Here is a 288,358-nt window from a genome sequence, read left to right as displayed (position 1 = left end):
TATGTGTTTGTTTATTGTTGTTATTATCTACTACTTAATGAAGGAAATCATACGGTATTTGACCTTCTCCCTCTGACTTATTTCACTTTGCATCATGCCCTCAATGTCCATCCATGTTGTCACAAATGGCTGGATTTCATCGTTTCTTATGGCTGAGTAGTATTCCATTGTGTATATATACCACAGCTTTTTTATCCATTCGTCCCTTGATGGGCACTTAGGTTGCTTCCAAGTCTTGGCTATTGTGAATAAGGCTGCAATGAACACAGGGGTGCATGTACCTTTGCAAATTGGTGTTTTCAAGTTCTTTGGATAAATACCCAACAGTGGAATAGCTGGATCATATGGTAGTTCTATCGTTGATTTTTGAGGAATCTCCATACTGTTTTCCATAGTGGCTGCACCAGTTTGCACTCCCACCAGCAGTGTATGAGAGTTCCCTTCTCTCCACAACCTCTCCAACACATGTTGTTTCCTGTCTTGTTAATTATAGCCATTCTGACGGGCGTGAGGTGATATCTCATTGTAGTTTTGATTTGCATTTCCCTGATAGTTAGTGATTTTGAACATCTTTTCATGTGTCTGTTGGCCATCTGTATATCTTCTTTGGAGAAATGTCTGTTCAGGTCTTTTGCCCATTTTTTAATTGGGTTGGTAGTTTTTTTGTTGTTGAGATGCATGAGTTCTTTATATATTTTGGAGATTAAGCCCTTATCAGATGTATGGTTTGCAAATATCTTCTCCCAATTGTTAGGTTGTCTTTTCGTTTTGTTGATGGTTTCCTTTGCCGTGCAGAAGATTTTTAGTTTGATGTAGTCCCATTTGTTTATTTTTTCTATTGTTTCTCTTGCCCGGTCAGATGTGGTGTTTGAAAAGATGTTGCTAAGACCGATGTCGAAGAGCGTACTGCCTATGTTTTCTTCTAGAACTTTCACAGTTTCAGGTCTTACATTCAAGTCTTTAATCCATTTGGAGTTAATTTTTGTGTATGGTGTAAGGTAAGAGTCGACTTTCATTTTTTTGCATATGGCTATCCAGTTTTCCCAACACCATTTGTTGAAGAGACTTTCTTTTCCCCATTGTATGTTCTTGGCTCCTTTGTCAAAGATTAGCTGTCCATAGATGTGTGGGTTTATTTCTGGGCTTTCGATTCTATTCCATTGATCTGTGTGCCTGTTTTTGTGCCAGTACCATGCTGTTTTGGTTACTATAGCTTTGTAGTATATTTTGAAATCAGGGAGTGTGATACCTCCAGCTTTGTTCTTTTTTCTCAGGATTCCTTTAGCTATTCGGGGTCTTTTGTTGTTCCATATAAATTTTAGGATTCTTTGTTCTATTTCTGTGAAAAATGTTGTTGGAACTTTGATAGGGATTGCATTGAATCTATAGATGGCTTTAGGAAGTATGGACATCTTAACTATGTTAATTCTTCCAATCCAAGAGCACGGAATATCTTTCCATTTCTTTGTGTCTTCTTCAATTTCTTTCAGAAATGTTTTATAGTTTTCGTGTACAGATCTTTCACCTCTTTGGTTAAGTTTATTCCTAGGTATTTTATTCTTTTTGTTGCAATTATAAATGGGATGGTATTCTTAATTTCTCTTTCTGCTACTTCGTTGTTAGTGTACAGAAATGCAACTGATTTTTGTATGTTGATTTTGTATCCTGCAACTTTACCATATTCGTTTATTACTTCTAAAAGTTTTCTGGTGGATTCTTTAGGGTTTTCTATATATAAAATCATGTCATCTGCAAATAGTGACAGTTTCACTTCTTCCTTTCCAATTTGGATCCCTTTTATTTCTTTGTCTTGCCTGATTGCTCTGGCTAGGACTTCCAATACTATGTTAAATAGGAGTGGTGACAGTGGGCATCCTTGTCTGGTTCCTGTTCTTAGAGGGATAGCTTTCAGTTTTTCACCATTGAGGATGATATTAGCTGTGGGTTTCTCATATATGGTCTTTATTATGTTGAGGTACTTTCCTTCTATACCCATTTTATTCAGAGTTTTTATCATAAATGGATGCTGGATCTTGTCAAATGCTTTCTCTGCATCTATTGAGATGATCATGTGATTTTTGTTCTTCATTTTATTAATGTGGTGTATTACGTTGATTGATTTGCGAATGTTAAACCATCCCTGCATACCTGGAATAAATCCCACTTGATCATGGTGTATAATCTTTTTAACGTATTGTTGTATGCGATTTGCTAGTATTTTGTTGAGGATTTTTGCATCGATGTTCATCAGTGATATTGGCCTGTAATTTTCTTTTTTTGTGTTGTCCTTGTCTGGTTTTGGTATCAGGGTAATGTCAGCTTCGTAGAATGAGTTAGGGAGCTTCCCCCCCTCCTCAATTTTTTGGAAGAGTTTGAGAAGGATAGGTATTAAGTCTTCTTTGAATGTTTGGTAGAATTCACCAGGGAAGCCGTCTGGTCCTGGACTTTTATTTTTGGGGAGGTTTTTGATTACTGTTTCGATCTCCTTGCTGGTGATTGGTCTATTCAAATTCTCTACTTCTTCTTGATCCAGTTTTGGAAGGTTGTATGATTCTAAGAATTTATCCATTTCTTCCAGATTGTTGAATTGGTTGGCATATAGTTTTTCATAGTATTCTCTTATAATCTTTTGTATTTCTGAGGTGTCTGTTGTAACCTCTCCTCTTTCATTTCTGATTTTACTTATTTGTGCCTTCTCTCTTTTTTCTTGGTGAGTCTAGCTAAAGGTTTGTCTATTTTGTTGATCTTTTCAAAGAACCAGCTCTTGGTTTTATTAATTTTTCTATTGTTTTTTGGTCTCTATTTCATTTATTTCTGCTCTGATTTTTATTATTTCCCTTCTTCTACTGATTTTGGGCTTTGTTTGTTCTTCTTTTTCCAGTTCCTTTAGGTGCATTGTTAGATTGTTTATTTGAGATTTTTCTTGTTTGTTGAGATAGGCCTGTATTGCTATAAACTTCCCTCTTAGAACCGCTTTTGCTGTATCCCATAAATTCTGGCATGTCGTATTTTCATTTTCATTTGTCTCCAGGTATTTTTGATTTCTTCTTTGATTTCTTCATTAACCCAGTCGTTGTTCAGTAGCATTTTGTTTAATCTCCATGTATTTGTGGCTTTTCTGATTTTCTTCCTATAGTTGATTTCTAGTTTCATACCGTTGTGGTCAGAAAAGATGCTTGGTATTATTTCAATCTTCTTAAATTTATGGAGACTTGTTTTGTGGCCTAATATGTGATCAATCCTGGAGAACGTTCCATGTGCATTTGAAAAGAACGTGTATTCTTCGGTTTTTGGATGGAATGCTCTGTATATATCTACTAGGTCCATCTGTTCTAGTGTGTCGTTTAAGGCCAATGTTTCCTTATTGATCTTCTGTTTGGATGATCTATCCGTTGGTGTAAGTGGAGTGTTAAAGTCCCCTACTATTATTGTGTTACTGTCTATTTCTGTTTTTATGTCTGTTAATAATTGCTTTATATATTTAGGTGCACCTACATTGGAGTGCGTAGATATTTACAAGTGTTATATCCTCTTGTTGGATTGTTCCCTTGATCATTATGTAATGCCCTTCTTTGTCTCTTTGTATGGTTTTGTTTTAAAGTCTATTTTGTCTGATATGAGTACTGCTACCCCAGCTTTCTTTTCATTGCCATTTGCGTGGAGTATCTTTTTCCATCCCTTCACTTTCAGTTTGTGAGTGTCTTTAGGTCTGAAGTGTGTCTCTTGTATGCAGCATATATATGGGGCTTGTTTTTTTATCCAGTCAGCCACCCTATGCCTTTTAATTGGAGCATTTAGTCCATTGACGTTTAAAGTAGCTATTGATAAGTATGTACTTACTTCCATTTTTTAACTTTTTTTTTTTTCCTCAGTGTTTTAGTACTCCTCCTCTGTTCCTTACTTCTTCTATACAGAATTGATGGTCACTTTAGTTTGACCTCTGTCTGAAAGCTGTACTCTTTAACTACCCTCCTCCCTCCTTTTATGTTTTTGATATCATATCCAACCTCTTTTTTTGTGCATTTGTATCCATTACGTTCTAATCGTGGAAATAGATAATTTTTCCTATTTGTGGTCTTCTCTTTTCCCCTTAAATCAGTCCCTTTAACATTTCTTGTAACACTGGTTTCTTGGTGACAAACTCCTTTAATTTTTGCTTATCTGGGAAAATTTTGATCTCTCCTTCCATTTTGAACGATAACCTTGCTGGGTAGAGTATTCTTGGCTGTAAGTTTTTTCCTTTTAGCACTTTAAATATATCATGCCATTCTCTTCTAGCCTGTAAGGTTTCTGCTGAGAAGTCAGCTGATAGCCTTATGGGGTTTCCTTTGTATGTAACTTGACATTCTCTTGCGGCTTTTAGGATTCTCTCTTTATCTTTAATTCTGGACATTTTGATTATGATGTGTCTTGGTGTGGGCCTCTTTGGGTTTATCTTGTTTGGGGCTCTCTGTGCTTCCTGTACCTGGATGTCTGTTTCCTTCCTTAGGTTAGGGAAGTTTTCATCTATTATTTCTTGAAATAGATTCTCTGTCCCCTTGTCTTGCTCTTCTCCTTCCGGGACACCTATAACACGGATGTTAGTGCGCTTGATGTTGTCCCAGAGGTCCCTTAGACTGTCCTCACTGTTTTTAATTCTTTTCTCTTTTACCTGTTCACCTTGGGTAATTTCTTCTAGTCTTTCTTCCAGCTCACAGATCCGTTCTTCTGTATCCTCTACTCTGCTTTTGAGTCCCTCTAATGAGTTTTTCATTTCCAGTATTGTATTCTTCATTTCTGATTGGTTCTTTTTTATATCTTCCATTTCTTTGTTGACATTCTCACTGAGTCCATCTATTCTTCTCCCCAGATCAGTGAGCATCCTTAACACTCTTAGTTTGAACTCTCTGTCGGGTAGGTTGCTCATTTCTGTTTCACTAAGTTCCTTTTCTGGGGTTTTGTCCTGTTCCCTTACTTGGAATGTATTCTTTTGCCTCTTCATTTTGCCTCTTTCCCTGTGCTTGTGTCTACGTATTAGGTAGGTCAGCTACGTCTCCTGCTCTTGGATAGGTGACCTTATGTAAGTGATGGCTTAGGAGGCTTCCAGTGTGCTTCCCTCAGTTCTCAATGTTCCAGGGTGACCCCTATGTGGGCTACGTGTATCCTTCTGCTGTGGCCTGTTTGCTCTCCCTGTAGGCGCCCAGGGAGGCTGAGTTATGCTCCTGGCCAGCTGTTGTAATGCTCAGCTGCTTGTAGTTGTTGTGGGCCCTTCAGTCTCTTTATCAGCTGTGGGGAGCCCCAGCACAGTTGGCTGCAAGTTCTAATACCACATTTGTGTTGCAGTATTTCTTTTAAGTGAGTAGGCCCCCACCATGGCAGGTTGTTAGGCTCAGGGCCTTACAATTGCTGTAAGCCTCTAGCCTATTAGGTCTCTTGTCAGCTCTCTGAGGATTGCAGCTGGGTGGGGCTGGCCTCAGGCACAGGTGCACCCAATTGTTTCAGGTTTTGGAAGGTGGAGCAAACCTCCTATGTGGGTCTTTGAGAAGTACAAGTCTTCTGTGGCTGAGAAGCCCTGCCGCCCACAGGTCCACACACACAGTCAACACAGTCCTGCCCCGTGTGAGTGCCCCGACCTCCCCAAGCGGACCCAGTCTCTCCACGGCGGGAGCCCCACACACTCTGCCACCACCCCACACTCTCCACCCACTCCTTGTGCACGCCCTGCCCCGCTCAAGTCAGCTCAGTTGCCAGGCTGCAGAGAATCCAGTCACCAATCTATGCAGGCCCACACGTTGCCTGAGGGCTTGTTGTTGGGTGGGGCTAGTCTCTAGGGTGGGCTGCCTGCCCTGGCTGAGCTGGATTAAATCGGTGCTCTAGCGGGTGGGGCAGACCCTGGGCTAGCAGGTCTCAGGGAGAACTCCAATGGCGTCTGTGTCAGCACGCTCACACCAGGCCACAACAATGGCCGCCGCCAATGTCCCAGTCCCTGGAGAGTTCTCACCCCTCACTGAGATGCACTCAGGGCCTATTAGGTGAGTCTCTTGTCACCGAAGCACTGTGCACCTTTCTTTCTGGTGATTTTAGGATGCTTTCTGGAACGGGTGAGTTTGTGCGCGGGCCCTTTAAGAGCCAGTTTTAGTTTTTTTGTGAACCGGGTTTTCTGGGGGTGCTCCCCAATGCTTTAGTAGCAGGCAAAGTCAGATATTATGCCGCTGGTCTCGATTGTGCTGGGTCCACACAATGCCCACAGCAGGGGCGCTCCCCGGCTCAGGGCCCCGCGCCTCCAGGGAGGCTGCGTACCTGTGAGCTGCTCCCGGCGGCCGTGAAGCTGGCGGCTTGTGAAGGCGGCGTTTTTCTCTCCAGAAGGGAGTCTCTGCCTCTTCTACCCCAGTTAGGATTGTCCGTTGTTGCAGGAGTTCCTCTCATCCAGTTTTCAGTTCTGTCTCAGGGGTAATTTTTCCACGAGTAGTTGTAAATTGGCTGTGTCCACGGGAGGAGGTGAGTTCAGAGTCTGCCTACGCCGCCATCTTGACTCCTCCCCTCAATATTTGACCTATTTGGATCTGTTTGCAGACTGTCGCCTTTACTATCCTCTATATAATAAAATATACCTTCAGTCCATTTGTTTGGAGTGGAAAGTGTCTTTTACGTCTCCGATCAAATCCCCAAACCTCTCATAACACCATCATTGCTAAAAATCCACACAGTCAAAAATAAAACAAAACAACCAAAAAGAGAAAAATAACTACTACGAATACAAGAAAAATAGCAACAGATGAATAGATGGAAACTGCCTTATCATGATGACTGTGTCTGTGTGTATAAATAAAAAGCCATCAGCATGCTTAATGGTGAAATTTTAGAAGGAGTTCCATTAAGTCAGTATACCGCTATTACATTATTATTTAATATTTTTCTGACTGTTGCAGTTATGAAAGCAGAAGATGAATCATTAAAGCTCATCAAGAGGAGAGTAAATTAATCAATTGTGAAGCCTCCATACAAGGGACTGTAACTCAGCTTTGGAGTTAGTAATGAGAGAGGAGGAGTGAGATAGTCTGTACAAGCTGATACGTAAGGATCCATACTATAAGTGAGAATAGAAAGATATTGAAGAATATATATAATAAGCTTCCCCTTCTGTAAAGAAGATATGTGTATGTGTATACATGTTTATACATGCATGGGCAATTTCTGGGTCATACGAACATACACGTATGCACCCATGCACAGACTACTACTCATCCTGTTTGCCTTTGGTGATGAGACTGGAATTATGGAATATGAGCAGAGTTTACTTTTCATTATATAACATGTATCCTTTTTCATTTTTATTAGCCATAGTGTGTATAATTTATCCTTTTTAAGAGGTTCCTTAAAAATCCTATAGAAAATAAAGTCCTTAAATAATTTAGCCTGTAATATGCATTTTTCATTAAAAATTTCACATTTTTACACCACTCGTACCACAAACTCCTTGTTCCATTTTCATTCTCTTTCACAACCATGCTTTTGATCATACTTTTTCAAGTTGTTATTTTAGAGTTTCATTTTTTTATTGATTATTCTTATTTTAGTTATTGTAGTTGAAAATTTGTGCTACATCTCTTATCTCCCATTTCCTTGGAAAGACATTGAATCATAAGACTCAATGACTAATATTTTATCCTAAAAAAGTTACTCATGAGTAGTTCAAAGTGAAAGCAATTAAATTTTAAATTTAAAGTAGACATGGTCTAGAGTAGTGGTATTGAGGTCTATTGTTTGCAAATGAAGAGTAGATCATCGCTTCTAAACATTAGTACAAGTATGGCCTTTAATGGTATCTAATAAAATGTCTTACTCTTGTTTCTACATTTAGCCTAGGGCAAAACTCTGGTCTCATTATATAGGATGCAAAATCTGAAAAAGAAGTAGATCCATAGGCATTTCATTTAATTTAAGACTTCTGAACTGAGGACTATTTTTGAATGGCTCAAGGAATAATTATGTTTCTGATGAGATCAAGAAGCAGAGATGATAATAAAACAAATGAGTTATTTAGAGCTAAAATAAAGTTAATAATTGAACATTAGCCATTGAAGTTAACATGGGATCTTCTCTAGATTGTGAGACAAAAAGGAATAGTCTCCATTCAGAAACCAACTAGGTGGCTCAAGACAAAAATGGGATTTTAAGCATAAATGATCCAGATTGATTTAGCTGCATAGAGAAATTGTCAACCTTTTACTTTGACTATTTTAAAAAAATAGTTTCATATAATAACTTTGATTTCCTTCATACTGAATTAGTAACAGTGGTAACAATATCTCGAACAATTTATTTTAAAATCATCAACTTGAAACCAATGAGGTTTTTATCTGGAACACAAACAGAGGTTAAACAGGGGATAGTTTTAGTACTGTTCTGATTGTCTGGGATTAGGAGCTATCACAGGCAGTGATGGAAAGCTTTGTATTTAAGCTGCTGTTTCTTTCTTCAATTGACTCTGATTTTCAGGTTTACTAATATGCATGTCAATGGCATTAAATAGAGAACCCTAGGTTCAAACAATTTTCAGGAAATAGGAAATGTTCTTAACATAATGATAATTGGTATCTTGGGCTCTAAAACAACAAATTATGACTTCATTGACTTTGGCTTCTCTAAGCTCTTATTGATTCTTACCACTATTTTCATTTCTCTAGGATGCACACTCAGTCATTTAAACAAGTTGTACGTCAGGAAGGTTTTATCATGGTGGTTGTTTTACTTGTTTTTTTGTTTTTAATGGTGACATAGTTGAATATGCCCAGCCGATAACCTAAGAATATTATTAATTTTTATTTGCCTCTGCTACTAGAAGCTTCTCAAAAACTATAATTTTCATAAAATAATTATAAAACATTAGCTACACAAAAACTCATTGCAAAGGTGCATATTAATATATTTGACTATTTTTTCAACTGATTTTTAATACTAAAGGAATATTAAATAATATCACTAATAGATATCTACTTATATAATCATTTTTGACCACTGATCCAATGTCATTGTCCTCATTTGTGTGACTGACATAAAAGGAGTCTGTTTTTCTCTGAAATCTAAAGTCTTGGCAATTTGCTTATTCTGTGATATTCTAGTAGCACATGGCACACTAACTGCTCTATTTAGAAGCCTGCTTATTAAAGAAGTTAAATAGTTGATAATAAAAATGGAATAGAAACCAGCCATCTACGTGAGTCTATGCAGATAAGAATGAAGTGGAATAAAGAATTATTATCCTTGTAATTTGATAAATATAAAATATTGAGATAATTTATTTAGGTCTAATACATTGTCCATTCATTGTTTCTACACATACATGTAAGTGTTAAGTCTAGCTTTCAGCTCTTCCAAGTTATTAGTAAAACAATGGGAAATATAAGGTTAATAGAAGCCTCCAATGTTTCAGATATTCTTGGACCAAGAAGTCACGAGCATTATTTCTTTAGTGTTCTTCAGCAATTTTCATACAGGTGTTTACAATTAGAAGCTGAAAAATAGGTTAAACACGTTAAAAAAAAAAACTTAAGTGCTTACTTCTTGATTTCACCAAGGAAATAGTCCAATGCTTCACAATCTTTAGAATGTGGAGCTTGTTAAAAACATAGATGCTAGAAATTCAGTGGCAAATTCAGATTCATTACATATCACACATGGCTTAGGAATTTGCATTTGAACTAGTACCACATTTGAGCGTGATGCAGATGTTAGTGAAATACTAGCCTAGAGATTTTTCTCGAATTTACCATAGTCGGTAATTGAATTTTTGCACTGCCCAAGAAAGACAACAAATTGATAGTATATAATGATTATTACTTAATAACAAGAAACAACTTCCAAACAGTCTAGACTGTTTGTGTTGTCTTTCCAGGATCTTCTTCATAGAAAGCCAAATCATTTCATGTAAAGATATTTCTAGGGGCTTGGAATTAAAAAGGGGCAAGAGGTTGATCTCCCTAGATAGATTTAAGAAATTGTGAGTGGATGGTTCACTCATTTCCGCTATGGCAGGGTTTTTCAAACTGTGCAAAACGTGCATATAAATCCCAGGATACCTGGATAAAATATAGATCCTAATTCTGTAGGATAGGGCCTGAAATTCTGAATTCCTAACAAGCTCCCAAGTGGTGCAGATACTGAAGCTCCTGGTCTAAGGACCACACTTGAAGAAGCAAAGCACTAATAGGATTCTAGAAAATCAAATATTCTAGTCACTGGTCAATATACTTCTTCTAAGTTATCATTTTTTCACCCAGTGAATTTTTTCCAGGCAAAAATACACTGTAATTAATTATGTAAAAGTTTTTTCCTCTTGTAAATTTAAATATACATGTACAACTTGCCTGGTGCACACATACACTAAACTCTCTTATCTAGAAAGTATGGTGTTGCCAAGTGGACTATAAATATTTTCAACTTAACCAGATAAAATTAATTAACTTTGTAAAGTTGTACCAATATTCTCTCCTGTGAATAAAGTGTATGTGTCCAATCATATTTTTTTTTCAAATTATTAAGATATCTTTATTTTTTTTTAACAAAAAACACTGATGTTAGTTTAAAATACATTTTTTTGACCTTTTAGATTTTGAAAATAACTTTCTTGTGGTGTAATTAACATATAACACACTGCACATATTTAAGGTGTACAATTTGATAAATTTTGACATGTGCATTCAACTATGAAAACATCATCACAATGAAGACAGTGAACACATCCATCAGCCCCCAAAAGTTCTCTTGTGTTCTTTGATAATCCCCCTTTCCCATCCCTCCATACATCCTCCCTCCCCAGACGACTGCTAATCTACTTTCTATTACTATACATTAGTTTGCATTTTTTAGAGTTTTATGTAAGCTGAATCATGTAGTATCTGCTCTTTTTTTGTCTGACTTCTTTCACTCAACATACTTACTTTGATAATTATTATGTTGTTGTATCAATAGTGCATTCCTTCTTACTGCTGAATCATATTCCATTTATGTATATGCCACAATTTACTAATCAATTCATCTGCTGAGGGATATTTTAGTTGTTTCCAGTCTTTGGCTATCATAAAAAAGTGGCTATGAACATTTGTGTAGAAATCTCTGTATGACGTGAATCCTTCAAAATTTATTGTGACTTATTTTATGGCCCAGAATATGGCCTAACTTGGTAAATGTTCTGTGTGCATTTCATTTATTTATTGCAGTAACATTGGTTTATAACATTGTATAAATTTCAGGTGTACATCATTTTACTTCTATTTCTGCATAGATTACATCATGTTCACCACCCAAATACTAATTACAAACCATCACCACACACATGTGCCGAATTATCCCTTTCGCCCTCCTCCCTCCCCCCTTCCCCTCTGGTAACCACCAATCCAATCTCTGTCTCTATTCAACCATATTTTATTGTATTTTTCATGAGCATTCCCATTTTATTAATAGGGCTGATTACAAAATATTTGTATCAAATATTTGAAAGAGAAAAAGATAGGATTTGTTTTTTGTTAGTAATTTTTTTGAAGATTTGAATATTATCATGACCTATTTCTTCATAAGATGAAAGTAAAGATTAGCACAAAAATTATAGTATACTTCTAAGAAGAATCTCAGTGTTCAATTTTACCACATTTAGTTAACCTCAAGAAGCACCAGGTGTTATGTATTTATACACATACATACACTTTATGTATATCTTAATGATTCCTGACATAACTAAATTGAACATAGCCTAAAGGGCTTTAATAAATGGCTTCCCTCTTTCATACTCTTCTGTACAAGTGCAGGAAATAGACAGATGTCATAAGGATTAAGTACAAAATATTCCAGATGGCTAGCATAATTTTTATAATTCACAGTTTCCAATTTATATAAACAGAACAACATTAAGCTCAAATTAAAGTAGCAAACAATTGAATTGATTGATGGGCATACGAAACATATGTTCTACCTTTTTCTATTTTTTTAAAAGCACCTGAAGAATCAGAAATGCCAGACAAAAATATCAATATCCTTAATGCTCTCAAACTTAAAATATTTAATCTTACTCTTTCCTTCAAACATATTTTGCTATGGAAAGGTATCATGTATGCGTTTAGTGGAACTACTAGGCTATAACATAGCTCTCTTCCAGGTTACCATCTGTTATGCACTGGAGCTCAGGAATAATTCCACAATGTTTCACAACTTAAGTTAGGAAGAGATTTTGATGTGGAAAAGATGAAATTACAAGTCATAGATCACCAAGAGAAGAGAGAAGATGAGATATGAAAAGATATGAATGAGTCCCTCATTCTCACGTTATTCTATGGGCATGGCAGGGCCTGGGCCATTTACTGGATAAATTTACTGAATGGGTTTGTGTTCAAGTGGAAGAATCTTTTTCCACTCTGCTGTTGGTCTCCTGTCTCATAAGGAAAGCACAGAAGCAAACTTTCAGTGGAAGAAAACTCACATTGGCATCAAGAAGTCTGAATATGAATGGTAGATATTGATAGAAGTTGTCTAAAAGTGTCAACTTCCAAAGACTTAGAGCCATTGGGCCAAGGGGAAGATTCATTCTCCCCTACTGGCATGATGGAAGCCTTCACTTTCCTGGAAATTTGAGTTTGGTACAACCCCTTCAGTGGGTAGAAGGTACCCAGGGTTTCTTTTTGAACAATTCTACTCACTATTTTACTATAATTTTCATAGGAGACATTTTCCCCCTCATTTATAAAGGCTTCTAACCAAAGACAAAGGAATTGGTTCACTCAGAAGATGAACAAGGGGCTGGCCAGTGGCATAGCAGTTAAGTTCGCACTCCACTTTGGCCCAGGGTTCAGGGTTCGTGGGTTTGGATCCTGGGCATGGACCGTCACACTGCTTGTCAAGCCATGCCGTGGCGGCATTCCATATGAAGTAGAGGAAGATGGACACGGATGTTGGCTCAGGGCCAATTTTCCCGAGCAAAAGGAAGAGGATTGGCAATGGATGTTAGCTCAGGGCTATTCTTCCTCACACACACAAAAAAGATAAATGGATCACGTGATTAATCACATTCTTATATAAGTGACCACCTAAAGGACACGAAAATGTATTGGAACACAAGTCCTGACATCTGGATGGACATGAATATATATGTATTTCAAGCAATTTGTTGTTGGCTCTGAAGCGTGTGCTACAGGGACTTTGCTGAATCAGGAGCAAAAATTAAAGCCTCAGATGTCAAGGAGAAGAGTCCAAATGTCAAGCACAAAAAATTATTTGAAAAGCCCGTTGTTCTGCTTGAACAGAAAGAACCAAGAGAAATGTTTTATTTACATCTCCTCTCCTCCCTTAGCCCTTATAATAAATATAGCAAAAAACAAAAGCTCAACAGCTCAAATCTCAATGCTCATTCAAGTTTGCTCAGTTGAAGAAGTTTCCAGCGTATATTAGCTTTTAAACATATGAATCTCAGTTGGAGCATAAACTCACAATTTGATTAAAGAACACTCAGAGTTTGGGCCGGCCCCGTGGCTTAGTGGTTGGGTGCGAGCGCTCTGCTGCTGGCGGCCTGGGTTCGGATCCCGGGCGCACACGAACGCACCACTTGTCCGGCCATGCTGAGGCTGCGTCCCACATACAGCAACTAGAAGGATGTGCAACTATGACATACAACTATCTACTGGGGCTTTGGGGGGAAAATAAATAAATAAATAAAATTATTAAAAAAAAAAAGAACACTCAGTTCTGTTTGGCAAAAGAGTTTTATTTACCTCTGGCTGATATCATATCCTGTCATTCCAGAAACTCCTGTTAATACTGAGTTAGAGTATTTAATTTTAATTTTGTGTGAGGACCTTCTACAAATGGAGTTGTGTTTCATGAACAAATAGTGTTAATAAATGATCTCAACATGTTAATAAATGATCCTTACACTGAAAAATACAGTTTACAGTACTTTTAGGTTGGGAAAGCAGGATTCAGGAGCGAAAGATGACTAGTGATATGATGATTAAAAGGAGACAGTTGCAGCGCAATCATCCCTTTTGAAAGAGCAAATTAGGATTCTACCCAAATCTTTCCTCCTGGTTAACCTATACGAAAGAGAAAATAATTATATTATTCTCTTTCTCTTCCTCTCTCTTAGCCATGCATGCACGTGTGCACGCATGCACACACACACACACACACACCATCTGTGTATGCATAAATTTCATATATTGATAGAAAAGAAAGGAAAGAGAGATGAAAAGCCAATCTTTAAAATTCCTTAATAACAGCCTTCAATTTCTTTGGGAATTAACTACAGTATTCTATCAATTTGAGACATAGAATTTTTTCACAGTTTAGAGATCTGTAATAAAAGATATCTTAAAATAGCTGTTAGCCAGATGGTTGGTGTAGCATAATTTTTATTCCTGATGGCATGACTAGACAATTGCAGTCCTCAAGAATTCAGTCATCAAAGCATTTAAGAATGATTTGAGTAATAAATAGAAGTCATGATTGTTTTTGAAAAATCTCCCATTGGACACTTTTGAGAAAAATAAAAGGTTCAAAATTTGTATCAGAAGCTTGGAAGAATATCCTTTAGACTTATGCAGTAGAGGAGTGTAACCACTATTTGCATGTGGATATCGAGCTTGAAATGTAGCTCACGTAAATTAAGATAAGATGTAAAAGTAAAATATTCACCAAATTTCAAAAATTACTATATAAAAATAATATAAATCTATTATTAATAACTTTTATATTTATTACATGATAAAATGATAACGTTTTGGATATATTTGGTTAAATAAAATACCATACTGTTAAAATTTAATCTGTTTTACATTTTTAAATGGGATTATAAGAAAACTTAAAATTACATATGGCTCACATTATATTTCTGTTGCACAGTATTGCTTTAGACCATATGGAACTTTCTTTTGGAACAATGCTGCATCAAAAGTATTTCAATGGACCAGAGGATGATACTATACAGAAAATATAGAAATTAATGACCTTGAGTCAAAAATGATCTGAAGATTTGGAATATGAATGTACAGAAGGTTTTTCAGTTCTTTTTTTTAACCCAGGAGTTGGCTAAGTATGGTCCACAATCCAATTCCAGCTGTCATTTGTTTCTGTAAATAAAATTTTAGTAGAATATAGTCATGGCTATTAGTTTGCATTTTGTCTATAGCTTCTTTTTGCTACAATGGCAGCTTTGAGCAATTGAAATGAGACTCTATGGCTGCACATCTAAAATATTTACTTTCTGGCTCTTTACAGAAAATGTTTGCAAGCCCCTGCCTTGAACGATTTAGTTTGCTTATATTTTCCTTTTTATGTTTGCACAGAAATGATAAAATCTATGTATAAAAATTTAAGTACCTAATGATGTCTAAATAATAAAATATCATTAGGTAATTGTTTAATTAGTATTTTTCTTTTCTGAGAGTTTATAATGCTATGTTGCTATGTTTTACTATCATCTCTTAGGATTACAAGGATTAGTAAGAATGAATCATATTTAGATCAAGAATAGATTGCTTTCCTGTTTATATAAATAAAGTTTTCATTTGTTTAGTAAACAATTATTGAGAGATTTTTATATACTATGAATTGTTAGGGATAAACATATGGAATGAATTATATAGAATAAATTACTATTTAACCAAGATCTTACACTCTGGCAGGAGAAAGGCAGAACACACAACTGCTGGTATTAAATGGCATGAAAATGTAAGGAAAAGAAGATTTCTCACATTTAGGGAGGAACAAGCTATTTAATAAATGGTGTTTGAGCAGGCAATTAGTAATTGGGGAAATTAAATTGTATTCCTGTCTCACAAAGAACCTTAGGAAAAATATCAAAAGAATCAAAGACATAAATATAAAAAATTAAATAAATCAAAATATATTAGAATGAATGTGACAAGTTTTAGTTATTTTGGAAAGGAGAAAAAAATTCTAAAATTCAGAAATTAGAGCTCATAAAAAAGGTTAATAAATTCAACCAGAAATTAAAAATAAAGTATGTTTATAAGGAAAAAATATTATATGATCTCAAAAGGCAAATAACTTAAATTGGGGAAAAAATAGTTACAATTATTAGCATAGAAAGTAGCCAATGTGAAGGGAGAGAATTGGAATTTGGGGAAGAAGTAGTCAACTGAATTTGTGGGATCGAATGTTGTTACAGTAGAGGGAACACAGAGAAATCATAGAACAAATTGGCACACATTTCCTCTTGATTCTTTCACTGAGTAAAAATTAGTGCCTCCAAACTGCGAAATTCAACTAGGCTGGGCCAAGGACAACCACGGAACCGTAACATCAGCAATTAACAGGGCACACTCAAGGCTGGGAGATGTTCAGGTTCTAGCCTATCAAATTAGAGAACCCACTTTGAACACTTAGGACATGCAGTGGATACCCAGAGATCTTAGCAGTTTACACTTTCTCGAGTAAAGTGTACTCCATAACTGAGCCAATAAAATGACCAAGCTGATCCTCAATAACATTAAACACTCTCCAAAACTAATTTTAGTACTCTTAGGGGAAGATAACATTATTCAGATACTTAACAACATAATATTAACATGAATGAGATAATGGAATTAGAAGACAAAGAATTTCAAATAACTCCTACAAATACGCTCAAAAATTTAAAAGAAATTGTGAATATAGGAGTGAGAGAATTAGAAGATTTAAATGAAGAAACAAATGTAACTTTTAGACAAAAAATAAAATATATAAAATGAAAATTTACTGGATTGGTTTGATAGATTATGTACTGCAGAAGAGAAAAACAGTGAATTTAAAAATATAGGAAGAGAAACTATCCAAAACAAAGGGCAGAGAGAAAAAACTCAAAAAAAGGATCAGGGGCTGGCCTGGTGAGATAATGGTTAAGTTTGTGTGCTCCACTTCAGTGGCCTGGGATTTGCCAGTTCAGATCATGGGCACAGACCTATGCACCGCTCATCAAACCATGGTGACGCAGCGTCCCACATAGAACAACTAGAAGGATGTACAACTATGACATACAACTATCTACTGGGGCTTTGGGGAGAAAAAAGGAGGAAGATGGGCAACAGATGTTAGCTCAGGGCCAATCTTTCTTAAAAAAAAAAAAAAGGTCAGCAGGGATGATGCTTAAAAAACACAAACTTTAAAAAAAAAAGATCAGAACATCAGTACAATATGGAACCATATGTATAATAGGAATCAAGAAGGAAAGGAAAACAAAAATTTTTCAAGAAATAAAGGCATAAAATGTTCCAAATTTGAAGAAAAACCCATAGATATAAGAACGTCAATGAACCCAATGAAGAATAAACACGTAGGCAAATTATAATTAAGTTATTGAAACCAGAGCTATAATGAAAATATTAAGATCACTCAGAAAAAAATAAGGACATTATGTACAGGAAAACAAACATAAGAGCTACTGCTAGTTTCTCATCAGAAAAGATGCCGCTCAGAATACAATAGAATAATGTCTTGACCATACTAAAAGAAAAGCAAATAAACAAAAACTGGCCAATTTAGAATTCTATATTGAGTGAAAATATCCTTCAAAAATGAAAGCCGAATAAAGATACTTTTCAGACCAATATAAAGATATTTCAAATGAACACAAACTGAAAGATTTTGTTACCTACAGTATTGTGCTATAAGAAATGTTCTTCAGAGTTTGCACCAGATTAAAACTTCCATCTACACACACAAAAAATGAGAAGCCCCCAAAGTTATCAATATAAAGATTAATGTAAAAGACCTTTTTCTCACTTTTTAATTTCTTCAAAATATAATTCAGTGTTTGGATCAACATGTATGTGAACACACACACAATGTATTTTACATAAAGGTTACAGCATGCAATTGATAGAAATTCTAGAAAGATACAACAGAGAAAATGGAAAATGAAGGGAAGTATTTTTTTCAATGATATAATTGAACAAAATATCCAGAACTAAGGAATCCAAATTTCCATACTGAACAGGCCCTTTGATTCTCATATTAGATAATAAAGAAATGACATGAGGACACCATTTTTAAATTACAAAATAATAGCAAGAAAAAAACAAAAACAAAATCCTCATTGTTTCCAGAAAAAGAATGAAAATATACCAAGTCACTTATAAAGTAACTGACATTAGAATGGTATCTATTAATTCTTGCAACGGACCAACCCAGAAACATAGATGACAACAGAGTAAATCTTCAAAATTCTAAGGAAAAATTATTTCCAACCTAAAAGTATACAATCAATTAACCAAACATTTAATCAAGCATAAGGGTAGAAAGAAGATAATTTTAGACATTCATGCTATATCATTCAGGATTTAGATTCACAGAAGAGAATCTATTCTATCTAGTTTATGTATAAAGGGATTAATGATTGATTACTAAACTGCCTAAAAAGCATTGAAAGTGCTGATGAAAAAAATTTAAGATCTACCTTTAAGTAATAATATCTAAATGCAAGCGAATTATTCAAGGTTCTACAGAGAAACAGAACCAATAGGATGTATATAAACATAGAAAGAGGTTTATTGCAAAGAATTGGCTCAGACAGTGTGGAGGCTAACAAGTCCCAAGATCTTCAGGGTAGGTCAGCAAGCTGGAGACTCAGGAGACCCAATGGTATAGTTCCAGTTTGAAGGCAAGAAAAAGCCAATATCACAGTTCAAAAGTAGTCAAGCAGGAGGAATTCTATCTCCCTCAGGGGAAGGTCAACATTTGTTCTCTTCAGCCCTTCAGCTGATTGCATGAGGCCCACTGATATTAGGAAGGGCAATCTGCTTTACTCAGTCTACCAATTCAAATATTAATCTCATCCACAAACACTCTTACAGACACATCCAGAATAATGTTTAGCCTAATATCTGGGCACCCCGTGGCACAGTTAGAAATATAAAATAAACTATTGCACCAAGTCATAAAACCAGGTAATCAAGGGAGCTACTTTTGCAATCTGAGAGTTCTGCTTCCTCAATTGGAAAGCTATCAGTACAGATATTGGCTCTAGAACCATGTCCCTATAGCCACAGACAGAAGCCTCTAGGCTCTTGATACTATAAAACTAGAGACTAGTTACTAAAACATTTGTAAACACTGTCACAGAAAGAACAGTAAAGAAAGAAAGAAAAACCAAACTCTTTTGTGATTTTATTTACCACTAGAAATACAAAAACTGTGTGTCACCTGCCTTATTTCTGACTTCCAAATCTTGTGTGTCAGTTCACCATATCCACCACAGTCCACCTCTATGATATTCCTCCTCCATATTCATACATACATATTTTTCCATACTTAACCATCTAAAACTAGCAACATCACAAGTGTGCTCCCATATTGCATAATGAAATGATCCCTGGCACAAACACAAATGTGCTTATAATCATCCCAAAGGCAAAGACCAAAAATCCTTTCAGACATGGAATCCATGTTAAGCACGTTCATTCCTCTGGTTCAGTCAAAATCCCAATTTGATAAACTGTACCCTATGGAATAAACTCTCAAGCTAACCACAGACAACACATAATATACAATAAAATAGAGGGAATGGAGAGAGGAAAGAGAAAAAGGTGGAAAATATGGGACTTTATTATAGTCTTCATTTTTGCAACTGGTCATAAAGCTGCATTTCTGTTTATAACTTTCTTCTTTCATTACCCATTTCATATTATCTTTGCTCTCAACCTTAGCTTATCAGAGTTATTTACATGATTGAGTGACCAAAACATTATTCTTGGGAAAGCCTGAGCCTTTTAGAGTCATTCCTGTATTTGATTGCTGTAAACTTCAAATACTTTTATCAGGAGGCATTACAGTACTAGAATATAGGCTTTAGATAAAATGTATTCCTTATTATCTAGCATCAAATACAATTTCCTATAGATGAATCTAGATAAATCATCCAAGACAACAGAATAGCCTTCTTTTTTCTCTTCTATTTCAGTGGTATGAAGAATGCATATTGAAAAGGTGGCAGTATGAACATTCTATTCATAAAAACAATTTTTACATTGTCCAGTGGAAGAATATCTTCTGAGGTTTTAAGACCTCTGAAGCTGGAAGCAAAGCTTTTGCCAGTGTGTCATAGGAAGAAATGCCTCTTCCCTTCTTAATCTTTGTTCCTCGATGCATGTACTATGATAGTGGGAGAAGCAGCACCATATTTAAGTCACAACTTCAAAGCATATACGAAATTATCCGGGATGATACTGTAACCTTGTGCTATGTCCCAGCTGACTATAGTATGTTATTCTTCAATGGGCCTTTCCACATTTTTTAGGTCAACTCTTTCTTAATGATGGGATACAAGGAATAACCAGTAAATATCAAGAATGTCAGCATACTGACTGGCTATTTTTTATTTTAAAGTGAATTCTTTGGTAAACAGCAATGCTTTGTAGGATTCAGAAACAACAAATAGGGTTTCAATAAGTCCTTGAACAGTGTTGTAAGCAGAAGCCTGGCAAGCATATAATATCAAGAATAAATGTCCATTCCAGTGAAAACAAATTGTTCTCCTCTACATTTTGGAAGGTGTCCAATATAGTTGGATTGACACAAGTAGCTAGCGCCTTATTGGACACTGAACATTGGGTTCCGCTCCTGGCAGATTGGATACTGAACAGTGACTGTGATCACTATTATTTTACCTGGACCTACTGCTACACTGGGCCCACTGTTATGTGGACCAACAAAATAAATTACCTTGGCCATGCCTCTTGATAACTATAAAACTTGTGATAAGACAACGGACATCTTCTCACAGGGCTATAGAAAGTCCAAAATTTTCTACAACCATACTTACCAGTAGAAACAGAAAAAGCTGTTGAAGTGAAGCCTTCTATTGTCTAAATCTCACAAAAGGACATCAGATTGGTGAAGTATAATTATATTCAGAACCCTTTTTGCAAGGGGATCTATGAAATGTTTTTAGCTTCCTTATCTCTGAAGTCAAGGAAGGTACATTACAAAGTGGTAGGAATAGATGCTGAATAGTGCCAATTGAGCCAGCCCTGGTGGTCTAGTGGTTAAAATTCTATGCTCTCACCACTGTGGCCCAGGTTCATTTCCTGGTCAGGGAACCACACCACCTGTCCATCTGTTGGTTGTCATACTGTGGTGGCTATGTGTTACTCTGATGCTGAAAGCTATGCCACCGGTATTTCAAATACCAGTAGGGTCACCCAGGTGGACAGGTTTTAGTGGAGCTTCCAGACTAGGAAGAAGGACCTGGCTACCCACTTCCAAAACCGTGAAAACCCCATGAATAGCACTGGAGCATTGTCTGATATAGCGCTGGAAGGTAAGAGGATGGCACAAAAAGACCGGACAGGGTTCTGCTCTGCTGTATACATGGTCGCTAGAAGTTGGAATCAATTTGAGGGCACTAACAACAAAAAATGCCAACTTATGATATCCACTACTCAAGATCTCAAAAATATTTATCTTCTATTTCTCCTTCTCAGGAAAGTACTGAAGGATATACAGTACCAAATGAGAAGTAAACAAAGAAATAAATATAGAATCATGAAATAAGTGAATTAATATAGGAAAAACGACAAAAGAATCCCCATGATGATGTTGAAAGGAGATTCCATAGAGCACAAAGATGAAAGAGCCAGGTTGAAGTGGGAAGACCAAGACTCAAGAAGGGATATCTCAAAGAAAGTGCTTTAACATGACTCAGATATTTAACTAAAGGAAAAATGCAAAGTAGCATAAGAAAGCAAATATATCCAAAATGCAGAATATGGCTTATCTATGAATAGTGTTTATCTTGTTATAAAAATATACACTTTGGATTGATTAGACTAAAACCTCTGAAATAATTATTATAGGCACATAGAGGAAGGGAAGTGATTTTTTTGGAGTTGATATTATCGGGCTAACTCTTAGGTAATCTAAAGCAGAAAAGTCAAGTAATGACAATATAAAAATATGGGAAAACATAGGAAGAAACATTTAAAATGTAGCTAAAAGAGTGGAAAACTACTGCCTTTGGAGAGCAAGAAACATGTAGGAAAGAGATGGACTGATGACTGCTGGTTAGAAGGAGGAAGTGGTCTGGGTGGAAAGATGAATTCAGACTTAGCAGGAAGGCTGAATAATTGGTGGGACCCAGTGCAAAACAAATATGCTCTTGTGAGTGTGGGTCCCTGTGCGACTGCAAAGGTCATTTGCCCTGAACCAGCCTTGACCTACAATTTGAATTCTCTCTGGTGTTTCCACTTGTATTTGCCACCAAGCCAGTTGTATTTTTATGTCCGGAATTCAGGAAAAGAGAAGCAAAGAGGGTTACATATTTTAATGAAATCAACAAACAGGCAGAGATTAAAGCTGTGTTAGTGAATAAAATCTCCTTGGAAAGTATTTGATTGAGTAAGAAGAGAAAAGAATCTAAAGAAGAATCCTGAGAACAATATTATTTGTTCCACAGTGACTGCCTCTAGAAAAATTAGTGTTATGTAAAATATTCCTCCTCTAGCCTTATAGTCCTTTTATTGGCTCTGCCATTCAGAACTTTCAACTCAAACTTCCCTTTCGCTTTGAACTTTAGTCATATTTTAAGATAGCCTCTTAACTACCTGATATTTTCATAACCATCTTAGAAAATGACTATTTTATTATAGAAAACTTGTGAATATTTATGACTCAAAGTACATTGCACTGCTTTAGAGACATACGTAATAAAATGAAATTTATAATTGCTGTTTATTTTACAATACAATTTCTTTAAATTGAGAAAAATTCACGAGAAAATTCTAAAAATCCTAACCAAGGGGAAAAAAATACCTACGTATTACCTTTCACGCTTACTTTTTTCTAAGATATAAAGATTTTCATTTTATATCAGAGTAATTTTAAAGTAGCCTTCAATTGTGCCTCACTATGATGTCTTAATTTACTGTATCCCACTTAGGCAAGTGGAAAAACACATAATGAAAAAGACAACATTTCTAAAAGAGAATATTACTGATGAAATTTGTGCTATTTTATTTTCTTATTCTAGATTAGGATGTTTGAACCTTGGCCTGTCGGCATTTAGGGCCAGGTAATTCTTTGTGTGTGAGATGCATTGTAGGAAATTTAGCAGCATTCCTGACCCCTACCAATTTGATGCCAGTAACACCTCTACCCCCAAGTTGTGACAACTAAAAATGTCTCCCTGGAGACATTTGTCCCCTGGAGGAGCAAAATCATCCCTGGCTGAGAACCACTGCTCTACATTTAAAAGGAATTTCAGGTCACTCAGTATTGAAATTTAATTGTTAGACTAAAAATCACTATAACATGATTTAGATTACATTTTGGATATTTAATTATGTTAATGCTTATTTCTATTCTGTGGATTATCATATTACAATGTCTTTTCTATGAAGGACTATTGCTCTTCTACATTAGAAATAATTTTCGTAATAGTTCTTGCCAGGCTGCAAGGATAATCCAAATGAATAATAGAAATTAAGTAGTACATTGAACAAAAGGTATGATTTAGATAGATTTTTTCCCAGAAGCTTGCTGGTGAAACATTAATTTAACTTGATTCTCCCTTCTGCAAGCCTTCATGAATCTTTTGAATTAGTTAAGTGATTTAGGGTGGTAGAGAGGAGACAGGAATGAAAAGAGCATCTTCTTAGCAATTTTGGAAATTAGAGTCCTAGTATTTCCCAGACTGAGACATGCAGGAAGCTATTTAGTGAGCGTTATCTGGAGTACTATTTGAATTTAGGTAAACTGTTTTCTTTCTCTGTTTACTCAATATTACACTTCCAAGTCAAACGATTCCACTTGGTCATTTGGTTGTCAAACAATAGGAAATGTCCTTTTGGAAACAGTTTTAGACCAAAATGTTTCCCTCTGTATGTAGAAGTCATATGTTTCTACTTCACTCTCAGTAAGTTCAAACTAACCAGAATCAACATGGTGGGAAAAAAGACTCGCATAACAAATTTCAAATCAGTTTATTTCTTACATTTTAATTTTTTCGACCCTGAAATTTCCCTCTAAAATGCAAAGTAGAGTAGAAAAATTTAAAATGCACAGTGAAACAACTGGCACGGGTGAGGCTTCTGTCTCTACCCATTTGGTATGCTGTAGTTTCTCATCTGACTTAGACCAGTCACTTCTGCAAAAAAGCAAGGAAAAAAATAAATTTATAGACAAGGCAGAAAAATAGGTGCTAAATAGGACAAGTCTTCTCTGGGATCTGATAAGCAGATTTACAACTGAATCTGTGTGTGTGTGTGTATGTGTGTGTGTGTGTGTGTGTGTGTGTGGTGTGTTGGGGGTATCCTGAAATGTCTATTGTAAACTCAAAATCACTGCCACTACCTATTAATGTCTCTTCTGCAACACAGAGAAACTACATTTCCCAGAATCCCCTGCTTAGTAAAGTTCGGAAACTTGAGTTGGCCAGGGAGAAGCACAGAATGATATTTGGAAGGCTAAAGCAAAGAAGTCATTATTCGCTGGAGTAAGATGCAGCCAGACGTATGAGCAGGTGTGAGGGTTACAGCAGTTCCAGGGTAGCTTTTGAGAACCACTCACCTTGGTACTATAGTCTGAGATAGATGCTTCAGTGGCTTCCCCTACCTTTGCTGCCTCAATTTTTTCAATAGTTAGGTAAGCCTCAAATTCTTAGTACTTGGAATACTTAGAGTACCTTATATTTTCCTGATATAGGGCATGTCTAAGCAGTTTTATAAATATGGAAAATTATAGCAAAAGAGTAGCTAAATTCATAAATTATTATGCTTACCTTATTATTATTTTTTTAATTTACAACAACGGTAAACCTTTTTAAAGACTTTTTTTAGAGCAGTTTTAGGTTTATAACAAAACCGAAAGGAAGATACTGAGATTTCCCATATATTCCCGCTCCTACACATGCATAGCCTCTGCCGCTATCAATATCACTCAGCAGAATGGTACATTTTTTTACCAAGAATGAACCTACATTGACAGATCATACTCATCCAAAGTACAGAGTTTATGTTAGGGTTCAAGCTTGATGTCGTACATTATATGGGTTTGGACAAATGTATAATGACATATCTATCATTATAATATCATAGACTATTTTCACTGTCTAGAAATAAATAGTTGACTTTTACTTGTTTGTTGATTACTAGTCCAATTGGTTGTGGTCAGTACACTGAAATTGTTTAATTAAACACTCCTAGTGCATGCTAATACTACTTTTTGTGTAAAGAACCATTTGGAACCTCAGATGACATCAAGGACAAGGCAGGCACTTATAGAGCTTCATGAACTTACAAGTATGAGGGGATGCATTTGCTTCCTCCTGTGATATGAATAAACCAGCTTCCAACAAGAAATGAATTTGAAGAAAGATGTAAAAAAGTATCCCTAATATGCAAAGCACATAAGAAACTGAAGGAAAAAAAAATAAGAAGAAAAGCTTAATTTCCTTTGTGACTAAAATAGAGGTAAAAATTGGAAGGTGGTTTAAGTAGGAATTTTAAGTCTAAGCGAGAATTTCCAGATAAATTGTTTTAAATCTGACAGATTACCTTAATAAAACATAATATGAGTTCACTGTCACATACTATTTGTATCCGTTTTATTATGGCTTATGCATTTTGATAAGGATTTACGTTGGATATACAAGGTTCTAGGGATTTCATGAAAACAAAAATTATTACAAAATAAAAATAAAAGGGAGAGTCAAAGAATATTTATTGAATACCTTTTATAAGCCTGGCACTGTCCTGGGTGCTGTTGATATGATAGTGAACAAATAATATTTCCATTGTGGAGTTATATTGCAAGAAGAAAGAAAATAAACAAATAAATGAAGTTACCAAAATAGATTACACTTACTATATATATATATATATATATGATTATACATGATATATAATTTAACATGTATGATAAATTCAATGATAAATAAGTGATTGACTAAATGAACACAAAAATCATTGAGTGCTGCCACCCCAAAAGAATACTGAAACAACTTATTGATAAAGTTGACGTTATTGCTTGCCATGGGTAAGACTATAAATACATTGGCACAATTATGGTAAGTTCTCAGAGGAAAGATAATAAAGAGCAGATATTTTTATGTATTTATTTTTGTGAGGAAGGCTGGCTCTGAGTTACCATCCATTGCCAAATCCTCCTCTTTTTGCTAAGGAAGATTAGCTCTGAACTAACATCCATGCCCATCTTCCTCTATCTTGCATACGGGATGCCTCCACAGCATGACTTGATGAGTGGTGTGTCAGTCCACGCCCAGGGTTCTGAATCTGTGAACCCCAGGCCACTGAAGCGAAGCACGCGAACTTAACCACTAGGCCGCTGGGCCGGCCCCTATTTATTTATTTTTTGAGATCTACTTTAAAGTTAGTCTTTCAATGTGAGAGCTTGCTAAGAACTGGATATGGTTTTTGGTATAATGTTTTAGAATTCGTGAACAGAGAAAGGAGAGGGTTTAAGCTTGAATTTTAAGTGGGATTTGGGAGGAAATGGTCTTTTGATACTATCTATTTAAGAGTTGAGTATCTGATTTTCCAATACATTATATTTTCAGGAAGTTGGTGAAACAAACTATAAAGTTATTTTCAACTTTTGTCTTCCTGAGCAAGAGTCTCCTGGAATAGGGAGGTCAGGTTGATGATGACATTGAAATAGTAAAGTCACCTAATATAGACAGTAAGTTGTGTGGGTATAGATGGTTTGGTGTTCATATGAATAACACTGTCAAGAAAAATAAAGTTGAGAAAAAGGATAGATAATGTGCTCTTTTACATAAAATTTTCAGGGGAAGGCTTCTCTGTGGGGTAATATTTGGGCAGAGACTTTAATGAAATGAAGTCCTGAGTCACATCAATATTAATCAAAATGTGTGACAGACCAGAATGGTCAAATACATGAACTTTTACCAATCAACAATAAGAGAAGGAGGTTGCATCATAATGTAAATCAAAGATGACACTAGGCAAGATATCTCCATTAAGGAAGTAATGCTTTGAGTTTCATTCCAGCTCAAACTCCTTATTTCGCTGAGATTGGCACTGAGTAGCCTTGATTTAGTAGACAAGTATTTGAGGCACAATGGTTAGCAAATAATCTGAGGCGAGGATATATTCATGTGTTTAAGAAATGACAAGGAGACCATTATAGTCAGAATAGAACAAGAGAGGGCCGGCCCCGTGGCTTAGTGGTTAAGTGCGCGTGCTCCGCTGCTGGTGGCCTGGGTTCGGATCCCGGGCGCGCACCAAAGCACCGCTTCTCCGGCCATGCTGAGGCCGCGTCCCACATACAGCAACTAGAAGGATATGCAGCTATGGCATACAACTATCTACTGGGGCTTTGGGGGCAAAAATAAATAAATAAAATTATAAAAAAAAAAAAAAGAATAGAATAAGAGAGGGAAAAGTAGAAGGCAACTGTCCCTTTCAAGGATTACTATGGCTACAGAGGGTGAACAAAAGTGGAAGCAGGAAGACTAATTTAGGATACTGCAAAAGATAGTATTGAATGGTGATGAATTTGCTGAGTAAATGGTATTATTATTTATTGAGATGAAGAGCACTGGTTGTAAAAAGAAGTAAAATCAAATGTCTTTGCCTGAGCAATTGCATGAATGGTGTTGCAATTTAATGTGAGAGGGTCCCTTAGTGTAGGAGGTATAATTGAAGAAACAGGGAATCAATAGTGTACTTATGAACATGTTAAGTTGGACATTCCTAGAAGAAATCCAAGTGGAGAGGTCAAGTAGTCAGTTGAATATAAGGGTCTGAAATTCAGGTAGGAGGGAAGAGGTGGAGGTTAAAATTTATGAGTCATCATTATATGGATAGTATTTAGAGTAAGAGGACGAGGTAAATCAGCTTACCTAGAGAGTGGATTTGGTTATAAAAAAGAATATGACACAATCCTAAGACTTTCCACTATTTAAAGTTGAAAAAATAGAGGAAACTTCAGCAAAGAAGATTGAGAAGTTCCTGCTAGTGAAATAAAAAGGAAATTCAAGAGAGTGTGTTATATCTGAGGCCAAGTGAATAAAAGTGAAGCTTATAAAAAGGAATGAGGAGTTAGATCAGAGAGGAAATAAGATGCAGATTGGTCACTGTAAAAAATAATACATATGTTGGATTTTAAAGCAATAAAATTGCTTTCTATTATTCTCTTTACAAGGTTATAGCTTCATAAGAAACAATTATCATATAATGACTTTGCTGCTATAAAACTAATTTCCAGTTTCACCATTGATGTGAATATCACATCAATTGATTGAAAGAGATGGAGGAAGTACAGGCATAATTTCTTGTAATGGGTCGAGTCTAGGGAGTCTACCTTTAATAAGAAATAATAAAGGCTGAAATGAAAGTTCACAGAAGACTTCAAGTATCCATAACTCTCACACACAGGGATTAGAATTGATGTTCCATATGGGTGACATAAACCATTATAAACATATATTTTGGGGTATATGGAGCAATTTGTGCTGGAGACTGTCAGTGAAAGAACATATTAAATTTGATATCCATGGATTTTGTATTTTCCCTCTTAGGAAAGTGCATTTGTACATGAACAACCAATTTAACAATTTATCTGTAATTAAACCTCTAAATATAATAAATTTTGCAATATAGAAATAAAATGTGATTTGTGAGTTATCGTAGTTTAGTGCAGAGGCTTCTGAAAGTATTCAGGGACTTCATTACCGCCTCCTCAGCACTAAGTTGCTGCTCCACGGTCTGAAGAAATTGTCTTCAATATCATCTATCAGGTAGATGCTAAAAGACCTTTCAAACCACGTTGACAAGAATGGGGCTACATTCTGCATAAGGTGAGAACACAGGCAATTTTCTACCTTTCCTTCTGAGAGAGAAGGGTAGAAGCTACTTAGTTTACTTCTTCTTTGTTAAAAAAGAAATTGAGTCAACAGTGGAATTCATTCACTACTTTAATAAATATTGACTTCTATGTTTCAGATTTTTTGCTATGTTTGTGCTCAGATTTAGGCTTGAAAGAGTGTGTGAAATAGGAATGCTTCCTGCTAACTGGCATCTCATAAAGCATAGATAAGACCTAGAGACATCAATGGAATACTTGAGAAATTAATTATTATTACATCTGCTTCTCTTGATGGAGTCCATCCTAAAAGCCAGCCACTGGTAGATGTCTTATATGTATTACCTCATTGAATCATCATAACAACTCTGTAAGATAATTATCCTCATTTATAAATGAGAAACTAAGGTTCTGTGAGTTTAATTAGGTCATTTAGCCCAAGACATTAAAGTGTTTCAATAAGGTGGAAGTAATGATTTTGTCAAAGCTGCTGCGAGTCCAAGTAAGATTAAAGCATATAAATGATTGAATTTGAAAATTATTTGGTAAACTTGAAAAGGTGGTATTTATAGATTCAAGTCATTGGAGACTTTGATAAGAACGGTGCTTTTAGAGTCAAGATAGTAGCCATTCATGGACTTAAATAGAATGATGTCACAAGAGAATGAAAACTTGATTAAAAAAGATTAAAGACAGAATGGGGCATGGAGAATTAGAAACAGTAAATACAAATAACTTTTGTGGAAACTGCCTATAAAATGTAACAGATAATTTGTCCGTTGTTAGAGCTGTCTATAGTACAAGGTCAAAGGAACGTTCTATAAAATTTCATAAAATTGGAGAATTATTTTTTGTTTATGCTAAATTTAATACATGCAGTAGAGAGTAAAAACAATGATGCAAAAGGAAAGGAGATAAGTGCAAGAGTGAGAGCTTTGAGTAACAAAATGCAATGAGATATAGTGAAAAATTTAAAAATTTGGACTTAAGCAGAAAGAGGAAGAGTTCCAAGTTTGAAAAAGGAGGAAAAGCCAAATAAATGGGGATATAGCATACCAAAATGAAGATAGTCTTATAAATAAGTTGATTTTATTTTCTTAGAGAAGTCATTGACTAAGAGCAAGGTAATGGGGGATGTTAAAGTAATACTCCTTTACCGGAATGAGAAAGTCAACCTATGGGGCCAACACAGTATTATCCATTCAGAGAGCAATTTGAGAGACTTTTTTGATCTAAATCCATATATTTTATTCTATATCTCCATTAAATTTGACAATTTCCCCCCAATTTGTCTTACCAAAGAAGCCTTACTTGTAACCATTGTATCACATACAATGGATTTATTCCTTTGTTTATAAAATATTTATACAAGCATATATCTAAAATACCTATATATTCTTGTACTAAACTTAATATTGATAAACACATAGTAGGGGCTTAATATATCGGTGCTTGTTAAAAAATAATAACATTATTATTTTGCAGACATTGGGTTAAGTGATCATGTATGCTGTTTTATTTTTATAACAGTTTTTACATAGATTCTGTTGTTTTTCTTAATTTACTGATGAAAAAATTAAAGCTTAAATTAAGTTGCAGGAGGCAGAGTCAGATCCATGCAGTAGTCTAATCTTACTTCAGATTTGCCTAACTTCAAAGTTCATGCTTTATCCATTAGGAAATATTTTTAAACATGAAACTGATGTGCTTTGTGGTATATCCATTAGCCTAGCTTACAATTTTGTGCTTAAACTTACAGTGAACTTCATCAATTAGTTTATCCATATTATTACTACTTATTGCTTGGTAGTTTCACACTAAGAAAACTAAAAGAAAATACGTTTTAATTAGCTTAACATCTAGGTTTGTTTTCTCAGTTATATTGTTAATGAGAGAAGATAGTAACTGTTAAACCACACCTATGAATACAGGGTGCCTAAGAAAGGAAAAGTGGAATCCCAGTTCTTATAGAAAAGAAGGATAATCCACGTTATCTTCTGAATGTTGTTTACTTCAACCGTCTGGAGCTATTTAGTCTGAAGAGCAAAACACTGCAGACATTTTTTCAATTGTTGTAATTAAAACACAAAGGAACAAGGTATACAGAGTAATCATGGGATCAATAAAATGTTATTATTTTAATTAAAGTCTCAGAAGCCCTGACCATAAGTGCCAAGTTTTCAAAATGCAGTGATCTTTTTTTTTTATCAAATATATTGCACTCTGGTCTCCAGTGGACCACTTCATTAAGTTAAGAAAGAAGAAGATGCGTTTAAGAGAGCTGAATGCAGGGTTGTTTGAAAATAGACCAATGAATTGTTGAAAAATTTCCAGCAACCAAGGAAGAGGACTAAAGTTAATTAATTAACCAATTAATTAAATTATTAAAATAAGTAAATAAACATATTTTAATTAGATATATTGTATATTGAAGGATATATCAAAAGTTTCATAGTAGGTAATTTATACAATATAATCAAAACATTGAAGCTACAAAATTAAAAGTATATTATAGAAATTATTTTAAGGAAACTAATAAAGAATATAATGAAAATGTAATTCCATAGTTTTTAATTAAAAACGTTTCTGTGAGCTAGTTTTTGACCTATTGTGTTCACTATTTATTTATTTGATTCCATTAAAATTACTGGACTAATTTGTTCCTAGGGAACAGGTTTAATGTGAAAATATAAAATATGTAAACAGAAATAGCATATATCTTTAATATCTATGTAGAGGACATTATCCCTGATTTTTGAAAAATGATTATGACACAATGAAATCTCATAGGTCAAAATTGCTTTGATATTCAGGAAAACTTCAGAACTATTTCATGATGTTAGTGCCACTGTAGGTGATCTGATAACTAGATAAACTTCTGTACTTCTTTATCTATGTAAAGTATTCCTGTTCCCTAGTCCACTCCATTAAACTGCTTTTTCTTCATGACCAATGTCTTCTCTGAACCTTTTCCTATTCTAAGTCAGTTCTTTATGACACAACTGGTTTTCCTACCGTCCTTTGCCTGCACCCATGAGTTGGTAGTCATATCATTCTATTTCAATAACATGTTTTCAGGTCTTTTCCTACCATTTGGTCATAAATAATTTTAGGGCAAGAAACACATCCTATGTATTTTTACAGCCAGAATGTACAGCATAGAGCTTGTCATACAGTAGGCACCCTCTGAAGAATGAATGGATTCAAGCAAGCTTTGGAAGGTATTTAATGGCCAACACTTACATTGCATTTCAATGTACTAGACAATCTTCTAAGCACTAGACACATGTGCGCACACACACACACACTGATTTAATCTGTAAAGCATTGTTATATTTCTCTCCTGTGATTATGTCCATATTCTAGATAAAGAAACTAAGACAAACAAAGAGTTTGTCTAATCTAATTTTCCTATAGTCACACTGCTAATAAATGGTGGGTTGAGGAGACACACTTGAGCAGTTTACTTCTGAAGTACGTGGTCTTTACCCTACATTATATGACTGCCCTTTTGAACATTATTTCAAAATGTTTACAGAGAAATTCATGATTGGAATTTCATTACCCCCTCTATCCATTGTCATTCTTTTTGTTGGAAGTGGCAAAATCTCAACTTAGACTAGTTTAATAAACATAAGGAGATCAATTGGCTTATACTAAACTAAAAAACTAAAAGTAAACAAAAACTAAAAGCTAAAAAATTGAAGGAAAGTTTTGTTTTCAATCACCTACGGATCTAGGTACTTAGGTCATAAAAACATTAAATAAATCATTCTCTCATCTGCTCACTACCTCACTCTGCTTTCTATTCTGATATGTACATTAGTAGCTGGCACTCTCTCCCTCTCTATCTATTGTCTTAAAATAATTCTCCAGCAGCTATAAGCTCCAAAGTCACTCTTCACCAGCAATGTCAGAAGGAAAGAATGCTTCTTGCCTAGAGTTCCAACAAAATTCCTAGGAAAAGCATTGCATCAATTTCTTGTCAATAAACCATGAAAAGTGCGTTTTGTGAAACTTTGGTCAAGTAAAACACCTGATCCCACCTATGGAACCCAAAGATGTGATCATCCTTGCCTGAAACTAATGATGTGAAAGGGGAGGGATGTCTTCCAAAGATGCTGACAAGAAAAAGAAAAAAAAAATCTTATGTTAGTAAACAAAGTCAAAAGTTTAGTTTAAAAAAGATTCTTGAAATAAAATAAAATTTCCTTCTTGAATCTCCTTTTTCTTCCCAATATCAATGTCAGCAGAAGATCTTCTGAATTCCACAGGGCCATTTACAATGTTTTCTGCCTTCTTTTGTATGGGCATTGAGGAGTCAGGGTCAAACCATTGGGAAATAATATTCCTCCAATGCTAAAGATGTTGATATTCTAGTGTAAACAGAGCCATCCAGAGCCACACAAGTGCATTAGTTTCTGACTTTTCTACTTTTTAACTACATACCTGAACAATATGTCAGGCATCAAATTTGAATCAATTTAATTCATCAAATATTTTCTGAGTGCCTAAAACGTGGTAGATATTGGATACCTAGATACTATCATAGGAGCTAAAAATAAAAAATAAATTATTTTTAAGTTCTATCTTCAAAAATCTAACAAGTGAAACAACTACAACAACTAAAAACAAAACCTAGTTATAATGTAATACAGTAAGTACTGTACTAGTACTGTGATAAAAATGCTTTCAGTTAACAAAGAAGGGAGTAGTAAATTCTGCTCGAGGTGAAGTCCTGGTCAGGAAATGCTTCCCAGTGGTGTGGACTTTTGCACTAAGCCTGAAAAATCAAGTAAGATGGTAGATTTTTTTTGTATTTGTTTTTAATTATATGAAGATGAAGAGAAAGGACTTTAAGCAGAGCGTACAGCATACACAATGCCTTGAGATATAAAAGTTCATGACTTCTTAGACAATATTCTACCATAAATAAAGAGGAGGGTACAGCAGCAAAGTTGAAATTGTAAGTGGAATCTAGTCTGTACCATGCTTAGGTCTTTGTGATTTTTTTTTGTTGCTGTGAATGTATTTTGATTAGAGAGAGTATTCCTAGAAATTACCTGTCAAAATAAAGGATGCATGTGAAATTTGTCTTTTTACTTAAGAGAGAGGGAGAGAAAGGAAGGAAGAAGCAAGAAATCAAGGGGTAAGAGAGAGAAAGGATAAAAGGAAGGAGGGAGGGAGAGAAGCAGAGAGGGAGAGAGGGAGGAAGGAAGGAAAGAAAGAGAGGGAGGGAGGGAGAGAGAGAGAGAAAGAAAGGAAGAAGGAAAGAAAGAAAAAAAGGATTTCGATTTAAAAAAATACTGGCATTATTATTTTATTTATTCAAATTCTTCGGAATTTGGAGAGGAACTTCTGCCTTGATATGCAGGGAAAAAGCTTTCTACTCACTGGAATTCCTATGAAAAGTGTCAGAATGAGCATCAAGTTTGTATTTCTTTGGAAATTCCTGCCCCTTCCTTGGCTGTACAGCCTTGATGTGTTGGTGGAGTGATTGACTACAACATGGAGAAATTAGATATTTTATTAGCATTTTAAAAAATTAAGAATAATGAAGAAATTGTTTATAAGTGAAATAATTTCTAACAGTTAAAAAAACAGAAAAGAACCTGAGTTAATAACGTTATGTTAACATAGAGCAGATTGCAAGAACTCGGACCTAAATATTGCCTTTGCAGTAGGTAACCTCTGAAAGGTCCTCAATAATCCCCATCTCCTGGTATGTACACACTTATCTAAGACCTTCCCTTTGAGTGAGGGCTGGCACTAGTGACTTGATTATAATGAATGGAATATAATAAAAGTGATGGGATACTGCTTCTGAGACTGAGTTACACAAAAACTGTGACTTCTGTTTTGCTCACTGTCTCAATTTTCTCTTCACTTGCTCTGTGTTTTTTAATTTAAATATAATTAATATACAACATTGTATAAGTTTAAAGTGTACAATGTGTTGATTTGATACATTTATATATTGCAATATGATTACTATCATAGAGTTAGCTAACACTTCTCTCACAGTCACATAATTACAATTTCTTTTTTGTGGTGAGAACAAATGAGATATAGTCTCTTAGCAACTTTGAAGTTTATAATACAGTATTGTTGACTATCATCTGGCTGTCATGTTTTGAGTAGCCTCATAGAGGCACTTACATGGCAAGGACTAATGTCTCCTGCCAATAGCCAGTAAGGACTGGAGTCCTGCCTACAGCTACTTCAAGCTTGAACGTGGATCCTCCCTCAGTTGAATGTTGAGATGGCTGCAGCCCTGGGCAATACCTAAACCATGGCTTTGTGAGAGGCCTTGAGCTAGATGAACCCACCTAAGCAGCACTTGAATTCCTGATCCACAGAGACTATGAAGTAATGAATATTTGTTAATTATTTTTTTGCCTGTGTGAGGAAGATTAGTCCTGAGCTAACATCTGTTGCCAATCCTCCTCTTTTTGCTGAGGAAGATTGGCTCTGGGCTAATATCCATTCCCATCTTCCTCTACTTTATACGTGAGATGCCTAAGAGAGCATGGCTTGATAAGCGGTATGTAGGTGCACGCCCAGGATCCAAACCTGTGAACCCCAGGCAGCTGAAGCAGAGCATGTGAACTTAACCACTATGAAATGTTTGTTATTTTAAGCCACTATATTTTATGGCAATATATTCTGTAGCAATAAATCATTAAAATACCCTTTTTTGAGATGCCAAAATGGCTCTCATTCCTCTCCTTTTTTCCCTTAGCCGCAATGTCTTGGTTTATCCATTTGCTCCTGGCACAGGCCTAAGAATGGTCTGCACTAACCAAACCAAATATCAAACTTACAATCAGAGCGTGGAAAGAAACATTTGGATCCATATAGCAGTAATGACTTTGGACAAAGGCAACTTCAAAAGGCCATAGAGAAAGAAAGGGCTGAAAATCCCGCCATTTTGAGTGTTGAATGTTTTTTCCTACTAAGAACCTTATGATGTGATCCTCTATAAGTTCTATAATGTAGATCTTTTATAGATTTCTGTAGAAGCTAATGTGTACAATTATCAGTTTCAAAGGAAAAAGAGTTTAACTGCTTCAATGGCAGGGGGTATGTGTTAGTTTGCTAGGACCACCATAACAAAGGACCACAGACACAGTAGCTTAAACAACAATATTTTTCCTCTAAATTTTGGAGGCCAGAAGTCCAAGATCAAGGTTTCAACATATTTGGTTTCTTGTGAGGCCTCTTTCCTGAAGATGGCTGATGACTGCCGTCTCGCTGTGTCCTGACACACTTGTTACTTGTCTATGCATGTACATGTCTATCTTTCTCTCTCTGTGTCCTAATCTCCTCTTCTTATAACGATACCAGTCATATTGGCTTAGTTCCCATTCTAATGACCTCATTTTACTTTGATTACCTCTTTAAAGACCCCATCGTCAAATACAGGCACAATCTGAGGTACTGGGGGTTAGGGCATGAACATAGGAATTTAGGGGTGTCACAGTTCAGCCTATAACAGAATAACAGGCAAAAGTTCAGGTTTCTTTTTGTTTTTAATCATTGGGTCGCAGTTATTCAGTGCACGTGCTTGCGTATATGTGTTCTATGAAAGGGGGAGATTCGTAGTCCTAGTTCAGATCCACAGACTTAATTTATCTTACTTGTCAATTATCTTTACAGTGTGATGAATTAGTGACAGATCAATTAATCAACAAGCATTTGTAGAGAAGCAAATTTGTTCAAAGCACATACTTACCCAAACATTGTAGCTAGAGCAAATACATTACCCTCTCTTTCTAAACAATCACTACTGGTTTTTTAACAAAATTGAGATTCTGATGCAGTTTCTTTTTTTTTAATACTCTAATTTGTTTGTGATTTCATATGTCTGTACATAACACACAGCTGCTTAAAACAAATACATGCATTTCTGTTTTTATTTGGTATGAAACATGTAGTAAGAACATAAACCAAGAAGAGAAAATATATTGCTTTACATTTATAGGTAAATTGTATGCATTTCATCCTGTTTATTTAGATTTAGAATTTTAAATGGTTTGGGAAGCTGAAGAGACCTGAACAGATCCTGGCTTGACTGTTTACTTGCTGTGTAGTCTTTAGTAAGTAATTTCTCTAAACATCAGTGTCTTCATTTTTAAAAGAGGGGAAAATCATGCCAAACTTATAGCAGTTATATGTGAAAAAAACTGTGTGAATATACTGAAAAATGAATGTGTAGGAAAAAAATTAAGGTGAAGGGATGGAAAATTGCTGAAAATCAAAAACTGATTTTTTCATAAGGCTTCTTTTTTTTAAATTGTTTTATAAAATAATTTGACATGTATTATGGAAAAATGTAACGTTATGTGACAAAATGAGTGAAAGAATAAAAAGCCTATTACCCCTATTTTCCTAATAGAATTCCTGAAGCATTTTTCTGTTCTCCAAGAAACATTGCCTTGATATGCTAAGTAGAGAAGCAATGTGTTTGAGTCATTAATCTCAATTAGCTTTATTTTCCACCAGAAAGTTGTTCAAATGACCTTACCTATGCAAATTAGGCCTAATTACTCCCAGTAAAGGAGCTAAGTTCAATTATCTGATATCTTGGAGTTCAGCCAGTATACTTTGTCCCAAACATTTCAAACTTTCAGAAACTCATTTAACATCTCTTTTAACAAAATGCCCCTTATGGTACCCAGAATCTGTAGAACTGGTGATATAACTTAATTTGCAATTTTCTCTGTTTTGCTGTATCAACATATCTTAATCATGGTTTCACTTGAAGCTAAATTGGTATAATCAGAGGTTCTGCCAAAAGTAGCAGCATAACTTCACTTCAAAACTAGAACATAATAAAATGAAAATCATGAATGTGAGTGTCTCATAAAAGAAAATAAAGTTTTAGAATTTCTAAAACCAATCATATTTAACGTTTTTAACATCTTGCTAATCTTTAGCATACGAGCACCATGGTCTGAGCTAGGGACAAACATTGAAGTCTTAAAATGTGTGCTGGCAGTGTGTACTCTTTTAGATGTTAGACATATATCTTGTGCATCTGTGTGTGTGAGTGTGTGTCTATCAGGCATGGAAAATAAAAATTAAGGTCCTAAGTGCCAAAAATAGACATTCATAGTTTGACACTTGACGCCTGGCTCTATTAGAGACTAACAGTATGAATTTTAACATTAGCCTCAGTTTTCTCGTATTTGAACTTGGGACAATAATGGTGCCTACTCTTCAATCAGAATTAAGTGTGATAGTTCATGAAAGTGCTTAGCCTAGTGTTTTATAGAAGATGCATTCAAACAACATAAGCCATTATTATTGCTGTGTTAGTTGACATCCTTCTCAGGGTCAGTGAGTGCTTCACTTTGTTCTATGAAGCACGTCCTGAAGTGACATCCAGTTGCCGAGCATACTTATGTTCACCGAATACACACATACAAAATGTATCCACTCTTTCAGGACCATTTGGTGCCTTTAAGGACTTAGATGAAACAAAACTACCAAAAATAAACAAACACCTCTCAATTCCTTTAAGCAAAAATTTGGGCACTGTGAAATATTGATTATTGCAGCGTTGCCAAGCCAATAGATAATTTTGCATCAAAAGATTTTGGTCTCCTCAACATTTTTCTCCTAAATTTAAGAACCATTCAAAGATTATATAGGAGATGCGAAAATGCTTTATAATCAGCTTAGATTTCACTATCCTAAAAATAATGCTGTTGTTGAAATTAGTAACAATGAAACATGCTTCCGGAGAAGTTGTGCTTTCTTAGATAAAACTGAGATTACAGCTAAAAGCTCTTAAAAGCTTTTAAATCTCTGTCACGTATTTGGATTATCAGTTTATACTGTCCTTCAGGAGAGCAAAATAACAAAACATTCTCTTTTTTACTTATAATGAAAGAAATCTCATCATGATTTTAATGTAATTTTGTATTTTATTGTAAGAGGCAAAAAAATGCCCCCACCGAAGATGCCCACGCTTTAATCCCCACAACTTTTGAATAGGTTAGACTGCAGAAGGAACTTTGCGGATGTAATTATGGTTGTGACTTGAAAATAGAGAGATTATCCTGGTGGCCCAACCTAATAACATGAGCCCTTAGAATCCAACAGCTTTATCAGACTCAGCAGAGAAGTAGTGAGGCAGAGAGAGCTGAAGCATATGAAGGATTTGACCTGTTGTTACTGGCTTTGAAGATGGAGGAAGGTGGACATAAACCAAGGAATGTGGGTGGCCTCTAGAAGCTGAGAGTCACCGTTACTCAACAGCCAGGAATTGGAAATCTCACTCTTACAACCATAGGAGACTGAATTAGGCCAACAACCTTGCAAAGGAACTCATCCTCAGAGCCTCCAAAAGGAACACCATCCTGCTGACACCTTTATTTCCACCTTGTGGAACCTGGAGCAGAGAACCAGCTGAGCTACGCTGGGCCCAGGCTTCTGGCCTACAGAATGTGAGACAATAAATGAATATCATTTTGAACTGCTGAATTTGTGGTAATTAGGTATGGCAATAATAGACAATTAGCGCACTTACTTAATATCTTTCTTTTCTGCATCCTTGATGCTGATATTTATGAAGCCAGTTAGATTTGGATAGGAGAAGAGGGGCTTCCCCAGGTCTTTCCCCAATCAAACCTCAAATGAGAACAGAGTGTCAGCCAATGCCTGATTATAGTTTTATAAAAACCTAAGCAAAGGACATAGCCAAGCTGTACTCAAACTCCTGGCCCACAGAAAACTCTGAGATAAGAAATGTGTGTTGTTTTATGCTGCTAGGTTTATAGTAATGTTATAACACCTTTATTTAGATGTTAAACGGTACCTATTGCTGCTACTCCAAAGAGACCAGAAGGTGAGGACTAATAAAGGTGCCCATGAGGCAAGTAGGTGCTTCATTATGAATTTCCAAAATAACAGAGGTTCTGGTTAATTTTTCCAAATATAATTATATATGGGGTATTTTTATAGTATTTAGCAGCTGGTATGTATATTATTTTTCATCATTACAGAGGTTTGTTTAGAATATGTTTAAGTCCTAGCAAGTTTTAAAGGAGTCTCCAGGGCCCATTGAGTAGGGTGGACCTGAGATTTCACCAGACAGATGGAAGCTAGCATGCTAATAATAAAGAGAACAGAATGAGTAAGGCTGAAGACTGGAAGAAGAAAAAGAAAGACCCAGGATCAGAGAGCAGAGGGCCTTGGGAAAAAATGTACCTAAAGATAGATTTTGAATGAAATTATATGCACTTTCTATGACTCACAAATCTTCAGTAAAGCTTTCAAAAATAATGATATTCTGAGTGTGATTTGAAATTATTTTGGAAGTCAAGTCATTGAAGATGCTGATTTTATATTAAGGATGTCTTTGGGATTGTATGCAATTAATCCACAAAGGCATTACATTTCATTTTTTGGTTAATATGATGATTAATAACTAATGACATTTAAAATGAGGCATCCTAGTGGAGTAGAACTATACTTAGAATAAGAAGACCAGATATTGAGAGTTAACTCTGCCATTTAATAGGTCTCATTCAAGTCAAGTGATATCTCTGAGCCTTAGTTTACTAATGTATAGAAATACAGACACAATATTTGCTTTATTATGTATTGTAAGGAGATGAAATAATAGTAAAAGGAGTACGTAAAAGCAATACGTATGATTAGTGCTATTAACTTGAATTCATCTCAATTATTCATATTATCAACAAAAGTGATTTTATTTTGAATTAAAATTTTAACTAAAAATATTTCATCTGCAGTGTTATCAGTAGAAATGATAAAAAAGTATATTGTTAAAATGAGAAAATGCTTTCACATTTAATATTAGTTAATGTGTAAACTCATCTTGCAAAGAGGTTGCTAAATAGAATATCATTTGCCATCATATATCTTAAAAGTGAAAAAGATTTAATCAAATCAAATTTATATCCAAAAGAAAAGGCAAACTTTACAGATAAAGAAAGGAGTGGGAAAGGAATTTTAGTCATTTTTTTATAACTTCAGCCTTAAAGTTCTATTTTGTATATAGGAAAACATCGTGACTTGGAGCATAAAAAAATATATATTCCCACCCTTTTGCTCCCCTATGTATGGGACTTAATATGCTTCTATTTTATACACTTTTTGAAGAATATTACCAAGGGGACTTTTGCAGTGATAAAAATATTTCATGTATTAATTATGGCAGTTACACAGCCGTATGCATTTGTGACAGCTGAGCAAATTGTACTCATAAAGTTGGTAAATTTTATTGTATGTAAACTGTACTTCACTATAGCTGATTAAAAAAATGAAAGTATTCTCAGCATCTTCCCCAAAAGGAGAAACACAAAGTTGAATCACTGTATCTATTTCTGGTTAATAGTCTTAATTATTTTTTCTTGTTTAGTTCTGACCCCACCCGTACTGGTTAACCAATACAAATATTACTTAAATAGAATAGTGTGGTGCAAAGGAGGAGAAAATAGGTTAATATTTAACACATATATAACAATGAAGAAAAATATGCATATACCGTATTTATATTTGTTACTTCCTTCTTCCATTAATCATTACATGTTCCCTTTGCCCTTAGCCAGCACCTAAGTTGGTTAGGATTTTTTACCTGGTAGCTTGAATTAAAATTTCATACTAAAAGGATTTGAAATCCTAGTGGTCTTGCCCGTATTGGAATGCTATGTTATTCCTTTTAATTTACCTTTGAATGCAGAAGCATTAAGAGGAGCCTCGGAGAATTCCTTGGGTTTCAGACATATTCCTTCTTCATAATATTTTAAAGTAATTGCCTTCTAGTTCCAATATATGTGTATTTCTGGGTCTGTTCTATTAATTTTCTTTTCTTAACATTTTATTGAGGGATATTGACATACAAAAAATTACACACATTTTATGTATACAATTTGATGAGTATGGACACACATATGCCTGTGAAACCACAAAGTAATAGACATACCATCACGTCCAAAAGTTTCCAGTGTCTCTTTGGGTTTTGTGTGTGTGTGTGGTAAGAACATTTAACAGAGACCTATCCTCTTAGCCAATTTTTAGGTGCATAATACAGTGTTGTTGATTATAGGCACTATGCTGTACAACAGATCTCTAAAACTAATTCATTTTGCATAACTGAAACTTTATACCAAGTCAACAACTTCCCATTTCTCCCCTCCCTAACCTCTTTTTTATTTTCTTGCTGCTAATTAATTTTTGCTGCTACTTCATGTGTCAAGTAATATCTGATCATATGTAAGATATTATGGATGTTCCATTGTTCAAAGTGTAATTTGTGTCACCTTCCTCTAAAAAATATTGAGTTTGTTTTGATAGGCATTTACAGGTGCTTCATCTTGATCCTGTTGAGGCTTGATTTCCATATTTGTTAGGATATGTCTAGACAGCCCTTTCTGAAAGGGTAGGATAGCTTTACTCCTGAGCGATAGCTTTTTAGGGACCTTAACTGAACGTCTGGAGAGTTTAACAAGATTTTTTTGGTTGGTAGAACTCCATCATCTCTAGGACCCTTCCACCACTAGCGTCTGTCTTCAGCTCACAGTCCCCAGTGTGTGTTCTCTGTCAGACGGTGTGGAATGTTGTCCTGGTGATTTATCTATTATTTGCCCAACGAGTCAAAGTGATCTCTTGCAGATTTCTGGAACTCCTGCTTCATGCTGCTCTCTTCAACACCCTGCCCTGCAAATTCTAGCCATCTCAGTTGTCATCAAGTCTGATCTGTTCCCTTTGCTTAGTGTATCCACTGCTCTCTCTTTGAGCTCTACCTCTCTGTGCAGTGGTTCATAAAGTGCTCTAAATATAAAGATGAAGTGAATATATTGTTCATATCACATATTTTCCTTTTCTCAAAAATCACAGCTCTCTGTATGTTTTCTATTGTCTCAAAATAGTTTTTCCTTACATTTTGTCTAAAATTGTTTCATATATTTTGTTCTAAAATTGAATATAGTAGGAGATCCATTCTCATACCCATTACTTTGTCTATGTTCAGCCATTGTCTATGAATCAGAGTACATTCATACTACTGGCCATTTTCTCATCCAGGAAACTGGGCAATAAGATATATTGTCTCAACTCTGTCCCACTGGGATAATTTTCCTTCTGCACTGCCATTCAAGAGAAATCTTATGTGAGTCTACAATATGCCAGCATACTACACAGAACCATAGGAAAACCAAGACCAAGATTTTTATTTTTTTTCAAGTTGGTGATTCTTTTTTTTTTTTAATTTTTTTAATTTTTCTTTTTTTTTAATTTTTGTTTATTGCAGTAACATTGGTTTATAACATTGTATAAATTTCAGGGGTACATCATTATACTACTATTTCTGCATGGATTACATTATGTTCTCATGTTCACCACCTTAATACTAATTACAATCCAACACCACACACATGTGCCTAATTATCCCTTTCACCTTCCTCCCTGCCCCCTTCCCCTCTGGTAACCACCAATCCCATCTTTGTCTCTATGTGTGTGTTTGTTGGCATTATTATCTACTACTAAATGAGTGAGATCATACGGTATTTGACATTCTCCCTCTGACTTATTTCACTTCGCATAATACCCTCAGTGTCCATCCATGTTGTCACAAATGGCTGGATTTCATCATTTCTTATGGATTAGTAGTATTCCATTGTGTATATATACCACATCTTCTTTATCCATTAGTCCCTTGATGGGAACTTAGGTTGCTTCCAAGTCTTGGCTATTGTGAATAACGCTGCAATGAACATTGGGGTGCCTGTATCTTTACGCATTGGAGTTTTCAAGTTCTTTGGATAAATATCCAGCAGTGGAATAGCTGGATCATATGGTAGTTCTATCCTTAATTTTTTGAGGAATCTCCATACTGTTTTCCATAGTGGCTGCGCCAGTTTGCATGCCCACTAGTAGTGTATGAGAGTTCCCTTCTCTCCACATCCTCTCCAACATGTTGTTTCCTGTCTTGTTAATTATAGCCATTCTGACGGGTGTGAGGTGATATCTCGTTGTAGTTTTGATTTGCATTTCCCTGATAGTTAATGATTTTGAACATCTTTTCATGTGTCTGTTGGCCATCTGTATATCTTCTTTGGAGAAATGTCTGTTCAGGTCTTTTGCCCAGTTTTTAATTGGGTTGTTAGTTTTTTTGTTGTTGAGATGCATCAGTTCTTTATATATTTTGGAGATTAACCTCTTATCAGATGTATGGTTTGCTAATATCTTCTCCCACTTGTTAGGTTGTCTTTTTGTTTTGTTGATGGTTTCCTTTGCTGTGCAGAAGCTTTTTAGTTTGATGTAGTCCCATTTGTTTATTTTTTTCTATTGTTTCTCTTGCCCGGTAGACATGGTGCTTGAAAATATGTTGCTGAGACCGATGTCGAAGAGCATACTGCCTATGTTTTCTTCTAGAAGTTTCATAGTTTCAGGTCTTACATTCAAGTCTTGAATCCATTTGGAGTTAATTTTTGTGTATGGTGTAAGGTAATGGTCTATTTTCATTATTTTGCATGTGGCTGTCCAGTTTTCCCAATACAATTTGTTGAAGAGACTTTCTTTTCTCCATTGTATGTTCTTGGCTCCTTTGTCGAGGATTAGCTGTCCATAGATGTGTGGGTTTATTTCTGGGCTTTCGATTCTATTCCATTGATCTGTGTATCTGTTTTAGTGCCAGTACCATGCTGTTTTGGTTACTATAGCTTTGTAGTATTTTTTGAAATCAGGGAGTGTGATACCTCCAGCTTTGTTCTTTTTTCTCAGGATTCCTTTAGCTACTCGGGATCTTTTGTTGTTCCATATAAATTTTAGGATTCTTTGTTCTATTTCTGTGAAAAATGTTGTTGGAACTTTGATAGGGATTGCATTGAATCTATAGATTGCTTTAGGAAGTATGGACATCAAGACCAAGATTTTTAATGCTTTAGAAAAATGTAGGGGATTCTCCACAAATCCGTATATGTTACTAGACAAATAGGGTACAATTCAGGATTAGATGTTTGAGATTATATTATATAATATACAACATATACAAAATACTGACTATGATGGACACAACCAATTTAATAGTTTGGTGGTCATATAATCCCCAGTTTAAGATAATCAGTCCTGTTTACATGGTTATTTGATGTACCTTATTTTAGTAAAGAGTGATTAAGCAAAATAATAAATGTTTCTTGTAGAAGATAGCTTGATTTCACTCAAAAATATCTTAGTTCCGGCTGGCCCAGTGGTTTAGTAGTTAAGTTTGCATGCTCTGCTTTGGTGGCCCAGGGTTCACGGATTTGGATTCCCAGAGTGGACCTGTGCACCACTCATCAGGCCATGCTCTGGTGGTTTCCCACATACGAAAAAATAGAGGAAGATTGGCACAGATGTTGGCTTAGGGACAATCTTCCTCAAGCAAAAAGAGGAAAATCGGCAGCAGATGTTAGCTCAGGGTCAGTCATCCTCAGCAAAAAGAAATGTCTTGGTTCTTATACTCTGACTTCTATTATTGAGAAGAGTCCAAGGCTCCATTCAGCATCCCTATGTGCAGAGACACTTCATGCACCATTCAATCTATTGAGTATTAAAGTCAAAAAGACACTCTGAGCCAAAAAAGGCATCAAATCCTTTTTTTACTCCAAAAAGCTTTAAAGATTACACAGTAAAGGAGTTTAAAACCATTACCCATGTGTTGGCCATCTGTTCTTGTTAATAAAGTTTTATTGGAATACAGCCGTGTCCATTTGTTTATGCATTGTTTATGGCTGCCCACACACTACAATGACAAAGTTGAGTAGTACTGAAAGAGACTATATGCCAACAAGTTTAAAATACTTTATATCTGGCTAAGAAAAAAATTGTTGACCCCTGAGGTAAACCATCAAAGTAAAATGTGGTATATATTCCCTTAAAGGGGCCAACCAAGTGATGAATCTCTTTCAAACTATTTGGTGTGGCAATAGTCACCAATTTGTTTTTTTCGCTTTGTAGAGGCTATTCTAACATGTCCCACACGGTAGATGCCATGAAATTTCACCTATTAGTCGTGCTCATAAATTTAATGTGGCTAACAATAAATATAATGGATTAAATAATTCAATCAAGAAGCAGAGATTATCAGACTGAATAAAGAAGCCTGACCCAACTGTATGCCATCTACAGAAGACACATTTTAGATTCAAAGATACAAATAGATTAAAAGTAAGAGGATGGAAACAAAGATATATCATGCAAAGGGCAACCACAAAAAAGATGGAGTAGCTATATTAATGTCAGACAAAAGAGAATTTAATACAAAAAATGATTCTAGAGATAAAGAAGGACATTTATGAAGATAAAAAAGGAACATCATCAGATAGGTAACAATTAACAAGATATATGCAGCTAATAAGTGACTACCAAAATACATAAAGTAAAAACTGGAAAAAATGAAGGGAAAACAGATGATAATTCAACAATAACAGTCAGAGATTAAATACCTCATTTCCAACAATGGATAGATAACTAGGAAAATGACCAACAGGAAATCAAAGACTTGAATAGCTTTATAAACCAAGTAGATCTAACAAATACAATAGAACACTACACCCACCACCGGCAGAATATACATTCTTATCAAATGCATATGGAACATTCTCCAGTACAGACCATGCCCTAGACCATAAAATAAACCTCAATGAATTTAAAAGTATAGAAACAATACAAAATATGTTGTCTGACCACAAACTAATTAATTGAGAAATCAAAATGTATGGAATGCAGCTGCTGCAGTGCTTAGAGGGACATTTATACTGGTAAATGCCTACATTAAAAAAGAAGAAAAATCTGAAATCAGTAACCTAACTTTCCAAATTACAAAAATGTAAAAGGAAGAGTAAACTAACCTAGAGCAAGCAAAAGGAAAGAAATAATAAAAGTAGTGGTAGCTAAAGGGATGGGGTTTCTTTTTGAGCTGACAAAATATTCTAAAATTGTGGTGATGGTTGCAATTGTACACTGTAAATGGCTGAATTTTGTGGTGTGTAAATTATATTTCAATAAAGCTGTTTTAAAAATTGTCATACATTTTTAAGTACATTCTTATACTAAGGAGATATATTTTATGCATTTGCAAATATATATGTTATATATATATATATATTTATATTTATATATATAAATGAGCAAAGGATAACACACTAATTCTGCCCTACACTTTTTCACACTACATAATTTTTTCAGAGATTAGAATTGCTGGTTTTTGTAAATTTTATTTAAACCTGTAATACATTTAGAAAAGTGAACATATAATTTTAAGTTGAATAACTACACGTGACCAGCATACACACGTCAAGAAACAGAAAATCATCAGTACCCCAGAAGCCCTTTTCTGCCTCCGTATAGTCACAATGTTCCCACCTCCAAGGATAGCTACTATCCTAACTTCTATAATGATAGATTTGCTTTGTTGTGTTTCAATTTAATTTAAAGGAAATCAAACTATATATATATAAATATATATATATAATTTTTTTTTTTTTTTTTTGCCGATGACATGATCTATTTTTTTTTTTTTAATTTTTTTGTTTATTGCAGTAACATTGGTTTATAACATTGCAAAAATTTCAGGTGTACATCATTGTACTTCTATTTCTGCATGGACTACATCATGTTCACCACCAAAATACTAATTACAACCCATCACCACACACATGTACCAAATTATTCCTTTCACCCTCCTCCCTCCCCCCTTCCCCTCTGGTAACCACCAATCCAATCTCTGTCCCTATGTGTTTGTTTATTGTTGTTATTATCTACTACTTAATGAAGGAAATCATATGGTATTTGGCCTTCTCCCTCTGACTTATTTCACTTTGCATTATACCCTCAATGTCCATCCATGTTGTCACAAATGGCTGGATTTCGTGGTTTCTTATGGCTGAGTAGTATTCCATTGTGTATATATACCACAGCTTCTTTATCCATTCGTCCCTTGATGGGCACTTAGGTTGCTTCCAAGTCTTGGCTATTGTGAATAAGGCTGCAATGAACACAGGGGTGCATGTACCTTTGCAAATTGGTGTTTTCAAGTTCTTTGGATAAATACCCAACAGTGGAATAGCTGGATCATATGGTAGTTCTATCGTTGATTTTTTGAGGAATCTCCATACTGTTTTCCATAGTGGCTGCACCAGTTTGCACTCCCACCAGCAGTGTATGAGAGTTCCCTTTTCTGTACATCCTCTCCAACACATGTTGTTTCCTGTCTTGTTAATTATAGCCATTCTGACGGGCGTGAGGTGATATCTCATTGTAGTTTTGATTTGCATTTCCCTGATAGTGATTTTGAACAGCTTTTCATGTGTCTGTTGGGCATCTGTATATCTTCTTTGGAGAAATGTCTGTTCAGGTCTTTTGCCCATTTTTTAATCGGGTTGGTAGTTTTTTTGTTGTTGAGATGCATGAGTTCTTTATATATTTTGGCGATTAAGCCCTTATCAGATGTATGGTTTGCAAATATCTTCTCCCAATTGTTAGGTTGTCTTTTCGTTTTGTTGATGGTTTCCTTTGCTGTGCAGAAGCTTTTTAGTTTGATGTAGTCCCATTTGTTTATTTTTTCTATTGTTTCTCTTGCCCGGTCAGATGTGGTGTTTGAAAAGATGTTGCTAAGACCGATGTCGAAGAGCGTACTGCCTATGTTTTCTTCTAGAACTTTCACAGTTTCAGGTCTTACATTCAAGTCTTTAATCCATTTGGAGTTAATTTTTGTGTACGGTGTAAGGTAAGGATCTACTTTCATTTTTTTGCATATGGCTGTCCAGTTTTCCCAACACCATTTGTTGAAGAGAATTTCTTTTCCCCATTGTATGTTCTTGGCTCCTTTGTCAAAGATTAGCTGTCCATAGATGTGTGGGTTTATTTCTGGGCTTTCGATTCTATTCCATTGATCTGTGTGCCTGTTTTTGTGCCAGTACCATGCTGTTTTGGTTACTATAGCTTTGTAGTATATTTTGAAATCAGGGAGTGTGATACCTCCAGCTTTGTTCTTTTTTCTCAGGATTCCTTTAGCTATTTGGGGTCTTTTGTTGTTCCATATGAATTTTAGGATTCTTTGTTCTATTTCTGTGAAAAATGTTGTTGGAACTTTGATAGGGATTGCATTGAATCTATAGATGGCTTTAGGAAGTATGGACATCTTAACTATGTTAATTCTTCCAATCCAAGAGCACGGAATATCTTTCCATTTCTTTGTGTCTTCTTCAATTTCTTTCAGAAATGTTTTATAGTTTTCGGTGTACAGATCTTTCACCTCTTTGGTTAAGTTTATTCCTAGGTATTTTATTCTTTTTGTTGCAATTGTAAATGGGATGGTATTCTTAATTTCTCTTTCTGCTACTTCGTTGTTAGTGTACAGAAATGCAACTGATATTTGTATGTTGATTTTGTATCCTGCAACTTTCCCATATTCGTTTATTACTTCTAAAAGTTTTCTGGTGGATTCTTTAGGGTTTTCTATATATAAAATCATGTCATCTGCAAATAGTGACAGTTTCACTTCTTCCTTTCCAATTTGGATCCCTTTTATTTCTTTGTCTTGCCTGATTGCTCTGGCTAGGACTTCCAATACTATGTTAAATAGGAGTGGTGACAGTGGGCATCCTTGTCTGGTTCCTGTTCTTAGAGGGATAGCTTTCAGCTTTTCACCATTGAGGATGATATTAGCTGTGGGTTTCTCATATATGGTCTTTATTATGTTGAGGTACTTTCCTTCTATACCCATTTTATTCAGAGTTTTTATCATAAATGGATGCTGGATCTTGTCAAATGCTTTCTCTGCATCTATTGAGATGATCATGTGATTTTTGTTCTTCATTTTATTAATGTGGTGTATTACGTTGATTGATTTTCGAATGTTAAACCATCCCTGCATACCTGGAATAAATCCCACTTGATCATGGTGTACAATCTTTTTAACGTATTGTTGTATGCGATTTGCTAGTATTTTGTTGAGGATTTTCGCATCGATGTTCATCAGTGATATTGGCCTGTAATATTCTTTTTTTGTGTTGTCCTTGTCTGGTTTTGGTATCAGGGTAATGTCAGCTTCATAGAATGAGTTAGGGAGCTTCCCCCCCTCCTCAATTTTTTGGAAGAGTTTGAGAAGGATAGGTATTAAGTCTTCTTTGAATGTTTGGTAGAATTCACCAGGGAAGCCGTCTGGTCCTGGACTTTTATTTTTGGGGAGGTTTTTGATTACTGTTTCGATCTCCTTACTGGTGATTGGTCTATTCAAATTCTCTACTTCTTCTTGATCCAGTTTTGGAAGGTTGTATGATTCTAAGAATTTATCCATTTCTTCCAGATTGTCGAATTGGTTGGCATATAGTTTTTCATAGTATTCTCTTATAATCTTTTGTATTTCTGAGGTTTCTGTTGTAACCTCTCCTCTTTCATTTCTGATTTTACTTATTTGTGCCTTCTCTCTTTTTTCTTGGTGAGTCTAGCTAAAGGTTTGTCTATTTTGTTGATCTTTTCAAAGAACCAGCTCTTGGTTTTATTAATTTTTCTATTGTTTTTGGTCTCTATTTCATTTATTTCTGCTCTGATTTTTATTATTTCCCTTCTTCTACTGATTTTGGGCTTTGTTTGTTCTTCTTTTTCCAGTTCCTTTAGGTGAATTTTTAGATTGTTTATTTGAGATTTTTCTTGTTTGTTGAGATAGGCCTGTATTGCTATAAACTTCCCTCTTAGAACCGCTTTTGCTGTATCCCATAAATTCTGGCATGTCGTATTTTCATTTTCAGTTGTCTCCAGGTATTTTTTGATTTCTTCTTTGATTTCTTCGTTAACCCAGTCGTTGTTCAGTAGCATTTTGTTTAATCTCCATGTATTTGTGGCTTTTCTGATTTTCTTCCTATAGTTGATTTCTAGTTTCATACCGTTGTGGTCAGAAAAGATGCTTGGTATTATTTCAATCTTCTTAAATTTATGGAGACTTGTTTTGTGGCCTAATATGTGATCAATCCTGGAGAATGTTCCATGTGCATTTGAAACGAACGTGTATTCTTCGGTTTTTGGATGGAATGCTCTGTATATATCTACTAGGTCCATCTGTTCTAAGGTGTCGTTTAAGGCCAATGTTTCCTTATTGATCTTCTGTTTGGATGATCTATCCGTTGGTGTAAGTGGAGTGTTAAAGTCCCCTACTATTATTGTGTTACTGTCTATTTCTGTTTTTATGTCTGTTAATAATTGCTTTATATATTTAGGTGCACCTACCTTGGGTGCGTAGATATTTACAAGTGTTATATCCTCTTATTGGATTGTTCCCTTGATCATTATGTAATGCCCTTCTTTGTCTCTTTTTACAGTTTTTGTTTTAAAGTCTATTTTGTCTGATATGAGTACTGCTACCCCAGCTTTCTTTTCATTGCCATTTGCGTGGAGTATCTTTTTCCATCCCTTCACTTTCAGTTTGTGAGTGTCTTTAGGTCTGAAGTGTCTCTCTTGTATGCAGCATATATATGGGTCTTGTTTTTTTATCCAGTCAGCCACCCTATGCCTTTTAATTGGGGCATTTAGTCCATTGACGTTTAAAGTAGCTATTGATAAGTATGTACTTACTGCCATTTTTTAACTTTTTTTTTTTTTTCCTCAGTGTTTTAGTATTCCTTCTCTGTTCCTTTCTTCTTCTATACAGAATTGATGGTCACTTTACTTTGACCTCTGTCTGAAAGCTGTACTCTTTAACTACCCTCCTCCCTCCTTTTATGTTTTTGATATCATATCTAACCTCTTTTTTGTGCATTTGTAGCCATTACGTTCTAATCGTGGAAATAGATAATTTTTCCTATTTGTGTTCTTCTCTTTTCCCCTTAAATCAGGCCCTTTAACATTTCTTGTAACACTGGTTTCTTGGTGACAAACTCCTTTAATTTTTGCTTATCTGGGAAAATTTTGATCTCTCCTTCCATTTTGAACGATAACCTTGCTGGGTAGAGTATTCTTGGCTGTAAGTTTTTTCCTTTTAGCACTTTAAATATATCATGCCATTCTCTTCTAGCCTGTAAGGTTTCTGCTGAGAAGTCAGCTGATAGTATTATGGGGTTTCCTTTGTATGTAACTTGACATTCTCTTGCGGCTTTTAGGATTCTCTCTTTATCTTTAATTCTGGACATTTTCATTATGATGTGTCTTGGTGTGGGCCTCTTTGGGTTTATCTTGTTTGGGGCTCTCTGTGCCTCCTGTACCTGGATGTCTGTTTGCTTCCTTAGGTTAGGGAAGTTTTCATCTATTATTTCTTGAAATAGATTCTCTGCCCCCTTGTCTCGCTCTTCTCCTTCCGGGACACCTATAACACGGATGTCAGTGTGCTTGATGTTGTCCCAGAGGTCCCTTAGACTGTCCTCACTCTTTTTAATTCTTTTCTCTTTTACCTGTTCACCTTGGGTAATTTCTTCTAGTCTTTCTTCCAGCTCACTGATCCGTTCTTCTGTATCCTCTACTCTGCTTTTGAGTCCCTCTAATGAGTTTTTCATTTCCAGTATTGTATTCTTCATTTCTGATTGGTTCTTTTTTATATCTTCCATTTCTTTGTTGACATTCTCACTGAGTTCATCTATTCTTCTCCCCAGATCAGTGAGCATCCTTAACACTCTTAGTTTGAACTCTCTGTCAGGTAGGTTGCTCATTTCTGTTTCACTTAGTTCCTTTTCTGGGGTTTTGTCCTGTTCCCTTACTTGGAATGTATTCTTTTGCCTCCTCATTTTGCCTCTTTCCCTGTGCTTGTGTCTACTTATTAGGTAGGTCAGCTACGTCTCCTGCTCTTGGATAGGTGACCTTATGTAAGTGATGGCTTAGGAGGCTTCCAGTGTGCTTCCCTCAGTTCTCAATGTTCCAGGGGTGGCCCCTATGTGGGCTACGTGTGTCCTTCTATTGTGACCTGTTAGCTCTCCCTATAGGCGCCCAGGGAGGCTGACTTATGCTCCTGGCCAGTTGTTGTAATGCTCAGCTGCTTGTAGTTGTTGTGGGCCCTTCAGTCTCTTTATCTGGTGTGGGGAGCCCCAGCACAGTTGGCTGTAAGTTCTAATACCACATTTGTGTTGCAGTATTTCTTTTAAGTCAGTAGGCCCCCAGTGTGGCAGGTTGTTAGGCTCAGGGCCTTAGAATTGCTGTAAACCTCTAGCCTATTAGGTCTCTTGTCAGCTCTCTGAGGATTGCAGCTGGGTGGGGCTGGCCTCAGGCACAGGAGCACCCAATTATTTCAGGCTTTGGAAGGTGGGGCAAACCTCCTATGTGGGTCTTTGAGAAGCACAAGTCTTCCGCAGCTGACAAGCCCTGTTGCCCACAGGTCCACACACACAGTCAACACAGTCCTGCCCCGTGTGAGTGCCCTGACCTCCCCAAGCGGACCCAGTCTCTCCACGGCGGGAGCCCCACACACTCCGCCACCACCCCACACTCTCCACCCGCTCCTTGTGCACACCCTGCCCCGCTCAAGTCAGCTCAGTTGCCAGGCTGCAGAGAATCCAGTCACCAATCTATGCAGGCCCACAAGTTGCCTGAGGGCTTGTTGTTGGGTGGGGCCAGTCTCTAGGATGGGCTGCCTGCCCTGGCTGAGCTGGATTAAATCGGTGCTCTAGCGGGTGCAGCAGACCCTGGGCTAGCAGGTTTCAGGGAAAACTCCAAGGACGTCTGTGTCAGCACGCTCACACCAGGCCACAACAATGGCCGCCGCCAATGTCCCAGTCCCTGGAGAGGTCTCACCCCTCACCGAGATGCACTCAGGGCCTATTAGGTGAATCTCTTGTCACCGAAGCACTGTGCACCTTTCTTTCTGGTGATTTTAGGATGCTTTCTGGAATGGGTGAGTTTGTGCGTGGGCCCTTTAAGAGCCAGTTTTAGTTTCTTTGTGAACCGGGTTTTCTGGGGGTGCTACCCAATGCTTTAGTAGCAGGCAAAGTCAGATATTATGCCGCTGGTGTCGATTGTGCTGGCTCCACAAAATGCCCACAGCGGGGATGCTCCCGGCTCAGGGCCCCACGCCTCCAGGGAGGGTGCGTACCTGTGAGCTGCTCCCGGCGGTCGTGAAGCTGGCGGCTTGTGAAGGCGGCGTTTTTCCTCTCCGGAAGGGAGTCTCTGCCTCTTCTACCCCAGTTAGGATTGTCCGTTGTTGCAGGAGTTCCTCTCATCCAGTTTTCAGTTCTGTCTCAGGGGTAATTTTTCCACGAGTAGTTGTAAATTGGCTGTGTCCACGGGAGGAGGTGAGTTCCGAGTCTGCCTACGCCGCCATCTTGACTCACCGATCTATATATATAATTTTGTATGTAGATTCTTTGTTCAACTTTATATTCTTTGTGCTTTGATTTTCCATTAAAATTATCGAATCATGTTCCAATTAAAAATTCTGATATAATAATGTGGATTCTTTTGAATCTGTAGGTCAGTTTGAGGACAATTGTTATATTCGCAGTATTGAGTCATTTAATGTATGAATATAATATATTCTGTGTTTATTTAATATTTATTTAATTTTTATCAATAATATCTTGTAGATTTTGAAGATTTTTATTAGATTTATTACTATCTGTTTGTGTTTTATGATGCTATTATAAATTGTATTGTTTTTTAATTTTCATTTTCTATCATATCTGTTGCTGGTGTACATGAATGGGTTTAATTTCTTCATATTGATGGTATGTCTTGTAACTTTGTTTGCTTTAATTCAGTTAGTTCAACTATAGATCCTTTGATTTTCTACACACACACTGGAATGCCATTTGTTTTCTTTATGATAAATATTGTCATAAAAAAAATTTTTAAAAGATAAGCTAGAATTTGCTAATATTTTAAAAATATTCTGGAAATAGGGATTAATGTTATATTTAGTAAGGCATTCTATACATTGAAATTATTAAAACAATATTATTCCATAATTCTGTTAGGGGCAGCCATCATGCCCTTGGCCTCATGTTTACACTGGGAGGGACTTCTGCTAGTCTGTAGTTCCTAGTACTGACTGAATATTAGAGTCACCTGTGAAGCTCCGGGAAACACACACACACACACGCACAAACACGCACACAATGTCCAGGGCTCTCGCCCAAGGTGTTGTAATTGTAGTGGTCTGGGATTGTATTGGTCTGCTTCAATATGCAGGCAGAGTTGAAAATCCATAAGCTAAACAGTTGTCCTAAACTTTAGGGTGAATCAGAATCAACTGGAGAGCTGACTCAGTAAGTGTGAGGTGAGGCCTGAGAAGTGGCATTTCTAACAACTTCCTAAGGTTATTCTGATGCTGCTAGTCCAGGGACCACATTTTGAGAACAACTCTTAGTCTGACTTTATACCTTGCTCCTTCCCATCCAGAATAAGAGGATAATATGTATGCTTGAGGAGTTTCTGTGTCTTTTGTGACCAGCTGTTTTCAGAGACAGTGCATTCTGGTTTGTTTTCCTTGCAATTAGAAGTTTTAATCATGTAGGATCTGCTCCTGTAAGTGAATGTTTGTTCAGACCTATTAATCTGGATGGGTCAGTCCAAGGAATGTTAGGATATCCTTCAGGCCATACCCTTCAAGATTCGAATTCTTCATCAGCTTTATCAGCAATAAAGTTGCTTTATTTCTTCTGTCATATTTCTCAACAAATTACAAAGGGGCTTGCAGAGTTGTTGGATAATGGCAAACAGTTTAACATGTGTAGTAATTGGAGTCCCAGAAGCTAGACAATGAAGTAGAATATATATTTAAAGAGATAATTGATAAAAAGATAAAAGGCTTTTCTGTAATATCTGAATGGACTAAGCTACAAATCTAAGAATTCATATACATACATGTGCATATCCTATGGTGCATTAATCATCTCCTAGGAATAGTCATAAAACAAATGTGTAAAAGAGATAACACAAAAGTCACAAACAAGAATGCTCGTAGGAGTACTCTTCATGGTAAGATAACACTGGCAAAACCCAAATGACTAACAAAAAGAAATAGATAAGTTGACATCCATTCTTGCAGTGGAACAATATACAGCAATAAAGAAACTACTGTTATGTGAAAAAAAAGAATAAATATCAAAATATAATATTGATCATAGAATTTAGATATAATAGATGAAATATTACGCTACTGTGTTGAACGTCAACATAGTATTCCTCTCTCTGCAGAAGAGGAGAAAGCTATGATTAGACATTGTCATGAAGGAGACTAGAGAGACATGTTTTTGTACTTTTTTGTGTATATGTTATACTTTAATAACAGATGGTAGAGCAAAATAATATTTTGTATATATATTTTCTTATTCTATTTTTCATATTTATGTTAGCTGGAAATTTATAAAATGTATTTTGATTTTTGTAAAGAACACTTTTGGCACTTAAGGATAGATTTGATTATTGTTTGGTTTTCTAATTCATTTGGTTTCTACTTTGTCTTTGTTTGTTTATGCCTCCTGCACTCTTAGTTTTGTTTCTCATTGCCTTTTAATATGTAGAATGGAATTAATTATGTTTATTTTTTATTTTATAAATGAAAAGGACTTTTCCTACCTCCTAGAGAGGATGCTCTTTACGGTTTGGTTTAGTATCCTGTTCCATAAGAAAGCCAATGTTTCAATAGGAGGTTGGAGTAAAATGGCTTTTAAGTTTCAAGGGCTTATTGTTTTTCTAAATTTGTCTCAAATTCTTCTTCCCATTAACCTGCTATCTGTACCTGTCCTATAGGTTTGATTCCACCTTCATGAGAGAAAAATGTGTCATTACTTGGCCAAAGGAAAACAGACTCCAAGTAATGTTTTCTTATACTTTTTCACATTTCTAGTCTCTGCCAGTTTTCACTGAGCTGGAGGAAACTCTGAAAAATTTTGAAAAAAAATGTTGCATTTAGAGATATCAGATGAAACAAATCAAGATAGAAAGTACAGTTAGGTACACTTATAGAAATGTGCTCCAGAGTCTTAAATAATTAGAAATGTGTAATCTTTCATGGATATGCTTTAAAGAAAAAAACCTAGACATTTTAATCTTTGATGCTTATGAATGATTAACATTTTCTAAAAGCTTTAAACATACTTTTAATATATAGGATTCTTAATGAAAATAATATCATGAAAAATTACAACAGATAAAACATACACGCAATGTTCACCTAATGGAAGATTAACTATGAAATTTACTCTTCTAAGAAGTTAGTACACAAAACAGCTGCAAAGAGAAAAATAATTATAGTATGGTGAACAATAACAACCATTTTAGTTAGACATGCTTAATTAAAATATAACCCAGTCTTATGCTTCTCACCCATAGTAATCATATTAGAACATATTAATTGATAGTAAATATTCTTTTAGTTCTTAGTTTTATTTTAACTATGTTTTATACTTTCCGAAATTGTTTGACCTTTAAAAGAAAGAGCCAAGTTAGACTTTAAGATGTAAAGTATTAATTAGATTTCAATACAAAGAAAGGTGTGTTCATTATTCTGGCATCATCATTCTAGAGATTTCATTTTGTCTATAATACCCCTATATTGTTAAAATTTAAAGTGCATGGAATTTTAGTGATTATGTCACTCAATCAACATATTTTGTAAATGAAGAGACTGAAATCCAGATAAGATTAATAGATTTACTAAAGTTAGATATTTACTCAAGTATAAAAGAGGATTAGAATCTTAATCTCATATATTCCAGTGAAATCATACTTCTACCACAAAAAATACCTCTTTAGGTTTTTTAAGCATCTCATATTTTTTAATTTGTATGTCCTAGTGTATATAGAGTGCATTTATACAATAATAAAACTTTAAATATTAAAATGTGATTTTTTGACATTTTTTCTAGTTTATGCTACAGTAAAACTATAACCCATTACCCATGATGCATAATACTAAAGCTTAGTTTTGCTATATTATATTTCCTCTATGGATTTTCTGTGGCTCTACTCTATGCTCTTTTTAATTTAGAGCTTATAATTCAGGATTGGGCCCTATCTGGACAGAACTCATGGTAGATCAGGACAAAAGGAGTGGCAGAACCAGGTAATGGCTCTTAAAGCTCATGCTCGGAAGAGACACATATTCCTTTTGCCCATTTTTCTCTGGCCAAAGAATATGGCCAAAGCATGACTAAAACTGATGACAATGGGATAGGAAGATATATTCTTCTTAACGGGAATGACAGGGAATATTTTGAACGATGCAATTTTTCACAAAAATGAATTATATTTTCTCAAATTTATCGAAGTATAAATGACATATACAAGGACTGCAAAAAACAAAATGTAAAAGTTGATGTTTTGACGTATACATACATCCAAGAATCCATCTCCACAATCAAAATTCAGAACAATTCCATCACCTGCAAAGAATTCTTTATGCTCTTTTGCAATCCCTCTCATCCTTCAACTCTGTCACTAGGCAACAAACTTCAGTCATCAAATTTAATTCACAGCATCTAAATTTATATATAAATGGAATCGTATAGGATGTACTCTTTCTTATCTCACTTCTTTGACCTAGCATAGAATTTGAGATCCATCTTTGTTGGTCTCATCTTTCAATATTTTGTTCCTTTTTATTGCTAAGTAGATTCTATTGGATGGATATACAAAACTTTATTTATCTATTAATTAGTTAATGGACATTTGGATTGTCTCTAGTTATTGGCTAATAAGATTAGTGCTGCTAAGAACACTCAAACAATCCTCTGTATGGATATACATTTTGATTTCTTTTGGGTAAATACCTAGGAGTAGCATGAATGGATTTCATGGTAACTATATATTAACTTTACAAGAAGCTAGCAAACTGATTGCCAAATTGGTTGTACACTTTTTCATTCAATCAGCAATATTTGTGAGTGCAAACTGTTCCACATCCTTGACAACCCTGAGTATCATCAGCCTTTTTAATTTTAGTCACTCTAGAGAGTGTGGTTTTAATTTGAATTTCTCTGATGTTGGTTATTTCTTTCATGTACTAATTGGTCAATCAAGTAACGCATCAATTTCCTTAATAAAATTTAAAAAATTTTAAATTCCTTAAAATTTTCACATCAATTTCCTTAATAAAATTTAAAAAATTTAAAATTCCTTAAAATTTTTCATGTATCAATTTGAATAAGATATATTTCAAGAAAGATGTTTATTCTATTGGAAGTGACAAATTAGTTGGCATGAAGTTGTTCATAATTTAATTATCGTTTAATAATTTAGTTTCTCTCAAATTACTGGTGATAAATTTTTCCACTTTGGAATTGGTTATTTGTGTTCTCTCTCTCTTTTACTTGATCAGTCAAGTTAGGGGTTGTTCAGTTTTGTGGATCTCTCAAAACATAAGCTTTAGCTTTGCTAACTTTTTCTATTCTCTATTTAATTTATGTTTCATTGAATTTCTGCTCTTAATTTCACTATTTTATAGCTTTCCTTATTTGGCTTTACTTCGCTCTTACTTTTCTGGCTTAATATGGGGGACCTTTAGGTCCTTAGTTACAGACTTTTTTCTTTTCTAATACATTTAAAGCTGTAATTTACCCTCCTAGCACCACATTAGTATTATCCTACAAATTTCACATTTATTTTTTATCATTGATTTAACTTAAAAAAAAAATTTCCCTTGTGATTTCATCTTTAACCCAAGAGTTATTTAGAAATATTTTCTGTAATTTAGAGTTTTCCAAGATTTTTTTTTGTTATTGATTTCTAATTTAATTACATTTTGACTCATTTTAGATAGTTTTATATGTATTGAGAAATTTTTTATAGCCCAGCATATGCTCTTCCTCAGTGACTATTCCATGTTCACCTGAAAAGAGTGGCTATTCCATCATTGCTGGATATAGTGTTCTCGAAATATCAATTAGATCAGGGTGGTTGATAGTATTACTCACATATTCTGCATCTTTACTAACTTCTTGTGTAGTTGCTTTATCAATTACTCAGAGAAGCCATTGAGATCTTCTACCATGATTGTAGAATTGTCTGTCTCTTTAATTCTGTCAAATTTTTGCTTCATGTATTTTGAATCTTAGGTATTAGTATATGCACTTTTGCAATTACCATGTCTTCCTCATGAATGGGTTCTTTTTTTTTCACTGTTAAATATTCTTCTACTTTTGGCAATATTCGTTGTCTAAAAGTCTATTTCTTAATCTGATATTAAAATGCCACTCCATGCCCTTTGATTTCAGTTCTAATATGTGAAATGCAGAGAAGTCAAAAATCCTATCATTATAACCAGAAAAACAACTAAACAAAATGAAAATAAACTACTTTTCTTGTACCAATCATAGAACTGTGGTCCAGGACAAACTCCCACTTTGAAATCTGAAGAGATGGACAAATCCAGAATCACAATAAAGATCAGCTTACCTGGAGCAGAAATGACTGGAGCCATAAACTGGTAAGAAGAGTTAAAATATAATTTTGATGAATGGCTGGACTAATATGAGTGAGAAACTCTTGTGTGCTGCAGTCTAAAGGTACCCCTACAATTTTATGGGTTTACCTCCAGGAATCCCATTAGAGTCTCACATTATAGAGTCAAGAATGATTTCCCTCATGGCTCTGGCAGAGAAAGAGGAAAAGTAACCAATGGGAAACATGGTTAGAGTATTCTCCAGAACAAAGGTCTACTCTTCAGGTGCCTTATCTCACCTGGGTGTAGGGCATATTTCCCACTCCAAGCTCCCTCTTCTTACTGTCTCAACTAAAGGGGAAACAAAAACCTTAGAAACATTTATTAGGATCACATCTCAGGGACACAGTCCCACTAAAAGACTGAGATTAATCCTAAGATTACAGAACGGTTTTTCTCCCCAACACCTTTCTAGTACACAAACAGATCTCCAGTGTAATAACAATAGATTACAGCTGGAAGAGCTACAAGACACAGACTCTATTGGGGGAGGAGTATTTATGGAGGCCCAAAGTCAACAGAAGAAACAAAAAATTGACAATATAGGAATTTAAACCTATGGCATATAAAGCTACAGGAAATAGTAGACACAACCCAACTCCTAGTCAGATTAACATAAAACCACACACCAAAGACTTATTACTCAGTTTCTATTACCTAATACATTATTTTGTCTTTCAACAAAAAATTATAAGGCATGCTAAAACTTAACAAAAAAACATACTCTGTACATATAAAGCAAGCATAAAACCAGATTTAGATGACACAGATGTTGGAATTACCAGAGAGAGAATTTAATATAACTATAAATAATATATTGAAGCCTCTAATGAAAGAGTAGAAATGCAAGTACAGATGGGTGATGAAAGCAGCAAGATGGAAACCATAATAATCAAAATGAAACAGTAGAAATAAAAAAACTCTGTAACAATAATGAAAAACAACTTTGATAGGATCATCAGTAGATTCAATACAGCCAAGGAGAGAATCAGTGACTTTGAAGATAGGTCAATAGAAACTTTTCAAACTGAAATACAAAGAATAAAAAAATGAAAAGAACAGAACAATACATTCAAGAACTGTGGAACATTTCAAAAGATGTATTATATTTGTAATGGGAATTTCAGAAAGGAAAGAAAGTGAGAGGAAGCAGAAGTAAAATCTGAACTAATAATGGTTATTTTGAAAATTAATGACAGACGCCAAACCACAGATCAAGAAAGCTCAGAGAACAAGCTTGGTAAACACTAAAATGTCTACACCTAAGCATATCATATTCAAACTTCAGAAAATCAAAGATAAAGAGAAAATCTTGCAAGAAGGTAGAAGAAAGAAACACCTTAACCATAGAGTTACAGGGATAAAAATTACAATGACTTCTCATCATAAAATATCTAAGCTAGAAAAAAAGTGAATAAAATATTTTTGATATTGGAAGAAAAATCCACCAACCTAGTATTCCATATCTAGTGAATTTATCCTTCAAAAGTGAAGAAGAAATAAAGACATTCTCAGACAATGAAAAATTTATGTCACTCATTCATCATCAACAGACCTACCTTCAAGAAATGTTTTAAAAAGTTTCTGAGGGAGAAGGAAAAGGATATAAGATAAAAACTCTGGTCTACATAAAGAAAGGAGGAACATGGGAGAAAGAATAAATGAGGGTAAAATTTAAAAAATACTTATTAATTGATGTAAAAGATAATGAATTTAAAGTAACAATAGTAACGATGTCTTGGGTGATGCTAGAAAATGGGTAAGTAAAATAAATGGCAGTAATATGATAATCAATGAGAGGGATAAATTGAGTATACAGTGTTATAAGCTATGTACACTGCATATCAAGCAGTATTTGAAGGTGGAGTTAGATTAGTTAAACATTCATATTGAAAACATTATGATAACCAATAAAATATTTTTAAAAGGAAGTATAATTGATTTGCTAAGAGAGACAATAAAATGTAATCATACAAAATGCACAATTAAAACCATAGAAAGCCAGAATATACAAATAACATAAGCACTAGACTGATTCCTATGTTAACGGATGAGAGTTGGAGACATCATTATAAACTCATGTTTAGGGGCTGGCCTGGTGGTGTAGCTGTTAAGTTTGCAAGTTCTGCTTCGGCAGCCTGGGGTTCACTGGTTAGAATCATGGGCACAGACCTACTCGTTGCTCATCAAGCCATGCTGAGGTGGCATCCCACATAGACAAACCAGAAGGACCTACAACTAGGATATACAACTATGTACTGGGGCTTTGGGGAGAAAAAAGAGGAAGATTGGCAACAGATGTTAGCTCAGAGCCAATCTTCCTCAAAAAAAAAAATAAAAATAAGAAACAAACTCATGTTTAACATAATATAGATATATATGATTACATATAGAAATACTTATAGAAATGTGAGTGTGTATATATACATATCTATTTAAATATACATATATTAATATAAACATATGTATTTCCTTGCTCTGTCACCTGAAAGTCTAATTCTCGGCTGGAAGCAAGGACACCCAGTAACAATAAGCACATCTAATGCCTGATCTCAAGTTCTACTGCTATTCTCCAATAAAAGAAACCAGAGATCCGTGGAGTAACGGCTGCTTCTAGGACTGGAGCAGGAAATATACAAGATCAGCTTGGAGCATCTTGTGGTAATAGAAAGTAGAGCTATACAATAATAATAACAATAAAATCACAATGATGGGTGTTTTGTTAAAGAGACACAGGAGCCAATTAAAAGAGTCCCAAAGACCCAACGTGTAACAGTTTGAGCACAAAATAAATAAAACAGTATTGGATTTTTGCTCAAAGTATAGAGTAAATATCCATTAGTCCATACTGATACAAATCAATGATATAAATAAATGAATGGTTAAGAAGAAACAAATCTTGGGGCCTACCAGGTGGCACAGCAGTTAAGAGTGTGTGCTCCGTTTCAGCGGCCCAGGGTTCGAAGGTTCGGATCCCGGGCACGCACTGATGCACGGCTTGTTAAGCCACGCTGTGGCAGAGTCCCATATAAAGTAGAGGAAGATGGGCATAGATGTTAGCCCAGGGCCAATCTTCTTCAAGCAAAAAGGGGATGTTAGCTCAGGGCTAGTCCTCCTCACAAAAAAAAAAAAAGAAGAAACAAATCTCCCAAGCAGGAGAATTTAAATGAATTACGTAGATATTCCTCCCTCAATAGGATGGAACATTATCCCTCACTCCTTAAGTGTGGGCTGCATATAGTGATTGCCTCTGAACATGTACAGCATGGAAAGGAAGGGGGAAAATGACTTTAGGCGGGATAAATTAAACAAACACTACCTCAGCTTGGTAATCAAAGTCAACTTCAACAGAGATAAGTCATTGTGATAATATATGCCACTTCATCTCTGTGGTCTTCCTCTCAAAGCACAGTTTTTCAAATTAATCATGAGAAAAACATCAGACAAATCCAGTCGAGGACATTCTACAAAATATCTGACCAAAACTCCTCAAAACTGTCAAGGTCATCAAAAACAAGGAAAGTCTGAGAAGCTGTCAAGAGGAGCCTAAGGAGCTATGATAACTAAGTGTAATGTGATGTCGTGGATGGGACCCTGGAACAGTAGAAGTACATTGGGTTAAAAAACTAAGGAAATGTGAATAAATTCTTGAGTTTTTTCAATAAAAATGTATTAATATTGGTTCTTTAATTATAACAAATATATCATACCAATGTAAGATGCTAGTAAGAGAGGAAACTGGGTATGGGGTATATGGGAACTCTTTGTAATAGTTTTGCAAATTTTCTGTAAATCTAAAACTATTCCGATATTAATTTAAAGAAAATAATCACTCCAGACCTTTGCATGTGCTTCTTTCATGGTTGATTTACTTCTTGCATTTTTCATTCATTTACTTTTTGTCTTTATATTTAAAGTGTATATTTTACAGGTAGCATATAGTAAGATTTTGCTTTTTAACTGCTCCATTAATCTCTGCCTTCTTAATTGGAGTATTTAGATCTATACTGTCCAAAATTTGAACTTATTAGGTATACATGGCTATTTAAATTTGTTAATAAAATTAAAATTAAAAATTAGTTTCTCAGTCTCACTGAGTTTATTTCAAATACTCATTAGGTATATATATTGAAATTTCACCAGATACAAAATTTTTCAGTAGTCATATATGTATTTTAAAGAACTTAAAAGTAAAATATAGTAGTCTTTTATATTTACTCAGTTACCATTTATTTTACTCTTCTTTAATTCATGAAGATATTTTTTTCTTTTAATTTTTCTTCAGCCTGAAAATCTTTTTAGAGTTTTAGTTATAAAATTATTTAATGGACTTTTTTCTTTCTTTCTTCTCACTCTCTCTCTTTCTGTTTTTTTCCACTGCCTTCTGACCTTGATGATTTCTGACAAGAAATCAAGGTCCTTCGAATAGTTGTTCCCCTAAATGTAATGCTACTTATTTCACAGAATGCTTTCAGAATTTCTTTTTTATATTTGGTTTTCAGCAATTTGGATTATGATAATGATATTTGGCCTGGTGATTCAGAGTGTAGTGTCAAACACAGCCACTCCATGAGCAGACTGTAGGGTTCATTGTGGTTTTGGATAATAGGCATTTTTCAATTACATCAAGGAAGTGAAATGAATGAAATGTCCAGAGACATAGTTGAATGTATAGGGTGTTTTTCCAAGGATAGATAGCAAGTTCAAAAAGGCAGTGAAAAAGAGTTCTGACTTATAAACAGTAAGAACATTCAGTTGAAGATATATTTTGAATTTAATTCCTTCCATCATATGCCAAAAGAGAGAGAGAGAGAGAAATGCTATGTATAACCATATCTACGTTTTTAGTTTCTAGTTTGACAGTAAGTTAATATGTGTGGATATTATGGGTTTATATTTTGTTTAGCATATGTTTTTGGCTTGTGTACACATACATACGCATACACACACACAAATAAATGGCTGATTAAAAAATTTTAATGAATGCTTTTAAAAGAAATGACCAAGACCTTTAAATTTTGAAATAGTAAAGTAAAATTGAATTTCAAAGGCTAATTGGAACAAATAAATGGCATTGATGTATATTATTTGTTTTCAGGGTAATAGGATTTCTTTGTTTTATCTCTATGTTCAGCTCTATTTTTCAAAGAATTAAAAAATTGAACATATCTTCTTCCCCCCTTGATATGGTATGTGCCTTTATACCTTTTCACGTCATTTGAATTACTCTGCTTTATGTAAGTTATAAGCTCCTACAGGTCAAGAGTTGTATTTACTGATTTTTTTCCTTATAGCATCTATCAGAGGGTCTGAAATATGTTAGGTGTACAATATTTACTTATTGAATTGAATTGACTTAAGGAAATGTAATCAAGTAGAATAAAGTTTAAAATTATTATAAAATTTATAGGTTATTTAAAAGTAAATGTCTGATATGTTTAATCTCTGAATTTTCACAGGTCTCATTAACCTGTCAGTAACAACTGGATTTCATTCTTTCTTTTTTTTTGAGGTAACATTGGTTTATAGCATTATATAAATTTCAGATGTACATCATTATATTTCAACTTCTTTATACACTACATCCTGTTCACTACCAAAAGTCTAGTTGCCATCCATTTCTGTACAAATGTTTCCCTTTACTCCTTTCACCTTCCTCCCGTCCCACTTTCTCTCTGGTAATGACCAATGTGTTTTCTGTATCTATGTGTTTGCTTGTTTTTCTTATCTTCCACATATGAGTGAAATCATATGGTATTTGTCTTTCTCTGTCTTACCTATTTCGTTTAGTATAATACCCTCAAGTTTAATCCATGTTGTAGCAAATGGCAACATTTCGGGGTTTTTTAATGATTGAGTAGCATTCCATTGTATATGTATACCACATCTCTTTCATTCATCCATTGATGGACACTTAGGTTATTTCCATGTCTTGACTACTGTAAATAAACCTACATTGAACATAGGGGTGAATGTGTCTTTTTGAATTAGTGTTTTCATATGCTTTGGATAACTACCCACAAGTAGAATAGCAGGATCATATGGCAGTTCTATTTTTAATTTTTTGAGGAATCTCCATACTGTTTTCCATAGTGACTGCACAAATTTACATTCCCACCAGCAGTGTATGAGGATTCTCTTTTCTCCACATCTTCTCCAATACTTCTTATTTCTTGTCTTTTTAATAATAGCCATTTTGAGGGGCATGAGGTGATATCTCATTGTGGTTTTGATTTGCATTTCCCTAATAAATAGTGATGTTGAACATCTTTTCATGTGCCTGTTGGCCATCTGTATATCTTGTTTCGAAAAATATCTGTTCAGATCTTTTGCCAATTTTTTAACCAGGTTGTTTGTTTTTTTGTTGTCGAGTTGTATGAGTTCTTTATATATTTTGGAGATTAACCCCTTATCAGATGTATGATTTGCAAATATCTTCTCCCTATAGTAAGTTTTTGTTTTGTTTTCTTGATGGTTTCCTTTGCTGTGCTGAAGCATTTTAGTTTGATGTAGTTCCATTTGTTTATTTTTGCTTTTGTTTCTCTTGCCTGAGGAAACATATCTGAAGAGATATTGCTAAGACCAATGCCAAAGACCACACTACCTATGTTTTCTTCTAGGAATTTTATGGTTTCAGGTCTTACATTCAAGTCTTTAATCCATTTTGAGTTAACTTTTGTGTATGATGCAAGATAGTGGTCCACTTTTGTTCTTTTGTGTGTAGCTGTCCAGTTTTCCCAGCACCATTTATTGAAGAGATGTTCCTTTCTCCGTTGTATGCTCTTGGCTCCTTTGTCAAAAACTAGCTATCCATAGATGTGTAGGTTTATTTCTGGGCTCTCAGTTATGTTCCATTGATCTGTGTGTTTGTTTTTCTGCTAATACCATGCTGTTTTGATTACTACAGCTTTGTCATGTACTTTGGAATCAGTGTGATACCTCCAGCTTTGTTCTTTTTTCTCAGAATTGCTTTTGCTATTTAGAGACTTTTGTTGATCCCTATAAATTTTAGGATTCTTTGTTCTATTTCCATGAAAAGTGTTGTTGGGATTTTGAAAGAGATTGCATTGAATCTGTAGATTGCTTTAGGTAACATGGACATTTTAACTATGTTAATTTTTCCCATCCATGAACATGGAATAGCTTTCCGTTTTTTTTGTGTCGTCTTCAATTTCTTTCAACAATGTCTTATAGTTTTCTGTGTACAGGTATTTCATCTCCTTGGTTAACCTTATCTTTAGGTATTCAAATCCTTTTATTGTGATTGTAAATGGGATTATTTCCTTGATTTCTCCTTCTGCTAATTTGTTGTTAGTGTATAGAAACACAACTGATTTTTGTATGTTCATTTTGCACCATGCAAATTTACTGTATTTGTTTATTACATCTAATAGTTTTTTGGTGGATTCTTTAGGGTTTTCTATATATAAAATTATACAGTCCTCAAATAGTGATGGTTTTACTTCCTCCTTTCCAATTTGGATACCTTTTGTTTCTTTTTCTTGACTAATTGCTTTGGCTAAGACTTCCAATACTATGTTGAAAAAGAGTGGTTAGAGTAGGCATCCTTGTCTTGTTCCTGTTCTTAGAGGCATAGCTTTCGGATTTTCTCCATTGAGTATAATGTTAGCTGTGGGTTTGTTGTATATGGCCTTTATTATGTTGAGGTACTTCTCTTCTATACCTGTTTTATTGAGAGTTTTTACCATAAATGGATGCAGAATCTTGTCAAATACTTTCTCCGCATCTACTGAGATGATCATGTGATGTTTATTCTTTATTTTGTTAATATAGTATGTCACGTTGATTGATTTGTGGATGTTGAACCATCCTTGCATCCCTGGGATAAATCCCACTTGATTGTGTTGTATGATCCTTTTAATACATTGTTGTATTCAATTTGCTAACATTTTGTTGATGATTTTCATTTATGCTCATCTGTGATATCGGCCTGTAATTTTCTTTTTTTGTGTTGTCTTTGTCTGTTGTTGGTATCAGGGTAAAGTTGCCCTACTAGAATGAGTTAGGAAGTGTCTCCTCCTCTTCAAGTTTTTGGAAGAGTTTGAACAGGATAGGTACTAAATCTTTGAATGTTTGGTAGAATTCACTGGGAAAACCATCTGGTCCTGGACTTGTGTTTTTTGGGAGATTTTTTATTACTCTTTCAAACTCCTTACTATTGATCAATCTATTCAGATTGTCTCTTTCCTCTCAATTCAGTTTTGGAAGGTTGTATGATTCTAAGAATTCATCCATTTCCTCTAGGTTATCCAATTTACAACTAGACTTCTTGAGTGTGTTCCAGAAAGTTCGTAAATAGTTCTTTTTTTGTTTGCTTGTTTTTTCAAACGTTTTGGTTTAGATTCCTCACAGTAGGAGAATGTTCTTGAAGTCTTATAATGGCACCATTTCATCCCAGCCAATTCTATGGGTGACAATGCCTCAGTGAAACTACTACTTTCCATGTCATTTGGCTCTTTCTGGATTTTATCAAAACTGTGAAGTGCATGGTGCCATAACAGCTTTATATTTTCTTCAGTTTCACTACAAAAAGCATTTCCATTGTCCAGAGCTGTGGTCCAGATGATCTTTTTCCAGGTGTGTTTGAGAATCTGTCAATTATATCTTAACCCTATGGTATTGTTCTCACCTAAGTCCCTATGAAAATAATTCCTTGAAACATCCTGAGGTGTCTCTCTCCATGAATCTCAGTCGTGTGTACAGAGAAGTGGGCCTGGGATCTGATATTTAGAATAGAGAAGCTAGCTCCCTCTCTGAGCAAAGGCACTAACTTCTGGCCAAGGGAAATTATTTCCTACCATAAAAATCAATGTATTAAAATAGATGCCCACAGGCCAAATTCTCTACAAGCTTACAATGGGGTTAATTTGAATTTTTGGCTTGAACTAAAAGAATCATATCTATCATCTGTCTATCATCTATCTATCTATCTATCTATCTATCTATCTATCTATCTATCTTTGTATTTCTCTATCTTGCTCTCTATCTCTATATATATCTCAGTATCTGATATGCTTAATCAAAGGTCTCCTAACCTTTGTATTCTACTGTATTTCCCAAAGAAGTGTCACTAATTGTTTTCATGTGAATAAGTACTTTTAGGAGCAGCAATTTCTATTCCTATAATCACAAAACATACTACAGTTTACAAAGAATTTTAATATATATCTGCTCTAGAAACTAAGAATGACCAGCTTTATTATCTTCCTTTTATAGATGAAAAAGCTAAAATTGGAGATTTAACTGATTAAAAGTTAACCAATCAATAAGGGATGAAAATGACACTTGAAACAATGCCTCCTATATCAAAGACTTTTCTTCTTTTAATTTCACAGGGAGCAGAGTGCAGAGATCAGATTGTGGTGGCCTCCTGTGTCATAATCTATATATAGCTCCTGGTATTCTGAGAAAATTCCAGTATCTCCTAGCTTCCATATCACTAGCTGTCTCATGAACATCCACTAGGTCTATGTAATGGTTCGAAATTTGGATTTTAGAATCACTAATAATAAGATTTTGTGGCTAAAAAAGTTAAAAAGGCCATGATATCTCTTTTTTGATAAAGGAGTCAAAAGTTAACAAAAAGGGGCAGAAACAAGTGTGTATAAGCAATCAAAATCCTAGGATTTTCCTCCTTCGGAAGCACTATCATAGTGATAGCTGGTGGATGAAATTTGGTGTATGCTGCCAAAGGATATATTTTCTTTAGATCCTATTTAATTCTCTCAGGAAATATTTTGTCTGGTTTTAAATTGCAAATGAAGCACCAATTTTAAGAACATTTTTCTGTGTGTGCTAGGAAAGTACCCACTTTTTATAATTCCAGTCTTAAGAATACATTGATCCTGAAGGGCAAGAAGGAATTGGTGAAAGAGCCCCAGACTACTTTGGAATAACATTTTCATGAAGCTTAATGTTTCTATTAAGGCATTCAAACAAAAATTTAGTGATATTGACATCACTATGGCTTTAACTACACTCATTCTTTCTACTCGTGCTGCTTAGGAAGCTGGCAGCAAAGAGCTTTGTATCTCTTCAAGTTCAGATAAGAATGAAGAAAAGAACACGTATCTGACATCTCCTCGTTGAAAGTAGCTTGACAGTACTTCTGCCTGCTTCTCAAGCTTATCTCCCTCCACTCCCTCTTATATATACCACGCCCTACCTGCGGCAAAATAATGTTTCCCCACATTTGTTTCGTCTCTATGACCCTGCACAAACTTTTCTCTCTGTATTGAAATGTTTTCTCTCCTGTACCTTTCTTCTTTGGTAGCTCCTTAGTATTTACATCCAGCTCATTTTTTTCTTCTTAGTTGTCTTTTCTGTCATCCTTAAAAAGCAGAGTTAATCATGTGTTCCTTTTCACCAGAACTTGTACAAGATATCTATTATGGTACTTATAATTTTGCATTCTGTTTTTAACATACCTGCCTTTCTCACTGGGTGAGTTCTTTAAGAGAACTAAAATATCTCATTTTTCACAGTATTATTTAACATACTGTCTAGTAGTAAATTATTCAATGAATTTTGTTAAATGAATAAATGTGTGTGTATTAAAGCTGACATCACTACCACATGTAGTCAAGTGGGATAACTTGTACTCACACAGCTCAGAATCTCAGTAGCTTAACAAAATGAATGTTTACTTCTCACTCATGTCATAACCCAGTACCTGAAGATGGCAAAGGACAAATAAAGTTAGGGGCAAATGGTTTTACTTTCTGCATCAATCAGAGAACCAGGTTCTTTCTATTTAGTGGCTTTATCATTTGTCTTCAGATCCTCCACTATATCTTCTGCATCTCATTAGACAACAAGAGTAAATAGAAAGAGAGTGCAGAGCATAACCCAAAATATTTTAGAAGCCAGAGCTGGGAGTGGAACACATCACTATATCCCCAATACCTTTATCCAGAAATCTGCCATGTGTTCCTTCTCGACTGCAAGAAGTATGGAGGTATAGCTGTGTGCATAGGAAGAAGTGAAAAAGAGATTATTGGTAAAATCTAGCATTCTTTGACATAATATGTTTTATTCAGTTGGAGAAAAGCCCCCATACCATGTTTATTGAAATGAAACAATTTTCTGATTCGGGTTTTTAACTTCGATTTGACAAGAGTAGCCAGACAGTTTGATTCCTCTCAGGAATCATACCCATTTGATTAGCAAGAATGGACTGAGTTTATTGAGTGTTTTCAGCTACCATTATAGTTCAATGTCATCTAGGATAGGGTTAATCTGACCAACTAAACCAAAACCAAGTAATGGGAAAGACTAAATACAGAATACTAGTCAATTGATGATATCATAAAGGGATATCCTGTTCATTAATGAATGACTCAGTCACCTTGCTTAGTTTCATAGAAATGTCTTTGTTCATGTCTATCATATTGTTTCTTTTCAAAATGAATTTGAGGGGACTTCTGCCTTCCCATCATAAACAACTAGAAAACCAAACAAATTATATGAATCCATGGTTTTTAGATATTGCACATGCCAATAAACAAGGTAGGACTGTGATCCTTGAGGGGAAGTTAACAAATGAAGTGAAAATTATGATTGTTTAAGTTCAATGCTTAGAAGCAGTTTGCAGGCCACAGAATAGGAAAGGAAAGCCAAACAGAATCTAGCCATCTCACTGAGTTTAGGAAACCACTGTTTCCTAAGGAGGCCAACCACCTAAATTTTTCATAACAGAGGACTAGAGAAGAGGGAGCTGTACAGAGAGAGCTCCAGAGACCTTTGTGGGGGCAAGGGTACTCCCTTCAAGACTTTGTCTGAGTACTGATCTGCATATGTGTAAGGTGAAATTATGTGAGACTGGCAAAGAACTACTAGACAGTAATAGACAGAATAATTCTAGGAGCTCATTCAGGGCTGGGAATATTTCATGTTCCCACCCAGCCAGAGTGGAAAGACCTCATCATACATAGGCATTGGGTAGAGCCCTCAAAAATCTCATACCATAGCATGAGGCTAAATTAAATCTGGAATAAATGCTGCTCTGGACCCACTCTAAGCAAACCTCAATTTGAGCGAACTGATTGCACTTACGTATGTGCTAGAACAAGTTCAACAAGTCTAACATTCTTTAAGCAACTACATTAAGATCCAGGCCCCAGTGATGTAAGCATCAAGATGTCCAAAATCCAATCTGAGTATAATATATGACAACAATATAACTAAATGTAGGTGAGAGGTTCAGTAAATAGAGAAAACTGTAGTTTCCTACATTATTTAGGAAATGGTAAAACAATGATTTAATGTAGAATTTAATAAATCACAATGCCTATTATACTTTGTGGGTTAATGCTAAGGAATAATATAAGAATGAGACTTTACAGAATAAATATAGGAGATAAAATAAAATAATTAAAAATTTGATTAAACTAAAAGAAGGAAACAAAGAGGAATAGAAATTACCAAGAAATGACCAAAAAAATGGAACGCAAATAATAGGATCATAGATTTAAGCCTAATTATATTAGTCATTACATTAAATTAGGCAGAATACAATTTCCAAGTAAAATACAAAGATGATCAGACTAGTTAAAACAACAAATCTATGCTATATACAGGGGGCAAATTTTAAATATAAAAATACTAAATGTTTAAAAGAAAAAGATGGAAAAATACATGCCATACAAAAAAGCAAACCACAAAGAGTTGGTATAGCTATATTAATATCAACCAAAGTAGACATTTAGGCAAGAAGTATAGACAGAGAAAAATTTTCTAATGGTAAATGGTACAATAAACACAAAATTATAACTATCATAATCTTGTGACACAATTCTGTGCGACTCCAATGTAACTCTAATAACATAATTCTAGTTTTACGTAGCAAACTTTAACTGGTTTAAATTTTGACAGTTGAAAGAGAAGTAGACAATACATTATTATGATTGGATATTTTTAACATACTTCTACAAATAAGCGATAGAAGAAGCAGATAGTAATTCACTAAATAGAGATGTTTGAATGGCAAAATTAACCAATTTTGACCTTATTGACATATATAGAACATTTCACTAAACAGGCCTAGAGTTCATATATTTTCAAGCCGACAGAAAGCATTTACAAAAAGTGGCCATATGTTTGTTTATAAACTTTAGAATTATTCCATCTACTGCTGTCTAGTGGTTCTTTCCCCGTCTCACGTATTTTCGCCTTACACACATACAGATCTGTACTCAGAGAAAGCCTTGTACCTAATAAATTTTAAAGAATTGAAATTTTACGTAGTAACTTCTCTGAGTATGATAGAATTAAACTAGAATATGATAACAAAATGTACTTAGTATATTCCCCAGATATTTGTTAATTAGGCCATACAGTTCTAAAAAACTCACAGATCAAAGAAGAAATCCCAGCAAAAATATTTGGAACTAAATAGGAATGGAAATATAGCAAAATCTTGTGGGATGGAAATTGAGTTTTGGAATGGCAGTCTAAGCCAAATATAATCAATTTCTCCTGCTGATTACAACTAAAAACTCTGGGTGACGGTGGGACTGCATGAGAGTTTGGAAACCCTTTTGTTGAAACCAGCAGATTGTGGAAATGAACCAACACTCGGGAAAAATAAAGAAAAATATCAGAAAAAATATTAACTATCTGGGGAAACTTTCTCAGGCAAACATATAAAGGAAAACATTATAAATTATAAGTATTTGAGAAAATATCCAAGACTAAATACTCATGATTATTTAAAGCAAAAAATTGTATGACTATTTAAAACAAAATTTGTAACACTAGCATGTGTGGTTTAAATATATACAAATACAATACATATGACAATGATAACATGAAAGGTAATTGAGAAAGAGTTAAATAGAAGTTTTCTATGTTTTATGTGAAGTGGTAATTATTAATTTTTAGTAGCATGTGGAAAGATTAGATACTATATTGTATTCCCTAGAGAAATCAATGAAAACATTTGCAAAAAGTATTGCTAAAAAGCCAACAAGTAAATAAAAATGGGTTAAAAATTACTCAGATAATCCAAAAGAAGGCAGGAAAAGGAGAATAGGGGAATTAAAAACAGATATGGCAAACAGAAATAAATAACAAAATGACATAAGCCTAAGTCCACTCCTATCAATTATTACATTGAATGTTAACTGTCTAAAAACTCTAATTAAAATGCAGAGATTTTTAAAAGTTGATAAAAAAGAGCTGATTTCATTCTTCCTACAAGAGATAACATTTAAATAAAGATAAGTTGAAAAAAATAGATAGAAAAATAAATTCTTTGTGAACAGTAAACCTATAAAGATTTGAGTGGTTATATCAACATCAGGTAAAATGAACTTCAAAACAAAGAGGTATCATCACCAGAGATAAATTGTGTCATTCCAAACTATTAAAAGTGACATATCATCAGGAAAACCTAATAATTATTACAAAATTTCTTAATAATATAAATGTAAAATGTATGAAGAAAATTTGACAAAAGTAAAGAGAGAAATGGATAATTCCACAAAAGAGTAAGAGAATTTAACACTCTCTCAATAATTGATTAAAAAAAAAAAAAAAACAAGACAAAAAAGTAAAACCATTAAGGAAGTGAATTGCACTAACAGACAGGTTGAGTTATTTGATATTTCTGGAATATTCCTCCCGACAACAACAGAATGAACGTTCTTTTCAAGTGCACATGTGGAGCATTCAATAAGATAGATCACGTGTTGGCCATAAAACAAGTTTTCAATGAATTCAAAAGGATTAAAATCATAGAGATTTTATATATTTTGTGAATATGAGAAAATTAGAAGTGAAATCAATAACAAAATTATGTAGGAAAACGCCAAATATTTGGAAATTAAACATTTAAAATTTCCTAAGATGCTTTGATATGATTAACATGGCTGTTATGTTGGGAATTGGAATGAGGTGATATTAAGAAAGATGTTCTAACAGCTCAGGCAAAAGAATATGGTAGTTTCAATTTGGATGGTGGCAGAAGGAATGGAGAAGGGAGGATGAATTTTATAGTAAAAATGTCAGGCTTGCTTATGGCCTGGAGATGAGGGCTCAAAGTAAGGGAAGAATCAAGAATTTTGACGTTCTGGCTTGAGAAACTCAGTGGGTAGTGATGCCATATACGGAGATGTTGAAGAGTGGAAGAAAATATGGTTTAGGAAGGGAAATCAGAGCCAGCCCTGACTGCCTAGCGATTAAAGTTCGGCCTGCTCCACTTTGGCGACCTGGGTTTAGTTCCCGATGAGAAACCACACCACTCATCTGTTACTAGCCATGCTGTGGTGGCAGCTCATGTAGAAGAACCAGAAGGAATTACAACTAGAATATACAACTATGTCCTGGGGCTTTGAGGAGGAAAAAAAGAGAGAAGAAGATTAACAACAGATGTTAGCTCATAGTGAATCTTTCCCAGAAAAAAAAAAGGGGGGAAATCAAGAGTTCAGTCTTAGACCTATTGAGTTCAGGATAACTTCAAGGCTTGCCACTGATGCAGAAAACAGATTTTTGGAGTTGTCCAAAATTTTATGTATAAGGTGCCCACTGGGAATTCTCGGTGTATGAGAAGAAATGGATTAAATCATCTAGCGAGAGAAACTAGAGAAAGAATAGAAATTGTCTCAATAATATGCTTACTATTCTCCATCCAATATGTTCCTTTCACAATGACTTTCTTTGCATTCTTCCAGAGGAACATACTCACTTCTGCTCTGGGACTTGTGTATGCGCTAGTGTCCCTCTCTGAGACGCTATCCTCCTCTCTTCACCTGGTGACTCCTATTCTTATTTCTCATCTTAGTTTAAATGTTATTCCTCAGAGGACTGTTCTCCGACCCCTAGTGTAAATTAAGTAATATTTTCATCCTAGTACTGATCACAAATTTTATTACATATGCTGTTGTATAACTATTTATATAATGTCTATGAGTAAGTCAAATGGAGAGATATTTTTAAATGCCTGTAAATAACAAAATCTTAATACATTATTGACACATAACATATTTCTTTTGGTCCCTTATAAACTGTACCAACACAAGTTAGCATGTCATCTCTGAAAATTTTATCGTTAAGAAGAGCTGTGCTTTAGATATGACATTCTATTTAGTTAAAAATGTGATCTTTTAGGTGAAATTTTCTGCTTATTATGTATTCTTAATTATTTCACTGCAAGCTTTTTAAATATTAGTCTAACCATTGTAAGCAACTACAGAAACGTTTCAGTTACACTTACGCATGGAATTACTTCGTTGATATTTTGAGAGCTGGTAATTTATTTCTCTATAAAGGAAATGAAAAATGAGAGAAGATATCTGAAATAGATTTTGGGACAATTGCTAGAAAAATTCACTGAAGAACGCATGCATCATTGTTCTGTTACATGCTCATTTACTTTTTCTCAGTTTTATCTTTTTTAATCAATTGGGTGTCCCAAAATTCAGGTATAATAGTGCTAAGTAAAAGAGATTATTCATAAAATAACTTTTTCAACATTTACTTTCCCTAACCATGTTTATATCATATATGCACGTCCTTCTATATATACATACACACACACATGCTCATTCTCACAGACTCTCTCTCTCTCTCACACACACACACACACATACACACACACACACAGCGCCAAGGTTTTCATCCACAGCTCCTACAAGTATTTTGTATGAAAAATTCCTCAAGAAATTCAGGTTTAAACTGAGTGTTTGCCAGAGGCATGTTTTTTTCTTTCAAATCTCAAATACTGTAAAATAATAAGCCCCAGAGATATAAGACATTGAGAAATAAACCCATTACATTTGCTCTTGTAAGTCTACCTAATTGAATCAAATAAACTCTACAATAAGAGCACGTTATCAAAGAAAAGCAAATTACGAATAATTATGCCTGACACTATAGAGACATAACCAATGAAATAATAGTTATATTTAAATGACGAGACCTATTTAATCATCTACCTTATACAAAATGACTAACTGTTTGAAATCACGTCCTTATGATGGATGCCAACACACTGACAGAACGCAGTGTGTACCTTAATCTGGAAACCCCCAGACATTCTCTACTGCATGGTTATGCTTCCTTTTAATAGGATTCATTTTATCCTTGGTGATACAATGCTGTTTCAGCAAGAGGGGATCACTTATCAGGCAAATTAAATTCCTACTCAATTTTCTTACAATAACTCAAAAGCATGGGTATCTGAGCTTTGGGACTCCAGGAGAATTTATTGCAAGCCAGAAAAGAAGTTTTATCTGTATATGCAGCACATTTTCTTGAATAATAAAATATTGTAAATGATTATAGGGTTCATTTCAGCTCTAATACACTTAAGAGTATATTAGGAGTAAACGAGGGTCTCTCATTTCAATTATCAATTACGTATGGAATTTTCTTTCCACAAGAGAACATCAAATTCTTGAAATTCTTTCAATTTTTATTTTCTCTGCTGCTGATTACTGGAATAAGCCAAAGCACAGACAAATGTACTGAGTTACTTATTTCTTTACATGAATAAAGCAAAATTTAAAATAATTGAATCAATTATTGGATATAAAGAAAAGCGTTGACAGGAGAAATTGTTTTATAATAGTTACAAGATGTAACAATTTACTGAAGTACATAATTGAGTACTAATAATATACTAGATCTTAAAATGGATCCAGAATTAGACACATTATCATAGAGAATACAGGTGGAGGATTCTGCTCTCAAGAGATATGTGTCTTAGGATGGCAGCTATAGGAAATAAAAAATAAAAAAAAAAAAAACCTCTTGATACAGGGTTACTGAGATCTATCTAGCTATCAACTACCTAAAGTTAACCATATTATGAATGTCTTTCCGAGGTCCTTTAAAATTATTTTTGCTCTAAAGATAATTTAAATGTTTGATAAGGTTAAAAAGATTTTTTTAAGATGGGACTTGCTTAGATTTTATGCTGAAAAGTCATATGTTAGTAATCTAGCCTATTTATCCCATTTCACTAGAAATCAAATGCCCTATTCACTTAAGTTGCTTTCAAGCTTTGTCTCTTCTAGACCATTTGTTCCTAACGATATATGAGAATGCTTTCCTTTTAGAATGTATGGAAGCAGGTAGAGCTGGCTTTGTTTATAAAATTTGTAGTAATTAGTGTGGAAGATCATAGCAAACTTTGATCTAGGACCAGCAATGCAACATATTTAGTACATGCAAATGAGTGAATGCTTTAACTGGCATGTCCTTTTACAGTAGGAGGTGGAATCTTCAGTGCTAATGTGACACTTAGACCAACTAATTGCCAAAAGAAAAAAACAGTGAGTTATTGGCTTTCAGTTTTCATTGGCCACAATAAGCACTTTGTGAAAAATTAAAAAGCAAAGCAGAGAGACGTGACAAATGTTAATCATGACATTGCTCATTTGCTGGATCGGTAATATATTGAAGTGTGAACAACTTCAACCATCAACAGAACACAATTCTAATCAGTCATTAAATTCGGACCAACACTTTGTGGCTTCACCTAGTTCAATTGTGTAACTAAGAGGTATTTAAGTAATACTCAGATTGACCGTAGAACATTGTCCTCTACAGTTCGCCAGATAAGGAGATGGCTCAGTTCAATTTCCTAAGTTGCAAACATCTCAGAATTTTGATATGTCACAAACCACGTGAAATGGGGCCTCAGAGGCCTATTTACTTGAGTGACTGGAAAACTTGATAAGTAATTCATCAAAGAGATGAAAAATGTGGATTTATATAGTGCAACATAGTAAAATAAAATAAAACATAGATCCATTCCATTGTGCCTGAAACTCTATTAAGTACCATACTTGCATTGCACATTTAACAAAAAGCAAAGATTATGAGATTAAAAATAAATACATAATATATTGATAATTAATAAGTACCATGAAGTAGGATAAGAAGATAATGACTTTAAATGGCCAGAGAAGTATTCTCTGAAGGGGTGGCATATGATCAGAGACCTAAATGAAGTGAGGAAGCTGCTGTTGAAAATGTCTTGCAGACTATCAGACCACATAGAGGAAACTGAATCAGTAGGCTATTGCTATGTAGCAAAACCATCCCAAAACTCTAGGATTTAAAACAATAAGAATGTGATTAATTCATGGGACTGTGGGTGATTCTTTCGGCTGATCTCATCTAGGGTGACATGCATCTGTTTTCAGCTGCCAGGTTAGTTTGTGATGACTAATCTAGAATGGCCTTGACTGGAATGAATCCGTTCTGCTCTATGTGATTTCTCACCCTTCAGTAGGCTAGTCGTAATTGCTCACCTGACCATCTCAAAGGTCAAAGGAAGAGAGGGAGGCACTCAAGGCCTTTTGAAGTCTAGACTCTTAAGCGAGACCTCATTACTTTTGTTACATTCTTTTGACCTAAGAAAATCACATGGCCAACCCAAAGTCAAAGGGTGAAGAAAAGACACTCTAACTCTTGATGGAATGAGCTGCAGAACCTTTTTACAAAGGGCTTATATAGAGAGAGAAGTGAAGAATTATGGCTGTTTTTGCATTCAACCTACCAGAGTAACTATGTACAAAGAGCTGGGAATATGATCGGTATGTCCAGAACTAGCATTGAGATCAATATGGCTAGAACACAATGAGCAAAGGGGATAAAGGGATAAATGCAGAGAGAATGCCAGAAGATATAAAGTCCTTGGTAAGCAGTTTGGATTTTATTACAAGTGTTACAGGAAAGCATTGATGGTTTAGAGTAGATGATTAACCTGATATGATTTGCATTTTTTAATTTGTATTTTAAAAATATCATTCTTGGGGCCAGCCTGGTGGCATAGTGGTTAAGTTTGTGCGCTCTGCTTCGGCAGCCCGGGGTTCACTGGTTCAAATCCCAGGTGCGGACCTATGCACCGCTTATCAAGCCATGCTGTGGTGGCACCCCATATAAAGTAGAGGAAGATAGGCACAGATGCTAGCCCAGGGCCAATCTTCCTCAGCAAAAAGAGGAGGATTGGCAATGGATGTCAGTTCTTTCTCACACACACACACACAAATATCATTCTTGCTCTTATTTGAAGAATTTGTTCTAGGGGGCCTAGAGTAGAAGCAGTGAAACCTGTTAGATGGATGAAGCGTAGCAGAATACGCCACCCCAAAATACGTCACTTTGGCACATGGATTATTTTGAGCTATAGGTACTTGGGGAACAGCAGATACAAAATGGACACTCTGATCTCTCTCTTTTATTCTAGAAAACAGGAGATAAAACTCTCATACAAAAGCTTCCTTGCCTATACCAGAATAAAATAAATATTCTTTTTATCAAGACTGGGAAGTTTAGGCCAAAAGAATCCTATACAAGCAGACCTCATTAAAATAATTCTTATCTTCCTTTAGTCACCCAAATACTTTAGTTATTTTCCCACAGTTGACTCTCTTTGTTCAACCTAATATAAAAGCATTTAGGTTCTGCCACTTCTTTGGGTCTTCATTTCCTTGTGAGGGCTCCCATGTTACAGAAATCTTGTGTAAATTTGTATGCTTTTCTCCTGTTAATCTGTCTTGTGTCAATTTAGTTCTCAGGCCCAGCTGAAAACTCTAAGAGGGTGGAGGTAAAATCTTGCCACTCCTACACAGCAATTACATAGTCTAGGCAAGAACTTGGAGAATATTCGGAGCAATGGTTGATGTAAGGAGTACTCATGTTAGGAGATACATTTTACATGTGGATTTGCTGACAGGAGTGTGAGAGAGAAAAATGAGTCAAGAAACATGAGGTTTTGTTAACTACCTTTGCTTATCACTTGTTCCTTCTGTAAACCACTTTGTTCACTGGCTTTTATTGCAACCCACTTCCCTCTTTATTTATTTGCTGGTTTGGTTCTGTTTTCTTGTTAATGTTGTTGTTTCACTAGCTGCTCTGTTTCAGCCACTTTGCTAGCTGCTTCTCATCCAATTACCCCTTAAATTTTCAATTTCTGGGCTGGCCCCGTGGCTTAGCGGTTAAGTGTGCCTGCTCCGCTACTGGCGGCCCGGGGTCTGATCCCGAGCGTGCACCCACGTACCGCTTGTCCGGCCATGCTGAGGCCGCATCCCACATACAGCAACTAGAAGGATGTGCAACTATGACATACAACTATCTACTGGGGCTTTGGGGAGAAAAAGGGAAAAAAAGGAGGAGGATTGGAAATAGATGTTAGCTCAGGGTCGGTCTTCTCAGCAAAAAAGAGGAGGATTAGCACGATGTTAGCTCAGGGCTGATCTTCCTCACACACAAAAAAAACAATCAGTTTCTTCAGGATATGTCCTAAATTATTTTCACTTTTACAACTAGTCTCTTTTCCTACATTACCATACCCACTTTTGTAGGTTTCCTTTTTATCTCTTTTATATTTACTCTAGCCCTGACATCTCCTCTTGGTTTCAGTAAAATAAAGTCTAGTGCCTATTTTATATCCCCTTTTGGTTGTTTTACACGCTCATGAAAACTAACATGGCCAGAACTAAATTCATTTCATCCCCTTGTATACCTGCTTCTTTTGTATTTATTCTGTATAGCAACTTGATCAATTTAGTATTATTTATTCAGACATCTGAAAAATTGATTCTTTTATCCTCTTCTTTCTAGTCCACAGGTAATCAACTCCATATTCTATTCATTCTCCACCTCAAAATCTCCACAGTCTGTTCATTGATCTCCACTCACACTTCCCCATTCTAGGTAAATATACCATCAGCAGTCACCTGCAATACAGTATTAGTTTCTTTACAAGCTCTTCCCCACTCGACTCTATTCTACACACTGAGACAAGAATAATTTTTTTTTTTTTGTGAGGAAAATCGACCCTGAGCTAACATCTGCCAGTCCTCCTCTTTTTGGCTGAGGAAGACTGGCCATGGGCTAACATCCATGCCCATCTTCCTCCACTTTATATGGGACGCCGCCACAGCATGGCTTGCCAAGCAGTGCGTCAGTGCACGCCCGGGATCTGAACCGGCGAACCCCGGGCCACCGAAGCGGAGCGCGCGCACTTAACCGCTTGCGCCACTGGGCTGGACCCAAGAATAATTGTTTTTACAATTACAAATTGTCTTAAGTCAATCCCATGTGTAACATTTTTCAATATACTCCCATTTTATTGAGAATAAGTACCAAAATCTATAAGACAGCGTCAAAGTTTCAACATAATCTTCAATTTCTGCCCCAGCCTCAGATTATGCCATGCTTCCACTTACTCTGTGCTTCACTCATAGTACTTTTTTTTCTTTTAGTTTGGTGTATGGACCATATTCAATCCCCCCTTTCCAGGCTTTGTCATGCATTGGTCTGTCTTAAATATTATTTTTTATATTTTTCCATCCATTACCCCACACACAAATATACAATTTGTATAGCTAACTTCTATTAATGGATGCAATAAATATTTAACATAAACTAGGTTCTAGAAATTGTGAAACCTTGGCAATGTTCATTTTTCAGGTAGTAGCTTAAATATCACTTTCTCTAGGAAGAATTCCTTGCCACTTTCCCTCCTGCTGCCCCAGAATAAGTAAACTTTCCCTGTTATAAATCTCCATGCACTCTGGTTTTTGTTCATGACCCTTATCGTAAGCTTCGTCATCTACTTATGCAACAGATTTCTTCCGTATAAGATTGTAAGTGCTATAAAGATCAGGCACCACTGCATGCCCAGTGAAAGAATACGTAGTCACGTAAAGTCTACAAGGGTGATTAAATAACCACAATAATATAGGATATTGGAGAAAAAAATAATCCTTATTTTCTGTTTTTTTGGTCCTTAAATCTATCATTTAAGAAACAATACATTACCTTATATCTGAGTCTTTACAAAGCCTCTCATTTTAGTGGGTTCTTTTGATTCCCTTTTTAAAAAACAAATTTCTATTTGATCTGAGCATATTAGATTGAAAATACTTCAATCAAGGGAATTTTGAATGCTTAAATGAGTCGGATAAGTAGGTTGCAGAGCTTTATAAAACAGACGAAGCAAAATTATTTAACATCAACTATGTCATTTTTCCTAGGACTTGCACCACACAATTGCAAATATTGGATGTGGTTATAAACAAATCTTAAAACTTAAATTAAAATGATAATAATAGTAATAAATAAAAAGTAATAGAGAACATGTATTTCTGAGAAGGATGGTAGTAAATCATAGCATATCATCTAGAAAAAGCCAGATGTATTGGAAAAATCATATATTTAAAGACACCAGAGAACTGTGGAAACACAAAGAACAGGTGAACTAGATTTCAAAGAAAAAAAAACTGTTCTGACATGCTCTTTTCATTGCAAGCCGGTTTTCCCGGAGGGCAATGCCAACTGTACCTGCAGACTAAGGAGAGGATTGGATTTGGAAAGTGGGAAGAGAAATGATCAATTTTCCCCACTGGACACCTGCTATGTTTGGAGGCTTCATAGGAAACAAGTGGGCAAGGCCAGAAGATTCTATAGGTGTAATGAAATATCCTGTAGGTTTATGGTACATCAAAAATGTCAAACACGTACATATATATTTTATATTGAAACTTAAGAAAAATTTTAAAATATATAGAAAAAAATCCTAAATATTTTTCAGGAAACAAAATGCTATATGCTGGAAGATAATGGACTGAGTCTTCAACCACTTATAACATTCAAAAAACTCTTCTGCATCCTGAACAAAAATAACTTTTGACCTTGAGTCCTATATCCAACCAAAATTTATTTAATAAAGAAATTTTCAAATATTCAAAAACTCAGAAAATTTGCCAACTGAATCCTTCTAAATAATAACTAGAAGATGTATTCTAGCAAGGATAAAATTAAACCTGGAAGGAATTGAATAGAACAAAGGCAAAGCTGAGAGGCAGAGGAATTTACACATACGGAAGAGTGAAGAGGTGGGCAGATCCTCTCCACAAAAAAAAAGAAAGAAAGAAAAGAAAAAAGAAACAAAACACAAAGCAAAACAGGGCCGGCCCGGTGGCGCAAGTGGTTAAGTGCACGTGCTCCACTGCGGCGGCCCAGGGTTCGCCGGTTCGGATCCCAGGTGCGCACTGACACACCGCTTGGCAAGACATGCTGTGGCGGTGTCCCATATAAAGTGAAGGAAGATGGGCACGGATGTTAGCCCAGGGCCAGTCTTCCTCAGCCAAAAAAAAAAAAGAGGAGGATTGGCAGATGTTAGAGCAGGGCTGATCTTCCTCACACACACACAAAAAAACGAAAAGCAAAACAGACACAAGACACACACACAAAACAAAAAGCATAAAACTGAATGGAATTGTTGAGAGCTATTTCAGGCTTTTAGAAATTGACCAAAGGCAAAACTGATAAATCTTAGAGTAAAATAAAGTGTGACTCTGCCTCCTTATTGTCTGGGCTCTTCGCATTCTCCGACCTCATCTCAAATTGGTAAGAACTGCAGTTTTACCGGAGCAGGTCTGACTGAACAATGAGCAGTTCTGCTGCCAGAGCATGTAGACTCAATTTGGCTTGTGGGTAGAAGATAAAAACCCAAGGCTTTGTCAACTAAAAGTGGCAAAATTGATAGGAAATAAATAGGAAAACTCATTGCTTTGAGCATCTAGTTATGATCCTCGTTGGGGTAAATAATGGGCCAGTCAGAAATTTAACAGAGAGATCCTGGAAACGAGAGAGTCATAGTGCTATCGACTGAGTTGGGTCCTCCCCACATTCATATGTTGAAGTTCTAACCCCCAGCACATCTCAAAATGTGATTATATTGGACTCAGGGCCTTTAAAGAGATAATTAAGGTTAAATGAGGTCATATGGGTGGTTATCAAACCAATATGACTGTCCAATATGGCGTCCTTATAAGAAGAGGGTGAGACGCCAGGGATGCACTTGTACACAGAAAAGACCATATGAGGACACACAGGGAGAAGGTGGCCATCTGCAAGCCAAAGAGAGAGGCCCAGGAGAAACCAAATCTGCCAACACCTTGATCTTGGACTTCTAGCCTCCAGAACTGTGAGAAAATGAACATTTTCTAAAACCGTTCATTCTATGGTATTTTGTTATGGTAGCCCGAGCTACCTGGTTGTCTGAGAAACTATACTCCTGCACTGGAGAGATGCTAAAGGGACCAGTAGACTGAAAATAAAAGGGTATTTTTAAGAACTGGATGAATTTTGAATAGACTTCTCAATCTACACACAGATCAATCAGCATTATATAGAAGCCTATCAGGCTTGAGGAGTTTGAGCAAAATTTCAGCTCAAATCACTAGCTGACAACTAAGCAAAGTGATGCAGAGGATGACTCCTCAGAAGCTAGGTTAAAAAAAATAAAAATAAGAAACAACAACAATAATAAAAATTTCAGATATATCAGATGCTATATAGTTTTTAAAGGAGACACATATTGCCATTTTGGTTCAGGTAAGTTTCTTAAAATAACAATAATAATCAGAAAGGCCATTTAGAATATGGAGTTGCTTCAACATATTATCTAAAATGTTCAATTTGCAACAAAAAATATGAAAAACAAAAATTTAAAGCATACTCAGGAAAAAATCAATAGAGTTTGATTATAAGAGGCTCTGGTGTTGACATTAGCTAACAAAGATTTCAAAGGATGTTTTATGAATCCGTTGAAGAATTAAAGAAATCTATGTTCAAAGGAGTTACGGAAATTATGAGGACAATGACTCAATGAATAGGAAATCTCAATATAGAAATGCAAACTGTGAAGAAGAACCAAATGGAAATCACTAGATTATCTCAACTGCAGGTTTGAAATGGTAGAAGAATCAGGAAACTCAAAATGAGATGCATAAAAATGAGCCAATCCAAAAACAAAAAGACACATGAGTGAAGACAGATTAACAGAGATTCAAGTCTTGTGAGATATAGCAAGCTTACAAATATGTGATAGAGTTCCAGACAAAGGGAAGAAAGACAAAGGAGCAGAATAAAATTTTTGAAGACATAATGGCTGAAAACTTTCCAAATTAATTGAAAAATATTAATCCTCAAATTCATAAGCACAACAAAACCTAAATGAAATAATCACAAACAGATGCATCATTTGATGAATGAAATAGCCACATGTGGTAGGCAGAAGAGAGCCCCACAAAAGATATTTAGGTTAAACTTACATATTAAAAGTCATATAAATTCTGACAAAATCTATATGTGTGTATATTATATTTTATAATACATCATATTATATATGTATGCACACTTATTTCATCTGTATGCTGTGTAAAGAAGTACTCCTAAAATAAAAATGCTACTGCAAGTTTGAAAATAGAGGGAAGATAAAATGGTAACAATAAAAGTTCCAGTGAAACAAAAATACTGTCAAATGAAATAAGATTAATTTAAATGATCAGAAAGAACAAAGTAGATTATTTCATATTGATTAAAAAATGCATAAGGAAAAACAGCATTTGGTAATACACAGTAAAACTCTTAAAAATTTAATTTTAAAATATATAGTTCAAAAAGTGGTCTAAAAATAAGAAGTAATTGACGATCTCTTTCTGAAAACATCAAATCAAATGCAAAAAGATATATAAACCTATAGCGAGCCTGACTGTAATTAAAATGCACAATTCTAAACAACAATAAAAACTTTCATATAAAAATACGTAAATTACTACCAGTTATTACTAAATAACCTTGTCTAAAATGATAGTATATAAGCAAAAAACCTCTAGCAATTTCTAAAGCAATACATAGGGAAAAATTCATAACCCTAAAGCCGCTATTAAAAGCAAACAACCATAGGGGCTGGCCCGGTGGCGCAAGTGGTTAAGTGCGCGTGCTCTGCTGCGGCGCCCCGGGGTTCACCAGTTCGGATCCTGGGCGCGCACCGACGCACCTCTTGTCTTGCAATGCTGTGGCAGGCGTCCCATATAAAGTGGAGGAAGATGGGCATGGATGTTAGCCCAGAGCCAGTCTTCCTCAGCAAAAAGAAGAGGATTGGCAGATGTTAGCTTAGGGCCAATCTTCCTCACAAAAAAAAAAAAAAGCAAACAACCATAAAAAAAAGGCAAAAAGACTGAGGAAAATATCGAAAATTAAAAAAAAAAAATCCTCTAAATAGGGAGGTTTAAAAAACATAAAACAGAAATAAGTATAAAAGTACAACAAAACAAAGCAAAAAATAGAGTTGAACAATAAGAATGAAAACTCCTTCTTTGACTACTTCAAAAAATGGACTGCCCTAGTGCAAATACAAAGAAGATAAGACAGATGCAAATCATCTTTACTAAAAAGAAGAATATAACCACATAAAGAAGTTATGTATAAGATAACATTTCAATTAAGATAAATATTAAAATCAAGATGAAATGGACATCTTCCCAGAAACACGAAATGCCGCCTTGACTTAAGGAGAAATAGAAAACTCAAATATACCAACAAGCAGAGGAGAAATTAAAGATCTAGTTTCTGAAACAGAACTGTTTTAGGTGAGTTGTATCAAGGATTGCAGAACTCATTATTTCTTATTTATACAGAGAGACTCAGTGAACTGAAAATAAAAGCAACTATCAAATCTCTTTATGAGGCTAACAAAACTCAAACTCTCGGATTTATACTATAACATAACCCAAAGTCCTTGAGCAAGTAGGACTTAGACACACAAGGATGTCTCAACATAGAAAATGCACCAATATAATTTACTACAATGTTAGACTGAAGTAGGGAAAAAAATATACAATACCTTTTATACTACAAAGCATTTGATATTATTAAGCTTCTATTGCTATTGAAAATTTTAGGAAAGTAGGAATAGGAAGCAGATATTTCTCACCATGCTAAACACTACATACCCCAAACCTAAAGCAAACATCATGCTTAGTGATGACACATTAAATTGGTGACCATCGAATCTGGACTAGACCAAGGATACTTGATTTTATCTCTAACTTTCAATATTATATGGGACAACCTAGCCAACCTAATAAGGAAAATAATTAAGAAGTATTAAATATTGGGAAAGAAGAAGATTTATAAAGATTAATTTTTAATATTTAATTATTTACCTAGAAAATCAACTGGCAAGCTATTATGTCATAATTTTGTAGCCTGGATGAATAAAAGACCAGATTTTACAGAAAAATATCAATAGATTTCACTTATATCACAAATAAACAAGAGATATAGAGTAGGAAAGTGTAGTCTATTTATAATAGCAACTAAAATCTGAAGAAACGCAGAATTAACTGAATCTCTACGAAGAAATTGTAAAACTCTACTGAAGGATGTAAAGATCTTAATAAAAGGGAATGTTATCATGTCTGTGGATTCTTTCAATTCTATGAATACTTCAGTACTGTTAAGTTGTAAATTTTTCTCAATTTAATCAATAAAGGCAATGATATTTCACTCAAAATGCAAACAAAATATTTTTGAAGCTTACTAAGTGATCCTAAAATTGATATGAGAAAATATATCCAAGAATTAAAAGAACAATTTTGAAAGCTAGAAATAAAGATATGAAAGTTTTCTTATTCAGATGTCACAGCATCTATTCATCTATAATAAAACGTGTATATTACCACAGGAATAGACAAATAAGCAGAACATAAAAACAAAAATTAATGAGTACAGAAATAGGCACATACACATAAGGATATTTAGTGTATTGTAAAACTTCATATATGTGGCACAAAGATGGATTCTTCAATAAGTGAGTTTGGGTTATTTTGGGGAAATTTAAATTATTTTCTTATTTGGTACTATTTACACAAAATCCAAACTTCAAAGATATTGCAAGAAAAGACAGAAAAATATGTTTATAGGGGCCAGCCCGTTGGCATAGTGGTTAAAGTTCGCGTGTTCTGCTTCAGCGGCCTGGGGTTTGCAGGTTCAGATCCCAGGTGACAACATATGCACCACTCATTAAGCCATGCTGAGGTGGCATCCCATATACAAAAAAGTAGAGGAATATGGGCACTGATATTAGCTCAGGGCCAATCTTCCTCAGCAAAAAGAGGAAGACTAGCAACAGATGTTAGCAGATGACCAATCTTCTTCACCAGAAGAAATAATAATAAAAATAAAATAAAATGATTATAAAACTGAAATTGCTAAAAATATGCCTCAGTTGACCTTGACATGAATCTTTTGTCTTATGCTGACCCAGTATCAACTGAATTTCTAGAGACAAAAAGTAAATTTAAAGACATTGGGGGCCGGCCTGGTGGCGCAAGCGGTTAAGTCTTCGTGCTCTGCTGCGGTGGCCCGATATTTGCCGGTTCGGATCCCGGTTGCTCACCGATGCACTGCTTGGCAAGCCATGCTGTGGCAGCGTCCCATATAAAGTGAAGGAAGATGGGCATGGATGTTAGCCCACGGCCAGTCTTCCTCAGCAAAAAAAAAAGAGGAGGATTGGCAGATGTTAGCACAGGACTGATCTCCTCACAAAAAGAAAAAAAAAAAGACATTGGATGACGAAAATATCAAATGATAAATTAAAAATAAAACTAACTAAAAATTTAATTAGCGGGTCTTAATTCCAAATATGAATTGAATATTTTTATAAGTTGATTGGTTAAAAAGGTTTTTTTCTCTCTCTCTCTCTTTTAATTTGATTAAAATGAAAACAAGACATACAAAGTTTTTATGTTGTAAATCTAAGCTTCTGATGTGTTCTTTTTATTATTTGGAATGAGTCAAAGTATCACAGTTTTAAACGTTTTGTTTTATTTTATTTCCTCTACTTTGCTCTGAAGAGACTTATCTAAAAAGAATAAGATAGAGAAATATTTGAGTTAGTTTGAATAATCTAAGGACTGCTTTTGTTAAATTGTGTTTTCATCATCTCTTAATAGGTGTTATTTGGAAAACATATTCATTTGTGAAAGGTTGAGAAATTTGGGCTTAAATATAGTTTATATGAATGTTAATGAGCATTGTGAATCTTTATAAGAAAGATATTATTTTAGTGTTTCCCAAATTTATATGACCACAGAAACTTGTTTTATGAAAAACATTTTATAGAACATAATTTGAGAATGTGCAATTTATTGCTAATCACTGTTATGTGTTTAACACCGTAAAATAATTAGACTCTGAAAACACAATTTATAAAAAAAGAAATCATGGGCTCAGGTGTTAGTTATCAAATAAAAATGAACTATTTATTCTAGAATTAGAAAGGAGTTCAAAGTTTACTTCTTTGCATATCATTTTTCTCTCACTTTCTTTTAAAGTTCTATGTATTCATTCATTTCCATATCTGAAATGAATCTTCTCAAATGAATAATAAGCATTATTAGGTGCAAGAAAAGTAATGCAACATACTCTTAACAATGAAAGGCATTTCAGTTTATTAAATTAATGAACATTAATTTCAGCATTTCTAATTAACCTTCTAGATCCCCAAAGTCCCCCTAGAGTTCCCAGTTGTCACTATACATTAATCCTTCCCAGCTATGACTTGAAGCATACTTTTGGTAATGTGCCATTCTCAGTGACAATGATTAGTTGGAAAGGAGCATCTCATTAAGATGTTGAGTTCCAGAGTAACAACAGATATAACAGTCATCTGGTAGATCACCTGGCAAAAAAATTATATCCTTGTATCCATGGAAAGAAAATGCAGGTTCATCAACACCAAGAACTCCCCCTTCCTTGTTCTATTCATTACATATCAAACTATTCTTGCACAGATGGGAACTACTTTTGTCTCTACCACCTGAATCATCTATCCATAAAATTAGAATAAGTATAGGGTAGCATCTTATTAGAGGCTAAAAACTTAATCTAAGATTTCTTTTGAAAAATTATAAAAGTCATTTGTCTTATGAATATCAAACTTGAATTTCTTTAAAAAATTAATAGTTAAATATGAAAAATAATTATGAAACATTGCATGCATATATAAAAACTCCTTTTATAGAAAAAAACTCATAAAACCCATCATTTTTATTTTCATGATGAAATGCTATGTGTTAATACTTAATTATCTTTTTAAACAGAAAGCTACAATAACAAAGTAAAACTATCAGTGTCAGTAAAAATGTGGTTCATTAAGTATGATCACTATAGTTCTTACCTACTAAAAATATTCTTTGGAATTCACAGTGATTGTTCACATTTAAATCAGGTTATCATATTAAATTGCATGACTAATAAAATTATTTTTGCTTAATACATCTTCATTTCAAAACTTTAGCAAAGATGATATTTTGGTATCTTCGGAATCTATTGATGGTCCAACTGCCCATTTTTATTCACAGAAATATGAAATATTATTTCAACTCTTTTGTGTCTAAATCCATGTTGCTGGCAAGAATGGAAAATAGGAACTATATTACTCTGCCATGTAGCCTTCTAAGTTAGATGTTTGTAGTATGCCAAGAAGTTTTTATGCAGATGTGAAATGTTTAAGTGGCTTTCTAAAAGTACTTTAGGACATCCCACTGTAGCTATTAAGTCGAAAAGTAATTATTGCTATAAAATTTCTTGTAGATAGTTAAAATCATAATTTTGACTTTTTTCCTCTCTCATAAAAATGTGGTTTTCCTCTCTCATTTAATACCTAAAAAATTCTTAGTAACAGAGAAAATATCTTTAATTTTACTGTTGAAGAAATGTGTGCTCAATATTTACAAAAGGTGAACTTTCTATCAAAGGGACTATTTTAAGAATCTAAGAAAAGGATATAATCTTCTAAATAAAATTGTGAGTATCTGTTCTGTTCTAATTCACAAGGTAGATATTATTACAGATGTTAAAAAACGTGGCAATGCAATGTCCACAAATGTTTAAATCTCTAATAACTGTTTCATCATTAGTATTAAACAGACATATCTGAACAGGATGATATAGTCCTTTCTCTCTTCCCTATCAAAATAAAAATCTGGGCCAGCTAATCAAAAATACAAATTATCCCCTAGATTTGGGCAAGCTGTATCCAAATGTTCAAATAATACATTTACAAAGTAGGTATGAACAACAGTCTGTCTATAGCCAATAAAAACAACAGAACATGAGATTTGGTTGGAACATAAAATGTTTTATTTTCAAATTGTGTAACTATAAATAAGTGACCTAACCTCTCTGAAGCTGTTGCCTTATCTGGAAAATGCAGTTCCGGTGTGACTGATGAGTCCATTAGTTATTATTGGTTAATAACCGGCAGAGCTGGAATCAATCTAGGCAATCTAGGCAATTTAATTCCAAAATTCATGCTTTCAAACACTGCTCTCTTTTCTCTCTAAGCACCATGCTAAATGCGTTATCTCCTAGTTTCTCTGGGTCAGTTGTCTTCTATTCAGGAGAAGCTTAGCCGGGTGGTTCTGGCTCAGGGTCTCCCATGAGGTTGTCATTAATATGTCTACTGGTAGTCCAGTCATCTGCAGGCTTGACAGCAGCTGAAGGATCCACCTCTCCATTCATTCGTGTGGCTGGTGCCAGGATATCTTAGTTTCCTACCATGTGAGCCTCTCTGTAGAGCTGCTAACAATATTGCAGTTTGCTTCCACCAGAGTGAGTGAGGAGACAGAGAGAGAGAGACAGAGAAAGAGAGAGAAGAAAATCGAAGTCACATGGCTTGTTATGATCTAGTCTTTGAAGTTGCATACTGTCACTTCCATTTTATTTTATTTGTCTAAAGCAAGTCACTAAGTTCAGCCCACAATCAAAAGAAGAGGAATTAGGGTCCACTTCTTGAAGGGAGAAGTGTCAAAAAATTTGTGACCGTATTTACAAAATCAGCACATCACCTATTTAAAATAACAGCTCAAAGTATAGACATAAGAGCCCAGAAAAGATACGGTAAAATGAAGCATAAGCTGGTAAAACTCAAAAAAAAACTGAGAGAAAAAATTTTTAGTAGAGATAAAAGCTAAATTTAAAACAACACAGAGGAGACTAGGCATTGATTAAAAAAATACAATATGGGAGACTTGACTTAGAGATCTGAGAAAAACAAAATGAGAATAATTAGATACTTTATAAGAATAAAAAGGAAATGATTGTTTTTTTCATTAAACATGTTTAAAATTATTGGCACTTTCACTCTATGCAAAGAGTGGGCTTTGTTTCTCTGCCACCAAAACTCAGGAATGGTTCTGTGACCTATGAATGTGAACCAAAGTGATACATGTCCTTCTGGAAAGAACTTTTAGATACACAGGTGTGGTGTGCCATGTTCTCTTTTTCCCTGCTGCTGTAATCAAGGTCTTTATCAGATAGGGCTCTTAAATGTCCCTATTGACAGAACCCCCTTGAAAACATACAATAAGTGAAATAAATTTGATTTTTTTAAGGTCCTGAAATTTATGAGACTGTTTATTATGACAGCATAAACAAGCATATCCTGAATGATACAACTATAAATATGGATGAAAGGAAATATACCCACATGCATGTTCTTGGTGTTCTGAAAAAGCAAACCAATCCCCTCAAAAATCTTTTAAATAAATAAATTAATGAGTAATAATTAAAAAATAGAAAGCAGTATCTGTGATAGCAAAAAAAATTTACAAAATTCAAGAAAAATTTGGTTAAATAGTAGAATGGTCATCCTGAATCCTAGCAAACATAAGCACAGCATGGCCTTCAATAACATAAAGAATAATAAATGTCCTAACCTTACATATTAAACAAATAACATTCTTGAAATCTGGAACAAAATCCCAAGTTTTATATAGAACAGGGTATGATAAGTTTCAGTTTTTAGGAAAATTTTAGTTTACATTGTTTGTTTTGTTTTCTCTGAGGACAAAAAAATAGGATTTTTTTGAGAGAATAAAGTGAAAATATTTTGTTTAAGATAGGAGAGAAATATTTGGATGCTGATGGGAATAATCTATTAGAGAACAATTTAATTAGAGAGAGAAAAACTGCAGGAGAAATGACCTCTTGCAGGCAAAACATTTGGAACCCTTGTGAAAGTGTTCATTTAAGGTAGGAAAATAGAGTTAATAGCAATAAGGCACAACATAGACTGTATATGCTGGCAGGTGAGTGATATGGTGAAGTGATGTGTGCAAATTCTCTTCTCATTGCTCCAATCTTTCCTTGAGAAAGGAGAAGTCCCTAACTAAGAATGAGGATGGGAGAGGAGTTCTTGCAAGTTTGAGGATAAAGGAAACAGTATGAAGTGACCACAAAGGAAAGTGGGAAAGTGAGTGGATTAGAGAAATAGGACATAATTGCTGAGGAGCCTTAGGAGCTGACCTGAGGCAACATGAAGAGCCCACTTGACTTTTAGCTTGGTGGATCTTCTATAGTGTCTGTTAACGTTCTGTTTGGCCTTTTAAGGTTCACTTCCCAACCTTCTTCATCCTACTCTTTGCACCAGAAAGGTGACCGGTATGGGCTCCATCAACTGGCTTCCTTGCCCTCTGATTTCTGGTCTGCATTCAACATTGGGAGGCATAGCTAGGAGATTGGATCGACTTAGTGGGGTATTTATTCCACAGGTCTCCCTGTATCATGTCCCTGTGGGTTAGGGACAGCTATCTCCCAAAATCCATCAGTTCCAGTTGGCTGCTGTTTCTTTATGCTCTTTCGTTTGTATAACTGCTTCCTGGCCTTTCCCCTTCAGGCCTAGGAATCCCAACAATGCCTCTGCTATCACTAGCATTAGGGTCTTGCAACAAACCTTGGTGCTTTTTTAAAACCCTACTCACAACTTTGTAAATAGTCACTAATTAAACACTTTTTAATTTGAGTGTTTCATCTGCTCCCCTCAGGGACTCTGCCGTGTTACGGACTCTCTTTTCTTTTGGAATTCCTGATTTTTTCTTGTTGATTTGTAGAAATTCCCATTATATTTTAGACAATAAAATCCCTTGTGAATTTTAGGTATTATAAACATACTTCTTAATCTCTCATTTTCTGAGAGTCATTCGCTGAAAAGAAATCCATAATTCTGATGAAATAAATTTTCATATTTTTACTTTATAGCTGTACTTTTCTGTTTATATTTAAAACATTCCCCTGCCCTTTCTGTGTGGGTATAAAAATGTTCTTCGATATTATTTTCTTTTAACTTTGTAATGTTATTTTCAACTTTAGGCCTTAATCCATCTTTTATGCAGCTTAACACATAGTATTAGGTAGTGATCAGTTATATTTCTTTATATAATTGATCCCATTTTCCCAAAACAGTCTACTAACAATTTTACTCTTCTTTAGTTTCATATCACCCTCTTTCATGTCTAAGCAATTACCATAAATATATGAGTTTATATCTGAAATCTGTATTTTATGCAATTGTTCTAATGGTCTATTCTTGCTTTTAGTACCATTTTGGTTTTATTGCCTGTGTAATATCACTTAGCATTTTAAAGACCAAGCCATCTTCTTTGCTCTTATTTTTCAGAATTGACAACTACTTATAGACATTTATTTTTAAATTAAAATTTTAGACAAAATTAGTACATTTTTAATAAAATCTGCTTTTAATAAAATCTGCTTTTGCACTGCCTTTATATATTTATTTGGAGAAAATTGGCATATTTTTACTATTTGTCTCAACCAAGAACATGCAGTGTTCTCTATTCATATCTTTAACATTATATACTAGAGTTTTTACATTTTCTCCATAGAGGTCTTATGCATTCTTCGCCATGTTAATTCTTGATAATTTATACTTTCCTCTTGCTAATATGAAAGATACATTATTTATAATTATGTTGATTATTGCTGGTAGGGATAAATGTTATTGATTCTTTTAAGTTGCCCTCACATCCAGGGATCTAATCTAATTAGTTTTAGTGGACTTTGATTCTTCATGAAATGATAATAATTTCTACAAATAATGATAATATTATTTCCTCCTTACCAATTTCTAATACCCTTATGTGTGTTTTTCTTCCTATATCTTTAGCTGTACCATCCAGGACAATGTTAAGCCAAGGCTTTGGGCTTTCCTAAGTGTGGTGGTTCTTGTAACTGGACATCCCTCTTGCCACAACCTTAGAAATTATGTCCGTTGGCTGCTACAAGAGATGTTGGTTTGATTTTTAAAATGTTTGGCCTGTAAAGAGGATGGTTTTCATACCCACCCTTGTGATATGATTCCCTTATAGCTGAGTTATTACACAGCATGTGAGTGTGTGGATGAGAGCAAGAAAATGGCTCCTGATCTGCTTTGTTGACTGAAATGGGGGCGTCCACTTAAAAGATGCACCCAATGCTGCCTCACTGGCCTAACATGTTTCTGGCCTGTATCCTCGCTGCATGATTTGGCCTCTTGGGGGTCTCTCAAATGTCTAATTGAGGCTAATACCTCCAAAGGTGTGTATTGTAGAATAGTGTCCAAAATAGGATGGACTTTCAAACCCATGATTTAAGAAACTATGAGGTAGAAAGTATGGGAAGGGAGATGCTAAAGAGAAATTAATGCCCAAACGAGAGACAAAACTACCACAGGTTGGTGATGAAAAGTCTGTAGCAAATAATAGGGTGAATAAAGCCTACAGTAAGGAGGATCCTGCTGGAGGAAAACCGCATTTTACCTTCACAGACCGTGATATGGATTTGCTGAGAAACTCAGCAATAACTGGCCTGGCTACAATGAACTCGCTTTAGTGTGGTTTATGCATTTGTAATAAATGCCATTGGTAGAGGTGATAGTGTTATTGGTCGTGATGGTTAATTTTATGTGTCAACTTGACTGGGTCACAGGGTGCCCAGATATTTGGTTAAACATTATTCTGGGTGTGTCTGTGAGGGAGTTTCTGAATGAAGTTAACATTTGAATTAATAGACTGAGTAAAGCAGATTGCCCTCCCACTGTGAATGCGCCTTATCCGATCCATTGGAAGCCTGAATAGAACAAAAAGGCTAAGTAATTTCACTAACACCTTTGCTCTCTCAGTCTGACGGTCTTTGAGCTGGGACATTAGTCTTCACCTGCCTATAGACTTTGACTGGTGTTTACACTATTGGCAATCCTGGATCTCATGTCTTTAGACTTGAATTGTAACTAACACCATCAACTCTCCTGGTTCTCACACCATCAGACTCAGACTGGAGCTATATCATCGGCCCTCCTAGATCTCCAGGTTGCTGACTACAGATCTTGGGCTTTTCAGGCTCCATGATCACGTAAGCCAATCTCTCTCTCTCTCTCTGTCTCTCTGTCTCTGCCTCTCTCTCTCTCTGTCTGTCTATATATATCTATAATAATTCAAAAATGCCATAATATTATAATATCATATTGATTATGAACAAAACATAAGAAAGATTACTATAGTCTTGAACCTGAAAAGAAAATAAAAATACTAATTGTGAAATGGTGAGCTACAGCTAATGCAGGATTTGGAGAGAATTTAGGCATTTAGAGATATTCCATCCACTTAGGTACTTAGAGCTGGTAGTCACCAGCCACATGGCTATTGACATTTAGATTTAAATTAATTTAAATATAAATAGGTATATTTTTAAATAAAAAAAATTTTAAATCAGCTTTGCAGCCTTACTAGCTACTTTTCAATTGCCCAAGTCATACGTGACTACTGGTTATTGTATTGGACAATTTCAATATAGAACATATTTAACATATCATAGGTAGTACTGTAATATTCTTTACCCCTTTTAGGAAAAATGTACCTTTTTAATATACCCTCAGTTAATCTTGATCCAATCTGAAGATATAGAGACAAAACAGAAAAAGGGTAGTCTTCTAGGTTAAACTATTATAAAACCCAGGCATTATCTTTTTCTATGTCCTAACTTTAGTTTTCGATTCAGAGTTTTTGAGTCTGCAATAAAAGTTTCATATTCTCGTATAGGTTTAAATCAGTCCATGCATTCACAGTGATAGAAGCTCCTACTGAGTCACAGATTTGTATCCAGATCACCAACGCTGACATCATTAACACCCTTGGAACGCTACTCAGGCCACAGGTGAGGCCCAACATACCCATTACATTACATTTGGAGCTTAAGAGTCTTTGCAAAGGCCTCCCCTGAAGCCCTGGTGTATGCCAAGTTGTTGCAGCCATGTAGACCTACTTACTCCTGCAGGCTGCTGCATAAGTAGCTTGTGCACATTTCTCAGAGCACATAGGAATGCTATCAGATTGCAACCAATGCAGATGGTACACTCTGCTTTGACTAGGCGCCTTCCAAGTCACAAGCAGTAATGTGTTGGCTCATGTGCCTAAATTTACCCATCTGAAATTTATCAGTGCCTTTATTCAAAATAGCAGTTATCCAAAGAAAATTGCAGACATTATCGTTTGTAATGGAGGTTGAAAAATGTTAAATGTCAAAAACACTGTTACCTGGCCATGAAACAGCTGTAATTTTATAAATCTTCTCCAGAAGATTTTTCTGCCAAAAACAAGATAGGTGATATTCTTATAACTATTGCCAAATAACCTAGGTAATAATTTATTTTAATGGATTTTTCTCTAGGTTTTCATACACACTAAAGAATTCTCTAATCCTGTTAATAAGGACCTACCATTAAAACCAACAAAACATCAACAAGAATGAAATGAGTGACATAAAAGTATGCCTAACGATTCTTTAGATTAGGAAATTAATTTTTCTACTCCTCATAAGTGAAACAGATTAACACTACAATGGATAGCTTAGTTTTTTGCTCTTATTATAATAAGCACTGGAATACATTTCAAGGGTTTATGTGCAATCATATCAGTGAGGCACTAGCTAAATGTTTCTGTAATTTGTGTGGCATCTGAGAAAAAAGGAATTTAAAGCAAGGTGTTGGGTTAAGAAGTCAATGCAAATTTAAATTAAAATATTAAGGGATCACACAAAGACTATACCCAGAAAACAAACTTCTCCTACATCATTCCTTCAAATTGTAACAGATTTATTTCTGAGACAATGAATTCTGATCTTATATGTAATGGGGAAACCAAAGTTTGGTTTTATTTTCCTTTAACAATCTCAAAAGAGAATAAAGCAATATAGTGAAATAATAGAGAACATACACACACTATATATATATAGAGAGAGAGAGAGAGAGAGTTTAGCTGTCTTCATTGAGGACACCATTTCCATAGGAACAGAGCGAGAAGTAATAAACTTGAGTCCTTTTCTTTGAAGATTACTGTTAATCTCAACAACCAAGAGAGAACGTCTAGAAATTGACTGGCTCACATTATTAAGATAGAATGTCTACACCTAAAATAAGGTGATAAATAAATATAGTAACTTCTTGGACAATAATATCTTACATTTAAATAATTATAATTCTTCACAGTAGTCACTGTAAGAGTCTATACAGTCTACTAATGCCATTGTTAAAAACAGAAAAATTATATTTTGAATGTTTTTGTCTCTGACTCTTCCTTTTGAATATTCTCAATTATCACTTCTATCTTTTGAGAACATTCACCTACTTATAATTCCATGCATTAATTCATCAAATTATTTAGTTTGTGCCCTATGTCCAGGCAATATTATACAGTTCCTATCTTTTTGATTCAAACTAGTGATCTGTTCTAAAATAACTGCTAAAATAAGTTTAAAAAAATACTTTAAATAAATAATGCGTCTTTTGCCTGAATAAACAGTATAGTGCTCTACGTTCAAGGATGTAAGTTAAAAAGAGAGAACTGGCTCATATTTCTCTTTTAGGACCATGTCCCTCTCTAGGCAATGGAAATGAGACAGAGGACAGAAAGACTATAAAACAGTCAGACAAGGGGCCGCCCCGGTGGCACTAGCGGTTAACTGCGTGTGCTCTGCTCCGGCAGCCCGGGGTTTGCGAGTTCGGATTCGGATCCTGGGCGTGCACCGATGTACCACTTGTCAGGCTGTGCTGTGGCGGCGTCCCATATAAAGTGGAGGAAGATGGGCATGGATGTTAGCCCAGGGCCAGTCTTCCTCAGCAAAAAGAGGAGGATTGGCAGATGTTAGCTCAGGACCGATCTTCCTCACCAAAAAAAAAGTAAAAAGAATAAAACCGTCAGACATATTAGATAATTGGAACAATTCAATAAAAGTAGAAGCATACTAGAACTAAAATTATGAGATTAAGAATAAGGGGAGTTGGAGCTGAAAGACCATTTATACACAGAAATAACACAAGTACTAACTTGCTCAACACTGATGATAATCAAAAGGAACAAGACAGAATACTGCCTGTCTTAAAAGGAAGAATAAACATTGGTTTCAATAAAAATATGGAGAATTCATCCATGATAATATAAAAATGTAAGCACATATAACATCTATTAAACTGATGATCAGTCATGGTAATTACCAAGAATAGCAAACTCATCGGTATGAAAATAAATGTATTAGTGGTATGTATTTTATTTATTGATAGAGTAGGAATTGTTTCACAATATATTTTCACTCTATCTATAGCTGTCATTTTTTAGTATACAACAGTAAATGTGAAAAAAAATCAAATGATTGCCTTGTAATGGCTAAAGCACGTAATACATCTTGATAAGTTATTAGAGTTTATGGAGTTCTGTAGTACGTTCTTTTATCAGGAGTATTGAATAAAGTAAGTCCTTGAGTAGAAAATTTTTCTGCAGTAGAAGAAAGTCTTTTGAAAACTTCACGTGAAAACTCTTTGGGGAAATGTTTAAGGGCAGATTTTGTGGAGTTTCTACCTTTCATTGCCTCTATTTTCTTTTGCTTTTAAAGAACATAGGAGTTTTGTCTGCAGAACTCATTACTATTAACACATCCAAAACTTATTAAAGTTATCTTTTATATCATTTATCTTTTAGATCTTTTGTTTAACATTATTCCAATCAAATTTTAAATCCTGTACGTCTCTGAAGTAATATTTTTTAAATCATCGTGGTTATTAACCATTGCAATAGTTACTTCTTTTTTTTTAAATGGGACATAATCTATCCAACAGCCTTTTGTGAATAAAACAGCATATATGTGTGTGTATATATATACATATATATAAACAGTATATATGTATGTGTGTATATATCTGTGTGTGTGTGTGAATGTGTGTGTTGGCATGGATGTGTGTGTATGTATAGTGTGGCAACAATTAAAATTTAATAATAATTATATGTATTAAATTATTTTATTACACAGCTACACCCATGGGCTAGTAGCATTATTATATTTGTTCTATAGATTCTATAGTTAAGGAATCAAGAGCTGTGCTGGAATTCAAACCTAAGTATCTAATTTTAGAGGTTGCCGCCTTAGACACTCTGATATATAATATACAAGGTATGTGTATGCAAATATATATATATATATGAATTTAATACTATTATAATGGAGCCACAAAAGTCATGGTATATGCATAGAATCAGAAAGAATGTCATCATAGTATTCATAATATTTGTAAACTTCCTAAAAAGGAAAATCATACTAAATTCTAGTATTTCAGACTATGTAATAAAATTTAAACAAAAGAAAACAACGACTACACTACTCGTGAAGGAATTAAACTAAAAATATATTCAAGTTTAGAAGCTTTTAAAACTAGGATAGTGTTTGTGAAACTAGGAGACACCAAATTCCTCTATAGTGCATATGTCCCTGTAAGAATGATTATAAAAGAAAATCAATCGTATCAGAAAGAATGAGCTCAGATGTCTGTCGTTCCACATCTTACATACCAACCAAAAGACTGTACCCTAAATGCAATAACTATCCTCTGAAATGCAAATAAAAACAAGACGGCAACATGTTGTTTTCCTAGTGGTAAATACCTCTTAACTCACGATTAGGTTTATATGTAGAAATTATTAATAGCAAATAGTGTGTTATTTCTAGGAATTATATACATAACATTGATTTTCAACTAATTTTAATGTTTAAAATAATTAATTTATGAACCTTTTAATCTGTCAAATTTTGCTTTACATATTTCTAAACAGTACCATTAGATGCGTAAAAGTTTAGGTTTTTATATGTTATTGAACTGACTTTTATCATTATGAAATATCATTCATAATACTTTTGTATTTAAAGTCTCCAATTTTTATAATATAGCCAAATCAATTATCTTTTGGTTAGTGCTTAAATGATACATTTTTTTCACCACTGTGGTTTCAACCTTTGTATTTCCTCCTATTTAATGTGTTTTTGTTTTAAGCAGCATATAGTTGGGTTTAATACTCTCTCACATGTATCTTATATTCAATCCTTTTTTCTCATTCTTTGTTCTGTACACTTCTCTATACTTCTTGACCTATTTGAAGTTTACTAATACTGTCTTCTACTTTGTTTATTCTGCTATTAAACCAATAAAATAAATTCTTAATCACATATTATATTCTGTATTTCTAGAATAATGATTTGATATATTTTTAGAGTTTCAAATTCTTTTTTGAAATATTGTATCTTTTCATCTATTTTATTTATATTTATTTTAACAACTATATAACATAACTGTTAACTAGAGTCCCTATAATAGAAGTAATTCTACAATTGTAGTTGAAAAAATAATTGGTGTACAGAAATTTTCCAAATCACATTTAAGGCATCAAACTCCAGATTCAAGAACTCAGAGAACACAGAACGCATTTACACAAGAACTATAGACCTCATGGTCTAATTGTTGAAAATCAAAGATAAGGAAAACATGTTAAAACAGCAAGAGAAACAAGGGGCATGGTGTTGCTCAATGGAGCAAAAAGAGACATGACATCTAAATTTCAACCAAAGCAGTGAAAATAAGACGATAGTGGAATGACATCTCTAAAATGCTAAATAATCTGATAACTTCAAATCATAAATCTTTCAAATGTTTTCTTTGAAAATGAAATGAAAATAAAAACATTACATTTGAAGGAATAACAATGGGTGAGATACACAATGGTCCTCAAGCTAAAGAAAAAATAATCTGGAAGATGGAAGCATGAAACTGGAGGGAGAAGTGAAGAGGACCGGAAGAAATAAATATGTCAATGGACAGAAATGGAAATTTATTGCTTAAAATAGCAACAAAGATAATAAAATATACAGTGAGATTCATAATATAAAAGTAAAATATATTACAATAGTAGCACTAAGGAAAGGAGGTATTTTTCAAGACTTGGTCAAAATAATAATTTGAGGTAAACTGTAGTAAATCAGTTATATACTATTGTCAAGAAGTGGAAATTACTTGCCTTTAATGGCTAGATATGGTCTATTTCTTCAAGCCAGGAAAATTCGAGATTTATGGTTTTCAAGTATATATACCCTGACATCCACATCCCAAATCTCGGTGTTCCACTACATTGCCATCATGCCTTGATCTTGGCATAGTGAAATTTCCTTGATAAGGAAAGATGAAATCTCATGATTAAGTCCTGGATCTAGTCCTTACATTGTTCTTTCCCCCTGCTTCAGTAGATCAGACACGTTTTATATCTTACCTCAGAGGTACCCTAACTTTCACATCTAGCTTTTAATTGGTAGTTAATTGCCTTCTGCTTTTTAAAAAAAGTCTTTAAAAAATCTTAAAAATCTAAAACTTGCAAAGTTTTAGGTCACTATCTCTTCAAATATTATTTCTGCCTCTGTCTCTCCTCTCCTTCTGGAACTCCTATTATGCATATGTTGGTATGTTTGATGGTATTCCATATTTCTCTGAGGCTCTGTTCATTTTTCTTCATTCCTTTTCTTTCTGTGGCTCATGTTGAATACTCTGAATTGACTTATCCTCAAGTTTGCTGATTCTTTCTTCTGCCAACTCAGATCTCCTGTTGAGCATCTTTAGTGAATGTTTCATTTCAGTTATTGTACTTTGCAAATCTATTATTTACATATATATAATCTAGTTTGTATTGATATTCACTATTTGGTAAGATGTATTTCTCCTCCTTTCTTTTAGTTATTTAGACATGGTTTCCTTTAATTCTTTGAACAAATTCATAACAGTTCATTTAAAATTTTTCTCTTCTAACATCTGGACTTCCTTGGAGACAGTTTCTACTAACTGCTTTGTAATTGTTGTTTCTTTGTGTGACTTAAATTTTTTTTCTTTGAAAAGACATTTCAGATAATAGGTGACAATTCTGGAAATCTGATCCTTCCCCCCAGTTTGTAGCTGTTCTTTCTATTCTTAGTGTTCTGGACTAATTTTGTAAAGTCTGTTCTCTATCATTTATGACCAATGATATCTCTACTCGGTTAGTTTAGTGGTCAGCTAATTGAACAGAAATTTCTGTAAATGACTTGAACAAATGCCTTACACTCTTTGCCCAGGGGCTTTGCATGTGTGTGTTAGGACACCCTTTTAACACTGCTGCAGTTTACATTTCTGACTTGGCCTTCACTTCCTACTTACGGAGGGTCTCAAGGTCAGCTGCAACTGAGATATTAGGGCCCCCTCAGACCTTTTCTTGACCTGCGCACAGCACCTCTATATCCTCAGAAATATGTCAGAGCTTTTTGAAGCTCCTTAGGGGCATCTCAGTCCCTAGATCCTCCTTTTGTTTTTTGGTGAGTCTCTTATTTGCCCCATCTGGGATTATGCCTCAGGTAGCTGCAATGTTAAACAATTGGCTTCGGTTGTTATCAAAAAAAGCACTGGAGATAAGTCTTTTCCCATTAATGGAGTTTTGAGTCAGTTCAAATATAAAGAAGCCCTGTGAGTGAGACTTCTGGATGCTGCCAAGTAGGTCAAATGGCGACAATGCACTGGGGACAGGATTTTTTGAACAACTCCAAACCTGGTTCTCTCTCTTCAGTGGCTTCTAAGTTGCTATTTTCACAGCAACAATGATTGTGAGGCTGCTGATTTTCAAGGCTATAGGAGAGCTAGAAAGGAGTGAACGAGAATAGGGCAATCTTTTTCTTTTTGAACTCTGAATAACATGCAAGGCTCTATTTTTGTTTTGTTTTGTTTTCAGGAAGATTGGCTGTGAGCTAACGTCTGTTGCCAATCTTCCTCTTTCTTTTTTCTTTTGCTCCCCAAAGCCCGCAGTACATAGTTGTATGTCCTAGTTGTAGGTCCTTCTAGTTCTTCTCTGTGGGACACCACCTCAGCGTGGCTTGATGAGTGGTGAGTAGATCTGCTTCCAGGATCCGAACTGGCGAACCCCAGGCAGTGGAAGCGGAACGCGTGAACTTAACCACTGTGCCACCGGGTCAGCCCCAAGAATAGAGCAATCTTAACTGCTACAAAGTTTACTGTTTTTACCAATATTTAGCAATTTTTTAAAAATAAAGCCTCAAGTTGTTACAAGTCTTTGGTTACTTTGTAAAAGTTAATTTAGATTTTTTTGCTTGTGTTCTAGTTTCTTTGTTAGAGGAATGGTCTTTTGGACCACTTCTGCCATTCTGGAGGTCCCATTAGCATTTCTTTCTTTGTTTTTTTTTTTTTTTTTTGGTGAGGAAGATCTGCCCTGAGCTAACATCCATTGCCAATCTTCCTCTTTTTGCTAAGGAAAATTAGCCCTGAGCTAAAATCTGCGCCCATCTTCCTCTAGTTTTGTATATGGGACACCATCACAGCATGGCTTGATGAGCAGTGCGTAGGTCCACACCCAGGATCTGAACCTGCGAACCCCAGGTCACTGAAGCGGAGCGTGCAAACTTAACCACTACACCACCAGGCCAGCTCCCCATTAACATTTCTTACTTACAAAAGATATAAAGCTTTTCAGTCATTAGACAAAATTTCTCCATTTCAGATTCTCACTAGAGATTAAGTGGGAACAGAATGCCATTTTTTTTTAAATGTCAACATCCTGACTAAAGGAATGACTATTTCAGGCACTTGATCTAATGAGCATGCCTTTCATACGTTCCTCTAGGAATTTTAAGTCCTCCCTTATATTGATTCAGAGGACCTGAAAGCCACTGACTTGTACATCAATAGGATATACCTCTGCAGAATCAATTATTTGAGTTATATTTCATTATTATCAACATATCATTTTTTGAGGATTTAAAAATAAAATCTTGTACAAACTTGTTCTATGTTAGCATAAAACTGGTTTTAACATCACCGTGTACCATTGTGTGTTGGTATGTGTATTTACCCTATTGACTACCTTGAATCAAAAAAAAGAGGTAATTCATCCAATGAGGAAAACGTGTCTTAAAGTAGAATTCAAATCTTGAGTGTTCCACGTAGCTATATAATGTTGGATGCTGAATTTCTTACTATATTTGATAATAATATGACACGAATGTAAGATAGTGAGAGAAGTTGCTGAGTTACTCTGACTGTTAAAACTTCTTGGTATGAGATGTAGATTGGTAAGATTGGGAAAAATGTATGTTTATTTTTCTAATTGTTAGCAATACAATTGCAAACAAAACAATGAATTTTCAAGCAGTTTAGATTCTAAAGAGGATGACAAACAACAAATGAAATATTTGGTAAAGGTTTTGACTTGCAATTGGAATGGAAAACTATTCAGACACTCTCCATTTTAATTGTCTACATTGTTATTCACATAGGTCGTTTTTTATTTGTGTAGTTCCATGGATGAGTTAGTTGTATTAAAGAAAAAGATACCAACTAACTAATTAATTAGATGATGACTGATAAGTATGCAGAACTTTGAGAGAGTTGGGGCAGGAAGAACAAGATTATATAGTGTTTTAGAGTTTCCTCATTTTCTCTAGAACATATTTTAGTTTAAATTTAATTGCCTTTTTATTTAAATAAACCTTAATTTGGTTTAATGTTTCTTGTTCATTTAAATACTATGTTTTGCACACAATTGTAAAGTACACTATTTTATACAAAATATTTGGATTAGATTGTTGTTTATAATTCCAACAATTTCCTAGTAAATGAATACATTTTCTATAATAAGACTGAATAATGACTTATCCCTAATTTTTTCTTACATCTTCCCTTAAACAAGGATCTTATTATATTGTATTAGAGGAAATTTACTATAACTGATAAACCAGAACTCTATGTCCTCTTAATGTTTACTCACAATAAATGAAGTAAAATTCAACATCAAAAAAAAAAATTTACCTAGACCAAGAGATTGCTTTTAAAATTTTAAAAATATTTTTTTTGTTTTTAAAATATCAAGTAGAAAACTAACTCTTTATTCACGTATTTACAGATGAACAATGCAAAACCTAGTCAACTGATAAATTTATTTATTTTTGTTAATAAGAATAATAAAGTACAGAGAAATTCCTAACTTGCTAATGAAACAAAGCTGGTTTGCAGTGGACTTTGAGCGTGGATCACTTATCTTCTGACTGACATCGAACAAGGACTCAAAATTATTTATTCATTAATTTATACTTTATTCATTCATCCATTTAATCATATGAATCCAGGAAAACATTTGCTGTTATTTCAATTTGATATAATGTTCACATGATTAACAATAAAGTTTTTTACTCTTTCTTCTCAATAGAAAACGTATCAGATAAGAAAATTAGTAAACATAAGAAAGGCAGTTGTGTCTTTTCAACAAAGCTGGATGGCTGTAACAGAGCATGTTCATTACATATTTGATTTGTACTATGGTCTGAATGTGTCCCCCTTAAATTCATATGTTGAAATCCTAACCCCCAGAGGTGATGGTATTAGGAAGTGGGGCTTGTGGGATGTGATTAGGTCATGAGGGTGGTGCTCTCATGAATGAGTTTATTGTCCTTATAAAAGAAACCTCACAGAACTCCCTAGCCCCGTCCACCATAGGAGGTCATAGCAAGGTGCAGGCTATGAGCCAAGAAGATGACCTTCACTGGAAAGCAACCATGTTTGTGCCCTGACCTCAGACTTCCAGCCTTAAGAACTGAGAGAATTAAATTGTTTATAAGCGACCCAGTCTGTGAAATTTTGTTTTAGCAGCCCAAATGGACTAAGACAGTTTGAAAAGTTCTGATTTATCCTCAGGAAGGGATAATTACACCAAAAGGATAATTAATGAGAATTCAAAATAGTAGAAGCTTCTAATGTCTGCTCTTCATCTTCATTCTGAATGCCTTGTGATTGGTAATGTGACTAGTTTATTCAACTTGACACTGAAAGCTCTCAACTATGAAGTAAAACTTAGGCAATATATGATTATCCAATGAACTAAAATCATAAGCTACTCAACAGCATTACCTTGATTCTTCAACCAGTGAGAGCCTAGAAGAGTTACAGTTTTAAGGGTTAAGGATCAAATCAAAGACTATAATATGAGGATTAAGAGGTAGATGTTTAAATAAAGATGAAGATAGCCCAGGAATCTGAATGATTATCATACTTAGGGAAATAGCATATTTATAGTTTTCTGATGATTTACTAATATTAAATAAAATTGATCAATCTCCTTTTTATGGCTACTATTACTTTAATTAAAAATAAAATGCAGATATTTATTTTGTAATTCATACATTTTCTGCAGCAGCACATAGAATGGGATCAAATCAGGCCTCTGGACAAGATACTATTTTAAGATCTTTTCAGCTTTGTGATTTTCTACGGGACAAGCAAAATTTTGCCTTAGAATCTCAAGAACTTGTATTTAAATAAATGTGAAATTATGAAGGAAATATATTAAATGTAGAGTGGTCATCTTCAATAACAGTATTACTAGATGAGAATATTACCTGTAGTAAAACTGATTTACACTGGGACAGGTTCATATTTTGCAAAAGGGCAGGCATGGCAAATACTGCATCATAGTAAATCCTTTAAGAACTATATGTTATAATATTCTCTCGCCCCAGGGTAGTTGAAAAGATAGGCAAATAAGAAATATTTCATATATTATTTATATATATAAATAATCTGAAATAAATCTTGGACCTTTATGTTTCAAACTTAAATTTCTGCAGATAAATCACTCCATGAAGTAATTATCTAGAGGAGGAAAAATAGCACACAAACATATTCAATGAAACAATAAATAGTATTTTTTGTCATTTGCTTTATTCAATTGTATTGTGTAAAATTAACGTAATGTTCAGTGATAGTTATACACAATCCTGTTGTTTACCTGTCTTGTTACTTTTGGACTTAGTTATATAACTTTAAAATAATATTATTCACACCACTTCTGTCCAAATAATAGAGGATAAATGAGGAAAAAATACACCTTTATATTTTGAAAAAAGGAATATTAGATGTGTGTCTACACAAATACAACTAAAACACATATGTGTACAGCACATACTTATAAAATGTTTTTATTAAGAAAATTTCATTCTTAATTAATAAAAATTCCTTCTTTATAAAATTCCTCAGTGTATCATATTGGTCAGATATCGATATAGATATATGTATAGGTATAGGTATAAATGAAGCTATATATCAAAGAAAGTTACTTTAGGACCTTTATCATTTAAAAATGCTCAAACTACTAAATTGACCCTAGGATAATAGTGGCTGCTTGTTTCTGAATCTCTCAGACAACTTAAACAAAAACTATATAGTAAATAAGAATAGCATCTAAAACTGCTATAGACAACACCTTCAGCACCATCAGGATGTAGAAAATACCATAGTCCTCAAATTACCTATAAGTAGAATAATATATACCAAATTACAACACAGCTACCGCTGGAAATGCTGCTGTTGTAAGCTTGTGGGAGCAGAAAGTAGGAAAGGGGAAGTCTAAAGATACGCCAGGGAAAAGAAGAGAGATCAGGTTCCCAATGAAGCACAAATAAAACCATTCAAAGAGAAAAATCAGTGCTAAGTGTTAAAATAGAGAAGACAAGTGAGGCATTTGCCATTTCATAGCATTAAGTACAGGGAAGAGCTTGAAAGGAAGAGAGACTAACGGATGCAGCCTCAAGAAAACATTGCTTTGAGAGGATAAAAGGGTAAATAAAGAAGGGAAGTGCCCCCTGGAGATTTTACAATACAGGGAAAAAATAAGTAAAAATAAAATAAGGTGAGAAATTAAGGATCCTGCCCAAACAAAAAAGAATTATAATACAAACCCAAACCTACCACTCCCCATTACCATCACCAAGAAAGTCAGCCACTACAGAAACGCAAAAAGATGCTCTTAAACTAAGAGCACTGCCCATGCAATGCATAAAACTAGGAAAGAGCAGACCTATTTCATACAAAACTAAAGGAAGGAAAAAAAAGGAAATGAGAACTGAAACAAGTTATAGAACCCTACTCCTCCAGAGACAATAACGCAGCAGAAAAACCATGATATAACACTCCAAAGAGAATTAAATATTTTCACACATTATTTGGAATTATATTAAAAGTGGAATCAGAAATTCAGAAACTAAGAACAATATATACATAAGTATATATTGCAATTATGGACCCTAAAATGCTCATAGAAGTACATAGGGTCATTCACAAGGCTGAATGTACAGTTGAAAAGGTAAATATTCAGACATCTGAACGACACTTGGACCCAGTGTCTGAGTTGACAATGATACCCAGAGATATAAAATATCATTTCTTATAAGGGGTAGGTAATACATAGAGTTCTGGCTAAAATCCAACTTGTAGTGGGTCCTCTGGGTCTCAGACCTACCCAGTGGTCATTTTCTCATTGTCTGAGTATATAACTGAAATCAACACACTTGGCAGTGCGAGTAAGCCCACGTTGAGGCCTTGACCTATGGCTTAAGTGCTACCACAGTGGGGAAAGCCAAGAAGAGGCCTCTGAAACTGTCCTACACCCAGACAAGATAATAAATAAAAAACAATATAGCTTTCTCGGGGTTTTGGAGATTAGTGTCACCATTTAGAACCTAAAGAAAGCAAGGCCGGGGCTCTAATTATATCTCCATTTAATTTGCCTGAATGACCATAAAGTACTGCAAGTTCAACCAATTAGTAGTGTCAATCACAGTTGCTGTGCCCAATATAGTATCATCACTAGATCAGATTAATAAGGCGTCAGGTATAGCATGTACAACCTATGATTTGGTGTAAGTATTCTTTCGTATTCTAATAAAAAAATCATAATTAATTTGCATTAACATGAAAAAAACAAAATATTCTTTCATAAATATGCCCCAACGCTAGATGAACTCTTCTGCTCTCTACCATAATGTAAAATGAAGAGAACTAGGCTATCTGGAATTCCGCAGAGTATCATATTGATCTATTACATTGATGACAGAGGTGATCGGACAGGATGAGCAAGAAGTGGCTAGTTCTTTGGAAGTTTTGGTAATACAATGTTTTCCAGAGGGTGGGAGATAAATCCATTGATGTTTCATAAACCTAGCACTTCAATAAATTTGTCTGGACCAGTACTCAGGAGCATACTGAAATATCCCTTCCAGAGTATAAGAATAGTTGTTGCATTTTTATTCTCCTACCACAAAGAAGGAAGCACAGTGCCTGGTAACAGTCTCTAGATTCTGGAAGCAATGAATTCCACATCTAGAAATATTGCTCTGATCCAAGTACTGGGTGGCAGGCAAAGCTGCCAACTTTTAGTGTCACCTGTAAAAGGAAAAGATTCTAGAGTAGGTCCATAGCATCTCTGGTCCCACATCTCTGTGAATAGGCACAAAATATAGTAGTAGTCGTCCTGGAAGCCATTAAAATACGTGGGGATGGCTAATAATATCTTAGTTCTATCAGAAGTCACGGTGTACCAAATAAAATATCCCAATAAACCTTAACTAAATGTTTCCTCAGCTTACTTTCCCTTAGCCAGATCCCTAAAATTCTCTTGGTAGCTCACACTAGCTAATACTGGGAAAGTGTGATGGGGAGAAGTCACAATGAATATAGAAGTTAAAATATCTTACTTTTGGAAAATTCATTAAAATATGTGTTTTAAAACACATTGCTAGCAATCCCTTCCAGGGCCTCTCAGATGGCATCCATGCCAGTCAGGAGCCTTGAGGCTTAAGCTTCATTAGCTTGTGCTAAATCTTTCTCTGTCATTTTCCCTTATTATTTAAAGCAATCACTATCCTCAGAAATTATTTGGTTTGTTGTTTAAAGAAAAGAAAAAAGAAACACAACCTTGAGAAATGTTCCTCTTTGTAAGATACACAAATAACAAATTACAGTTCTCATTCTCAAATCAATACTTTAATTAACTTTAATTTTCAGTTATTAATAATGTAGTTTGAGGCAGAGTACTTACTAGTCTCCTAGCAATGTATATTATACATTTATTAGTTTGACTTTATTTTGTTTAATTTGGCCCACCATCGGAAGTACAAATTAATCAAATTTCAACAGGGCAAACAATTCATAGAGAAGAAACAACATAAAAAAAATAAATCCTCAAAATAAATTAACATAGAACTAATAACAATGTATCACAAGGTCATATCCAACGCATAGCACCAAGAAACATCAAATGGAATGAATACATGCCAACTTTTTTGACCCCAATAAGGAAATAACTAATGAAGTAGCATAGATAATAACTTAACACAGCTTTCCAAACATGCTGACATAACAAATTCACAGTAACTGTCAAGTCTATTTGAATGATAAAAGGAGCCTAAAATGAAACACAATTGGCATAGTACTTTCGCAAAATAGTAATAAACGAGATGACTATCACTCTGCATTGGAGGCAGCAACTATCTTCTGCATTCTAATAACTTAAAGGCAAAATAGGAAGCAGGTATTCTAAGCACTAAACTTAGAATTCATCTTACACACAGAAAATATAATATAAACACTCAAATTACATCCCACTGGTCTCAGTCAACTAGAATGCACAATCCTGGCTACCTACAAATAATTTGGAAGAGTGTGTATAAGAAAAGCATACTCTGTCTCACATCTCAAAAAAACAAACAAAAAAAATGGTCTTGTCGAAACATATCCTTATAGTAGCTGTAGGACATATTTTCTTCACCACTGTCTGTCTGGCTGACAAATGTCTTCTAACATACATTAGAGAGATCAAATTTCAGCCTATTGAATGATATTTTTCTGTATTTTTCATGCTTCTATGTACATCTCTAAGAATTACTTTGAATCTAATTTTGAAGAAAAGATTGTTGCCTCTGAGAAGTTAATGAGCTTTATTTCCATGGACAATTTAAATTTAATATAGAATTATGTTTTATTTTTCTTTTAAACCAGGGAAAACAGCATCAAGTTTATGTACTAATTGTAGTGAAATATTTCCACGATTTCCTTGATTAGAGCAATAACTTCCTAATTGTTTCCCTGCATCTGCATGTCCCCATATGAAAAGTGTTTCTTGTAAGTACTCTTCATTCCTGACATTTACACCTCAGTTGCTAAGAGTGCAATTGGATCCTAGAATTCCAGGGCATCTAGGTAAACGTGTCCTCTTTCTTAATATTCACAGCCATTCATATGCTTGAAGATCGTCAGGACTAACGACCTTTTCGTGAATGCTGTAGCGTACCGCCCAGATCACCATTTACTGACCTGGTCACTGATTTCTGCAGTTGCTTGGAGTGTTGTCTGCTGACTTATCACAGTCACACTTCTCCAGCAATTGTGCCAGGCTGAAGTCAGCTGCTTCACCTAACATCTCACCCTCTCCCTGGGGAAAGCCCACCTCCAGTGACTGGGTAATGAGGGAGTACAGAGGCCTAGCCCCCTTAGATGTATTCTAGGTATCTCTGAAAGGTCATCTCAGTTCCAAAGTCCCCATAGAATTGGCTGATGCCTCAGTTACAACTCAATTCCAGTTCAATTTATCTATTCTCAATCTTGCTCCCTTCATTCCTTTACAAATAGTGCTCCTAACAGAACGCACCAACAAAATTCTTGCAAGAAAATTTCTTTTTCCTGGGGAACATGACCTAAATCTATTGGTATTAGACATGATCCTAGGAAGCTGATCCTAAAATGGGATTTTGAAGTAGGATAAACTGCCAACTTTATATGCTAATGAAGGACCCCATCACTGGTCAAATTTCAGTAGTAATTGCCCTTGGCATGCTGTAGAGATGCAACTGATAAAAATTCTTCCAATGGTGAATTAAGATGAGATACATGTAGAAGGGAATGTGTAGACAAGTACATTTCAAGCATTTGGGAGGTTCAGTAAAGAATATGGAGTTGATGACACTTGCTGGATGTTATTGATTCATTGAAGAAATATAATAAAAGGTTATGAGTGATTCATAAGCCATAGAGTCTGGTTAGCAGCATATAAAAGAGTCTTACCTCCTATAGCTAAAGGCCAGAAAAAGTTAATTATCAGGGTAGTGGAGCTCCAGCAAAGCTTGAATTCTCAACCCCAGAAAATTTGTTATGCCAAGATCAGAAACTCGATTAGGAAACGTTAGGATTCTTAGAATTGATATGGGCACATATGGGTCAATGCTCTTAAAAATTTTGAATTCTCAGGTCAGTCAAAACACTTAAGGCCTACAGAAGTGCCTCACTACTTCCTGTTTAAGATGGTACATTCCATTGCTTAAAGACCATACAGAAGTCCCTTCCTTGCAAGAAAACATGCGATTCTTCGGGATAATATCACTCCCCTTTGGCCATCAGACTAATAACTAGAGTCAGGTCACAACACAATCCTGCTGAGAAAGAAAAAGATCTCCAAAGTTTGCAAGGGGACTCCACACCAAAGGAACTTAGGCCCTGACTAACATATACCAGCACTTGGAGTTCTTTGAGTGAAGGAGAAACTGAATCTCTACATGGAAGGACAGTATACTTTAGCAAAAATATATAATAATGATTAATCCTGTTCTTTCTTAAAGGGATCTATAGCTATTTAACTGTTTAATCATAATGCAGGAAAGAGGATTACCTAAGCATTGCAAATCTGTAGATGCAGGAGCCAGGATGACTTTGTTACCTGGAGAATTGAATTGTCACTATAGCCATCCTCCCCGTTAAGATTGCCAGAAGGTGATGCCAAAGGCATAGGAAGCCATGTAATAAATGAAGTCTTATACTAGGGGTATAGGCTCACAGTGGCTAATAGGTACTTGTTGGTGATTTCTCTGCTATCCAAATGTCTAAAACTTTGTGGATTGTATCCTTGTCCATTTGCAGAATTCCCACATTGCTTCATTGAACTGTGAGATAAGAAATCCAGTAGAAAAAGCCAAGTGCAAGCCTCAGAAACTAACCTTCTTCCCACAAAGATAGTAAATCAAGTGCAATATAACATCCTGGAGAGAATGGTATGGATTTTAGGCCTAATGGGTGCTGAAATTGTGGTCTTATTATGTTCCCATTCATTTGCTAGTCTGGTACCTGCAAAAATCACATATATCCTGGCAGATGAAGTGTACTATCACAAAATCATACAAATAGCAGCCTCACTTGTAGTAGCTGCTCCAGCTGTGTTATATCCACTAGAGAATATTAACATAGGCTTGCATATAGCCATTCATTGGGCAAATGTGTCCTTTCTCATTGCAATCAAGTGATTGAGAAGAGGCAGAAGCAGTTTGTGTCCGCATGGTGTATTAGCTTTCTGGGGCTGCTTTAGCAAATTACCACAAACTGGGTGGCTTAAAACAACAGAAACTTATTCTCGCATAGTTTTGGAAGTGAAAAGTCTGAAATCAAGGTGTTAGCAGGGTTGGTTCTTTCTGAAGGCTCTGAGGGAGAGTTCCATTCTTCTCTCCTAGCTTCTGTTGGTTACCACAATGCACGGCATTCTTTGGATTGTAGAAGCAATCACTCCAATACTGCTTCCTTCTTCACGTGGAATTCCCATGTATCTGTTTTCTGTTTTTATAAGCACAGCAGTCATTGGATTAGAGCCCACCCTAATCCTGTTGTGACCTCATTTTAATTTATTAATTACATCTACAAAGATTCTATTTCCAAATAAGGTAACATTCTTATGTTCTGGGTAGACAAGAATTTTAGGGGGACATTATTCAAGCTACTGCAATTGGTATTGTCCACAGGAGACATTTGCAGTCCTATCCTCTGTAAAAATCTGTACTAAGGGAATTCAACCACTTAAACATTCTACACACATCATATTGGTTGACTATCTTAACAACATCGTTTGCTGGATGAGGACACCTTGCTATATGAGCAATAAACAGCAAGTATATTAGAGTCTTTTGTAATACGTATGTGCCTCATAGGGTGGGAACTAAGCTCTATAATGTTTTGGAGGGACATCTCCCACTTAAATTAAATTTTTAGGTTTTAGTCATGTAGGTTATAAGGAATGCAGGAGCATTGGGTCCAAAGAAAAACAACACCAACAAAACCTAATTATTGCATTCCTCAGTCCCCATCAGTAAGATTAAATACAATGACTTTTGGAACTCTTTGAGTTCTGAAGGTGGCACATTCCACACCTAGTTGGACGCATTTAACCTATTTATAAAATTTTATGGAAATTTATCAGTTTTGAAAAAGGCCCAGAAACTAAAATAATTCCACTACAGGTCAGCCTGAGGTGCATGTAGCCTACAGCTTGGGCGGTATCACCTTGCAGACTATATGACTCTAAAGGAATGTGTGGTGAATATAGATGTCATGTGGAGTTCGTGACAAGACAAAATAGGAGAATCAAAAGGGAGACTCCTATGGTTGTGAAGTAGGAAAAGATATTCATTGTTCAAAACTCTGCCTTGATAGGTTACTGGACCCTGATTAAGATGGAGAATTTGATCATGGGATATCAAGTAACCATATAGTCAGAGTTAGTCCCAGACACAAAAACTGAATTGCAATCCATTATAAGTGTAGTCTATCCACAATTAGGCATAAGAGCTGGAGGTACAATTAAGCTTCATGAGGAGGTGGCCCAGACCCCAAAGTCATCCATTGTTCACGCAACAATACTTTTCCCGTATATAACACTCAATAGTCACATGAGAGTTCCTCTTATCACCAGCTGACAGAGGAGGAAAAAGCCCCACATTAAACCACATTGGTTTAAGGAAGAATTGTCTCATTACGTGGGTGCAGGATAAAAATGGACTGCTTCTGGGCTGGGTCCCACACAGAGGTGGGCCTGACAACTAGTGATTAGGCAAAATCTTCCCAATGTGTAGAACTCTGGGAGCTGCACCTGCATCTACCCACATTATGTGGAAAGAAAAGTGTTCTGAAGTCAGAATATACACAGACACGTGGGAAGTGGGAAATAGCTTGGTTGTTTGGTTAAGGTTCTAGAAGAAGAAATATTGGAAGATATCAGAGACAAATCTGGGAAAGAGGAATGTGAATGGACCTGTGGTAATGTATATGAAGTATGAAGATCTTCTGAAGGCATGGAACACCTATCAGAGAATATTCACAGTTGAAAAATCATTAGGCAATCAAGGACACCTAAGAGCTTAAACAATGAGCTCATTAAGAGAGTAATAAAGTAGCAAAAACTGGGGTTTATACAGAGGTCTGACAGCACGAGCTCTCACTCTCCAAGGTTGATCTAGGTACTGCTGTGCTGAATCTCCATCCAACCTACCAGAGGCCACCTCTAAGACACCAAAATGAGACAAAAGAGTCACTTTTATGGCAGGTTGATTAAATTGCACTCCTTCTAACTTGGAAGGGACAGTTATTCATCTTAACTGGAATGTACCTTTATGTCACGTATGGGCTTGGATTTTCTCCCCCTAGGGCCTCAGCCAGCATATTACCCAAAGCTTACAATTTGTTTGATTCATTTACTGCTGGGACGCAAATCTCTATGGATCCCTCACATTTCTGCATGTCTTGTGAGCAAAGACACTGACAGCCTTTGTTCCAGTCTATCCATGATATTTGCGGAGTGAGTAGCCTTGCAAGATAGAGATTGTATTTCCCTCTGGAGCCAAGGGCAGCCATGTCTACTGCTTATTTTAAAGATTTGTGTTTCCTAAACTTACAGTTTTTCTCTTCTTCAAAGACCTGCCCTCTCCACTGTGCCTCATTTTGAGATTTTTTTAAAGGAATATCCCAGCTCCAGAGCTCCTTGTAAGATCAATTGTGGCTTCTGTTGCAAGTACAGAGCAGTTCAACTACCCCTTCTGCCCAGTCCTGTTTTCCTCACTCCTCATAGATTAGTTTTGCAGAGTCCTTCCCAATAAGCCTGTTGCCTGTAAATTTCTGCCTCAGAATCTATTTGCCAGTAAACCTGTCCAATAGCACTCTTCATGCTCTTTATCTCTATTTCTGTCACACCACAAGAGCTTCTATTCTACTCTCACTTCCTTACAAGTACTCACTGCCTCAGAATCTGTTTTCCAGGCAATTCAACCTATTGTACCCTTCAGAGATCAACCTGTACAAATCTCCATAACCCTTTATACCACTGGACCTGGAAGTGCTGCATTGGTCTTCCAGACACTTATCCTTTCATCTTCTCTAACTCACCCTAACTTTGAAGGTCAGACAGTCCAATTAAATTATACATTCTGATATAAACTAAATAACAATCAGGATGTTTCTCCTTTCTCAAAAATTTTGGCCACTTGCTTCACTGTTATTTCTCCTTACTATTTCTATTAGAAGTTTTATAATTTCAATACTTATATTGGTGATCCTTCCAATAACTTGGCCTTTCAGTTTCTTGAACTCTTTTCTTCTGATGATCCTATCTTTCACCCTTTTTCAGCTATCTCATGGGCCTGTTTTAGACCTTGTCACTGCTGCTAACTGCAACCTACTCACAATCTCAACTTTAAGAATCTCATTTTGATCCTCACCTCTCTGTGCAAGTATGATAATACACCTCTTAGGTATCCAAGTGTGGAAAGTATAATGATCTAAGGCCCCAACTGCTATCTTGTGAAACGCATCATTGTGTTTGAGCTGAGGCCATGGGTTGCTCTCAGCCAGCTACTGAGTGAAGTAGGACTACCAAGGCAGGCCCTTTCCTGGGAGTCATGGGACTCCTCTAAAGGGGAATTTTTGGCATGAGGATTCCCCATCAGCTTAGCCAAATATTCTTAGAATGGCACTGCAATCTAAGATGCTCCCATCCAATTTCTTTTCTTCCCTTTCTCCTTCACATATATCAGAGCTGCATTATGATCTGATCACTCTCTCAGCCTCCCCCTATTCCCTCCTCATTTTCTATCACAGACATTTCCCATAATAAATGTCTTGCATGTCTATCTGGACTAACACACTCTCCCAGTTGCATCACTGTTTCTAATAGTCCAATTACAAATTTTTAATTCTACGAGGACTTACAATCCATTGACTTCATAACCATCCCCTCACTTCCATTCTTTCCACTGTCTTTGTTTATGTTCACTCCCTTTCATAATCCTCAAATTCTTTTCTCTTCTCTATATTCACTCATTCTCTGGATTATGTTATTCCCAACCCATGGCTTTAAATACCATGCATCTGCATATGTATACCAAATTTATACTACCTGCTTCATCCTTCCTCCTGAATCCAACAGCACTGCAGCAATTACCATTTGAATGTCTAACAGGTATGTCGAATTTAACGTGTTCAAAATGGAACCCTGATCCAGCTACCAACCTCATTCCTTTACAATTTTTCTGATTTTAATAATTAGCAAATTCATTTATACAGTTGCCTGAATTAAAATTCTATTTTTCTTTCACACCTGATATATCCAAAATCTGACCAATTCACAACCTCTCCTCAGTAATGCATAGTCCAAGACACCGTAATGCCTTACCTGGATTACTATAACAGCTTCCCAATTAGTCTCCTCTCTTCTACTCTTGCCTCCCTATAATCTGTTCTCATCACTGTAGCCAGAATGGTCCTCTAGGAATGAAAGTCAGATACCTCCTCTGCTTAAAACTTCCTCAGAGGTTCTCCTCTCACTTAAAATAAAAGACTAAGTCTTTCAAATAGTCTGTGACCTTGCAGGGCAAGCCCCTTGCTACCTCTCTGACTAGATCTCCTACTACTCTACTCTCTCCATCACTCCTATAACACTGGCAGCCTTGCTACTACTGAAACACACAGCCATATTCTCTCCTTAGATCTTTGCACTTGCTCTTTACTCTGAATATAATGCTTTTTCTTTAAGTACTCATATTTCTATCTTCATTAAAGTTTTGCTTAAATCTTACCTTTAATGGTCTTTCCTGACAATTATTATAAAATCTGCTCCTCCTCAATCACTCTGGTATTCCTTGTGCCCCTACCTTTCTTCACATTTTCTCTATGGTACTTATATCTACCCTTATCTATTATGCGTTGATTTATTTATTTAGTTTATTATCTGCCTCACTTTTGCTAGAATTTCTATTTTTGTTCAAATGTTCTATAATTCCTTCTGACTTTTGTCCACTTATTCTATCAAATACTGAGAGAGGATTGATCTATTTCTCTCCTTAGTTCTGTCAGTTTTTACTTCATGTATTTTGAAGCTCTGTTATGAGATGTACCCATATTTAAGACTGTTCCACCTTCTAGATGAATTAACTCTTTTATCATTATGAAATGACTCTTTATCTTTGGTACTGATCCTTGCCATGAAGTCCACTTTATCCAATATTAATAGAGCCATTCCAGCTTTCTTATGCTTTATATTTACATGGTAATATCTTCCATTCTTTTATTTTCAACTTATCTATGTCTCTGTATTTAACATGCATCTTTTGTAGTCATCGTATATTTGAGTGTGTGCAATTTCTCCTGTCTGATAATCTCTATCTTTTAATTTCAATAGTTTGTCTATTTACATTAAGGCAATTAGAGCTAATTTAGATCTAAATCTAACATCTTGCTATTTGTTTTCTATTTGCCCCAAATAATCTTTAAACTTTTGTTAATTTTTTCTGCCTTCTGTTTCTTCCTTTCTTTTATTTTTTTCTGTTTCAGTTAATCAAGTTTGTTTTTTTAAATTTCATTCTAACTCCACTATCAACTTTTTAGCTTACCATTTTCTCCTTTTTCAAAGGGGTTACTCTAAGGGTTACACAATGCATTTTTTAATTTATCACGATCTGTCTTGAATCAGTACTATGACTTCACATATAATGTTGGAATCTTAAAAGATTATAATTCTGTCTATTTCTACTTATATTATAAATGCGTTACTATTACTACACTACTATTAGTTTTGTTTTAAATGGGCATTTGTCTGATATAAATAATCTGCTATTAACAGAACCTGGAAGTCTAATATTTTATTTGATATAAATATAAGCAGGAATAGTCTAGCAACGGTAGTCTCTTTTCCCCAGATTCATCAATTGTTACATTTAGTCTTATTTGCTTTCTCTATTTTTTCACTTGATTTTTTCTACTTTTTTTCTATTTGTAAATAATCAGTAATTTGAGAGGAGATAACATTAATATTATGTAAATGTCCCATTCTTCATCAAATCTTCAACCACAAGTTTTAGCATTCATTAATAATATTCTAACTCCATCATTTATTCCATATTTATTAGTTTTATTTCTTCTCCATCTATTCTTTGATTCATTTATTTATTTATATCAGTGTGGAATTTCATTTTATTCAATAAGTTATAATCCATTACCATCATTGCTATTTTGTTGCTCAAATTGTCCCAGATGTGGGCAAAGGAGGCTCTTCAGTCTGGCTTCCATGTACTTTTGATACATCCCCATCTCCCTGTGAGCACTTCCTTACTTATGTCACAACATGTGTTCTAGACACATCTTATGCATTCCCTGGTCCAGACATGAAATCAGCCTTGTCTTCAAGAAATTTTGGTTTCTTTTCAAGAAGAATAATATTTAGAAACCAAGATATTGGTGCTGGGTATGTTCGTTACTGATGGTATGACATTGATTCCAAAGCCTCTAGAAAATTAATAGATAAAAATAGACAGATACAGACAAATTAAGGTATAAAGATATATATACAAGTTTCTTTGTTAAAATTATGATTTCATTCTAATACCTCCAATTCTATTTCAACTAACCATACATTCTAGTCTTCTTCTTTTTCATGATTATAATACCCCTTTCCAGCAGTGAGAAACATGACTAACTTTAAATGCAGTACATTTACACATTTGTTAAAATATATAAATTTACTTGCAAACTTATAACATATACCACTGGAATAATAGCAAATTTAATAACTAGAGTTCAATATTTATTTTAAAATTTTAAGGTACATTTTACTTAAAGTATAGACTTGAAGTAAAAAAAGATTGATCTCTCGGTAATAACTCTGAATCCAGTTTTACAAACATAGCTGATCCAGTTGTATGAGAATTGTGTGAGTCTTAGTTTACTCAACCAAAATTTATCACACCAACAACCCCTGACTATCCTCCTTATAATTACTCTAATGAGGATTTGTAAACTGAAAACATTAATAACAATCAAAGAAGTAACAAAATACCCATTCACATGTTTCAAAGGTAGTTCACTTTTGCCATTTTTGATAGTACTTTCAAGCAAGTCTCTTTGTAGAGGTGGTATTTGTGTGGCTAGCTTACTTGAGTTTCTTTTATGTGATATCTCATGAGGACACAAATTTACAGAATGTTTAAAAAAATACTACTGAAGATATTTCTTTGACATCACAGGAAAAAGAGTTGGAAAAAGAAATAACTTCTATTCTTATCACTCTCTGAAAGTCTACATTAATTTCTGTCTTTCAGCAGGTCAGTGACCATCTTCACTAAGTAGTTCAGTGATGAAGAAGACACCAAAAAGACAAAAAAGTGAATGATCAATATTAGTACAGGGGAGTTGAAGAAGATAAGTAGTAAAAAATCCCACTGGGTATAAAGGTCACAGAAGACAAGCAGAGATTAAGAAGTGAAAGCTGCAAGGAAAAGAATAGACAAATTCTAACAGGAACAAAAAAGTCTTTAAAATAAAGACTATCAATGAAAATTGTGAAATCCTTCATTGATGCGCAGAATGTTTTTATGACCATACTTCTGAATAGTCAATATTATTGTTTCCTTGAATGTATGCTACCTAAAATGAATAGTTTTGGAGTAAATTTCATACAGATAGATTTTTTTTAAATTCCACTTAAAACATGTCAATATTTCAAGTACATTTTTGTTTACCAAATATTGAAATGTAGTTAAAAATTGTCTATTCATTTTTCAAAGTTATAATTACAGACAATAATATGTTTAAGTTTTCAAATGCTACATCCAAGTGTTACTCTTTACAGAATAAACAATAAAATAAATATTCGGTATAATTTATGATATTTGTCATGGCCAAGATATCATGTATTTTGGTCAATTAAAGTATTTTTATTTCCACGTATTATTTTAACCAACTGTAATTGTTAAAGAAAATTCTAGTAACTGTTCACATTCCTAAGACTGCAATTGGAAAACAAATGAGTATGGGTAATTTCCTTTTTTTGGTAGCTATTTTGATTTCACTAAAAGGAAGCACTGGTAAGGTTAAGTCAGAGGAGAGATTGAAAGTCTACATCCAAAATAACTGGTAATACTAAATAAAACATATAATAATCCGTTCTTTGATTGCCTTAGAAGCAAGTAGATTGTTGACAGTTCCCTTCTTCCCATAACCCTATCAGAGTTTCCCTTTCTTTCCCTAAATACTAATCATTGTCAATCCTACAAAAATGTCTCCTTTGCAAATATGATAATGGCCCTGTGAGATCTTATTCGTAATCAAAATAAAATTCTCATATAATGGCATGAACTTATCAATTTCCCTCCCTGCTTTTCTTCATTTGTCTATATGGACTATCTAGAAATGAGGTTCAATATTGCTCTACTATGATAGATACACAAATACGAAAGAAAAGAATAAGGATATTAAAATAGGGAAAGAGTCTTGGAAAATCTTAATTTTGAGTCTAGGAACAGGAGAGGACAAGAAACAACCTTTTGTAGTCATGGTATATGTCAATAATTTATACACACCTACAATACCTCAGAGTAAGAAATAGGCTTCCTTTTTCTCAGATAAAAACATCTAATGTTAAAATTTTATAATACTGTTTCTACTCCACAATATTCTCTCCTGACTTTTCCCCCCATTTTTTGTCTCTTCTTACATCAAAAGGAATACGTGTGTGTGTGTGTGTGTGTGTGTGTGTAGAGAAGTGATTAAGACAGGCCTTAACATATGTAGATAGTAGGTTGGATAAACTGGAAAAAAAATAAATACCTGAGATGATTTAGAAAGACATTTCAATAGTAGAAGAGAAAGGAAATGAAAGATCATTTGGTAGTACAGAGGATTAGAGAAATCATCACAGTGAAAAATATTACCACGGTTGAATTAAGATTTTGAAACTGAATGTGGGAGGCAAAAGGAAAAAAGGAATAAGGGTTAAACATTACTCTGGAGAAGAAACTGAGTGAAAAAAGCAAAGGGGCAAAAAGATGCTGACTCTGCTTCTAAGATCAGAATGGTAACTCACAGTTTCACCACTGTCAGCTTTTGTTTCACGTTGGTCTACCTTCTTGTCTACTCTCAGCCTCATTTTCATCATCTGAAAAGTGCTGATAGAATATCTACCTAACAAGGTTGGCTGCAGTAGGGATTACATGAGATAATGTACATAAAGTATCTATTAAAACATCTACTGATCAATTAATATTCAATAGATGGTAGTTATCAGTTCCGAATTATTCCTGTCAAAAATTAATTTTAAGGCAAACATAAATTTCCGTAAAGGTAATGACTTATTCGCTTCTGGATAATGCCTTATTCATCTCATTCACCCTGAATGATGTGAACGTTTTTGACTTAATAGTAGTTAGAGCTTTCAGTATACTTTACATCCTCTTAATAGTTTAGACAGTTGTGCTATTTTCTTTTAAGGCCGTAGATTATAGTTCTTAAAGCATGATATCGTGCATATTTTTAAACTAGTTTTTATGTAGTGCTAAATACAAAAACAATTACCTCAGAGAAGTATATATTTAGATAGGAAACATTTACATTATCTTCACTTGTTTAAAGTAAAACTAAAATTTATATAAAATAACCATTGTATTATTACATAATACAGAAGAAAGGAAAGATTCAAGTGGACTCAAAGTAATTGAACCTAGCTTGCCATTAATAACTATCAAATGCTCTGTTTAAAAGTAATTAATGTGAACCATAAAATGATGAAAACAAAGAATGACCTTTCCAAATGTAGCAAAAGTGAAATACTGAAGCAACTGTTGCCATGGATACCCTGTGCTCTTACAAGTCTGCTGTTTTTCTAGCAGTTAAAAAGTTGCAATAGCCAAAGAGGAAATCGCACTTCAATTATGACGTTCCCTTCCTTTGTAATTAAAGGTACTCACACATTTTCCAAAGAAAACTAAATACATTGTTTTGCTCACTTTTCCTCTGGAGTTTGAGTGACAGTATAATAGGCCTAGAATCTGGCACCTGTCTCTTCTAGCAGGTAGTCAGTGGCTGAAATCTGCAAGTGAGATTTCTCTCTTTCAGTATTGGCAACATACGGGTTACCTATGACATTTCTGACCTGGCTTCCAAAGAAACCGATAAAGGTGTTTTTTTTTATCTTAGCCCTGAAATTCATATACAGCAAGTTTATCTTAAATAATGTAAATATAAAACAGAATAAAGGAAGTATATAAATACTGTAGACTTATTTCATTAATTTTTCTTTGTCCTATCTTTCCTAAGAGAGTTCAGTTTATGTAGAACTTTTTTCTGGGAATCATATAATTTTTATTCAGAAATTTGCAATTGAAGCAGATATTTGGTAGTATGTATAAGTCATTTAAGGATGAGGAAATTTACATCTGTATTATATGGCTATTAGAAGAAAGATCACACAATTTCAAGGAATTTTTAAGTGTATGCTAATATAAATCATGGTTATTAACTTTATCATACCAATTCAGATTAGGAAGAAATATATAGGACTATAAATAGAACACTGCTTGGAAACAAATGGAACTCATACAAATAATTTGTATGACATATATGTCATGTGACAAAAAATGGCAAATGTGTTATGGATATACTAAAGTATACTAGTCAAAGTATCTATCTATTCTATATCTATATCTAATCTCCATTATACTTTGTATATGTGTTTGTATATATACTTTTAGCTTGTTACATTGGCCAGAACCTCCAGTGAAACATTGAATAGAAGTGGACATCTTTGCCTTGATCTTGACCTTAGCAGTAAAGTATACAGTGTTTTATCATTAAACATGATGTTAGTGATACTGAACCTCTTAATCTCAAGTTTGTGTGTCTGATGTGCAGTAAACCAAGGACTGAGACATCGGTGCTTGGAGATAGAGAAAGGTTTTATTCAAATTGTCCAAAATGAGAAGGTGGGAGCATGGGTTCTCTCAAATCCACCTTAACAAGAGCAGAAAGCAAGAGGGTTTTATAGAGCTAAGGGGCTTGGTAGGAAGAGCTTAAGAAAAACAAAGAGATCACTCCCAATAAGCTCCTGGGCAATTTGAATTCTGGGGAGTAAAGGCTGCTGGGGGCCAGCCATCCAGTGATCACAAACTCCCGGAAGGCACTCTCTTCTGCAAAACAAGCTCACAAATCCTTGCAATCCCTGAGTCACCCCTCAAGTTAAAGAAAACAGCAAATTGACAAGATTCGTCTATGTCTGTGTTGGGAACAAGGTCGAAAGGCAATCATGTTCTTATTGAATATCTACAGTAACCCTCAGGTACCCGGCTTCATTAGCTCTAGGTTTTTTGTAGACACCATTTTTCAGGTGTAGGAAGTAGCCTTCTATTCCTAGTTTCCATAAAGTTTTTTTCATCAAAAATGGATTTTGAATATTATCAAATGATATTCTACATAAATTTAGATGACTATGAATATATAGTCAATTTTTAGAAACTAGGTGATAAGTGATCTATTTTGATTGATTTTTTAATGTTATATCTGCAATCTTGTAACTGCCAATAAACAACACTTGCTTACGATGCATTGTCATTTTCCTGTATTGTTGGCTTTAATTTGTTGCAATTTTAACACAAATTTTGCAGCTGTGTTTGTGAGGAATATTGGTTTGTTATTGTTTTTCTTCTTCTTCTTTTTAAATATCTTTTCTAGGTTGGGTGTTAAAGTAATGTTGACTTCATAGAATGAATTGGAAAGTGCTGTATTCCCACATCTAGTACTGTTTTCCAAGTAATTAATTTCTAACCTGATCTTTACCATCTCCTTTCTTTTTTGGGGAGGGGAATATTTGCTTTTATGTTTGGTTTTGCTTTTTTTGTTTATTTGCTTGTTCTTAAGGTAGAAATTAATCTCTAATATAAGCATTTGGTGCCATAAATTTCCCTTTAACTACTGATTTAGTCAAATCTCAAGACTTTTGATATGTTTTATTTCCATTTTCATTTAGTTCACAATATATTTTAATTTTTCTTTTGAGTTCTTCTTTGTCCCATTGCTTATCTAGAAGTATGTTGTTTAGTTTTAAGGTAGTTGAGAATCTTTCACATAATTTTCTGTTTTAATCTCTAATTCAATTCCATTGGGGTTAGACAATATACTTTGCATGACTTGAATTATTTTCAATTTGTTGAGACCTGTTCTATGGCCCACAATATTTTGGTAAATGTTCTAAATGTTGAAAAGAATGTATACTTCACTATTGCTGGGTGAAATACTTTATAAATGTCATTTATTTCAGATTGATTGATAGTGTTATTCAATTTTTCTATATACTTAATTGATTTTCTCTCTCTTGTTCTACCAATTATTTAAAGAAAAGTGTTGAAATGTTTGATTACAATAGTGGATTTGTCTCTTTTTCCTTGCATATCTAATTTTTCTTTATGCGTTTTGAATCTTTGTCACTAGATGCATAGATATTTATGATTATTATACTCTTTAGATGAATTGACTCCTGTATCATATTTAAATAACCTTCTTTTCCTTGATTACATTATTTGCTTTGAAATCTGTTTTGTCTGATATTAATGTAGCCACCCACTTTTTTTTGATTAGTGCTACCACAGCATAGCTTGTTTTCATCCTTTCTTTTAACTTATGTCTGTCTTTATATTTAAAGTGGATTTCTTTTCGGCCAGATAGAGGGTTTTTTCTGTTTTAATTTCTTTTCTTTCTTTCTTTTTTTTTTTTTTTTTTTTGCTTTTTACAATCTAATCTGACTCTCTCTCCCATTTAGTTAAGTGTTAAACCACTCACATTAATGTGATTATTTATAGGGCAGGGTTTACATCTACCATCTTGCCATTTGTTTTCCTTTTGTCACAACTGTTAGTCATCCTGTTTTTCCTCTTTTCTTGCCTCGTTTTTGATTAAATGAGCATTTTTATAACGTTATTTCATCTCATTTGTTGGATTATTAGGTAAAAACATTTGCTTTGTTGATTCAGTGATTGCTTTGGGTTTATAGCATGCATCTTTAACTTAACACATTCTACCTTCAAGTGATATTATACCATTTCATGTATGGAATAAGAACTTTATAACAGTATGTTTCCAAGGTTTTTTTTTTTCCCTCCCGACTTTTGTGGTATTGTCATATGTATCACCTCAACATTTTTATAAACCCCCTAGTACATTGTTATTAGTTTTGCTTTAGACTGTTAATTGTCTCTTAAAGAGAGTTAAATGATAACTTTTAAAAATCTTTTGTATGTAGCCACATAGTAACCATTTTTGTTGTTCTTCTTTCCTTTATATAGATTCAGATTTCCATTTGATATCAGTTTTCTTTCTTTAACATTTCTTGTAGTGTGATTCTGCTGCTAAATATTTCTTTTAGATTTTGCGTATCTGGAAATGTCTTTATTTCCCCTGCTTGTTGAAATATATTTTAACTGTGTATAGAATTCTAGGTTGACAATTTGGGGTTTTTTGTTTGTTTGTTTGTTTGTTTTTCTTTCATCACTTTAAAGATTTTGCTCCATCCTCTTCTGGCTTGTATTGTTTCTAGCAAGAAGTCAACTATTCTTATCTCTGTGCGTCTATACATTACATGTTTCCCCACTCCACCCCACCCTGCCCCACTTTGGCTCTTTTTTAGATTTCCTGTTTACCATTAGTTTTGAGCAATTAGATTATAGTATGTTTTGGTATAGTTTTCTGGAAATTTTAGCAATTATTTTTCAGATACTTTTTCTGTCCTCCCCACATTACAAATTTATTAGGCTGCTGGAATTTTTCTGTCCACTCATTGATATTCTATCAACTTTTCTTTTGTAATCCTCTTTTCTTCTGGGTTCCATCTGGGATTGTTTTGTGCTAGGTATTCATGTAATCTTTCTTTTGCAATATCTAATCAGCTGTTAATTCCATTCAGTGTAGTTTTCATCTGAGACATTTTAGCTTTTGCTATGGCCTGAGTATTTGTGTCTCCCCCTAAAATTCATATGCTAAAGTCTAATTGCTACTGTGACAGTACTTGGAAGTGGGGGCTTTGGGAAGTGATTAGGTCACGAGAGTGGAGCCCTCATGAATGGGATTAGAGCACTTTTAAAAAAGACCCTAGAGAGCTCCCTTTCTCTCTTTCCACCGTGTGAGGGTGCAATGAGTAGATAGCCATCTATGAACCAAGAAGCAGGCCCTAGCCAAACACTGAATCTGCTGTTATCTTGATCTTGGACTTCCTAGCCTCTAGAACTGTGACAAATAAATGTTTGTTGTGTGAACCATCCAGTCAAAAGTATATTCTTTTATAGTAGTCTGAACTAAGACAGTTTTTAATCCCTAGAATTGTGAAATGGGTAAATTTTATATCTTCAGTGTCTTATATTCAATTTTCTCTTTCAGTTCTTAAACATATAAAATAGTTATTACAAACGTTAATGTCCTTGTCTACTAATTCTATTTGTGAAATTTCTGAGTTTCTTCCAATTGATTGCTTTTCGTCCTCATCACGGGTTACTTTGTGGTATTTTCCTACTTCTTTGCATGTCCGGTAATTTTTATTTTACTTTGTTTTGTGTGCGTGTGAGGAAGATCAACCCTGAGCTAACATCCATGCCAATCCTCCTCTTGTTTTTGCTGAGAAAGACCAGCTCTGAGCTAACATCTATTGCCAATCCTCCTCCTTTTTTTCCCTTTTTCTCCCCAAAGCTCCAATAGATAGTTGTATGTCATAGTTGCACATCCTTCTAGTTGCTGTATGTGGGATGCCATCTCAGCATGGCCGGAGAAGCGGTGCGTCGGTGCGCGCCCAGGATCTGAACCCGGGCTGCCAGTAGCGGAGTGCATGCACTTAATCACTAAGCCACGGGGCTGGCCCCTGTTTTACGTTTTTTGGTGTGAAATATTTTCATGTTTCTATAAATATTATTGAGCTTTGTTCAGGGATGTAGCTAAATTACTCAGAAATAGTATGCTTCTTTCTGTCTTGCTTTTTGGTTGTTTACTTTTTATTTAGAATGATTTTAGGTTTACAGAAGAGTTTCAAATTACTATAGAGAGTTCCTGTTTAGTCTAACTCATCTGCTAATATTAACATATTACATAATAACAGTACAAGTATCAAAATTAAAACAATAACCTTTGTAAAATATTATTAACTAAACTATAGAAGTGATTAAGATTTCACCAGCATTTATCACTGTTGCTTTTTTTTTCTCTTCCCAGGTACAAGTCAGGATATCTATTGTTGTTTTTAAGATTTGTTAGGCAGGACCAGAGAGGGTTTAATTTAGGGCTAATATTTCCCAACTACTGAGTCAAAACTCTTTCAAGTACTCCACCCAATGAGCCTTGATTTATGAGATTTTACGCATTGACTGAGAGGAAAAGGAACTATATCTGGTCCTACATGTGCTCTGGAGGTCGTTTGCTCTAATTTTTTTGAGTTCTTTCCCCAGACTTTCATAGTTCTCTTATACACATATGCTGATCAGTGCTCAGCTGAAAACTTGAGATCTCTGAAGTTTTCTTTCTGTGCAGCTCTCCTTTCTTTGGAACTTTGCCCTATGAAATCTGGCCTTTTGTCCTTGCCAGACTTCCATCTTCCTCTCCTCCTCTCAGTGAGAAGGCCAGTCTTGTTGTTATCTTCCTACACCGCAGCCTGGAAACTCTTTACAGGCAGTAAGCTTTGGCAATTATGTCTCACTTTTCTTGTGTCCATCTCTCAATGATTGCTGTCCTCCATACCTGATACCCAATGTCTGGAAAATCATTATTTTGTATATTATTATTAAGTTTTAAGTGTTTTAAAGGTAGGGTGGCAAATCTGCCCCATGTTACTGCATGTTGTAAAGGAGCGGATGTCTGATATTTTAATTCATATTCACTCAAATAATGTATATGTCTGCTTATGTCAGGCAACAGGGAGACACAATAAACTGCAGATTATTTCAAACTAAATTTTAAGTTTGGATTTTAGGAACTTACACAGTTAAATCAAATTCAGATGAAGGTAATTATATCTCCAGTATCTTCCTCTACAGGGCTTTAGGAGATGGGGATACTCAGCATCAGAATGGGAGAGAGGTTAGTCCTACTGTTCCCCCTTCTGGCACACAAATTGCTTTCTAAATCTATACTATTTATTCTATTAAATTCCAACTCCATGTCATTTGGGACTGGAAAATCACTTGCTAATGAAATGGGTTAAGTCTTCCTCTTTTATTCTCAAATTCAAGATTTTGTTTTTAAAATAGCCATGTAACAATCCAAAAACACTTCATTACAGCATTTAGTAGTTCTGGAAAAGGTAGAGTCCTCGAATATCTAATCTGCCATACAGCCAGCAGGAAAACCTTAATGTATTTTCTAATGCTAAATCATCCTAATTCTCTGGTTGAGAGGCAAGGGAACAACACTCTTGTCAAGATAATTTGCTTTATTTGTGTACATTACTGGTTTTAGCTTCCTAATAATTTGTTAAAATTTTTTGCATCTATTTCCCTAATTGGAATTACTCTTGTCTGATTGCGATATCAACTCATAAAAGACTGTATAAAGTTTATACATATGTTTATACAATCATAGTCAACTCATAAAAGGTTATATATATAAATATATATATAAATATATATATTTATAAAGTTGGGACTGTATTTAATTTCAGCATTAGAAGGAATTTGCCTGGAAACTCTCTTATGTGGATTTCTTTTTTCCTATTCAGTTTGAGATTCATTGTACTAACTAAATTTTAAGATCTCTCTTTCTTCATATATATAAGTATACATCTTCATATGCATATATTAATATATATCCCAATATGTCTCTCTCTCTGCGTATTTTTATATATGTAGTTCTCTCTATATGTAGATCTCTTTCTCTACATACACACACATACACATACACACACACAGTAATATATATATCCACTCTCTACCAGACATTTTCACTTTGATGTAGCATACACATTTTTAAATCAATATGACAGTTACTAAACTCATCAATTTCAAATACTCCCTCCACTTATGGCACAGTGATTTATATTTCAGAATATGGCACTAATTGCCCAAAAGATAAATGTGAACATCCCTATCTCTTTCTTCTCTTTCTCCCTCACATTTATACTACTGCCAAACTCTATAAATCTCCAAAAATATTTTTATAAATCACTATTTACAAATGTACAAAATCCCTGTAATTTTTTCATCATCGCTGTCACTTCTTGGGTTCACTTGCTAATTGCCAACTCTTGCTCTATAGTACAATTAGAGCGATCTCCCAAATTGGAAATTTCATCATATCATTCAGTTCATCAAAGTGCTGAGAGTTTCCAAATTGTCTTTTATATAATGCTCTGCACGAGGTCACTCTGAATTACCTCCTCAGCCACGCTCGTGCTCTAGCTACTCTGCACGTCTTGCAATTCTTCAAATTTGTCCTGATTGCACCCAAGTGCCAGCCTTCTGTCAAGTTCTTTCTCTCTCCTGGCACACTACCTCCTCAAACTCTAATTTACCCTTCTTTTCCCCAACACCATATTATTATTTATATGTCCTCAGAAAGGTCTCTCTGATGCCTTAAATATTTAGGTTTATGTTTAAATAATTCATAAAATTCCTTTAGCATAATGCCAATCATACTTCAGCTTTATTACTTGTTCATTGTCCATCGTTTGTGCTGTGATGCGAGGTCTATAAAAGCGTGGGGAAAAAATCATCCTACCTAACATTCTATCTTTTCTGCTTAGGACAGTGTATTTTATTCTTGAAGTAATAGGACATGATTAGTGATATAAAATAATCACAGTTGAATTAATATAACACTATAGAGGAAAGATTAATTGGGGGGCAACGTTTTAGGAAAGACTTCATGGAAAATGTGTTTTTAGTTGGGTATTGGGTGTTGAAAGATAGGTAGATTATGAAAATGAGGATGTGAAAACCTGGGAGAAGAATTTGTAAAGATATGAAGTCAGTATAATAGAGATCATCTATGAAAATAAAAAACAGTTTGTCTGGAATGTGGAAATTGTGAAAGGAAGCAGTGAGTGGTAAATTTGAAAAAGATTTTTCCTACGTACTTTGGAGTTTATTAAATGACTAAATAATGGAAAGAGAATTTGTAGGAGCCAGCTGAGATTTTTTACAAGGGAGTGAATTAAATCAGTATCAATTTAATGCTATGAAATACTAATATGAAACTATAAGTATTCATATACATATGATATATACATACATATTAAGTTGTAAACCTTAACCTGCATTTCTTTTGTGAAGTAATCTATAGGATGTGTAATGAGTCTTCATATCTCTGGCATTCTGCTGAAATTAATTATTTGTTTTTATCTCCTATCTTCCCAAATTTCTGTACAAACATAATTATACGGATAATTAAAGAAATGTCATCTTTAGAAAAGAATCTAGTAACCTTCCAAGTCTAAAATATAATAAAGAAGTTTAACGTGAAATATAGGAATAATTGGCCAATTCTTCACTGTAGGAGATCTCTCCTTAGTAAGGCATAGAGTCAAACATTTCAAATTATTTGAACTGTAATTAATATCTAATAGCATTATACAGATAAATCCAAAAAAGGAAGCTACCCTAGGGACTTCACTTTTTCTTGGCCAAGCGGTCTTTGGGAAAACAATTATCTTAATTAACTCAAATGATGGTTTGCAGGTGCCAGAACCTAAGGCAGGAAGGCTGTTCTGGGAACACCGTGGAGGCAGCAGTGTGTATTTTAACAAAAGCTTTTTAACAACAGGTATGATATGCTGAACTATGTTCACCAAAAACATTGGGGAAGATGAACTAGGAAACTTGAGATCCCTCCTTCAAACGGAACATCATTTGATAAACCTAAATCATGATTCTTAAAAAGTGAGTTACAATGACACCTGCCTATAAAAGTTCAAAGTTTTCAGTTCCTCTTTTAAATAAATTAACCTAATTTCTGAAGGGTTTTGATGAAATTTTTTAGAAGCAATAAGAAATAATACATTTGCTTTGACACAATTTTGGAAGGCACCCATTTAGAATTGTTGAAAGGAATTGGGATTTCAAATTGAGAGAGTAATATGTTATGACTAAAATGTCTGAGAAAGAAAACAACTAATATATATCAAATGATATTAGGTACAAAATACTGAACTATCACTCTAAAAAATAGAAATAATAATCAGATACGGTTCTCTCAACTCTAAGCAAAGATCACATGAAAGGATATGAATTTATGAAAGATCAAATATGTATAAAACTATTTCAAGACAATATCATTCTTATAGTGTCAGATTGATTGGAATGATTAGACATAGATGAAGAGCAGGCATTTTAAGTTTAAGAAAAAGTGTACTTTAAATATTTGTTTAAATTAATATTTCCTCTATGTCTTCTAAGTCTATACAGTAGCTGAAATTTAACCATAATTTTTAAAAAATGTATTTGTATCTAGCACCATCTAAGGTGCCTGATGCACAGGCTGTCATTTTCATGTAGTTAAAATGTCACATAATTGTCATTTTCTTTACCTTTTATTCTCTTCCTTATTTATTGGTACCTGTTGTATACCAGTTAAAAAACAGATTACATACTCACTATATGGATATCCTGTGTGAATTAAGAATAAGAGGTTAAGGGGGGTGGGCCCAGTGGTGCAAGTGGTTAAGTGCGTGCACTCCGCTGCGGCGGCCCGGGGTTCACCAGTTCAGATCCCGGGCGTGTGCCAACACATCGCTTGGCAAGCCACGTTGTGGCAGTGTCCCATATAAAGTGGAGGGAGATGGGCACGGATGTTAGCCCAGGGCTAGTCTTCCTCAGCAAAAAAAGAGGAGGATTGGCAGATGATAGCAAAGAGCTGATCTTCCACACACACACACAAGAAAAGAATAAGAGGTTAAGGACAAATCAGAAAGTTCTCTCTTCTTTATGTCTCCAGCACGCTAAACTTACGATGTTATCATACTGTTTCTCTTCTTGGAGAAGGTAAGTTACTTGACTTCAAACACTGTATCTATCTTTGTAATAACTGTTTTCTCAATTCTGAGCATAGAGGCTGGTAAATTATTGGAGCTCAATTAATATTGTTGCATGAATAAAATGTAATACTCCATGTGTGAATTTATAAGAACCTAGATTAAAGTAAGTAACCAACTAAACAAGAGAACTAGGCAGGCTTGATAATGAAATTTGACTCAAAGTGATATGGGAGTTGAAAGAAAGGCATTTGCCAAGTAAAATGCAAGATTTAAAATATGAAAAGGTATAAGAAGGATGATATTATTAAAATAGATATGATAGTGGACAAATGATTTGTGGTAAGGTGGTAGAGGAGTTGAAGACAAGTTTTGGGCATGTTGATTGGAGAGAATGGTGAAACGTTTAGTGCAAATGCTCAAGATATGACTTAAAAGGTGAGATTGGGTTTCAGAAGAGAGGTAGGACTGGAAATACAAATTTAGGTTTATTGATTCTCTTTTTTAACATATTAAAGAATGTATGAAGTTTAAAGAGAGAGTGATATCTGAAAAGAGAGTGTGTAGAGAGCAATAAAGGGCCTTAACATTGGGCAAAATCAGTATCTAAGCAGCAAAAGGAAGGAAGTAAAGGAGGCAGAAACACTGATGTTAAAGGAATGGGGCAGGAGCAGAGAGTAGTAAATGGTTCTACTTCACTCCTTTGGAAAACGAGGTCAGTTATATAAATAGAGAGTCACTGGGTAGAAGGATTTGGATTGAAAATTTCCAATATGATGATTCTAATCATTTTGCCCCCGGGCGCAAAATATTTAGTGTCAATATGTGTGGCCTCACAGTCTGTCAGCACTTTTGTTTTCTGCAAAGTGTAGGAACAGCTGAAGCAGGTGAAAAAAAGAGAAGGAAAAAATTATAAAAACTACTATTTTGTGAACTGAGCAAAATGACTTTGTTCTGCTTGAGTTTGGCATGAAATTTGCAATGCTTTTCATTTATTCGATCTCATATCTTTAATCTTAAAATCAATGTGATTTGCAGCCCCCCTGCAGTTCTGATCGCCTTTTTCTCTTTTGTACTTTTAAGCTGCTCGAGTGTGGGGATTTTGCTTTTAGATAAGCCCCAATTTCTTTAAAACAGACAGGGAAGCAGCAGAGTATTATAAATAATGACACTGTAATGTGTTTGAACTTAGGAGGAGGAAATGTCTGGTTGCAGAATTTATTTTTAAAAATCTCTTTGAAAACACTCAAAATGAACTGCCATTCAGTCCCAAGTTATGACTTTAGGTCAATATCTGCCTCTTATAGAAGCATTATAAAAATACTAAAAATAATTGCATACATAATATTTCAAATAAAGCTCTTGTGATTGATTGTTTTAGCACATCAAAAGAATAATAGACATATATAGTATGTTTTGTGTCAAAAATACAAGTAATAATACAAACGATATGCAGCAATCTACGATATATAGATTGCTGCATAGCCATTTATCATATATAGAAAAAGTGTCATAGGTCAATTACTCAGGAAATAGTCTTATGCAGTTTTGTGTGAGATTGTTTTGTGGGGTACTCTAAAAGCAACACCAGTGAGAAAGAGAAGGAAGCAGGTATGGACAGAGGGAGAATTAGAGCTGCAAAGTAATTTCACAGGGAACTCTGGAGCTGAAATGGCAACTCAGCATCATCCCAAATTGAGTTGAAGAGAGCCAGGCTTCTGTGACCCACATTTACCAGTCATTGGATGTGATCTGCCCCATGAAGGAGTTGAATTTCAGGTAGAGAAGATTCCTTTGGGAGCAAGTTCTGAACAGGAATTCAACTTGTGTGCTATCATGAAGCAGCGTTCCCTACAGCACTAATGAGTCTCTCAGTTTTAAAGGAGATCTCTAGAGGGCTTATCACAGAATCTACTGTAGAGGAAAGTAGAGATAACAATAGATTTTATGGGAATATTCCTTGTCATTTTCAAAATCTTCAAGAAGTGAGATTCTGGAGGGCCAGCCCAGTGGTGTAGTGGTTGGGTTTGCGTGCTTTGCTTTGGTGGCCTGGGGTTCATGGTTTCGGATCCCGGGCATGGACCTGTGCACTGCTCATGGGGCCATGCTGTGGCACTGTCCCACATACAGAAAATGCAAGAAGATTGCACAGTTGTTAGCTCAGGAACAATCTTCCTCAAGCAAAAAAAAAAAAAAAAGGAGGAAGATTGACAACAGATCTTATTCGGGGCCAATATTCCTCACCAAAAAAAAAAAAAAGTGAGATTCTTTCTCGCTCTTTTGGATCTGGGGTGGCCTATGGCTGCTTTGAACAGTAAAATGCAGTGGGTATGACACCATGCCGAAGCTAGGCCAGCTTTTGCCTTGCTTCTTAAGGCCTGAGCTGCCATGTGAGAAGTCTAACTTACTGGAGAATCCACATGGATGGCCCTCATGGATATCCTGATACCTTATGGAGAAGATGAGAAGTACAATTCAGGTCAGTATTCCAACGTTCACCACGAGAGAGCAAGACGTGTGACTGTGGACTCCAACATGGACATGGACCCTCTAGCCCCAGCTGCTGCAGCTAACGCCACTTCAGTTAGAGACAAATTGCTCAGCAGAGTCCTTCCTGAATTTCTCGCCCACAATATTGTAAATAAAATAAAATTAAACAGCCTAACTTTACATTTCAAGGAGTTAGAAAAACAAGAACAAACTCAGCCCAAAGTTGGCAGAATGAAGAAAATAATGTAGATTAGAGAAGAAATAAATAAAATAGAGAATAGAAAAACAATAGAAATAAATCAATGCAGCTAAAAGTTGATTTTTAAAAAAGATAAACAAAACTGACAAAACTTAAGTTAGACTACTCAGGGAAAAAAAGAGAGAAGATTCAAATAAATAGAATTATAAATGAGAGAAGAAATGTTACAACGAATGCCACAGAAATAAAAAGAATCATAGGAGACTATGAACAATTACACACCAAGAAATTAGATGACCTAGAAGAAACTGACAAATTTCTAGATATATAAAACCTACCAGGAATGAATCATGAAGAAATAGAAAATCTGAAGAGACCAATAATGAGTAAAGAGCTTTAATCAATAATTAAAAACCTCTTAACAAAGAAAAGCCCAGGACCAGATGGCTTCACCTGTGAATTCTACTAAACTTGTAAAGGATTAATCCCAATATTTCTCAAACTTTTCCAAAAAATTGAATAGGAGGGAAAATTTCCAAACTCATTTTATGTGGCCAGGATTACCCTGATACCAAAACCAGACAAAGACACCACAAGAAAAGAAAACTAAAGGCCAATATCCCCGATGAACACAGACACAAAAATCCTCAACAAAATACTAGCAAACCAAATTCAACAGCACATCAAAAAGATCATACACCAGATTTATCCCTGGGGTGTACAGATGTTTCAACATATGCAGATCAATGTGATACACCACATTAACAGAATGAAAAATAAAAATCATATGATCATCTCAATAGAAGCAGAAAAAGCATTTGACAAAATTCAACATCATATCATAACAAAAACTCAACAAACTATGTATAGAAAAAATGTACTTCAGCATAATAAAAGCCATAAAGAACAAGCCTATAGCTAACATCATACTCAATGGTAAAAAATTGAAAGCTTTTATTCTAAGATCAAGAACGAGACAAGGATGTCCACTCTTTTTACTCCTATTCTATATAGTACTGGGAATTCTATCCAGAGCAGTTAGGCAGGAAAAACAAATAAAACTCATCTAAATTGGAAAGGAATATGTAAATTTATTTCTGTTCACAGATGACATGATCGCAAATGTAAAAAACCCCAAAATTCCATGAAAAAACTAATATAGCTAGTAAACAAATGTAGTAGAGTGTCTGGATACAAAATCAACATACAAAAATCAGTTGTAGTATTTTAAACACTAAAAACAAACTATCCAAAAAGGCAATCAAGGAAACAATCATATTTATGATAGCATGCAAAAAAACAAAATACTTAGAAATAAATTTAATGAAGGAGGGGAAAGACTCATATACTGAAAACTATAATACAATGATGAAAACCATTAGAGAAGATACAAATGAAAAGACATCACATGTTCAAGGATTGTAAGACAAAATTTTTTAAATATCCATACTACCCAAAGTGATCTACAGATTCAGTGCTCTCCCCATCAAAAGCCCAATGGTGTTTTTTTACATAAATATAAAAAACAATCTTAAGATTCATATGGAACCACAAAAGTCTCAGACAGCCAAAGTGATCTTAGGAAAGAAGAACAAAACTGGAGGCATAACACTTCCTGATTTCAAACTTCCTGATTTATTACAAAGCTACAATAATCAAAACAGTATGGTAATGGCATAAAGACAGAGATATAGACTAATAGAACAGAATCAAGAGCCCAGAAACAAACCCACACATACATGTTCAAGTGATCTTTGACAAAGCTACCAAGAATATACAGTAGGGAAAGGAGAGTCCCTTCAACAAACGATTCTGTGAAAACTATATCCATATGCAAAAGAATGCAATTTGACCCTTATTTTATACCATACACAAAAATCAACTCAAAATGGAAAAAGATTTCAATGTAAGATCTGAAACTGTGAAACTCCTAGAAGCAAATATAGGAGAAATGCTTCTTAATATTGGTATTGGCAATGATTCTTGGATATGTCACCAAAAACACAGTCAAAAAAGCAAAAATAGGCAAGTAAATTAAATCTAACTGAAAAGTTTCTGCACAGCAAAGAAAACAATCAAAAAAATGAGAAGACAAACTACAAAGTGAGAGAAAATACTTACAAACCCTATATCTGATGTCATTCATATCCAAAATATATAAAGAACTCCTACAACTCAACGGCAAAAAAAACAAATAACTTGATTAAAGAATGGGCAAATAACTTGAATAGATATGTCTCCAAAGCAAAAGACATACAAATAGCCAACAGGCATATGAAAATGTACTTAGCATCACTAATCACTAGGGAAATGCAAATCAAAACCACAATGAGATATCACCTCACCCCTATTGGAGTGTATATTACAAGTAAAACAAAAGACAGGTGTTGTTGAAGATGTGGAAAAATTGGAAACTTTAGACACTCTTGGTAGGCATGTAAATTGGTACAGCCACTATGGAAAACAGTAACAAGCTGCCTCAAAAAATGAAAAATAGTACTAGCATATGGTACAGTAATTCCACTTCTGAGCAAATATACAAAAAAATTGAAATCAGGATATTAAAGACATATTTGCTCTCCCATGTTCATTGCAGCATTATTCACAATAACCAAGATATGGAAACAACCTAAATGTCCATTGATGGATAAATGGATAATGAAATGTGGTATACGTATACAATGGAACGTTATTCAGCCTTAAAAAAGAAGGAAATACTGCCATATTCAATAGCATGGATGAACCTGGAGAACATTTTGCTAGTGAAATAAGCCAGTCACAGAAGGACAAATACTGCATGATTCCACTTATATGAGATATCTAAAATAGTCAAACTCATAGAAGCAGAAAGTAGAATGGTAGTTTCCAGGGGCTGGGGAGAAGGGAAAGTAGGAAGTTGTTCAATGGGTACAACATTTCAGTTATACGAGATGAATAAGTTCTAGAGATCTGCTGTACAACATAGCATCTATAGATAATATTGAAACGCACACTTAAAATTTGTTTATACATTTTTAAGTAACACGTAAATCTCATGTTATATATTTTTGCCACAATAAAAATATTCAATATATTTCTACACATATTATCACAGTTTCTACCAGCTAGAATGTTGGGTCCCCATATTAATACCAATCAAACATATATTTACTGGCCTGTTGGATCAGCCTTCAAGTTTTGAGCTCAATTTAGTGTTTTAATGCTGTTTTGTTAACCTTAATGTTTGAAAAATCCTGACTATTTTCTTACATCTTCTTTAACTATGAAGAATAAATTTATCCTATGGTCATGATTATATGATGCTAAAATTACTTGTAAATGGCTTACTAGATTCAATTTCCACCTATTGTCTAGTAATTTCAAGCAAAAAAGTATGTTTGGCTAACATGTTTGTGTACATACCTCTGGGGAAATTTTGGATAGTTGGTTGACAATGGGAAAAACCCTCTCTAAATGGTTACCTTTGTGTGGGCAACTTGATGATTGTTCTTCCTTTTGAATTTTTTTTTTTTTTTTGTGAGGAAGATCAGCCCTGAGCTGACATCAATGCCAATCCTCCTCTTTTTGCTCAGGAAGACCAGCCCTGAGTTAACATCTATTGCCAATCTTCCTCCTTTTTTTCCCTTTTTCTCCCCAAAGCCCCAGTAAGTATGTCGTAAGTAAGTATGTCGTAGCTGCACATCCTGCTAGTTGTGTATGTGGGACACCACCTCAGCATGGCCGGACAAGCGGTGCGCTGTTGCGTGCCTGGGATCCGAACCCGGGCGCCAGTAGCAGACCATGCGCACTTAACCGCTAAGCCACGGGGCCGGCTCCCCGCCTTTTGAATTTTGACATTATGTTCTCTAAACATAGTCTTAGGCACAAATGAGTGTTTAATTTCCTGTGTTCTCATTAATTCTCTTTGCGATATTAAATCAAAGCCCAGTAAATCTTTCTGACCACTAATAGCAAAGATATGCTAATAAGAATATACTATAGTTATTCATCATCTGTCCCCTAGCTGGTCCTCTTTTCTGCTCACCCAAATAAAATACATTGCTGAGGAGTACAATTAGTTTTTTTTTGTGAGGAGATCAGCCCTGTGCTAACATCCGCCAATTCTCCTCTATTTTTTGCTGAGGAAGACTGGCCCTGGGCTAACCTCCATGCCCATCTTCCTCCACTTTATATGGGACGCCACCACAGCATGGCTTGCCAAGCAATGCATCGGTGCGTGCCCAGGATCCCAACCAGTGAACCCGGGGTGGCCAGAGCGGAGTGCATGCACTAAACCGCTTGCGCCACCAGGCCGGCCCCCTACAATTAGTTTTTGGTACCAACTAAATGGTAGCCCATTGAGAGAGAAAGAAACAGAGCAACAGAGAGATGAGAGAGAGAGAGAGAAAGACAAATTGTATTCCATTTCTCATTTTATTTGCTGTTTCTTATTTGTCCTGTTCCAATGTATTTTATGTGCTGGATACACAGCCTGGCTCTACACAGCCGTCTCTTCCAGAATCACACTGAAGTTAATTCATTTTCGAGTTTTCCTTTTACATAATGCTGTCATAAACCTTAATGTGCAAGAGCACTGATATTTCAAGTAGAGTTCTATACAACAAAGTTGTTCTCTTCTCAATTTCAATTTATAGTAGCACAGTGTCCTAATTCTTGCACTCTCTGCACGCCGATTTGTCACTGGCTCCTGATTGCTATGAAACAGGGCTCTGTCAGTATCTTGGGGTTGAAAGCCAACTTGAACGTGTCACGGAGATAGGAAAAAGAAAACTCACTTTTGGTAAGTATCTTATATGATCCTTTTTTAGATTTGAATATTTGATAGCAGGAATTGATGTACAATAATCACTCTCGTGTTTATGAAAGGATATATGACTAATGCTGCCAATCATTTGAATGCCTATGAAAAGTATTGTGAAAGATTACTTAAAAATTTACTTTAAAAAATTGTAGTTGTTTAAATTTGTTATGGAAAATTTCAATCATATATAAAAGGAGAAAGAATAGGTTAATGAACTTCCAATACACATCACAAAGATTTAATAATCATCAAATTCAGCCATTCTATCTCCTTCATGTGCCTATCCACTCTTCCTGCCTCAGATTATTTTGAAGCAAATCCAAGACTTCATATCATTTCATACATAAATATTTTAGTGTGCATCTCTAAAAACAGTTACTTCTTAAAATGATAGCCATAGTACCATTAGCATAGATAAAATAACTGTATCATGTAATATCTAAGCAGTGCTCATATTTTCTTGTTATCACATAAATGCTAGATATTTTGAAGTTTAGTTGAACCATGATTCAAGTAATTTAAAGATATCTTTTCTTTTTAATTTGCAGACCTCTCTCCTCTCTTTCTCTTATAATTTATTTGTTGATAAAATTTGGTCAGTTTCCTATAAGTACAACTCCCTTGCCTAGAGGATAAAATTAAAATGACTTAGCAGGTTTATATTTCACCCATCCAGTTTTTCATCCATCCATGTATTCATTTAACACTTATATGTGTCTGTATCTATCTATTTATCAACTACCTATCTATATTAGCTAGTGTGTATCAATTAATATTTTAGTCTTGATACAGAGAAAATAATGACACAACCCTAAAGGCAGTGGTAGATTATGCTTTGGTGACACAATGAGGTTTGTGTTTGTGATAGCAAAGCAATTATAGTATAAATATCCCTAGGCTTTCCCGTAATCATGACAACAAAGGAAGGTTCTGTCTTTGACTACTTGCTGTTTTTCTTACTTCTCAACTGCTGGGAAAAGTTGCCCTTGGCAATTTTTTGAAGGGGATCTTTCCGATGCAGAAACTGGAGGAAATGATAAACTGTAAAAAGAAAGTGTTTAAAGTCTAAGGATGGAAACAAGGTAGTCCAGGTGGTGGATTACATGTTCTAGAGTAAGTTGGAAAATTATTAAATGCTGTAGGAAGCCAGTACATAGTGATAAATTGGAGAACAAGTGAATACTGCTTTCACTGAGTTTGAAGGACATGTTTAATGGGAGTAAGAAATTAATAGTCTGAAAGAATATAGGTTTCTGGATAGATAATGCTATTTTAAAATTCTAGTATAAGAGGAAGAGCATTTCTATATTATGACAAAACAAAGCTTAAATATGGATTTGAGGGATTTAAGTGGAGAGAAGTTGAAGATCACAGAAATTGAGCAAGTCAAAGGTTGTGAGTTTCTGTGCTGAATGAATTGTCCATGGGGAAGTCAAGTCTCCCAGTGTGATGAACGGGCTGAGGATACAAAGGAAGACTTTAAAAACTATAAGCCCAGATATGGACACTTTTCAAAAAAACATGTTGAGGAAACATTTGCAATCACGTGTTTTTTTTGGACAAAATGAAATGAGGTAGAAGGTGCAAAGTAAATGATATGAGAATCCGGAACAAAATGTTTTGCAAGTAAGTTTAGGAAAATAGATTAGGAGAGGAACAGAAAGATAAGAAAATTCTGACTCTGCCTTCTTGTAAGAGAAATTAAGTGTAGGAACATAAATGGATTCCACTTAAATTAAGGTTTCAGAAGAACTTGCGTCTTCACTCCAAAGGCAGAATTCAGTTAAGGTAAACAGTTACAAGAAGCACTAATTAAGAGATTGAAGATGAGATTAAATTTGTGATAGAAGAATCTTAAATCCATTTCCTCCCACTCCATTCCCACCATGTTATTCTAATGATGAGCCATGGCTGTGGTCTCTTCACCAGAGCGGCAGTTCTCCACTTTGCTGTGCACCAGAGTCATCGCATGATGTCTGGTTCCCATCCTCAGATTCCTACTTTAATTTGTCTGGGGAATAGCCCAGATTTGAGAACCACTGAACCATTGTGTGGGTTCCTAGTGAGCAATCTACATTCTCAAGATCTAACATTTAGCCTAGAATACAATAATCATTCAATATATATGTGTTTTTGAAATCATTATAAAAACCTAATGTAGTTGAAACCCCAGATCCAGTGTGTATGGAGACAGCAATGGTTACCATGATTAATGAGACTGTCACTTTCTCCTTTGGATTATACTGAGTTGATTTAAGAGAGACTTTCTTTCACTCTATCAATATATGCTTTTGAAATATTGTACTGAGAAATGTTTTTTATTAGCTTCTGCCTAAAGCTAAAAGATTGGTTCCAGCTCCTCAGCTTTTGAAATTTTGAAAGATGCACATTGATTGAAACTCAGCTTGCTAAAAAAAAAAATTGTTTGTAGAAATTCAACCCAGAATCCAAACTACAGTGTCCTAATACAGATGTTGTTCATCTGATAAAATTATTTCCAAATTTCACAAAGTATGAAACTTATATTTATATAAAATCTGAGTCTAGAGAAAATTAGATTAAAACATAGAGGACGCTTAGCAAATTCACTAAGAATATAGATGTTAGAATCAGCCATATATTTTAGAGTAAGTTTAAATTCAGCTGTGTTACTTTCCAGGTGGAAAAGTGTTTGTCATATCTGAATCTTGTTCCTAGCTTGTAAAATGACAATATGAACGCATCATTAGTTTGATTGTTGTGAAAAATACATGATAAATGTGAAATACATTAGTATTGTGCTTAGTAATTGTTAAATGCTCAATCTGGAATTTGTATGCAAGAGAAAAAAAAAAAAAAGAAAAAGAAAAGCCAAGCCCCAAGGGCAAGGAACATAGAATTAGAGCAATGTTTCCCAAAAGTTTACTTATTAAATCAAAAAATATTTATAAAGTATTTATACGAAATGCCTTGTTTTCAGGAAGCTAAGCCTTAGTGGAAAAGATAGAAAATAATCATGAATTCATACAAAAACACGTATAATTACAAATTCAAGGAAAATACCTTAGTGTAAGCAAAGGAAAAGGATTTCAATAATAGACGATAACAAAGGACTGAATTGAGCTATGTGTGGATAAATCAGAACTTTTCTCTAAGGAGGAGATGCTCAAATTAAAATATAAAGATGCATAAAATTTCAGTAAATAAAGGACTGTGTGTGTTTGTTTAATTTATTTAATTGTTTCCCAAAAGAATGTGAGACTCCTGTTTTCTGCAAAATACCTTTTCACAATCCACACACACACATATACTCAAAAATAAAGTTGAGAAATCCTGAGTTTGAAAATTCCTTGTCCAAGTAATTTCCATGATAGGAAAAGAGAAGAAGAGATCAACAGGAAATGGAAATCTTAACTGGAAAAAAATTGAGAACATTCACAAAGACAAGAGTATGATGTAAGTCTAAAGATAAGAAATATGAGGAGAGAAAAAAAGAAATTCACGCTGGGAAAGTATAAGTTAACATAGCTGAAAGTTTTAAATGAGCGTTGAATAAATTTCCTCCAAATTGATGGAAACCAAAATCTAAATTCTAGATGAACTTGTCAAAATGTGGACCTAGCTATTATTTTCATCTAATCTTCATCCATGTTTTCAAAACAATTTGTTCAGTTCTCCCTGCTCTTTGCCTTCAAAGAAACATATTTTCTTTATATAATAAAAGTCATTTAGGAAAATTACTTACTATTTTTAAGCTTTGTTGTTAAATGGATTAGAGGATACAGATTCTGTACAAAAAGCTTGTCTAATGTACACGAGACTTTTTTTTCCAAGACAACTATAGATACTATTGATTTTTATTAGAGCCTCAAATAAGTAAAGAAATAAGATAGGGCCGTTTTCTCATAACAAAATTGCAGCCATCACGAGGATAACAGCGAGCAGCTGCTTAACAGCTCTGCAGACTGGAAACTACAGGGAGAAATTTGGCAGGTGGAATGCAACTACCCAAACTGGACCTTATCCAGGTATACAAGGCAAACACCCTCCCACTCTTACAGATGGCTTTCAAGTCTTTAATGATCATAAAAAGATTCATGACCTCACTTTTTTTTTTGTCTCACTCAAAATATATCTAGCTGAGTCACACTGACAGAAAATTAAAATTAGTTGTTTTGTGCTAAAAAATAAGACGTAATACTATTTCACTGTTGGAGTATGCTCATATAATAAAGAATAGATATATGTTATGCCTTTAATAAAATGTTGAATCTCTCTGTTTCTCTCTCTATATATATATACACAGACATATTCATATATTCATATATAAATAGTGTATATAGCATATGATGAACTACATTTATACTATACATATACAGTATATGATGAATTACAAAGAAAATTTCCTTTCTTCTTTTCAGGTTGAAATATAAGCTATTCAAATGAAGTCACTACCTACAACAGGGGTATTTATTCACCTGAGATTAATAAAAACATAATGTATTTCAAACTTACCTATATTTATTTTATAGTGAGACATTAATTCGTTTTTTCTTGTTTTCATGGCTTGATAGACTTCATCCCTTAACAAACAATCCTCTCCTCTTCTGTACTGATTACTAGTTTAACCCTAATTAAGGAAATAAATCTCTGATGTCTGGATTTTGAAAGAAAACAGACGTTGGTTATGATGCAGTTTCTGCCACAATGAGGTTAGGGCAGATTTTTCGGATTTCACTTTCACTTTGCCAGGCCGCCTCCTAGAAAAACTTGCAGACTCTCTCATTTTATGTTCTAAATTCAATAATTTGCTTATTTTCAGGGGAAGACAATCAATGTTTTTGGTTATTTTGATTTTAGGGGCAATAGTAAATAATATTTGTGCTCAACAGGTTTTTTAATTAATCTTAGAAATTACAGTTAAGAAACTCATGCAGAGATTGGTCTCCAGATGGATTTATAATCAAGTTGCCCTCCTTTTACTTTTTTTCTTTTTCTTTTTCTCTCCTACACAATGTCTCATTTGTCTGACCACACCTCACTTAGATTTCTTTGAAGATTGTCTTGTGCAGCTTCTCGACCTTTGTTTTATGATCATTTAAAATTATGTTTGATTTGCTTTATTAACTTGTACTTTCCCAATGGGAATTTCATTTTGTTTTCCTCTGCTCAGCTTTGTTATCTTTAGACTGACTTACATCGTGTTCCTGTTCATATGAGTGTTCTCAATTCTTCTCCATTTAATACTATCTGAAATTTGATACAGGCTTTTTGTTCTTCTGGTTCATTACAGAAGGTTGGAATTAAGTGCAAATTTGGTGTCATCTCATCAGCAACTTCCCAAAAGTTTCCTAAATTCACTTCGTTTATAGGACTTATTATTTCTTGTTTACGTTTTGATTCTACCTCTATCTCTAAAGGTACTATATATGAAGTGGATGCTATTTTAACATCTAGAATGACTACTGTAATGCTCACAGTAATTGCATTACAATGCAAACGCCATGAGAGTAGATGGAATGGTATTTACTCTGCTTAAATCTATTCTGCTTTTGTACCGGGTGCCTTTGTCCTATCCCATTATTTTCCTATCCATTAACATCAATATCACACAGACTTCTTTTTTTCCAGTAAAAAATGAAACTGATTGCAGTTTTGTTTCTTCTCAATGTTATGCTGCTTTCTGAGTTTTCAAATTTTTTTCAGAAGAACGTTGAGTGGTCCAGAATGTTTATCCATTTCCTCCTTAATTTCCTAAGATGCTTGTCATGTGGACCTACTGATTTGCATATGTTCAAATTTCCCAGGTATGCCCTTCCACGATTTCTGTCAATAGCTATTTTGCAAAGTCTTCACTACTCTCTAATTGCTTTAATTTTTTTGCTTAGTTATTGTCAGAAAATTAGAAAGGGACAAGGTCATCGTTCTTTCCAACCCCAACATTGTTAAAATAGCTTTTATAATAAAATATTTCAATTAATTTATGAATAAATGTAAACAACATTATTTTGTTTTGAAGTGAGTACCTTTAAAAAATGATGAAGGGAACTGATCTTCACACTATCACTATCTTAGGAAATGTTGAGAAAGTATTGGCCATATCACTTTGAAATCAATTTTTTATTCAGAGCAATATGGAGTTATATTGTATACAACTAAATATCTCTAGCATGGAAATTTTCATTTAAACACTTGAATTAGTGTAATTTAAAAATACACTAAATTACTTGTTATATTCCATCATAGATTGATGAAGATGCTAACTGTTACGTATTTGGAAGGAATTGTTTTACTGAGGAAGGGCTTAAGGAAGCTTTCTGCTTATGAATAATCAATGAGGCAGGGATTTATTATTAACTATTTAGTATATGATAGGCTTTCTACTATGGATTAAAGATGCAATGTTAAAGAAGGCAACCCCTCCTTTTTTTTTCTCCTATAGCTTTCATTCTCTTACATAAGACAGATAATAAATAATGAAAAATGACAACGTGAAGTTATGTATGTATCTATCCATCTATCTATTTATGTGGCATTATTACACATGTGACATGTAATAGTAGAAACATGTCTACTAGACACAATAGCACTCTTTTAGATAGGATGTCAGGGAAGGTGTCCCTGAAAAAATGATATTTGCACTGACTTTTTAAGAGAAAGAAAGAGGTTTTGAGATGGTGGGAACATATTGAATGTTTCTGACATAGGAAAGAGTTTGATGTGTTCCGAGGATGATGTGGTTGTTGGATACAGATGGAGCTTACACTGATTGAAACAACCAAAGTTTGGAGAAATAGGCAGGGATGGGTCAACCAATTGATTTATACTTTAAAGTCAATTTTAACTGCTGTTGGAAGATGAATACTAGGGGATGATAATTACAGAAAGAGAAACAAATTAGAAAACAGTTAGTGTAATCCAGATGAAAATTTACTGTAGCTTGGACTAGGGTGAAAAACCTAAATATGAGTAGGACTGGCAATTCTCTCTGGCAATAGGTATGAGTAGGGTCGCCATTCTCACCACTCTTATTCATACTAGAAGTCCTAGTTAGAGCAATCAGGCAAGATAAAGAAATAAAAGGCATCCACATCAGAAAGGAAAAAGTAAAACTGTCTTTATTTGCAGATGATAAAACTTATATATAGAAAATTCTAAAGACTCAGCCAAAAAACCATTGGAACTAATCAACAAATTTCATAAAGTTCCAGGAGGTAAAAATCAACATACAAAAAACAGTTACATTTCTATACACTGAACAACTGTATAGAACTGAACAGAACAACTTCATTGTTATGAAGTATCTAAAAAATAAAAAAAGAAAACAATCTCACTCAAACTAACATCAAAAACAACAAAATACTTAGAAATAAATTTAACAAAGGAAGTGAAAGATCTATACAATGAAAACAGCAAGACTTTGATGAAAGAAATTGAAGCAGACCAAAACAACTGGAAAGATATCCTGTGCTCATGGATCAAAAGAATTAATATTGTTAAAATGTCCATACTACCCAAAGCCATGGATAGATTTAATGTAGTCCTTCTCAAAATTCCAATTTTTTTTCAGAGAAATAGAAAAACCAATCCTAAAATGTGTATGGAGCCACAAAGACTCCAAACAGCCAAAGCAATTCTTAGAAAGAAGAATAAGGCTGGAGGAATCACACTTTGTGATTTCAAACTACACTATAAAGCTATAGTAATCAAAAGAATACGGTACTGCCATAAAAATAAACATATAGGGGCCAGCCCAGTGGTCCAGTGATTAAGTTTGGCACACTCCACTTCAGCGGCCCAGAGTTTGTAGGTTAAGATCCTGGGCGCGGACCTACACCGCTCATCAAGCCATGCTGTGGCAGGGTCCCACACACAAAAAAAATAGAGGAAGACGGGCACAAGTGTTAGCTTAGGGCCACTCTTCTTGAAGCAAAAAAAAAAACAGGAAGATTGGCAACAGGTGTTAGGTCAGGGCCAATCTTCCTTACCAAAAAAAAAAAAAAAAGACATATAGAACAATAGATCAGAATAGAGAACAAAAAATAAATCCTTACGTATATGTTGACTAACATTTGAGAAGGGAGTCAAGAATATTCAATAGAGAAAGAAGGGTCTCTTCAATAAATGGTGTTGGGGAAATGGGGTAACCACAGGCAAAAAAGTTAATTTGGACTTCTACCTTATACCACTTACAAAAATTAACTCAAAACAGATTAAAGACTTAAATGTAAGACCTGATACTATAACACTCATAGAAGAAAACATAGGAAAGAAGTTTCTTGACATTTTTCTTGGCAATAATTTTTTGGATATAACACCAAAAACACAAGCTACAAAAGTCAACAAGTGGGACTACATCAAACTAAAAACACCTGCACAGCAAAACAAACAATCCAAAAAATGGAAATGCAATCTAAAGAATGGGAGAAAGAATTTGTAAATCACATACTTGATAAGGGGTTAATATCCAAAATATATAACGAACTCATACAACTGAATAACAGAAAAATAGTCTGAGTAAAAGATGGGCAGAGAAACCGAATAGACATTTTTCCAATGAAGACATATGAATGATCAACAAGCACATGAAAAGATGCTCAACATCACTAAATATCAGGGAAATGTAAATCAAAACTATAATGAGATATCACCTCACACCAATTATTAAGGCTATCATCAAAAAACCAAGAGATAAGTGTTGGCGCAGATGTGGAGAAAAGGGAACCATTGTACGCTATTGGTAGTAATGTAAATTGCTTCAGCCACCATGAAAACAGAATGGAGGTTCCTTAAGAAATTAAAAATAGAGCTACTATATGATCTAGCAATCCTGCTTCTTGGTATATATTCAAAAGAAATGAAAGCAGGATATCAAAAATATATCTGCACTCTCATGTTTATTGCAGTATCTCTCTCAATAGCCAAGCTATTAAAACAACCTAAGTGCCCATCAGTGGATGAATGGATAAAGAAGGTCTGGTATACATATAAAATGGATTATTAGTCAACCAACAGAAAGAAGGAAATCCTGCAATTTGGGACAACTTAGATGTATCTTGAGGGCACCAAGCTAAGTGAGATAACTCAGACAGAGAAAGACAAATACTGTATAACATCACTTATATGTAGAATCTAAAAAAGGCAAACTCATAGAAACAGAGGGCAGAATGGTGATCACTAGGGGTTGGGGGTTGGGGGAATTGAGATGTTGTTTAAAAGATACAAACCTGCAGTTAGAAGATAAGTTCTGGAGATCTAACGCACAGCTTAGTGATTATAGTCAACAATACTGTATTATATAATTCAATGTTGCTAAGAGACTAGTTCTTAAATATGCTCACCACAAAAATGAAATGATAATTACATGACATGATGGAGGTGTTAGCTAATAGTATGGTGGTAATATTATTGTAATGAATAAATGCATCAAATCAACATGTTGTACACCTTAAACTTACGCAATGTTATGTGTTAATTGTATCTCTAAAACATAAAAAAACATGGGGCCGGTCCTGTGGCCTGGTGGTTTAGTTCAGCACACTCTGCTTTAGAGGCCCAGGTTCAGTTCTCCGGTGCGGACCTACACTACTTGTTGGAAGCCATGCTGTGGCCGCCATCTACATATAAAATAGAGAAAGATTGGTACAGATGTTAGCTCAGGGCAAATCTTCCTCAAGCAAAAAGAAGAAGATTGGCAGCAGATGTTAGCTCAGGGTGAATCTTCCTCAGCGAAAAATTAATTAAAAAACACAACTGGGTTTAAGTCCTGGCTTTGCCACATAATAGACGAATCCCAGTAAAAAAAGATGCCACACTCAGATGTGTTAGTCAAAGAAACTTTAATGGAAAACTTTTTAAATGGGTATGGGCAGTGTTAAGACGAATAACAAAGATGTTGTGGGACTCCAAGTTTAGACGTATGGGTGACCCTCTACCATCACTGGGCCTGATGCAGCAGTAGAGGGAGTGGACTATACCGTAGACAGAGAGATGTAGCTGCAGGAGGCAGCTTGAAGGTAAGAGATGCACGTAGGTAGAGGAGAGTAGCCTTAAGTAGAGGAATGCAGCCCAGCAGAAAGAGGTCTGGAAGAGCGATTACTCTGTCCTCTCTTTCTTTCCACACTCTGATCTTCTTCTGTTGCTTTCCATTGGCTGAACCCACATAGAAGCCAAAGTGCAAGGAGTTCCACTGAAGCAATCCATAGAAGTCAGTGTCCTGGAGAATAAAGCACGGTGAGAAAAGCTGGAGAATGGACTGGAGGGGCTAATGGTGATTACCTAGCATACAAACCAAAATTCTAACATCTCTCAGAAATTGTTTCCTTGTTTATAGAAGGAAAATAAAACCTCTCAAAGGTTATGGAGAGCATAAAACAGAAACAACCCAAATGCCACATTATAAACTTTTATAATTTAAATATAAATTTAAATTCTATTTAAATGTAATTTAATTATATTAGCTGTTAGCCACTTCTGTTTCCCACTTTAACCTCCTCTGTGTAGCACAAAGCAAGAAAGAAGATCCCACTGGGAAAACCTCCACAAATAACACGCATTTATAATATGTCATAAATCATGACCTCGCTCTAGTTATTAAATTGCTTCCCCTTTTCCCTGAGTTACCATATCTATCTTATTTCACCAATCATTCCTAATTCCAAGAATGTTCTATAGGTTGTTGATTGACTTTGGAAATGACCAAACACTTGGAAATTACTGGACACTTTTACAGGCATTACCTTTTATTATTGCATTCTCGACAGATGGAAACATCGTTCTCTTTCTTTTTCCCTTCATCTCTTCCTCTGCCTTCCTCCTTTCTCTCCCTTCCCCTACCTCCGCCTCTTTCCTTGTCTGTCTTATCTTTGTTTTTCAAGGTGAGAGAATAATGCTAACCATAAGGGAATGATTGAAAGTGTTTGAAGATTACAGGACTCGGAGAAAAAAATGAGATTTTTTTTTTCTGTAAGTCTGTCAAACTACAGCCATGGGAGTAATAGACTCCAAGCCTTCATATTTTTCACTGTACAACCATTTTCTGGTTGAGCTAATGGAGACTTTAGAGTGATGGCTTGTCAGGTGAGCATATTCCTGCTGTGTGTCAAGTCATTTTTCTTCTCTAAAAATGCTACAGATTAGTCATGCAGTTTCATTTGTAAAATCAGAGAGAAGAGGAATGGTAATAATTTTGATTCATATAAAGAGAAAAGGATATAAATATTTAATATAGCAGACTGTGAAATCTCCCCCAAAAGATAAATATTGTGAATATGAAGCAGTCAGATTAAAGTTGAAAATAAATTAATTTCAGCCTTATTACATAAAAGTACAATATATGTGGATTTTTTAACATGATATCTAAGTTTCCCTGTGCCTAATGTTTTTCACAGGAATGTGCCTTGGTTCAGATTCTCCCTCACTGTGTAATTTTTTGAGAGTAAGGCTGAGGCTAAAAGAAGGGTAAATGATTGTCTCATGTCATGAGGCACCATCTGTAGAAAAGCCCCCTTAAGATATCTGAGTATAAAAATTTTAAATTTATATTTTTGTGAGTTCAATCCAAGGTATAAATTAGTATTAATTTATGGTAAGTCTTTAATTCAAGCTAGTGTTCAATGTGTTATTACCAATCTGGATAACTGAAGAGTCTGTATAGATAAATCCACATGTAACAATTAAAAGTCTCACTGCTCTGCCTCCTTCTCCCACTCCCCAAAAAACCTGCCCCCAATACCTCTGTTTTTACCTGCACAGGATGCTTTCAGGATATGTCTACTCACTTCACACTGTTCCTCATAGTAAACAAGTAACTAACCTGCATCTGTTTTTCTAGTCTGGTTTCGAATCTTTAGTAAATCTCCAAAGTCACTTACACAAATAAAGAAAATAATTAAAATTGACCAATGAACTCTAAAACACTCACCTGAAATAGGCTACTAATTTTTATTCCATGGAATGTTATAACATAGCCTGATATTCATAGTTAACTGTTCACTTGTCTACTAGATTTATTCACTATATGTATACTCAAACAGACCTCATCTTAGGTATTAGTCAAACTTATAGACCAGAATATCCAATTGCATAACAAATAGAATCTTAATCTCTTCTTCTCTCCTTTTTTCATTTAATGGACTGGACTTGAACGCTTACCAAGACCTTCACTTGTAGTTTCAATTCATAAAAATAAAGAAGACAAACATAAAATTAAATGACTGAATCCATACACATATCACCTGGGTTATCCTACCATTTAACACTTACGTAAGAATGACTGGAATTCTAATTTCACCATTTTAGAACATCTTTTACTCTCCTGATATCTCTGATTTGTACATCTGGGGACAGTTATCTTAACCACATCTGGAGGCTAAGTTCCAGCTTTGTTTTAAATTATTTCTATTTATGAATCTTCCAGTAATACCAGCTTTGCTGCCATTGTTCTGTTTTGGGTTGATTCAGTGCCTTCATTTAATATCCTTATTCTGTCAAGAAGCCTAAACTAAAAGTATTGTACCTGTGTGATTGCTTTGAATTTTAGAAATGAAAGAAACTTCATATTCAGAATCAGATATTCCTGTTTCTAAATGATCCTTGGACAGTTCCATCAGCAAGTGTTCATTGGCTTGCTATTTCATATGATACCTCTACTTTTCTATATTCGTTCTTCACCCCTCACTCTAACCCCCATCTTACTCCTCAGTACCTTATCCTGACTTATTCCAGGAAATATTAGCCCCATCTCACTCTATTTTGAAAGTCCATTCAATCTTCTGTAGCTTCTAATACAAAACACACATCCAGGCTCATATTTTCATGCCTGAAATCTACTAACATTCATGGCTGATATCTACTTAGCAACAAAAAGTAGCCCCAGAAACCAAGAAATTCCACTAGTGGTATCTTTTGCATTGCATATAACAAAGCAGCCATAATAACTGATAGATTCAGAATAATAGCTTTAAAGGTCAGTGCTGAGTATCTGTCACCTAAATCTATTCTTTACACACTTTGCCCATTCCATGATTAAAAACTTGTGAAATATGAATCATTCTCCCATTCACTCATTTAACAGATATTAAAGGATGCCATGGCCCAATTATTAAGCCAGGAATTAGTGGAGTATAAGACAGACATAATACTATACATGTGCAATGAATCTAAAGAGGAAGAAAGTCATCAAATCAGTAATGAGAAACTAGATGAGGTTTCATAGAAGAAAGCACAGAGTCCTAAGAGTGTGTGCATAGGGACTTAACCTAGTCTGCAGGCCAGGGGAATCAAGGGATATAGAGAGCAGGGATCTTTTTATTTGATGGAAGAGATATATAATGGTGATAGCTGAGTTTTACAAATGTCAGTTATTTGAGCAGCATCTTCACAATTTTGTTTTATCACTACAACTAGCATTACTATTTAATGTTTTTTTAAAATTAACTCACTTTTTAATTTTGCTTTATACAACACTATATTATCCATTAAATCATGGGAGTCATGCATTAATTAGTTTATGAACTAGGATAATTATATAACCATTAAAATAGTTTACTTGTGCAATTACTAAAATTATTTTCATAATCACTATTTTGTTACCAGTTCAAGAGAGTAGTAGACTATATTGTAGGAGAATATGATTGGAGTCTGGCTGGGCCGAATGCCACCTTGCTCCTGAACCAAGAATCGGGAACCAAACAGAGGACAAGCCATTAAAGGAGAAGAATAAGTCATTTTGTTACTTCTCCACTTAAAATTACCCTCCTCAACATTGATGAAATGTATACTTCTGGTAGGCCATAAGATATGACACTCCTGTTTGATATTGAAAAAATAGGCTTCTTTGAGTGCATGAATTCTATAACCCACCTTCCCTGGTGAATCAGTTAATAAGTTGAGTTCTGAAAATATCATGCCTGAGGTACATATCAATATTACCCATAGGGTAATTCCTCAGCAAAGATCCATGAGACAACCTGAAAAGTCCAAAATACTAAAGAGTCACTAAAAGTATTGACAGGAGAGACAAGTTAAACCATAGACCATGAAACTTAACCAGCACTCAGAGAATCAGATCAACTGACGTGTGAGCAGCAGAGGTGGAACTGAAGCAAAGGTTAATTCAGAATATTGAAAAGAAGTGTGAACATGTAGAGAAAGAATAGGGCACCAATGAGTTCATTAATGATCTGTGCAAATGTAAGCCTTATACTGCCACTATCCATTTACAGGCAGTTTGGTATTCCAGACCTTCGGTTGCAATGTTACTTGTGAAATAACTTGAGTAGGAGGAGAGAGGGAAATTCTTGCACAAATGGAGTCATCAAGCAGCTCCAAGCCTTTGTGGTTGAAAACCAGGATTATGTTCTTCAAAGCAGCTTAATGAGTTTTGTGTGAGGTATGTGACTTTGAGCAGCATTTCAGGAACACTCAGCGGGCAGAGGAGGTTTAGTAATAAGGAAGACTTTTGCATACTGAAATTTTTCTGACTGTGAACTCTCACGTTTACCACACCAGGAATAGACATCATAATACCATACATACTGAGTGGCCTTGATGGTGATGCCAATTACCATGAACCTGACTATCCTTCCATCATCTCCAAGGGATTGACTATTCCATATTTCCTTTATTGAGACTCTAATTGCTCATGTGCTATTGGCCATGGGAAGCTGGACTTGACCGCCTGTACTAGTACCACCTGCTCCTTCTCCCACTAAGAACACAAGTTTCTTCAGGGTAAAGGTATTTTTATACTGACATTTCTATTCCTAGTACCAAGGACAGTGCCTGAATTTATTAAATGTGACTAAATATTGAAAGAATGATCTTGAATGCATGAAAGAATCAAATGTTAATTCTACTACTGTTTCAGTTAGGGACAGATCTGCCGTTACATCTTGTATACTTTTTTTCCCTGAATTCAGAGGAAATAAACAGTATTTTAGGCACTGTAAGGACAAAAATGTTGCCTTGTTTATCTGTTTCATCTCGAGAAAAAAAGAAGAGTTTAAGATTTATTATGAATTATTAGCATTTATAGAATACTGAGATAGGAGGGGCGGAGTCAAGATGGCGGCGTAGGCAGACTCTGAACTCACCTCCTCCCGTGGACACAGCCAATTTACAACTACTCGTGGAAAAATTACCCCTGAGACAGTACTGAAAACTGGATAAGAGGAACTCCTGCAACAACGGACAATCCTAACTGGGGTAGAAGAGGCAGAGACTCCCTTCTGGAGAGGAAAAACGCCGCCTTCACAAGCCGCCAGCTTCACGGCTGCCGGGAGCAGCTCACAGGTACGCAGCCTCCCTGGAGGCGCGGGGCCCTGAGCCGGGGAGCGCCCCCGCTGTGGGCATTTTGTGGACCCAGCACAATTGAGACCAGCAGCATAATATCTGACTTTGCCTGCTACTAAAGCATTGAGTAGCACCCCCAGAAAACCCGGTTCACAAAGAAACTAAAACTGGCTCTTAAAGGGCCCGCGCACAAACTCACCCGTTCCAGAAAGCATCCTAAAATCACCAGAAAGAAAGGTGCACAGTGCTTCGGTGACAAGAGACTCACCTAATAGGCCCTGAGTGCATCTCGGTGAGGGGTGAGACCTCTCCAGGGACTGGGACATTGGCGGCGGCCATTGTTGTGGCCTGGTGTGAGCGTGCTGACACAGGCGCCATTGGAGTTCTCCCTGAGACCTGCTAGCCCAGGGTCTGCTCCACCAGCTAGAGCACCAGATTTAATCCAGCTCAGCCAGGGCAGGCAGCCCACCCTAGAGACTAGCCCCACCCAACAACAAGCCCTCAGGCAACGTGTGGGCCTGCATAGATTGGTGACTGGATTCTCTGCAGCCTGGCAACTGAGCTGACTTGAGCGGGGCAGGGTGTGCACAAGGAGCGGGTGGAGAGTGTGGGGCGGTGGCAGAGTGTGTGGGGCTCCCGCCTTGGAGAGACTGGGTCCACTTGGGGAGGTCGGGGCGCTCACACGGGGCAGGACTGTGTTGACTGTGTGTGTGGACCTGTGGGCGGCAGGGCTTCTCAGCCACAGAAGACTTGTACTTCTCAAAGACCCACATAGGAGGTTTGCTCCACCTTCCAAAACCTGAAACAATTGGGTGCTCCTGTGCCTGAGGGCAGCCCCACCCAGCTGCAATCCTCAGAGAGCTGACAAGAGACCTAATAGGCTAGAGGCTTACAGCAATTGTAAGGCCCTGAGCCTAACAACCTGCCACGGTGGGGGCCTACTCACTTAAAAGAAATACTGCAACACAAATGTGGTATTAGAACTTGCAGTCAACGGTGCTGGGGCTCCCCACAGCTGATAAAGAGACTGAAGGGCCCACAACAACTACAAGCAGCTGAGCATTACAACAGCTGGCCAGGAGCATAACTCAGCCTCCCTGGGCGCCTACAGGGAGAGCAAACAGGCCACAGCAGAAGGATACACGTAGCCCACATAGGGGTCACCCCTGGAACATTGAGAACTGAGGGAAGCACACTGGAAGCCTCCTAAGCCATCACTTACATAAGGTCACCTATCCAAGAGCAGGAGACGTAGCTGACCTACCTAATACGTAGACACAAGCACAGGGAAAGACGCAAAATGAAGAGGCAACAGAACACATTCCAAGTAAGGGAACAGGACAAAACCCCAGAAAAGGAACTTAGTGAAACAGAAATGAGCAACCTACCCGACAGAGAGTTCAAACTAAGAGTGTTAAGGATGCTCACTGATCTGGGGAGAAGAATAGATGGACTCAGTGAGAATGTCAACAAAGAAATGGAAGATATAAAAAGAACCAATCAGAAATGAAGAATACAATACTGGAAATGAAAAACTCATTAGAGGGACTCAAAAGCAGAGTAGAGGATACAGAAGAACGGATCTGTGAGCTGGAAGAAAGACTAGAAGAAATTACCCAAGCTGAACAGGTAAAAGAGAAAAGAATTAAAAAGAGTGAGGACAGTCTAAGGGACCTCTGGGACAACATCAAGCGCACTAACATCCGTGTTATAGGTGACCGGAAGGAGAAGAGCGAGAGAAAGGGGGCAGAGAATCTATGTCAAGAAATAATAGATGAAAACTTCCCTAACCTAAGGAAGGAAACAGACATCCAGGTACAGGAGGCACAGAGAGCCCCAAACAAGATAAACCCAAGGAGGCCCACACCAAGACACATCATAATCAAAATGTCCAGAATTAAAGATAAAGAGAGAATCCTAAAAGCCGCAAGAGAATGTCAAGTTACATACAAAGGAAACCCCATAAGGCTATCAGCTGACTTCTCAGCAGAAACCTTACAGGCTAGAAGAGAATGGCATGATATATTTAAAGTGCTAAAAGGAAAAAACTTACAGCCAAGAATACTCTACCCAGCAAGGTTATCGTTCAAAATGGAAGGAGAGATCAAAATTTTCCCAGATAAGCAAAAATTAAAGGAGTTTGTCACCAAGAAACCAGTGTTACAAGAAATGTTAAAGGGACTGATTTAAGGGGAAAAGAAGACCACAAATAGGAAAAATTATCTCTTTCCACGATTAGAACGTAATGGATACAAATGCACAAAAAAGAGGTTGGATATGATATCAAAAACATAAAAGGAGGGAGGAGGGCAGTTAAAGAGTACAGCTTTCAGACAGAGGTCAAACTAAAGTGACCATCAATTCTGTATAGAAGAAGTAAGGAACAGAGAAGGACTACTAAAACACTGAGGAAAAAAAAAAAGTTAAAAATGGCAGTAAGTACATATTTATCAATAGCTACTTTAAACGTCAATGGACTAAATGCTCCAATTAAAAGGCATAGGGTGGCTGACTGGATAAAAAAACAAGACCCATATATATGCTGCATACAAGAGACACACTTCAGACCTAAAGACACTCACAAACTGAAAGTGAAGGGATGGAAAAAGATACTCACATAAATGGCAATGAAAAGAAAGCTGGGGTAGCAGTACTCATATCAGACAAAATAGACTTTAAAACAAAAACTGTAAAACGAGACAAAGAAGTGCATTACATAATGATCAAGGGAACAATCCAACAAGAGGATATAACACTTGTAAATATCTACGCACCCAATGTAGGTGCACCTAAATATATAAAGCAATTATTAACAGACATAAAAACAGAAATAGACAGTAACACAATAATAGTAGGGGACTTTAACACTCCACTTACACCAACGGATAGATCATCCAAACAGAAGATCAATAAGGAAACATTGGCCTTAAATGACACACTAGAACAGATGGACCTAGTAGATATATACAGAGCATTCCATCCAAAAACCGAAGAATACACGTTCTTTTCAAAAGCACATGGAACGTTCTCCAGGATTGATCACATATTAGGCCACAAAACAAGTCTCCATAAATTTAAGAAGATTGAAATAATACCAAGCATCTTTTCTGACCACAAAGGTATTAAACTAGAAATCAACTATAGGAAGAAAATCAGAAAAGCCACAAATACATGGAGATTAAACAAAATGCTACTGAACAACGACTGGGTTAATGAAGAAATCAAAGAAGAAATCAAAAAATACCTGGAGACAAATGAAAATGAAAATACGACATGCCAGAATTTATGGGATACAGCAAAAGCGGTTCTAAGAGGGAAGTTTATAGCAATACAGGCCTATCTCAACAAACAAGAAAAATCTCAAATAAACAATCTAACAATGCACCTAAAGGAACTGGAAAAAGAAGAACAAACAAAGCCCAAAATCAGTAGAAGAAGGGAAATAATAAAAATCAGAGCAGAAATAAATGAAGTAGAGGCCAAAAAAACAATAGAAAAAATGAAGAAAACCAAGAGCTGGTTCTTTGAAAAATCAACAAAATAGACAAACCTTTAGCTAGACTCACCAAGAAAAAAAAGAGAGAAGGCACAAATAAGTAAAATCAGAAATGAAAGAGGAGTGGTTACAACAGACACCTCAGAAATACAAAAGATTATAAGAGAATACTATGAAAAACTATATGCCAACCAATTCGACAATCTGGAAGAAATGGATAAATTCTTAGAATCATACAACCTTCCAAAACTGGATCAAGAAGAAGTGGAGAATTTGAATAGACCAATCACCAGTAAGGAGATCGAAACAGTAATCAAAAACCTCCCCAAAAATAAAAGTCCAGGACCAGACGGCTTCCCTGGTGAATTCTACCCAACATTCAAAGAAGACTTAATACCTATCCTTCTCAAACTCTTCCAAAAAATTGAGGAGGGGGGGAAGCTCCTAACTCATTCTCTGAAGCTGACATTACCCTGATACCAAAACCAGACAAGGACAACAAAAAAAAGAAAATTACAGGCCAATATCACTGATGAACATCGATGCGAAAATCCTCAACAAAATACTAGCAAATCGCATACAACAATACGTTAAAAAGATTATACACCATGATCAAGTGGGATTTATTCCAGGTATGCAGGGATGGTTTAACATTGCCAAATCAATCAACGTAATACACGACATTAATAAAATGAAGAACAAAAATCACATGATCATCTCAATAGATGCAGAGAAAGCATTTGACAAGATCCAGCATCCATTTATGATAAAAACTCTGAATAAAATGGGTATAGAAGGAAAGTACCTCAACATAATAAAGACCATATATGAGAAACCCACAGCTAATATCATCCTCAATGGTGAAAAACTGAAAGCTATCCCTCTAAGAACAGGAACCAGACAAGGATGCCCACTGTCACCACTCCTATTTAACATAGTATTGGAAGTCCTAGCCAGAGCAATCAGGCAAGAGAAAGAAATAAAGGGATCCAAATTGGAAAGGAAGAAGTGAAACTGTCACTATTTGCAGATGACATGATTTTATATATAGAAAACCCTAAAGAATCCACCAGAAAACTTTTAGAAGTAATAAACGAATATGGGAAAGTTGCAGGATACAAAATCAACATACAAAAATCAGTTGCATTTCTGTACACTAACAACGAAGTAGCAGAAAGGGAAATTAAGAATACCATCCCATTTACAATTGCAACAAAAAGAATAAAATACCTAGGAATAAACTTAACCAAAGAGGTGAAAGATCTGTACACCGAAAACTATAAAACATTTCTGAAAGAAATTGAAGAAGACACAAAGAAATGGAAAGATATTCCGTGCTCTTGGATTGGAAGAATTAACATAGTTAAGATGTCCATACTTCCTAAAGCCATCTATAGATTCAATGCAATCCCTATCAAAGTTCCAACAACATTTTTCACAGAAATAGAACAAAGAATCCTAAAATTTATATGGAACAACAAAAGACCCCGAATAGCTAAAGGAATCCTGAGAAAAAAGAACAAAGCTGGAGGTATCACACTCCCTGATTTCAAAATATACTACAAAGCTATAGTAACCAAAACAGCATGGTACTGGCACAAAAACAGACACACAGATCAATGGAATAGAATCGAAAGCCCAGAAATAAACCCACACATCTATGGACAGCTAATCTTTGACAAAGGAGCCAAGAACATACAATGGGGAAAGAAACTCTCTTCAACAAATGGTGTTGGGAAAACTGGATAGCCATATGCAAAAAATGAAAGTAGACTCTTACCTTCCACCATACACAAAAATTAACTCAAAATGGATTAAAGACTTGAATGTAAGACCTGAAACTGTGAAAGTTCTAGAAGAAAACATAGGCAGTACGCCCTTCGACATCAGTCTTAGCAACATCTTTTCAAACACCACATCTGACCGGGCAAGAGAAACAATAGAAAAAATAAACAAATGGGACTACATCAAACTAAAAGCTTCTGCACAGCAAAGGAAACCATCAACAAAACGAAAAGACAACCTAACAATTGGGAGAATATATTTGCAAACCATACATCTGATAAGGGCTTAATCTCCAAAATATATAAAGAACTCATGCATCTCAACAACAAAACTACCAACCCAATTAAAAAATGGGCAAAAGACCTGAACAGACATTTCTCCAAAGAAGATATACAGATGGCCAACAGACACATGAAAAGATGTTCAAAATCACTATCAGCGAAATGCAAATCAAAACTACAATGAGATATCACCTCACGCCCGTCAGAATGGCTATAATTAACAAGACAGGAAACAACATGTGTTGGAGAGGTTGTGGAGAGAAGGGAACTCTCATACACTGCTGGTGGGAGTGCAAACTGGAGCAGCCACTATGGAAAACAGTATGGAGATTCCTCAAAAAATCAACGATAGAACTACCATATGATCCAGCTATTCCACTGTTGGGTATTTATCCAAAGAACTTGAAAACACCAATTTGCAAAGGTACATGCACCCCTGTGTTCATTGCAGCCTTATTCACAATAGCCAAGACTTGGAAGCAACCTAAGTGCCCATCAAGGGACGAATGGATAAAAAAGCTGTGGTATATATATACAATGGAATACTACTCAGCCATAAGAAACGATGAAATCCAGCCATTTGTGACAACATGGATGGACATTGAGGGCATGATGCAAAGTGAAATAAGTCAGAGGGAGAAGGTCAAATACCATATGATTTCCTTCATTAAGTAGTAGATAATAACAACAATAAACAAACACATAGGGACAGAGATTGGATTGGTGGTTACCAGAGGGGAAGGGGGGAGAGGGGAGGGTGAAAGGGATAATTGGGTACATGTGTGTGGTGATGGGTTGTAATTAGTATTTTGGTGGTGAACATGATGTAATCTATGCAGAAATAGAAGTACAATGATGTACACCTGAAATTTTTACAATGTTATAATCCAATGTTACTGCAATAAACAAAAAATTTAAAAAAAAAAAAAAAAAAGAATACTGAGATAGGAGCACGTCTCATGTGAGCAATAATTTAATTTTCAGAATCATTTACTATAGATTTGTACTAATGTCATATAGTAGGATACTTGACTAGAGTGGCTTAGATAGTCTTCTCAAGGTCACGTTGAAGAAACCAAGATTTAGATGCAAGAGAGTCTGATTTCAAAGACTATGGCCAGCTACTTTCTTAGCATGTTCAGAGTGTTTTAGATATAGCCAACACCAATCGTGTGAAAATAAAGACATGGTCCTATTTAGATCTCCTCTTTTATCGAATAATACTAGTTATACCTTGCTGGGATGCTGTGTTATCTTCAGGAGGTCAAAAGCTCTCCTCTGAATATATATGTGACTTGAGAACTACAGATTTCTGTAGAGTTACTAGCTCTATCAGAACTGGGGCAAACAAATTAATTTATTGTTGCTTAGTTTCTTCACCTATAAAAAAATATAACATTCATAAGAAGAGTAGTAGATGTGACATATGTGTGATTGCCTTCCTTTCTCTAATTCTTGCTTTTGATCTTGTATCACTTCTTTATACTGAAATAAGTATTCCTTTTTCCCCTTATTTTCACTCTTCTGTTATCAATGATATGCAGCAGAGAGGAAAATAAGGAGACTAATTATAATTTATCATTTGAGAATTAGCATCAGTGTGTGTGTGTTCATAGTAGAGATCAGTATTTTGCCAACAGTTGCGTCTCAGCCCGTATGACTCTTGGAATTGCCTTTCTCTCACTGAAATACTTCAATGGTTCATAATGACATGAATCCCAGCAGAATAAATGATGTGAACTTGTAGGGAACATGGACAAAATTAATGTCATTCCACATTTAAAGTAAAGGTAAATATTCTGATATTTTAATTTTTTTTATTTTTTATTTTTTTGTGAGGAAGATCAGCCCTGTGCTAACATCTGCCAATCCTCCACTTTTTTTTTTTTTTTTGCTGAGGAAGACTGGCCCTGGGCTAACATCTGTGCCCATCTTCCTCCACTTTATATGGGACGCCGCCACAGCATGGCTTGCCAAGTGGTGTGTTGGTGCACGCCCAGGGTTCCAAACCGGCGAACCCCAGGCCGCCGCAGTGGAGCGTGCGCACTTAACCACTTGCACCACCAGGCCAGCCCCCTGATATTTTTAATATTATTATAATCCTACCCAATAGAAGTTCAAATCTCAGCTATTTAAAAATTATATTTAAATGACAGAAAAGCCTCAGAAATAAACATGATAATATTTAGATTGTGTGTGCCTCATAGAATACCAAGAAAGAACATGATCATGGATTTGCTTTTGTTTCTGTAGAATTAACCTCTTTTAGGTACAATATGTTATAATCCAATTTTTAGAAAATTATAAGCAATAAGAAGAGCCTAAGAGAGAAAACAAATACTACATGAACTCTGCACTCAGGTATAACTATTACTAACAGGTTATCGACCACTCTCACATTTCTGTAAATACACACACAGACACAGAATGTTGTCTTATTCTTGTTTCTTTTTAAAATTAGAATTGATATTCCCCATCCTCCTTTCTTTTCTCCCTCCATCCCTCTACCTCTCTAAGTATATTCATGGATAATGAGTACTTTTCCACAATTTCCTATTGCCATATACAGATACACAAACATAGATCCAGAAAATTGTAAGGTGAATAAAATACTATCTATTTTATAATTACATATTTAATACACAGAGCAATACTATGGAATAGAGACTATGATCTTTCTAGTTCACCCTTTAGGATTAGTATCTGGGGTAGTTCTAGAAAAGTTTAATATCCTCATGTAAACTCTGTGCCATAATGTTGTTTGATTTGAAGACAAGAGAGATGGCTTAAATACACTTATGATAAAAATTATATCCATGATCAATTATACTTTTTGTAAATAAAAGAAAAAAAATAAAGAGAATATTGAGTAGAAAAAATAAAAATATGAGAGCAGTTAAGGCTTAGTCAGGAAGCTGCACGAATTTTGATAGGACTGAAGCTCAGGCTGGTACAAAAATGGAAAAGAGCATCACATGGGGCCTGGAAAATAATATTGTCACCTTTCCAGTTAAACACGGAAAATTAAAACAAAGTTAATCTGCTTTTTCTTCCCCCTGGGGGGAGGGAACACTAAAAATACTAAAGGGAAAGAAAATATATAAATATATAAAGAATATATATGTTCTTTATATTTATTTATAGACAAGATATATATATATATTATATAATGTATGGAAATATATATATAAACTCCCAAGTTAAGAAGAAATATGCAAAGGAAAGAATATCAACAAAATATTCAGAGGTGGAAAATAGATGCGTAAAAATTATAACAACAAATTGAACACCTCAGGAAGAGATGAAACTTATGCATGTAGTGAGGAGATCCTGGGAGACAGCTGATCCATACCACAGGACTTTGGTAATTTGGGGAACCTAGAACCTCTCCTCCCTATCCTGGAAGAAACAAAGGGTTTATTCTCTGGAGAAGCTGAACCCGGAGGATAAGAGGTGGGTGAGAGGTGTAGCACACAGTACATCTGAAGGCAGTGTAACCTGGAAATGAAGAGATTGACTAAGACAATCAAACCAAGAGTTGTGGTCTTAGTCTGTGTCCTTTCTCCTTTTCAGCTCCCAGACCACACATTCATCTAAGACCAAATGATGTGAACTGCCAGCCAAGACTCTCAAAATATCTTTATATTTGAAATACCTTGCATAGTCTTTATAGAAAAGTTTTTACTGTTGAATTTATTCAGCCTACATGTACTGGCCACGTATATAGGCAAGACTCCAGATAAGATTTGTCGTATAAAAAATAAAAATCATAGGACATGATACAACATGATGCTTGTTTGTCCTTGTGCTTCTTAAAATACGAGGCACACAGAAAACAAGTGTTGCAAGTGTGCAACAAATTTAAGAAGAAATTTCAGAATAGTATTTGACTCTTCTAAGGGGAATAACCAGGAATTCATCCTAAATATTTCATTTTAAAATCAATTTAAAAATTAACAGGATATGGTTGGTAGCCCAGAGCCCTGCAGGCATCTAGAGGTCTAACCTTTACAATGACAGTCACTGAAAGGTAGCATGTCAGCAAGGGAGATCTCTGTGCCTTCCTCTCAATATTCCTGTGAACCTAAAACAGATCTAAAAAGTTGTCTTTATTAGTAAAAAATTAACAGGATATAGGCTATCAAGAAGTAAAGAGAAAGACTGGTGTTCTAAGAACAGAGAGAATAATGTACAGAGGAAAAAGGAATAATTATAATACAATATAATAAATTATAGCATAATGAAATGACTAAGCACAGGGTTTATATTAGGAAATACTGAGGCTTGATAGAGTCCTCTTCTCTGGAATGTCACTTATTGTGATAGAAGAACTGATGCCTAACTACCAGCCATGTTTTCTCCAGAAACAAAACAAAAACAAAAACAAAAACCTAGCAAAAATCTCATATGTCCACCAAAGGCCTACGTGTTCAACTTTACATTGAACAATGTAACAATGTACTAATGAGGTCAAATTCCAAATTCACTAAAGTATTTGGAAATAACATTAAAAAATGCTATCAACAGGTTTTTGGTCTATGGATTGCTTATGGAGCCAATTTTTTAATTTTATAATTATTTTTTCCCTACAGCTAGAATAGTATCTGGATAATATGGAAAATATTTAATGAGGGGTGAAAAGAAAGTGTTAGCCATAGCCATGTGTCTATCTGCCCATTCTGCTTTGGCAGCAAGTGAAATATTTGAGTCCTCTGTATTCACAGCCTTAGTGTGTCAATCTATGTTATGTATGCACTTTTGGAAACAAATCTCCTTCAATTTTGGAAATGCACAGCACTTCAAGGTCATCCAGAAAACACTCTGATCTTTTAACTCTAGGTTTAGAGGTTATATGGTAGGACTGGAAGACAAAAAAAGGTAATTGTTTTTAATCCCTTGCCTAAGGACATTTAACCGCAAGAGTGGGAGGAATGGGCTTTTTCTATGTTGTATATATATCATTTAAACATCGCTGAGGAAAAAATAAAATGGCCAAGCTAGTACTTCCCAGAAGAATATTGAAGTGTTCCAGTCTATAGAAGCTAATGGGCCCAAGAAGAAAAACCTACAAACATTGATAACTGTGATTCCTTCAAGGAAATGGCTCAGCCATATCACAATACAGTGAGGCCCAGCACTTGACAAGCCTGACATATTCACACAAAGCTTTCGTTCAAGTATCACTAGACATTTGAGAAATGGCATTAACTTGAAAAAGAGAGAAAAATAAAAAAAAACATGGTGGACAAAAAAGAACTTGGAGGAAATTTGTACATAGAAACAGGAAGGGTTGAGGAAACCATGTTTTTTTTGTTTAAGAAATACGTGGAGATGCTGAAAATCTCTCTCTCTGAAAAAAACTAAATGTTTTAGATAAAATAATAAGACAACACATTTTTTGAAAGAATAGATGACCTTCAAGAAGATAAGCAAAATTCTTTGGGTTTAGGAAAACGGCAGGAGTAAGAAGTCCGGAAATGAGAGTATTAATGTCTTTGGATATTTTAGGGACAGCTAAGAAATTCTAATGCCTGGAGGTTGCTAAGAAATTCTACATCTTATGTTTCTTTGTGGGCATATTCAGAGAAGAGAACCAGTTTTGAGAAAAAACCTTTCATAAAAACAGGATACAGAATGGGATACGCTTTTTTAAAATACTTTGAAATAGAGGGGACATAGTCCCTAGAGATGGACTACAAAGACAATGTCCTGTCTTCGGTTGGCTCTGAAAGAGATTACAAAAGATGTTTTCCTGATAATTCATGAACACTGGGGACTATGTAGGTAGATTTGAAATTGTCTGCAAAAATTTAAAAAGAGACAAAAAAGGAATATATATTTGGACTAACATAAAAAAATCAATAATTGATTATAAAAAGAGAAAAAAGCCCCAGGATTTGACCAAGCCTGACATCATTCTGAACAAAAATTCTTAGCAAACTAGCAATAGAAGAAAACTTCTTAATCTGATAAGAGCTTTCTCCTAAAAAAAAACCCTTAATACTTAATGGTGAAATATCAAAGCTTTCTTCCCGAGATCAGAATGAGGAAATCATGCCAGCTATCACAGCTGCTATTAACAATGTACTTGAGATCTGAGTCAGTGAAATTAACTTTCATTATGACTTTGAAGTAGGCAATGATAGCTTAAATGGGACACGTGTATTCCTATATGCCTACATAAATCTACATAAAGATTGGAAAAGAAGAAACAAAAATCTAGTTATTCAAAGATGATGTTATTGTATACATTAAAAGTCCAAAAAGAATATACAGGAGAGCTATTAGAATTAATAAATATATCTAGCAAAGTCAATGAGTGCAAGTAGTTTTTAAAAATCATTTGTAGTTCTACATATCAGCAACAAACATTTATAAAACAACTTTCTACAGAATATAGCATTTAAAATGGCATCAAAATATTGCATACCTAACAGTTAATTAAATACCTAGGAGAAGTATGCTGAATAAGAATAAATTAAATACCTAGGAGAAATAGGCTGAAGACATCTATGAAAGATTAAAATGGCCACAAATTATTTGATACTTTTCCCATTAGGAAGTGAGTTTATGTCTCCTCCTTTTCATCCCAGGTGTTACTGCTTTGACCAAAAGGATATGACAGAAGTGACATTTTATTGGTTGCCAGTCTCAGGCCTTAAGACACTGGCAGCTTCTAGTTCTTGTCTGATGGAACACTTGCTCTTGGAATCTAGCCATCATGCTGGGAGAAAGACCAAGCAGCACCTTGGAGAGGCCCAAGGCCAACAACCTCAGCTGAGTCTTCAGCTGACAATTGTCAACAACTTATCATCAATGTCATCACGCCATTTTGGAAGTGGCCTCAGCAGAGGTTACATTGAGGAAAAGCCAGAAGTCTTCACAAAGTCCTACTCTAATTGCAGATTCATGAGAAAAATAAATTATTATTGTCTTAAACCATGAAATTTTGGGATAATATGTTATGCAGCACTAGAAACTGGAAAAATGTTCATCGCTTAGAAGATTCAATATTGTAACAATATTCTGTCCCAATGGATCTATAGATTCAGTGCAATCCCAGTCAAAAATCCAGACACAAAAAGAGTTCTTGCCATATGATTACATTCATTTAATGTTTAAAACTATTCAACACAAATCTATGGTGTTATAAATTATGATACTGGTTACTTTTGGCTTGAAGTGAGATGGAAACAACCCGAAAAAGGAATAAGTATAACTTCTTTGTGGATCGTAATATTCTGGATACTGTTTACACGGGTGTATTTGCCAGGAGAAAAATGAAGCTGAACATGTATAATTTGTGCTCAATTCTGCATACTTCATACGTAATAAAAAGTTGACCATGTTAAAAAAGCATTACAGAGAAGTATTCACAAAAATGAAAATATCCATACAAGATGACACTGATTATATAGAGCTTTACTTATGCAAAATAATATTACATATATTTTTTATCTTGGAATACATAGACATGTGATGAAATATATAATTTTGTGTAGGTATAATAAAAAGCAAATTTAAGATAATTATTACTTCTTGCAAGCAAAGTTGGGGTGTATAGTTTTCAATCATTTCAGTCATATTTTATTTCATGAAAATGTTCTAAAGAAAATGCGGAAGAACTATCCGAATTGATAAAACTGGATAGCAGTTAAACCAATGTTAGGTTTACTATACACTATAATTTTCTATATTATTAAAATATTTCATAATTTAAAAAAACCATGAGACAAGAGTAGGATCTTGATCCTTGAATGTCAACTTATTCCAACTAACAAACTTGGTACATTATCAATCCTAGCTCTGAATTTGGGTCCCCCTTCCTATATCGCACACAAATCTGTATGCACTGTACAGCTGACAATACCGTGATAGATCTCATAGATCCTGGATTTATTTATCCCACTGCTACAACTGGAAAAAAATAGGAAGAAAAGACCAAAATGGAAGATTTTTAGACAGCTTCTTTCTCAATGCCAGTTTAACTAGATTCTATTGTCTTTTTTCTGTTGAAGATGGGAAAGAGGAGTCTATCCAGACATACTTCTCAAGCAGGAAATTGTCTTATGCTGTTCTTATCACACCGCTCTCATGGGAGAAAGTCTGTGTAGAATGTTATCAAAAAGTTCAAACGTGTAATTCCTTTAGTTCTCCTTTAGAAATTCTAGCTATGTATTTCAGCTGGGTTTTTGCTTTCCTTGCCTGATCAAACCTAATGCTCTCCAGGGCTGAAGTGTGCTGTGGGAGCTGAAGAAGGCTAGGTGGGAGGAAGTGATCCTTATACTGTCACTAGGATCAGAACATGTGTCTAACATATTAGTAATGGCTCAATACATATTTAATAATTTTTAAGTAATAATTTCACTCTCATAAGCATTGGCGTTTACCATGGAGCTTTAATTTTACACATACCAATCTCATAGTTTTTGTTTTTGTGTGGAGTTCATCCACTTATGTTATAACTAATTTCCAAAGATACTCAGAAGTAAGTCAATAAGTTGACAATAACACTTGATTAATCTTATAAACATATCCCTGAAAAATATATTTTTTGTAAGCCTGATTTTTAAAATGTTCCTCCTTATTTGGTATAATTTTCAAATTAATTTTAATATGCATTTTACGTATTATCTTAACTATGACTTTTCAAATTATGCTTTGCTTAAGTAAATTCAACATATGAAACTTTGTATTGCTGTAAAAGATAGTCTTACAGTCCATAATGATATTCAGTAAACATGCTTTAAGTGACAATTTCCCAAATAGATTTTGAATGTGTTTTCATTGAAAAATTCTTCAGAGCAGACCTTTATATGAATATATTCATTATTTAAGGTAAATAATACCTACACAGAGATTATTTATTAAAAACATTCTGGGTTTCTTTTCTACATATTTTTGTAACATTTCTACCACTGGGATCTGTCAATTGAAGAAATATCTCATTTAATCTGGTTTAGTACTACATAGCTGGAAAAATATGGTTTGGGAATTTTTACTTTGTCTCAGATATGAAGAATTGGTCATTGCTGGAGGCAGCAAAGCAGACTAAGTGGACTAAAGATCTTCTCAAGGAAAATAATGATGTATTTTAAATCCAGTACAGGAAATCTTGTGTCCGGAGTTATTACGATGTGGGGAAAACTTGGTTACTGTTTAAAGGAAACATAATTTATTGAGTTAGGTATAAACAAAATATTTAATAATAAATGACCAAATATGCAAGTAAAAAAACACTTAGGGGAAGAAGAAAATGCAGTGCAAAAATCAATGCATTTGTCAAAACCAATAGAACTTTATAACACAAAGACTGAACCATAATGTATGCAAAGTAAAAAAAAAAAAAAATAGAAGGTCAAAGGATCCTAGGATGGAATTTAGAATGTAACAAAATAATCTAACTGTATAACAAACGTATCAAGTAACCTAACTAGAGGGGATGGGGGAAAATGGTGTTGCCCTAAATAACTTCGGAAATGAGCCAAGTCTGCAAGACTAAAGGCAAAAGCAACTGTGCATACACTGTCTACTACTTGATCATGTTCTTTCCCAATTGACAATTAAGTGAATGGATGAGGGAAGCTGGATTTCTCATTGTTGGAGTGGGAGTTTATAGATAAGCAAGGGGAGAAAGCTAGAATGATCCATGTGGTAATGGATTACAGTTAAGGACATCAATATGTACTCATGTTTAGCTTAATACAGATATGTGTGATTACATATGAAATATTTATGGATATGTATATATACACATGTTCATATACACCCATACGTTTACTTGCTCTGTCAGTTCACAGAATCTAGAAAAAATGACACCCCAGTGGGTTGCACATAATGATTTCATCCCAAAGAATACAGTATGGGAAGGGAATATAAGAATAACTTTACAGTGGAGAAACTTGACAAACACTACCTCAGACAAATTATCAGGTTTTCACATCAACAGTGATAAATCATGTTAAGAGTATGTACCCTTGGTATGATGTGATGAAAATTACACTTTATCTCTACCATCTTCCTCCCCAGAATACGTAACCTTAGTCTAAGCATGATAAAAACATCAGATGAATCCTAACTGAGGCACGTTTTACAAAATACCTGACCAATACTCCTCAAAACTATCAAGGTCATCTTCACCTAGTAGTCAAGATAGCTATTTTGGCTCAAGTCTTCACATCCAAAATTCCAATGAATAAAAATTGGGAACAAGAATAGAAAAGCCAAATGTCTTCATTTAAGCATACATATTGACTTTGAGATGATTATGGTGCATTCATGTGGGAGTACTCAACAGTTAGGGTAACTCAGGACAGGGATTAGGACTAGTAACAAAGATGTCAGAGCTGAGGCTAAGTCTCAGGCATTGGCAAAAAGCCTGTTTGAGTTGAGCATAAACTAAATTTAGATAAACTAAAATGAACGGAGTCAATTTAATATGTGTTAGGGTAAGACTTTTTAAATACAGTGTAACTTTTGCAACTTTGGGGCTTAGTGTGATCTGTGATTTCAATGGGATCTCTAGGTTTTGTTCAAGAATAAGGGGACACAGCTTAACGAATCTGATATAACCAAATTGACTCTGAGATTTACTGTACTGATTCCAGCCATTTTCATTACTTATTTATTCAACAAAAATTATTTTTTGCTTACTATGTGCAAAGCACTATTCTAGGTACTAGAGATATAAAAATGAATAAAAAAGAAATCACCTCTATTTTTTATGTTCATATTCTTAAGGGTGCATAAAATAAATATTTAAACAAATAAAATATAATTTCTGATATTCATAAATGTAAGGTAAAAAATAAAACAGGGTAAGTGGATAGAAAGTGACTAAAGGATAGTGATATTAATTTAAATAGATGCATTTCAGTAAAGGTGCATTCAACTACAAGAAACAAAAATACAAGCAAAAATAATGACAGCAATTCTAAAGGCAGGCAGGATAGAGTTCAGGGTTACTTAGAATCAGCAGCTTAATGAGGGCCACAAGGGCCCAGATTTAGTATCACCTTCATCTTAAAGTAGAATTTCTGTTGTTGTGGGTCTGTCAACACTTCCAAGGCTACATGCTTCTTTGAGCTTGTCTAAGTTGAGAGACAGAGAAAGAACAAGAAAATTAAAGTTTTCTTAAAATATTGAGAAAATTATTCCTATGAAAACCCTAGTGTGTGTTTGCCTGTATCACATGGGTTTTAACTGGGTCATGCCCCTATCACTAAGAGAATGGCCATGGTGAGAATTTGATATAATTATGACGAGATTAGAAAAAAATCATCACTTTATCTTAGAGTGGAGTCAAATTTCCCTAAAATGCAGGTGGGTACTGGAAATTATATTTAAGTTACAAGAGAAAAGGAAATTGCAGTCGTGGTAGCAACCACAGTACTCACTATCAACGGTGGGTGAAGGTTCTCTGAAGAGGTGATGCATAAGTTGAGATCAGAAATACAAGAAGGAACTATGTAAAGATCAGTTGGAATAGGTAGAAAGAAGAGTTATTCCCACCAATAAAGTAGGAAAAAGTTTGGTGTTTTGAAGTAACCCAGTAAAGAGCAGTATAGTGAAGGACAGGGAGAACAAAGTCTGAGTTATGAAATGAGGTTGGAAATGTAGGAAAAGATAAGTCAGGAAAGCCATAGCAAGAAGTTGAGACTTTTATTCTCATTGTAATAAGAGGCCAGTGGAGCGTTTTAAGCAGGACAATGATAGGATCAAGAGGTCATGTTGGTTACTCTATGGAAAAGGTGACAAGTCTCAAATGGCATAGGTTGCTTGAGAGGTGAGATAGTTATCTGAGGAGTGATCATATTTAGAAAGCAGAAATTTTTTAAAAATTGGCTCTTGTTAAATTTATTCTCCTTCTATTGTTTTCTTCTTATTTTTTCTTTCTTTTTTTTTTTTTTGTTTGCGAGGAGATCAGCCCTGTGCTAACATCTGCCAATCCTCCTCTTTTTTGCTGAGGAAGACTGGCACTGGGCTAACATCTGTGCCCATCTTCCTCCACTGTATATGGGAGGCCGCCACAGCATGACTTGCCAAGCGGTGCATCAGTGCGCACCCGGGATCTGAACAGGCGAACCCTGGGCCGCCGCAGCGGAGCGCGGGCACTTAACCGCTTGTGCCACCGGGCCGGCCCCCACTTATTTTTTCTTTTATTGATTATTTTCCTTTGCAGTTGTTAACAGCTTGTCTCATTCCGTATAAAATTACTGGTAACAAATAACTAAATATTAGCGGAAATAGTGCTGAAAACCTAAGCATACAAGTCCTCACTTATTTTCAGCATGAGCCTAGCTCTTTTATAGATACTTCTAAAATCTGCCTTTTCTTTGTTTCAGCATATTTGGTTGTATATAATTCATACAATATAATACAATGAAAATGCAAGCAACTACCTCTCACATCATGTATTGGAATACATTTTAGGTTTTTTTCCTAACATCTTGCAATAAGAATAAAATTGGGAATTAAAATCAACAGAGCCTGCTTTAAAGTCATCGGTTATAACTAGAACAAATATAAACAGACTAACAATTAGAGGTTTACCATACACTTTCCAGTGATACCAAAAGAATTAGTTCAATGTGATTTGATTTTTCTCTAGGCTCTTGACCAGATATCTACTCATCTAAACCATCAAGGAGAAAAGAGCTCTTTCCTAAAAAATGCTCAACGCTCTGGTGGTTGGAAATGAATGTAGTGAAACTTAGGTCACATTGAGGGCTTTTGTTTGTCATTTTATAAGAGATTTAAGATTTAGACAAGACTATTTTTTTTTGTAAAAATATAGCACTCTCAAGATTATTTTTAGTAGAGTTCACTTGAAAGAAACTGATTCTTTTGTTTGTCGACACAAAACGTAAATTCTGATAACACACTCACATATATCTTGAAGCTTGTTATAACTGATTATGTATGAGGGCTTTTATAATTGAAAACAGAAATAATTTATAATTTTAAATTATGTCATTGTTATTAAAAAAACTTATTATTGAATATACACTTTTATATTATGATAATCAATAATTTTTAGATTACCAAAATAAAATGCTTCATAAATCAAACTAGAAATGACTAAATGAGCAAGGCAATAATGTTTTAACTTCTATTAATTTAATACAAAATAGTTTAAATATAGTGAAATATTCAAAGTAAACATTTCTCATTTCTCAAAGTAACTTTTTTTACTGTAGAAAATATTCGGCACAGATGTTAGGGTGAATATGTTGTACATATTTGAAATTTCTAGTCTGTTCACACAACATAACTTTTTTTATTACTGAATTTGCTTTCAATTCAGACTTCTGCATTTTGCTGTTTATGACCAAATGATTTCCCTTTACTTCCATATACAGTTAAATGTGTTGTAATAAAATGTAATGAGGGAAGAGCATGGTAATTATGAATGAGTAGATGTAGTAGACAAACCAACTAATTGCATATGTATTTGTGTGGATTTTGACTAGACACACAGTAAATGACATAGTAACAAAGCACTCCTAAACAACTCTCTGTGGATATTTTTATAGTTCTACTATGTAAAAACTACTCAATTTTTACATTTATCACTCATTTATGGAACTCATCATACGCTTTGCTTTTCTGTATTCTGCTCATTTTGATTAAAGTTATACTTCACTTACAGTCTCATACTAAGTTGATAAAAAGTGGTGAAATCTGAAGGACTTATTTTAATTTTTCAGGTGGAACCACTCAAAACTTTGTTTAAATGTTTACAAAATATGTAAGACCAATGTTTCACTAGTAAAATCATTTTTCCAATGCTCTCTCTATAGATTTATAACTTAAGAATGCAATAGAAAAGTAATTGTTTCTAGTTTGCTCCCACGGGGTTGAATGCCAAGATTTTGGTGTCAGACCCAAATCCAAATTCCCAGTGCTTCCCATTCCAGCGATGTATTCTTTAGCAATTTACCTAACCTCTTTTGCCTCAGTTTTTCCATCTGTATAATAGAGATGGGTCCTAGACACTGCAATAAGTGGAGAAAAGAAACATGAGGTATTCATATTGAAATGGAAGAAATGAAAATATTCTTACCCGCAGACATAATCATTTATACGGAATGAGACAAGCTGTTAACAACTGCAAAGGAAAATAATCAATAAAAGAAAAAATAAGTGGGGGCCGGCCCGGTGGCGCAAGCGGTTAAGTAACTGCACACGCTCTACTGGGGCGGCCCGGGGTTCGCTGGTTCGGATCCCGGGTGCGCACTGATGCACCGCTTGGCAAGCCATGCTGTGGCGGCCTCCCATATACAGTGGAGGAAGATGGGCACAGATGTTAGCCCAGTGCCAGTCTTCCTCAGCAAAAAAGAGGAGGATTGGCAGATGTTAGCACAGGGCTGATCTCCTCGCAAACAAAAAAAAAAGAAAGAAAAAATAAGAAGAAAACAATAGAAGGAGAATAAATTTAACAAGAGCCAATTTTTAAAAAATTTCTGCTTTCTAAATATGATCACTCCTCAGATAACTATCTCACCTCTCAAGCAACCTATGCCATTTGAGACTTGTCACCATTTCCATAGAGTAACCAAAACACTAGTTTTGCAGTTCCCAAAGGATCTGCAAAAAAATTAATGCTTAGCACTAGTAACTAAGTTTAGTAAGATCATAGGATTTAAAGTTAATATACCAAACTCAAATTTATTTCTATACACTAGCAAAGAGAAATTGAAAACTAATTAAGTGACATTTAGAATAGCACCAAAAAACGTGAAATGTTTACTTATAAATATAACCTAATATTTCTATATTAAAATATCAACTGAAAGCAGAAAATACATGCCTTTATGTGTATGAGTGTGTGTGTGTATGTGTATAATACACACACACATACATATACACATAGATTGTCAGTATCCCTATACTTTCAGAATTAGGTCTAGGTGCTCTCACTTTTAGACATTTTCTTACTCACTAAGTGAAATCCACACAAGTCACTGGAGAAGATGAACAAACTATTCTACTTTCCCTAAAAGGGATCATAATTCATCCAGCTAGGGAAGTAAGACATGAACAGAAAAGTCGTTAATCTGTAGTGTCGGCACATCATAGTGAGACCCACCTCAAATCTAGATTCGAAACATCTGATTCGCTTAGGGTTCACTTGCTACGTCACCTTGTAAAAGTGATCATATCTGTGATAGAACAGTGGTTATCCAATATTTATGGGCCAAAGAATCACTTGGAAAGTTGTTACACAAAGAGATCCCCGCCCCTCCTGTCTCAAATTCTGATCTAAGACATACGAAACAGGGACCCAGAGTCCGAAATCAATCAAGAACCTCTTGTGATTCTGATGAGGTATTCCTAAGACAATACTTTGAGAAACATGGAGCTATTCCAAAAATAGACTTTGAATATGCATCTGTATGTCTATATGAACTATATTATAATCTATGAACCATAAGATTTTATTTACTTATTTAAACCTCTGACTTTCTAAACAACTATCTGCTGATTATTCATTTATTTTTCACTAGTGCCCGGCAGGTACTTTCCATATACTTGTTATATAGCACATGTTTGTTAACCTGTGAAAACAAATTTCATCTACACTGTAGTGCATTAGTAAATATATAAAATATTTCAGTGGGAAAAAATTAACTGATTAGAGGACTATGAGAAGCTTTGTGAAAAAAATTGAGAAAGTGGTATATAGAATGGTAACTAGAAGAGACACCTGAGAAGGGAATTTTAGCTAAAAGTGGAAGTTGTGAAGAAAACACATGCAGATGGGACTCCATATTCGGAGAACACAAAACATAGTATGGTTTGAAAGGAGCAAGCAAATGGCAAATAGCGGAAGTTAGATATACAAAAGTACGTGTCTATAACACATGATAAATAATCTCAAATACTAAGTAAAGGAGTTTACTTTGTCCGTTAGACAATGAAAGGTTTTTGAGCTGGGGAAACATTTCAGCATTGACACACTCTATTACAAAATCCTTGGTAAAGTAGAATACATATACTTGAGAGCATCCCGTAGTGGGAAAGGAGGGTTAACAGGCAAGTCTTTAATAATTATGATTCTAACCATAAATCACAGCAAGTAGATTTGCCTTGCACTTACAATTTACAAAACATTTTCTTGCAAGTTGATTCACTACAAATTTATCAGGTAGGTATTTTTCTTACGGATTTTGAAAAGAGATTAAGTGGCTTGCTTAAGGTCAAAGAGACTGAAAATGCCAAAACTAGGATCAACACCTGGTTTCTTGCAACTTTTTCTCTTGTATGTTTCTCATATCCACAGACTTTTCTATCATTCCTATATTTTCAAGAGGAGAGTATAATCCTTGATTTTGTTTTGCCTTAATATCTGTATTTGCTTTTCTGACAAATGTTTCCAGAATGGAACTCTCGTTCAGTCATCGTGGTGGTACAAACATTTGTATTCCTGGTACAGTATGGATAGCTAAGTGTTTTTGCCAGAAGTCCCACAGACCAGCTGCCTCTCACAGGTTGGAGGGTGGTAACGTTTGTAGAGAGAAAAGTGTACAGATGGAACAATACAAACATTGTCAGGAACACTGTATGTTGCAATCAGGATGGCAGTCAGCATTCTCCCACAGATCCTGTGCCCAAGTTTTTTCCGTGTAACGTAATCTCAAAAGCACCAGAAAATATTAACTTTTTAAGTGTTTTGTGAAACTACGGAGAAAACGGAAGCAACATTTGTCTAAATCCTTTCCTGATAGTGTTAACAGAACTTTGAAAGTACCTTTGGTAGTATCTGACTTGATACTTGTGGAATTTCAATTTAAGTGCTAGTTGAAGTTCAAAAGTAGTTTTTAAAAAACAGTATCTGTTGAAAGCATTAGTCATAACTTTTTATTTGCTTGGATTTTCCACCTGGAAAATATCACCTCACCATTTTGTGTTTCTTAAGACAAATCTTTTAAAGGCATTTCCCCTAATCAGTTGTGAAAAACATTGTGACTTAATATTATCTTGGTGTAAATATATTCAAGAAAGGAAATTATAAGACGGATTCAGAACACCTGCCAATTCCTGATAAAGATAGTGAAAATGATTTAGTCTGACTCATTGCTTCCCACTCAGGCCTATAAAACGCAGAGCTAATCAGCCTACTTAAATATAATTTGAATAGTCAGCCGAATGAGTTTGACACTTTACTTCATTTTCTATCAAATATTTTTTTCTTCTCTCAGTGTCCATCCTTAGACTTCTTAATTCTCAAATTTATTCTCATTACTAAGACATACCCCATTTCAGCAAGTGTGTGTTTGATTATATAGAAACTTTCAATTAAATTACTCAGTCAGAAAAATTAACAGTAGCTATTATTAATCTGATATAGGTGATTTATACTATTAAGTAGATGTCTTAGAGACTAAGTTGAGCAGTGTCCCTCCTCCAAGAATAATTTGATAGATATAGGCTGCAGATCGGATTCCTATCATACAGAAAACTGCTAGTTTTCAGAAGTGTAAGTTTACTCAGATTACATATACTGCTTAGCAATATATATGCAAGTGATTGTTGAAATACAGTGCTAATATTATACAAAACATTTTAAGGGATCATCTATAATTCATTATAACTACTAGAAGTGGGCTAGCTTTTCTCCCTTACAGAAGGTCAGAAGGTGCTAGCTCTTTTCCATGAGTAACAGAGTTATGATTTGAAACAACAGGTTTCAAATGTAATGAAGGATAAATAACAGTTCTAGTGTGTGTGTGTATGTGTGTGTGTGTGTGTGTATACACATATTTTGGAACTTCAATAAACATTATATATCCAGTGCCAGTTCTGTGCTTTATAATTTCATAGAGTATTGATCAAAATAAGAGAAAAAAGAAAAAAGAGCAATGTAAGCAAATGAGTTATTGATTGCTTGACTGATTGATTTTTAGGAAGTTTGGCCCTCAGCCAACATCTGTTGCCAATCTTCCTCCTTTTTTTGTTTTCCTCCCCAAAGCCCCAGTAGATAGTTGTATGTCATAGTTGTACATCCTTCTAGTTGCTCCATGTGGGACACTGCCTCAGCATAGCTTGATGAGCTGTGTGTAAGTCTGCGCCCAGGATCCCAACTCGCGAACCCTGGGCTGCCACAGCAGAGCACGTAAGCTTAACGTTATGCCACCAGCGGTTGTAAATGAATGAATTTTAAGTCTCATATAAAATCTTTTTAGTGTCTTATCCTAAATGTGATCAACACAAACCATATGCCTGTGGTAGAAGTAAATGATCTGACTGAATATAATTTTCTACTCCAGGAAAACTAGAACATTCATGGAGTTTTTGGTTATTTGGGGGGAAAGGAGATATTAATAGATCTATATGGTATGAACAAGTAGAAATGTGGAGTAGTTGTTCTTTTACTTACTCTCTATTTAAACTAAGTATAAGCTAAGAGAAATAGGGACAACATGTCATAAGATTGTTAGTGTGTCGAATGTTTTGGATATAGTGTGACTGCAAGACAACCATTGGGTTAAATATTCATTTCTAGAATTATAGCTTCCTGCCCTGGATCTTGTACCCTCAAGACAAATATGATCTAATCTTATTATAGGGCCTCTATTCTATATTCCATTTTTCCTTTTCAGCTAGACTCTTGAGGAAAACAGAGGAAGAGAGATGATGGTCTAGTTAACAAGCCTAAAATAAACAAGTGAGTAAAGGTATCCAAACAGAGAATTAACACTGCCTAAAAATTAGTTGAAACAGCAATGTACTATAAATATTACATCAAAATAAAAAGACCAATAAAAACTTAAAAGAACTTGAAAGGAAGAGATCATACAACAGATGCCAACCATTCCAAATTTTAATTTTCATCATTAGAACAATGTGGTTCAAACAATATGCTTTCTCCATTTATGTATAGTTATTAAAATCTCTGAAGTTGCCAATCATAGAAAAGTAGATGGCACATGTGTACATTAACTGAGACAATATGCCAATCATTTATCAGTTTTAATATTAGTGCTCAAGAAAATCCCCAGATGTTTTGAGATCTAGGAGAAATATTGTTAGAGAGTAAATCCAGGTCCAAATTAAGGAGTTGGCTCTTTCCATATGATGGTGAAAGTTCTGGAAATAATGGCCTCATCTCTTGCAGTACAGACTACTAGAACTGCACAAACATACACCATACACACACACACACACACACATACAGACAGTGAGAAGCTTAAGTGTAGCATATGAATGTAAGTTAAATGGGAGTGGAGAGGGGTGGAAGTTCTGTAGATCCATTGAACCTGATAATTCAATTCTTCCTCTTGAAAAAACTAATTATACTTAGAACATCTAAAAATAATCTCAGCTATAAATAAATAAATATGGCAAACCTAATCAAATTAATATTGAGATTTCTTCACACAAAGACCAAGACACTGTAAAACAAGTAAAATCACCATTTTTTAAAAAGTACATGGAGAACATAAAATCATCGGGAATATTATAAAGCTATTAACACTGATGTTTATAAAAACAAGATACCATGGAGTTGCTTCTGAAAACTAAACATATGAAAGATACTTAAGTAGATGTAAATATATTTTCATCTTCAAAAAAATGCTCATATAAATAAAATAATTAAGAGGTGTCGGTATGTTAACAATAATTGTATTTCCATGGTTGGACCGTGAGCGGATGTCTTTTTTTAATTTTTCTTTTTTGCTTTACAATATATTTTGGTCTTTAAAGTTTATCTTCTAATTTTTTAAATGTTTATATCTAATTTAATAAGAAACAAATTATTTTAAACAGTTTGGGGTTAGATTTCTTTACATTTTCATTTTCCTTCCCATTCTAGAGTCTAGAATATGCCAAAGGTTAAAATTATTTCGAATGTGTATTACCTTTAGCTACAATTTTTACTTTCTTAAGCAAATATATTTAGATCCACCTAGGAGCCCAATGTGCACCTAGATACTGAGAAAGAACTTTTTCTGCTTATTTATTGTCTTGTTAAAAGAATTAAATGGGCATCTTCTAACTCTTATTTTATTTGAACATTTATAGGTTTATCATAACAGACAGATAAGTATTAATAATGAAAGAGAAATCAAGTCAAGTCCTTTTTCTAGAACTTATGATTAGTGTGATTGTCTTTCTGACATGCCTTCTTATTTATAAGCGGTCTATAAGAAATAAGGTTAAATGTTCTTTTAAATTTTCATGCTCATCTAGGCATAATCTTTCCTGCTGTTATCCCTATGGCCAGCTCTCCAGGGGTAAGAACTGTGGTCATGAATAGGAGTAAAATAAAATACCCAACATAGTATACAATCACAAATTTGAAACGTTAATATCATTAGCTACGCTACAAAATTTACTAGCTAAATTCCACTGAAATAGGATTTCAAATATAGAAAGAGAACTAAAATCTTAATGAGATTTTTATTCAATCAATTTTTCATCCCATGAAGGAAGTAAATTTTATGATATAGGGTAAATCAGATTTTTCCTACTGGGAAAAAAAAAAAAAAGTAGAAGAGGAGTAGTTATATTTCCTCTGTGGGTCATAAGGGCTAGTAAAAATACTCTAATTAGTCAGAAAGAAATATATATAGGTTAATTCTTATTATTAGAGCATAGTTTCCTTGAGTGTTTCAAAATACTGTACCAACAAGATGTTCATTAATTCCCAAAAATCTAAGATATCGGTAGCATGTTTTCTAGTCTGTATTTTTGTACGTTGAATTGATAAACTATTAAGAGACTATTTTGGCAAGTAAATCTAGGACAGAGATATCACTTTCCTGAGTACTTACTGATTGCAGAATAATGGAGATTGTTGTGCCATTTTATTTTTTTGGCTGTCTGAACAACACCATTAAGTTTCTCGCTTCTGTGTCTTTCACTGGTATCCCTAGTGGAACATCCTCCTCCTCCTTACCCCTAGCACTCTCTTCACTAATGATTTCTCATGTCTAATCAGTCAAAAGAAGCAATTTATAAATTCAGAGTAGTAAGATGGCTTCCCGCACCCCTGTTGCCTTCTTCAGCTGGCTAGTTAAGAATACTTGCCCTGAATTCTCTTTATCGTCGTTGGAAGAGCACTTATAACTTGTATTAAATTAACCAAGAACCATGGCTTACTCATCTCTGTATTTCATAATATTTAACAGAGTACACGGCACACAGATGTTCACTTAGAATTGTTCGCCCACGGAAGGATATTACAGAAATGACAGCAATCTTAACAGGCTGATTTTGATTTTAAAAAAGGTTTCTAAGACTATTCTCTCACCCATCTGGTAACTATATGTTGACTGTTTTCCAGTGACCCCCATTCCTTTTCATCAGTCTCTCTCTACGGGGCTGCCTGGATTTCCTTGTAGCATTGTGACAGGGTTCTATAACACCATAACGGAAAATTAGAACATGTGGCATTATTCAGAGCTGCAGAGCCAGTGGCAGCTCCCAGTTTCTTGAGGCCTGGGGTCACAAATTGGCAGTGGATCAATTCTACCAATTTCTAATGGTTGAGCAGTCACAGAGCCTCCATGGATTTAACTGTTAGGCATGTAGACCACTCCTTTTGAGGAAGAAATGTCAAAGAATTTGCAGTTTTTAATCTACCCCAGTGGACACACTGGCCACAAAGTATTCATTTTTTTTCCCTCGTGTACAAAATACACTCGCTCCTCCCAAGGCCACCCAAATTCCATCTCACTGAATTCAGTATCTTATCATCTAAATCAAGTCCAGATGTTGAGCCTTCTTGGGTGAAGTTCATATTAACATAAAGACATATGAATTAAAGGGAACAGTTGTTTGCCCCCACATATCAACATACAATGTTGGAATTGTAGGGTAGTGAATGATAACCAAAATATTTACTCCTGTTCTAGAAATGCAAAGGCATACAGCAGTCATGAGTCCATAGAATTCTGAAATCCATCTGGCTGCATGTTGCAGGTTCTTTGAGTAGAACCCAGCCCTGCCATCTATGATTCTTGTAGTTATTCACTCAGCCCTAGAAGATTGCTCCCCCTTCCTTCCCACAAGAAATGGCTCATGCTTACGACTGAGTAGCCAATTGGTCTGCTTCCTACTTACAGAGGGTTGGGGTTGGGGATCCAAAAGTTGTCTTCTTTTTTTTTAAATTGTTTTTCTTTTCTTTTGAATCCAAGCTGGTACAATGTCACAAGTTGGAAGTTTCAGGTGGTAGCACACCACTTCTCAGGATGAAAAATCCATTCTGTTTATGGCTGTATAACAAACCATTTCAAATTGAATGGGTTAAAACAATAGCAATTATTTATTTAGCTCATGAATCTGCAATTTGGGCAGATTTTCCTTTGTTCCACGTGGAACAGTTTTTGTTTTTTTTTTTTTGTGAGGAAGATCAGCCCTGAGCTAACATCCATGCTAATCCTCCTCTTTTTGCTGAGGAAGACCGGCTCTGAGCTAACATCTATTGCCAATCCTCCTCCTTTTTTCCCCCAAAGCCCCAGTAGATAGTTGTATGTCATAGTTGCACATCCTTCTACTTGCTCTACGTGGGATGCGGCCTCAGCATGGCCGGACAAGCGGTGCGTCGGTGCGCACCCGGGATCCGAACCCGGGCTGCCAGTAGCTGAGCGTGCGCACGCGCACTTCCGCTAAGCCACCGGGCCAGGCCCCCACGTGGAACAGTTTGATAGAGCTAAAAGATTCACTTTGAAGATAGCTCAATCACAAGGGTGGGAGATGCATGCTTGCTGTTCCCAGAGAGCTCAGATAGGCATATAGGCTGGGGACCCTCCCTTATTTCCCACCGGGGCTTCTCCATGAGGCATTTAGGCATTTTTTTACAGTATAGTAACTTGTTTTCAAAAGTGAGTGTTTCAAGACACAAGAAGTAGAAGCTGCCACCTTCTTGAGCTCCTAAAAATTCCCTGGCAATAGGTATGAAATTAACCAGTGAATAGCGTCATGTCTATTGTCTTCTATTAGTCAAGAAGTCACAGACTAATAGAAGTTACAAAATGATGGACCTAGATTCTGCCTCTCTGAAGTAAGAACACAAAAGAATGTGTAGCTGTCCTATCCTACAATACTAGGTGAAATTATTTCAATCATGTGGCCAAATTTTATATATCTGAAGGCCTCTGCCTTGTTAGGGCTAATGTCTCCTGCAGCTTCAGAATTGAACATATAATCCAGTCTGGACTGTGAGAACACTCTACCTCTCCACCAGCATTGAATCAGGCCTGGGCATGTGACTCAGTCAAAGGCAAAGTAAATCATACTCAAAAATTTTAGGCAGATATTGGAAAAGAAGTTCTATATAGTACAAACTATATCTGAGTTGTTAGGGAATAGTTTTGAAACTATTTTCAGAATCTCTGGAAGTTATAGCAACACACAGAAAGGTTAAGACTAGCATTAAAATTATTTTGTGAGCATCTAGATCCAACTATGCCTGAAATCAAACTTCACTCTAGATTTTTCTGTTCTGTGAGAATGTATTCCTACTCTGTGATAGTTAATTAAGCTTAAGATGAATTTTCTGTCACTTTCAAGAGACTGAGTCATGGTTATAGATCTTTTTATTCTTGTTCTCTATCTTCAATATATATATTTATTACAAAATATTTAGAAGTGTTTAAGATAGATAAAGCTTGTCTAAATTTGATTCCAGCCTACATCTTCAGCCTTATTTCTTACTGTATCAATCCCTTACCTCTAGAATATAACTATATTGAATTGCATAAAGTTTTAATTTAATTATTTAATGCATTTTCCAACATTGCAACTTCTGCTTAGACAGCTCTTTTCTTCCTTACTCATAAGGGAAAAACCTACCCATCTTTTAAACTCTAGCTCAAGTATCACTTACCTGTAAAGAATTTAATGCTCCCACAAACAGAAGTGGGGCATTTCATCTATATCACCTTTATTATTATTCCCTATGTAAACTTTTAATAGAGCACCTAAAATTTTTTATTGCAACCATTTCTTCATGTGTATATTTCTCTACTAGATTCCATAAATTTCTTAGAGGAAGATAGCATATGTTGTTAATTTCCATCCCTCATAACAAGCACAATATGTGGAACGTATTAGTAAAAACTAAATTATTTTAAATAAATAAGATTATTGTTGAAAATTAAGACAAACATAAGATTTTAGGCATTACTTCCTGCTAACTTTGATTTGTTGACATCTTGGAAGACAAATTTATTCCTATTTTTTTTTTCTGATTGTTATAGTGCTTTCATGTAAAGAATGAATTTAAGGTGAACAATAGAGTTGACAAAATTTGGCAACACTTAATATACATTAACTAGGATATTGTGGAAGTAGAGTAATGTTTTGAAAGTTTAAATATGGCCTAAAAGACCAGAAATTCTTGACTTAATGTAAACAGAGCAGTAGAATATTGGCTCATAAACTTTATTCTTGGTTTCCTTTCTTTCCAAAAGTATCTCTTAAGAATTTTCTTACAATAACCTTACAAGCCTAAATTTTCTCCCTTGTCTCAATAATTTCAATTGTTGTGTCTTTTCTTTGTATATTTTTAAACTTTAGTATTTCATGTATCAAATTTTATATAGTCATTATAAAGGTGAATTTTTCAGTTAATATATTTCAAAGACTAGTGTAACTATTATCTATTACAGTGGGAAAGGATAAAACTACTCTTATCTCTTACTTTTTGATTTATATGCTCAAGTGACACTGTTAAAATTAATAAAGTTCTCACATTAAGAGTAGTATAAATATTACAGATTTTTGTGATATGGTTGAAAGCATCCGTACATACATTATTGTATGTTTAGGATTAGTATTTTTCAGACTGTCTTCAAATACTGATGAAATGTTATATCTTCAAAAGAGAGAGGAAAGAAGCAAAAGAGAGAGCGTAAGAGAAAGATCAGACATTTTGTCTTAGGCATAGCGAATTTGATGTGATAGGAAGCAGAGATGTCTGGGAGACAGAGAGCGATAAGGGACTAGACAGAAAGAAAGAGGTCAGAAACGAGAGATCTTTCTATCAGTGTAGATAGAAAGCTGTGAGGGAAATGAAAGCTTTAGCTACACATTTACAGAGAGGCAAGAAACCTAAGAAAAGTCCATAAAATATAAAAGAAATTACCAGTGGCGCCCACCTAGGCAGGCTTTTTGGTACTAATATCATTTGTATAGCTTTTTGCAATTTATGAAAAGCCTTCTCATGCATTATATACTTGTAATAATGTGTGTAAGAGTGATAATTATCATACTTTTGTAGACACTAGTGGTCAGGTTTATTGATTTAGCAGCTATGCTTTTAATAGGGCAGAAGTGACTGTAAAGAGGTCCCAGATCTATCTACTAAAGAAACATTATGATGGGAAACACATTTGAATTAATGTTCTACTATTTCTTTCTTCACTTTAACTACCTCTTCCCCCAGCCAAATGATATGCTGAATGTCCTCATAGTGTCTACCTGCTAGCCTAAGCTTCTCTGTCTACTTTCATGGAAACACTGTCAAATTTCCATAAATTTCTTTTTCTTTTTCTTTTGTGAGGGAGATCAGCCCTGAGCTAACATCCATGCCAATCGTCCTCTTTTTGCTGAGGAAGAGTGGTGCTAACATCTGTGCCACTTTATATGGGACCCTGCCATAGCATGGCCTGACAAGTGGTGCATCGGTGCGTGCCTGGGATCTGAACCCAGGCTGCCAGCAGCGGAGCGTGCACACTTAACCGTTACACTGCAGGGCCGGCCCCCCACAAATTTCTGAGCAAGCCTCATTTTCACTCATCCAAACCTCTCAACAATGACAATAGTAACAATGGCAAACAATTATATAGCAATTAAATGCTCTAGGACTATTCTCTGTTTTTTGTGGGAAATGAATCATGTATATCTCACAGCAACCTATGAATAAGAACTATTATCATTCTTGTTAAATAGATGAGGAAACTGAGGCATAGAGGACAAGTGATTTTCCCAAGGACACATAACAAGTAAATATCAGAATGTGTATCTGAATAGCCAAAGCAATCTTGAGAAAGTAGAGCAAAGCTGGAGGCATCACACGTCCTGATTTCAAACTATATTACAAAGCTGTTTTAATCAAAACAGTATGGTATTGGCATGAAATCAGACACATAGATCAACAGAACAGAATAGAGAGCCCAGAAATAAATCTCTGCATGTATGGTCATTTAATTTATGACAAAGGAGCCAAGAATATACAATAGAGAAAGGACAGTCTCTTCAATAAATGGTGTTGGAAAAACTGAACAGTCACATGCAAGAGAATGAAACTGGACAAATAGTTTACACAATACACAAAAATTAACTCAAAATGGATTTAAGACACGAATCTAAGACCTGAAAGCACAAAAATCCTAGAAGAAAACATAGGCAGTAAGCATCCTGACATTGGTCTTAGTAATGATTTTTTTTGGATTTGACACCAAAAGCAAAGGCAACAAAAGCAAAGATAAACAAGTGAAACTACAACAAACTTATAAGCTTCTGCACAGCAAAGAAAACCATCAACAAAATTAAAGAGAAACCTACCCAATGGGAGAAGATATTTGTAAACCATATGTCTGATAAGGGGTTAATATCCAAAATATATAGAGAGTTCATACAACTCAATAGCAGAAAAAAAAAAAGATTAAAAAATAGACAGAGAATGCAAATAGACATTTTTCCAAAGAAGACATACAGATGGCCAACAGGTACATGAAAAGATGCTCAATATCATTAATCATCAGGAAAATGCGAATTAAAATCACAAGCAGAATTACTTCACACCTATTAGAATGACTGTTATCAAAAAGACAAGAGATAACAAGTGTTGCTGAGGATTTGGAGAAAAGGGAACCCGTGTGGGGCCAGCCCAGTGGTGCAAGCGGTTAAGTGCGTGCGCTCTGCTGTGGCGGCCCGGGGTTCACAGGTCTGGATCCTGGGCACGGACCGATGCACCGCTTGTCAGGCCATGCTGTGGCGGCGTCCCATATAAAGTGGAGGAAGATGGGCATGGATGTTAGCCCAGGGCCAGTCTTCCTCAGCAAAAAGAGGATTGGCAGATGTTAGCTCAGGGCTGATCTTCCTCACCAAAAAGAAAGAAAATGGAACCCTTGTGCACTCTTGTTGGGAATGTAAATTGGTGCAGCCACTATGGAAAACAGTATGGAGGTTCCTAAAAAGTTAAAAATCAAACTACCATATGATCTAGCAATTCCACTTCTGGGTATTTATCCAAAGAAAATGAAAACACTAACTTGAAAATATATATATGCATCTCCATCTTCATTGCAGCATTATTTACAATAGCCAAGATGTGGAAGCAACCTCAGTATATGTACATACACGCAATGGAATATTATTTAACCATAAAAAAGAAGATCTTGCCATTTGTGACAACATGGATGCACTTGAGGGCATCTTGTTAAGTGAAATAAGTCAGACAGAGAAAGATAAATATAATCTCACTTATATGTGGAATCTAAATAAACAAGCAAACAAAAAACGAAGCTCATAGATACAAAGAATAGATTGATGGTTGCCAGAGGCAGAGAGTGGAGGGTAGGCAACATGGATGAAGGTGATCAAAAGGTATACACTTTTAGTTATAAGATAAATGAATTCTGGGGATGTAATGTACGGCACGATGACTATAGTCAATAATACTGTATTGTATATTTCAAAGCTGCTAAGAGAGTAGATCTTAAAAGTTCTCATCACAAGAAAAAAAATTTGTAACTATGTGAGGTGATGAGTGTTAACTAGATATATTGTGTTGATCATTTTGCAATATATACAAATACTGAATCATTAAGTTGTACGCCTGAAACTAGTATAAATTATATGTCAGTAGTAACTCAATTTAAGAAAGATCAAATTTAATGAAGAGATAAATCATATTCAAGAATTGAAAGTTTCGGGGTCGGCCCAGTGGTGCAAGTGGTTAAGAGCACGTGCTCTGTGGCTGCGGCCTGGGGTTTGCAGGTTCGGATTCCAGGCGCGCACCGATGCACCGCTTGGCGAGCCATGTTGTAGCAGCGTCCCATATAAAGTAGAGGAATATGGCCACGAATATTAGCTCAGGGCCAATCTTTCTCAAGAAAAAAAGGGAGGATTGGCATCAGATGTTAGCTCAGGGCTAGTCCTCCGGACAATAAAAAAAAAGAATGGAAAGTTTCAATATTATTAATACGGTTAAGTCTCTCCAAATTGATCTATAGTTCCAATGCGATTCCAATAAAAATCTCAACAATTTCTGTGTATTTTTAACTGTGTGTATGCACATGTGTGCATATATAACTGGATTCTGATTCTAAAATTTCTGTGGAAACGCAAAAGTCCAAAATTTTTTCATTTTGAAGGAGAACAAGGCTGGAGGAGTTACGCTACTCGATATCAATACTTGTTATAAAGCTGTAGCAATCAAGGCAGTATATCTGTGCAAGTAGAAACATAGAAGAAAGGGATTTAATAAAGAATCCACAAGCTGACCTACATATATCGACATTTTATTGAAGATAAAATGGAAAATATTTTAAATTATATCAAGACAACTTGTTGGCCTTGTTAAAAAACAAGAAATAAAGAAAAAGAAAACTGACTCTAAATCATACTAAACAAACAATAAAGATAAATTATACAGTTAAGGATAAATAATGAAGCTTTTAGCACATGATATAGAAAATGTCTTATATCCTCAGAGTAGAGGAAGCTTTCTAATTCAAGACACACAACAGAAACCATGACATAAAGAACTTAATAAAAAAAATGAGTATTTTAGATAAGACCTTATGTTTGTAGAAAGACACTATAACAGAAGGAAAAGCAACTTCAGGTTGAGATATATTTCCAACACATATAATTACAAAGGATCCATTCTAGAATATTTATGAACAAAATATAAGAAAAATGATAGGGCCGGCCGCATGGCCTAGCGGTTAAGCGCGCGCACTCTGCTGCTGGCAGTCCGGGTTCAGATCCCGGGCGCGCACCAACACACCGCTTGTCCAGCCATGCTGAGGCCGCATCCCACATACAGCAACTAGAAGAATGTGCAGCTATAACATACAACTATCCACTGGGGCTTTGGAGGAAAAAAAAATACTAATAAAAATAAATAAATAAATAAATAAATAAAAATGATAGACAACCGAATGAAAACATGGACCAAAGACTTTAAGAGCTACTTCAACACAGAGCAAATACGGATGGCATTAAACACATAAGAAGGTGTTCAAGTTCATTAGTAATTAGAGAAATTAAATTTAAAACCAAAATATGAAATTACTATACACCCAACAGATTAGCAAGTGCCTAAAACTCTGCAAATTCCAATGGCTGGCAATCACTGGAGCAAAGAACTCTCACTAACTGCCAGCGGGAGTGAAAATTCGTACAACTACTTTAAAAAATTGTCATTATCACAGTAGAGGCGAATACACAAATATTGTATAATCCAGCCATTCCACTATTAGATATATACAAAATACTGACATGTTCATATGTATACCAGAAGACTTATACAAAATAATCATGGCATGTATATTAATTACACATTATTTACTCTATGTTTTACTGTTCAAAGGACTCATACAGCTCAGTTTATAGTCACAGACAACTTTATTATAGGCAAATATAAGAGAAGGGTACACATTGAGGGGTCTGGAGCTCTTAGGTACAAGCTTATTTGTCCCCCACCTTTGGGTTGCACAGAAAGTGCTTTGTCTCTAGGTCTTCAAGAACCATCAACACGCACGCAAAGTATCTTGGTACTGAGAAGCCCCAAGTCTGCTCATGGTGGTTCCTTAGTGAAATGATCATGTGGGCACTTTCTAACCACATGACAGACTTAACTGTCAAAACCCTCCATTCCCACCAAATCCAGGTACAAATCATATACAACAACGTTGGAAGCTGGTATGTCCTGCTTCCCAAAATTATTCACCGACCAGTGGTTGGAGAATATCTATCTTTAGTTAAAATATTTTATTGCATTGATGAAGAGCCACCATCATTCTCTAGGCAGCTCTGAAGATAAACATGCAGTTAATCTAGACAGGTTGAGATTAACCCATGTTAGGCTTCAAGATAATAATACAAAACTGGAAACAACCCAAATGTTCATCGATAGTGGAATGAATACACATATTTGGTGTATTTGTATAATAGGACACTTTATAGCATCAGGGATAAATGAATGATAGATACACAGAACAACTTGGATGTCTCCTAACAAAATTGAGTAAAAGAAGCTGGATACAATAGAATATATGCTATATATTTTCATATTTATTAAATTCCAAATAAATAAATAAAACTTGACCTGAATAATTATTCAAGACTTCATATGTTGTATGCATTTTTATTTATATTTGCTATAATTTACAATAAATTATGTTTTAAAAAGACAAGATGCACAACTACACATGCTATCTCTTGGAGAATAGTAAAGGAAATAATATATAACCTAGATTTGATTTTATATGCATAAAATGTCTTTATAAGGACACACAAGAAACTAATAGTATTGACTGTGGATGGAAGAATTGTGTGGCTAGGGAGCAAGTTGCTGAAAACAGAAAAATTTCTCACAGTATTCTGTTTTATATTATTTGGATTTTTACCCATGTGAATGCGTTACATATTCAAAAATAAAACCTGTAAGTAAAAAACTTAAAATGAGACATCAGATAAAAATCCTACCAATTTGAGAAATCTAACATTCTCGACATAAAAAAGAATTACTAATTAGAGCAATTATTACATATACATGGAAAAGTGTCATGGATGTATAGAAAACCTATTATACAACAGCAATTTGTGATGTGCTTTGTAAACAATGTTTATATTTACATCTTAGAAGTACCTGGTAAAGCATATATTTCATCCCCATTTTACAGGCTAAGGGTGGGGCAGGAATGAAAGACAGGAAATGGCTTCTCTCAAGCTTTCATCTAAGGAAGGAAAACAACTAAATTAAAAAGAAAAATGGCAAAAGATCTAACAGACACTTCACAAAAGATGACATAAAAATGGGCAGTAGGGGCTAGCCCGGTAGCATAGTGGTTAAGTTCATGCGGTCCACTTTGGTGGCCCGGGGTTCACAGGTCCCGATCCTGGGTGTGGACCTACCCACTGCTTATCAAGCCGTGCTGTGGTAGGCATCCCACATATAAAGTAGAGGAAGATGGGCACAAATGTTAGCCCAGGGCCAATCTTCCTCAGCAAAAAAGAGGAGGATTTGCAACAGATGTTAGTTCAGGGCTAATCTTCCTCACCAAAAAAAGAAAAAAAGAAAAAGAAGCAGTAATCACAGAAGAAAAGGTATTCAGCATCATTAGTTATTAGAAAAATGCAAATTAAAACCACAATGAGATACCACTTCACATTCACTTAGAAAGATTAAAAACAGAACACAGCTGACTACAGCAAATGTTGGTGAGGATGCGGAGCAAGTGGAGATGCATTCCCTTGCACTCCCTTGATGGTGGGAATGCAACATGATATAACTACTTTAGATAACTGTTCATCAAGAGAAAGGAAAACAAATGTTAAAAAACAAAACAAAACTTGTACTAGAATTCATACAGCACATTTATTCATGGTATCCAACAATTAGAAACAATCTAAATTTCCATCAACAGAAGAATTAATAAACAAATGATGATAGTATAGCAAACACACTGGAAAATTCATAAGCAATAAAAAAAGAAACAAGCAACAACATGCACCAGAGCCCAGAAACATTATGTTAAGCAAAAGAAGCCAGACAGAAAAAAGTATATACAGTATCATTCAATTTACGTGAAACCCAAATATGGGCAAACTTAAAACATTTTCATGATTAACAAAATCATGTAGTGGTTCTGGAGAGTACTGGGATAAGAATAGAGATGGGAGAAATAGGAAATTAACTGGATAAGGAATTGCCTGGAAGAAGGGCAAGACGTCTTTGGCAGCAGGAAGATGGAAACATTTTATAGTTTAATTTGGGCACGGTTACTCGGGTGTACAGAATTGTCAAAACATCCATCCAAAGGAGCAGTTAAGACCAGTACATTTTATTGCATGTTGACCAAATGTCAACAAAGAACAATTCTTCATTCAATTCTTCATTCAGTATCACGGCTTCATAAATTTTAGTTTAATTCTGATTCTTAAGGGCCTGCTTTCCCCTCTATTGTTGAGTGCCTTAGATTCAAATTTTGTTTTCAGTATAATCATGAAGTTGACTTTACCACTGCTTTCTTCACTTCAGAGTGCTATGTTAATGAAATTGGCAGAACATGAGAAATATTATAAATTGATATTGATTGTAAACTACCAACAAGGAAACCACTTAAAGTCAGAACTACAGAACAGTAATATCAGTGGCTGTAGAAAGGACTTCCTTTAAAATCTCAGTTCTACTCCTTAGTCGCTGTGTGATTTTTGGCAAGCTCTTTAAACTTTCTATGCTTCAGATTTCCTTATATGGGGTTAAGTGGCCATAATTATATTTTTATCACACAAAGATTCATAAACAAAGCAATTTGTTTAAATTGACACTACCTGATACATGATAAATAGATCAATCCAATCTGGCTATCAAGGCCTTTTGTAATTTTGGCTCATTCTGTGATGACAACTTATTCTCTTTTTCTTCATTATAAGAAGTTACAATCTCTATTTGTAGGTGACATGATCTTATATAGAAAACCCTAATGAATCCACCAAAAAACTACTAGAGCTTATAAACAAGTTCAACAAAGTTGTAGAATACAAGAATATACAAAAATAAGCTGTATTCCTATGCACTAGCAATGAATAATTGAGAAACAAAACTTAAATTAAGAAAAGAACAAAAAAAAGAATAAAATTCTTAGTAATAAATTTAACTAAATAATTGCAAGACCGAACATTGCGAAACATTCTTGAAATAAATTTACGAAGATGTGAAGAAATAGAAAAACATCTGTGTTCATAGATTGGAAGACTTAATATTGTTGAAGGGCCAATATCCCTAAATTGATCTGCAGATTCAGCACAAGTCCTATCAAAATTTCAACTGCCTTTTTTACAGAAATGGACAAGCTGACACTAAAACACACAGGAAAATTAAAGGACACTGAGTAGCCAAAACAATCTTGAAAAATAAGGACAAAGTTGGAGGATTCACACTTCCCAATTTCAGAACATTTACAGTCAGGTGATTATCAGCAAGGGTGCCAAGACCACTCAGTGAGGAAAGAATAGTCTTCGTAACACATGCTTCTGGGACAACTGGCCGTCCACATGAAGTTAGACTGTTATCTCATACCACTTACAAAAATTAACTCAAAATAGGTCAAATATATAAAACTAAAAGTTAAAATATAAAATTGTTAGGGGCCAGCCCGGTGGCGCAAGTGGTTAAGTGCACATGCTCTGCTGAGGCAGCCTGGGGTTTGCGGGTTTGGATCCCGGGCGCGCACTGACGCACCACTTGGCAGGCCGTGCTGTGGCAAGCGTCTCATATAAAGTGGAGGAAGATGGGCATGGATGTTAGCCCAGTGCCAATCTTCCTCAGCAAAAAGAGGAGGATTGACAGATGCTATCTCAGGGCCGATCTTCCTCAAAAAAACCAAAAAATATATATATAAAATTCTTAGGAGGAAACATAGGTATAAATCTGCACAGCCTTGGATTAGATCGGCTGGATTCTTTGATATGACACCCAAAAAGCACAAACAATAAAAGACAAAGAAAATGAACATTATTAAAATTAAAAATTTCTGTGCATCAAAGACCACTATGAATAAAGTGAAAACATAATTCATGGAATGGAGAAAATATCTCCAAAAATAAAGTCTCATGAGTATACTTTGTTAGTTCTTTACTGTTACCCGTACCTTTTTGGGTATTAAACAAAACGTTACTGTGATTGAAAGATATGTATGGACTTTTTCATATAATCTTATTGACATTAAACAGCAATTGGGAAATGCCACAAATTGGTACATAATTGTAAGACTTAGTACTTAAACTTAAGAGCTAAACTTGGGCTAAAATATTCATTAGTTATGTGGCTATTGGCAAGTCACTTAAACCCTCTAAGATTATTTAATGGTCTGTAATTTTGGCCAAAAAAATTTATCTATTGTGAGAATTAGAGAAATTGTAGCTGCTTCTCCTGCCACATTGTAGGTACTTAAAAAATACTTTACATCGTGTGGAAAGTTCTGAAAGTAGTCAATATAATAAAGCCTACAATCATATAACATCTAGCTACTTTGATATTTGCGTTTCCACTGACACAAATAATGAGTTTTTAAATCAAAGGTGATAGTATTATGCCTTCCTAAGCCTATTATTGTTCCATATTTATGGATTTTTATCTTTGAAACCGTGTTCTTAAAAGTTCTATTATTTGCTTTCAAATCATTTTTTTCTCTTTCATGAAATGATTACTTTTTAAAGTGGTGGTTTGGAATAGCTACTTTTTATTAATGTAGCTGTATAATGTCTGATTCCATGCTCTGTATTTGAATTTACATTTTGTGTATATATATATATGTATACACACACACACACACACACACACCTAGTATGTGTGTGTGTGTATATATACATGTATATCACACTAAACTGATAGGTTTGTATAGGAATGTTAGTAGGGGGCTCAGCTTGTAGTCTTCTGTATCTTACTGCCTTTAAACAGAGCAGCTTGTCTTTTATCTATTTGTTCATTTTTATATTTTCACATAGAATTACTAGAAGAAAGAATATCCATATGAAAAAAAATGTTTTAAAATCATCTATTTTAGAAGATTAGTGTTCTTGCTGTTCACGTGACCTGCATCTTACCATATCCTGGCATAAAGTGATCACAGGCTTGAAAAATATCAGCTTCTTCTTGGTCTACAGAAATATCACTAAACTCTTGGGATACAATTTTCTTTGTATAACTGATGTATTAAACAAGGTACAGAAACAATTACAGGGCTTTTTAATTAGAAAGAAAATAAACAGAAAATAAGGCAAAAAAACCCTCAGGTGTAATATGTTCTTTATTTTTTTAATTTTTTGTTTATTGCAGTAACATTGGTTTATAACATTGTATAAATTTCAGATGTACATCATTATACTTGTATTTCTGCATAGATTACATCATGTTCACCACCCAAATACTAATTACAACCCATCACAACACACATGCGCTGAATTATCCCTTTCGCCCTCCTCCCTCCCCTCTTCCCCTCTGGTAACCACCAATCCAATCTCTGTCTCTATGTGTTAGTTTGTTGTTGTTATTATCTACTACTTAATGAGCGAGATCATACGGTATTTGACCTTCTCCCTCTGACTTATTTCACTTTGCATAATATCCTCAATGTCCATCCATGTTGTCACAAATGGCTGGATTTCATCGTTTCTTATGGCTGAGTAGTATTCCATTGTGTATATATACCACATCTTCTTTATCCATTCGTCCCTTGATGGGCACTTAGGTTGCTTCCAAGTCTTGGCTATTGTGAATAACGCTGCAATGAACACAGGGGTGCATATATCTTAGCGCATTGGTGTTTTCAAGTTCTTTGGATAAATACCCAGCAGTGGAATAGCTGGATCATATGGTAGTTCTATCCTTGATTTTTTGAGGAATCTCCATACTGTTTTCCATAGTGGCTGCACCAGTTTGCACTCCCACCAGCAGTGTATGAGAGTTCCCTTCTCTCCACATCCTCTCCAACACTTGTTGTTTCCTGTCTTGTTAATTATAGCCATTCTGACTGGCGTGAGGTGATATCTCATTGTAGTTTTGATTTGCATTTCCCTGATAGTTAATGATGTTGAACATCTTTTCATGTGCCTGTTGGCCATCTGTATATCTTCTTTGGAGAAATGTCTGTTCAGGTCTTTTGCCCATTTTTTAATTGGGTTGGTAGTTTTTTTGTTGTTGAGATGCATGAGTTCTTCATATATTTTGGAGATTAACCTCTTATCAGATATATGGTTTGCAAATATCTTCTCCCAATTGTAAGGTTGTCTTTTCGTTTTGTTGATGGTTTCCTTTGCTGTGCAGAAGCTTTTTAGTTTGATGTAGTCCCATTTATTTATTTTTTCTATGGTTTCTCTTGCCCGGTCAGACATGGTGCTTGAAAATATGTTGCTAAGACTGATGTCGAAGAGCATACTGCCTATGTTTTCTTCTAAAACTTTCACAGTTTCAGGTCTTACATCAAGTCTTTAATCCATTTTTAGTTAATTTTTGTGTATGGTGTAAGGTAAGGGTCTACTTTCATTTTTTTGCATGTGGCTATCCAGTTTTCCCAACACCATTTGGTGAAGAGACTTTCTTTTGTCCGTTGTATGCTGTTGGCTCCTTTGTCGAAGATTAGCTGTCCATAGATGTGTGGGTTTATTTCTGAGCTTTCGATTCTATTCCATTGATCTGTGTGTCTGTTTTTGTGCCAGTACCATGCTGTTTTGGTTACTATAGCTTTGTAGTATATTTTGAAATCAGGGAGTGTGATACCTCCAGCTTTGTTGTTTTTTCTTAGGATTCCTTTAGCTATTCGGGGTCCTGTATTGTTCCATATAATTTTAGGATTCTTTGTTCTATGTCTGTGAAAAATGTGGTTGGAACTTTGATAGGGATTGCATTGAATCTATAGACTGCTTTAGGAAGTATGGACATCTTAACTATGTTAATTCTTCTGATCCAAGAGCACGGAATATCTTTCCATTTCTTTGTGTCTTCTTCAATTTCTTTGAGCAATGTTTTATAGTTTTCAGTGTATAGATCTTTCACCTCTTTGATTAAGTTTATACCTAGGTATTTTATTCTTTTTGTTGCAATTGTAAACGGGCTTGTAGTCTTAATTTCTCTTTCTGCTACTTCATTGTTAGTGTATAGAAATGCAACTGATGTTTGTATATTGATTTTGTATCCTGCAACTTTACTGTATTCGTTTATTACTTCTAAAAGTTTTTCGATGGATTCTTTAGGGTCTTCTATATATAAAATCATGTCATCTGCAAATAGTGAGAGTTTCACTTCTTCCTTTCCAATTTGGATCACTTTTCTTTCTTTCTCTTGCCTGATTGCTCTGGCTAGGACTTCCAGTACTATGTTAAATAGGAGTGGTGAGACTGGGCATCCTTGTCTGGTTCCTGTTCTTAGAGGGATAGCTTTCAGTTTTTCACCATTGAGGATGATATTAGCTGTGGGTTTGTCATATATGGCCTTTATTATGTTGAGGTACTTTTCTTCTATCCCCATTTTATTCAGAGTTTTTATCCTAAATGGATGCTGTATCTTGTCAAATGCTTTCTCTGCATCTATTGAGATGATCATGTGATTTTTGTTCTTCATTTTATTAATGTGGTGTATTACGTTGATTGATTTGCAAATGTTGAACCATCCCTGCATCCCTGGAATAAATCCCACTTGATCATGGTGTATAATCTTTTTAATGTATTGTTGTATGCGATTTGCTAGTATTTTGTTGAGGATTTTTGCATCGATGTTGATCAGTGATATTGGCCTATAATCTTCTTTTTTGTGTTGTTCTTGTCTGGTTTTGGTATCAGGTTAATGTTGGCTTTGTAGAATGAGTTAGGGTGCTTCCCCCACTCCTCAATTTTTTGGAAGAGTTTGAGAAGGATAGGTATTAAGTCTTCTTTGAATGTTGGGTAGAATTCACCAGGGAAGCCATCTGGTCCCAGACTTTTATTTTTGGGGAGGTTTTTGATTACTGTTTCGATCTCCTTACTGGTGATTGGTCTATTCAAATTCTCTACTTCTTCTTGATCCAGTTTTGGAAGGTTGTATGATTCTAAGAATTTATCCATTTCTTCCAGATTGTCGAATTGGTTGGCATATAGCTTTTCATAGTATTCTCTTATAATCTTTTATATTTCTGAGGTGTCTGTTGTGATTTCCCCTCTTTCATTTCTGATTTTACTTATTTGAGCCTTCTCTCTTTTTTTCTTGGTGAGTCTAACTAAAGGTTTTTCAATATTGTTTATCTTTTCAAAGAACCAGCTCTTGGTTTTATTAATTTTTTCTATTGTTTTTTTAGTCTCTATTTCGTTTATTTCTGCTCTGATGTTTATTATTTCCCTTCTTCTACTGATTTTGGGCTTTGTTTGTCCTTCTTTTTCCAGTTCCTTAGGTGCATTGTTAGATTGTTTACTTGAGATTTTTCTTGTTTGTTGAGATAGGCCTGTATTGCTATAAACTGCCCTCTTAGAACCGCTTTTGCTGTATCCCATAAATTCTGGCATGTCGTATTTTCATTTTCATTTGTCTCCAGGTGTTTTTTTATTTCTCCTTCGATTTCTTCGTTGACCCCATCGTTGTTCAGTAGTATTTTGTTTAATCTCCACGTATTTGTGGCTTTTCTGATTTTCTTCCTATAGTTGATTTCTAGTTTCATACTGTTGTGGTCAGAAAAGATGCTTGGTATTATTTCAATCTTCTTAAATTTATAGAGACTTGTTTTGTGGCGTAATATGTGATCAATCATAGAGAATGTTCCATGTGCATTTGAAAAGAACGTGTATTCTTCGGTTTTTGGATGGAATGCTCTGTATATATCTACTAGGTCCATCTGTTCTAGTGAGTCATTTAAGGCCAATGTTTGCTTATTGATCTTCTGTTTGGATGATCTATCCATTGGTGTAAGTGAGTGTTAAAGTCCCCTACTATTATTGTGTTACTGTCTATTTCTGTTTCTATGTCTGTTAATAATTGCTTTATATATTTAGGTGATCCTACGTTGGGTGCGTAGATATTTACAAGTGTTATATCCTCTTATTGGATTGTTCCCTTGATCATTATGTAATGCCCTTCTTTGTCTCTTTTTACAGTTTTTGTTTTAAAGTCTATTTTGTCTGATATGAGTACTGCTACCCCAGCTTTCTTTTCATTGCCATTTGCGTGGAGTATCTTTTTCCATCCCTTCACTTTCAGTTTCTGAGTGTCTTTAGGTCTGAAGTGCGTCTCTTGCATGCAGCATATATATGGGTCTTGTTGTTTTATCCAATCAGCCAGCCTATGCCTTTTATTGGAGCATTTAGTCCATTGACATTTAAAGTAGCTATTGAGGGCCGGCCCCATGAGTTTGAGGCTAAGTGCACATGCTCCACTGCTGGTGGCCCGGGTTCAGGTCCCGGGCGCACACCGATGCACTGCCATGCTGAGGCCGCGTCCCACATACAGCAACTAGAAGACTGTGCAACTATGACATGCAACTATCTATTGGGGCTTTGGGGGAAAAAATAAATAAATAAAAATTAAAGTAGCTATTGATAAGTATGTACTTACTGCCATTTTTTAACTTTTTTTCTCAGTGTTTTAGTAGTCCTTCTCTGTTCCTTTCTCCTTCTATACAGAATCGATGGTCTCTTTAGTTTGACCTCTGTCTGAAAGCTCTACTCTTTAACTCCCCTCCTCTCTCATTTTATGTTTTTGATATCATGTCTAACCTCTTTTTTTTTGCACTTGTATCCATTACCCTCTTATTATGGAAATAGATAATTTTTCCTATTTGTGGTCTTCTTTTTTGCCCTTAAATCATTCCCTTTAACATTTCTTGTAGCACTGGTTTCTTGGTGACAAACTCCTTTAATTTTTTCTTGTCTGGGAAATTTTTAGCTCTCCTTCCATTTTCAATGACACCTTGCCGGGTAGAGTATTCTTGGCTGTAATTTTTTTCCTTTTAACACTTTAAATATATCGTGCCATTCTCTTCTAGCCTGTAAGGTTTCTGTTGAGAAGTCAGCTGAGAACCTTATGGGGTTTCCTTTGTATGTAACCTCTCTCTCTCTTGTGGCTTTTAGGATTCTCTCTTTATCTTTAATTCTGGACATTTTGATTATGATGTGTCTTGGTGTGTGCCTCTTTGGGTTTATCTTCCTTGGTGCTTTCTGTGCTTCCTGTACTTGGATGTCTGTTTCTTTCCTTATGTTAGGGAAGTTTTCATCTATTATTTCTTGAAACAGATTCTCTGCCCCTTTGTCTCACTCTTCTCCTTCCAAGACACCTATAACATGGATGTTAGTGCGCTTGATGTTGTCCCAGAGGTCCCTTAGACTGTCCTCACTCTTTTTAATTCTTTTCTCTTTTACCTGTTCAGCTTGGGTAACTTCTTCTAGTCTTTCATCCAGCTCGCAGATCCATTCTTCTGTATCCTCTACTCTGCTTTTGAGTCCCTCTAGTGAATTTTTCATTTCCAGTATTGTATTCTTCATTTCTGATTGGTTCTTTTTTATATCTTCCATTTCTTTGTTGACATTCTCACTGAGTTCATCTATTCTTCTCCCCAGATCAGTGAGCATCCTTAACCCTCTTTGTTTGCACTCTCTGCCAGGTAGGTTGCTCATTTCTGTTTCGCTTATTTCCTTTTCTGTGGTTTTGTCCTGTTCCCTTACTTGGAATGTATTCCTTTGCCTCCTCATTTTGCCTCTTTTGCTGTGCTTGTGTCTATGTATTAGGTAGGTCAGCTACGTCTCCTGCTCTTGGATAGGTGACCTTATATAAGTGATGCCTTAGGGGGCCTGCAGTGTGCTTTCCTCAGTTCTCAATGTTCCAGGGGTGACCCCTATGTGGGCTACGTGTGTCCTTCTGTTGTGGCCTGTTTGCTCTCCCTGTAGGCACCCAGGGAGGCTGACTTATAGTCCTGGCAAGCTGTTGTAATGCTCAGCTGCTTGTAGTTGTTGTCGGCCCTTCAGTCTCTTTATGGGGTGTGGGGAGCCCCAGCACAGCTGGCTGCAAGTTCTAATGCCACATTTGTGTTGCAGTATTTCTTTTAAGTGAGTAGGCCCCCTGCCTAGCAGGTTGTTAGGCTCAGAGGCTTACAATTGCTATAAGCCTCCAGCCCTTATGTCTCTTGTCAGCTCTCTGAGGATTGCAGCTGTGTGGGGCTGGCCTCAGGCACAGGAGCACCCAATTGTTTCAGGCTTTGGAAGGTGGGGCAAACCCCCTATGTGGGTCTTTGAGAAGCACAAGTCTTCTGCAGCTGATAAGCCCTGCTGCCCACAGGTCCACACACACAATCAACACAGTCCTGCCCCGTGTGCATTTCCTGACCTCCTGAAGTGGACCCAGTCTCTCCACGGCGGGAGCCCCATACACACCACTCTCCACCCGCTCCCCATGCACCCCCTGCCCCACTGAAGTTGGCTCAGTTGCCAGGCTGCAAAGAATCCAGTGACGAATCTATGCAGGCCCACAAGTTGCCTGAGGGCTTGTTGTTGGGTGGGGCCAGTCTCTAGGGTGGGCTGCCTGCCCTGGCTGAGCTCGATTAAATCGATGCTGTAGTGGGTGGGGGAGACCTGGGCTAGCAGGCCCCGGGGAGAACTCCAATGGCGTCTGTGTCAGCATGCCCACACCAGGCCACAACAATGGCCGCCGCCAATGTCCCAGTCCCTGGAGAGGTCTCACCTCTCACTGCAATGCCCTCAGAGCCTATCAGGTGAGTCTCTTTTCACTGAAGGGTTGTGCACCTTTCTTTCTGGTGATTTAGGTTGTTTTCTGAAACGGGTGAGTTTGTGCGGGGGCCCTTTAAGAGCGGTTTTAATTTCTTTGTGAACCAGCTTTTCTGGGGGTGCTCCCCAATGTTTTAGTAGCAGGCAAAGCCAGATATTATGCCACTCGTCTCTATTGTGCTGGGTCCACAAAATGCCTATAGCGCCAGCACTCACGGCTCAGGGCCCAGCTCCTCCAGGGAGGGCTGTGTACCTTTGGGCTGCTCCCAGGTGGCCGTTAAGCTGGCGGCTTGTGAAGGCTGCGTTTTTCCTCTCCAGAAGGGAGTTTCTGCCTCTTCCACCTCAATTAGGATTGTCCTTTGTTGCAAGAGTTCCTCTTATCCAGTTTTCAGTTCTGTCTCTGGTAATTTTGCCACGAGTAGTTGTAAATTGGCTGTGTCTGCAGGAGGAGGTGAGTTCAGAGTCTGCCTATGCCACCATCTTCCCAGATCCTATCTGTCCATTATTTTAATCATGATTATAGAATTGGAGGACTTCTGTGTTAGTAGGATTTCTACAGCATTAAAGATAAAAGCCCATATCTGAAAACAACATAAGAATCTTTTAGATTTACATTCAGGAATAGAGCTTGCTAAAGATGAAATGTTTCCTTTTTTATCCTTCCAGAAAGTATGTGGATTAGAGATAAAGCAACTAACTAGATTCTGCTTACATTCAATAAGAGAATAATTATTTAAAAGAATTAATTAATATACATATTATTATTAAATATCAAAGAAACAGTAACTAATCCTGAGAATCATGAGTTGTGAAAATGTGACTTTCTTTGGGTTGAAAATATGTAAGATAAATATACAATTTTATCCTGCCAGAATATGTGTATTTAATTCCATCAGTTAGAAGTTTACATGTCATCAAAAAAAGCAACATTTAGGGCCGGCCCTGTGGCTTAGTGGTTAAGTGCGCACACTCCGCTGCTGGCAGCCCGGGTTCAGATCCCGGGCGCGCACCGACACACCGCTTCTCCGGCCATGCTGAGGCTGCATCCCACATACAGCAACTAGAAGGATGTGCAGCTATGACATACAACTATCTACTGGGCCTTTGGGGAAAAAAAAATTTTTTAAATAAATTAAAAAAAAAAGCAACATTTATTTTTTAATTGAGAGTTCAGCCTTCTATAGCAGGTATTATATACAAAGGTCAATCAAGCATGAAGACTGACATGGGTGGGGCTCGCCTGGTGGCTTAGTGGTTAAGTTTGAGCACTCAGCTTCGTCGGCCCGGGGTTCGCAGGTTCGAACTCCGGGTGCGGACCAACACACCGCTCATCAACCCATGCTGTGGCGGCATCCTACATAAAAAATAGAGGAAGAGGGGCACAAATGTTAGCTCAGAGCCAATCTTCCTCGGCAAAAAGAGGAAGATTGGCAACAGATGTTAGCTCATGGCCAATCTTCCTTACCAAAAACAAAACAAAACAAAAGATTGACATGGGTAACTTCTTTAACTAGATAGGGCTAGGATCTGTGCAGAAGCTCTGCAAGAGGAGCATGTTAGCTGAAGAACTAACTTAGCACTTGAAGTAGGTGATAGGTTACATTGTAGCTATACCCTAATGACAGAATAAACACCTGCCATTAACAGGACTACAACGCTAAAAACCTGTGCAGGTGGGTTGTGGCCCTACTTTGGCCTTTTAATAAAGAAACTGTTGCTTTCTGACCCTGATGCTGTGAACAATAGCATGCTATAACTCACATTTCTACTTGAAAAACACAGTCAATTAACTGCCAAGAAAAATGAAGGACATTTTTGACCTCAATTCCACAAGCACTTTCACCTTATTTCTGAAATCATCCCACAATCACCAGTCTGGCCACATGCGTGGCAGCTGAATTCCCCAGCAGGTGCTTTATGGTGAGCTAAAGCCTGGCTGGTAAGTCAGAGAAGCAGTTTAAGGGCATTAAAGCAGAAATTAAAGTGGCACAGTATAGTGGCTTGTCTTCTGGGAAATAAGAGAGTAGCAGATGGAAGAGACTAGAGAGCAGCAATCAAAGCTGTATACCATCAGAAACTTGGGGAAGTTACTGATACAGAGCAGGGAGAAAAGCAAATTCTTGCAGCTTCTGCAAAATGTGACTAGCGTCAATGGACAATTCTCCTGGGTTCTTGTGGAACTTGACCCCATTGATTATGTTAGCGTAGCATTGCATAAATAGATGGGGAAAGGTGGTTTGAAATCCTATTTGGTATTTTAAATGCAGAAGACACTATGCTGGGTCTTGGGAGGAATCAAAATAAGAAGCAATCCATATTCTTAAGTACAACCCAAAGAGAAATGCATGGCTTCCACATGACTATATTCAATAAATATATGGATTATTTCTGCATCTATGCACTTAGACCAGCACTGACAGGAAGGGCTAACATGGAAATATGTTTCAGAAAATCTGATATAACATAGGCAGCCACACAGAACCTTATTTCTAAAGGAGATCTGGCTTCCTGGGAATAATTATGAAGACAACTGTGGCTATATAACTGGGTATCTGGAATAAATCATTTCATACAAAACAGAGGCAATAGAGATTATTCTTAAATATTATGTGCACAACAATTTTAGGGGCACTGAGGATAAAATAAAGATAAACATATCAGGGTCTAGTGCTAAATGGGTACGACAGTCAGTGATAAAGTATAAATATGGAAAGAAATAATTGCAAGAGAGCTATAGGTGAGGTTCGCTCAAAATAGGAATATAAAGGAAAATATATTTGGAAAGCACAGAGAACATATTTGAGTAGGACTTAAATAATGAGCAGCAATTTGTCAGGCAGAAAAAGGAGAACAGCATTCCAAGTATACCTAACAGTAAGTAGAAAGACACAAAATATTAAGTATCCTGCCATTCAATTCTTCAATATGCTTCTAAAACATTGCACTTTCTTACCTTTTTTTGTAGTTTATATTATGTTTTTTTAAGCTTATAAACCCTCTAAACTTTTAGGCAAGTGTTGTATCCCTTGTATCTAGTACAATGCTTCTCATTTAATAAATGTTTAGTAAATGTTTTAAATGATGAATGGAATAGTGAAAATTTTAGTTTGGTCACTAATGTTTGCTTAAGTCACGATCTATATGAGAAATGCTAGCTGCTCTAGTGGATAAATGTCAAAATATCTGTGGCTTCACACAATTACAGTTCATTTCTATTCACATCACACGTTCCAAAGCAGGTGTACCTGATCCCACGGCTCACCTCCAAGAGATGACAAAGGACTAAAGCACATTCCATTTTGTGGATATTTGCTGTCTTCTCCTCATGGCTCCCAAGGTTATCCTAAGGATTTCATTACATTTCGGCCAGATAGAAGAGTGAAAGTGAATGGAGGGTTGTGTATGAGATTTTTTTCAAGTGAGAGGATTAAAAGTAATGTATACTCAATAGTGTGCTGAAGTTGGCTTATATAGGCTCATGAGAGCAAGTTGTGCACGTCTCCTTCCAGCTCTGTGTTCAGTTCATATTGGTGGCTCGAAATGGACCATAGTGAGACTATTTAAACCACAGAGTTGGGCAAACTCTACAAATGCAGATTGTTATTATTATTATTACTAGTATTATTAATTTACTTATTTTACAGAGAGCCTACTTACCAGCAAGTTAGTCTAATATCACTTCCATCCACTTTCTATTGATCAACATTGTTACATAAAATACAGGACACCTGGTTATATTTGAATTTCAGATACACAACGAATGTTTTTTTTTTTTTGGTATAATTATGTATGTCCTAAATGTTTCATGGGACATAGTTACACTAGAAAATACATTTGTTTATTCCAAATTCAAATTTAACTGGATCTCCTGGATTTTTATTTGCTTAATCTGACAAGGTAACAGGCCACATGAAGGGATCTTGGAAAATATGGTTTACCTGTGTGCTCAGGGAAAACAGGAAAGAGATTTTAGTTAACTATAGCAATACATGTCAACTTAAATTTCCTTTTAGACATATAGGCTGAATATCTTTCTTTTGCCCTCCGGGTCCAATCTCCATCCTTCTTTACCCTGCCCTGTTCCTGGATTAGGCTGTCCTGTATCAATGTGCTTCTTTGCTCTCCAGCTTCTGGTTGAGGTCAGTCATTTGGAGGCAGAGGTAGAAATCTGAAGAGTCAGAGTGGATTGGGATCAGAAAACATATTCCCTGCCATGTCATCATGGCTGGTTTCATCTGCTCCCCTTGTTGACACGTATACTTTTTAAAAGTTTGCTGAGATTTAGAGTTAGGTTACACTACACACACAAATCTCTCATAATACGTGACTACTATATAAGTAGCTTGCGGGTCCTGGAAAAAAAAAAATGTTGCTATTTGCTTCTGCTGTGTTCAGATATACTTTGGGTTTTTATAGCAAAGTGGACTTTGAATAAGTTGTAATTCTCAGCAAACTGCCGTAATTAAGATGGTAACTTAATGACTGTAAAAAGAGCTGGAATGGAGGCAAGTATGGGAACAAAGGATGTTACTCCATATTATTACTGAACTTCTCTCTCTTAGCTGTTGAGTCAAAAAAATTTCTTTTTTTTATCAATAACTGTGCTCAAATTGTGCTTGAAAGTTTTAATAGCTTGAATAGAAAAACAAACATCTTATTCTGGAATAACTATTGATATTTTAAGCAAGATGTACAATGGGTTGATAACTGTAATATGAAACTGTGATTTAAATTAGTTCTCAGGTTCAATTAAAAAGCAATACTTGCAGTGATGTTTCTGACACTTTTTATTCAGAAAATAAAAACTTAATTGCTTATGAAAGTGTTATTTTGAAATAAAAGATTTGAAATTCTACATTCATAGTTAATCTGAAATGTAATTGGAGTGATTGCACATCAAATTTTTATAATGTAGACAAGTGTATTCCATATATCTGATGAGGCTTAGATATATTTACAGATTCTGCACATTTTCTGAAATGTCAGACTTGGTATAAAATGTTTGGGCTACCTCCAAAGAAAATAAGACTCCAGTAACTAAAGAGATTCAACCACAAGTCTGTGACCATTGCAGGGATGATGCTTCATTAACCATTCTGTTGATCTTAGTTATTTTTATGATTGGCCCCCATTAAAGCTTGATTTTCTTAATTCTTCTTTCCATGGCCCATATGTAAAATTTAACTGGCATTTACTTAGGCATTGCTGATCTTGCAAACAGTCATTCAAAGCCATTCAAATCTAACTTAGATAAAATTAATGAGAGCACAAAAAAATTATTAAGTTACATGTCCTGATGTTGAATTCAGTGGAAGACAGTGAAATTTATGAAAAAGTATGCCGAAAAATTTGAGGTTTTTTTCTGTGAGGTTTAAAAAACACACACAACTATTTCCTTTTTTTTTTTTTTTTGCTGTGGAACATTTGCCCTGAGCTAACATCTGTGCCAATCTTCCTCTATTTTATATGTGGATCACTGCCACAGCATGGCTGACGTGTGGTGTAGGTCCATGCCTGGGATCCGAATCTGCAAACCCGGGCTGCTGAAGTGGAGCACACTAAACTCAAACCCCTACCACGGGGCTGGCCCCTACTATTTCCTGTTTTTGAGTGTTTGATTATCTGTGCTTGTATATCCAGTTAGTCAATCATTCAATATGCATTTATTGAGCCTACCATGTGCAATGCACTTTCTAGGTTTTGTGTATATTATAATAATGAACAAGTTATATACTTTCCTCAAAATATCCTTTCTCTATATAAATAAAAGTTTAATAAATATTACCTCAAGAATATGTCTACCAGGAAGCCCTCATTGAGTTCATGGGATGGATTAAGTGGCTTTATTTCGTGCTCTCAAAACAGCTTATCCATAGTTCTATAATAGATTTATTGTATTACATAAAATTATTTATTTGTCTGTTCTACCAACTAACCTGTTGGTTTCTTGAGGGCAGAAGACATATTTTGTTTCATTTTTTTTTTGATTCCAAAAACCTGGTGAAAATGATAGAGTATAGCTAGACCTAAATAAATACTCATTTCTTTCAATTTTTAGGCTGATCTGTTGTATTAATCATGGTTCCAGCAGAAAAATAAGATACCTTTATTTGAGTAATTTCAGGAGTTTTTAATCATGGGACAATTTACAAGGCTGTGTAGACGTAGGGAACCCAACAAAGAGTAGTACAGTACCTTGCGATGGCAACGACAGAAAGCCATTTACCCCCTATATCTGAAAGGCGAGAGGATGCCATAATTGCTGTAAACCCAAGAAAACAGCTCTGTGGCAAGATTTGCCTCATAGGAGTTATGAGCTAAGAACCAGAGGAATAATATCTCTATTTTACACACTTACAACACTCCAGTTTCTTCCCAATTACTTCCATTTGCTGGATCCAAATGAAAGCCAGAGAGCAAGTCTGCTAGGTCAGTCTCCTGAGGAAAAGAGCAGAACGGAGAATGGTTAAAATGTGAATATATAGAGACAATAGAAAATATCCAATAATACGTTAAATATGTTATATAAATGACAACACAACCCAAGATTATCAGCAAAAGAGAAAAGAAATACAAAGTCAAAGATACTACAAAATAACAAAACCAAAAGTCTATAATCTTACATTTGAGAAACTATCAGTATGAACTCACTTATTTTTCATAATAATGCATGTTTGCTAGCTCTGAACATTGAAAAGACTTAGAAGCCATGACAACCTAGATCAGTGAAGACCCTAGGGCCTAGATTATTGTCTTTAATACCATTTCTTCCTGAAAAGAATTTGGGTTCCTGAGAAAAGTGGCTAATTTCAGGTGATGCACAAAGTGGACCAGATGACACTGGATCATGTTCTTGGGCCAGAAAGCACAGAAAGCAAAGATGGTTGAAGTTTTGTAAAAAGGACACAAGAAATAAGATGGATGGATTATATCAAGGCCAGTTTCTTTGTTGTGATATTATACTAGAGATATGTAAGATGGTACCATTGCGGGAAATCAAGTGAAGAGTACAGGGATCTCCATCTCTCTTATTTCTTACAACTCCATCCAAATCTACAATGATCTCAAAATTAAATTGTTTTTAAAAAAAAAAAACGTGATGCTGGTAGGCATCTATTGCAAAGAAAGAGAAAGAAACAAGAACTCTAATGGACTTGAATGAACTTCCGTTTAACAGAGACAGGATAGTTTGAGCATCAGAAAAGAATAACACCCGCAGTTTCTGAAAAGATATAAAAGCTCTATAGATCCAAAGATTCATAGCAATACTTAAGGAGAAATGTAGTACCCCATTAGAATTTATTGGGGCACCAATTATCTAGAAGATTGATAAATAAAAGAAAATATTCAAGTATCTATATTACTTTCTCTGGTAAACTATGTTTCAGGTTAACCAAATAATTAATAAGGAAAGCTTTCCTATATAGGGGGATTGGACCTAAAAAATACAGATTTTTTTTTTCATTATTATTTTGCAAACTATAATGAAATGATAGACCCATGCAATAATCATCAATGCAAACTAAAACTGTTGGGTAAATGGTTGTTAGGGAAATTTATTATGAATCAATCAGGCTAACAATATCTGATACTGTTGATGGAACATAGCACAAATAACACTGTACGACGTCTGCTGTTGTACAATAGAATGTAAACCACACAACTTGTGAATTATTCTAGGCAAATAAAAGAACTTAAATCTAATGAAATAGCTACACCTCACTTCCCATTTAGAGGAAATAGGAGGTCGGTGGAGGAAAAAGTCAAACAAATCCGGGAGGGAGCCAATTGCAGTTTGTGGGAAAATCCACCCATTTTTGTCAGCACAAAAATGGCATGAAAAAGAGAAGAAATGAAACTGTTCAAATATTAAAATAAACATGACACATATCAACTTAGTCAAATGTGTGAACTTTTTAATGTTCTGATTCTAATAGTGTGTAAAAGACTGCATTTGATTATGTTTGAACACTTCCCTACTAAAAAGTGAAGAGACAAATTAAGAAAAATAAAGAAAACGCTTAAAATGTTACATAAAAGTGACTCGCAGGATATTTCAAGCAGGGAAACTGGAAATTACGGCAATCATCTCAAAAAAAGGAAAAAGGAGAGAGGACGGGAAAAGGAGAGGAGGAAGAGAAGAAGAAAGATGAGAAGGATGAAAAGGAGGAGGAGGAAGAGGAGTGGGGGGAGGAGGAGGAGAAATACTAGCAGAAAAAGCAGATGTGTGTGATTTGAGGTTCAGATATGTGTAGCTTTGACCTGAAATTCAAGGTTTAGATATATGTAGCTTTGACCACTCCAGCAAGGTAAAGGCCCGACTCATTCAAGGCAAAGGGATGTTTACCAGAAGAAATAACTTTCAGCAACCTTCTGAGGAAAGAAGCTTGCTTTTTACTCTAACTTTCCTCACTTTTGGACTTGGGAGTAGATAAAGAAAAAAAAGTTTCACCTTTTTGTGAAAATGACCTCTGGTATGTTTAGAGCCATTTCGTATATTCCTCTTCAGGTTTTTGGACTAAGCCATAACTCCAAATTTCTGTGGTCAAAGTAAAGGTTCTTACTTTTATCTAAAATAATTTTTTCAGAAGTCTAAGGATCGCAACATATTTTATCATTCCCTTTAAAAGGCAGCTTGAAGATTTTTGTATTAAGGAAGTGATCATAATCAGTCAATTCACGGTAGCTTTTCTATTCCTACTCAATTTTGAAAATTTCTTTATACCACCTTTGACTGAGGATCATTATCCTTCAAAGGGATTATTTCAATTCTGGTTTGGTTTGTCTTACTGACATTTAAAATAATTGCTGTGGTGTCAGCATTTGTGGTCTGTGATTTTTTTTGTAGGGAAATTACCAGCACAGAAGGTAGAAACTACCTATTTTACTATCATTTTTTTCTTACATCTAGTTTTCTCAAAAATATAATCTCCCTGTTTTGCCATCTATCTCCCTTTTCTAAATGTTTTCAAAATTAAAACTACCACCACCTCCAAGGATATCTTGATTATACGTTTGGGTTTGAACATTTTGCTCTCTAAAGATAAATGTCTCATAGTATCCACACAAATGGAGGTAAAGACATTAACACAAGATCTTTCTTCATTCATGTAATCATCCAATAATCTTATATCATTTTATCTTCATTGTTTTACTATTAAGTTTTATAGATTTTTAACCATATTTTATTATCCATCTCCCTTGTGACTTATTTTCAGACACTTATCAGCAAATATTTATTGGTGATACCTTTGAGTGAAGATATGTTTCACCTATCTACAGAATAGAAGACGAAGGTGGCAAGTAGAATTTGCTCTTTTATTTCATAAAGCCAGTAATTTCAGTCTCTGTCTCTGTTCATCTCTATTTTAATCATTGCCTAATTACATGTTAATAATGGAGGTTTTATAATACTTAATAGAAGTTTGCTATTCTTCTCTATTATCTCATAACTGCAGAATGCAATAGTATAATTCTCTGTAACATCTAATTTTAATGGATTTAGCTATAGCATTTAGATTATCAGAAAAAAATCTTTATTCTATTATATTTTTGGGCTAATATCTTTCTTCAGTTTTTAGAATTTCCTTTCTTCTATATCCACCACTTCAGATGTGTCCTCTTTCCTAGAAGTTAGTCCTTCTAAGTGTTTTTTCCTTATGGATGCTAACCTATTGGTTTCCTTTCTTATTTGACAGCACTTTGTTCTATATTACTGACTCACTACCTGGAATTTATCCTGTTTCCTCAACTCTTCAGCTGAGAGATATGATTATCTGTCTGTCCCAAATCATAACAACTACTGACAAATACTTCTGTTTAATTTGTGCCAGGCACTGTTCTAAGCAATTTACATATAAAATATATTAAATTTTAATAAAAGAAAAAACCCCTATGACAGAGGCATCTTTGACAGGCATTTTTTCTATTCATCAATAGTTAGCTCTATAGTTCCAGGCACACAAGAGGTTTCACTTCCCTATCAACTAGAAGTTAGGCATGGCCATGTCATTTACTTTGGCCAATTAAATGCAAGTGGAAATAATTTGTTTCACTTGAAGGTAGGATTATTTAATTGGCTGAGTTCAACTCCCCAGCCTCCTCATGGGTATATTATGGAGGTTCTTTAAGATCAAAACAATCTGGGATTCTAAGCCTACCCAAGGATAGAAGCTGCTCAATGAGTCACCCAAACCAGTAGTAGGCTTTGCATGAGCAAGGAATAAATTCAAGTTGTGTAATTTCACCGAGGGTTTGATATCAAGGTGCTAAATAACTTAGATATTACCAAAGAATTCTCTAAAGGAAACAATATACATGTATACACACACATACAAAAGAGTGGTTGATGTATAGATGGTATTGAAAGCCGTGAGACTGGAGGAGGTCTCCAAGAGAAAAGGATAAAGACTGAGCCACGTAAACCCTCCAAAATTAAAAAAATCAAAGGAAGGAGCAGAGAGCAGTAAAGGAATAAAGAAGGAGAAAAACAGAGTATAATAGATCGTGTCAAAAGCTTCTGATAATTCATATAAATTTACAATTGAGATTTGACAATTGCATTTGGCAACATGTGAAATGTTGGTAACCTTGACAGCAACAATTTCAGAAGAGTGATATTAGAAAAATATTAATTTTTGAGTAAATGCGCAACAATAAACTAAACTGCATGTTAGGGGACTCAATTCATTAACATAATTGAATTGTTGAAGTACAAAATATATTTGGGCAACATCACAATTTGAGAATGAACAATTTTAATTATTCTTTTATTGGCCACCTAAACTGCTAAATGTTCATTGCACTAAGCACACTAATGTGAGAACAGAATTGAACTAGAGATATAGTCATTTATATACCACATTTTACATGATTAATGCAATTTGGAAATAATAGTAGCAGTTGCAATAGGTTTCAAATCTTACTAAGATTTTTCAGACTCTATTGACATAAATGCTATCTAGAGTATTTAGCATCTTCATATCAACCTCTTTCATACCAGCAGCAGAGTATTTCATAAAAGCTGCATACTTCCCTGGATTCCTATACCTTTGTAGATAAAAAGACAGATGGTATATGGCCAAAGATCTTGACCTAATGACCATATCACAAAAGTCAATTAATGAGATGCTGACATTGAAGCTATACTCACTCTAGTTTATCCTTTATCTGATGATTTGGAAGGCAGTTTGAGATCCAGGAATTACTCCAGGTGATTCTTGGGAGCAAAAGGTATTGATGCACACTAAGGAGTGTGAGAATTCCTGCTATTTAATTAAGTGAAAAACAAATCACCTTTTATTTACGTGTGATAATGAGATCATTAATTGCACTGACATCGACGTTACTTGCAACTATTCTCACACTATATATGATGTGATAAAATTATAATTTTAAGTTCTTTTAGCACAAGATCTTGAGATATACATATAGTATTGAGGGAACAGCACACTTTCTGAAGTACATTGTAGAAAGCAATATTTTGGACTAATGTTCATTTATTAAAGAAGTGTTCATTGTACACCTATTACATGCTTACACTATTCCATGTTTGCAAGCATTGCATAAATAAACACTTTTATTTTAATGATGTGCAACTATTTTAACAACAAAATAAATAAATGTCAAAATTTATGATACAAAATATATTTGATAAATTATAAATTTTAGACATTGAAAATTTCTTAGTTCTAATCAGTAGATCAAAATGTTGCCTTGTCTCTTTCATCACAAGTTAGAAAATAAGAAATTTTAATGATATTGATAAAAAGATTAGAAGTGAGTATAATAACATTCCTGCTATGCTATTATTGTAGAAGTAAAAGTGCAAAATAGATTTACTTGTATGTTTCTCTATTAATACTTATTTCCAAAAAAAGCCAAATTGTATCTATGAGCTTCTAGTGATACAGTTGGATTTTAATTGACAATGTCCATGTTCTAATATATCTACTGTTCTTGAAAGTACTACTCTTTCTAATGCATTTCTATAATTTTTATTCTATGTACAAAGGGTACAGGACCTCCGTTGTCTTGAAACAGCTAGTGAGAAATCTGAACACTAGTGACCAGATATTTGTCATCAGAATTGTCTATAAATGACAGAGATTTACAGATAGTAAACTTGTAAAGAAAAAAGAAAAAAGAAACAGCCTTCAACTCAATGTTTTAGCCCTAACTGAAAAATAGCAAGTCTAAAGTAAGCTCTGGACTCTCTGTGACAATTGAACAATAAGTGTACTACAGAGACATTTGTGGAGAAACCTATTGATAATAGGCAACTATACAAATAAGTCCAGCTTGAGTAGTTGCACTGGAACAGAAACGAAAGCTGAATAGTGCACCTTAAATCTCTTCACACACTGCTGAGACAGAAAAAATTCTCTCCTGTTTTCTTGATTTCTGCTGGTTACACCCCTGGAATTATGAGATTGGTGAAGTAAGAGTATAGGAAACTAAATGCATTATCTATACCTCATTTTGACAACTAAACTTATATTTAGAAAAAGCCCACTGATTCTAGAATTCTGTCTCTGACTTTTTCTTATGTGGAAATTCTGTATGAATTTCATTTATAACTTGCTTTTTAGATTCTCCCATCCTTAGCCTTCCTTCTATTAAGCAATGTAGTAATTATTGAAAGGAGTCTAAAGTGAATTTAAAATATTGCATATTTTTTCACTTAGATGATATTTTCCTTACTTTATACCTTCTTAATTGATTTCTACAATGTGCAAGGTAGGTATATCATAATGTACAAAAAATAAAGCCTTTCTCTTTCTAAGGATCTTATAATATGTTAAACGCTACCTACACACACACATACACACACATGCAAGGAGTTATGTGAAAAAATTATAAAGTGATGTTATACTTCAGAGATATGCTTCAGAGATGGATTACTTCCAAAAAATTTTCTCTGAGGAAAGAATCTACAAATTTAAACCAATGTACTGTTGATGCAAGAAGAGATATTAGAGAAATCAGCATAGGCCAAAACATTAAATTCTTGCAAGTGATATTTTAGAATGTTTAGAGTTTATCCTAATGACATTAGGGAGATATTGAAGAGTTTTTAAAAAGAAAATACAATAAAATAAAATTTAAATGTCAGTATATCCCCCTCTCTGGTTGACTAACAACAGTGGTCTTTTGTCAACTCATTAATTAAATTCACCAGGCAGAAGAGCCTTCACTTAGTACTTATCTGTAGTAAAGGAAACAAGGTAGGCAACAATATGGATTTCATGGCAACAGCTCAGCAGGGATTGATGTCCCAGTAACTTTGTATCTGGGAAGCAATCATCAAAAACGAGCCTAAGAGGATAAGGACCACCTGAGTTAGGGAAACCATTTTTTCTAAGGTTGTTTAGGCTTTTAGACCTTGCAATTTTAAAATTAATTAGCTCCAGTTTTCTAGATTAACTGTATCTCCTCAATACTGGCTGCTGGCTATGTAATTAATAAAAACATAGTGAAGTGTAAGTGCATAGGGTAGATTCTCATTTGTTTTTAATCCAATATAGGTATACTCCTATAAATTCCTTGAATTTTTGTTTGAAGATGATTGACAAAGGGTCCAATATTCAAGAGCTGTTGAAGCTACAGGAAAGGCCACATTCAGAACTAACTTTAAGCTCTTTCCTTCCAATGAGAAACTTCATTCTGGCACAATATAAAAAAGGGATACAGAAGATGGTGACCTAAATTAGGTAATGGCCACTGGAATAAAGACAAATTCATATAGTCTAGAGGTAGAATTTACAAGATTTGGTTCTTGGTAAGGTTTTAGGGATGATTGAGTGGGAGGAGTCAAGGATCATAATATCTATTGTTCTATGTTAGATATTTGGATGAATGGATATAATGGACATTCATTGATGTAAAGAATACCAGATACAGAGAAATAGATTGGTATTGGAAATGGGGAATCTGGAAACATAATTAGCTGAATCCACAGACTTCTAGGAAACAGTCAGATATTTTGGTCTCACTAAAAGATTAGTTCATAATTCTAAAGATAGTACTAAAATCAGGTTCTTAGTACTCAACTAAGAAGTCCCTTATACAGGGAAAACACAGTTGGTATATAATTAAGACAAAATTAAATTTTAATATTGCCTTCTTCCAGCACTATAATGAACGAGGATGAAAAGGTAGAATCTCTAGCCAATCATATAGTAAAAGTTATGGTGTGCCTGCCTGGAATTTAACCTCTACAACACAGAATTGCTGGGGGACATGAGAAATGCTGGTGACCCTACTGTAGAGGTTAAATTCCAGACAAGTGCAGCCAAGAGATAGGGGGCACTCTTCCTCTATCTAGCACCCAAGTATGGCAGATCAAGAATATTGGGGCCCCGATTGCCCTCAATCTGGAAGCATTGAAAAATGAAAAGTGAGGGAAACTATGAATTTTGAAGTTAAAAAATAATAAACATGGGGCCGGCCCGGTGGCGCAAGCGGTTAAGTGTGCGCGCTCCGCTGCGGCGGCCCGGGGTTCGCTGGTTCGGATCCCGGGCGCGCACCGACACACTGCTTGGCAAGCCATGCTGTGGCGGCGTCCCATATAAAGTGGAGGAAGATGGGCACAGATGTTAGCCCAGGGCCGTCTTCCTCAGCAAAAAAAGAGGAGGATTGGCGGATGTTAGCACAGGGCTGATCTCCTCACCAAAAAAAAAAAAAAAAAAAAGTAATAAACATGAGAAACAAAACGAGGCCAAAAGATATTACAGAATTCTAAAAAGGGAAGACTCATTCTCTTGCTGGCCAGTAGTAGTTAAGAACACAGATTTGGGGGTACTCATACTTGAGTTTTAATTTAGTCATGATACTTTATACTTGTGTAATCTTTTTTTTCTTAATATTCTGTACTCAAATTTGTTATAACAGAAAATTACATTAAGATGCATATAGTCCAATGTTAAAACTATATACTACCTCAAGTTTGCTCAGTTTTCAACAGATGCTATCTACCTGTGTATTCTGGGGCCATTTATTCAGCCTCCATATTTCTTCTTTAACGTGGGGATAACGTTCCAGTCTATTATACAACATAAGTGATGCTGTGTCCTTTTATAGCTATCATGGCTGGGAACACGTGATATGCCTCTATTAATTTTAATCACCCAGATCAAAGTTTTTCTGGTTTCTCCACTGTATTGTTACTATTTTATTTATACTTGCAACTGGTTAACAATCTTTTGGGAAACACTTTGGAACCATGCAAATATCCTCCTCATGACCCACCCTCTTTATCTGACTCTGAAAGCATTACATTTTTTTGTAACGTACATGTTTATGTAAGTGCCTGTCTTAACAGAGTAACAGAACATATGATATGTTTGAACCTGAATAATATGCCTTACTCATATTTGCACCCCAAGTGCCTTATATAGTTCCACTGCACTGGTCTATAACAGACATTCAGTAAAATGTGTTCAAGAATAAATTAACAGTTTTTCATTAGTAATAGTTAAATCAATGTAATTTAGCTTTGGTTTAATTACTTAAACCTTAATCACCATTGATAATTGCCTTACAAGTAAAACAAATACTATTAATTTTGCCTCTATAATTTGTCATTAATAACCACTTTTGTGTCACTTGTACAAGGTCATAATCATTATGCGTACAAAAAATCACTTTCGTAATATTTGTTATTAACATTTAATTCACTTAGACTCAGAGAGAGGTATTTTTTTCACCAGACTGTATCTTATGCTCATACTCTCAGGCTCATATTGCCCTCTCCTCTCATCTCTACAATTTCAAATCTTACCTCTATTTCAAAATTCAGCACATGTCAACTCTGCCATAAAGCCTTTTTTATTATTACAGTTCATTTTAATTTATGCTTCTCTATATCCTGTAATTTCATATTCCGATAATAATATGTACCAATTATGTTGCCCTAATTATAATCAAATTACTTACACAAGGAAATTCTGACCTATTTGATGGCATATCCTGCATCGAATAATTCCTCTAGAACTCCCACAGTGTTTTAAAAATTATCATTCAAAATATTTTGTATTTAAAGGAATATGTTAGTCCTCAGCAAATTATCAAGTATAGTATTATATTAATATACATAAAGCATAGTATTATATTAATGATACAATAATAAACTCTTTTAACATGGCTTGAAAAAAGTTCTTTGAATGTTTATGGTTTATAAATGGATAATACAGAATATTATGATTGATTAATACGCACAGCTTCCCTATTACAATGGGGACAGAGTTCTTTTTATTTTTTATAACAGATAAATATGTGATGTTTTTCAATTTTTATGATTCAAAAGATAGTCCCTATAGGACTCAGTTAAGACTTGGATCAAAATCAAATCAAATGCTTTATCTGCTAAAACACCTTTGGTGAACCAGGCTTCTGTATGTTAATTACTTAATCTATGAAAACAACAGTATAGATAAAGATTCCACGTGCAATGTACATTCCCAAATTGCTGGCTTAAGGAAGACTTCTATGGAATTATTAAAAGCAAATGCAGTTGCCTTCTTTGACTAATGCTTTTTAAAGATTTTATTTATTTTATTTATTTTATTTTTTTCCCCCCTAAAGCCCCAGTAGATAGTTGTATGTCATAGCTGCACATCCTTCTAGTTGCTGTATGTGGGACTCGGCCTCAGGATGGACGGAGAAGTGGTGCCTCAATGCACACCCGGGATCCGAACCCGGGCCACCAGCATCGCAGCGTGCGCACTTAACCACCAAGCCACAGGGCCGGCCCTGACTAATGCTTTTTAGGACAATTACACTTGTTAGTTAGAAAAGGAGAAAAAAAATCACAGTATATTTGGTTCTTTTTCTACAAACAACATTAATACTTGAAGAATCATTATCAAAGAGACACAGAAAAGCCTCGCTACAGAAGTTTAAAGTTTAAAAGGTAGTTAAAAATATTGAGAATGAAAATATTTAGGATAAGATTTTTTAATGTCTGGAATATAATCAGAGAAGAGATAATGTAAGGCATTTATATAAACACACTGTCTGAGAAAAAATAGAGTTCTAGACCACTCAATCTTATGTTCTCCATGTATAAAATGTAATTAATTCTTATTTATTTATTTATTTTCTGTGTGAGGAAGATCAGCCCTGAGCTAACATCCATGCTAATCCTCCTCTTTTTCTGAGGAAGATCGGCTCTGAGCTAACATATATTGCCAATCCTCCTCATTTTTTTCCCCCAAAGCCCCAGTAGATAGTTGTGTGTCATAGTTGCACATCCTTCTAGTTGCGGTATGTGGGACGCGGCCTCAGCATGGCTGGAGAAGCGGTGCGTCAGTGCGCGCCTGGGATCCGAACCAGGGCCACCAGTAGCTGAGCGCGCACACTTAACCGCTAAGCTACCGGGCCGGCCTTAATTCTAATTCTTAAATAATTCTATTCCAAATTCCTTTTCACAGAAATAGTATGGAAAGTTATAGGGACTGGGAAAAATTATTCTGACATTGGAAATGATGAATTTCATACCATAGCTTTTACAATTTTACTGATTTTTGGTTTTTTATTATTTCCTAATAGTTTCTACTTTGGCGGTATCACCAAGGTATTGCAGAGCTTTCTAAGCTGCCAGACCCTCCCTCCCTTCCTTCCTTCGTTCCTTCCTTCCTCCTTCTTTCTCTCTCCTTCCTTCCTTCCTTCCTTCCTTCCTTCCTTCCTTCCTTCCTTCCTTCCTTCCTTCTTCTCTTCCTTTTTCTCTATCTCTCTCTCTCCCTTCTTCCCTCCTTTTCTTTCTTCCTTCCTTCAGTCTTCACCTCCATTAATTCAAAAAACATTTATTAAGTGACTGCTCAGTGCTATGTGCTAGGGAAGAAATGGTGAACAATATAGTCAGAATTTGTGCCCTCACCAAGTTTATATTCTAATGGGGAAAACAGAAAGAAAAACCAAGCAGAAAAACAAAGTAAAAATCATAAAGTGGGATAAGTGCTGTTAAGAAAAAAAACATGGAAAGTGAGGAAACTCATTAACTGGAGGAGAACTGAAATATCTTTTTATTTTGTGGTTAGAAAAAGTCTCAGTGGAATTTAAGTTGAAAAACTGAAGGAGGTATCATTGCAAGTTTTGAAGATGGTGTTAGGAGGGTAGTATTATAAAGACAGCAAAATATAAAAATGAAATAAGGCATAGAAGAGCTTGGGTTTTGGGAGGCACTAAAAAAGTCAAGGTGATAAAAGAGAATTAGAAAGCATTGGAGGAAAAGGCAGGAGTCAGATCATACAAGCCTTTGTAAGGAATTGGATTTTATTCTGTGTTGATAAGGGGAGGACCGAAGAATTTTAAGCAATGCTATAATGTGGCATAATATAGATTTGTGTAAACTACAGATAATATCAGTTCAGACAAATTATTTCTCACATCAAAACATGTAGGAAGCAATATTTTTGTACCAGTATCAATGTAAAAGGGTGTGGGCTATTAATCACCAATGATTGAATAGGGAAATTAAATCATTCTACTACTTGTATCTGATTTCAAAAATTAAGATCACTAACCATCACTGAAAATGGGACACTGACCAAAGACTTGTCACTTTAGCTTGTGCTACAAAGGTAGGATATGCAAATTTCACTCCTCTGGGTTCTCTCAGCTGTAATTCCTTTGCAGCTGCTGATGTCTCTCCTCCAGCTGATCCCTTAAGGTCTCTTGCTCAGCCTGGGAGAATGCAGTGTTTCACTCTTGGGGCCCCCTCTGCCTGGCCAATTAGCCCAGTAGACATGACTCAAGATGACCGAAACTCAGTTCTTTCATATATGACCCACTCTCGTTCCATGGCATCTTTTATTAAAACAACATTGGGAACATAAGCTAAACCCCATGTGGCATCAAACTTTTCTTAAGAGGGCATCAGAAAGCACGTTAATCAATAACTCAATAACTCCCTATCTATATTTCTTAAACAAGAGTCACACAACAATCTTTTGAGTTCCAGAAACTGTAGGTTACAAATGTTAAGCTATCAGAGTAGTTTCCTTAATCCCATAACTCGGAAAGTTAGATGAAAAGCAAAGCTTTTATTTTCCAATGATGGAAGGTGGGCGGAAGCATTGTACTTTAAGAATGTTCCTTTATTCTTCAACTTCTCCATTGCTCTGCCTCTCTAATGATAGTTTTTTGAGGCTGGAGTTAGGTCATCAGTTAAACATGGAAAACTCACTTTGGAATTTTATATACATGTATATATAAATATATAAAAATAAAAATATAAAATATAAATATATATATACACGAATCTCAGATACTCACTTGAAAATGAGACTAAAAGAGTTCCATTTTAACATCAAGATAAAAATCAGACATAATGATGAATGTTTTTGTATGGAGGAAACTTTCAATCTACTCCTTAGATCATGAATAATTAAGGTAGCTAATTAAATTTGAAAGGATGTTTTTGATATTTATTCATCCAAGCAAAAATCAAATACTAAGAAATGCTAAGATACTAGGAAGTGTGCTGGACACTGAGAACACACTAGTAAACAAGATCTCTACTATCTTATAATCTACTCTGTATATATGTGCACCTGCAGATTCTAGCAAATTTACAGGGGATGTTTGAAGACGTATATATGCAAATATATATATCTGGGGAATATGTATACACACACAGGTATATTCTATTCTCTAAAATTAGGTCTATGGTGGGGAAAACAATAAGTATTTGAAAAGCATTAAGATATCATACTTATATATATTCCTGAGCTGTAAGGCCTTAAAAAAAGTTACCTTTCTATGAAGACTATTTTATAAACATATTATGCTAGTTAATTGAGTACCTGTATTTTGGCTTCCTTATTTCAATATTAATGATTAATTATAATTATCTACTCATCTCTGGCTATTATATAATTATAAAGTAAAATCACTGGGCTAATCTGATTAGGAAACTGATGAGCCAATGTTCTATGCCAATTAAGATAACAAAGTGCAGATAGGCCTCCAAAATAAATTTTAAGATGCATTTAATTAAAAATACTTGAAAGATCCAAAAACATTAAGAATTAGTCGTTGTGGAAATGGTAGAAATTTGAAAAAAAAAATGAAGAATAACTTGTAGCAAAGACAGAAGACTCTTTGTGATCTCTTTCAAGTTAACATCTATCCACTCTTTAGAATTCCAGTAAGATCAAACACTTTTTGAAACCTCCCTGAACTCTTGATGCCAGATTGGTAGCTCTCTCTATATGCTTCCATTCCATTCTGACCCCAGATAATTTATAGCAATAATCATATTCCATCATTGCTTATGGATTGTCTCTCTCTCTTTGGACCATAAACTCCTAGGGCAAAAGTGATGTTTTTTTCATCTTTGTATTAAGTTTTTAATAAATATGTATCAAATGAAAAAAGTAAATGCAAAGTGTTAATTATTGAAATTTGTAATAAGTATTCCTTGCTCTAATAGTTCTAAGTGACAAGTCTCCAGCTCTGATTCATAGATTATAGAAAAGTAATATGGTATCTATTTAAAACACATTTGTGGGGGCGGCCAGGTGGCTTAGGGGTTAAGTGCTTGAGCTCCGCTACTGGCGGCCCTGGTTCGGTCCCCGTGCGCACCAACCTACTGCTTGTCCGGCCATGCTGAGGCCACGTTCCACATACAGCAACTAGAAGGATGTGCAACTATGACATACAACTATATGTTGGGGCTTCGGGGAAGAAAAAAAGGAGGAGGATTGGCAATAGATGTTAGCTTAGAGCCGGTCTTCCTCAGCAAAAAGAGGAGGATTAGCACAGACGTTAGCTCAGGGCTCATCTTCCTCACAAAAAAAACAAACATTTGTGAATGTTATATTTTCTCTCATCAAAAAGTTGTTCTAGATTTCTACCCCTTTCTGGTAATAAATAATGATTTGATATAAATGAATCCAAAAATTGGTATAATAATTTGATATGAAAATATACTTTCAGATATCATATAATTTACTCAAGTGTTGTAATTCAGGAATTTAATATTTCTTAACACGAAGCTGGGGTTCTTTGTTTCAGAAGAAAGAGTATAAATTTCATAGCTATAATTTTTTAAAGTTTGCATACTCAAAAACAAATGCACAGATTTGTCGTATAAGTTTTCCTCTAAAATGCAGTTAGATCAAACTGTCTCAACAATTTCTCTTTTTTTCCATTAAAGTGACTTTATTTATTCATTTGTTTATTTTATTGTGGAAACATTGATTTATAACCTTAAGTTTCAGGTATACATCATTTCAATTTCCATGTAGATTATCTCAGGTTTACCACCCAAAACTAATTACCATCCGTCACCGTACGCATGTGCCCCTTTCCTCCTTTTGCCCTTCTCCCTCCTCCATTCCCCTTTGGTAACCACCAATCTAATCTCTATATTTATCTGTGCGTTTGCTGTTATTGTTGTTTTTTATCTTCCACATGAATGAAATCGTACAGTATTTGGCTTTCTCTATCTGACTTATTTTGCTTAGCATAATACCCTGAAGGTCCACCCATGTTGTTGCAAATGGCATATGATTTCATCTTTTTTTATGACTCAGTAGTATTCCACTGTGTGTGTATATATATATATATACCATGTCTTCTTTATCCATTCATCTGTTGATGGGCACTTGGGTTGCTTCCACGTCTTGGGTACTGTGAATAATGCTGCAATGAACATGGGGGTGCAAATATCTTTTCAAGTTAGTTTTTTCACATTCTTTGGATAAGCTGGAAGTGGAATAGCTGGATCATATGGTAGTTCTCTTCTTAATTTGTTAAGGAATCTCCATACTGTTTTCCATAGTGTCTGCACTAGTTTACATTCCCACCAGCAGTGGATGAGGGTTCCCTTTTTTCCACATCCTCTCCAACACTTGGTATTTCTTGTTAATTATAGCCATTCTGATGAATGTGAGGTGATAGCTCATTGTAGTTTTGATTTGTGTTTCCCTAATAATTAGTGATGTTGAACATCTTTTCATGTGCTCGTTGGCCATCTGTATATCTTATTTGGAAAAATGTCTGTTCAGATCCTTTGCCCATTTTTTTTTTTTTTTTTTTTTTTTTTGTGAGGAGATCAGCCCTATGCTAACATCTGCCAATCCTCCTGTTTTTCTGCTGAAGAAGATTGGCCCTGGGCCAACATCCGTGCCCATCTTCCTCCACTTTATATGGGACGCCGCCACAGCATGGCTTGCCAAGCAGTGCGTCGCTGCACACCCGAGACCCGAACCGGAGAACCCTGGGCGGCTGCAGCGGAGCACGCGCACTTAACCGCTTGCGCCACCTGGCCAGCCCCTTTGCCCATTTTTTTAATTGGGCTGTTAGTTTTTTTGTTGTTGAGATGTATGAGTTCTTTATATATTTTGGATATTAACCCCTTATCAGATATATGATTTGCAAATATCTTCTACCAATTGTTAGGTTGTCTTTTTGTCAACAATTTCTATACAGTGAATCTGCCCAGCCATCTCACATATTCTATACACTTATATTAATTTCTAGGTAATTATAAAATACTTAGAAAAAAATACAAGGTGCGTTTTAATAGACATCTATGCAAATACCACCCAAATTTAACTTATATTCATAATTTATCATATTTGTGTAAGCTCTTATTTAACTCTGATATTTATTTTTATCCAAGGAACCTGCTCCTTGTTTGATGATGAATACTGCTATAAACTCCTAACAACAAAAAAATCAGAGTTTACTAACACACCTCTCTCTATAGTTCCTCTTCCCAAAATGAAATCACTTTAAATTTTTTTATATGCTTATGATGATATTTTCTCCACATTTCTAAATAACATGTTTTTAATATATCTTGATAATATTAGACATTTTCTAAGGAGGACTTAACAATTATACACAACCTATTGTTATTTCTCCTCTACCCCTACTCCATCTAATTTTAGACATTGTCTAATAATGATTCTGCTTCCTTATGCTACATTTTCCTCTCCTCGTTCCACAACAGACAGACATGTGTTTCCCAATTAGCTGTATAACATTTTTTGTTTAGTCTGATATTCAGTGTTTACGTTATCTTGAGACTGTAATTTTCACTTGAGTCTAAGTATACTACAATTATTTATTCTTTTCGTACATAATTTTAGCTTCCCTGAAGTTAATAATCCCACATTTGTGACATAATCTTCTATCTACTTACATTAATTTTTCCCCAAGCTCTCCCATAAAACTGAGAATTACTTTTCTATACTGTCGGTTACATCAGACAACTCATCAGTGCTCTTTTCCCCATTGGAGAAATCTCTCCTGGAATCATCTGTCCTCATGAGGCTTTTCTTCATCATTGTCCTCAGAATTTCCTTTGCCTCGCTTCTGTTCTATGACACCTATTTTCTGAATACCAGATATTCTTTTTCTTGGTTTTCTGCCACAAATTTGTTGATATACTCTTTATTAGCAGCATGATAAGGAAAGAATGAAACATAAATACTTTGAGACCTAGCAAGCTTGAAAATACCTTTATTCTATTCTTATAGTTGATTAATGGGTTGGCTGAATAGTTACTTCTTAGCAGGAATTAATTTTCCTTCAGAAGTTTGAAACCATTGCTACATTGTCTTCTATATTCTAATATAAATTTTGAGAAGTTATTTAACATGCAGTAAAAGACTATCTGATAATTGAGAAAATTCTTCCACTCTATTACCAAGAAAGCTACAACAAAATGGCATTACTTATAAAAGGCGAAAGTGGTGGTGCAGGTGTAAGATACTTTAAAACCAAATGATATTTGCACCAAAAATTTCGAATTTTCCATATTTTTTTATATGATAATAAAATCATCTCATGATGTACCAAAAGGGTCTGGAAATTAATAAAGAAACTGATATATACCAAGATTTCAGTGAGAATGACATTTTTATGAAATTATTATTATCTATGTGTTTGCATGTTGAAATAATTCTTCTGGAAACAATATGCAATGTGATTTTTAAAAATTTATGTTTTTTGTTTAAATGTTCTTGATATTAATTTAGTTGTGCTATGCCATTGTTAATTAGCTTTTAATATTCTGGGTCTATATGATTTGTGATTGTTAAATATCTATCTCTATTTATTTAAAGGTCTTTAGAAATTGTCTCATATTAAGATATTTGTGATGAAGGATAAAGACTTTCCCCCATGGGAAGCAAAAGGACAATTTCAAATAAATACCAGCAACCGCACGTGTCTCTGGACTACCTCATTGTAATTGTCAACTAATAGTATAGAGATTATCTGAGATGCTATGTCTTTTTATGCTTGTGTATTATTTATTGTTCTCTTAGAGAGAGGCTTTCTTTCTTTTTCTCCCTCAATTAGTAAGTGATCATGTGATAATGACACATAGGATCATGAGGCCTTGAATATTTCAGAACCATTTTCAGGGTGCTTATTACAAGAGTCAGAAAGTAATAAAGTTATGGAGATTGCTAAATTTAGAGGAAAAGGTAACTTTAATTCACATTTTGTTAGAACAGCATTTAGCATAGTATATCAGGGTTAGAGAAAATAGGTTAAAATATATTAAGATCTCATGAAACCCAGGTAACAATAATTTTATGTGGATTGGAACAATCTGCTTGAACACATGCCTTTTTCTTATCTTCTTATATTATTTTTTGAGATGACTTTTGCTCTATGATTTAATTAGCTTCTTTCCTGGTGTCATCATCCACAGATTCAGTAGAAATGAGAAGCAGTATACTCTGCTCCAACGATATCCAGATATGATGTGGAAAACTGCTTTCTACTAAAAGGATCCATGGCTGCTTGGTTCTTTATTTAGTATAGGAGAATTTAAGATAATCTTGGGATATCTCGCTATTGTCAGAAATCAAGGATTCACCAAAGGGTGGTGGGATATAGTTAAAAACAACACCATGGTCATCATGTACAGAGAGCTATATAGTGACAATTTGAGCATCCAGAAGAAAATAATAATGACAGCTAAGTGGATCCAGTTGAATCTGTGTAACGTCATAAATTTGTGATACTTGAAGGAATATACAAATATGAATTGTGCTAGAAATAATCCTTTTCACCCAATTCTTGCAGTAAATATGGGGGATGAATCACTCAAATAATAAATAAATTTGAAATATTTTAAGTGGAAAACTGATATAATATCTTTCTCATATGATGAGTTTTAAATAGATGTTATGGTGAAATGATAGTGTATTTATTTTGTTTTCTTCCTTTGATACATGAAGTAGTAAATTTTAGAAACATTCTCCAGTATATCTAGGCTTGGTTCATTTTGTCGTCACTCATATGGTCACTTATATTTCAACTATCTCATCTTTGCTTAGTCAGTTACAATTTTTCAGCTGCTTTCCATCTTCAAAAATTTTGTTGATCTCCTCTCTACTACTGCCCTTGTTGTTTTCTTCTTTTGTATTCCTTAACTGTAATTTTTGGAGAGTTTGAATGAGAAATAACAATGTAAGTGAATATCTGTTCAATCATATTTAGTGATTAAGTGCAAGCAGTAGATTTTTTCAGAAATAAAATATTTCAGATATAATCGAATCTACTCTCCCATTTACCTCCCTCATCCCAGAAAACCAACAATACCCTGAAATTAGTGTATCATCTTTTTGTCTACATTTTTATCTGGTTTGTTACTTATGTAATAATCTTAAATAACAAGTGGTGTGTCTCCTCGTGTTTAAGTACAAACGTTTTTCTAGGACAAATACTGGGACAACAGAATGATCTTCCATTACTATACAATTTTAACAACATACATAGCTGCCAAAGCTAGAGATAGGTTTTCCAAACTCTTTTGTGGCTTAGTATGGGCACGGAATGTGAGCTGGTGTAACATGTGCAAATATCTTGTTTAAAAGGAAATTAATTGGCCTACATATCCTCTTTTCTACCCTTCTCTACCCTTTCTGTAAACAGAGTTGCCCAAGCAGAAGTGACTGGCTCCATTATAGAAGATGACTTTAACACTCTACCTATATATTTAGCCATTAACTACATATGGTGATTTGAATTAAAATTACATAAAATTAAGATTATAGTTTTTCAGCTACCTTAGCTACATTTCACATGTCAGTAGCCACATGTGACTATTGGCTACCATAATGGACGGTGCAGATATAGAACATTCCCATCATCTCAGAAAGTTCTATTGGACAGTGCTCTAACGGGATCAGAAACAGGAAAAATTAAAGCAATCCAGGTCAAAGCTTGAAATGCTACAATATCTTATGGAGTAGTTCTCTCTATTCATCTAAATTTCCTGGCTAACTTCAGACTACAATGGGGAAGAGAAATAAATATCTATTTTATTTGAGTCACTTGTTTTGAGGGTACTTTATCAGAGCAGTGTAGCCTATACGTACACACATATGTGCATACGTATGTATGTACATGTATGTATGTGTGCGTATGTATGTATATAAATATTGGTTTGCAACCTCAGGAGTTCCTAGAGTGAAATTCAAAACTGGCCCCTGTACACAGAGGGCAAGGAGACACTGAACAAAGAGGCAGACTGCTCCAGATTGGCAGATGGCAGGTTTAATAAGAAAGGGAACTTACTTATGAGGTTTGTCTTGAGCGACCACAAATGCGTAGATCTCCACATCCTTCAGCCAGAATCTTAAGTCTATATAGAGTCCTTAAGGGGGTTCAGTCAGGTACACCATCCAGATGGTCTCAATAACACATTGCTCTCTCAAGACTGCGTTCTTGAAACAGTTTCAGCTACAGGAATGGTGGGTGGAATGTACATTCCGAGGACAAGGAAGGGGGTAAGGAGCTTCTGATTGCCCAGGTCCAGTTCAGTCCAGCTCATGGGTCAACCAGCAGTCACAGCCTCTTGATGACCTCCTCCAACACTCCTCCTCTCTTGACCGGCTCTTACAGTCTTACATGCCCCCCTTGTCCACAATGTGCCCTGAGTGATCTGCAAGGGGTTTTATTAGCATGGAAGTGGTTTGTTTGGTGGCTGTCTGGCTGCATTTAAAGGCAGATGCTGCAGCAACAGTATAAGCACATGCAAGAGAAAGCAGACTAAAATGACGACTCCTAAAATAAGTAACGATTTTTTCCACCCAAAGCTCCGTGATCCAACAGGTGGTCACGTCCTTTTGATGACCCCCTCCAACAATAAAGAGATAGAGAGAGAGAAAGTGAGAGAGAGAGAGAAATTCTGATCTTCAAGTATGCAAATGTCCGTCACTAAATATTCCAAATTGGTTATATGTTGATCTCTCATTTATAGTTTTTGAGAGCCCCTTGTTGCCCATACTCTCACTGATACTTGACATTTTTAGTGAAGATACTCTTTTCTCAGACCTTTCATTTTTCCATGTGAAAGTATTTGAGTTACATTAACTATCCTCTTCACTGGAGAATTTGTGACTGCTGGAGAAGGCACCGAGCATGCTCAGGTGATCTTTCTTCTTGACAGATCTGCATGCCTGCAGAGAGGGTGAATTCTGAGCTCTCAGAGCAACATCAAATACGTGGGGAAACAGGCTGTGCTCCCTTGTGTGTGACTTGTCTTTGATCAGTGCTGCCTGTGACTGAGTGGGCAAGATTATCCAATTTACAGTGTGTTAGTGAATCCGTTTGGCTGCACACCAAAGCCCTGCCTTTCATTTAAGCCTTTGGCAGTCATTTAGCTGAATACTTGAAATCTATCATTTGATTTTCTGTTCTGACTTCAGGTAGGACAGAAAGTATGTTTAAATTGATCTCTTAAAACTCCAACAAGCATTATAACAATTTTAATATTTGGGTAAGCTCATGTTGTTTTAATTCGCATCCCTGATTATTGGTATTATATCTCTATGTTTATTTAACATTTGTATTTTTTATCCAAAATTGTCTGTTCAGATCTTTTGTCTAGTGAAAACTAGATTTGCAGATACAGAAAGCACAGTTTCAGGAATTTTCTTATTTACAAAAATGTTCCAAACTAAGACAAATCTGAATTAAGTTATTGAATTTTAAGGCGAGGAAATACTTTTTCTGCAATCCAAACAGACTGAGGAAATCATCGACAAAAGGTAAAAGTGAGCTAGTCCCAAACTTTCAACAGTAATATTAAATATCAGAAAATAATGTCTATAGAGTTCAGAGTGGAAGGAAAGATATACCAAGATCATTATATCCAGCTAAGATGTTATTAAAGTATAACTATAATAGGCAGAAATTCTCAAACCTGCAGAATTTAGATATACGATACTTGAGATACCATTGAAAAAATTAAGATGTGAATCAAAATAAAGAATATAAGAATAGCAAAGCCACAATACAAGGACTAGCAATTAGCAGATATTTTATTTAAATGGATGAATGCTAAACAATTTCATCAATTATGGTTACAGAATAACGAACATAATAATTAAAACATTAATTAATTGTTTCATAGGGCTTACTTTGTGAGGCAGATATACTATTATTATTCCCATCCAATGGATGGAGAAACTAAAGAAAAGTTAAAAGACTTAATGACATTTGCATAGTTATAAGTGGTAAGCTTCTAATTGGATCTGGGCAGTCTGACTCCAGATTCTATGCTATTAATTATGTTATATAGAACAGAAAGTAAAGTATAAACCTGAGAGAGAGAAATAATTTGACTATTAAAACAATAGCTAGGAAGAGTGAAGATAAGAGGAAAAATTTAGAAGATTAACTATCCTAATCCATTATAATCAAAACAATAAATGTTACCTAAAATTAAAAAAAATAACACTAAATGAATTGTGTTCTTAGCTATGTTTTTCATAATTTCTTCTTTTAATCTTACGATAATCTTTTCAGAAATTGTCTTTCATGGGGAAAATTATTTATCTAAAGTTTAGAAATTCCTTCAATCTTAATTGTTAATTTTTCTTATTTTAAATACAGAAAAAAATAAATCTGATTTACTTAATAGTTTTTAATAAAATATTATTTCTAGTAAAGTTTCATTTCCATATGCAATGTATATCTCATTACCTATTTTCTACCTGCATATGCATAGTAAGATGCCAGGAAATGGCTAATATTATACTAAATTTAATGGTGGTCTGGGTAGAGAAATCCAACATATCCATTTTTCTTTTTCTTAAATTTTGTATAATATGTTATTTTCATTAAGCTTGTGATATTTTGAATCAGTTTGAATTTTCTAAGTTATAATTAGAGCTCTGTATCCATAACTTTTATCTATGTATGCATCTATACTTTTATCCTGCTTATGATGCAGGGCTATGTTTAAAATCTTGTCTTTATTAGTTACCCATTGCTTCCACATCCACTTAGACCTTAACCATTCTATCTGGAGTATGTGCATGTAAATTTTTGTTTCAAAATTTACGTTCTTTATTGTTTCTTATATGCATTTAGTTTCCTCCACTAGTTTGCGTATTTACTAAAGATTATCCAATCGTCTTGCTATGAAATGCACAACTTTAAAGAACTTAAAAATATAAATTTTCTTATAATAATCAATGATAAAAAAGTTATATCTTCATAGCAAAAAATGTTTAAAAAAAGTTAATTTTTAAGATATCACAATATTGTTACTCTCTGTCAGCCTCTCAAATGGTAGCCAAGGATGTTGATAAAGTTCTTTAAATATTTTTTTTAAGATCATAAATATCTTTAAATAGAGTATTAAGTTGTCTTCTCCAAATTAACTAAGATTTATTTAACACTGATTCTGTGCCAAATACCATGCCAAGTGCTTTATACATATCACTCAATTTATTCCTCATAGTAATTATATTAAGCAAACATAACAGCTCCATTTTACAGGGAGACTAAGGCATGATTAGTAAGTAACTTTTCTAAATTTACATAGTTAACAAATAGACAGGAGATATTGAAATAAAGATCTGACTTCAGAGTATGTACTTTTAACCAGTACAACATATTGCTTCATAAATTTTTGATGTTTATGCATGTTTTGGCCTCACATAAACATCAATGAAAGACAGCCAGGGAAGCTTTTAATCCCTAAAGAGGTGTTTGGAGCTCCTGGGTTTCTCAGTGATGGCAGAGTACATGTTTGTGGATATGGCCAAAAGGAATGGGAATTTGAAAGTATGCTATGTTAGAATTGAGGAAAATAGTAAGAGATTATTTGGGTACGAGGGTATTGCTGCTCTTGAAAGTTAAGATAAAAATAGAAAATTTGATCTTAAAAACAATAGAAAATTCACTGAAGAGTTTCATTAAACAGGACAAATGGTATATTTTGAAAATAAAAACTTTTTTTTTTTTAATTTTCAACTTTCTGTTTTCTTAGCATTGGTCATAGTTGGAAAGAGTGTGACAGAGGGATCAGAAGGGAGAGCACCTGGTGAGTGACATTACCCATAACTTTCATGGTGATTAATTCTGAAGGCTATAATTACTCTACTGCTATTTTGTGGCATAAATGACAGCTTTAGCCAGGAGGAATAGGCTAATTGTTAGGCAATAATGGAATAAAAAGCAGTGCATTGCAGAGTGATTACCCCTTATGCCTTAGGTGGTTTAATGAATCATTAAGTCTGAAAAACATTTTTGTTACCTAAGAATTGCATGAAACTTTGTGCAAATGAATTTGATGATACCTAATTGGTATTATGAAATTAAATTTGTAAATAAACATATGGGAATTAGTCAGCTTCATGCTGTTCATAATTGACATGCGTAGAATATTTTTACAGTCAATTAAAAAACATTAGAAATTTACTATTTCTCTTTTGTTCTCTAGAGAGTTTCTGTTCATATAACATGAGTGTTTATACATATTTGCCTATTTAATGAACATTTGGTAAAATACGCTTTATATTTTATAACTTCCCAGTGTCTTGCTTTTGTAATGAAAGTTACACAGAAGGCTGGCTCTAATATTGAACTCATAGAACAGCTTCTGAAAATTGGCCAACTTCATCTGAATAATGTGTATTTCAAAATGTCCCCTGGTATGGTGGACTTGTATCTGATTAAGGAGGTATACTAAATTTCAGAACTTAGTGCAGTACTATCTGTTACTAATTCAACTTTTAAGGTAACTATTGTGGGGGAGGAAGAAATTTTTGTCTTCCCTTCTAGGTTCTTCTGGCTGCTCTAAGAATTAAATTGACATGAAACAGATGAGAAAGATAAAATCAAATTTAATTTTGTACATATGGCAACCCCACACACATGAGTCGGACACCACACATAAATGAGAGGTTCAGAAACAGAAAGGTAAGATGAGGTGTTTATGCCATCTTGAGCCAAGGAGTGAGACAAGGGCCTCAGGCTTCAAAGGAGAAGGGGGTAATTCACAGGATGACAAAAACAGCAGATATTCAGTAATTACGGGTTTGCCCTGCCATGTAGATATGTCATAAAAATTTATTTCTGGTAATAACTCTTTTTATTTAAATCTTTAAGGGAGAAGTAAAAGTTTAAATTCTTTAAGGGAGATGTAAAAATTTCTCTTGAGCCCATAAGGTCTTGATTGGCTTTAGCTCATAATATTCCACACACCAAATTAGCATATCATAGGGAAGCCTTTCTGAACCACTTCAGTACTGCCTTTGACACTTCATGAGAAGTTTCACATTCCAGAACTTGGGCTGGTAGCTTACTCCATGTCATTGAACCAGTTTCTTAGTTCTGAGATTAGGTCAATTCATTTAAACAATTATATCTAATTTCAGGAGGTGGGGATGAAGGTGGGCTCCCACAGCTTAGGCCTAAGGTACAACCAATCAGGTATTTAATAAGAGGCATTTCTATGGAAACAAAAGAAAAACAATGGTTAATGATTGGAGCAGACTGTATCCCAGTTTCTGAGTTCTGAAGGCAACCAGTTGAAGAGGTTTCTAGATGTTAGGCTTGAAGCATTTTCAGATGGAATGAGGGCAGACACTAGCAATCTGACAGATTTTGCTAGTTTGCAGTTTGAATGTCTCTGATGATCTTTCTGAGTGACCCATGCTGCAACAGGTATAAAGATTGTCCATACAAAAGCCATTGTGGTGATTTCTCTGGAATTTATATCCAGTTGTTCAGCTTCAGTTTGCAGGGCTTCAGGAAAAAGGGCAGTTTTAGTTCTCAGTGATTCCAAGTGAAAAAAGTGGGAGTAAATTGCGTATGTTAATTTGGAGAGTTATAACCAGGTATTGAAGGAAACTAGAAGAATTCAGGATCAGTCTATTTTACAGGTAGGAAACAAAACCTTAAAAGACAATGAACAGCACTAGAATCTAATATCCACAAGGGTATATTACGGTTTCTATTGAAATACAATTTTTCTCTCTAAAATCACCCCCATTTGTATCAAAAATAATCAAAGTAAAACTAATTTGTTTGTAAAATGAGTCTAGTTTAGGGCCCGGCCCGGTGGCGCAAGCGGTTAGGTGCACACGCTCTGCTTCGGTGGGTGGCCTGGGGTTCGTGGGTTTGGATCCCAGGCATGCACAGACGCACCGCTTGTTAAGCCATGCTATGGCGGCGTTCCATGTAAAGTCGAGGATGGGCACGATGTTAGCTCAGGACCAATCTTCCTCAAGAAAAGAGGGGAGGATTGGCATCAGATATTAGCTCAAGGCTAGTCCTCCTCACAAAAAAAAAAAAAAAAAAAAATGAGTCTAGTTTCAAGAAACTTGGCCTATTATTTTCATACATACAGAAAGAATAGTAATTGATCATATAGGCTTTTTAAAATCTGCTTTGCTGGATCTTTTCATAAGGAATCTCCAGATGGAACATTAAAGGCCTCTCAAAGCCAGGAAACCAGGCCAAAGACTTGCTATCAGACTCACCTGCAATACCAACCGATTTGGGTGAATTCCTCTCTTCTTGAGGTTACCAAAATATCTTGAGGTTTCTGTACCTGCCAGCAAGTGACCTTCCTTTCTCACCTAGTAAGGCTGCTTGGAACCCTATCAGCAAGGTACCAGGCTGATATCTCCCAGGGGCTGTATCGGCTCCATAAAGTCAATCTTGGTCCCTTAAAGCTGTCTGGTCATATCTGAGTTTATGTACATTCTCTGTCAAATATGATATTTCAGTCAAAGTTTGGCAATATAAGCAGTTTCCAATTTTGCCCTACTACAAGGAGAACAGATTCCTATTGAATTATGCAAATAACTATATTGCCGTGAAAATAAGAATACTCACCAAATTTCTGAATTCAGGAGGAATACGATAGGGAGAAAAAGACAATATTTCAATCTACTTCCAAAGGTATAATTTACCGATTGCTATAGTCATAGTTGGCTTAGGAGAAAACAAATTTCCTTATATCTGGAAAACAAAGGATAAAAAATAGCAATACTTCAGACAACAAGTCATAAAAATTGTAATCATGTTCATCAGTTCACTCAGTCCTATGTAATTAATTCTTGTTGATCTTGATCTTTTGTTAACGGTTTTACGAAGTCATCAGTTTTTCCATTAGAGTTCTCTAATTTCTTAACCAGTTCAGTGGAATGATCTGAAAGTTATCAGAAACCTATACTTGTCAAAAAGTCCTTTCCATGAATCTTCTTGAAGATGAAGCATTTTTTAAAAACATCAGAGTAAAACAATAACTGACTATAAATGACAAAAGAGCTAACATTATAATGCAATTGACAAAGAAGCTTGGTTATTTTTATGACATACAAAATTTTAAGATAATAACTTGATATATAGATATATAAAAACTTTGCTCTTGTAATCAAAGAGCTGATAAAACAGCATAGGAAATTATTTTGATAAAACATAAAATCCCTGTTTTTTAGGCAGATGACTCAAAAGTAAAGAAAAACATTTCATAATCGTTTTATCAAGAGCAAACTTACAAGTCCAAGAAAACCTTGTCCTTTTAACAGAGAGAAAACCAAATTCTAATTTTGCACCACTTACTTTTCATGTTATAACTCATTTACTTAATTAAATTCATTCCAATTGTAGCCAGCTTGACTATGCATAAAACTCATTTTTCAGGGTTCCTTTTCCATAAACCTTCTATAATTTATTTTTTTCACATTCAAATTTTATCCTATGCTTTCCCTCACCTTTTCCTTTTTTTTTCCACTGAAAGCACATATTTTATACTAAGATGTTTTACTTATTTTAGTAGTTTTATTTAAATATATTAATTAGAATTTTTAACCCTCAGAAACTTAATTTCCAGTAAAAAATCATAATTTAAACAAGTAAGCAACTGTAAACTGTATGTTACACTCGTATTCTTTAGATTAGTGAATTTGTGAGTACCTTTTATGATTTCTAGAAACATATGTTTCTTTATAGTGCAGTCTTTCAATGTGGTACAGGACATGTTTATTAACAGACCCAAATTTATCTAGTTTCTCTGCAATAAGAAATGAAAAGTAGATAAACCTCTCTTCAGTAATTAATGTTTTACTATTTTATTTTATCTGGAAATGATCTAAATGTTTCATGAATTTACCATCATTTAATTTAATTTAGCAAAGCTATAAAGTTTCAAGTTACCAAAAAGATTTGGGGAAGCTATTTTTAAGTATACATAGCACAAAACATAATTATTGTACCTAAAAAATCTTATTTCATTAACATCTATATAATTCATTTGTTCTTAGCAATTATACTTAGATATTTATGAAAATTTCATGGGAGATTAAAGCAGTTAGCTGTTACCTTAAGTTATTTTTTTTTATTGCTGACAAATTTTCTAACATAGGTAAGATGAACTTATTTGATAAATAACCCAGGTTATTAGTTGCATGTCTGCATTATATCCAATGCTGATAACTTTGAACACATGCTTATTTTAATTAAACTAACAAATTTAAACAAGCTTTTATTTACCAAATATCATTTTACATCATATTAATGTGAAAAACATTAGAGTTGGTTTCAATTACATTTAGAAATAATTTATAGAAGCACTTACTTTAGGACAATTAAATAGAACTCTTTTAGAAATTAATTTAGCTTGTATAATTCAGAGGTAGAAAAATATCACAAATATATATAACATACATCCAAAGAAATACATAGATACATAGATACATGTAAGCAGAGACCTTGAATAGTTTTTATTTTAAAATTTTAGCCGTGAAATGGGTATGATAATGCACAACTCGCTTGTTTATAAAAGAACAGTTGGATTCAAACTGTGTTTCTGATGGATGGAATAAATTAAGGTTATTTGCTTAGATGCCTAAACATTGTTTCTACTAATCTTTGTGGAGAAGACACTTAAGATGCTAGATTACAGGCAAGGATGCTTTTATAGTCATTTGTCTCTTTTTTCTTTTTTTTTGTCTCTGAAGGAGGACTAAGAGGTCTAGACAAGAGTTCCTGGAGAGGTTACAAGTCTCTTGAGTTAAATAGGAGAAGTTTCCGGGATTGATGATAGGGAATGGGTGGAATTTGAACCGCTTCTAGAACTGCATTTCCAGTTTTGCAAAGATTTGTAAGATAAGGACAGTTGCTCTCAATTCTTCAGAAATTGGGTTGTAACTTAAATGATATCATAGGTTAATCTACCTGTACAACTACATTATCCCTAATTTTCTTTTTTTTTTCTCTGGGTGCATAGTTTTATTTTAACTTATGGAAGAAGGCCTATAAAAAATTCCTATCAGGTTCTGAATATCACCTTCCACTCTGGCCATAGAGCTACTAAAAAAAATCCTTCTAAATATCTTGCCAATTTTCAGCCAGGAGAAATAGTAAACATTTCTGGCAGTATTTAACAATTCCGTGGACCCAAGAGGCATCCTTAAAGGTTGCTACCTTCCCAAAATCCAGAGTCACTCCCAAAGATAGCCAAAAGAAAGAACCGACAGCTTGCATGTCTGAGGCAGGCAGAAAGCCAAGCCAAGCCCTTAGGACACAAAATGAGACAAGCAAGAAGGCAATAGCTATCTCTTGGAGAGAAAGGATCAATAACCAATGGGTCTGGATTTGGAAAGAAAGAGTCGATACGAAATTTTATTTTCCTCTTTTTACTGGGCACTACAGAATGGCCACTGATCTTTCTAATTCTTTCTACATTGGTAGGTTCTTCTGAAAGTGGAGGCAAAAAAGGCTTTATAATTCAAAAGATCTACTGTTGTTCCAGGGACATAAATTCTCTGGGTGATCATCTAGGGTATATCTGCAATAGACATTGCACAGGAAGGCCTAAAGCTGGCAGAGCCTGATTATAGAGTCCAGCAGAGCAAGCCCTACTGTCTGTCTTAGTAAATTTATTTACTGGCCTTCAGCCAGTATACTGTCTACCTATATACTCTTAGAGATTAGGCTGGTGTACTCTCTGTAAATTTTGTAGGAAAAAAAGAAAGTTAAAACAGGCAGACAGGACCAGATCTTAAGAAGAGGACTTTACATTGGATTTTTGTTTGAAGTCTAATTTTCTGTTCTTTTATCTTGTTAGGGAGTCCCTAAGTCTAGCTGTGATACATATTTTTTTCTTCTTTTTCTTCTTAACTGCCAGACAGTTGTACTTCCAACGTCCTAATTTTTTAAAAAAATATCTGCAAATGTCTGAAGGCAAATATGAAAGGGTCTGAGTAGACTTTGATTTTTATTCTAATTTCTGTTCTATCTTGTTAGGGGAGTCTCAATGGCTAGCTATTATACCAATATGAGAGCTCTCTAATTTTTTTTTTTTTAAATTTAGAAGTTTTTCCTACTCAAAGGATCCATCATCTGGCCATTGATGAGCAGGACCTTAATAGCAACTCAAACCAATAAGCCTTTTAATGGCTTAACCATGGATGCAAAAGGAGTCCCCAAAGGAGAGTGCAAAGGATACAGCCCTCCCAAGATCCAAAAAGTTTACTCCCAGAGTTAGCCTAAGAAAGTAAAGGCAGTAACTATGAGGGGCCCTGTTTTCAAATAGCCCTTCCAAAACACAGGAAATCACATGTTTCTCTACCTTTTGAACAGAATAGGGTGTTTAGATTCCCTAAGCTCAGATATATAGCCTATTCAGCTGACCACCGGATGCATATACATCCTCCAGCTTGTGGAAACAAAAGAAAACATTGATCATCTCTGGGAGGAATCAAATCAATAGAAGACAAGAGTACCACTCATCCAAAATCTTTACCAGAGTCACTTTTGCCCAAGAAACTAATTTCACAAATATTTTTCCTGCTAATCTAAATTTAGGAAAGTTAAAAATACGACCCTTACCATTCTCACTGCCAATAGACCCTGCAGTAGGCAGAGATCTAGGAGAGTGATGGTACAAGAACTCTTACGTTCTGCTGGCACTTATTAGATGTCCCAGATTCTCTCAGCTGCAATAGCCTCAGAGGGAGCAGAGTCCAACCAGGGGATTTTATCCTGCTGGCTACACCAAGTGTGGGGAAGGAAACAATTGTCCTCTACCCTTCTGGGTTCTTCTGGCTGGTCTAAGAATTAAATTGACATGAGCCAGATTAACAGGAGAAAATCAAATTTAATTTTGTATTTTCAGGAACCCCACATACATGAGAGGGTCAAAAACTTCACATGCATGAAAGGTTCAGAGACAGAAAGGTAAAATAAGTTTTTCATGCCATCTTGAACTAAGGAATGGGATAGGGGTCTAGGCCTTCAAAGAGGAGGAGGGTAATTCAAAGGATGATAAGGATAGCAGATGTTCACTAATTAGAGGTTTGCCCTTCCACACAGATGTGTCATAAAAATTTATTTATCGTACTAAATCTTATCATGGGCAAGGCCCCCAATTTAAATTCTTAAAGGGAGAGGTAAAAGTTTCTCTTGAGTTTGCAGGGTCTCAATTGCCTTTAGCTCAAAATATTCCACATGGCAAGCTGGCACATCTTGTGGAGGCCTGTTCTGAATCTCTTTGCTACCAGAAAGTTTTATCTCTAACATATTGCATATATAAATTACTGATACATGAAAATTGACAACTACTTTTTATTACTCTTTTATCAAGTCTGAAAGTTAAGAATTGTGTTAGAGAGAATAACTTCTTCAGCAACTGTCTTTATAGCTATCAATCCACATTTTAGACCTATGTGAATGTCATCTAATAACCAAGTGAAAATCATACTTGACATAAAAGATAGCATGATTATATGAGTTTACTATAAGAACTTTAAATTTATTTCACATTTTTGAGTTTGCTTTTATAAGTAAAATGTGAACACATTTACTGGATAATTTCCATTCTTTCTATTATTCTGTTTTTTGTGTGAGGAAGATCAGCCCTGTGCTAACATCCATGCCAATCCTCCTCTTTTTGCTGAGGAAGACCGGCCCTGAGCTAACATCTATTGCCAATCCTTCTCCTTTTTTTTTCCCCTTTTTCTCCCCAAAATAGATAGTTGTATGTTATAGTTGCACATCCTGCTAGTTGCTGTGTGTGGGACACTGCCTCAGCATGGCCAGACAAGTGGTGGGTCGGTGCGCACCCAGGATCCAAACCCGGGCCATCAGTAGCGGAGCACGCACACTTCACCGCTAAGCCATGGGGCCGGACGCCCCTTTCTATTATTGAAGTACGTGAAATATGGGAGAGGGAATGTACAAGGAGTTATACAGAAAGTAGAATAAGCAAAACAAGTATGCATATAGTACTATATATATTTAACTTAAAAATGTAATTCTCTAAAAGTTAAATTCTCTGCTTAAATTTCAGTAATTTGAACATACAATCTATCTTAAATCACGTTTATTCATACCTATAAAGTCAATAAACACAAAGTGTCTTTTTATCCATGTATCCATTAAAAAACTTGCATTGAATACTTATTATTAATAGGCATTCTTATGTTTTAAGATACAGATATAATAAAATTTCTCTATTAATCATATCTGAGTTCATGTAGTGAGACAGAAGAATTAAAGGACAATTACTATATAGGTATCTCAAAAAGGAAACCAGGAGTCATTATGGATATTCCAAGAAAGGCTTCTAACTCAGCCTGGTGACTTTGGTCAAGTATCAGGAGTTAGACCTGGGTTTCAATATTCCTTTCCTTTTACTAACTACATACACTCAGATAAATTATTTACTAATTATACTTTGATTTCCATGTAAAATGAAGATAATATCAATGATTATTTAATATAATTGCTACCAGAACTAAATATATGTAAAATACTTGTCATGGTCCTTAGCACGTAATCAGTGCTTAATAAATCTTGTTTCTTTCTCTAACATTTGTCATTACCAATTTTATAACAACATTTCTCTCTCTTTCTCATTCTTATGCACACACACACACATATATTGAAAATCCTTCCTACAATGTCCTGTCCCCCATCCCAAATCTTGATTGCCCTGTTCCTCGTGCTAGTTTACTCTTCAGACTATATTTATTACAAAGAATTATTGAACAAAATGTCTACTTGTATAGCTTGCTATATTAGAGTTGACATCAGAATAACAACAGATGCTAGATCATTGAATCTAACCTTGCATGAAAGTCAATAAAGATGTAGAAGTTAATAGCAGGGAAAAGGAACGAAAGTAGTGTGAAGATTGGGTTTGGAATATCCAGTGTAGAATGTCAAGAATTTTATGATCTCTTTCTCTTTGCTTAGTAGTCCCTAGAAAATAAATCTGCATCATTTGAGTCATTGCCTGAGTCAAAGAAGAAGGGATAGTTTAGAAGACATAAGTGAGTGCCTCCTTTCATCCAATGTTACCCACTCCGTTTTCATCCTAAGAGGTAATAAAAGGTTACTGCAGTGCCAGTGTCATGTGTAACATAGGATTTTGGACAACAGAAAGGTTCCTTAGACCGTTGAAAGTCCTCCTTTTTTTAAAATTGCATTTATGTGGGTCATATAGCCTTTTCTTATGAGCTTATATATTGAAAACTTAAAACTCAAATGTTTCCTTCCAAATGTATCATTTGTCTAAGATATCACATGCTCACCATTTTATTTATAATAATGTTAATGATTAAAGAATGTGTCAAGAAAAAATATGGGGGAAAGAGATCGACTAAATTGATAAAGGAATAAAAAATGTAAGAATAAACAATTAATGATTTAAGACTTCAAAATTTTACCTTAAACTTGTCCTGTTGATGTTCAGAGATCTACATTGGTGTTTATGAATCTATAGTCTGTCAGAAGTAAAATGTGCAGGAAAATATTCCATGTCTTGATGAATGTGAATAAAATATTTTAACAGAAATCTCAAAGATGAGTAAGCCATTCTGTCCAAATCTAGGAATTACATATTCTACTTGCTTAATTTAAACTTGAAAAGTGAGAGAGATAGGTAACTAAATCCTGAATATAATCAATGGAGGAAACTATCTGGGTTAATTTAGTTCCCAAATTCTTCTTTTCCCTTAGCAACCTGTGTGTTTCTCTCTGGAAAGCAGAGAAACATACATTTATGCAGATGAAGTCAACTACTTATCGTTTTTGCTTTACCAATCTACTTAACTCTTCTTAATCCAACATCTTAATCCAACTTAGACAACATCTAAGTTCCTGAAATAATCCATTTTTAAATTCTTAGATTAAGTCAGTGAACTAGTATCCTAGAGGACTATAGTTTCCATCATATATTCCAAACACCCTACCAAGTTACACTAAGCTTCAATTTATACAGAAAAGGGTATGCCTAGATGCATATTTATTATTTATCTGGTTTATGATAGCACCAGAGGTAAAATCAGATGATCCACAGGATTTATGGCATTATTATTCATAACATAAAAAGTTACTCTCTTCTATTTTAAATTAGCCTTAATAGCATTTAGAGAGAACAAAACAAGGTAAATTGGAGAAAAGCACTGCGGGAGGAGAGTTACATAGCACTGTCAAGTTGAGTATTTATAATCATCAAAGAGCTCAAAAAATGTCAGCTAACTTCTCACAGAGGGTAATTTGGAAAATTTAGCTTGAAAGAGTGTCTTTTTTATTTTTAGGTTGATGTAAAGCGAATTGAAGATATTAATCAACTTTATGATTTTTGTTGCTGAAATATGAGACTTAAGGTATTAGATATAAAGCATGATGTGTTGACCTGTCTGGGATATCTTTCCCAATATGTAATAGAAAACTGACAACCTCTCTCATGCTTTCATCCATCCACAGCAGGAAGTATTGATGACATATTTTAGATCCAAATCTGAATGCCTTTCTCTAAACATATCAAGAGAATTTAGAGAGAGACTATGCATTGAACAGTGACATGTTTTCCTACTATGAAAAATGTGTAGAAGAGTGAAAATTGGTAAATTATTTTTGGCAAGTTATCTTTTACAAATGGCAGAATAATGTGTTGGCTACATAAATAAAATAGAGATAAGGGAATAGAGATGTTAAAAAAGAGACTAGAGAGACTATTAAGTAATAGAAGGTGAGATACATAAATAAGCAAACAAACGTTTATGTTCAGCTCTAGAACATTCATTGAATGAATGTACTTTAATAACAAAGAATATTGAAAGAGGCAATTAAGTAGAATCTAGGAACACTTTTAAGAAATACTACGTGTAAAATGTTAACATTAGTGTGTAGGTAATGACCATTTCTTCTGCATAAGTAATTTAAGAACAAAAATATTTTTTCCTACTCAAATTCTAGTTAACTCCACATTTACTAGATCACTTAAATTTTTTCCATCTTTCTTTGCAAACACAGAAGTTATACACTTTATCATTAGCAACTATCTATATGTAATAAAAGAGCAGTTTTGTAATAACGTCAGAACTCCAAGCTAGACATCAATGTAATTCAATCACATAATTATATAGAATAGAGAAAAGCAATCGTTGAAGAAGGAAACATTGCTGAAAACGTCAAGTGTTGGGAAAATTTTTCACAGACCAATCAGTTGCGTGACGCTTTCTGAAAGAATCTGAATAATCATCACACCTATTCTTTTCAAAATTGGTTAAAATCTAATGGAACATTTCTTCTTGACTGCTAAAATTGGGTGTATGTTGGATTCAATATTCCTTAAAAAATAAAAGACTTCTGCTTTAGTATTGGCCATTTAAAAGTTGTGTCAGATATCCTTCAGATTCTGTAAAGAAAACATTTTAACATGTGTCTAAACAGCATAAAATATTTATCCTTGAGTAGAAGAAAAATACTGAAAATAAATACAATACTAAATACGAACTGTCCATTTCCTTCATCCGCTCTTCTAAAAATTGACTTTTAAACTCTAACTTCTCTCATATTCAAGAAAAATATCTTTGTGAGATTCAGAGGCAGTAGAAGCTCTAATGATTTGAAATACATTAATGAGGCCTATATATTTGTTATTTGAGGCAGTCTACACAAGCTTATATCAAGGAATGTTTTTCTAAATATTTCTGTAGTTAAACACTTAAGAAAGTTGCCAAGATTTTGACCATAACAAAATGTTAAAGTAACTGGTGTAATGCTTCCTCACATGTCCCTAAAGTGTTTTTGGAATGGTATCATTACAGCTACTTTTCAACTCTGTCTTGCATAAGCTTATACAGTATTTCCACAAGCTGCTGTATTTTAATATCATTTTTTTAGAGTCATGGATTTCTATATTTTCTGGCCCTGCACATTTGTAGCTTTTAATAACATCCTGATATTCCATCAGTGGTTTTGAGCATTAATGGAACTATATACAAGACCTACCATCTAATCTCATGCAATTTAAATTACAGTGTGATTTTGCCATACCCATGTATCAATACAGCGTAATTTTGGTGGGTTGATTTATCTGGAAGGTTTCATGAGAACAGAAAGGGACAAAAATGAGGACTAAATGATGACAGTCCTGGTATTATTGATCACATGTATAATTTTACTTTTGAAGAAGTGAATCCATGTGGAGATTGAGTGTCAAAAGATTTACTTTTTATAAGCCATTGGATATCATTAATATGTATATGGAAAATTGTCTGTGTTCTAGATATTTGAGCCAAAGTATAAAAAAATAATGAATAAGGTCCATTCTACTCAAGACCCTTTGTTAACTACATATATAGGTTATTAATCACAAATTATATTAATAAATATAAATTAAATATAACCATAAAGCATATTCCTTTAATAATCATAGACTTTTGTGCAAAAATATTATGCATATATAATATATATTATACATATTATATTATGTTTGTTAATATATTATATATAATATATATTATTTTATATAATTATACACATTATAACAATAATATATATATATTTCCAGAAGTGATGTAAAAAAAGGCAAAAGAAATGAACAACAGTTCACATCAAAGTGTACAAATGACTGTTACACACATGAAAAGTACACTCCACATCACACACAATAAAATAAAAGCGAATTAAATTATATCGAGGTACCACTTCTGAACTCTTTCTTTGGAAATATTCAAACACTTGACATAAAACTATTTTAGTGAGACAGTGGGGAAAAAAGCACTTTCATACCGTGTAAGTGAGAGTGAAAAATCATAAAACACCTATGGAAGAAAATTTGGCAATATCTAACTACATATGCATTTATCAATGTTAATATCCTGTTTGTGATATTAAACCATAGGTCTTCAAGATGTTACCATTGGGACAAAGTGAGTACAAGGTACACCCTATCTCTATGTACTATTTCTTATAAGTAAAATTTTAATGAAAAAGTAACCATTAGCTCAGAATAATGGTTATCTTTGGGGAGGAGGGAGGGATTAAAAGTTAGTAAAGAGAACAATGGAGATTTTGTGATATTGGTAATTTTCTATTTTTTAACAACCTGAATTGTGGTTTAACATGAATTATTTATTTTGTGATAAGTCATTGAGGTAAACAATTGTTAGATTTAGAATTTTCTATATGTATTCTATATTTCAACTTTTAAAAATTAGAAAACATAAAAGCTAACTTGGGAAAATTAATCTTAATTTGCTAGGCATTTTGGCTTGTTGGTAAAACTTTTACAACAAAGAAAAGTAAGTACCAAGAGTGGACTCTCCGTGGAAACACTAAGATGTAGGGAGTAGAAAAGGACTGGCCTGCCCTTTTAGTTTACACACATGGGAGAATTTTCTGAATTAATTCTGGGGTTTCTTGAATTGGGTCTCTAATCTTGTTAGATTTAAAGACACTAGTGATTCTATTTCCAGTTGTAAAGAATCCATTGATAGTTTATGGCATAACACGACAGTAGAAATATGCAAAGCTTCACGATTGAATACTTGTAATCAAACATTTTTAAGAAACAAAGATTTTGGTGACCAATGTTTTCAAATATTTTTGTCAAACTAGTAAGCATAATGAGATTGGCCAGTTGCTCCTAATGTCATTGGACAAAGTGGAGAAAGAAAAGGATGAGCTCAGGGATTAAAGTTCCCAGCTCAAGAATCACATAAAGGACCTGAAAGGGTCTATGACTGCCCTGAAAGAAACTCTTATCTCCTGTAGACACAGGGCTGAGATTGACAAAATCCGAACTCAAAATCTCATCCTGCAAGTCACTGAATTACAACACAAATTAAATTCCCAGCCTTGAAGGCTGTCTACTGTTAAGTGAGGACAATGATTGGGAATAAGTGTGTAGGGGAGGAAGACTATCCTCTACCACTTTGGGTCCTTCCTGGCTGGGCTACAAATTAAATTGACGTGAGACCGAATCGCAGGAGAAAATCAAACAAAACTTTATAACATGTATACATGGGAGAGACCTAGGAAAGACTGCGTAACTCGAGAAAATGGTGGAGGTTCTCATCTTAAATACTATCTTCAGCTAAAGACAAAGGAGGATGTCGGGGGTGGGGGGAGTCAGCTATGGGAGATTACCAGAAAAGCCGGGTAAACAAGAGTAAAGTTAATATGCAAATTTAAGTCCTTGTCGTCTGCACTGATAAGAGTTTCTAGACATAAGGTCATCCCCTCTTCTTCCTGGTACAGAGAGGGAGATACCTTTACAGATGGAGATTTCCCTTACAAATGTAAATGTCTCTTACAAAGGATAACTTCTATTTTTACTTGGTTTTTGGAGCTTTGATAAGAATGGACTTAGCACAGACCCTCCCAGTCTATCCATACGCAGAGTTATCTGTGGTGATGACCTGTCCTGGGAACAGGACTTCTATCTTAAATTCTTTTAGGTAGTTAGTGGGGAGGGGGAGTCAAAGTTTCTTTCTGAGTCTTCTGAGCCTTTATTGTCTTCAGGTCAAAATAATCTGCATACCAGAGTGGCACATCTTGGGGCTGCCTGCTCTGAACCCCATCGACTGAGATCCTGAAAGTTGAAATGGGGATGTGTGGGAAGGCCCAATAGAGCTAGGGAATTGAGCACCTAAATTCTGAAGAATCTTCTTTGCAAGTGGAAGTAACCACTCCATACTCAGTAGAAGCAACCAACCCACCCCTAATAGAGGATGCCTGTCCTCTCCCACCTGAGGAGATTAACCTTGCATTGTCTGAAAAAACTCGAATGGCCTTCCCTGGAGCAGTTGCCTTGCAAGACAATTCTGATTCTCTTCAGGACCCACCCTGCCACCTCTCTTTGCTTCTAGACATATAACTAGACTGGAGTCCCATCAGGCCCCTAAAGGTGAGGTACAAAGTGTGACCCATTAGGAGATGCACTACACTCTGAAAGAAATGGTTAAGTATTTTAGTTTATCAGACAGAAATTTGGGGAATATATATAGGAATGGATGTTAAAGGTGTAGGATAATGGTGGAAGGAATATAAAGTTGAATGAAGCCAAATTTATTGATATGGGCTCACTGAGCAGGATTCTGCTTTTAATGTTCTAAGTGTTAGGGGTTCTAACAGCTCAGCTGGTTGATTGACTGAAACATGAACCAAAGAGTGGCCCATAGTGAGTGAGTTAGAAATTCCAGACCTCAGCGGTTAAGTGTGTGCGCTCCGCTGCTGGCGGCCCGGGTTCGGATCCCCGGCGCACACCGACGCACCGCTTCTCCGGCCGTGCCGAGGCCGCGTCCCACATACAGCAACTAGAAGGATGTGCAGCTATGACTTACAACTATCTACTGGGGCTTTGGTGAAAAAATAAATAAATAAATAAAATTATAATAAAAAAAATAAAAAGAAATTCCAGACCTGACTTGGTTTAATGTAGAGAACAGATTCAAAGGCTTAGAGCAGTTGGAATTTTAGAGTGAATTTGTCATTTAAAACCTACTCACCCATGCTGGGAAGGCCTAGAAGGCACACTTTTCAATGAAACTATAAGAAATAAATTTGTGAAGGGAACCCCAGCATCCTTGAAATGCTCTCTGTAGCCCAGACCTTACAGTGGGAACTGTAGCCACTGAATTGGGAAACCTAAACACAGTGAGAGTAATTTGACCCTGGGGTTGCAGATGCCAAGTGGTAGAACTCAACCACCAAAGGCAAAGTGGTCGTGGTTACCCTAATGGACAGCAGAGTCAAAGCAGCAATCAGAATATTCTGACTTACATAGAACTTTGGCATTGGCTAGTTGATTATGGTGTTATTAGAAGTGAAATTCATAGGAAGCCTACCAAATTCTTACTTGATCTGGATAAGCAGAAAACTTCTAGGTTAAGCGAACAAAAGTCTAACTTGAATCATAAAAACAGAAAGTCATGGCCTCTGAATCAATTCCCAGTCTTGAGCCAGTTTACAGACCCAGAACCATTTGAATGAAGTGGAGGGTAGGACCCCTTGAGGCAGGACCCCAGTACACTACCAAAAATTTATGCTGTCAGTCTTTCTCACAGCCTTCCCCAAAGGATCTTTCAGTCTATTACCAGGGTAACTGTTCCTTGGGGAAAAAGAAATAATCAGACCTTTCGAGGATTATTAGATGCTGGCTTTGAACTGACGCTAATTCCAGGAGACTCAAAATGTTACTGTGGAGGTCAGGTGGTCAATGAAGTTTTAGCTCAGATCCATCTCAGAATGAGCCCAGTGGGTCTCCAAACCTATCCTGTGGTTATTTTCCCAGCTGTAGAATGTGGTATTGGAACGGACATATTGAGCAGATAGCAGAATCCCCACATTGATTCCCTGACCTGTGGGGTGAGAGCTATTATGGTGGGAAAGGTCAAGTGGAAGCCATTAGAACTGCCTCAACCTGGGAAAATAGTAAACCAAAAGCAATACTGCATTCCTTGAGGGATTGCATAAATTAGTGTCACCAAGAAGGATTTGAAAGATGCAGGGTGGTGATTCCCACTTCATCCCCATTCAAATGGCCTTTTTGGCCTATGTAGAAGACAGATGGGTCTTGGAGAATGACAATGGATTATTATCAGCTTAACCGGGTGGAGACTCCAATTACATCCACTGTATCAGATGTGTTATTATTACTTGAGCAAATTAACACATCCTCTGGTACCTGGTATGCAGCTATTGATTTTGCAAATGCTTTTTTTTTTAATCCATCCTTGTTAATAAAGACCTCCAGGAGATATTTACTTTCAGCTGGCAAGGCCAGCAATACACTTTCACTGTCCTTCCTCAGGAGTAGTATATCAATTCTCCAGCCCTATGTCATAAATTAGTTTGCAGGGATCTTGATTGCCTTTCCCTTCCACATGATATCACATTGGTCTATTGATGACATTATGCTGACTGGACCTAATAAGCAAAAAGTAGCAACTATTCTAGACTTATTGGTAAGACATTCATGTGCCAGGGAATAGGAAATAAATCCAACAAAAATTCAAGGGCCTTCTATCTTAGTGGAATTTCTAGAGTTTCCATGACGTTCAGCAATTCGAGATTTCCCTTCTAAGTAAAGGACGAATTGTTGCATCTGGCCCCTCCTGCAACCAAAAAGGAGGTGCATGCCTACTGGGCCTCTTTGGATTTGGGAGGCAACATATTCCTCATTGGGTTGTGTTACTCTGGCCCATTTACCAAGTGATCTGAAAAGCTGATAGTTTTAAGTGGGATCCGGAACAAGAGAAGTCTCTACAATAAGTCCAGGCTGCCACGCAAGCTGCTCTGCCACGGAGGCTGTATTATCCAAAAGATCCAATGGTGCTTGAAGGGTCAGTGGCAGGTAGGAATACTGTTTGTAGCATTTGACAGGCCCCTGTAAGTGAATCTCAGTGCAGGCCCTTAGGATTTTGGAAGCTAAGCCCTATGATCCTCTGCAGATAACTACTCTCCTTTTGAGAAACAGTTCTTAGTTTGCTGCTGGGCCTTGGTAGAGACTGAATGCTTAACCATGGACCACCAAGTTACCATGAAAACTATTCTGTCCATCATGAATCAAGTGTTGTCTGACACACCAAGTCATAAAGTTGGGCATGCACAGCAATACTCCATCATCACATAGGGTGGTATATGCAAGATTGGGCCTTCAAAGGCCTCGAAGGCAAGAATAAGTTACATGAAGAAGTTGCCCATAGGGTCATGGTCCTCACTCATACTACACTGCCTTCTGTCTCCCATCCTGCACTTATGGTCTCATGTGGAGTTTCTATGATCAGTTGACAGAGGAAGAGAAAGCCCAGGCCTGGTATATAGATGGTGCTGCAAAAGCAGACAGCTGCAGCACTGCATCCCCTTGCTGGGGTATCAGTGAAAGGACAGTGGTGAAGGAAGAGCCTCCCAATGGGCAGAACTTTGAGCAGTGCACCTACTTGTTCTTTTTGCTTAGAGTGGAAATGGCCAGACGTGTGATTATATAATGATTCACAGGCTATGGCCAATGGCTTGGTTGTAGATTAGGAATTTGGAAGGAATATGATTGAAAAATTGATGACAAGGAAGTCTAGGGAGGAGGTATGTGGATAGACCTGTCTGAATGGGCAAAAAACATGAAGATATTTGTCAATGCCCACCAAAGGGTCACCTCAGCAGAAGAAGATTTTAATTATTAAGTGGATAGTATGACTTGTCCCGTAGACACTGACCTCTTTTCCAAGCCACCCGTGTCATCACTTAATAGATCCATGAACAAAGTAGCCAACATGGCAAGAATGGAGATCATGCATGGGCTCAGCAAGATGGACTTGCACTCACCAAAGTCGACCTGGCTATAACTGCTGCTGAGTGCCTAATCTACCAGAAGAAGAGACGAACACCAATCCCTGATATGGCACCATTCCCTAGAGTGCTCAGTCAGCTACCTGGTGGCAAGTTGATTACAGTGGACCTCTTCCATTAGGGAAGGAACAGTGTTCTTACTCTTAGTAAGAAATGTGTGTTCTTACTAGAACAGACATTTCCTCTAGATACGGATTTATCTTCTCTGAAAACAATGCTTCTGCTAAAACTACCATCCATGGCTGTACAGAATGCCTATCCAGTATCACAGTATTCTATATAGCATTGTTTCTCATCAAGAAACTCCCTTTACAAAAACTAAAGTGTGACAATGCGCCAATGCCCATGGAATTCACTGGTCTTTCCATGTTTCACATCATCCTGAAGCAGCTGGCTTGATAGAATGATAGAATAACCTTTTGAAGACTCAGTTATAGTACCAGCTAGATGACAATACTTTGGAGGGCTGGAACAAGGTTCTCCAGGAGACAATATATGCTCTGAATCAGTGTCCAATATATGGTGATGTTTCTCCTATACCCAAGATTCATGGATCCAGGAATCAAGGGGTGGAAATGGGAATGACACTACTTACTCTTCCCCCAAGTGACCTCACTAGCAAAATTTTTACTTCCTGTCCCCACAACATTATACTCTGGTAGCCTAGAGGTCTTAGTTCCAAAGGGGGAAGTTTTCCTCCAGGAGACACAATGATGATTCCATTGAGTTGAAAGTTAAGACTGCTACCCAGACATTTTTGACTCATGTCTCTGGATCAGTAGACAAGGAAGGGAGTTACCGTGTTGTCTTGGGTGATGGATCATGACTACTCAGGGGAAATTGAGCTGCTACTCCACAATGGAGATAAGGAAAATTGTGTCTTGAATACAGGAGAAACTTTAGTATATCTCTTAGTACTACCTTCCCCTATGATTAAATTCAATGGCAGACTACAACAATCCAGTTTAGGCAGGACTATTAATGACCCAAATCCTTCAAGAATGAAGTTTTGGGTCATCCCACCAGATAAAGGACCCTGACCAGCTGAGGTGCTTGCTGAAGGCAGGGGAATACAGAATGGGTAGTGGAAGTAGGTAGTTATAAATACCAGCTATGACCAAGTGACCAGTTAGAGAAATGAGGACAGTAAATGTCAAGAGTACTTCTTTATTTTTTTATTAATATGCATATGTGTGTGATATATATGTATATAAATATATATATATATCTTTGTTTTCATTCCTCTAATCACCTTATCATGTTATGTAAGATGTATTGACTATATATCATAGTATTTAAGTATTGTTAACTTTATATCATAGTATTTAAACTATAAGATATCAAGGAAAAGCATAAACATCGTTCAAGTCCTTTTCAGCCTCTTCTGAGGAAAGGGTTAGTGTGTTTTCAGTTGTATGCAGCATAATTGTGTTATGTTAGGCAGAAGTATGGCCTTGTTATTGTCTTTATTTGGAGATACATATGGATGCTAAGGTGGTAAGAGGTAGTCTGTGATTGTTAATTTTATGTATCAACTTGACTGGGCCAAGGAGTGTTTAGATATTTGGTCAAAAAATACTCCAAATGTTTCTGTGAGGGTATTTTTGGATGAGATTAAAATTTAGTGGGTAGAGTAAAGCAAATTGACTTCCGTAAAGTGGATGGGCCTTATCAAATCATTTCAAGGGCTGAATAGAACAAAAAGACCAACCTTCCCGTAAGTAAGAGGGAATTCTCTGGCAGACTGCCTCTGGGGCTCATCTGCACTATCAACTCTCCTGGGTCTCAAGTCTGCCAGCCTATATTGCAGGTTTGGACTTGCCAGTCTGCATAATCTCATGAGCCAATTCCTTATAATAAATCTCTTTCTATATATAGATATATATCTTCTACTAGTTTAGTTTCTCTGGTGAGCCCGGACTGATACAAATAGATAGATAGGATAGATGATTACTAGATAGATATAGATATATAGAGAGAGACATACAGATATGGATGTAGATACATATACACACACATATAGTATTTCATGACACTACCCTCTGAAAAGAAAAAAATCAAATTTGAAAAGCTAAAAAAAATGTAATTCTAATGATACAGCTACTTTTTAAAATGTAGCATATAAAGGCATATAGCTGTACAATTTTTGTTGAAAAAGTTGAAAAAATTATTTAAAAAGAGGGAGTAGGATATGTAATTAATGAAAATGCAAGCATATCTTGAAAGAAAGAGTTTAAAATAACTCTAGGCTTACAAAAAATGCTGAGATAAATTAAATTGTTACATATTTAAGAACAAGTAAATAATTTACTAATTGTGACTTTGAGCACATCGTTTAACCTTTGTTGCTCTGTTTTCTCATCTATAAGTGATAATAATAATCATTTCTGTGTGACAGGAAAATCATAAGAACTAGATGATTAATAATGTATATGTAAAGGAATTAGAGTCTGAAATATCTGCAGTGTAAGCATTAATTATTATTATCATAAATTGGATTCCTATGTTGTCAGAAATTTTAATAGGAGTAAAAGGTGTGTGGAATAGGCATCATTTAAGGTTCCTTCCAACAGTGAAATCTATGATTCTGAAAATCGTTTCTGAATAATTTTGCCAAATACATTGGCCTAAATCAAATTCAATTATTTGAATGAGTACACAGTCTTTGTAGAAGAAAGGCTTCCAAGATATATTCTTTTTAGGATATTAGACACTATTCTAAATTTATTTTTCCTGGCTTTGTAGGCTTTCAAAAAATACTGCATGTTCTGCCAAATATGAGCTGACTCTTTACTATCCCTCATTATTATATTTCAGCATGAATGCCCATTCATACATTTCCCTGTTTCCAAATATAGCACTCATGGGTCATGCAGATATAAACAGCTCATACTTGTTCCAAACACTGAAGCATTTCAAGTGTAAATAGAATATGTTGGTCAAAATGAAGATTCTGACGCCACCTCATATACCACAGTGCTATTTTTGTACCGTGGTATCAAACTCTGAGCTCTATGATATACCCTGATCTCTCCTCGTTAAATTTTTCCAACCTCCTGAATAAGCCCTGCACACTTCTGCTTTGTCTTGCCTTTTCTCAGCTCGTTACTTTCTTCAACAAATATCTATCTAGCAACTAGTACACATCAGGCAATCTCCTATGTACTATAAAAAATAGGCAGACAAAAATCTGTCTCAAGAGAATTTTATATATGGGAACAAAAGCTAGAAAAAAATATTAAACACACACATATACAATGTGAGAAAATCGTAAGAATTAAGAAGAAAAACAAAGCAGAGTAAAGGGATGTAAAGTTTGGAGAGAATGGACACTGGCCTTTTATTTAGATTATCAGGAAAGAAAAAGCAAGGCAGAGGGAGTGTAATAAATTGCACTTAGTTATAAATCCCACAAAATATGTGCAAAATCTGTTGCTGAAAACTATAAAACAGTGATGAAAGAAATAAAAAACCTGAATAAATGTGTATATATATAAGAATATATATACACTGTGTTCATGGATTGGAAGAGACAATATTGATAAGATGTCAATTCTCCCCAAATTCATATATAGATTCAATGCATTTCCAAACAAAATCCCAAAAGAACACATTTTTTTTAGAAATCAACAAATTTATTCCAAAATCTACATGAAAGACAAGAAAATCAATTTTACTGTATAGATTATTAAACATCTATAATATTAGAAAAATTATATTAAAACACTTAAAAATAATATTGTATATATCTCTGTACCAAAACTGAGAAAATCTAAATTATATGATTTTCTTTAAAAATATCAATTAACAGACTTATCAACTAAATGTAGAAATACTGCATTGAAAACAAGCCATATTAACACTTTTTAAAAATGTAGAAAGTGTCTGAAGCCCAGTTTCCAGATAAATTTTCAGATAAATTATTCCAATTATCAAAGGAAAAAATTCCTACCACACAAAGTTTTACAACTACACACAAGTATAAAAATTTAGCCAATCCCATTTGCAAAGGTACAACACTGGACAAAGGATCTGACACACATAGACTTACAACTTCCAAAATAGACAAAGTTCCTACATATTAAATATTAAATATTAAAGACAATATTAGTCAAGTATGTCTAGAAATGGAAAAATATTGGCCAGTTCTAATACAGAAACTCTGGATAAATAGAAGGAACTCTATCAGTACAATAAGCAGTATTAAAATTCCCACTGATATAAATGAGATATTGTGGGGTTGATAATGTGTATTTTTTGATATTTACAAGTTATTCTAGTATAAAGTTTCTGAAAATTCATTGAGCTCTACAATCATATGTGCACATTTTGAAGTAGTTTATATTTCACACAAAAATACTGAATTTAATTCTCTAATACTAGATTTCTCAAAGGAGCAAGCACGGAGCTAGCAGTCATATGGCACTCTTTAGTTGAAAGAGTAAAATTGTTGATTATGCCTGTGTTACTCTTTTTCATTAAATAAATTCTGTTATAGGCACAATGAAATATGAAGGTTCTAGTAACACATACACATAGATTATTCTTCAGTGATAGAAAGTAAAGAATTCTAAAAATAAATGTGATTGCCTTAAAATCCCCAAAACTGGGCATTATTTGAGGATGAGATCCCTTATAAAATCTTTCCCATTTTATTTCCATAATTGTAAGCTTTTCATGCAAAAAAAGTAGTCAAAATTAATCTTTATTCTAGACTCTTTGTATGTTAAATGTACACAATACTCTAGAGTCAGATTTTCTACATTCTAATTTCTCAGTTCAGTTACTAACAAGTCTGTATATGGCAGTTGTCAGAGCACCACACAATATATTCTTTATTGCCTTTCTGAGTCCAATATCTTCTGTTTAGAGTTTGATTTACATACAATAGAAGATGTGCAATATTTGTGCAGAGAATGCCTTTAACACAGGTGGTGTTATTTTTTTCTAAAGTACATTTATATGCAGAGAATTCAAATAGTTTACTGAATCTTTCCTGTGTGTTTGTGTGTGTGTGTGTAATCAATAGATCTGGCACCATTTTATTATAACTTGAGAACAAATGATTTTAGTAATAGTTTAGCAAAAATTCATATTATTTTAATTTTATAAAACATAGTGAACCCCAATAGAAAACGTTATCAGGCAGGTGAGCACTGAAATAAACACATTGTGTGTTAATGGTGATGCACGTTTAGGAAAGTGTAATTTAGTAGAGAATAGTAGACAAGAAAAACAAGTGGAGAAACTAAAAGAATATCAAACTGAGCTTGTCAATTTGATTTTTATGAAATTAAAAAAACAACATCAATAACTCCAACATATTGAACCACTGCTCTGATTAAGCATCTGAAAGAAAGTGGTTTTAACACCTAGTACATGATGTTTGGAAAGACTGCAGTGGCCTACAGCTACAAATTCCATTTCAAAAGAAATTGTCAGCAGGGAAGGGAAACCAGTTAAGAAAAAGTAAAAAATGAAAGAACCTTGACTCAAGTCTCTAAGCAATACATTTTGGACATTGGGGGAAAAATATTGTATACATCTATCTTTATGTATAAAAGCTTTAGCTTTTAACAATGACTTGTCTATATTAAATTAATAAAAACTTACTTAAATCTATTAAGAATATCTGTTTCTTAATGATTTCCTTCTAAAATGTAGGATGTTAAAAATTGCATAGATGTCACTTGTCCCTCACATATTCTCTAGTTCTTTTTTAACTAGAGTTGACCCTTAATAGAATTGAATTTCCAAAAATCACATCTTTAACTAAAGTGTTGAATTTTGTTTTCTTTTGGAAATGTAATTAACACAGACTTCAGTTTAAAAGTGTCATATATTACTGTTGGTTAGAAGTCACATTTAAAAACTTTAAAAGTATAAAACATATTAATTTTCATTTTAATTTGTTACATTCTAGAATATAATATATTTTAAATAAAATATTTGAAGAAGATGGTATTGAGAGTGGCAACCATTCATTGCAATGTGGCTTCTAACCAAATATATAATATATATAAACCAAGTATATATATATATAATAAGTATATATTATGTTAATTATAATTACATATACACTAATTATATATAGTGATTAATACATGTACACATAATATATTAACCATAATATTAATGTCATTAATAATTATTAAATATTATTAATTAGCATTAGTTATAATATTATAATTATGTATTTATATAAATTTATCAAGGGGCAGATTGAAGCAATCATGCAGGGAGCTTTGATCAAGATGAACAATGAAAATTAATCCTTTTGATTTGTTTGGTTGAGACATAATAATTAAAATGCAAACATTTTTTAAAATCTTTCTTCCTAACTTGATTAAACAGGAAATGAAGTGTGAAATAAAAGCAATTCTATAGATAAAAATACAAAATAAAACATGATTATTCCAGAGAATGCTTGGATTGTTTTTTACTTAATTTGTATATATTTAACCTGCATGAGAGTGAATAACGTAATCCATATTTTCATGTTGCACTAAGATTTTGCAGAATCAAAAATGTTAAACTGATAGAGAAACCTTGAGAAAAGTGTATATAATTGATCAGACAATATCACCAAAATCGGAGGCCAAGCCTTATTCATCATTAAATTCCTAGCACAATGCCTTGAATGAAGCACCCAATAAATATCCTAAATGAATGAAAATGGGTAGAAGAATATCCATAGATGCATATCAACTTACAAATTATAGTTTCAAGGAAAGGTAATGCAGCTTATATATAATACCAAGTTAAGAGACAGATCAAAGTTCATAGGTAATGGAACTAGAATTACTTGTCATCTGATTAGCATGCCTTTAAATGCTATTGCACATAAAGCACAAAATACTTTTTTTCTTTATGATTATGTTAGTATCCAGTTGAAATAAAAAAAACCTTTGCTCAAAACATGGTGTTTTTGCACTTAAAACATAAGTGGTCTTATCATTACTTGTGTGCAGGAACTTCAGGAAAAACATTTCATAATTAAGAACACATCAAAGTGATCATAAAAGAGCAAACTAAAATAATTATGAATCACTTTGGATAGAATGCTGTGAGGTAACTGTACTTACGCCATGAGAAGAGTTATTAAGATCCATGAGCTCTGAGAATGAAAAGAGTTATAGTGTAATTAATATTCATTTGCGAATGATAAAAGTGATATTTAAGGTTACAGGGACATAATGCTGCAGAAACCTAATATTAAAAATCATTTATTGTGCCCTGATCAATATTATTAATGAATATCAAGATATCTATTTTCAAGAACAGAGCTAGAATAAACTTAGATAAACAGAAAACTTTTAAGTACTTCCTGTCTTTTCTTCCATCATTTCTTCCTCTGAGTAAAATGATTCCACAATTACATTTTCTTTACTTTTGACCCATTTTTTGGCTACTATTTTCTTTAGAATAGTCTTGCTATGTACACATACTAGTCTTTCCTTTCACACTAATCCTCACATTATATATTAAATTTATAGAGATAATGCCTCTGAATAAGACAAAAACGCAGACATAGATTGGCCATGGAATGTAAGAGAACAATTACAGAAAGCTAGAGAATTTATGAGTGTATTGCAAACTTATAAAATCCTTGTTAATTTTTCCTTCTCTGAGTCAGGCTTGAGAAACACCCATGGTATGAGAGACACCGTGAAATTAATAAAATGTCCTTTTTCTGTGATCCAGATTATCTCTGCCTCTTGCAAGTGACTCTGTGAATTTAGAAGCTGGAGGTTTATGTTAGTCTATGAATAGAAATTTATGGCAATTAGAAAAGCATACAATCTAATCAAGATAGCTAGTTCCAGGGAGGCATCAACTACTAATATGTAGTTAATGTGACAAAGAGTGCTAAACCAAGTTTGTTAGTGATTATCTAGTACTGGTTAACAGGAAGAGACTCAGGAGTCTAGCTTATTAAAGAGCTAGACATTATTGTGAAACTTCTCCAATATTTAAATGAGATAGGCCTAATATCCAATCACCTTTGATGATTCCACATCCACATTTTTAAATGTCAGTGTTCTTATCTGTAAAATTGATTCAATAATTTAATCTATCCCATAGTGTTATGAGAATTAGATAAGATGATGTGTATAACAGGCTTAGCACAGTGTCTGACAAGTAACAAAGTAACAAACACTTAATAAGTGGTAGGTATGTAGTCATAATATGCTAAACAATTATTTACCATATATGTATTATTGGTAGTAGTGTTGGTATTGTAAATTATATGAACTCTAAATATATTTGTCTCATTTGCTATACGCAATAAACATGCAGGATACGTATCTCTGTTTTACAAATGCAGAAACATATTACTCCAAACCTGGCTGAATCCAAAATTCTTAATCTTGACTACGTATTGCCTGATATGTACTAGAGAGTGCTCTGAATAACAGACAGGATTGGATAGCCACATCCACTTCCCACCATAAAAATATGAAAGAATTTTTAAAAAATTTTAGCCTCTTGTGTTCAACAAGTGATTCCTTAGAACAAAATCAAGCATCACGTGCATAATTTAACATATAAACTTTAGAGCCTCTCCCAATCCTGATGTTAAATGAGTACGTGACTTTGGGGTACCCAGATTTTTCTGGAATGGATATAGAGCTCTGGAAGATATTAACCAAGGTGGTCCAGGCATGGCAGGCCATTTCACAGTTTGTTGAGTGCTGAAGATGGACAAGGCAGGAAAAGTAAAAAACTAAACAAAAGTAACAATTTCTTCTTTGTGTGTGCCAGATACTGAGCTGGGTCTAGTGTTATCTCACAAAACCTCTCAGTAGTTCCAAGACGTAGTTCTCATGAATCCCATTTCTCGGGGAGGTAAGTATACTTCCCAAAGACATAGAATTGCTGCCAAGGAATTTCATGATCCATTTTCAGGTATCCTCTAAGAGTAAGCACTCACCTTTGTAGAGACGTAAGCCTTGTGCAAAATCTTAGAATAAAAAGGCTGTGCATGCTTGAACTTGAATTTTATTTTATATGATGACAAAATGTCTAACATATCAAACTCAATTGTCAAGTTCATAATTCTCACTGATAGTTAAGACTTAAAAAGTGAGATATTTTCCATGTATCTGTGAAATATTTCAAGTTATGCCCAGGAGACTCTTTATGGGTTTCCTCATTTTAACTTCCTTGGCAGAAAACTGGTAAAATATATATTAATATATCACAAATGAAATTACATTATTATAACTCTTTAATAAGTGTATCAGAGCATTTGGGATATCTTCAAAAATAATTTATTAACATTGAAACTAAAATTCCTATGCATATGTCAGTATTGCTTTCTTAAAAGATGTCACAGCTAATGGCAAGTTAGGAATCCAGAGCTAGAAAATAATTACTTCAATGCATAAATTACTAATATTTCATATGTTAAATTATAATTATTGACATATACAATATTGCATTTATATAACGATTTACATTTTCCAAAGTAACTTCTACATCTAAATGAATTTTATGCTCCCTGCAGTGAATGTAGATAGCATTTTTGTTTTAAACTAAGTGTCAAAGTAGAGAAAATTATAGAAATTCATTGTCTAAATCTCAAAGATATGCAGAATGTTTATGTTGCTGTTCCTTGCTTTATTTTTACTTGTATATTCCAAGTATAATTAAAGTAATTGTTATTATTTAAGTAGCCATCATAAATTTTCCTAGATAAACAATGATTAAAGTGAAGACAGAATAAAGAATTTCAGGTACTCAAATCTATATAAACTATCCTCATTATGTATCGTGTTAAGTACCAGTTCAAAGGCCTTTGGGGTTTATAATCATTATCATTTCCCTTTAGACATGCCATTCTATCTATACTGCCTACAAAGTAGAAACTAGTTGATTTAATATTTCATACAAAGGACAAATTAGCAAGTCCCTTAAAGTGGGGTTATTGCTAGTAGATGGAGCATACACCGTCCATCTCTTCTCCTTTCTGTTACTTAAACTTATGATGACCCCTTGTTCTTGGAGATTAGAGAGTTTCCTATAAATCTAGAAATAAAAATTACATTCCCACAATAATTACTAGCAGTCTGTCAGTCAGTCTCATTTTAAGAATTCATCTGCAGGATATACTTTGCTTCATTTAAACATAATAGTGAATTAGACTATTTCTATTGCAAATAATTCATTGAAATAGTGTTATAATGATTGAGAGCTTCTTCAATTCCAGTAGACTTTAAAATAGACTTTTAAAGATTGATTTTTTTGATTTGTATTGACCTAAGGTCTCTTATTAGAACCTTTTGGGTCAGACATATTTCTAATTGAGGGATTTTCAGATTTTGGAAATGTAATACAGTTTATGTGATAATGCATACTCTTCTCAGCATGGGCATGGAAACAGTTCCTAATTGAGTATATTAAATTTTTCAATAAAAATATTAATTAAAGATATTAAAGATAGAGTACAAAATAGTCATATCATTTCAAATTATGTTTTCCATCAAATGAGTTCAGTCAAGTCAGATTCTGCAGTAAAATGATATTTTTAAAAGTTTTTATATTTTATAAAAAAAAATTTTAGATTTTGATATTGAAGATAAGGGATTTTATAATCTGTATAAATATTTCATATCTGGTCACAAGGTCTAAAACTTACTTTTTAAATGCAAAATAACAGCAATCAAACAACAACCAAATTACCAGTCAATACCCAACACCCCCACTCAGCAGTTCCAATGTGCACTTTCTTTGCAATACAAGGAAAATGCTAATTGACTGCCAAAAGAAAAAATTATTTTGTTTTCCAAGAATTGCTCTTAGACCTACATTTCATCCATATTTTTTAAAAATTGAGTGCATACATCTGTCATAAAACAATTGAGTTTTGTTCTGTTGTTTTGTTGGGTTTAGAGTATAGAGTATTTTCATGTGCACTGTATTATTCATCTTCGTTTTTACCCTATGTGGCAGGTAATATGAATTACGAGTCTGAGTCCCAGAAAGACTGTAACCTTCCCAAGCCTATTAGCCAGTACATGGGAGAGTCAGATTTAGAAGTGCCAGAGAACTGATTAAATGTCTTTTTGAGTCTTATGGTTTAGCCAGCTAGTATTAGAATATAAAGAGGCAAGGTAGCACGGATTAAAACAAAAAATAAAAAAGAGGAGTCTGTGGAGTCATGTTTGTGTGAGTTTGAATTTAGATCTGTCTCTTTGAAACTGTGTAACCTTGGATAAGTTACTCATACTCACTTAATCTTATTCTATTCCTTTCTTTTACTCTTTGAACATTTTAATCACAGCCTATTTTAACATCCCTTTCATATGCTTTTATCATCTGTGGTTCCTTCCCTTTTAATATTCTCATTTCTTTCAACTTTTGAATTTATTTCATATCTGTGGGTTTCCTGATGTGCTTTGTCATTTTATCTGTAAGATCAGTTTTAATGGAAGCTGCTCTCTGATGAAGAAATTAGTTCCTCCATAAGTCATCACTGCAAATCAATAGTTAGAAAAAGAAATGATAGACTGTTAATGTTTTACTGGACAAAAATGGAAACGTCTACATTATGCCATTCAAATTCCTTTCAAATAGCTTTTTAAAATTTTGCTAAATTAGGCTACAAAGCCTACCCTCTCCTCACTTGGTAAACATCCCTAAGTCTTCTTCACCCTACCAAAGTTCCGTGAGGTTCTTTCCTCTTTGTTGATCCCAAGGCAATTTTAGGAGGGCATTCTGGGTTGTACCAATGAATAAAATAAAAGATGCAAATATAATAAGTTAAAAACATCAAAGGGAGGTAGTCCCACTTACTTGTTGGTAAGCATGTTTACCCTTTTCTTGTGCAATTTATTTTTTTAAGTAAATAGTAAAATATATATTAAATTTGGTGTCTGTGGTTTTATTTTTGACAACACTTTCGTGGGAGTCAACCGTATGTCATGAGATGTGAAGGTTCTATTTTTGGTTTGATTTCATGTTAAAGCTTTTTATTTATTTTTATTTATTTACTTACTTTTTATTAGGGTAACATTGGTTTATAACATTATATATATTTCAGGCGTACATCACTATAATTCAACTTCTGTATACATTACATCATGTTCACCACCAAAATTGAACACCATACAAATGTTCCCCTTTACCCATTTCACGCCCCTTCCCCTCTGGTAACCACCCATCTCTTCTCCATACTTATGTTTGTTTGTTCATTTATCTTCCAGACATGAGTGTAATCATAGTATTTATCTTTCTTCCTCTGACTTACCTTACTTAGCATAATAGCCTCAAGGTCCATCCACGTTGTTGCAAACAGCAAGATTTCATATTTTTTATGGCTGAGTATTATTCCACTGTGTATACACACACACACACACACACACACACATATGTACACCACATCTTCTCTATACATTACCCGTTGATGGGCACTTAGGTTGTTTCCATGTCTTGGCTATTGTAAATAATACTACAATGAATATAGGGGTACATATGTCTTTTCAAATTAGGGTTTTCATACTCTTTGGATAAAAATTCAGAAGTAGACTAACTGGATTATATGGTAGTTCTATTCTTAATTTTTTGAGACATCTCCAGGGCTGTAACAATTTACATTTGTACTAGCAATGTATGAACGTTCCCTTTTCTCCAATTCTCTCCAACACTTATTTCTTGTCTTTTTAATAACGGTCATTCTGATGAATGTCAGATGATATCTCTGTGTGGTTTTGATTTACATTTCCCTAATACAGTGATGCTGAACATCTTTTCATGTGCTGTTGGCCACCTGTATATCTTTTTTTAAGAAATGTCTGTTAAACAGATCCTCTGCCCATTTATTAAATTGGGTTATTTGTTTTTTTGTTGTTGAATTGTATGAGTCCTTTATATATTTTGGATAAGCAATTCTGAGCAAAAGGAACAAAGCTGGAGGTATCACTTTCTCTGATTTCAAAGTATACTAGGAAAGATATAATAATCAAAATGGCATGGTATTGTCAGGAGAACAGACACACAGATCAATGGAACAGAATTGAGAACCCAGAAATAAACCTACACATCTATGGAGAGCTAATTTTTGACAAAGGAGCCAAGAACATACAACGGAGAAAATAAAGTCTCTTCAATAAACGGTCATGGGAAAACTGGACAGACACATCCGAAAGAATGAAAGCACACCACTATGTTACACCATACACAAAAATGAGCTCAAAGTGGATTAAAGACTTGAGTTTAAGACCTGAAATCATGAAACTCCTAGAAGAAAACATAGGCAGTACACTCTTTGACGTCGGTCTTAGCAGTATCTTTTTAAATATATCTCCTAAGGCAAGAGAAACAAAAGCAAAAATAAACAAATGGGACTACATCAAACTAAAAAGCTTCTTCACAGCAAGGGAAACCATCAACAAAACAAAAGGCAACCTACTCACTGGGGGGAGAGGTGAAAGTTTTAGTATATAGAAGTTTCATATTTTACATTTATTTTGCTAGACCACATGAATTTCAGGAGTTGTGGATCTCTGTCTCTCTCTCTGTGTCCATTTTTGGTTTGTTCATTTTGTTTGTGTTTTAGTTTTGACTCAGAATTTCTGTGCTGGCAAGTGGTAAAGAGAGTCCAAACCTATTCACAGAATAGGCTTGGAGTTCCCTTTTTTTTTTTCAATTCTTCACTTTGAAACAAAGTCCAGCTTATGAAAAAAACTTGCAAAAACAGCACACAGAACACTTTTTTCCTCAACTATTTCAGAGAAAGTTGCCAACATGCTGCCACTTCATTCTCAAATATGATTTAGTGTGTATTTCCTGTGTACAAGAACATTCTATTGCATAATCACAATGTAACCATTAAAGCCAGGAAATTAATATTGATATAACAAAGTTAGACAGATCGTCCCAATAATGTCTTTATAACAAAAATATGCAAGCCAAAATCATTTTCGTGCTTAGTTTTCACATCCTTGAGTCTTCTTTAATATGGAATAGTTTCTCAGTTTTCTTTGTCTTGCATGATCTTAACCTTTTTAATGATTACAGGCCATTTGTAGAATATCTCTCAGGTTGGGCCTGTCAGAGATTTCCTCACAATTGGATACAATTTATGCATCTTATGCAGCAACATCACAAAATGATGCTATATTCTTCTCATTGCATCCTATAAGGTAGCATGAAATTCATTTTTATCCTAATATCGGTGTTGTTAATTTTGACAGTTTGACTTGGCTAATACAATCACATAGTTCAAATTCAAAAGATGTATTATAGGGGCCGGCCCAGTGGCACAAGCAGTTATGTGCGTGCGTTCTGCTGCGGCGGCCTGGGGTTTGCCGGTTCAGATCCCGGGCGCGCACCAACGCGTTGCTTGGCAAGCCATCCTGTGGCAGTGTCCCATATAAAGTGGAGGAAGATGGGCATGGATGTTAGCCCAGGGCCAGTCTTCCTCAGCGAAAAAAAAAAACAGAGGAGGATTGGCAGATGTTAGCACAGGGCTGATCTTCCTCACAAAAAAATATATATATTATAAGTTTCCCTTGAGATGTTTAACTCATGTCTGGCACAATAACAAATCTGTGCAGCAAATATCATCCTTTGCTTACTCAACAGGGTTTGCTTCCGATCCCTTTCTTCCTACTTATAATACCCCCAGGTTCTTCTGCTAATCCAGGAAAAGATTTGTGATTGATCTAAACCACCTATGGTAATACTACGTTGGCATAAAATTTTGATTTGATTTTGGCCAATGAGAAGTAAGAAAAGTCTTCTTGACAAGTATTTTGAGAAAGTTCTTGCTTCCGTAATAAAAGAAAGAGAAGAAATATAGTATTCTTATTTTTCCCCTTATTTCTCATTTTTTTCTTATCTGGAATGCCTATACAATGGTTAGAGGTGCAGTACACATCTTGAAAACTTGACCAAGGAAGCCAATAAGAATTGTGGAACAGAAAGACACAAAGAACTTGAGACCTCTTTGAAACCATTAAGCCTTCATAGCTACCAGTGGCAGCTCTAATCTTATTTTTACATGACACAAACACTCTAAAACCATTCACAAATATTTATTGAAACTTTTAAATGAGCTAGTCTACTTAAATTGAATTTTTACGGTATTTGACACGTGCTGCATAATCAATATTTGTTAGCTGTTTTACTATTGTTGTTGTTCTAGCCTATGAGGAGTTATAAACAGAATAAATACCTTAAAAGACAAACATGGCATAGAAACATCAGAAATGAAATGAAATGCATGAAAATATAATACTTTCCCTTAAGAAACCCACAATTTAATGAATATTGATTGGAATATTAAAACAAATTATAAACGGTTTCCTTTCTGTCACCCATACTTCAGTGGAAGGTTTCTATTTCTATTGGTATTACCCGTTGTTGGTGCATAGGTCCCTGAACATCATATTTTGCCTAAAGCCTTTTCTCATAGAACCATGACATTCTGCTCAACTATACAATAGGATGAAAATTCCTGTCCTTAGAACCCAACACTTCCTGATTTTGCCATTGAGTGGGCTGTTGATTTTAATATACATTTCATATTTGCCTTAATTTGTTAAATTTTACATCTGAACTAAATACACCAAAGAAATAAACAATACCCTCAAAACCCCCATAGTGGGGGTTTTCCAGGCAACCCACCCTGCCATCCTGACTTCTAACAGCATAGATCAGTTTTAACTATTTTTGCACTAGTTATAAATGGAATTACAGAGTTTGTATTTGTTTATATCTAGCTTCTCTCAACATCATGTTTGTGAAATTTATCCATATCGTTGCATGTAGTTGCTAATTTATTCTTATTACTGTATACAATCCATTTTGTAAATGTATGCAAAATTTATCCATTGTACTCTTGATGGATATTTGGGTAATTTCCAATTTTCAGATGTTGCAAACAGTGCCACTATAAACATCCTAGTACATCTCTCTTGGTGAACACATTTTTGCATATATGGTGAATATATGGATATTCAATATATATTCGTATATATACCAACATATATATATATATATATATACACACACACATACGTATACGTGGAATTGCTAGGTCATAAATTTATATGTTAAGATTTAGTAGATACTGCCAAACATTTTCCTAAGTGGTTACCAATTGATTCTTCCATGAACTACGTATGAGGGTTTTAGTGTCTTCACCAGCATTCTTGGCAATATTTGATATTTACATCTTTTTTTTGGTCATTACTGTTTGTTGTGTTGTTCTATGACTTTGTGGTTTTAAGTGCATTTCCCTAATAAAATATTAAAAGGTTAAAATAAGTGACTAGTGCAATTTTATAGTGAATGTATGTCAAATAATTTATTTTTTTCATTAATTAATGAGAGAGGCAGTAGGGTGTTAAAACCAGTTCAAAGTTCATTTGAGCTGCTGGGTAGTCTTGTCAATCTAATAAAAAAATGTTAGGATAAGATTGTTTATTTAGATACAAAGCTAGTTGGTGTCATTTAGGGCAACATATTCTAATCTTTAGACTTATCTTTTCCACCAGACAGAAATTTTTGTATCTTTGCTTGAAAATAATCTACAAAATAAATCTGCTCTTACAGAATGCAAAATAACCCAGTCAGCAGAATATCAATCCAAAGTGCAAGACCAGAAATGTCCTAAAGGAATAACTAGTAATCTCTTTTGCTTATTTCCAAGCTTCAGATAACTTTTCTGACCGTGTACCACTGCCCTTTTGATGATAATCTCCAAAGATTAATCTTAATTATATTAAAACTCATCTCATAGTATTTGGTCAGATTATTGCATATATGAGGCCATCAAAAGTGTTAATTAATTACATAGGCTTCTTTGGTCATGTAATGTTGAGCAAACCACTGCCAGAGAATTAACTTTCATCTGTAAATTTTCATAAGGAATCTAGAATGCACTTCTAAAAGCCTATATTACTTGTTCTTGTATACTGAGGCTAGAAAACCAAGTACAAAACACTCTCTCTACGTGTTTTTACCCCCAGTACCTTTAAATTTGGATGAATTGCACTCTTTTTAGGTCCTCAAAATTTGCTCAAGTTTATGAACTTCCTTATCACCTGTGAAACTGAGGTTCTGAATGTCAGGTGCCAATAAAACAATAAAAACATTGCCACCAATATTCCAAATAAATAACAAGCAAGACATTTCTCTCATTGGTCCATTCAGTTTTATATAATTAATTCTTACTTCTCCGGATCTTGGGTCAGGAGTCTCTCTGCTTCTGAAAAAAACCCTAAAATCCTAAACGAAGATCACCTGTGCAGTCAAAAATTGTATAAGCAATGTCAGCTTGGTAGCCTGCACCAAAGTGTGTGTTCTCTGAAGTATGAGTTATGTCAAAGAACCTGATGCAATTCTTTCCACAGAGCTCCGGGACTGTGAAAATAGCTTACAAACTATAGCAGGGAATACATAGGGAATATATAGGAAAGCAGAAATCTGTTTGATAAAAGACTAAATGGCTGTGGTTAATTTCAGTAACAAATTATATAAAAATGGAGGAGTGTAAAATTATCTTTGAATCACAATGCGTAACTATTTTATCAGGGTGTGATCCATGTTTCCTCAAAGATAAGAACAAAATGTGTATGAGGGGAGGCATGGGAAATATCCAGTGCCCTCCCATGAAGCACACAATTTCTAAAGCATTTATGTTAATAACATTTAACCTTACAAGCTTGACTTAGGAAAGGCTGATTGTATCTTTTGATTTCACAATTCTTTCCATTCAGCTTCTCCAACAAGTGATGAGATAATATATGCCCCATACATATGGAACATTCCTAGCCTTTCATTTTATACAGTGGAAGAAGAAATCTTTGTGGTTTCTAGGACTTCTGGGAAATTTGAAAGGTAGTTTTTGGTGCAAAGTTCTTTTTTTTCTCTAAACATAGTATCTGGTTTTGGAAAGACAGAATCAAGACAGTTGTCAGAGGAGATGTGGTCACTTGACTAAGAATCATGAGTGCATGGCAAAATACTTGTTTATAATCAAAGTGACAATCTAATTAAAATAAAAAGACGAAGACAACATAAATGTTAGAAAACTTAGTCCTTTGATAAGCAAGAAACATTTGTTCGCTGTTTTTTGGTTTTGTAAATAATTATGGGAAAGATAAAGTTAACACGAGCAGGGAAAATTATTCTTCTGGTGAGATACAAAATCTTTGCTCTCTGGACAGATTACACAGAAGTGTTACATAAAGTGTTACCTTTTACTTCACCCTAATTAAGAGCTCTGAAACTGAATATATCTTTTTAACAAAAAGAAAACTAAATTCTCATTTTGCACTAACATGCTATTTGACAGAGGTGAAAGATTTTCTGAGTTGTAGACAAAGAGACACACAAACGTAGAACGATTGTAGTTTCAGTTCTACAATTTCAGTCACATGTCAAAAGTAGAAACAGAAACACAAAAACTCAACGTTCCAGATATCCAAGAACTATTTTCCTAATTGGGCACAAAATGTTTTGTTAAGTGATTTCTATTCACAACTAGACAAAGAAAAAAGACTAAAAAGGAGATTTTCTGTCACCTCTTACTTGGTGGGGTATAGATCTCCATCATTCCCCTGACAGGAATCTCCAAATTATCAGACTAAAAACCAAATTCTGAATCATGCCAACATTGGGAAATAAGTTAGTGGCCATGAGTGAACTAGCACCAAAAAATAAAACAGAAAATCATAAGAGTAGTGGGGGAAGGGGGAAACAAGGAGTTAGGAAAATGTAGATTCTGTTTCTTCCTGGATTTTCCTCTGGAAACTGAGAAAGAAAAGATTTGCCTGAGCTTAAGTGGCCTGTGAGGTGCTCTTCTTAAGCAACAAAAATTACTTGACTCCGTCAGATAAGCCCACTAAGGTAACTCAATGGGACATCTAAAACTGCAAATACAAAATGAAAATGCGTCATAAGTTTTATTTAAATAATTTATTAAAAAGGAAAAGGAAAAATGTTAAAACGAGTTCAAAGTGCAATAAATGCATATTGGGATATGATTGCTAGGTTGATGTAAACCGGTTCATGTCCAACAGGATGGTAAACAGTAATCTTTTGGATTATATTTCCCATTGGCAAAAAATATTTGAATTTTTTCCAGTTAAAACTATAAGTTAACTTCTGATCCTATAGATGTGTAAAATCACTTAGCCAATGGCAAATCCACTAAAATTGCAAACACAGTTCTGCACTGCACTGCAGGGGCATCTAGTAAGCTCCATGGCTTTTTTCCAAGTTTCAGATTATTTTTCAGACAATCTTTACATTAAATTATTGGCTATATGTTTATCCTCCATGAAGTGTCCCAAGTTTTTTTTGCCTATTATATTTCTGTTCCTTATATTTTTCATGTTGAATCTTAGAATGAATATATATGTACATGTGTATATATTTCTTTCTTGTTTGTTTTTATTTGTCCTTTTTCTTTCATCTCTTAATCGGTGCTACAATACTCTGCATAACTCCAGCTTCACAAGGTTTCATTCTAGTTTCTTATTACATGTGTAGAATAACGACAGGCCACTAGACTCTCTGATTTATAGAAGATTAAATAAGAGACAAAGAGAATATTTCTTATTCCAGCTAATCCAACAAAGTGGTGTTAATACAGGAGTTCAGGCTTGTATTTAACATATCTGAGTCTTGTTTCAATACTCTAACAGGATAGTGACTAGCTCTATTCTCTGAGTTTTTACATAGTTAATTATACAGGAAGAAAAACTGTAAATTTTATGAGCAATTATAATTTTAAACTTAATTCACATCAAAAACTGGGAAATAAAAAATCCCAAGTCGTGTTTATAGGTCAGAGCTTCATATAATTCTACCTCTTAAAATTCCATTTTTATCTTACTGATTATAGGAATACATTTAATGTCATTTTCTCGTAGCAATACCCGGGAAGAGATGTAGGGGGGATTATAAAAATACATTAAAATGCATCATTTGGAGGAGGATAAAAATAATTAGACAAAAGTAAATTATACAGGGGCTGCTTCAAATATCTATTTAGTGATAAGAACTACTAACAATGCCAAAATATTACTTGCTACTGTTCTAGAAAAAATTAGGGATCCAGATAATGATGATAATATGAAAATTTGGGAGTCAGTAAATACATATGAAAAAGTCAAGCAAAATTGTCAGAGTATAGGACATAATAATAGAAGATTTTATTTGCTCTGTTTACCTGTCCTGTCTAGCAACATGTCTTCCAACATGGCTGAAAATGACAGTGTTCTAAGTTCAGAGAGCTTTACGGTTTACAATGCAATTTCGTTCTCATTTTCTACTTATTTTTGCCTTTATTATCATTCTAATACCTTTCATTTTGAATTTAAATTTGAATAACCTTTAGATCCATGTGAGATGCTGTGATAAGAACCAACTAGTCTAAGGAGATCAGCGATATTATCAGATTAGCTAATTTAACTTAGTTAAGTTTTTGTAAATGATCTACAGTTAAACTTCTTTATTATTCACCACCATCAAATACCACCAGGTTATAATTTTGGTAAAAGAATGCTTTATATAGGAAACTAAAGATTTGGCATATAATTTTTCTTGTGTATTCATAATGTAATGCCATATAAAAATTAAAAGCATAGACAGACATGTGCATGTGACAAAAATTAATAAAACCACACACAAGCTATATTTCTGTAATTGGACATAATCAAATCTCTTAGAGATGATTGACTCCCAGAGAAGTATGTGTACATATGTATTCACAGCAGTCTTCTTCACAGATTCTGTCAAGTGCCATTGAGCATTTTTACTTAAAATATTTACTGAATCAGTACCATTACTATTTCGATAATACTATGTTATGAGGAAAAAAGAGGAATAAAATTAAACTTTTTTTTTAAGAAATTTATAATCTATTATATTTGCACACACACATGCACACATAAATTCATTAAAATACAAGATCATATTTTAGCATTTATAAAAATGGAAAATACATTTTGTAATCCAAGAGATAGAGGGTTGTCTTGCAAGGTTATCTTTGGCTTTGTAAAGGAAATATAATTTGATCCAGGTCTTGATAGTTTAATAGGAGTTTTGTATGTAGAAATGCTGAGAAGACATTTGAGTAGGGGAAACTAGCTAAAACAAAGATAGCAAGATGGAGTACAGAAGTAATGGTGAGAAAAGGCAATCCCCACTTTTCAAGGTCTCAAAATCAACATAATCTACTTTATGGGTATTGAGAATAAATATAACACAGTGTTTAAAGAGTACAGGATTTGGAAACATTGTCTGGGTTAAAATCCATCTTAACCAATTACTAACTGTTGTATATATTTAAGAAAGTTATTTAATTTCTCTGTTCCCAAGTTTCCTCAGATGTAAATGGCACCAATGCTGATATTTATATTATAATTTGTTGTAAGAATTAAATTGGTTAAACATGTAAAACATTTTGAATAATGCCTACACGAAATAAATGCTGTATGTGTGATTGTTGTTATTGTTATATTATTATGATAGAAGCTATGCACAAAGATATCTATAAGTCAAATTCATAAATGGACATTACTATTATGGGAAAAAATACATAAAATAATCATGAGTTGAAGTTATAAATAAACTTCTGCACATATAAAACTACAGATATAAAATATTAAAAGCCACACTATGAGCTTATACAGTATAAAGTTTTGGATTCCTACTAACTAAAGAAAGTTTATTTCATTTCTTGGTGACTTTGTCCTATTCATTCAACACTCATGCCTATTAGTTTTTTTTTATTGAAGTGTAATTGACATACAATATCCTATTAGTTTCGAGTGTACATCATAGTGAGTCCATATTTATATACATTATAAAATGATCACCATGATAAGTCTAGTTACCATCCATCACCATACGAAGTTATTATAATATTACTCACTTTATTCCCTATACTGTACATTACATTTTCATGACATTTATTTTATAACCAGAAGTTGGTACCTCTTAATCCCCTTCACCTATTTCGCCCACATCCCAACTCCTCCCCACTCCGGTTACCACCAGTTTCTTTCCTGTATCTATTAGTCTGTTTCTGTTTTGTTTTGTTTGTTCATTTGTTTTGTTTTTTTAGATTCCACATATAATTGAAATCATATGATATTTGTCTTTCTCTGTCTGATCTATTTCACTTAGCGTAATACCCTTTAGGTCCATCCACGTTGTTGCACATGGCAAGATTTTATTCTTTTTTTATGGCTGATTAATATTCCATTGTATTGAGGAAGGAAGAAATTTTCCTCTACCCTTCTAGTTTCTTCTGGCTGGTCTAAGAATAAATTGACATGAGACATTAGCAGGAGAAAATCAAATTTAATTTTGTACGTATGGGAACCCCACAGACACGAAAAGGTCAGAGACCCCACATACATGGGAAGTTCAGAGACAAAAAGGTAAAATGAGGTTACATGCTATCTTGAGCTAAGGAACGGGCTAGGGGCTTGAGGCTTAAGAGGGGAGGAGGGTAATTCACAGGATGATAAGAGCAGATGTTCACTAATACTGCCCTGCCATACAGATAAACCATAAAAAGTTATTTCTGGTACTAACTTATTATGAGCAAGGCCCCCAATTTAAATTCTTTAAAAGAGAGGAAATTTTTGTATATTTTATTATGTGGAAAAAATTTCCCTCAAAAAATAAACTAAAAGTAAATATTGAAGTGAAACATATGAAAATATTATTTCACTTACAGATGTTGTATTGGTGACTAGATGCTAATTTTCTCACTAAAAGAACTGGGGAAAAGTCAACTAAATTATAGCCATGTTTATTTTTGTTGCTGTTGCATCAGGGCGTGTGGTAGCAGGAACTCTATGAACTAATATTACAAGGAGAGGAATACTTTTCTAAGTATAGCTGATGTATGCCAGCTACTCTTTTTCCTTCTGAGGGAATTTGTATATCTGGGTTCAGAGAGAGGATTTTCTTGGCCCAGATGGAGAGATTTTGCTAGACAAAAGAAAAACTACCAAATGTTTTAGTGATTGTATATGATTGGAGCAACAAATTGGAAAATTGAGGCAACTCAAAGCCACAACCTGTTTTCTCCATTAGAAATTCACTTAGTTTTTAACTATTCAGAGGTGTCTGGAAGTTGGAATTGGGCATTCCCACCAGGTTATGGGATCTTTTTAAGTAATAGCTGTTCTTCCTTAAATCGTTTGCCATATTTTTAAACTGCTTAAGGTGTGGGTCTTGAGGAATGGGCTGAATAGTAGAAATATCTGAATAGCAGAGTTGTGTTTTCCACTCTCAGAATGAAAAAGAAAGACAGAAAAGGGCAGAATTAACATTCAAATATAATATTTAAGAATTTTCAACCAGTCTTTGAGAATTTAGAAGTTAAACCACTCCATGCTCTCAACCAAAAATCCAGTAGAGGCATGCCTTAAAAAGACTGTCAAATCAGATGGAGATTGGAGCTGCCAGACACAATCCTGCCAAATTCTTCTAGAGTTAAGAGGATTTGCACTTCACCATGTCTTCCTAACAGAAGAATAGGCAAATTATCTCTCTTGGAATATAACATTATCTGGGGGTTCTATATTACATTTTATATACAATGACTGATAAAGATTATAACACAAGGGAAGGGGCAAGAAAACATAACTGTTAATCAAGAGAATGGCAGTCAATAGAGCAGACTCAATGATGATTCAGATATTGCAGTTAGCAGAAATTGACTTTAAGATATAACCATGATTAATATTTACAAGAAAACTTAGACAAAACAATGCATGGATGTATAATTTCACAGATAATTTGATTCAATAAAAAACAAGCAAGATTTTTTTTCCAAAACTGAAAAAAATACATCTGAAATTAAACACAAAATAGATTATTAGATACAGATGAACGCAGGATTAGTGACCAGAAGACATAGTAGACAATATCTACATTTTAAAAAGAATCATAAAGAGAAATAAAAATATACAACACAGGTAAGAGTAGGTAAGAACATATGAGACAAATGGGAAATACTCAGAAGTTCTTATACAAAGATTTAATAATTGGAAAAAATTGAAAAGAACGAATCCAAGGTAGATGTCCAGAGACCATTAAGAAGGTTATTGAAGTATTCTAGGTCACATATGATGGAATTTTGGATTAGGTAGTAGCAGTGCAAGTGGTATGAAATGATCACACAGACCCTTTCTTCATTCATTCAAAATATATTTAATTAGTAACTACAGTGTTAAAAGACAGCTGGTAACCTGAGGTACAATAGTGAACAGGACAAACACAATCATTGCTGTTGTGGAACAGATGGTAAAGCCATAACTATGAAAGTATTTAATTGTAACTAATAGAGTAATTCAAACTATAGTGCTGATGGTAATATGTGTGTATTATCAGCAAAGTTGTCTATAAAAATAACCCAGCTCTTATTGATTTTAGTCATAGAGGATCAACTAATGGTAGTAATTTGCAGCATTCAAGCAGGATAGTTGTGTGTGGTGGGGAAGGAGGTGAGGGAAGAGACTTGTTTTGTTATTGAGACGTTCCCTTGTCTTATCCACTCCATTTCTCATATGTTGAATCTTTTTATTTAAAGATTTGTAAGAACAGAAAAAGATCATCTTCACTCTCTGTGAAGTAATGATGAAATTGAGGGATAGAAATACACTTGGAAAATGTAATTCTAAATTCCCAACTGGGACCCAGACTCTCTCTCAAGAAAAAGATAAATATAAACTGAATGTATTTTAATATTTTTAGAATAAATATACTTGCATTACTTGTTTTGAGCTATCCCATTTACAGAAAACATTTTTTTAGCAAACATTTCTAGAGCACATTAAATATTTCCAAGTAATTTCACTTAACTTTTTAAAAATACGATCCTCACAGAAAGCCTGTGAGGAAGAAAGGAATTTTTATCACCATTTTGTAGTTGAGGAAACTGGTTCTGAGAGTTTCCACAACAGTCTTACAGACCTACAATTGGTAACGAAAGAGCAAGGACTTGAACTTGCCCTCCTCTGCTGCTATCAAGCTATTATACTTTCCATAACAGCTCCCAGTTATGTAAGTGTTTGCTGATAACATTTAAAAGAGAGATTTAGAGCAATTCATATCAGTATCCTATTGCTATTCTGTCAGAATTCAGACTAAAACCTACCTTTATTGCTACTTACATAGTATAATTTTACTGTGCTGCCTTTTCCTCCATATGCCCATGTATTATTTTCTCCTAGGAATTGAAACACTTTGCAGACATTATCCAATTAAACCTCACAAATTTCCCTTTGAGTTGATATAGAGTAACTGTTAATCATTTTTCCCTTCTATGTCTATATCTCTGTTAAGAGCTATAGAAGGCTTAGTGAACTGATAGCTTATAATTAGTCTTTTTGAACTTAAAGGGAAAAAAAGCTCATACCACTAGGGCAACCTCCATAAAATTTATGTAATAGCAATACAAAGGGAGAAGCTTGGAAATGACATAATACAAAATATGAATTTGGGCTCATACCGTGAGAACCAACATGTGGAGAGAAATTCACCATTTTTGCTGGCTACGATAGAAGGCTTGCACTTTTTGCATAGTATTTCCCTTTTAATTTTAATGCAGATACACAAATACAAAAAACAAATCCAGTTTCTTCAAATGTGGTGGGTACTAGGGAACTTCCCAACACTTTAAAAACTGTAACGTGATTTTCCTAATAATGTGAATAAAGTTATTTTTAAGTGTTTCACATTTAACTCTTACATATTATTTTAAAATATCAAATGATAACATATCCATCTTGGAAATATTATTCCAAAAACCTAACTAGTTATTTAACAGTAAACACTTTTAAATACCTAGCTTAGCATTTGCTGTCTTGACTATATCTATACATTTTTTGGTTTGCTTGCTGTTTTTGTCCTAATGCAGAAACTTTTCCCAGAAATCCATACTACCACCACTCCATTACCTGCTCTCCCCTTCCTTTTTTCTAATCCACCCTCTATTCTCTGTTACTTATTGATGTAAAATTTCTTCAAGGTTGGTTTTGTGTTAAACATATTTGTCAACATATAAGATTTCAAGGTACTAACTGTATACTCTAATACTCAATGTTGAATGTATATGGGGTTATTTTGATGCAAATAAATAAGATCCAACTCATTTGTGAGAATACTATACATCTCCAGTTTTTCCACTTTCGCAGTCTGCAATATCTTGGAATGTTATCTCTACTTCAATTAAGGACATTTTTCTATTTGTATTCTGATATACAAATAAGACTAGTCTATAATTAGCTATCCTAATATTAAATTTTATTTCTGACTTCAGCCATGTCTCTGTTCTATCATTTTCTTTTATATTTTTTATTATGTAGCTTCTTATCATCTTACTTGTCATAAATCCAAGTGTATTCATTCAAAGTAGATAGAATAGTAGATAAAACTGTCAGAACACAGCAAGGACAGATGGAATAATAAAAGTAGGCAACTGTAAGAGGGTTTAATAAAAGTTTTCTAAGTTGACAAAAATGTGGGCAGGGTTTTAGGAGGGGGGATGGGAATAGCAGAATAATCTAAGAATTATAAATTTAAGGTGCCAGTACCACTCCAGACCTGCAAGGACAAGGAAGAGAACAGTTATTGAAACCTGGAAAGGATATTTGTTTGGAGAGGGCTCTGGTCTTCTGTACGGAGACGCAACAAACCTGTGAAGAACTGGCACAGAGAGAAACAGTAGACTAAATGTCCCATCTCCTGTCCTCCCACCCTCTGACCCCTGCTGGTGCATTCATTGACAAATTCCAGCAAAAGTCATCCAGCAAAGAAGCTCATTGATATATCCTGTGTGTGTCATTCCTGTGGGGCATATAGCATGATATGGAAGGGTGGAGTATGGAGTAGCAAACAGGAAATACATAACACAAGGGGCTTTAAAATATCTTTATTATGTCTTCTACTGCTGTCATACCTGAGCTATTACCTGTGAAATGCATCTTACCTTATTATGATTTACTTTTCTCTTATTTCTCCTTTATACTTCTATGGGCTCATAGCGATTTTTTTTTTGATATGTAGAGATAAGTACATTATATAATCTATGAAATACTTTAACAGAAGGTAAAGGGAGTGCGAGAAACTAATGGAGCAGTAAGATGAGAACTTTCATTTTGCAGAGTATTAATAAAGCTACTTTCAAGATCTTAAGTTGAAATTTTTTTCTATGGCTTTCAAAGCATCAAATAATCTAGGCCCATAATTGACAAGCCTTTGCTCTAATCATGTGACCTCCCCATCGCCCAGTAAGTGCACCATTAGCTTTTTGTGACTTAACTCCATGGGGCTTTTTCTTCATCCTCTAGGTCTGATTTCTATTTTGTTCTGCTCTATTCTTCAGATGGATTTCCTCTAGAATTCACAGTGAATATCTTGAGTCTCTCAGGCTATTGATCCTTTACTCTTCTGAAACTTTATTTACAGCTGAATTATTTTCATCACCCTGTAGCATATATTTCTATCTCTGCCAGCCATGGCATGTAGCAGATTAGAGATGACAATACTTTAGTCAACTCAAATGCTATAATAGACTTCTCATTTATTTTCAATCTCACAAATGTAATGAAGCACTGTACCTTGTGTTTCTCATTTGTCTTTGGCTCTCATCTCCGTATCTGCCTTTACATATTCCCCTCTGTATCACCAGAGTCTAGAAATCTGAAAACTACATTTCCCATACTCCTTTGCCAGCCCATGGGAGGCACTGAAGGAAGATTTGAAGGTGAGAGGAAGGGGGAAAGAACTGTGTTTTTCCTTTCTAGTCCTATTGATGTGTCCAGCAACAGCAGCTTCCTGCTTCGGCAGTGTGGTGCCAATAAGAGCAGCTGCAGGCCCTCCCAAGCAGCCTCAGCCAGCAGCAGAGTTCCCACGGACTTGGTTCAGACCGTGGCAGAGCAACAGTGAGCACCACATTCATCTCAATAGCAGAGCGCTCATAGACTGGCTTCTGCGGTAGCAATAATAGTAAAAGCTTTGGGCAATTTTAGACTGCCAGGCCAGGGCTGCAGAGTGGGACTATAGACTTCTGGCTCCTGCAATAGTGATTCCAGCAGCCACAGCACCCACAGATGCTCCCGAAGCCTCAGTGGCAGGGATCATTGGCTCTAGGCAGCATTCCTATTGTTTTTCCTTCCCTAAGGGAGGGTACTGTTCCCTACAGTTTCTCATACTTGAGTTACCTTGCTTTTTTCACTTACATTCTTTCCAACACTTTTATACCTAATTTTATGCATTACAATCCTTCTGAAATGCTTAGAGTAGTGTCTGCTTTTCTGACAGTATATTGAAAAATATATCTTTAATTCTTCTTTTCTTTGACTATTTTAACTGTATTTAAAATAAACTTTCCTTACATAATATGCTGTTACATAATTTGAACACACTTTATTATCTCTATCATTATCTTCCCTAGAACTTTATCCTCCCTAGAACTCCCTAGAACATTATCTTCCCTAGAACTTCCCTCCAAAGAACTTGGAGCAACTGTCTTCTCTTTGCCCACATTTGATTGAAACACCTTTTCCTTTTCTCTCATCTGTGAATCCAATCATAGCTCTACTTCTTCTGGCCTCTCCCAAATAATTTAGAATTTTTTTAATGTAATGTTGTATTCTTCACCTCCCAAATTAGGAATTGCCTTTATCTCAAACTTTCTGAGCATAAATTTATATTGAAATTACTATATCATAATCATAGATCATTTATCGATGAAGATATTATTAAACCTTTACACTATTGCTAAAAAAGCAAAATTAGTTCCTCTTCTTTAATAAATATTCACACATGCAAATTTGAAAAACTTCTCTCACCTCCAACCACAGTAATTGTGCTAGTCCTCCAATTTAGTTTTCTCTGAAATGGCATTTTAAATATCCATACACCCTTGCCTGGGTAAAAACTTACTATTTAGCGGGGCCAGCCCCATGGCGTAGCGGTTAAGTGTGCACACTCCACTCCTGGTGGCCCAGGTTTGGATCCTGGGCACACACCGATGCACCACTTGTCAGGCCATGCTGTGGCAGCGTCCCACATAAAGTGGAGGAAGATTGGCACGGATGTTAGCTCAGGGCCAGTCTTCCTCAGCAAAAAGAGGAGGATTAGCATGGATGTTAGCTCAGGGCTGATCTTCCTGACACACACACACAAAAAAACTTACTACTTCGACTCTGATGTACATGAGAGTGTCACGAATAAAAAATATTTGCAGATGAATTACCTCCAGAAAAAATAATGAGTGTGAATTTTCTCACTCTCCTTTTCAGTACAGGCATTGTTAATGTGTTTCTCACACCTGCAACTACTACACATATCTCACACAAATTAAAGTTTTTGAATGTGCTTTATAGAATTTTATTATTCATGGAAAATCACCACATTTATGTTTGAACTCATGTGGGTCTAAAACATCAGTCAAGGCCAGATCTTCTTTTGTAATTTGGATACCATCATAAAAATTTCGTTATATTTGGAAACCTAAACTGACAAAGATTTGCAAACGCTGGTTTATATCCAAGCTCTTCTCCATAATTCACTTATTTCTTTCTTTTACTAACCATCACTGTGTTTCTGCGGATTCCATTCAATTTCCTAATTCCTCACAAAATCAATCTTAAGCTCCACCTTATCTTACTGCTCTATTATTTCAAGTCTTTTCACGGATAAAATAAGAAATTGCTACTCCTAGGAATACCTAGAGTTCTACATCTCAGTCATTTTTCTTCGGCATTATATAACTACAAATGGCACAATTTTGCTATAGTAATAACTGTTAACTTACTTACAGCTAAATGCACAGCCATCACCATACAGGAAACACTCTGTGGTATAATTTATGCAAATGGAAAATCTAAGAGAATATTTTATTGCCTCCCTTCCACATCCAATGATGTTATTTTTTATTTTTTATTGTTATATACAAATGGGCATTTCTTGCTGTGTGTATTCTTTTATATAGGGGATTATTTTAGTATAGCCTTGCTTTGAGAGCATAGTTTATCTGAGACAGCCCATGTTTTATGCAGATAGTGCAGTACTATACTTTGCCCATAGAATTGTATTTTTCTCCAACATTCTAAAATTTTACATTAACATTTTACTCTAAATAAAGGATTCAATAGCCTCCAAAGATTTGCTAAAAGTTAAGCAAAGATGATTTCACTGTATGACGTATATTCTCAATTCACTTGTTCGTATAGCTACATAGTGTAGATGATGACTTTGCTTTATCTACTGCAGAGCAGATGCCTCAAAGTTATCTCCAAGTCAGTAGTGTCACCAAACACTTGAGTTTTCCATTTAAACTGCTCTTACAAGAAATTAAGTGAAAGGAAAATAAAAGCAAAATGGTCCAAAAGATAAATTTTCAGAAAATATTTTATCATAAGTTAGTATAGAAAGAATATATATGTAATCATAATAAATTATATCATAAACTTATGATATTTAAACATAATTATATCAAACATACAAAGTTAAAAATCGAGATTTCCAAAGAACACTAGATTATGAAGTTGTAGAAGTATTGAAAATGTATTCAAAGAATATGCAAAATGTGTATTTCATTAACTTAAGGGGTTTGACATAAAGTTAAGAAACAGTTACTGCCTACCGTTCATGATTAAACTTTCACTATTCCTCCATCAGTATTAATGATTTTTTATTTTATCTTTCCATTAGTTACAAAAGGTAGATTTCCTAATATAATGCCTTCTGACTAGAATTCAATTTTTGTGAGTTTTTCTATTCTTAAAACTCTAGCAGTAGCTCTGACACTTTTAATTACAGGCATACTATCTAAAACTTTCTGAGTTGAATTTCTCGCTCTTAATAAATACTTAGAGATTTTGCTTTTCACCCCAATTCCATAATTTTCTAAGATCTGAAGATATAGGTTTGTTTTGTTGGCTTTCAAGAAAAGCATACAGGTCTTTTCTACTTTAAAAATATTTTTGAGTGGCTGGCCCTATGACCTAGCGGTTGAGTTTGGTGTGCTTGCTTTGGTGGCCTGCGTTCAGTTCCTGGGCACAGACATACACCACTCATTGGGCAGCCATGCTGTAGCGACCCATGTACAAAACAGAGGAAGATTGGCACAGATGTTAGCTCAGGGCAAATCTTCTTCAGGAAAAAATAAAAAAAAAATAAATAAGTAAATAAATATTTTTGACCTTGCATAGATTTGGAACAAATATTTTAGGTCACTGCAACATAGTGGTCAGAAGACCAGATTTAAATCTAAGCTCTTCTAATAAATGTTGTCATGGGCAAGTTATTACTCCTTCTAAACCTAATATTCTCATCTGTGGAATAAGAATAATAATAGACATGCCTTTGGATTTGTTATCAGGATTAGATGAGATAATGTATATAAAGTGTTTATCAGAGTATTTTTAGTACCTATTAGCTCTAGGTAGTCTTAACTTTTACTCTCTAATTTACATAACATTTTATTTTTTCTTATACATACTCAGAAGTTTGATGAACTGTAAACTCCTTGATGGTAATAGTTTATCCTCTATTCAACTTTTTAATTCCCATTATGACTAAAAAATGCTATGAATATCAATTTTACTAAGCAAATATTTACATCTCTTACATATGCAATGTACCATAGTTAGAACACACTGCAAAATAGTGAGGCTGGAGTTGTATCTATGGAAATAATCTAATCAACACTTTAATATCTCAGTAGAGAAAAGCTATTTGATCTAATTGGTTATGGGTCATTTTAGTAAGTGTGATACTTTGTCCCTTCAGGCTTATCTCAACTGCTTCTTTTTAGTGATTTCGATATAATTTAACTGAGCATGAGCTACTAAATTTAGAAATATCACTGTGGAATCAAAGCACTTTCGCTTACTTGTTGTTGTGCATTTTGTTCCTAGTTATTATTTCTGGCAATATATCGATTTTACCTATATTTCAATTGAATAAAGCAGATGCTTTTGTGGATCTCATCTCAGCAGAATATACTTTTCATGAGATCTTTTCAGTAAATAGTGTGAGTAAGTATGCAAAATTTTAATTTGCTCATTTTGCAAGGGATCCATTATTTCTTTGGGTTCAAATATCTCTGACACTCCAGATTTTGAAGTCATTAATTTTATTTCCACCTGATTTTAAGGGCTTATAATGTATATTTGCACATCCAATTGCTTTTGGAGCTTACTCCATTATAATGTGAGTATGTGTATACATATATGTGTGTGTGTGTATGTGTGTGTGTGTATCCCAGTGCTGCCCAGATTATTGAGATGTATAAATTATCACGCTGTGGCATCATATTTCTACTGCTCTCCCCAGTAGTATCTTTTTCACTATGTTTGCCTACTCTAATTTATGACAATAAGATAGTAAAATACGAGTACATGATAGTAAGTGTGTATGATAGGTAGTACACGTACCTATGCCACACTGCATAGATAGTATGTTTTCATAGACGTTTGGAAGCTAATGCTTACATGCAAAGGCTTGATGACACTGGCCGTTATATTAGGTGTTCTGAACAAGATATCTATAGGGAAGGAAGCATTCTATAGAGAGAATAATCTACTTTGAAAATGCTTTCAGCAAGCTCTTCATTAATGCATGGAGTTTATATTTATTGAGTGTCTAATAACTGTTTTAGGCATGAGGTAAAAACAAATAGGGTGATGAAAATTTATGCCCTTATCAGACTTAACTTCAAATGGATAGACGCTAACAATAAAAGTAAGCATAACATTTAAGTGATTCATGTCATTGTAAGAAGGTAATAAGTGATGTTATGGGAAAAAAAGAAAAAGCAGAGAAAGGAGGATCAGAACAGAGCCAGGGGGTTTATAGTATTCACAGGAGAGCTGCATTGAGAAGCAGACATTTATGCAGAAGCATAAAGAAAGTGAGAGTGTTTACCATGTGGGTGAATAGGGCAAGAGCATACCAAGCAGAGGGAATAACGTTTGTATGCCTGGCATGTTCCAAAAACAATAGGGAGGGCCGCTTAGCCAAAGAGAATGTTGTAGGAGAGGAGATCAGAGCACTAAGAAAGAACAAGCTGTTTAGAGCGTTGCAAGCCATTATAATTTTGTTTGTTTGTTTTTACTCTCAGGGAAATGAGAAGCCATTGGAGATTTCTAAGGAGAGAAATGACAGTCACTGATAAAGATTTTAGAAGGATCACTCTGACAACGGTATTGGGAGTATACTGTAGGGAGCTAAATGTGGATAATGGGAAGGTATTTTGTGTCTTTTACAATATTCCAAGGGAAAGATTATGGTGCTTAGGTGTCTGGTATCCAGGGAGGTAGTTAAGAAATGATATAATTTGTAATTTAGTTTGAAGGTAGAGCTAACAGAATGTCTTGATTGAAGAGGAGATACGAGTGAAAGAAGGGAAGTCTAGAGGATTTCAACACTTTTGGTCTAGCAACTGTAAGAATAGAGTTGCAATCAACCATTACTGGGAATTCTGTAGGTAGAACAGATTTGAGGGATAGTTGAATGTATGAAGTTTGGTATTCGAAAAGTTAAATTAGAGATGTCTATTTGACATCTAATTAGAAGTGTCCAGTTAGCAGTTGACAGGTATGGAATTCAGGTTGGTGTTGCAAATACAAAATTTGGAAGTTTTTGGCATACAGCTGGCATTCAAAGTTGACAAAATCACAAAGGGGGTGGAAATAAATAACATGACAAGAGGTCTAAGAGTTAGATCTGGGAATTCCATCATTAAGAGTTAAAGAAAAGAGGAAGATCCAGTAGAGATGCCTGAGAAGAATTATCACCAAAGAATTAAAAAAATCGAGGGCACATGGTATTCTGGAAATCAAGAATTAACCACAGACTAACCTGAGGAGTCCAAGATTTAAAGGAATTGAGTGAGATTTCCTTATCTGATATTTCTTATCTCTAAATTATTCACCATCAATAGACAAGTCTAATTAGTATAGACATTCTTAAATGTCAAAGTGTATATATATCAGCACATTTTATTTGAGTAAGCACATCTTAAGCTAAGGTGATAGTAATTATCAAATCCCTGTTTTATACCATTACAATTTTATCTTTATGTTTTTTGCAGGGAGGGAAGAGGTTGAAGAAAAGGATTATTTCTAAATACAGTAGTAAAATATGAGGTCAGAAATTGGTAAAGAAAATTGTAGGTTCTCAGAAAATCTATGTCATCTCAAGAACAAGTAACAGTCCCAAAGTACTTCTGTTCCAGCATGAGTTTTTTGAAAACTTCTTTGGAAAACCTGTAAGTGGCATAAGGTAGTTACTTTCTGGTATAATGTATATCTTCAAGGTTGTCTCTGCTCTGACCTCACCAGTCTTTCAGAGGACACTCATGACTAACTTTCAGCAAATTATTTTGGTTGGAAAACTGAAAATTGAGTTATGGAGAGAGGTGGATAGTTTTAGACGAGGATGGGTTCCAAAATGCAACATCATTATGAAAGTAAACGTTTTTCTCTCAAAAAAGTTTTTCTTCTCAACTTGAAGATATATTTTGTCATATTTTTCCTCATATTTTATTTGCATTTAGTCACACAGTCCTGATGGGTCTATCTATAAAATATTTCTCAAATCTGTTCAGGCATTTACATTTTGCATCAAATCATCTTAAAATTTAGTTTAGTTTCTGTTTATTGAAATTCATTTCCCTC

At 34.9% G+C, this 288,358-nt stretch overlaps 1 long non-coding RNA gene across 1 annotated transcript; it reads left to right on the top strand.

The window, feature by feature from the left end:
• The first annotated feature begins 53,455 nt into the window (after nucleotides 1-53,455).
• On the top strand, nucleotides 53,456-214,216 carry LOC147916675 (uncharacterized). The gene is made up of 3 exons (XR_015552714.1): nucleotides 53,456-53,629; nucleotides 60,051-60,160; nucleotides 214,040-214,216. It is a non-coding gene; the product is annotated as an uncharacterized LOC147916675 (long non-coding RNA).
• The last annotated feature ends 74,142 nt before the right edge of the window (nucleotides 214,217-288,358 follow it).

The sequence above is a fragment of the Ceratotherium simum genome, chromosome 7 (genome assembly GCF_057802395.1).
Source record: "Ceratotherium simum simum isolate JZ-2026a chromosome 7, ASM5780239v1, whole genome shotgun sequence".
In the NCBI taxonomy this organism is placed as follows: Eukaryota; Metazoa; Chordata; class Mammalia; order Perissodactyla; family Rhinocerotidae; genus Ceratotherium; species Ceratotherium simum.
The sequence above is the reverse complement of the archived record's forward strand: the minus strand, read 5'-3'. Positions and strand labels throughout refer to the sequence as shown.